General features: G+C 48.3%; 3 protein-coding genes and 1 pseudogene across 7 annotated transcripts; 3 read left to right on the forward strand and 1 right to left on the reverse strand.

The window, feature by feature from the left end:
• The first annotated feature begins 31,035 nt into the window (after positions 1-31,035).
• ABCA4 (ATP binding cassette subfamily A member 4) lies at positions 31,036-161,364 on the forward strand. 5 transcript variants are annotated; one of them, XM_047785262.1, is made up of 50 exons: positions 31,036-31,215; positions 38,612-38,705; positions 39,807-39,948; positions 42,775-42,914; positions 48,952-49,079; positions 53,375-53,572; positions 69,557-69,646; positions 71,904-72,144; positions 73,143-73,282; positions 73,896-74,012; positions 74,646-74,843; positions 88,506-88,711; positions 89,360-89,536; positions 91,533-91,755; positions 95,176-95,397; positions 97,662-97,866; positions 106,743-106,808; positions 109,366-109,455; positions 111,216-111,390; positions 112,956-113,087; positions 114,053-114,192; positions 114,886-115,023; positions 115,964-116,157; positions 117,455-117,539; positions 120,517-120,722; positions 121,114-121,162; positions 124,612-124,853; positions 125,466-125,590; positions 126,048-126,146; positions 126,917-127,103; positions 131,370-131,464; positions 132,918-132,950; positions 134,255-134,360; positions 134,482-134,556; positions 134,780-134,949; positions 137,174-137,351; positions 141,158-141,273; positions 142,302-142,449; positions 145,350-145,473; positions 145,786-145,915; positions 148,743-148,863; positions 149,246-149,308; positions 150,318-150,424; positions 152,919-153,060; positions 154,286-154,420; positions 155,199-155,302; positions 155,390-155,482; positions 157,385-157,634; positions 159,200-159,289; positions 160,599-161,364. In XM_047785262.1, the coding sequence occupies exons 1-50, from the start codon at positions 31,150-31,152 to the stop codon at positions 160,632-160,634; spliced, it is 6,831 nt and encodes a 2,276-aa protein (XP_047641218.1). In that variant the 5' UTR covers positions 31,036-31,149; the 3' UTR covers positions 160,635-161,364. The 5 variants fall into 5 exon arrangements, with proteins under 5 accessions (XP_047641218.1, XP_047641219.1, XP_047641220.1 ...); XM_047785263.1 differs by lacking the exon at positions 114,886-115,023; XM_047785264.1 differs by lacking the exons at positions 157,385-157,634; positions 159,200-159,289; positions 160,599-161,364 and adding an exon at positions 155,843-156,103.
• Positions 161,365-168,006: 6,642 nt separating this feature from the next.
• Positions 168,007-168,632, reverse strand: LOC125128746 (poly(rC)-binding protein 1-like; annotated as a pseudogene).
• A 30,850-nt stretch (positions 168,633-199,482) lies between these two features.
• Positions 199,483-218,382, forward strand: GCLM (glutamate-cysteine ligase modifier subunit). The gene is made up of 7 exons (XM_047785268.1): positions 199,483-199,947; positions 203,948-204,013; positions 205,313-205,397; positions 208,574-208,633; positions 210,074-210,276; positions 211,883-211,997; positions 214,295-218,382. The coding sequence occupies exons 1-7, from the start codon at positions 199,822-199,824 to the stop codon at positions 214,462-214,464; spliced, it is 825 nt and encodes a 274-aa protein (XP_047641224.1). The 5' UTR covers positions 199,483-199,821; the 3' UTR covers positions 214,465-218,382.
• A 4,570-nt stretch (positions 218,383-222,952) lies between these two features.
• Positions 222,953-238,339, forward strand: DNTTIP2 (deoxynucleotidyltransferase terminal interacting protein 2). Its single transcript, XM_047785269.1, has 7 exons — positions 222,953-223,060; positions 224,007-225,646; positions 227,878-228,016; positions 231,127-231,222; positions 232,785-232,949; positions 234,368-234,477; positions 236,397-238,339. The coding sequence occupies exons 1-7, from the start codon at positions 222,989-222,991 to the stop codon at positions 236,488-236,490; spliced, it is 2,316 nt and encodes a 771-aa protein (XP_047641225.1). The 5' UTR covers positions 222,953-222,988; the 3' UTR covers positions 236,491-238,339.
• Positions 238,340-245,359: the final 7,020 nt, after the last annotated feature.

A 245,359-nucleotide genomic window follows, 5' to 3' on the forward strand; every position in this document is an offset into this window, starting at 1 on the left:
TTTTAAGATGTGAGCAGAGATGTGAGCTTAAATATTTAACCAGATATTTGTAATCAGCTTTGTAAAAACAAAATGGTTCTAGCAACTCCCAGAAATTTAGATCCAATCTCGAACAAGCCCTAAATTATTTGGGATCCTGTAAAGGGTTTTTTGTTTGTTTGTTTGTTTGTTTTCATTTTTTGCTGCCACAGGGCATATGGAATTTCCAGGCCAGGAATCAGATCCAAGCTGCAGGTGGGACTTAAGCTGCAGCTTCGGCAATGCTGGATCCTTAACCCACTGTGCCAGGCCAGGGATCGAACCTCTGTCCCAGCCCTCCTGAGACACCACCCATCCCCTGTGCCACAGCGGGAACCCCAAGATTTTAGGTAACAAAGACAAAAGTTTTCCTAGCATGAGGGAGCTGAGTTGTGTTAGTCACAACCTTTGGTTACTCACTGAATAAATCTTTTCCTTCCTCACTACTCTCTTAAAGATAGTTTTAATTTCAAAGGGAATATTTTAAAGCCTGTAATCTTACTTGGGCTAAGCTATTATCTGACACAAGGCTCCCCATAGAGTAACGTGCCCGGAGCCGTGCGGGATTTGCCAGGTGTTACCCAGCCCCTTGGAATCACACTGAGATCCTCACTGGTCCAGGCAGTGGTTGCAGTGTAACACGTGGTAAGCAAATGCAGAGGCTGTGGACATGTACCTGTCGGCCATGGGATGGAGTGCTCAGGACTTACTTATCAGGACGTTGAGGAACCATCACTGATTTAGTGACCTGCTGTGCATGTGGAATTGGGAAAGGTAAGGCTGGTGCTGGACGAGGGAGAGAAGAGTCAGAATCTGGAAACTGGTCACGTGACAAGTGGCTGGCGATCCGGGGACGCGCAGCCTGGAAAGAGGAGACCTGGGGGTGACGGCTGTCCTCAGACACTGGACGCCTAAAGGGCTGAGGGTCAGTGGGCTCCTTTGCTCTTTTAGGGAGACGTGGGCCCACGCGCTGGGCTTTCTAGCTGCGGGTTTCTGCTCAGCGATAGAAAGAGGTCACTTTCCAGTTGGGATGGTTCTAACGTGGACGTGTGGCCTCGTGACTTCTTAGGCACTGGGGGACACATTCAAAACAAAATCGAGAGACCACCTTTTAAGCATGGCTTGAAGGGGAATCTTTGGGGAGAGGGGGTGTGGTGTAGATCTTTCGTAAAGCCCTTTCTAACTCCGAACCTGAGGCCATGAAGGCCTTGAGTGGAGTGAAGTCTTCCACCTGCCCATCGCCCTGCTGGCGATGTCGGCGGGGAGCGAATAAACCTCACTACCTGGTGGGGGCTGCTTCGGAACCTGCTTTGAGACCCAGGGCAGAGTCCTCAGCCGTCGGCTTGTGTCCTGTGCTCTCAGCTCCCCGCCAGGACCGTCGCTCCTGGGTCCCAGTCTCCTGGCTCACTGGCAACATACGTGTAATGGCACTAGTGTGTTGCTGTATTCATGGAGTTTTGTTTATTTTAGAAAGCTTTAGGCGACATTGTAATCATTGCTTTATCAGTTAATTTAACAAACCATTTGATGACAACTTAACATGCCGTCCACCCATCAAACCAGATCATAGAGACAAAACAGAAGCTGAGACACTCCTGTCCTTGCAGATCTTAAAACCTAATGCTATCAGAAGCTGGCTCTGGCTGAAGTCTGTTTTCACATGGAAAAGTCAGAATTGTGAAATACTATTTTTTTTTTCCTGGGAATGGATAGCAGAATTTCTCTGCACGCATTCTGAGAATAGACACAAATGTTTACATTGAAGCTAAAATAGTACCACTTATATTATCTCTAAAATATTGTCATTACCACTTCTAAAATTCTACAATGTATAATTAGGATAGTCTTCTCCACAATTTTATCTTAGGAGATTTTAATTAAAAACCATCATGAGCTCCATCTAAGGGGAGATATGTCTTATGCTGCTGATCTAGAAGCTGGTATTGTAGAAGTTTTTTAAATAAAACATTTGATAAAATTTAACACTTGACAATGATTTAAAAAAAAAAAAAACTCTTTGCAAACTATGAATAGAAGAGAAGGTCCTTAAACAGGTTTAGTTCCTACCAATAATTTGAATCAGTAGCAATATGTGGTATTAGGAAACCAGATAATTTGAAAAGTAGCCAATTTACTGTGCATACACAAAAAGCATCATAATGAAAAATATATCCTGACAGTTTGTACAAATATATATTGATAATGTATTAATCAAATGCACAAAGAATACCAGTGAAACTAATTTATCTAGTATGTATTATAACAGCTGGTAGATTCTACCATGAATCAACACCAATAAGGTATATGTTGTGTAAAGTGAGACTTCTCCAGGACCTCAGGTGTCACAGGTGAGTATACTGGTGTAACTGCTCCAAAAAAGGGGTCAGACTAACTTCTGAAATTCAGAGGTGTTTTTTCTAAATGCTTTTGGCTGTGGTCTGCCTTTATCCCATTATGCACACATATGTGTGAGTGTACATTTTTGTTTCATTAAATGTAGCCTTTTATTCACTCTTTTTCTCTATAAAATTTTTAGTTGCCTAGTTCGTAGATGCTGATGGAAAAATTTCCACTGTTACCTGCAGTTTTACACACTAGTAGAACCAAATTCCAATTTATATTTGAAAACACAGCTCTATATGTTAAGTTTGATCTGCAATCTGGTATCAATAATAAAAACTGCTATCAGGAGTTCCCTTCGTGGCCCAGCAGTTGACGAACCCGACTAGGATCCATGAGGACACGGGTTCAGATCCCTGGCCTTGCTCAGTGGGCTAAGGATCCGGCGTTGCCATGAGCAACATGGTATAGGTTGAAGACGTGGCTCGGATCCCACGTTGTTGTGGCTGTGGTGTAGGCCGGCAGCTACAGCTCCCATTCGACCCCTAGCCTGGGACCCTCCATATGCCTAAAAAAACAAACAAAAAATCCCCCCAAAACCACTAATATCGATGGCGAAATAGTATCAATAATCACAGGTCTGAAGAGGATGGCAATAAAAATCAGCAGCTTTCTACATGCTCGATGCTGGGCCTTGTGCTAGGTGCTTAATTCTGTTTATTTCATATAACAACTCCGTAATAATAAAAAGATAGAATTAGTCCCATTAAACACATAGTCCAAGATGAGTTTGCTAACATGCCTCATATCATGCCCCAATACATTCTCCCGTCAGGATGTGAAAACCCGGTGTGATTCATACATCTCTGCTTATTTCACTAGCCTGTTATCCAGGGCTCCCAATTATGAATAATAATAAATGTCTCTTTGGGGGGCTTAAAACACAGACATTCATCTCTCACAGCTGTAGAGGCTGGCAAGTCCAGGATCAAGGTGTTGGCAGATTTGATGTCTGGTGAGAACCTTCTTCCTGGTTTCCAGATGGCTGTTTTCTTGATACATCCATCCTCTCGTGGTGGAAAGCAATGTCATTTTTCGAGGGCTTACCGTTTACCAGATATTTCTAAGCACTTTTCATGACTAGATGATGAGGCCACACATCATCATAGAGACAATGACAATTCCTCTTTGACAGATGAAGACACTGAGGGAGGTGACACTGCCCGGCCCAGAGCCCAAGGGCTGGAGCTTTGGGCTGAGCCTGGCACCTGGGCTTCGGCGTCTGCAGCCTGATGGCAGTGTGGCGGGTCCCTTAGGGTGTTGGGTACATGCCCGGGAAGGACCTGGGAACTCACAACAAGAGAGCGTTGCCCTGGAAACCCAGGGAAGAGGGGTCCATGGTGTCACCGGGGGAATGGTCAGAGGAGCTGACGACTGTCAGGTTACCCTGCTGGGCTCCTGTCTGCACACCGCTGCCCAAGAGGTGAGGGAGAAGGACCTGGCCACAGGGAAAATGATTGCATGCTGTGCTCGGGGCCAGCTGAAGTGCAAAGCCAGAATGGTGCCATAGCTCGAAGTTGTTTGATGTTTTTCAGAAGTAAAAAGGAGCGTGAGCTGAGGGCCAGAATTTACCAGAAAGGGGAATTTAGAGGAGACCCAGCATAAAGGGACGGGGTTTGAAGGAGTTCAGGATACCAGTTTGAGAAAACATGGACCATAGATCCAGACTTGATAGGAAAGCCAAGAAAGTACATCTGGGAGGAAACAGCAAATGGGGAGAATGGCAATTTTTACTTAAAACTCTTCAACCCTCATCAGACACAGTGACTCTTCCAGTCCATATATGAGTTGATCCGATTAAGAAGGGCATCTAAGACATTTAATATGATAGGCTCCCCCTGGGTTTAGTGTCACTGACAAGCAGATTAAGTGAGTTGGCAAAAGGCTTGGGATTCAGGGCACACTCACTCTTGGTGGGCCTGTAAAGTGGAGCAACTTTTCTGAGGTTAATGAACAACGTCTGACCATTGAACTGATGCCATACTTTTGACCCAATAATTCATTTGGGTGTATTTGTCTTACGGAAATTCTTGCTGAAATTTTCATAAGTGTAACTTCACAGAATCAAGGGGTTTTTCTTCAACAGTAGGTTTTGCAGGTGTTTATTATGTTAATTTACATCTGCACACATACATAATTTTACAGTTGCATTCCAAGTGTACCTTTAATCCTTTAGCATAATTTTAGGGTATTCCTGTTGCGTAGGGAACAGTTTTTGTTTGCTAAGCAGAAAGAAGTATTCGCTAATTCCTATGTGGTCTTTCAAACTGCGAATAACTTGTTTTTAAAAAAATTATGTAATTTCCTTGTTGTTTGGAGAATGAGTCCATCTGTCAACACAAGCTTTTTTGTCAAGCACCTCACAAGTGTGATTTGGATATATAAAGGGACCACCCTTCTCTTTTCTTGCTGATGACATTATATACCTGCTTGAAGACCAAGAGCTCAAATGTCATGCCTCCCTTAAAATGAAAAATGTCTGAAGCATTCCTAATCCACTTCTCTAAAATCTGACTGGACCTATAACTCTGCCTTCCGACAGATTTCTTGGAAGTCCTCTTAATGAGAGAAAAACAGAAACAGAAAATGCACATTAAGTTTTGCAGGTGTTCTTCTGCAGCATCTGGCATATCATCTCTTGCCCTTTATGGTGAAACTATCAGAGAGAGCTTAAATAATTTAGTTTCGCGGGGTATGAAGCTAGGCTTGTGGAGGTCTGTGCCTGTTGTGATTCTGCTACATCAAGATAGAGAATGCATTAGAAGAAATGTGGATCATCATAAAACAGCTAGATGTATTGAGAATTTATTAGGTCAGGTACTTTGTATCTATCTCTCACCAACTTTGGGGAGTTCTCTATTGATTTATAAAGTTATACATCTATGAACTCAGTCAAACTTGGCTACTCATTAAATGCCCTTCAAGTCTGGTTTGTAAAAAATTAATTGACATTCATTCCTTTTTTCAAAACACTTCAGTTCTGGCCTCGAAACAAGATATTCTTTCTTTAAAAAATCGGTAAAGAACTAGATCTTGCTCAGCTGCAAATTCCTGAACTGCTTTTAGGGATCTGAGCATGTTGCAGCCCAAACATGTAATGACATTCCTTAAATCTCCTGAGTGACTTCTGAGCAGTGCGAACATCAACACCTTTTGTATTTTGAAACTTACAACTACAGCGTGCTGGTTTTTAAATTGTAAATTTCCACTGCTTTTTTCTTCTATAAAATGACCTATTTCAATCTGTCTTCAGTAAGGTACAGTTGTCCAGCTGATGGGTACAATCAGTAAGAAGCACTTTTCACTTTCTGAAGTGGATCTAAATGCCTATGTATAGGAATAAGTTTCTGATTATTACGGTTAAAAAATAAAAAGGCTCTCTCCAGTATAAATTATGAAATTGTAAAAAGAGATGACAGGGCTTTTTTGAACAGCTGTCCTCTGTTTAATATAAGCTTGTATTTTCCAAATGACAATTGATGGCTTCATTTTCTAATATTTTCTGTTATAGTCAAAGGCTAGCAACTTTATTTGTATATTTGCATACCAGGATTTTATTTTTTACCAGCAATGATCATTTGGATGGCACAAGGAAAATGCACTAAAGCCTGTTTCTGAATCACGTGGCTTAGTTAAATCTCATTGCTTGGATTTTAAAATACGTGGACAGTTTCTCTTTCAACACTTGGGCTTTGGCATATGTAAATTTTAAATGTCCAGTGAAGTTCAATGTGGCAATATTTTATGTAATGGTGAAAAATGTTCAGAACTGGGTTATGGATTTAAAAAAAGAAGTGTGCATACAGCAAAGAAGAAATGTTGGGAGAGGGATGAGTGTTCTAAAGCCATCAAACCACATTCCAAATAACATTATTTCCTGAACCTCACAATTAATTCAAAGGCCAACTTATTTTTTCATTGTAAAAATACACAATATGAAACTATCAGCAGCTAACATATATATACTGTTATACACAAAATAAACAATGAGGACTTATTGTATGGCACAGGGAACTACAGTCAATACCTTTTAATAACATATCATGGAAAAGCATCTGAAAAAATATACATATACACGTAAAAAATATACGCATAACTGAATCCCTTTGCTGTATACCTGAAACTAACACAACACTGTAAATTAACTATACTTCAATTAAAAAAAACTTTCAACAACTGAAATATGGGCATAAAAATAAATACAGTGCAGTTTTAAGCTTTTTCACAATTATATAAAACTTGAAAAACTGTTACAGATTTATAATATATCAATTATGTATGTAAATATAATATATAATTATGTATTTTCATGTGTGAACAGTGCATAAATTGTTAACTAGCACAGCTTGTTTCTGAATGGTTAAGTCTCATTTAGAGTATGATACATGGTTTAGTTCAGATCACATCTGTTCTGCCACCTAATGCTATTAATAAAGTTTTATTGGAACCCAGTCACGCCCATTCTTTTTCAGTGTCTGTGGCTACATTCCAGCTACAATGTCAGAGTTGAGAGATTAGAATAGATGCCCTATGGGCTCCAAAACCTAAAATATTTACTATCTGTCCTTTTACAGAAAAACATTTGCTGACCTCTGGATTTGACGAGTGAGTCAGGCTGTGAGCTAAATATTACATTTGTTTTTCCAATAGGTGTCTGTTTTACGTACAGGAATTCCCTCTTGTGGGTTTTGACTAATGTGTCTAAAATAGACTGTAAGAGTTGCCAAGGGAGCCTAAAAGTTCTTATCAGAATGTGCATATTAATTTAGCTGTATTAAATGTTTTGTGTGACCTTGTTATTCCTGATATGTGTGTGTGTGTGTGTGTGTATATATATATATATATAAACTCAGTTTTTGCAATCTATTTCAAGGACTTGTGGTTCCTCTGAAATTGTGGTCTCTTAGACTTTATTTTTAACATTTTGAATCATACTTCCCTTGACTACGAGCTGAAATACATTTCATGGGAAGTTGTATTATAGTTCTGAATGGCATTAAGAACTAGAGGGAAATGCGTAGCCTGCTCTCTTTGCCTTGGATCTTTGGTTTCAGTCCTCTCTGTGTGAAATATGAAAGAATTGTATTATTTAAAATTTTTTTTAATTTTTACTTTTTTATTAAAGTATGGTTTATTTATAATGCTGTGCTAATTCCTGCTGTAAAGCAAAGTGACCCAGTCACACATATTGCATACATTCTTTTTCTCATATTATCTTCCATCGTGGTCTATCTCAAGAGACTGGATATACAGTTCCCAGTGTTGTACAGCAGGACCTCATTGCTTATCCATTCTAAATGTAATAGTTTGCATCCACCAACCCCAAACTCCCCGTCCGTCCCACTCCCTCACTCCTCCCCCTTGGCAACCACAAGACTGTTCTCTATGTCTGTGGGTCTGTTTCTGTTTTGTAGATAGGTTCGCTTCTGCCATATTTTAGATTCCACATATAAGTGATATCATATGGTATTTGTCTTCCTCCTTCTGACTTACTACACTTAGTATGAGAATCTGTAGTTGCATCTGTATTGCTTCAAATAGCCTTATTTCGTTCTTTTAATGGCTGGGTAGTATGCTATTGTGTGGATATACCACATCTTTTTAACCCATCATCTGTTGCTGGACATTTAAGTTGTTTCCATGTCTTGGCTATTATGAATAGTGCTGCTATGAACATATGAGTGCATGTATCTTTTTGAATTATAGTTTTGTCTGGACATATGCCCAGGAGTGGGCTTGCTGGATCATATTTAGTTTTCTGAGGTACCTCCATACTGTTTTCCATAGTGGTTGTACCGATTTACATTTCCACCAACAGTGTAGGAGGGTTCCCCCTTTCTCCACACCCTCTCCAGCATTTGTTAAGAATTGTATTATTTATGGAAACCTAAGAAGAAATCACGGGAGCTAATATTTATTGAGTCTCCATTATGCACCAGGCCCCACTAGGTACCCTAGATGCATCCTCTCATTTCATCCACACAAGCTTGAGAAATATGTTGGTATATCACTCCTGTTTTACAAATGAGGACACTAAGGCTTAACTAAGACCAAGATCATACAATCAGTAACTGACAGAGCCAGGACTCACACTCAGAATTGTCAGATTACAAAATCAGGGCTCTTAATCTTATCATTAAATAATAGGTGTCAGGGAGTGCCTGGTGGCCTAGCAGGTTAAGTACCTGGTGTTATCACCGCTGTGGCTCTGGTCACTGCTGTGGTGTGGGTTCAATCCCTGGCCTGGGGACTTCTGCATTTTGGGGCGTGGCAAAAAGAGAATAGGTGTTAGTATTTATGTACTTTAATACACTTGGCATGTCTTTAAACATGTTAAGACACCACATCAGGAAATGTAACGGCATTACCTGGTCAACTGATGTCTTGGTTTCCCCTGGCTGGCAAACCTTAATGGGAGGAGTATCATTTCCTGCCACCACTCCTTCCTGCCTGCCTCGTCTCCCTTTCCTATTCCCCAACACCTACCAACCTGCACCCTCCGAGATGAGTCAGAAAACCCTGCTTTCGGGGTCTTGGGTGTCTCATTCTCCTTATAATCCTCAGCTTGCAGACACTTCCCAGCTTTTGAAAGCCATTCAATAAGAAAAGATGCTGCTGTCTCTACTGTGGAAATTACTAGTTTAGAAGGTGACTTTTTGCAAATGCACAAAAGATCTGATGGATGGAGAAGAAATAACAGCACCGAGCTTCTAGGCCCCCTGACTACCAGGAGTCCTCCTGGCTGGTGTACTGTGCCAGGGTAGAAGAAAGGTCTGCGGGTGGGAGAACCCCTCTAGGTGACTGGGCTTAAGGACTTGGCGACTCAGTTACAGAGATGGGAGGACACTTGAAAATGTTTCGTAGGGTGCACATTTGGGCAATGAATATTTATGGGTACAGAAATGGATAAAGATTGTTTCCTATGATGCATTTTTGATCTTGAGATCTCAAAAACGAATGGAATAAGATCCTTTCTTCTTAAGGTCATTGACTAGAGAAATGCTATCACAGTTCCCTTAGGTATGATGCCTGTTGTGTTTATAAACTCTGGAGTTTATTCTAGGAATGCATGGTTCGGTAACATAAAAAGTATTAGTGTAATTTTGTCTGGGGACTGAGTGGAATGTCAGTCTAAAATATCTGCATCATTCTTAATGAATGAACACTGCCAGAGGCATCCTGATATGGGGAAACAGCAAAAATACCTATCTTTATCATTTAACTACTAATTAACATGGCAAAAGACATACTGGCCAACCCACTTAAGCAAGAGAAAGAATTAGAGGGGAAAAGTCTTGGAAAGGACAAAATAAAAGGGCCACCATTTGTAGACGAGATATGATCATAAACCTTAAACCTCAAGGAGAATCACTGACAAATTACAAATGATAAGCAACTTCAGGAAGATGATAAGAGTGTAGGAAACGAATCCTAAGTTGAGCAGCACCTCACAGCTATGTTGAAATAATATCACTGATTCACTTGCTGTTAGTCGTCTCTGCTGAGGCGTAAACACACAATTGACTGTTTTGTGTGGATTTTCTGATTTAAGAACAATATGTTTATCCTCCCAACTCTGAAAACTTCTCATTAAGTCCATGTCCTCAGATTACCCAACAGAATCTTCCTGCACCAATACAGAGAATATGGAAAGCTAATTAAGCAACTTTCCTAAGCAGCCTATTAAAAAAAAAAATAATAACAATAACAAACCTCAGCGGAACTGTTGATATTTTTATCAGGTGAGAGCCACTTTGGTTTGTTCCCTCTCCTGTAATAGTAATAGTCCTACCTGAAACTTTTCAATTTATGTGAATTGGGTGCTTTGAGCATTTTCAAAGAAAACGCAAATTTCCAGGCAAGGTTGTTGCAGCTATTTTGATAATCACTGTGCATGTGTCTCCTGTAATAATACTTAAAATCAGAGGATGCTGACCCAGTTAGAGCTAAGGATTAAAGAAATCTGCTTAGAATGGAATCGAGTCCACTAGAGTGAGTGCCAAGAGAAATGCATTCCGTAGAGTGCCCTTCAGAGAACCTCTCATGAGCCAGACTGCAAACCTTTGATTTCTCATCACTTGATATACGACTGCCTGAAATTCATTGAAACATTGAATGCAGTATATGTTCATGTGTGTTCATAGCATACTAGTTTAGTCTTTCGTTTTTCCTGGACAAATTATGTAGTCTTATGCCTAACTTAGTTATTTGCAGCTTTACCCTAAGATATAAAGACCACATAATTTTAATACAAATTGTATACACTCTAGATATGGGTTTTGTGTAATTTTTTCTTCTTTTTTTTATCATTTATTTATATATTTTTTCTACTATACAGTATGGTGACCTAGTTACACATACATGTATACATTCTTTTTTCTCACAGTGTTTTGTGTAATTTTAATAGCACTTCAAATACATCAGAATTCTGAAAAAGTTAAAACACTACCTTTTAAAGTAGAACAACTCTGACTACAAGCCTTTCATTTGAAGTTAAAAACAAAGAAACCCAGCAGCGTCTATTACTCCTCCTATTAACCAGAAGCAGTGGAATCTGTCCAGAAACACTTCCTAACCTCTGCCAATTTTGCATTTCTCCTTCCATCCATACATTTGTTTCTAGGTCAGATTTGAATCTATCTATTGCTGAAATGTTTTATCTAATAGGTGTTCTTACTACATGTCCTGTGACAGGTGTCTTACATCAATATTACCTTGCGGATTAAAAATTCTCAAAAGGTAAGATTTTTAACACCATGGTTTTGAACTTGGGCTCTACATTAAGGCCACCTGGGGAGGTCTGTACATTCAATTGCATGCAGGTACCACCCCGATGGTTCTCATTCAGTGGATGTGGAGTCCTTTGGAGGTAACTGTGACACACAGCTGAAAGTTGGGAGGCACTCTTTTGAGTATTATGCCTAATTCCGTCCATTGCACCCATCATAACTGGCACTTAGACAACCCTCAAACACCGTTACAAACCTTTTTGAGTTCCAACAAGGATTTCCTGCCTTGCGTCCCTTGTGTCCATAGAAGATCGAGTGTGGGTCAGAAACGAAGGAAAGCTTTATTCTTTGGATAAAGAAAGGAGAGGCTGGAGCTGGGGCTCTTAAGCGCACACTCTGATAGGCCAGGGGCAGGGCTGCGTTAGAGGCTCCCGATAGCGGGGAGGGGGCGGAGTCATCGCGGGGAGGGGGCGGAGTCATCGCGGGGAGGCGCAGGCGGGTTGCGCGCTCGCCCGGCGCAGCGTCTCTGCACGTGGCCGCCGCCATCTTGGACGGAGGCGTCGCCAGCCTCCCGCTCTCCCACCGTCCCAGCCTGGAGCGCTGGTCTGAGGCTGGTCTCCGCCTACTTTGTCGTGTGAGGAAGTGTAACTAGACAAAGCACAAAGGAAAAAAAAAGGTTAGATTTATTTTATTACCCAGATTCTCTGTCTCCTGGGAATTGTTAATGGCATGCCCGGTGAGAAATCCCTCCGCTGGTGTTGCGGGGTGATGGTTCGGCTTCTGGAACTACCTCCTGCTGATTTGGGGCGTCCTGGTAACGCGGTCGAGGAGCAGCACTTCTCCCCGGCCGCCTTTAGATGTGCGCCTGGTGACCTCCCGGCCTCAGCCCCAACTCTTGGCATCTCTGAGTGACCACTCTTGGACTAGCCTTTTGGAGACAAAGGACGCCAGATAATTTAAAACCCATGGCCCAGATACTAGCAAGAGAATGTCACGTGTCAATTTTTTTTGCAGAAATGAAGACATCCAGGTCTTTTGCCTGTAGCAAAGTCTATGCCCCGACGGCGAGGCTCGCTGCCGTGACCTGAATATCTCAGGTCACACTTTTGTTGTTTTTCGGAAGAGAAGCTTCGGGTCTGAAAGAGGCTCAGTCAAGGGGTTCTTTGCCCCAGGTTGTCTTTCTGGTCATTGAGCTCGCGGGTCCTCTTCACGCCAGTGTGATGCACCCCGAGCGATCCTTGCCGCTGCGGGACGGAGCAGGTGGTTAGGCTCACCAAGTGGGTTCTGTTCAGCTTAGATCTGAGCTGATCTCGCGCGCAGGCTGTGTGTTTTCCAGGTTTTTAGATCCACCTCGTCTCCTGGCCAGAAGGCAAAGTTGGAGGGGGCAGCCCCCACCTTATCCCGTGGGGGCTTCTCCAATGCTCCTTCCTGGAGGACACACCTCAGCTGCTCCTTTTCAAGGGGCTTGGGGTGTCCTTGCTCTCAGGCTTGGGGAGTGGGTCTACCATACATGAGTTCCAGTGCACCTGACTTTAACTTATTCTTTGGCGCTCCCTGCATGCAGAGCAGGGATCAGAAGCAAGCTAATCCAATTTTCTTGAATTCCCTGACATAGCTTAGCTAAGGCCCCTTTCAAGGTCTGAATGGATCTACTTTCCCTGATGACTGGGGTCTCCAGGCTGAGAGCAAAGTCTATTTTATGCTTAAGGCACCTGTTATCCCCTTAGTCACCTGAGACACAAATGCCAGACCATTACTGCTCTGTAGGGATCCTAGGAGCCCAAACCTGGGCGTTACTTCTTTTAGTGATGCCTTAGCCACTTGAGCTGCCATTTCAGTTCTGGTGGGGAGTACTTCTACCCACCTGGAAAACAAGTCCCCGTGCACCACGAGAAACCCGGTGCCCCGGACACTCAGCAGGACACTGAAGTCAGTTGGCCAGTCTTCCCCAGGGTTCGTCCCTCTGGTCTGAACGGGCCTTATCTGGGGTTCTGGGGAGGCTGGTGTTGGGGTTGTTCATTGCAGAGGGGGCACGTCTTAACCATTCGACTGATTTTACTTTTCACGCCAGAAGTGACCATGACCTCAACTGACCAGTTATACGGGGCTTCCCATCTGAAGTGAGCTCCCTAATGAGCCTCCCCCATGGGTTCAAGGTGGCTCAGACAAGCTGAAGTTTGGGGAACAGGTATTGCCTGTGTTTATCCACGAGTCACCCATGGCCTCCTAGATCTCGACTGAAGCCTCGTTTTCAGCCTTTGTCTAGGTCTTCCTTTGTGTAGACTGGGGAGTAATTGGATGGATCTGGCCTCCCGGATGTTAGGAATAGCTGTTGTTACTGGTTCTAGGGCCACGCTTTTGGCCGTGGTGACAGCCTTGCTGTTTCCCTTTGTTACCTCCCCATCCTCATTTTGGTGACCCCTGTAATGAATCCCTGCCAACTTTTGTGGAAGCTCTACTGCTTCAAAGAGCTTCAGTATGCTTAACCCATGTTTCGCCTGTTATTCTCTGCAATCAGCATTCCCCGTCTCCTCTAAACAGCCCCATGTGTGTGTAGGATGGCATATGCAGATCAGAGAAGTCTGTGCCAATCTTCTCTGTCCTGAGTGCTCAGGCTCAGGTGGAGGCTGTTAGCTCTGCCTTTGGGGCAGAAGTCCCTGGGGTAGGCTTCTTGCTTCTATGATGTGGGTCTGGGAGGTTACTATGTATCCCACCAGCCCCTTTCCCGCTCGCATAAAACTTCCATCCGTGAACCATTCCTCTTAGGCGTTTGGTCAGGGCGACTGCTGTAGATGGCTTCCATGCAGTCAGGCTCCAGAGGCCCCATTTCTGTGGGTAGCCGGGTGGCAGGGTGTAGCGTGTGACAGGTTTGTGTGGTCTCCGCCGCGTTGTCTAAAAGCACAGCCTGGACTTGAATCAACCTTCTGGGGGACAGCCATTCTGTTCCCTTAGAACTTAGGAAAGCCTGAACTGGTATGGAGTCCATATGGTGATCGGCTGACCAAACATTAACTTCTCAGCCTCCTGTAGTTATAGCGGCCGATGAGGAGGCCGTCCCTCAGCACTTTGATCTAATTGTTTGGAGAAGGAAGCCGCCACCTGAGTAACAGGCCCCAGTTTTTTGAGCTAATACCCAAGAGTGATTCTCTTTCTGTCCTGAATGTCAAGGTCAAAAGGATTAGCTCTATCTGGGAGGACCTGGGCAGGCGCCTAAAGGAACTGCTTCTTCAATTCTTGAAAGGCCCATTCACATTCTAAATTCCATTCAAAAGGATCATTATCCTTCAACTTTTCATCTAGAGGCCTAGCTATTAGACCAGAGTTAGGGATCCCAATGGGGCAAAACCTGGCCATCCCCAGGAAACTCCTAAACTGGCCTCTGGTTTTAGGAGGAGCAAGGCTGCAAATGGCTTGTGACTTGGGCTAATACAGAAGAAGGTATCTTCTACATCTAATATAATACCAGGTCCTGGTGGACAGTAGGGTGATAGAGCAGGGTATGGGCATTAGGAACTATGGACGTATATCCTGGGTGGCTTCATTGGCTGCCCTGAGGTCCTGTACATCCAGTATTCCCCACTGGGTTTCTTTTCAGGGAGAATGGAGGTATTACTGGCTGATGGACATGATCGAACAAGGCCCTGGTCAATTAAGATCCTATATAACGGGGTGAGGCCCAACAAGGCCTCCCAACAGGGACCATACTGTACTGTTTTCATTTGGGCCATGGAGGTTCTAATGTAGATGGACTATCACGAGACTGGCCCCTGTGGCTCGTCCCAGCAGTCCCTGGGCCCAGACCTTGGGATCTATTCTGGGGAAATTGTCCTCAGCCATGAATATGTTGGTCTTGTGCCCTTTGTCTAAGGGGACGCCAGTTTCCAGTTTGTCTTCCATTATGTGGATATAGCCCCCAATCTATGTAAGACATCTCTCCCTAGCAGGGGTGTAGGGCACTTGGGTATACACGCATCTTTCACTCTAAAGTACATGCTCTCTCCTGAAGGCCATTGGCGAGGCTGCTTTATAGGGTCTCTCATCAGCAGGGAGGGGGGCAGAATTCTTGCCTGTCAGGTGCAGCCGTAGTAGCTGTGATGCTTGCAGCATTCCAGAGCAAAGCATGGGGTACAAGCATCTCTGCACACAGCCGGCCACTGCCACCTTGAATTGAGGAGTCGTGCACAGTGCTTCTGCACACAGTCCACCAAGCTGAAGGTGCAGCCACTTTGCACTCTGGTCTGAAGTGCCAGGTGCAAGGCCTCTGCATCCAGAAACCTATGAGCAAGTGAAACAACAAGAAGCACAAAGGAAAAAGAAAAAGATTAGCCTTTACTACCTAAATTCTATCTTGATTTCCTGGGAACTGTTAGTGGACTTTGCCGGTGACATTTACATAATGGGTGAACTGGTTTGAGATGGAGCTTCACTTGAGGGTCATTGGCAGTCATAACTTCAAGTCCAGTGGTTCTAAGTAAACAAAATGCTGACAAAGCCACAGCAGCACTTGTTTGAGTTGTGTCATTTGAGCCCACCCAATTATTGACTTAACCTGAACAGGCCCAACCTTTTGTAATTAAAAAAAGTATTTCGGGGTGGGGGGAGGAGAAGATGCTGGTTGCTAACAATCTTAAGAGCATAGAAAGAACATGCCTTTGTTGTCATAAACAGTTTTCACGAAGTCCTTTTCCTTGAATTAAAAATGGTTTAATAAACATGTGTTCAAATAACAGCTTCACGGAAAAGACCTCAGAGCTGAGTTACATGATTCAATAAGTTAAAATTCTTGACGATTGTCAGGTGATATAATGGAAGTCAGTGTTACATTTTCTTACTAGAAACCAATTCCACTCTTGGTGGTTCCTACAACAGCAGCTGGTTTGTAGCCAACCCAAAGCCATGAGAACTAACTGGACTTTGTGGAGGACAGAGTGAAGGCAAGCCCGGCTCCCTAGTGGAAGGCTGGCCCGTGTGTCCCATCCCCAGGGTCCTCCTCAAAGGCTCAGGGCATCAGAATCACCCAGAAGGCTTGTTAAACATACCGATCCCTGGGCCTCACCTCTAGACATTCTGATTGGCTTAGCCCCCAAGTTGGGACTCTGTACGTTTAACAGCTCTTCCAGCTTGGTGCTGATGCAGAGGGTGTGACACTCACAGAAGGACCATGCAGGATGGTGCTTTGTGTTTTGTTTTTGGTTTTGTTTTTACTTCCAGGATCTGAAGGTAACTTGTGCAAAGGCTTAACAACTTCGGCCATCATGGGAGTTTTCCTGTGCACATCATGCAGTTTTTATTTTTTAATCTCTATATCAAAGAATTTTATATGCCCTTGGAGGCATTTATTCTTGGTCTTAAAGTAGATGTTTTCAAGTTCAGTGAATTCAACTGTCTTAGCAAAGCTGTTGGGAATGTTTGACAAACCCTACTCTTTAATCCCAATAAAAATAGAATACAGATGCTACTAAAACAACTGCACATAGAATTCATAATCTAATCAAGAGGGAAGCTAAGTAACCTTAGCGGTTACAATGGCTACAATTCTCTGCAGCGGGGAGCTGTTGGTAAACAATGTTGCAAGGATGCTCCACTGAAATGGTGATCCAGGCTGGATAGAAGCCTTTGCCAGAGGAGAGGAGAGGCAAAAAACAAGGACAAGTGCTTCTGCTGGCCCGCTTGGGGTTTAGGAACAGCGAGGAAGACCGGAGGTTACCATCTTCCCCTTCGTTCTGCCCTTAACTTTGCTAGCCATTTTCCTCCTCTCGCCCCTGCTCTCCGTTTATGTTTTCCTTTGCTTTTTCTCAGGAATATGAGTGAAGTTTGGGCCCCAGAATGCTTTGAAGGGGGTTGTTTGACCTTTTAAAAAGATGGCTGGGTGATGCATTGACCTGCAGACTCTCAATCAAAAGTCTTATTTTCAAGACCAAAAGGGCACAACAGTTTGTAAAGCCAACCCATCTTCTCCTTCCTTTTCATGCCCACAAAGGTAATGAACGACGATTATAATACTTTTTGAAAGAGAGAGGAAATAGGAAATTAGCATCTTGACACTGACCTGGAACCCCAGACAAGCTGCCAGTCTGTGACTGAGTCCCAGACCTCCTGGGAGCTTCTTGCCATCTAGCAGGACAGAAGGTTACGATGGAGGGACATCAGTGAAAAACAAATGACTCAGTTTTCCTTTTCAGAAAATGTTCAGTTCTAGCTGCCTGACTCCCCTATTTAAATAAAAGGGGTAAAACAATGACTGACCGAAAGCATCTAGGATGGAGCGTTAACAAATGCTTCCTGCCCCAGTGTTAGTCGAAAAAAGGATACATCCCACTCTTTGATGCCCTGGGTAACTAACTGTGTGCAGAAGCTTATGATTTTATGTATCAGGAAGAGGAGATAGAAGTCAAATCAAGATTCAACCATGTATTTATTTCCTGCTTTGTCAGAGACTCGTGCAATGGGAAAGAATGAGAAGGCCTGTGTTTCCGTCCCAGTTTCTCTATTTACACACTGTGTGACCTTGGCAGGTCATCCAACCCCTTTGAGAGTGTTTCCTGATCTGTGAAATGAGAATAATATCTGCATCACAAGGCAGTTGTGAAGGACAGATGCATTAGTATACCTGAGTTAGTGCACATTTTAAGCCCTATAAAAATGTAAAGTATCTTTGCTGCTGTGACGGTATTTGGAGGGGTTGGCAGTGGTTTCTGGGTCACAGAAATAAAGTGACAGGTCAGTGTACTATTACTGCATTTGAGGGGAAAAGGTAAATGTTTGAATGCACATACCCATTATCACAGGTATATGTTTTTTTTAATTTTTTTATTAAAGTATAGTTGATTTACAATGTTCTGTCAATTTCTGCTGTACAGCAAAGTGACCCAGTCAGGTATATTTTTATTTTTATTTTTTTGTCTTTTTGTCTTTTTTTTGTTGTTGTTGTTGTTGCTATTTCTTGGGCCGCTTCTGCGGCATATGGACATTCCCAGGCTAGGGGTCTAATCGGAGCTGTAGCCACCGGCCTACGCCAGAGCCACAGCGACGCGGGATCCAAGCCGTGTCTGCAACCTACACCACAGCTCACGGCAACGCCGGATCGTTAACCCACTGAGCAAGGGCAGGGACCGAACCCGCAACCTCATGGTTCCTAGTCGGATTCGTTAACCACTGCGCCACGACGGGAACTCCTCAGTCAGGTATATTTTTATATGTATAAAGGTGGACCTCTATTTTGAAAAATTCAGTCATGTCACTCTGATTTTGAAATGTTAGGAAGCAAATATATCAACAGTAGGCATTTCTTATCAAAGTAGTAATAGCCATCACTGGATGCTTCCTTTAGACTGAGCACAGTGATTAATAAGCTCTTCCTTTCATACCATCTCATTGCATCATAATCCTGTGATGGAAGAGTCCTCCTCAGCCACTGTCAACCACCCCATGCCAATAGGTAGTATCATTCCCGCTCTACAGATGGTGAAACAGCAAAGTTAACCGTTCTGAAAATGCCCTTCTGTAATATACCTAATAAGCAGTGAAATACAGTTTAAAGCCCAAGTGTGTTTGACCCTAAATCATGTGTCCTATACCACCAAAATACCACAGTATTTTCCATTTAATTGAAATAAAAGTCTTGTCTCTGTGACAAGTTGCTCTAAAGTACTGGAAAAATATAAAAATATGAAAGTACTAGAAAAATATAAAACCCCTATGATTTTCCAGATTATTGTTGAGAATTCAGCTAGGTATAAAAAGTAGATTTAAAATGAATTAATATGATAGGGGAGTTTCCATCGTGGTGCAGCAGAAATGAATCCCACTAGGAACCATGAGGATTCGGGTTTGATCCCTGGCCTCGCTCAGTGGGTTAAGGATCCGGCGTTGCTGTGAGCTGTGGTGTAGGCCCCCAGCTACAGCTCCGATTCGACCCCTAGCCTGGGAACCTCCATACGCCATGAGTGCAGGCCTAAAAAGACAAAAGACAAAAAATGAAAAATAAATTAATAAAGTACAGATATTACATGGTTCTGGCAAGCTAGGTAAAAAGTAGAAGGCAAATGATTTTAGGAAGCACTGACGAAAGTGCCCTGTTGGAAAACAAAATTTTATCTCAGAGGAGCTTGTCAGGGCTGTCTCTGATTGATCTCCACCGATCTCAGTGGAGCCATCCGTGTCTTCAGCAACAGCAGTAATGACGGTGAAGAGCTCTGTTGACCTTCTCTGCAAAGCTCACCCCAGTACCCCCACTTCCCCTACTCTGGCTGAATGCGCTTACCCCACAAGGAAGGTAGTTTGAGCCAAGGCGTTGTTTTAGTCCTTCTCGAAGGTGGACACGTTTTCCCTTGCATTACCCAGAAGATTCAAACCATGGAGGCACCTCTGCACAGAGCGTGAGGGTCTGCCTGGAAAGTGAGACATTACCCTTGGTGACTAAGATCTATTTCGGAGAGAAAGGATAAGTGCTCTGGAAAGGCTTGTAACAACCTGCAGGGATTGATTCCTCAGTTCAGAGCCTGGGTCGTTGCCTGCCCCTGGATGCATCGTAGGTGCTAAAGGTTGAAAGCCAGTGACAACACTTCTACTGCAAGGCTTGCTTTGTCCTTGATGACAAGGCTTTCACTTAAGAGAGCGTCTTCCGGTGTTGTTGAGAAACCAGGATCGATCAGATGTGACCTCAGAAGAAAGCAACATAGTCGTCTGTATTAAGGGACTTCAATGGTCCATGTCCAATTTTCTTCCAAATATAATCTAGTCGCTTAAACAGCTATTGGGAGTAAAATAAAGAAGCACAGCAGATTAAGAAAAAAAAAAATCCTTTAGGTATTTTCTTGAGAAGCTCCTGGTCTAATGCAGACATTTCCTGTCATTTTTTTTCCCCCAGCAGCATATGGAAGTTCCCGGGCTATGGGTTGAACTGGAGCTGCAGCTGCTGGCCTACGCCACAGCCACAGCAGTGTGGGATCCAGGCCACGTCTGCAGCCTACACCACAGTTCACGGCAACACCAGATCCTTAACCCAATGATCGAGGCCACGGATTGAACCTGAATTCTCATGGATGCTGGTCGGGTTTGTTTTCACTGAGCCATGACGGGCACTCTGACTCTCATCATTTTAATCACATCTTGGTTTTTAAAATTTAGAAAGGCTCAGAGGTTCACCAGAAATCACACAGCTAAGGGGCCATCTCAGATCTGACCCGAGGTCTCTCTGATTCTAAAGACCAGGACCTTCCACCACACCACAGCCCTTGTTCAAATCTGTATTGATTGATATCAAGGAGTAGCACCTTTAGAATAATTTAATTTCATTCAGGAGAAAAGAGAATCAGAATGCGAGTAAGCTCTGGAGACGGAATCCCCCCACCACTCACGGGGGCTCCTGGGAGATTGCTGGAATCTGCTTGGACTCCAGTGGTGCCAGGCTCTCTGTGCCGGCAGGCATGACTCAGACACATTCCCACTGGGGTCGAGCCAGAGGTGAGTCAAGGCATCAAGGCAGGGATGAAGGCTGATGCACAATCTGTTGCTAAGCATGTGGACCTCCTCCCCAGCCCCCTGCCCCAGAAGATGTAAGGAGAGGAGGAGACGGAGGGCCGGGGTGCTGTGAGTCACGAAGGAGGAGGTGACAGGGAGCTGTTGGAAGAGGGAGAGTTTCCTCAGCCGAGGGAAGTTTTTCTCACTTTGACAAATTTAGCTGAAGGAATCTGACAGCAAACCACAAGCCTTCTTTGTCGGGCTGAGCGGGCAAGAACCATGTGAAATATTTTCCCACGCCACTTCCACCACCTCACGGAATGCTGCCTAAGTAGTTTCCATTTTCCTCCCGCTGTCCTATGCTCAGGGCCAAACAGTAACTGGAAAGCTGACATGGTTTTTGGCTGTTGTGTGGTTTTGCCACTTAGTGGGTAAACTGGAGCAAACTCTTCCTGACGTTTGCCTGTTGTGAGGCTGCCCAGTAGGTGGGCTTGGCACCTGTTGTGGAGTTAGGACTGGGTCTCTGGAGATTTCACTCGTTTATCCTCTAGAAAATTCCTGAGGATGGTGCCAAGTCTTCCTTAGTATCCCAAGGAGCACATTCCTTCCATGCAGGCACTCAAATTACTGCTATTATTTGTCTTGTTAAATGGATCACGAGGCAGAACTTGTTCTGAATTAGTCCAGGTCCCTAATTCTTGGCACTGAGATGTCCCTTTCCCTCCGTTCTTTAAGTTTGTCCCTTGGTTGTGTCGCTTGCCTCTAGCCAGAGCCCTTGGGAGTGTGTGGTTCTGGAAGCCACACTCATGATGCCCTGAGATTGCAGAGGGGCAGGTCTGGCCGGGGAGTGAGGTTGCTCCAGGTGTCATCAGACTGCGCACAGCCAGAAGCTCAGCCCCCCACTGAGGCTCATGTGATAACATCCCAGACTAATTGTCTGCTATGAGATACTCCTGGACATCCCCTAAAACTCTTTTATCTGGCAAAAAAATTTTGCGGTTAATACCCAGAAAATGTGAAATCTCTGGGCTCTTGTGGGTTTTCTGAATGTCAAGCCAGCAAAACTCTAAACAGCTTTTGAAGCGAGTGCATAAAATGGGCTTGGGATGGCAACCTGCCTCCTCGCTTTTGATAACAGCTGGATTTAGTTGTACTTATTCTACTAGAGCAGAGATGTTTATACTGGAGTAGATGGGCTACCTGTCTCCCCCACCTCCAAAGTCCACGAAGACTTTCCAAAGGTATCAGGCCCAGGTAGCCGACATGAATACACTTTCAGAGCTTTAATTTCCCTGTAATTGCCCCAAATTGATCTGCATTGGATGGAAGTAAGCATGCCAGTAGAAGTCCCATTACAGTCTGAAGAATGAGAAAAAATTTGGACCAACTCCAAAGTACGGCTGGGGCTGGGTACCAGGAAAGAAAAGAGCGCTAGAGGGAAACCAGCAGACGCTGGCAGAGCAGCCGTGCAGGTGAGGAGTGGGGGTACAACCCAGGAACTCAGACCCTGTTTTCCCACGGATAGTAGACCTTTCAAAGGGTCCAGCCCTCCTAGAACTGAATTGTAACTGAAAAAAGAATCTCCAGAAAACATTTTTTGTTGGTGTTGATTATTGGTTTAAACTGTCAAGCTGAATTGATAACAAGACTCTACCTATGATTTCCAACTAATTAGAAGAATATAACAGTAAGTAGGTTTCGGGGGGGTGGGGCAGGGGAATTTTTGATGAATAATTTGATCCCTAAGGTCTCTAAACACTGTCCATAAATTACACTCCCATTATAGACGCCGGACTAACCGGTGGAGGTTGCTTAGCAAAGGAGAACAAAGGAATGATGAGACAATCCGTTTACACTTGTTACCACTCTGGAGGGCACAGGGTACTTTCCCTTATCTCAGTTTCCTCTGCCACCCTTAAGATGGAACCACTGGTATGCACTCCCTAAGTGCCTCTGCCGCTGCCCCTTGCTGGCCTCCTTCCCCTCAGCCTGGGATACAAGGTGTCCCAGCCGCTGCCCAGGGCTAATTCCACCTCCTCCCCTTCCTTGGGGCCCCAGCCATCATCCCCACTAACTTTAGCATCTTCCTTTCATTGGGCTCTTTGTGGTCAAAGATCTCCTGTCTTCAGGGAAAAAAGATCTGCTTAACCTGATGTCCTTCTGGCTGCTGCCTGCATCACTCTTTCCTTCTGCAGTCACTGCATCTCTGAGTCTCTGCATCTCACCCTTTATTCCTTCGCGGTCTGGTTTCTGCCTCCCATTAAAACTGTTCTCTCAGAGGTCAGTCATCAGATGCAGTAGACAGCTTTGCATCTTCATCCCACTCGACCTTTCTTGAGCCATTGGTGCTTTGGACCAGTTCCTCCTCTTTCCTTGCCTTCCCAGGCACTCCTCTTCCCAGACGTCTCCCCATCCTCTCCAGCTCATCCTGTTCAGGTGTCTTCACGGAGCTCTCTTCTTTTACCTGCTTTTTAAGAAACTATTATTACTGAAGTATACATACATATAGAGACGTGTACAAATCCTAAGTTTACAGGCTGATAATCTTCACAAATTGAACACACCAAAGTAACTAGCACCCAGATCAAGACAGTTTCCAGTGCCTCCCAGTGCCTTCCAGCCACCATCCTGACCTTGAAAATCAGGAGTGAGTGTTGTCTGTGCTTGAATGTTATATAAATGAGGACTGTGAATGCTTTACATCTGGCCTCATTTGCTCAGCACATGTACATGGGATAATTATCCATAATTTTTCAGTTGCAGTTCATTCATGCTCATTGCCGTATGAGCTTTGACTGAGAAAATATACCACAGTTGACCTATTCATTCTTCTGTGATGGTGTTTGGTGAGTTTTCAGGTTTTGCTCTTAGAAGGTGTGGTGTGATAAAACACTCATGTACCTGGTTTTTAAGTGATAAAGTCCCTAGATTTCCATCCCAGACCTCTGCCTCTACATAGTCCCCCCAGAGGGACTCTGCAGTATTTGGGGGTAGATGGGCACAGATGGCTTAGACCTGAAAGCAGTGTCCCCTCTCACTAAATAAGAAAGAAGTGGCTATAAATGTTTCATGTAAATAATTTTTCAGATATTATTATTTTCAGAAAGCTAAAATTCAATATCTGCACCCTAGCCCAATAACAACAACCTGAAGTCAAAATTCTCACTGGAAAGATTTAATTATTAGAGCCAGGAAATGTGCAAGATTCTCATACAAGAGATAAATTTAGTAAAATATTGTTTCTCAGCATATGCTATCAATGATTCCATTATACTACTGAATGAATGCCTATGGTCTGTGAATTTCATCGCTAGTTTCTACTCCACAAAAATTAGTGATGGGGCCTAGGCCTGTTTCATGACACTGTGTACATATCCTGCAAGGCAGAGTAGAAAATGGGTGTGTGCCAGTCTTGCTGCAGTGATCAGTCAAGTCAAAGCACCCTGTGTCAGCTCCAAGCCACAAGGCTCGCTAATAAGACCGTGTCCGTTAAGAGTCAAGATAGATTAATAGATGAAATTGAGCGGTAGATAGTTTAAGGAAAAACAAAGTTCTGGGGTTACACTTAGATTGAGCTGTATAAAGGAATTTTTAAAACATGTTTTGTTGCTGCTTTACTTGATAATTCAGAAATTATTTTTATTTTGGTATAATCATTCTCAAGAAAAAAAATGTAAATTTAAATCTAATAATATATTTAGCAAGCCATAGTAATAGGTGTTCATTTTATTCTGTCCTAAGGCAATAGAAAAAAAAAATGCACTACCAAAATTCTCATGATTGCTATATTTTTCTCCTCCAAAGATATTTTTAAATACAAGACTTGTAGAGATTATTTTTTCTGAAGAAATTCATCTCTCTATGCCAGATGGTTTGGAAATATTTATCATTTTTCTCTGATGATAAACTATGTGGTATTGCTTCCACTTTTAAAAACAAAGAAAAAAACGTGTTTACGGTTTCTCTGAGGCCCTTTAGAAAGAATTCTCATAACAGATAGTGAATAGTAAATAAATGTGAAACAAGTTGATTCAAAATCGGAAACAAATTATCAGTATCCCACTTGATTCATTGGGCGCTAAAGTACAATATTTGAAGAATCAGTTGATATAATTTTCAGTTTTGATGAACTATGGACATCCTTCAGTCCTAGCTAATAATGCACAATGACTGCTGTGTTTTGAACCTGCCATGCATCTTCCCACTTGTTATACCTTCATACTGGTTAGTGTGTTTTTAAAAAATTGTCAGTCTGGAGTTCCCGTCGTGGCGCAGTGGTTAACGAATCCGACTAGGAACCATGAGGTTGCGGGTTCGGTCCCTGCCCTTGCTCAGTGGGTTAACGATCCGGCGTTGCCGTGAGCTGTGGTGTAGGTTGCAGACGCGGCTTGGATCCTGCGTTGCTGTGGCTCTGGCGTAGGCCGGCGGCTACAGCTCCGATTTGACCCCTAGCCTGGGAATGTCCATATGCCGCAGAAGCGGCCCAAAGAAATAGCAAAAAAAAGACAAAAAAAAAATTGTCAGTCTTTTCCTAGTAGATACAGGAATTGATAATACTGAATATTTTGGAGTCATTTTGCTTTCTTAAAAGATCCTCATGTCAGTAAATCTCTTCTTTAAATTTTTCTGCAGCTCTATTGAATTTTCTGCTTTGTTAATATTGCAAATTGTATACCTACCCAGGCACTTTATTCAGATACATTCCATAGGCTGCAAATAAATTTTTCTCCCTAATGTCAGTTGTTTATATCATATCCCCTCCTTGATTAAATAACTCACATTAGTCAGGAGTGTTTTGTTTGCAAGTGGTAGAAGCCAAATTTGAGCTTGGTTAGGCAAAAGGGGGTTTTGTTGGAAGGATTGGGGTGTCTTACAGCTAAAGTGGCTGAAACAAAAGCAGAGGAGCAGCTGTGCCCCGGGGGACAGCTGGAAGCGGGGACACAGCTGCAGCTGGGACTCCCGCTCTCTGCCTGGGCCTTTCCATGCATTCTCTCCATCCACTCACTGCAGATCAGATTTCTCTCAGTCGTGGGTGCACAGCCTCGGGGCTGCTACCCACCCTATGGCACCGTTCGTGAGCAGAGGCACCTTTGTGTGCTATAAAAAGCACTGCTTTTTCTTGGATGCAGCCCTCGTGGGCCCCAGATTTTGTTGGCAAAACAAGTGAGATTTTAGCTTCCATGGCCTTTGCCTGGGCACCTTTGCACCAAGTACCACTGAACCTAGTGACTGGGCATGGCTCTAATTTCCCCAGCAGCTTCTGTGCGTCTGTAATGATGAACTCAGGCTTCTCCCAGGGCCACAGTAAAGCATTCTGTGACTAGGCCCTGACTGGCTCAGCTAAGGTCAGGAAGCCACATGAGACCAATCAGTCATGGCCAGAGGTCTGCAGCGTTTCCTACTAGTCTACTAGAGACCCTTCCCTTGGCATTTCAGAGCGTGTCCAGAAGAGAGCAAATCTGTGTGTGTCAGGCAGCCAGTCTGCTGGCAGCTCCTGCCCAGGCTTGGATATTCTTTCTGAGAAAATTATGTAAACTGATATTTATTCATTTGTTGTACTATTACCAAATATTATTGAATAAGCTAAGGAAATATTTGTTATTCATTATGATTGAAGGAGTTTCAAGATTTAACTGCCAATGATTTAGCTTTAAATTTGGTAGGAATGAGTTCAAAGATAGAAATCAAGATATTTTCCCTTAATCTTATACATTATGATGTCTCAAAACCGTCTTTAGGCTTATGACACAGATTTACCATGCTTCCTACTTCTACCCGTAATCACTGTTTTCAAAGAAGTAGAACGTGTTCAATGATGTGTCGGGGGGCGGGGAGGGGGGGGGGCGGGGAACAGCATTCTGTTTTCTTCAGCTTGTTTCACATGAACAGATGAACTGTGGCTATGAATTGCTGTCAGGTCATTATCAAATTTATCTCCTGGAGTTCCCATGTGGTGCAGCAGGTTAAAGATTCCACAGCATCACTGCAGGGGTTCAGGTCAGTGCTGAGGCGGGTTTGATCTTTGCCGGGGGAACTTCCACATGTTGTAGGTGGGGCTAAACAACAACAGCAATAAATTTATCTCTTCCCCCAAATCACAGTGATTCTAATTCATTTAACTTACATGTTTTCCAGAGTATTTTTTCCAAATAGAAACTTTTAAAAATTATAAATTATTTTCTTCTTCTACTGAAGTTTTGCAGAATGACTGGTACAAGAAATAGAATGTCAATTCCTTCCTTTTTTTTTGTTTTTTGTTTTTTTTTGTTGTTTTTAGAGCCGCACTTGTGGCATATGGAAGTTCCCAGGTTGGGAGATGGAACTGCAGCTGCCGGCCTATGCCATGGCCACAGCAACCCGGGATCCAAGCCGAGTTTTTGAGCTATAGCAATGCTCACGGCAACACCAGATCCCCAACCCACTGAGTGAGGCCAGGGGTGGAACCTGCGTCCTCATGGAGCCACAGCAGGAACTCCTGTCTCTTCCTTCTTTACGCTGCATTTCAACCCTCAGAAATAGGAGGGAGGAAATCTTTCAACCTTTACCCTTTGTCTTGAATTTTTGTACTTATGAGGATAAATATGGGTTGATATGGTCTATCACTTAACTTTGCAATTTTTTTTTTGTCTTTTTGCTATTTCTTGGGCCGCTCCTGCGGCATATGGAGGTTCCCAGGCTAGGGGTCTAATCGGAGCTGTGGCCGCCAGCCTACGCCAGAGCCACAGCAACTCAGGATCGGAGCCTCGTCTGCAACCTACACCACAGCTCACGGCAACGCCGGATCGTTAACCCACTGAGCAAGGGCAGGGACCGAACCCGCAACCTCATGGCTCCTAGTCGGATTCGTTAACCACTGCGCTATGATGGGAACTCCAACTTTGCAATTTCTGATCCTCACATGGGGTCCTAGCCTGAAACCATTGCATTCCCTACATTTACATCAATTCTAGACTGACTTACCCCAATCAGTTGGTGCTATGAGTGATAATTAAAATGAAATATGCAGTTATCAGTACCATTCTTTACTAACTAGGCATAGTCTCAGAAATAGTTGAGAAAATTGAGACACAGGCTTTTATTCTGATAATTTTTAAGCAACTGACATTACGTGGAATGGGAATCACACCTGAATGTAACTATAAGATTTGAAGACTAAGTGTCCTCATTATCACTAGTCACTGGGAAGATGAAAATCAAAACCCTATGGTATCATTTCATACCTATTAGGATGGCTATTATAAAATAAAAAACAAAACAGAAACTATCAAGTGTTGGTGAGAATACTGAGAAATTGGAACCCTTGTGCGTGGTGGATGAAATGTAAAAAGGGTGCAGCTGTTAATGAAAACAGTATGGTGGTTCTTAGGAAAGTTAAATGTAGATTTACCATTTGATCCAGCAATTCCACCCCTGGGTACTTTCCAAAAAAATTGAAAGGCGAGACTTGAATAGATGTTTGTGTGACCTATGTGCATAGCTACATTATTCACCAAAATGTAGAAACAGCCCAGATGACTGTGGATCAGTGAATGGGTTTGCAAAATGTGGTACATACGTACAATGAAATATTATTTGGCCTTGAAAAGGGAAGAAAATCTAATGTATGCTACAACATGAACTTGTAGATTATGCTAAATGAAATAAGCCAGACACAAAAGGACAAATACCATATTTGATTTATGTTGATAGTAGTCAAATTCATAGGCACAGAGTAGATCAGTAGTTGAGGCTGAGGGAGGAAAGAATGGGGTTATTGTCTACTAACTGTAGAATTTCAGTGGGCAAGGTGAAAAATGTCTGCAGACGGATAGTGGTGATGGTTAGACAGCAATGTCAGTGTACTTGGCACTTCAGAACTGAGCACGAAACATGGTGAAGATAGTGAATTTTCTGTTATCTGTATGTTGCCGCAGTAAAAAGACCGCCAACATCAACAAACATTGATGAAGACCGAATATTGGTTAGATGGGAATAGTATCATTGGAGTATCGTCAATGGAATTGAGCAAAGTGCTCAACAGGTTAATCTTTCTGCTGTAAAACAATGAAGAAATGGAATATTTTTATGCTATGACAGGACACAGTTTACATAGCTGACCTCTGATGACGACAACCTTTGGGAATTTGGAAGGGGCACATTTCCTCACCAGCTGTATCTCCCCACAGCAATCCCTCCCTTTCTCCAAGTATGTCCTCTCTAGGGAATGTATCTTCTGCCTATATGCCAATGATTCCCAAATCTGTGTCTAACCCAGAGCTGACTCCCAAACATCTCCACTCAGATATCATCACAGGGACCTCACAGTCAGTCTCTCAAACCCAAGCCCATCTTCTCTTCCACTTTCCCCCACTCCCCAGGCACCCCCCCCCCGCCGCCGCCGGCATTCTCCTCTCAGTCATGAGCGTCACCCCACCACCACTATCCAGCCGGCCAAGCTTAAACCCCCGCCATTCTGGCTGACTTCTCTCTCTCCTTCATCATCCACTTCCAGTAAGCCACCCTGCCGTCTCCTTCCTTGTATCGCTCCGGTCCCTCCTCTGTTACCGCCTCCGCTCAGACCTTGGCTTCCCCCACCAGCCCATGCTGCTGCCAGAGTGAATTTACCACTACTTTTAGTAGCCATGGGTTAAAATCTACAACAGCTTCCTACAGATGAAACCCATGCTCTGTAGTATGTAGCAATGACGTAATGATTCTGCACCGAGCCTGCTTCTGCTTGGGTGTGCCCTGCACCTGGGGGCCACTCGGATCACTTCACAGGTACTCAGTAAATCCCAGTCCAGCCCATGATATTCATCAGTTCTTCAGCCTGGTCTCTGGTTTCCTTTCTAGCCTTCCCTTTCAGCATTCGTCTCTCCATACCCTCCACTCCAGCTGTGCTTTACTTCTGGTGGTTTCCCTGGGCAGGACAAGCTCGCTCTGCCTCCCTACCTTCTCATTGGGCTTAAATGACTTGTTCAGGAACTCAGCTTTGTCATATGTGACCCTGAGGAAAATTCTGAATCCCAATAGTCTTTTTGTCTGTAAAGTAGAGCAAATACACCTCATAAAATTGTAGTGAGGATATAATGAGATAACATATGCAAAAGTGGTTTGTAAACCATAAAAATGGCGTACAGTATCATTTTTTAAATTCACCAAAGTCTATTTTTAATGCCACCACCTCCAAGAAGCCTTGTAAATAGGCTGATGAAAGCAGAAACCATCCTCCTCTTGGAAGCACCACCGTATACAGCCCGAATGTTCTCATGGATTCCATCACACTCCTTAGTTTATCCAAGTTCCTAGCTCATGTCTACAGCCGGATCACAAGCCCCATGAGGTGAGCATCCGTTCCTACTCAATGGCTCTTCCTCCATCCCATCAAGATCTCATGGGGCCAGGAGTTCCCATCATGTTTCAGTGGTTAATGAATCCAACTAGGAACCATGAGGTTTCGGGTTCGATTCCTGGCCTCGATCAGTGGGTTAAGGATCCGGCCTTGCCATGAGCTGTGGTTTAGATTGCAGATGCGGCTCGGATCCCACGTTGCTGTAGCTTTGGCATAGGCCAGCAGCTACAGCTCCTATTAGACCCCTAGCCTGGGAACCTCCATATGCCACGGGTGCAGCCCTAAAAAGTCAAAAAGACCAAAAAAAAAAAAAATCTCAAGGGTCTAGAGTCTTTTGAAGAAAAGCAGCTTCTAAGATTTGAAGAGGTGGAGACTAAAAGTTCCCAGTGGTGAAGCAGGAGGATGTCTTCAGTTTGAGACGCCCCTGGGGACCATGAACCCACCTCCAAATGACCAGTCCATCCACTGGGAGCTGCAGTGACGGTGACTGACATGCACTGCCTCTCCTCAGGGCTGACCTGTGTCAGACCTGGCTTGTCAATCACAGGCTCTGACCTGCTGAGCGTGGAGGAATCCAGCAACTTCCAACACAGCTCCAAGTAGCCATGGCTAGTGGATCAATTTCAGTACAAGAGGGAAAACCCATTTACCATCAGCTAAGCTCAGAGATGCCTCCACATAGCTGGTCTAAAGATAAAGGGCTACAAAATAAGGGGTGACTTCAGATCTGGCAAGTGGGCTGGCTGGACTTCAAAGTAGCCATCAATCCCCAGGTGCTGGTCACGGCAGGCTATTGCAGAGGACACTGCCAACCCTATATTTATGCAAAACGATTTTGTCCCACACTGAAATGTCTGCGATTCCCAAAGGCAGCCCCTCAGGACCCCCGGAAACCCCTTTGATGGGGAGGGTGACAGAAGGTCTTGGCTTCCTATGAAATGCCCCCACCTCAGTTCACTTAGTGCTCAGCCATTCGTGTCTCCCTAAAAAGAAGCCAACAGTATGCCAGCCTGCTTTCCTCCACAAGGGGCTTATGTGTAATTAAAAGGGATTATGCTTTGAAGGAAGAAACTAGCCTTTAATCACCCAGAGAAGGACACAGCAGCCTGAGCCGGAGGTGCTCGGGGCGCCATTTCTGCCTGTTGGGGCCCCTGAGCCCCGGCCGTAGACAGAGGGCCGCTGACCTCCCGCTCTTCCGTGGTCTCCAGCATGGGCTTCGCCAGGCAGATCAGGCTTCTGCTCTGGAAGAACTGGACCCTGCGCAAAAGGCAAAAGGTAGGAGGTGCAGTCCGCGGTCTCCAAGTGAGCCGCGGAGCCAAGAGACAGCCGCCAGGGTGGGTGGGGCCGGCAGGGGAGGTTAGCTGGGCGGCTTCCTTTCACCGCCGGAGCAGCGGCTAACTGGCGGCTCCGAGAGCCTCTCTCCCAAGAGTCCTTCCCAGCAAGATGGGCCTCTCTGTCCCCAGGCCGCTGCCTCCCACCCACAGCCCAGCATGGCCATGTTACAAAGTCTGCTTTCGCCCACCCATCCTTCTGCCCCTGCTTTTTAAACCCGCCTGCTGTCCGCATGCCTGGTACACCTATGCTCTGTGCCAGGAAGAGCCCTGAGCCCTGAAGATCAGGCTCAAAAAAACCCCATGCTCTCCAGGGTCTTCCCAGTCCAGCGATACTAAATTTCATTGGCTCTACAAGGCACACTGGCTTTCCACGTTTCTGAAGTCAAACTGCAGCTCACAGTCAAGGGACACCTAATTTTTCAGTGTGCCGAAAATAACAGTGCATCTTACAACTGATGGTGTCTCAGATTCAGTGAGATAAAATATCTTATCAACCATCACAGGCATTCACTGAGACGTCTAGTGAGAACACATGGGGCTGGGCTGGACCAGGGACTTAAAAGACACTGATCCCAGCCTGGATTCACTTCTCGTCCGGCTGGGAAAAACCAAAGTATGTTTTAATACCAAGAGCAAGAAAAAGGAGCATAGGTCAGATATCCCTGAGAAGCACAGGCAGGAGCCGCAGGAGATCAAAGGACCCCAGGGGTGTGCATGTAAACCCCACCAGTCTCTGTAAATTTGTTTGCAAAAGGGTCAAGAGTGAGTGTATAACTATAGAGAAGTAACGCACGTTGCTGTGGGCTCGGCGCGGAAATGCTAGCTGACTGAAGGTGCTGAGAGGAGTAAGAGTGAGGGCTTGCGGGGTGAGCGGGGCTGGGGTTGGAGGGGACCTGGCAAGGCAGGAGAGCATGGAAGGAGACAGACAGGACAGGGGCTGTGGAAGAGGAGCTGGGATCTCTTTCAAGCCTCAGTTCAGACTGGGTCTGTATGGACAGGACGGGGTTCTTCATGGGTGTTGGAAAGAAGGTTGGAGAAGGAAGGGCCAACCGGTGAACGTCTGAAGACCTCCAGCAGGTGTCTCAGCCCAGAGGGAGGGGGTCTAACACGGGGAGGCGTTAGCTAAGTGCAAAGCTGGCAGCCGAGCGGGTGGAAGAACTCCCGGTGACGTGGGGGCGGCAACTGCAAAACGCAGTGGAGAAAACCCCGGGGAGGAGGTGGAATGACTAGGTCTCAGGGACACAGAGATGGCAGCAGAGCTGAAGCTCAGACCTCTGAGGAAAGGGACGCAATGGGGCTGCAGCTGGGGGTCTCCGAGCCCCGTGTAGAGCCCGACCCGGGGGAGGGAACCATGGTTGGCAAGAGGGTTGGAGCTGGGGGGCAGTGGCTCAGTAACTGGCCCAAACGGGAGCAGTGAGGGACATGATCCGGGCATGGGGACAGAGGACCCTTCCTGCTTGTGTGTGTTGGACAGGACTTAAGCTAAGTAGGACCCCCTGCTCCTGGGAGACCCTGCTGTCTGCAGGCTGCTCTCCTTTGTCAGAGCTGGTGTGACTTCCAGGGAGCAGTGAAGCTGTCTGTTACCCCGGGAGTCAAGTGCTAACGGTAACCAGAGACGCCATCTCTTATTTCCAAGAGCTTCCTTTCTGGAATGAAAACAGAAAAAACGGAAACAAGACTGGTTCTTAAATCCATTCACTTATTCATTTGTTCCTTCAATGAACAAATCCCTAGTGATCACCAGGCCCTGTGCCGGGTGCTAGGTACACAGTGACAAGGCTGTCATGGCCCCTGTCTGTGTGGTGTGTGTGGAATGCTGAGAAACTAAGATTCTCACTCAGTTTTACTTTCAGTATGCTTTTCGTGGTCCTCAAAAAATATACCCAAGGACCATCGCTGCCAGCCTGGAATGACTCCATTCCTGTGGCTAGCTTGTTGCTGTTACAGAGAATAACTCTATTTTTAAAGATGAGGTTTGGCCTTGAGGCCCTCTCATCTCTGCTTCCTTTCTCTGGCGTTGGCAGGTGTCCTCAGCCAGGGACCCTGACCTCTCCACAGTGCATGTCCTGGGGGACGGGGCACATTGTCAGCCCCTGTGCAGCGAGATGGGACCTTTCAGGCTGAGGACCTTGGCTGGGGAATCTCCTAGGATGCACTTAGTCGGGGCTGACATTCCTTTGAAGCCATCCTGATGGCCTGGCAATTGAGGTCTCTGCCTCCAGCCAGCTTCCCCACTTCTGTGACATTCCGGGAATTTCTAGGATATCTGGGTATAATGGAGACATCCCCACAGCCCCCAGCAGCTCTGAGAGCAGTCTGTGGCTCCTTCTGTAAACTGTTAGTTTTTCTGGAAGGTTCTGCCTTCACAAAATGGTGACTCCAAGTATACCCAGCCGTGACCCAGCTCCTAGGTTTAGCTCCCACGGTACAGGGTGCCTACTGCTGTGAGCAGAGCAAGAGCAAGAGCAAAAACAAGAGACCAACTGCTTGTATTCCTCCTCGCCTAATCCCTAAAAGCACAAAACGAAAGTCTTCAGCTCTCTGCTTTCCTTCCTCTTTTTTTCTCTTCCTCTGTTGACGTTGATCAAGTAGTATTGGTGCCTGGTTCTGCACTAAGTGTCACCTCATTTAACCCTCACCTTGGCTCTGGGAGAGAACTCCCGCTGTTATCTCCCATGGGTACCTATGAGGTCACTGAGGTGCCAGAGGAGGTTAGTGACTGCTGGGGCTGGACCCAGGACTCCAGAACAGACAGACATGCTCGTTAGCCCGCACTGCTCCCATGTATCAAGCCCCGTCAAGTAAGCTGGTCAGGAAGCCTGCAAAGGTAGGGTGACCCCCTAATCTATCCTCCAATCCAAGGCAATTTAAAAGGTGAAAGGAGGCACTGTTAATAATGGCAGCAGGACAGTAGCTGTATACTGGCTCCAGACCAGGCACACGGGGCTGTCTGGTCACGCTCTGTGTCCTCTACGGCCAGGTGAGTTAGGCAGGGCCCCCCATGGCATTCAGGTGGAAGCGGGCATCTACACACAATTACTGGGCAGAAGAATGAGTACGATAGCTGAGTGGAAGGGAGCCTGGGCTAGGGGATGAGGATGAGCTGGGAGCTCAGAGGAGAGCCGGGGTTGGAAGGGGTGAGAGAAGACTGCCCCATGAGCTCACTGCCCAGAGCGTGCATTTCCAGAGCTGAGAGCTCTCCCACTGCTGGGGACAAACCCACGTCGACCCCGTACCTTCAATGGGCCAGGCACTGTGTTGGGAGGGTTTACGGGACTGTTAGGTGTCTCTTGCCCCTTAGAGCTACAGTCTAGGGTCTCTTGGTGTCATCTCCCCAGTCCCAGCTTCCACATCAGGGCACGATATCTGGGGAAGCCTAGGATTCATGAGAGTAGGGGGCTTGCCATTTCCTGGACCCCAGACCTGGGCACCCAGTACAGCTGTGACCTTTGGCCTAGGGCCCAGAATTAGGAGAAGCTGGCAGGGATCGGGAGGCTGGGCAGTCAGCTCCAAGCAGACCCAGGACCTAGGTCCTATTCATCCAGGCTAAGAACCTTGCCTGGGCTCTCGGTGAGAAGGGAGAATCACACAAGTCATTCCAAGCCTTGGCCACCCGCTTTCAAATTGAAAACGGAGTAGGAGGGAAGAAAACCTAACCGGCCACGATTAAAAACAACCAGCAGGACCTGCCCTTCCCTCTGACCCCTCCTGCCCCAAGTAGATTGAGTAGTTGGGAGAGAGGGGGAGGGGAGGCAGAAAAAAAAAAAGAAGAGAGCGAACAAGGAAATACCAGTTTGAGAAAAAAACTTTCCACCAGCCCCTCTGAGCTTCGGCTGGGCTTAATTAAAGTTACAGACGTGTTTAAAGAGAAGGGGTGTGGGGAGTCAGAGCTGCTCTGAAAACATGTTTTTAATTCCACTGTGGAATTTCTCCCTAGGGTATATGCCTGTGCACAGTTGAGCATCACGGACAAAGATGCCGCTCCGGGTGAGGGTGCCGAGCACAGGATTCTGGGGGAGGGAGGCAGGACGGCCCTGAGGACGTGTCAGGCCCCCAGAGAAGGGCCGGTGATCTTTGTGCAGGGCTGAAGCGTGAAAGGTGGCCCTTCCAAAACAAATGTTTCCAGAGCTGGAGCAGTGACACCGACGTCTCAATAAATGCTTTTCAAAGCTTACCCAACCCCTGCCTGTGCCAGTGGCTCTCAGCCCAACAAACCAAAACCCACCAAACTGATGCCCCATGGCCAGACATCCTGGTGTAGTTGATAAAAGGCATGGCCTGACCTCCCCACAGGATTCCTGCGTGCAACCGCGAGAACCCGCAGACCCAGGTCAACGAAGGAGATCATTTGAGAGGCAGGGACCAGAGGCAGGAAAGAGCAGCCGTAACTCAGACATGTGGTGAAGAGGAGTGCCTGCAGAGCTGGACCGGTCCTAGGGCCAGGCAAAGAGGAAAGGAAGAGGCTGGTCTGGGCTCCCCTTAACGAGTGGACCTGCAAAGGCCAGACACCTCCAAAGCACAGGAGCGAGCAAGTGGGCCAGTGGATGGGAACGTGTGACCCGCACTGCACAAAGCGAGGAGGTGTGCTCGTTGGGGTCTGGAAATTGTATCCATGGGGCAGGTGGGCCAGGCTGGCTGCCACTGCCCTGCTCCAAGCTCCTCTAACACATGGAGGAGCAAACAGCATGTAGCTGGTTTTCTCAGGAATCCCCACGTTTCCAAACTGGCCATAGAGCCGTTCCGATTCCAGAAAGGGAGGAAGAGAGGAAACCTGAGTGTGAGGGAAGGGCTGGCCCAGATGTTGGCAGATCGTCTTTCTTATCACTCCTTGCTCTTCAGCCTCTGCCACGTGCTGTCACCTGCTCTGCCCCGGGACCCTCGTGAGGCGCGAGGTCAGTGATAAAGGGCTCATATTCATAGATGCTGCTCTAGACGTTTTACGCAGTGAACTCACTTCATCCCCACGACTACTCAGAGAGAGGTCCTGACATCACTCTTGCTGTGCAGATGAGACCCTGCGGCCTGGAGCCAGCGAAGGGGTTCCCCAAGGCCATACGGCTGGCTAATAGGAAGCAGAGCCGGCTAAGAACCCCTAGTACCAACACACTCTTCACCTTCAGTATAAGCTGTAGGACCAAACAGTTCCATTTACAGATGAGAAACCCGAGACGCAGCCCCAAAGTGATTCCTAACACAGGTCTTCCCATTCCCAAACCAGCGTCCACACCTAACGATACCCGACTCTTCCCAAGTAGACTTGGCTCCATGGCAGCCGGTGGCTGACTTACTAGAGGAAAAGCCAGTGTTGCAAGCAGTTGTCTTAGGAAGGATCCAGGGTCTAGCGTCTGGACTGGTTGTCTCAGTCCCTGGGTGAGGACACCAGGAACAACCTGGGGTTTCATCACCTGCGCCTAACCCCACATTGCTCTCCTGCAGAACTTGCTCCCCGACCTTACCCACTGGAGGGAGGACCTGGGATGGAAGAGGTGAAGCCAGCATACATGTCCCTGGGGGAAGCGGTTTGTGAAGTCTGCACACTGTAGGTGACTGGAGCCTGAGTCACCTCCGGCTTTCCAGAGAAGCCTCCCAGACCAGTCCTGACGTAGGCTCACTCATCCCGCTGACATTTACCGGGCACTTGGAAGCTTGTGTGAGCTTGGCCTTGTGTCGGGTGTAGTGACAAGGCTAGACGTGGTCCCTGCCCTCAGGACGCTCACAGCCAGGGAAGGGTGCACCTTCACGAAGGAGAAATGATGCGAGTGATGAGACAGGGAAGTGCAGGCTGCTGCGGGGGCAGCCGTGCTGCCGAGTGCCCAGCGAGACAGGCTGAGGCTGTTATCAGTCAGGTAGGGTTGCTGGGGACAGCCTCTGCCCTCCTGCCTGGATTGCACGGTGGGGGGGAACGGCCATCAAATATGCGTGGGGTCAGCCCTTCTAACACCAGATGGGATTTGTCCAGTATTGGCGTTTTGCCCTTTTGTGGGAGAATGTGTAGGGCAAGGCCTGAAAATGAGCGCCCTAAGGAAAAATCCACTATTCTTTTTCCCATAATGTTCGTGTGAGTTTTTCCTCTAACACATCCTCCCTAGACACTTTTTGAATAAAACACTTTGTAAAAAGTTACAACAGCATGGTCGCCACCTACCCTGAATATTTATTGAGCACCTGCTCAAATGTTTATTGAGCACCTGTCAAGGTGTCCACCATTTTGCTGACAGTTTAAGAGCATTTCTTTGAAAGGAACAAACAAAGATTAAATTAAAAACCATGTGAATAGCCCCTAGCTTATCTATATGTACTCACGTTTCTATTCTTAGCCATCTGCTTAAATTCTCCCTTAAATCTTAAGAGTTTCCTCCTAAGGTCCCTGGCATGGGGGTTGGCTAGAAGAACTGTGATACTCCCCAACACATATCTGCCTTCCCCCCCACCATAACCCCCCTACTCTCATGGGCGATGTCTCAGTGTGGGCTGCAGCAACCAACTCCTTCTTCTTCCTTTGGACTCAAGAGTCCGTAAACTATAAATTGAACCTGAATTTAAATACCGGGTTTCAATCCTATGTTGGTCTCGGCAACCTCTTCCAGTGTTGTGAAATCCCCTGGCAGTGTGCCTTGTTTTCTTGTTTCTTTAAGCAACAACAATCTGTGGAAGGAAAACACTGGCTTACCCAGATTTCTGTTGAATTGGCTGTGGATCACAGTATTTCACAGAGGCATTTGCACCTTCATTCATTCATTCAGTGGCCACATATGCAGAGTCAGCAGAGATGCACTAGAAGAAGACAGGGCAGCGGGGAGGGCAGAGCCCTGGGCCTGGAGACAGGAGCCTGGATTTGGCTTCCAAAGCTGTCACTGCCGAGGAGACACTGCACAGGTCGTGCCCTCCCTGGGCCTCTGTTTCCTCCTCTGCAGAAGGAGAAGTCATAAGGAGGCCTTTACCACCTGCAGCATGAGCATTACCTGGGAGCTTGTCGGGCACATGAGATCCGATGGGGCCTTATAGAATCGGAATCTGCATTCATGGGCACAGCAACACCTGAAAAGCACCGAAGCATGTATCTGACTGATTTTTGGCTGAGGTCCTGTGCTGGTGCAGTTTTCTAAATTAGAGGCAGAGAGGAGCTCAGAAGGACACCAAGTCTTGTCAGTCTAGTGTATCAGAGTCGAGGCCGTGTGGGAGACAGGATGAAAGAAAGAGGTCCTTGAGGTAAATCCCCCCCCCATGACCGAAGTCCTGTGGCCCAGACAAGCACTGAGATCAAGTGTATATGCTCTGGGGATACTGCCTCTAATCTCAAGGTTTCACTGGTCTTTCTCTTTGTTTTGCTTTTCCAGATTCGCTTTGTAGTGGAACTCGTGTGGCCTTTATCTTTATTTCTGGTCTTGATCTGGTTAAGGAATGTCAACCCGCTCTACAGCCAACACGAATGTAAGCAGAATGGGGGCTGGAGGTGGGAGGAGATTTGGCAGGCCTATCTGCTTGTTTAGAAAGGTTTTGGGGATTTGGGGGATTGGGGGTGCCAGAATTGGATCTGCTCATCATCATGTCATGCCTACAATGCAGAAAAAATAGACTCAAAGGCATTATGCAAACTAACTTGTAAATTCTATATATTCTATGCAAATACTTGCATGTGGTCACTGAAGAATTGTTTAATTGTTTTTTGGAGTATTTTTTTTTTCCTGTACCTACACTCTTACTAGTTTTAAAGGGAGCAGGTTATAGATGAGCCTTTTGAAATATTTTGGAGACAATCTAGGGATATGTTAGACATGGTGCTAAAGAAAAACGAGACGGGACACAAAATAGTATGTTAATAATATAACATTTCTTGGACCCCAGAGGTGTCCTGGGCCTTAGGAGGAGCCTGCTAGTGCTTGTCTTCCTCTAGACCCCTCAGAGAAAACCTTCATCCGGTTTCTGGCCAGGATGACATCTTCTGGCTCAAGGCAGCTGATGTGGGGGCCCCAGGAGTTACGCATAGCTGCTTGGTCCCCTATTCTTGTTCCTCATCCTCTTGTTCATGAGTTTGGGGCCTCAAGTTCTGAATCAGCCTTCTGTCCATCAAATTCTCGCTTCTTTACCCCTTCCCGCAAGGAGCCCGTAAATTGCACCCCTCTTGCCTGCTTGGGGGTAGATGCTCGGTACACAGTTGTCAAAGGCAGAGATAAACCTCTTCTCCTCCTCCAGCCTCCGCAATTCATGGTGGCTTCTTGAGCTAACATCGCCCACCCCTCCCCGCCCCCCGAATGATGTGCTCCTCCTCTGTGCCCCCTTCGCACTTTTGTCCGTGGCTCTACTGGAATATTTGTCCGACTCCCCACTCTGCTGGTAGCTTAGAGAAGAGACTTTGTCTCCGGCACCCAGCACAGGGCCTGGCGCACATGAGATGCTCCGGCTTCTTCAATGAGGAAAGCACTGGGGGTTCAGGGGTGGGGGGACTCCTTCCTGCAGCTGTTCCAGCTCCTAGGGCCTGGGTCCTACTTAGTGTCAGTGACTAACTCCTGGTCTTCATTTCCTGTCTTAAAGGCCATTTTCCCAACAAGGCGATGCCCTCAGCAGGAATGCTGCCATGGCTCCAAGGAATTTTCTGCAATGTGAACAATCCTTGTTTTCAAAGTCCCACCCCAGGAGAATCTCCTGGAATTGTGTCAAACTATAATAACTCCATGTAAGTGCTGAGATTCAAACTATAATAACTCCATGTGAGTGCCGAGATTCCCACCCCAGGGGGAGGAAGCTGTACACCCCTTATCCTTGCTGGGGAGAGCAGATGTGTGGAGTGCAGGTGTGTGGGAGAGCAGGTGTGTGGGAGAGCAGGTGTGTGGAGTTCAGGTGTGTGGGAGAGCAGGTGTGTGGAGTGCAGGTGTGTGGGAGAACAGGCATGTGGGAGAGCAGGTGTGTGCACACAGAGCATGTGAGGCTGAATGAGTGTTTTTGTGGCTTGCTGAAACCTTAAACTCGAAGGAGCAGGGCGTGTTCCCTCTCTGCAGCATTCTATCATCTGTCAGGGAACTTGGGGAAAAAGCTTCAATCTAAGGCCACATGACATGGTTGCTTGGTCCTCGTATCCCCAGGGTGTGACTTGCAGTCTGATGTCAGCACCCTGCGGAGGTGTGTCCACGGCCTCTGCTTGTGCAGGGTCCCTGGATGAGAAAAACTCAGTTCCCTCTCTGTTTTCTTCTATCCCTTTCCACCCTGGATCAACTCTGACAGATCTCTGTGCCTTGAAAAGCCTTCTTGGACATCTAAAGGCTAAGAAAAATGTCCGGGAATGAAAGGTTTACGAGGTGAAGTTGGCTTCATGGAAGAAAGAGATAATTTCCAAATTCTCTGTCATAAATGCCACCAGCCCCTAGGATTGTTCAACATCCTAGGATGTTGTTTGAGAGCAGTGGTTCCTAATCTGGGGGGTGGAGACCTTCTGAGATGCTGATGGCCCCTCTCCCAGGAAAAATGGACACATACACATACGCCCCCACACACCCCCCACACACCAAATGTTATTAGACTGTGCATGTGATTTCAGGGGACTGTGGACTCCAGGTTAACTTCTGGTCAGATTTCAAGTCAAATCCCATAAGAAGTGGATCTATTTTTGGAATCCCTGTCAGAGCAGGACAGGAGGACTTGATGTAGCATGTTCTATAGACAGAGTCTCAGGGATAGGGACAGGGTTGTCCTTCACTCACTAGGATGACCTTGAACCATAGCTTGTTGCTTACACGCAAGGTCACTAACAAGGGCTTGTTAGGGAGCAGGCCTCACCTGCTTGTATAAATATCAAGTCAGATGGAAACTGAGATACTTGGTTTCTCCAGGTCTTCCCTTAGAGGAGAGCTGGATATAATTCCTCCAGGACAAAACTGCATTTTGACGGAAAGGAAAAGAATGTTCGGTAGGTCAGCCCAATGTTCAGAGGCCATCTCTCCCACTGGGAAGAAACAGCACCCGCTTTTGCCCTGCAGTGGCAGAGTTGAGTAGTGGTGGCAGAGACAGTGCGGTCCACAAGTCTGTGTTTGCTGACCCCTGGATTCTAGGAAGATAGAATTGGGGACACAGAACCCTCGTCTTCCTGAGAAAGTCAGCAGATGACATTTTCACTGGGCTCCCATGGCTGCAATCAGCAACCACCTGGAAGCTTTAATCTATAATCATACTTTCAAGCTTGAGCCACCTTGAGGTACCAGAGAAACATCTGCCCATCCAGAGCAATCCCATGAGTCACTCAGTGGGATCGGTGGAGGCTTTGGAGACATCTCCCGGAGGCTCTGTGAGCTGTGGTGGGACTGGATTGGAGTGTCTGTGGGTTGGGAGGGAGGAGCGGGGGAGGAGAGAGGGCTTCCCGCTTACGCAGCATTTGAACCAGGAAATCTGGGTTCCATGTTTCATGCACACATTATAGTGCAACATTGGCTTTTTCAAGATTCATTTGCAATCATGACACAGAGATGCACTTAAACAAGTTTAAGCCTCAGAAGGAAAGAGGCGATTTGGACACCAGCCCTTCTTAAAAAGCTGCAAGAAGCAAGGCAGGTCTCAGGGAACAGAACAAGAACTGCAGAGCCTTCGGGAGCTGCTCCTTCCCACCTGAGCCTTGTAAGGTCCAGCCTCTCTGCCTCCCTCTGGGCATCTACTCCGTTTGCCTCTCTCCATGGACCAGTGCCCCCTGCTTCTCAGTGCCTGGGCTGGCGCTAGTTACCCAGGTCATGGTGCCTCAGCTTGGGCCATCAGAAGAGCATCCCTGATACTGTTCCGATTCCAGGCAGCAAATCTGCTTGGTCCAGCTTCATTCCCTTGTCCAGTCAGCCTTGGGGATGTGTGTGGGCATGTGAGTGGGCACGCGTGCAGGGAGGACCTCGTGGATCAAGCGCAGATGGCTGGAAGGGCAGGTCCCAGAGAACTGGGTACTGTCGGGGAGAGCCTCCAGTAATATCTCCTGGTACCATCCTGGTTAAGGCTTCTTGGGATGGGAAATACAAGAGGATGGGGTCGAGAGGTAATCCCAGCCCTGCCAAAGTTGGAAGACTCTTGACAACAAATTGCTAACTGCCCCCGTCTGTTATCTTGCACGTATAAAGAAGTGAAAATGTCTTCCTCCTTCTGCCTGGGCAGCATTGAGAGGATGAGAATGTAGTAGCTAGGTCAAGCAGGTGGCATCTTTAAAAATCACGCAAAGGGAGTTCCCGTCGTGGCACAGTGGTTAACGAATCCGACTAGGGACCACAAGGTTGTGGGTTCAATCCCTGGCCTTGCTCAGTGGGTTAAGGATCCGACGTTGCCGTGAGCTGTGGCGTACGCTGGTGGCTACAGGTCCGATTCGACCCCTAGCCTGGGAACCTCCATATGCCGTGGGAGTGGCCCTAGAAAAGGCAAAAGAGACAAAGAAAGACCCCAAAAAAATCACACAAAGTATGGTTTTTACTGTCATCATCATCGTCATCATTACTAGAAGGACAGCTATGTCTTTACGGATGAGGCTCTGTCTCTCTCATAGCTTGGCAAGGGTATATCGAGATCTTCAAGAACTCCTCATAGAAGCACCAGAGAGCCAGCACCTCGGCCAGGTTTGGACAGAACTCCGCACCTTGTCCCAACTCATGAACACCCTCCGGACGCACCCTGAGAGGATTGCAGGTGAGGCGGGCTTCCGCGCTCTAAGCTATGGCCTGCTCCATCAGAGACGGAAGATACAGGAGAGCGTGCGGACATTTGGTGGGAATAGAGGATGTAGGAAGGGATGGGATCGAGAGGCTTCCCTTGGCGAGAACTCCTCTTCCTGCCGGACTTGCAGGTGGGAAGTTGGCAAGGAGGGCAGGGAAGATGTCATCCACGTAAGTCGAGAGACAGAAGGAGAATGCGGAGGAGACGATGCCCCGGGGGGTATGAGGCCAGGTCAGGGGTGGGTGCAGGGCAGAGCTGTGGAGCGTGGGAAAGGTGCAGAACAATTTCGCAGCGTCCTCGAGAGCGAGCTGCCCAGGACCAGGTGGAAACAATGCCAAGGAGCAGTAAGGATCCGGGGAGGTCGGAGCACATGTGCCTCATGACATAAATACGTACAGTCGTTCCATTTCTTCTGGCAATACCCAGCATCCCAGGGCCTGAGGCAGGACAGGTGCGGAGTAGGGGATGCGGGGCTGGGGGACAGCAGGGAGGGGCCTCAGCGGGCCCAGGAGGCCAGGGGTGAGGGTGGTGACTGGACGGCGCAGATCACGTCCAGGCTGCATAAGGACGGACGTGACGCCAGAAGCACTGCCCTTGCCCAGGGGAAAAGAGCGGGGCAAGAGCACAGAGCTCTCGGAGGGTTCCGTGACTCTGTTTAAGGGCCGAGAATAGAGCTGGAGGCAAAGATTGTTGGCGGCCGTGGTCAGAACGTGAAATGTGCGAAGCGAACTCAGGATTTCAAAGGCACACAGGACGGATGAGAACAAGCCCTCAGGTGTGGCCATGGGGGTTGAAGTGAAGCTGAGGTTTTGGGGGTAGGAGGTGACCTCGAGGCCAGGCTGGATGGGCTCTGAGGCTGTGGGTTGGGGGAGAGCCCCTTGGAGGCCAGAGGGGAGGAGGGCAGGTGGGGAGCTCCCTCCTTCCCAGGGGAAGGACCAGAGACAAGCAAAACCCAGCCCAGGAACCGCTCCAACATCCCCCCCTCTCTCTTTATTCTTATCTTTTGGCTGCACCCATGGCATGTGGAAGCTCCCTGGCCAGGGGTCAAACCTGCACCACAGCAGTGACCCAAGCTGCTGCAGGGACAGCGTGGGGTCCTTAGCTCGCTGGGCCACAGGAGGACACCTCCAGCATCTCTTTTTAGAGCACAGGTAATGTCGAGTGGTTTTTCACCTGCACCACAGGCTCCTCTGTAGGTGGCTGGAGAGACTGGCATGACAGCAGCCCCCCATCCCCCTGCGGGGGCAAATGTGCAGCTAGGAAGGAACAAGCCTGCCAGGGCCCCAGGGTTACTGCCGACCTGGGTGTGGGGAAAAGGCTGCCAGGTGGGGAGGTGGTTCGGTGCTGGGGCTGAGAGGCTGTGAAGGCAGGGGTGTACTGCTGCTGGGAGATGGCTGCTCTAGGATACAGATGGGGAGGTGACATCAGGATGACCTTGGAGGAGGAGGAGGAGGAAGGAGATGGCCTAGGGGATGGGAGGGGCTGGACAGAGCAGCTCCTGCTCAGGGAGAAGGGTGCATACCAGCCCCCAGGGCTCCTCACCCACCGTGCAGCAGTTAGGTGAGTGCGCAGGGAGCCGGCAGGGTGCTGGTCCTGGGCACAGAGAGATGGGGAGACCAGTGCCCTCCCCCGGGGCTCCCAGCAGAAGTGGAAGGACCGAGGGAACAGTGACCATACCGTGCCAGGGGCCAGTGGAGGGAAGCAGGGAGGTGTCAAAGAGACAGGAGCGCCACCTCCTCCCCGCTCCTCGCTGGACTGATAAGGGACAGGCCGGGAGCGGGGAGCCTTACGACTGCTCCCCTCCATCCTGATTCTCTCAGAACTAGCAATGCGTGTGCTTTACGCAGCAACCCCAGGCCGCACACACTAGCTTCTTCGCGTTTCTGGAAGAGTTTACCCAGCTCAAGCGTGAAGGGCTTTGTGTGGTGTGAACACGGTCCGCGTTGTAATCATAAAGAAAGGTGGGGAAGCGTTTGTTTCCGAGGTCGGAAAAGCCGATGGGGACACGGGCCTTCCTCCCCTGGAGGGACGTCTAGCCCGTTCATCCAGCGGCCACTTCCTGCCGTCTGCCGGTCCCGTGGAGTCCGGCCGCGAGGAAGGGTGAACGAAGTCCTTCCGAACCACACGCTCTCTGTGGTCTTCAGAGCTTGCGCGTGTGAGCCCAGATCCCCCCTTGCCAGCGCCACCCAGGACGAGTTTTGAGGGGTCGCACGGACGTTCCTTCTGCCGCCTTCAGGCCGGGGGGAACCTTTCCTTCCTGAGAGCAGCTTCGGGGTCTGGGGAGCTGGGGTCCAGGAAGGCCAACCAGGCTCTGCACGGATCAGGGCTGAGAACACAGACGGCAGAAGTCCTGACCTGGTGGCTGTGAGGGGGAAAGGCACCTCCTCAAGTAAAGGGACACAGTCTCTGAGGGACTTCCAGACGGGCACTGAAGCCTGTAGGCCCTGGAGACAGAGCCTGTCCTGGGGTCACCTGGGGGCACTCCCTGAAGACAGAGCCTGTCCTGGGGTCACCTGGGGGGGGGGGCTCACTGGAGACAGAGCCTGTCCTGGGGTCACCTGGAGGAGGGTCACTGGAGATGGAATCTGTCCTGAGGTCACCTGGGGAGGGCACTCACTGGAGACAGAGTCTGTCCTGGGGACACGGGGCGGAGGGGGGGGCGGGGAGTCACTGAATCCTCAGCCCCAAATCAAAAGCAGCAGAGGATTAAGCCTTGAAAGTGGGGTGGGCAGCTGGTGCGTGCCTTTGCCTGTTGTCCGCGGTCACCTGGGAAGGTGTGCCAGCAGTGACCCAGGGCCTTTTCCTCTCCTAGCAAACCTGTCGTGCTGCATTCTCGGCAGAGGAGGATTAATGGTAAAAGAGCAGCGCGAAGCCCCGCGCCCCTCACCCCGAGCCAGCTCCGCCGCTCCCAGTCATCTCTCAATCATCCTCAAGCGCCTTCTTCCCCTGAGCCCCAGGCGCGCTCTCCTGGCTCCCCTCCCACCCCTCCCGCCCCGGCCGCAGCCCCCCCAGCTCCCCCAGCTCTGGGGGCTCGGCGGCCCCTCCCCCAGCCTCTCATCTTCCCAGGAAAGAACAAGAAGAACCGCATTTTAAACGGCGTTTATTTTTCTTTCCTCAGGCCCCCAGTTCACATTCCCCCTCGGGAGTCTAGGGGAGCTTCTGTCTGGTATCGGCCACTACTTACACCTTGGGCGGCAGGCTCTTCCTTCGGGGGCCCCAGGTGTGTGGGACAGCACGTCCAGCCCCTTCTCCCCAGGGCCAGGCAGCCCAGTCACCTGGGTGAGAAGTCCCTCCCAGGCTCCCCTGTTTTGTGTGCTTTCTGCCCAGCGAGGCATGTGTTTGTAAGGTCAGGGGAGGGAGTGAGAGACTAACTGAGGGGTAAACAGCCAGGTGGGGCCCTGACTCTCTGACAACAGGTGTCTTGTGTGTCTCCTGTCATTGCAGACACTCACCAAGGCCCTGATGCCATGTCAGGCCCTCATGCTGGGCGTCAGACAGAGGTGACTTGGAGGCTTACATCTCTGTGCCCCAAACTGCCAGGCAATTGCTCAGCGCGACGGGGTGTGTGATAAAAGCAGGATAAGAAGTAGCCCCCTATTCTCAAGACACTCTGTGCGCGCGAGCGCATGTGTTGGAGGTTGTGTTGCTGGAGGCCAGAGGATACAGCAGAATGCTGTACACAAAGAAATGATTTGGAGAAGAACAACTGAGCTGGTGCCCGAGGGGAAGGAAAATGGATGCTGAGGTTGGAAGACAATAGGACTTAAATTATCAAAAAGGCAGGAAGGCAAGAAGGAAAGAGAGCAGCCCCCCTCCAGAACCACGCCCCCTCCCTTGGGGTGGTCCCCCTACCCCACCTGATCTGCGGTTTCAGGTACCCGAGGTCAACCACAGTCCAAAAATATTAAATGGAAAGTTCCAGAAATAAACAACTCCTAAATTTTAAACTGAGCGCTGTTCGGAGCAGCACGATGGAAGCTCACGCTCTTCCACCCAGGACAGGAAGCATCCCTCTGGCCGGTGTGCTGCCCATTAGCCACTTAGCAGCCGTCTAGGTTACCAGGTGACCTGTTGCAGTATTGCTGTGCTTATGTGCACGTCACCCGTATTTTACTTAGTCATGGCCCCAAGGTGCAAGCCTAGTGTTGCTGGCAATTTGGATGTTCTCTTACTGTGCCTAATTTATAAGTCTTATGTATAGAAAGAAACATAGTTTATATGGGGCTTGGTGCTATCTGGGGTGTGGGGCCTCCGCTGGGTGTCTTGGAATGTTGCATCCTCCGAAGATAAAGGGACTCTGTTGTCAGGTGCCCCTAAGGCTTTGGGCTTTTCCTGTGCAAAAGTTAGTGATACCGGGCTAGCTGGTGGAACAACACTGAGGGCGACCCAGTGTGGCAGGAGAGGCTGCTGTGTGGTGGAGGCCTGGGGCTGGTTCCCCTTCCCCAGCGGCATGGGCAGGCCTTTGGTTAGCCCGTCCCCTTTCAAGAGGAAAGTAGCAGCAGCATCGAGGTGGACAGAGCATGTACAACCTGACCATGAGGAGAGGCTGTCAAGCACTCAGGGGACTGGGCCTCCTGACCGCCCGCTGAGGGGAGAACTTGGGGAGGGAAAGATGGGCACTGTGGTGTCAGAACCTGGAGGGGCGGGGGCATTTGATGATCAACGTTTTATAAAGAAGAACTAAGAGGAGTTCCTGTTGTGGTGCAGGGGAAGCGAATCTGACGAGGAACCATGAGGTGGCAGGTTCGATCCCTGGCCTTGCTCAGTGGGTTAAGCATCTCGTGTTGCCGTGAGCTGTGGTGTAGGTCACAGACGCGGCTCAGAACTGGCATTGCTGTGGCTGTGGTGTAGGCCAGCGGCTGCAGCTCCAGTTCGACCCCTAGCCTGGGAACCTCCATATGCCACAGGTGCAGCCCTAAAAAGACACATGCACACACAAAGAGGTAAGCATGCAACCAGCCTCCCAGAGAAGTTGGGGTATAGAAATAAGCATTTTCACAAAACCCAAATGCTTCTCCTTCATGTTGAAATCATTTCATAAGTATTTTCTCTGGCTGGTGCCTCATGGACTGTAGCAGTGGCCTACTTGAGGCTATGCTGGCCCTGGACACAGGCAGAGGGGTGGCTGTGAGTCTCCTGGGACGGGTAAGACTAATATTAATGCATTTTTTGAGTTGGGAGCTAAGCACTTTACTTTGCTTATCCCAAGTCACCCGCCTCCCCACCACCGTTCTGGGAGGCAGAAGTCCAGGCCCTTGCCCCATGGTCAGGTTCACTGTTAGGGTCTTTTGTGCCTCCTTATAAAGAAATGTCTCCTCCCAGCGGGCTTTGAGTGGAGCTGGAAAGAACGTGCCTGGGCTGATCAGGGCATAAACTGCAAGCCCAGGCAACGCATCAGCCACCGCCCTTTCCCCACTTGAAGATTTTCTTGCTCCAGACAGCCCCATAGGTCCACGTCCTGAGCTTTAGAGACATAGCTGAGATGACAGGAACACCCCGTGGCAGCAGTCCCGGGGCAGGACACCTGTCTCCTCCAGTTCTGCGCCAGGGTTTCTCAGCTTCAGCACGGCTGGCCTCTTGAGCCAGGCCGCTCTTTGTTGTGTCAGGGAGGGGAGGTGGCCCTGTGCGTTGAGGGCGGCGTGGCCATGTCCCTGGTCCCCTCCCCACTAGAACTTCTCCCAGTTAATGACAACCAAAATTGTCTCCAGACGTTGCCAAATATTCCCAGGGGGACAAAATGACTGCTCCCCCCACCCCCATTGTCCACATCCCACTCCACAAAGCCTCTGATGCCCCCTGCCCTGAGCCAGCTTTGTCTGCCCTGTGCTCTCTCGCCCTGTGCCTCTGCCCATCTGCTTCCGGAGCGGCTGCCGACGGGAGGGGCCTGAGCCAGGGGACCCAAGGGCAGAGCCTTCTTGCGAGAGTCAAGTTAGAGATTGGATCTGGACGGTCTCCCTTTCGTGCCCCGGCTCCCATTCAACACTCTGCTCTTTCTTTCATGCATGCGTAGGACGAGGAATACGGATTCGGGATGTCCTGAAAGACGAGGAGACCCTGACGCTATTTCTCACGAAGAACATCGGCCTGTCCGACTCGGTTATCGACCTTCTCATCAACTCCCAAGTCCATCCAGAGCAGGTGGGATGTCGGTGGGGAGTGGTCCCTGGGGGAGGGAGGGGTGGGCTCGGAGCCTGAGAAAGGCGGGGCGGCCTTGGGGCTTTGCCCTTTGTGCTTTCTCATTAGAGCCCGTAATTCATGCCACACACTCAGGAGAAGACCTGGGGTCACGGGGTGGGGGGGGCGGTTGACACTGAGCCTTCCCGTCTCGGGATTCTGAAGCGGCACAGATCCGGGCACCACTTGACACGGCTCAGACGTTTAGGACTGGAAGGCACCTTAGAGATCCCGGGGCTCAAGCTCCTTTTATAGCAGAGGAGGCTGAGGTTTATTCGTGTATTCACCCAAAACCTAGGGGCGTGGTGCGTCCAGAATACGCACCCACACGAGGGTGCTCCTGCCTCCCGGGAGCTCACACTCCCCGGGGGGTGCCGAGCGCTTGCAGGTTGTGGAAGGGCTGCGAGGGAGTCTGGGGGTGGGAGTCAGGGAGGGACTGGGGGGCCGTTTTAAGTGTGCTGGTCAGGGAAGGCCTTCCCGAGGAGATGGCGTTTGAGCACGTGCCTGAGAGAGCATCCTGGCCAGGGAACAGGCAAAGCCGGGATCGGCGCGTGCCGAGCTGGCTGCGGGGTCGCAGAGCCTGATGAGGGCTGCGCGGACCTGACCGCCGACTTCCTGGGCCGCTTGTTCTCATCGCTCGCTCGGCAAACGCCTTCTCTCCCTGCCCCCACCCCACCGATGTCACCTGTTTCCATGATCTGTATTTCTCCAGAGGTTTCTTCCACCAACATACGCCCTTCACCTCTGCTAGCGCCTGCGCTCCTCACATGAATCCCGAGACGGGGAGGCCGAAGCGCCTGGCCCTGAAGTAGCGCTCGGACTGTCAGAGCCGGAGCCCGGGGCTTCGCGTTCCTGGCCCGGTGCTCCTCCCTCCTTCGGTGGCTCTCCGGTGGCATCGGCAGGGACCGGAGCGGATCCTCAGGCCCGGTCTCAGCTGCACCCGCGGGCCGCAGAGGCTCCTGGCCCAGCATCCGGGGGTGGGTCCCAGAGTGAGGAGCCCAGGGGGACACATGATAAGTGGGGGTGTAGCTCAGACGCCACCTGCCTCTCCTGGCCAGGAGGCACCTCCTCCAGGCGCCTTGGGAGACAGGGACGGAAGCAGAATAGTCCCGAGCCACAGGTCTCATGGGACGCTGGCCGAGCCCAGAGAAGGGAGGGTACCTGCCTGCCCGCCGGAGCTTGGCTCTCTTGTGGGGGTTTTCCAGCTTGTTCACTGCCCAGCAGTGGAGAAGCCCATACCTGCTTTTCTGGCTTCACCGAAAAGGTTTTTGCCGAAACTAGATGAGGGGAGCTGAGGTTCGGCCCCGAGGAAGCACGTCCAGGCTCTTGGTGCCTGGCCCCAGGGGTGCCCAGCCCAGCTGCAGTGCACTCCAACCTCGCCCTTGGGCTCAGGCCACCTGGCTCCCCTCCCGCTCCAACCTTGGGTGGCAGCATCGCTCGCTCACTTTCCCCTCTACTTTCTCTTGAGCTCATAAAACTTGAGTCCTGGAAATGCCTGCGATGACTTCCAGTTGGTAATAAAAGGGAGATGGAGATAAGGGCAGGAATTTCGGGGAAATTTCTTTCCAGGGCCTCATCTACGTGACATTTGGACCTCTAGTGGCTGTGTGGCTGGCACCGGGGCCGAGGCCTCTCATGTTCAGAAGACAGGGCCGGGGTCCTTGGGCCGTGCCTCTGTTTAGTGGTACTGGCTCTGATGAGCTGATGCTTCTCTGATCAGCAAAACTCAGCGCTTACAAGGGAGCCCAGCTTCTTCACTCCAGAGGCCAGTCACGTGGACCCGGTTCCCGCCACGCCTTGTGCCCGCCCCGCTTCCCAGCCTGATGGCCCGAGTGCCTTCCTCCTGGTCTCCACCTCTCTTCATCCTGCTCCATGACTCCTGGACAGAACCGTCCCCTGGAACTTCCTCCCGTGATGGCAGCGTTCTCTCTGTGCTGTCTGTAGGGTAGCCGCTAGCCCCACATGGCTGGTGGGCACTTGAAATGGGGCTCGGGCAGCTGAGGCCCTGAATTTTAAAAGTTATTTAATTTCAATGACTTTAAACTTGAACAGCTACCTGTGGCTTGCAGCCTTCTAACTGACCATCCTCATCATTCCCAGGATTTGGTACTTTACCCTCCGGATTGGCGGCTAGTCCTCTGCCTAGAGTGGGTCTGAGCACAGCACCAAAGGGAATTGCACCACCTGCTCCCCATTTAGGGAATTATTAGACAGCAGAGGGGTCCAGTTCCTGGGCCCATCCCTTACCACGCCCCTTAGCCCCAGCTCTGGAAGCTCCTGAACGTTCCAGGCCCAGCTCACATGGTCCCTCCTCCTAGCAAGTGTTGTACCTTCCCTTCTCAGCCCCGCCCCTCCCTTCCCCTACAGATAAGGATTAAGCACCCACCTCAGCAGGGCCCCACAGGTAACTGCAAGCTACTTAACCACTCTGCCCGGTCTCCCTCATTTGTAAAACGGAGATAATGAAGGGGCCTACCACCGACGAGAGTGTGGGGCTTAAAAGAGTTAAAGCACTCAGAATAGTGCCTGACACATAGTAAACACTCAATAAATACCAGTGATTTTTACTAGCAATTCTCAACACTCCCTCTTCTGTGCTCTGGTTTCACTACGTTCAATCTAGCAGTTACTGCTCTTGAAGTGCCTGCATTTCCAGCTAGTCTGTGAGCTATTCGCAGGGCAGAAAATTCATCTTATTCTCTCTGTATCCCGGGTAACTGTCCTAATCCCTGCAGAATGGGGACCCGGTGACCGGGCACTGAGAGAATGAGTGGCACCTTTGTGGTGTCCCAGCTTCCCCCCACCCCCAAGCCTGTTGTGTAACCTTCTCAAGTCACCTAAGCCCTCCCCCATCACTCCTCTCCTCGGGGAAGTTAGCGGTTTGGACGAAATGAGCTTATTAATTCCCTCCACCTCAACGCACCTTAGACTCTGGGAATAGAGTTGGGGTGAGGTTTTGCCTGGAGATAAGAAGTGAGGTATGAAGAGAACAGGAAGGCTGGGTGGGCGCCTGAGCCCCATTTCAGGCCCCTGATTGACAGAGTCCACTCCAACCCCCCGTCAGCTGTGCCCCAGGCCTCTCTTAGGGACTGGGCTTCCGGGTGTGGCCTGGACACTTGCCACGCAGGGGTGGCAGCCCCTCCTCACTCCATTCTCCAGCCCGAGGATCGTTAGAAGCTGTGGGACTGGAGCCAGGGAAGCGTGAGATCCTGTTCTGTTCATGGCATTTGGGGTTTTGTCTGCTGCTGGGGGTCCAGGACTCCGGGAGGCCAGCTACCGTGCCGGGTGGACAAGGATCGCTGGCCAGGGCCGAGGCCGCCGCAGCCTCTGGAGGCCGTTCTGAGGCTCGTGCTTCGGGCGTCACCGTCCGCATGTTCCACGGGAGCTGTAGGCCATGGGCTCTCTAGGGGTTCACGTCGTCAGATAAGATACAGGGGCCTGGCTAAATCTGAATTTTGGATAAACAACAAATAATTTTCGGCCTAAGGATGTCCCATTTGGACTTGATTTAGGACATACTTGTACCAAAAATTGTTCACTGTTTATCTGGAGTGCAACTTTAACTGGGCATCCAGTATTTTCATCTGCTCAATCTGGTGAGAAAGGAGGGGGTTGGTCATTTGCTGTCACCCCAAATGCATTCTACTTACGCTACCACGTCAGCTGCAGGGAGCTGGTCCGGACGGTCCCTCAGCATCATGAGCTAAGAAGGGCTGGCTCAAATTTAAAGCCTCTCTGTTAAAATGAGGTTTGGGAGTGTATTTGTTTTCCATGGCTGCTGTGACAAATTACCACAAACCTCATGGCTTAAGACAACACAGATTTACTATTTTATGATTCTAGAGGTAGAATCTGAAAGTCCTTACTGAGGGATCTAGAGGAAAATCCATTTTCCGACCTTTCTAGCTGCTAAGAGACTGTCTGCCTTCCTGGGCTAGCAGCCTCCCTTCATCCTCAAGGCCAGCCGAGTGGCCTGGCCAGTCTCAGCCACACGGAACTACCCTGACTGTGGTGCCTCTGCCTCCCTCTTCCACATTTAAAGGACCCCTGTGATGACATTGGATTCTCCCAGACAATCCAAAATAATGTCCCTGCTTCAAAGTCTGCAGATGAGCCAGCTAAATTGCACCCCCAACCTAACTGCCCTCGCCATGCCACGTAACCTCTTCATGGGTTCTGTGGGTGGGGACGTGGACAGCTTTGGGGGGCCGGTGCTCTCTGCCACGGGCGGTTGCCAGCGCTGCTTCTCCTCCCCTCAGTTTGCTCACGGAGTCCCAGACCTGATGCTGAGGGACATCGCCTGCAGCGAGGCCCTCCTGGAGCGCTTCCTGACCTTCCCGCAGCGCCGCGGGGTGCCAGCAGTGCGAGAGGCCTTGTGCCCCCTCTCCCAGGGGGCCCTGCAGTGGATAGAAGACACTCTGTACGCCAACGTGGACGTCTTCAAGCTCTTCCGTGTGGTAAGGCAGTATCCTGCTGCTGTCCCCAGAGGTAATTCCTGGAGGCAGCAGGGCCTGGGGGCGAAAGCCCTCGGGGCTCAGGGATCAGTGTGGGGCTGGTATTCCAGACAGTCCCTGTTCAAGATCAGACAAGAGAGTCTCCGAAGGTCCAAGAGTCAGCTGATAGCATTTCCAGAGCAGGGGCCAGGCACCCAGGAGTCCTCATTAAATTCACCATCAGAGAGGGGCTGGCGGCGGGTCTGGGTCCACCCAGAAGTGGGGTAAGCCCTCGTCACCACCTCCGACAGTGTGGGAAGAAGGAGGAGGCCCGGTGTGACCCCCGGTTCACCTTCCCAGGTCGTGGGCTAGATGGTTAACCTTTCCCAGGGCTCACCTGCGAAACAAGGGTGATACTTTGTAGAGTGGTAGGAAAGACACGCTAAACATGCAGGCAGAGTATCTCCTGAGTTTCAATAAGTGAGTGCTTCGTACTCCCTTCTCTGGGTCTGCTCTTGACCCCAAAGCTTCCCGTTTCTGGATAGAAAATAGCAGAGAAAATGTCACAGAACATCTCCCCAAATCTGCAAAGCCTGACCCAGCTCAACACTGTGCTCACGCTGCATCCTGGACGGATGTCTTGGGATCTGACCACATCTCGTTTTTCACCAGAAGGGTGAGAGGGGAGGGAATTTCACAAAGGGGCTGTTGAGCTGTGGTCCTCACCCTTCAGGGGGCGGGACCATCATCAGGGGCGCTGGCGACAGGTGTGAGTTCCAAATCCCCGCTCCGAGGGCTGACTCGGGAGCCCTGGGCCCAGCCGGAGGCCGCCCTGGGACTTAGGCGACTCTGACGGAGGTCACTGTAGGTCACGCCTGCAGCACACTCAGGAGTTCCTGTTGTGGCACATGAGGACTCGGGTTTGATCCCTGGCCTCACTCAGTGGGTTAAGGATCCAGTGTGGCTGTGAGCTGTGTGTGGTGTAGGTCAAAGATGCGGTTTGGATCCTTTGTTGCTGTGGCTGTGGTGTAGGCCAGCAGCTGCAGCTCCGATTCAACCCCTAGCCTGGGAATCTCCATATGCCAAGGGTGCAGCCCAGAAAACAAACAAACAAACACTCAAAATTAGAATCCTTCAGAGAAGGTAACAGATGAATTCTCTAGCATTGAATCATGCTTTTTCTCTTGCCTGTGTTTGAGTTTCTGGAACTATGTTGCGGGGAGTGTCAGTCACTGAAGGCCTGGAGGAGGAATTTATTTTGCCTTTTTAAGTTTGCACTCTCGGAGTTCCCATCGTGGTGCAGTGGTTACTGAATCCGACTAGGAACCATGAGGTTGTGGGTTCAATCCCTGGCCTTGCTCAGTGGGTTAAGGATCCTGCGTTGCTGTGAGCTGTGGTATAGGTTGCAGACGCGGCTCGGATCCTGTGTTGCTGTGGCTTTGGCATAGGCTGGTGGCTAGAGCTCCGATAAGACCCCTAGCCTGGGAATCTCCATATGCTGCGGGAAGCAGCCCTAGAAAAGGCAAAAAGACAAAAAAAAAAAAGTTTGCTCTCTCAAGTCCCAGAAAACTTGCTCTCCGCTGGTCTTTAAAAGCACAGAGAAGGTTTTTAAAAACGAAACAAAATAAGACCCCACCGTTTCTGGTAGAGTTTATACTTCATCCCTTTGGGTGTGACTTTTCCTTGGCATATGTTATTCCATACTCTCCCCAGCTCATCCAAGGGCTCGGACTCTGCACACCGCCAGCCCGGAGAACTGGAGCCCAAGAGAAGGTCTCTGCAAGGAGATTAAAAATCCACGAGTCAGGAGTTCCCGTCGTGGCGCAGTGGTTAACGAATCCGACTAGGAACCATGAGGTTGCGGTTCGGTCCCTGCCCTTGCTCAGTGGGTCAAGGTTCCGGCGTTACCGTGAGCTGTGGTGTAGGTCGCAGACGCGGCTCGGATCCTGCGTTGCTGTGGCTCTGGCGTAGGCTGGCGGCTATAGCTCCAATTAGACCCGTAGCCTGGGAACCTCCATATGTCGAGGGAGCGGCCCAAGAAATGGCAAAAAAGACAAAAAAAAAAAAAAAATCCATGAGTCTCAAAACTCTCTGTCCAAAGTTCCAAGAGGAACTTGATTTCAGACACACTTCTCGGATTGTTTTTAGAATCGCACAGACGAGTGAGTAGGTGATAAGATCCTTATACGGGGGCAGCACAACTGGAGACCAGGACCTGTGTTTGCAGAGCAGTGACAGGTTCCCTGAGTGCTGGGACAGTGACAGCGCAGTCTCTGGTCACTAGCGCAGTCTCTGGTCACCTGCACCTCGTTTTGAAGCACCTTGGCTACGGGTCTAGTAAGGGGACCTTCGGGGCATGGGGCCCGCCTCCAGCCTGGATACAGAAGGAGAACAAGGACCGGGGCAAAAGTTTTCATCAGGCTCTGGACCCATAACTCAGGCTGCTGGCTTCAGACTGTTACGTATCAGATAAAAAAAGCCAGAATGCCTTTCCTTCTGCTCTAACATGCAATTTTGTCTGAGGCACTGAAACCAGAGGAGACGTTTGGCTCGTCACCTTCCCCAACGTGAGATGGACGCTCTGTGCTTGCTCCCCAGCCATGTGCAGGTGTCTGTGACTTAGCCCTGAACTCTGCTGGGCACTGCATTGAGGCGAAGGGCCCCACCACGGCCTTCGTGTGCTTGCTGAACTCCCAGTTACCCTGCCGCGGACCACAGGCCATGTCACACTTGGCCCCTAGGGCAGCGGTTCCCCGCCTGGTTGCAGAGTCACCTGGGGTGCTTTTAAAAACTGCAAGCCCTCCTCCTCATCCCGTGGATTCCCGTGGCATTTTTAAAAGCTTCCCAGATCATTCTAATGTCCAGCCAGGTTGAGAATCTCTGCCCTATGACGTAGGAGCTTGATTTAGTCTCAGTTGCTGTAGACCAAGCATAATAGTACCTGGGTGGTGCCCCTAAGGCTTCAAAGCACTTTCCTTTACTCTCCTAAGACCAGGGTGCTGTCCAGAGGCATTCACCTCCTGCTGTTCTCTTAACAAAGCCCCAGAGGCCGCCCCTGGCAGGAGACAGTGCTGCCCACCCCAGCATCTCCTGCCTGTTGGGCTGTCTCCGTAGCGGAGACTGACCCACACAGGACGGCCGGCGCCCCCAGCAAAGAGGAAAAACATCCCATGTGATGCTCTTGGAAAGTGCTTTTCCATCTGACAGATGGACTAAGGGGCTAAACATTTTTTTAAAAATTACTAAGAAGGAAACCTAAAAAGAATGGCAGGCATCAAGAATGGCAGGGGGTGTTGCTTTTATGGCTCCTATACCCACCCTCTGAGGGTTTTTAGAAAAACAGCCCTCAGGCAGGCACAGAAAGGCTCAGGGCAGACCCTCAGACCCTCTCAGAGGGGCACGGGCCAGCCGGACGGGGACACTCCGAGTCCAGGGAAGCTGTGAGGCAGGGGGCAGAGGCCGCGGCACTTAGGTCCAGTGTGGGGTGGAGGAGGGGTGCGAGCGCTGCGCCTCCTGGTCTCCGGGGCTGGTCCTTGTGCTCGTGCTTCGTACCCCAGTGTCTAGGTGAAGATTGAGCGAATGCCAGCTTGGTGCTCCTTAACAAGAGAGAGGGGCCAGCTCAGGAAGCCACGCGACAGCACCTGGCCGGGCGGTGTCAGGACCTGGGCGTGTGGGTGGGCGTGTAACCTCCACTTCAGGACCGTGGAGCCAAGGGGCGGGGGTGGGGACTCGGCACCAACTGGGGCCAGCTGTGTTTTTCCTCGGCCCCTTGGAGATGGGAAGGGAGTGTTGTCATCCTCAAATAATCCGCATGCAGGACCCATGCCTGGCTCCACCCCAGGCTTCCCGCGCGTGCTGCCCAGGGACCCAGGCGGGCTGGGGACAAACCAGCAGCCACCTGGCTGCACTGTCCCCAGGAGACTTAGTCCCGCTTGGTCTCAGTTGGGTTGAGACGTCTGGGAAGGGCTTGCCTCCACCAGGCCTTTTCGGGCCTGACGCCCCCAGCTTGAAATCCAGCAGCTGGGACCTGGGCCCAAGCTGGGGACGCCAGCACCCCCGACACGCTTCACACCCCGGACCGGCCTTGCGCCAGTTTCGGGGCGGGGCGGGCGGGGCCCTTCCCCCGGGCGCGCCGCCCCCTCCCCTGCGCTCCTTCCTGTTTTCCCTCCACTCGGGGCACCGCTTTGGAATCTTGCTGAGAAGCAAATCTGTCCCCTCGGCTGGCTGTGTTTATTTGTGGAAGTTCGGCAGGGGGACCGCGGCGGCGGCCAAAAGCTGCCACACTGCTGGGAAATGGGCGTCCCCTCCCTTCCCTCCTCCGCGGCCGGCGAGGGAGGAAACCCGGCCCGCGGTTTTCCCCTCCGCAGTCACTTCCAGCGCGACGACGTGATTCAGCCCTCTTTCCTCTCGCTCGACGGCTCCGCGGTCCCGGGTTTTACTTTCCTGACTTCCTTCCCCCCCCCCCCCCCCCTCCCCGGGCTTTGCGACTCCGCGGCAGCGGAACCCTGAGTTCCGCCGAAGAAAGGCGGGTCGTGGGGGTGCTCGCTGCGGGGGCCTTTCTGGGCCCTGCTCTGGTCTTGGCTCCGCTCCCTGAATTCCTGAATCATGGGGAATAAGGGCGGGTGGCCTGCCCGTGCCCAGGGCGAGCTGGCCGTGGTGTCTGCGCCCTGGGATCGGATCATTCCTTGCAGTTTGTTAAATTTCCATTGTGTGTTTCAGTTTGGGAGTGAGATTGCTGGGTCCACATTCTCTGGAAAAGCCCATGTCCCCAGGATTTTACAGTGAGGTCCCGTTCATGACCTGACATCGTGATCTCCTCTCCCTTCCAATTTCTGAATCTCCGGCCTGTCACCTTTCGCCCATTTCTGTGTGGGCGTCTGGGAGGGAGGAGGAGAAAGGAGTGGGACCCGGAGCCAGCAGCCTGGAGGGAGATGGAGCAGGGCTGTGAGTGAAAACAAAACGAAGTCAGAAAATAGGTTTCTCGGTTTGGGGGAAATTATTAAGCCACAGCCAGTGGAGCTGATTTACAGCGTTAGTTTTTGTTCTTCCTACATCTACAAAACTGTGTGTCTATAGGAAACTTTGGCAGACCGATTTTGATAAAGAAGAAATACCAAGGAAATAGAAGAGAGAAAGGAACATGGGGGTACCTTAGGCCCCCGGGTCTGGACTGCCCTTGCCCTGCCTTGGCTTCTTTTAGGCTCCAGGCATGAGTAAGCCAGGGCTTATTGTGGTAACAGCTCAGATACTGTTTGATGAATTTTAAAAGAAGAGACTGGGAGTTCCTGTTGTGACTCAGCGGCTAAGAACCCGACTAGTATCCCTGAGGATGCGGATTTGATGCCTTGCCCTGTTTAGTGGGTTAAGGATCCGGCGTTGCTGTGAGCTGTGGTGTAGGCTGGCAGCTGTAGCTCTGATTCCGTCCCTAGCCTGGGAACTTCCATATGCCATAGGTGTGGCCTTAAAAGAAAAGAAAAGACTGAAAAGTCAAAATTCAAGTTCCTGCAAAGGCTGCTCTTGGGTCCTGGGTTCTGGCCGCTACTCAGCAGGTGTAGATTCAGCATCAGCGTGTTAGGCGTCGGGTTTCTCTAAGGTAAACTGGTTTAAGGAAGGATCTTGGCCTCTGACATTTCTTATCTCTCCAGTAGTTCTTATTCTCTTTATGGATTAGGACTGCCTTGGAGAACCGGACAACAGCTCTAAACCTCGCCCCCAGAGAAACTGTAAGCTCAAACTCACAGGGATGGGGGCTCTTGGAGCCTCTGAAGTCAGATCCCAAGTTAAGAGCTTTTGCATTAAAATTTCTCTCTTCCGTACCACTAATATATGTCCTTTCCTAAAGGGTCTCAATATAGCCGCAGATTCTCCTTAACCCTCCTTACCAAGTAATCAGCCTCCCCCTGATCATGGGACCCATCGCCAAAGGACTGAGGGTGTGCAGCCCCTGGTAGTGTCCACAGAGATCTCCTGGTGGTCAGGGAGCAGGTCCTGGCTCTGCACTGGCCCCTTCCTTCCTGGAGGATCTCAGCCTCCCCATCCGTAAAGTTGAGATAATCAAACATACGCCATGTCTCCTGTGGGATCCAGGGGTGAAATTCATGTTAGAGAAGAGATGGAAAAGCACTGAAACAAAAAGCATCTTTGCTCTTACAAGAGCAAGAATGGGAGTTCCCATTGTGGCTCAGCAGTAATGAACCTGACTAATATCCATAAGGCTTCAGGTTTGATCCCTGGCCTTGCTTAGTGGGTTAAGGAGCCATCCGGCATTGCCTCAAACTGTGGTGCGGGTCACAGGTATGGCTTGAATCCAGTGTTGCTATGGTTGTGGTGTAGGCCAGCAGCTGCGGCTCTGATTTGACCCCTAGCCTGGGAACTTCCATATGTTGCAGGTGAGGCTCCAAAAAGACCAAAAAAAAAAAAAAAAGTGCACAAATGCAACTGCTTTTTGGAGGGCCCTGCAGTGCCCTGCTCACTGCTCCACTCCCAGAAGTGTCCTCCTCAGACACACAGGTGGGAAATTCTCCTTCCTCAGACCCTCACTCCAGGAAGAAGGCCGTCTCCTGGAGCGATCTTTTGACTGCCCCTAGATTCCAAACTCGGTTTCATCAACCACACATACTGGGACTAAAGTCACTGTGGAGAGAAAAAGGCAGAGTTTCTGTTAAGCCAGAGAGAGTCTCATAACTTGTCTGTTCACATCCCCGGAGCCCACCCTCTCGTCAGATGCTCTCGGCGCCCCTAGTCCTGGGAGACGGCGTGTCTCTGGGGCCTCTCCCAGTGGGGACACTTTGGCATTTCCCCCTGCTCTGAGTGATTTAGTCTGAATTCTCCCCTCCTGACGCATTTCCTGGTACTCAGGGTGTCCCCCCTGGTTGCCCCTCACCACTGAAGCCAGCTTCCTCTCTTTTCATCTGATGCTTCACAACTGTCAGGCTGCAACAAACATGCTTCAAATCGACATTCTTCCGGTTGCCTAGCAACAACTTCCCTCCGGGATAAATCTGGATTTCCTGTAGAGGCCCACAGTTCAACACCGTGGGCCCCTCACTGCCTGTCCTCTGTTTCATCTGCTTTTCACCTCTGCCTGGGCGCTTTCAAGGCCACAGCTTATCCCTCCTGCCAGAACCTTCCCCTGGCCCCCAGAGGCCACATCACCCCTGTAAAGACCCTTGGAACCTAAGCCTCCCTACTTACCCTTGTGTTAGGTAGAGCTTCACTTAGAGATCAATATAATTTCCAGATGGCCTTGTTTGAATCAGAGAAAGTAAAAAAATTCAACTCATAAGTATTCTTTTTGTGTGCTGGCATCTGTTTGATTAGCCTACTGGATCCCAAGCATCAGAAAAACTGTGCAAACAAGACTTTTTTGTACCTGTGATGCTTTATTCAGCCTTAAGAAAAGAGGACAGACATATATCTTGTCCCAAAGGACAGGCATACATCTTGTCTCTTGAGAACCCAAACAGAGACCTCGTGTAGCCAGAATCTTCTTGGCTGCTGGCTAGGATCTTGTATCCATCTTGTAAGTACTAGATCAAGGCCCGGGGACCCCTCAGGCCAACCACAGCTGATGGGAGATGATAGAGATTTCCATAGCCCTGTTTATATGCCTAGTCTTCCTTAAACAACCTCTAATCAGGCCTCGAACTTGAGTTGGCCCTGCTGAGGCCATTCGTGACATAGAAGGGTTACTTGTTTGGAAAATTAAGATAATTTGTTTGACATAGGAAGCAGTGGGTGTGTGTGTGTGTGTGTGTGTGTGTGTGAAGAGAGAGAATGTGTGATACTTGCCATTTTGGTCTGTGACCTTTTTTCCAGAAATGTGTTCACATTTCCGTTCAAATAAGTTTACAGTCCCTTCCAATTCTTTTGGCAAGAACAACCCATGCGAATTTGAATAGATAAGGGGGGGGAGCCCTGGGAAAGTTATTTATAATTTAGGGCAACATCAGTCAGATAATTGCGGACCAGATACATATGAAGTGTTTCCTGTGCAGGGCAGGCACTGTACTAGGATGTAGGTGGCACCTAAAAATGAAGGTGTGGGTCTAGACCCTCATTATTTGCCATCCCCACTGGAAAAAGCGACGAGAGGCATTGCAGCTGTGGCACTAGGCACACAGCTGGAACTGAGTAAATATGTGAATAATGAATATTGTTCCATTGTTAACAAGATCAAAAAAGAAAGTGTTACCCAGACGCAAAAACGCATCTCAAGCTGTTGTTCCTCCTGTTCCCTCTCCCCCAAGTTTCTGGTCTTGTTCTTATCTGGCTGGCTGGCCAGTCTCTCTTGCCGTCACTCCTCGCATTCTTCCCTCCGCCGGGAATTCCTGGCCCTCCCTTCTCTACACAAGCACTGTCCTCCTCCTCGTGACCATCACCGTGTCTTCTTTGAAGCAGCAGTTCAGGTGCTACCCTCCCCATCCCCAGGTGCCACCCACCGATGGCTCCCTTCCCGTAAGTCATCCTCACACCTTGTAAAGACGTCTTTCATGGAACCTAAAACCTTAATAGACGCTTCTCTTTTCCACTAGGTTGCATTTATTTTCTCGTCAATAATACAACACCTATTTTTTGAGCATCTACTGTGTCCCAGACCCAAAAGATATAAAAAGCAAAATAAAGCCTATTTCTATGCTTAAGGAATTTGCAGTGTAATAGAAAGAAATAAAAAAAAAAATAGCAAACCAATATAGAGTGACAAGTAAATGCACTGAGGATTGTAGGAGCAGCTGGGAGGGAGAGGATGGGGTGGGATGGAGCCGGTTGGCTGTTTTATCTATTAGGCCCTAAAGTGATAGTCATGATATCTCAGGGCCAGAGGATTTGCAGAGGCCTATGAAAATGTTTGAGAACTGAAAATAAAAAAATATGGCTCTAGGAGTTCCTATTGTAGCTCAGTGGTAAGGAACCTGATTAGTATCCATGAGGACTCGTGTTCAACCCCTGGCCTCGTTCAGTGGGTTAAGGATCCTGCGTTACCGTCAGCTGTGGTGTAGGTCACAGGCGTGGCTCGGATCCTGCGTGGCTGTGGCTGTGGTGGAGACCGGCAGCTGCAGCTCTGATTCAACCCCGAGCCTGGGAACTTCCATATGCCATGGGTGTGACCCTAAAAACACACACATAAAAATTACAGATCTGAAATATGCAGAAAGAGCTTCAGTATTACAATTGATAAACATTAAATGGAATGTTTAAGAAAGGTAATATTATTCAACTTTATGGTTAAATTTAATATTCATGAATTTTAAATTAAAAAGAAAAAACCTGGTTGTACTTCAAGTTTTCCCCCTTTACACACATTCTTAAGTATTTGCAATGATTGCTGAGAAATTGTACCAGATCATTAAATGAATTAGTCAAGGCCAGGTAATTTCGAAAGCAAAATTAAGAGCCTTAAAAAATATATGTGTATGTCAGTAGATACATGCAGATGTAGAGACACAGTATGTGTCTTTTAATGTGTTGAATTTACGGCAGAAGGGAGATTAAAAGCCAGAGTGTGCCTAGAGCCTGTGGCAATAACAGAGAGGGGATGAAAGGGGATGTCCACTTAGGCCAAACTCAGGCAGAGATCATCTCTTGCCCACAGTCAAGTAAGGAAAACAGACGACAAACTCACATAGAAGAGAAAGTAGTTAAAAGTGAAAAAGCATTGGGGGGCGAAGACTGATGGATTGCTCTTTGGACGCAGGAGTGTGACAGCCGCTTATTTTCTGTGCCTCTGGGCTTCTGGTCCCTGTCAGGTGCCTCCCATCATCTGGACCCTGCTTGTTGTTCTCCACACAGCTTCTTTAGACTCCATTCCTCGCATCCAGCTTACTCCCGGGGCAGACTTGCACCTGTCTCTTGGCTCCTCTCTGCAAGCTAAGGGCTCAGACCCACAGACCCAGGACCAGCTCATGCGCCTCCAGGCTGGGGATTTGGACAGTGGGTTGGAGATGGGGAAGAAGCCCTGATGACCCCAGGCTTCCAGCCCTGGGCGGGGGGAGGGCAAGAGGCAGCGCCACCAACTGAGGAAGGGTGTCCAGGAGCAGACCCTGGTTGAGGAAGATGATGTCATCCATCGAGGACAAGTTGGATTTGGGCAAACGTCCAACAGAGAGCTGAGGGTTGGAAATGCAGATGTAGACATCATCTTCAAAAAGGCCACCGATTAAATGATAAAGGGCATGGGGAGGCGAGTGTGCAGAGTGAGAGGGGTGGGGGCGCGGAGGTCCTCGGGAACCTGGGCCCTTGAGGGGAGGGCGGAGGCAGAAGAGCTGGTGGGAGCAGCAGCGAGGAACAGAGGAACCCGGCAAGAGGGGTGTCTCAGAGCAAAAGGACATGACCCAAAGTCAAGAGTGGAGAGGTCTGAAAAGACAAGAACGAAAGTGTCCATTAGACTTTAAAACAGGATTCTAGGGAAAGCATCTGAGTAGGATGATGAGGGTGGAAGACAGGGAACTGCTGGCAAGAAAACGAAGCCCAAAACGTGAACCATTCTTTCAATCTGTGGCGGGCACACTGTCCTTCACACAGGTAGTGGTGTCAGGAACGAGACTTGAAGGGTGGGGAAAACCCTACCAGGCGGAGAAGGGTGTGGGGAACCGCGTGCCGAGCCGGAAGGCCTGAGAAAGGGAGCAGCCCCCCTGGGAGGTGAAAGAAGTCTGGACGATGGAGGGGGAGCAGGAGGGAAGGCTCGAGAGGGAGCCACGCACCAGCTCACCAGAGGCCATGTGTGTCCAGCTCAGATGTGGACCTGCTCTCCTGGACGTGGGAGGGAGCAAAGGCGAATCTCTGAGCAGGAGAAGCGACAGAATGAGATTGGCCTGTTAGGTAACGCAGGCGATCGTGTGGAAGGTGCTTTGGAAGGAAGGAGACCAGAGGCCAGCAGGAAGGCCATTCGGATAAAATGTCTGAGGGAGAAGCGAGGAGAGCCTGCGCAGAGGCCGTCTAGCGAGGAAGGAAAAGGCGAGGAGAGCGTATGGCCGAGGTATTCGTGCATTCATTCATTCAGCAGCTCATTTATTTATTTTAATCTTTATAGTTTAGTTACAGTGGTCTGTCGGATTTTACTGTGCATCAAAGTGACCCAGTTTTACATATATATACATTCTTCTTCTCATGTTATCTTCTATTATATTCTGTCACAAGTGATTGGATATAGTTCCCTGTGCTGTACAGCAGGACCTCATTGCTTATCCATCTCAAATGTAATGGTTTGCATCTTCTAACCCCAGACTCCAGTCTGTCACACTCTCTCCCCATCCCCTTGGCAACTACAAGTCTGTTCTCTATGTCCATGAGTCTGTTTCTGTTTTGTAGATAGGTTCATTTGTGCCATATTTTAGATTCCATATATAAGTGACATCATATGGTATTTGTCTTCCTCTATCTGATTTACTTCACTTAGTATGAGAATCTCTAGTTCTATCTATGTTGCTGCAAATGGTATTATTTCATTCTTTTTTTATGGCTAGGTAGTGTTCCATTGTGAATGTGTAGCGCATCTTCTTAATCCATTCTGTTGATGGACATTTAGGTTGTTTCCATGTCTTGGCTGTTATGAATGGTGCTGCAGTGAACATAAGGGTACATGTATCTTTTTGAATTATAGTTCTGTCTGGACATATGCCCAGGAGTGGGATTATTGGATCATATGGTAGTCCTATATTTAGTTTTCTGAGGAACCTCCATACTGTTTTCCATAGTGGTTATACCAACTTACATTCCCACCAACGTTTGTTATTTGTAGACTTGTTAACAATGGCCATTCTGACCCATGAGAGGTGGTACCTCATTGTAGCCTTGATTTGTATTTCTCTAACAATTAGTGAAGTTGAGCATCTTCTCATTTGTCTACTGGCCATCCCTATGTCTTCTTTGGAGAAATATCTACTTAGGTCTTCTGCCCATTTTTCAACAGGGTTGTTTGTTTTTGTTGTTGTTGTTGAGTTGCATGAGTTTTTTGTATATTTTGGAGATTAGGTCCTTTCAGCTGCATTGTTTGCAAAGATTTTCTCCCATTCTGTGGGCTCTCTTTTCATTTTTGTTTTTTTCTGGTTTCTTTTGCCTCGTAAATGCTTTTGAGTTTAATTAGTTCCCATTGGTTTACTTTTGTTTTTATTGTCATTATTCCAGGAGGTGGATTAAACAAGATGTTGCTGTGATTTAGTCAAAGAGTATTCTGCCCATGTTTTTCTCTAGGAGTTTTTATAGCATCTGACCTTACATTTGGGTCTTTGATCCATTTTGAGTTTATTTTTGTGTATGGTATTAGAAAACGTTCCAATTTCATTCTTTTAAATGTAGCTGTTCACTTTTCCCAGCACCGCTTATTGAAGAGACTGTCTTTTCTCCACTGTACGCTCTTGCCTCCTTTGTCATAATTAGTTGACTACAGGTGCTTGGGTTTAATTCTGGGCTTTCTACCCTGTTCCATTGATCTATATTTCTGTTTTTGTGCCAGTACCTTAATGTTTTGAGGACTGTAGCTTTGGAGTATCGTCTGAAGTCAGGGAACCTGATTCCTCCAGTTCTGTTTTTCTTTTTCAGTATTGCTTTCGCTATCGTGTCTTTCATTTTTCCATACAAATTTTAAAATATTTTGTTCTAGTTCTGTGAACAATATCCTTGTTAATTTGATAAGGATTGCACTGAATCTGTAGATTGCCTTGGGTTGTATAGTCCTTTTGACACTATTGATTCTTATAATCCAAAAGTGTGGTATATCTTTCCATCTGTTTGTGTTGTCTTTGATTTCTTTCATCAGCATCTTCTAGTTTGTAGAGTACAGGCCTTTTGTCTCTTTAGGTAGGTTTATTCCTAGGTATTTTATTTTATTTTTTGATATGATGGTAAATGCAATTGTTTCTCTAACTTCTCTTTCTGATTTTTCATTGTTAGTATATAGAAATGCAGTAGGTTTCTGCTATTAATTTTGTATCCTGCAACTTTACCAAATTCGTTGATGAGCTCTAACAGTTTTATAGTAGTGTCTTTAGGATTCTCTAGGTATATTATCATGTCATTTGCAGACAATGATAGTTTTACTTCTTCTTTTCTAATTTGGATTCCTTCTATTTCTTTTTCTTCTCTGATTACCATGACTCTGACTTCCAAAACCATGTTGAATAACAGTGGTAAAAGTGGACATCCCTTTCTCAATCTTGATCTTAACAGAAATACTTTCAATTTTTCACTATTGAGAATGATGCTAGCTGTGGGTTGGTTATATATGGTGTTTATTATGTTGAGATGGGTTCCCACTATGCCAACTTTCTGGAGAGTTTTGATCAGAAATGGGTGTTAAATTTTGTCAAAAGCTTCTTCTGCATCTATTGAGGTAATTGTATGGTTTTTATTCTTCAATTTGTTGATATGGTACATCACACTGATTGATTTGCAGAAATTGAAGAATCTTTGCATCCCTGGGATAAATCCCACTTGGCCATGGTATATGATCCTTTTAATGTATAGTTAGATTTGGTTTGCTAATATTCTGTTGAGGATTTTTGCATCTATGTTCATCAGTGATGTTGGCCTGTCATTTTCTTTTTTTGTGGTGTCTTTGTCTGGTTTTGGTATCAGGGTGATGATGGCCTCATAGAATGAGCTTGGGAGTGTTCCTTCCTCTGCAGTTTTTTGGAAGAGTTTTGGAAGGATAGGTGTTAGCTCTTCTCTGAGTGTTCGATAGAATTTGCCTGTGATGCCATCAGGTCCTGGGCTTTTGTTTTTTGTTAGTTTTTAATCATTTATTTTTGCATACCAAAAAAGCCTCTCCTTTTAAAAAAATTTTTTATTGTAGAAATAACTATAAAAGTGGAGAGAATAATATAATAATAGTCTGTAATAATAATATAATGAAACCCCCATGTACCCCATGTACCCATCACCCAGCTTCTACTATTATCAACATTTGGCTCTCCCTATTTTGTCTGTTTGTTGTTTTCCCTGAAGCCTTTTAAAACAAACCACAGACAAGTTATGTTTCACCCTTACATACTTCCCTGTGTATCTCTAACAGATAAAAACTTACTTGTGTGGGTGGGGTTTTTGGTTTGTTTGTTTGTTTTTGGCCGCACTCACAGAATATGCAAGTTCCTGGGCCGGGGACTGAAACCTGCCCCACAGCAATGACCCAAGCCACCACAGTGACAGTACTGGATTTTTAACCGGGTAACAAGAGAACTCCAAAACCTGCTTGTTTTAACAAAACCACAATGTTATTATAACATCCAACAAAATTAGCGTTAACTCTTTAATATTACTTAATACCCAGCTATGTTCACGTTCCCTCTGATTGTTACAGCTGGTTTGTTTACAGCTGGTATGGATCAAAAGGTCCATAATGGCATTTTACTGAGGTATCTCTTAGATCCCCTCTCATCTGCGATAGATCTTACTGGGTAGAGTTAGGAGGGAGAATCGACAGGACTGAGCGTTAACTTGCCGTTGACACACGTTTACCTGTTGGCTTCCTACCTCTCTTCTTAGCCCCCCTCCTCCCAGGGGAAAACAGGAATTAAAGCGCTTTACCCAGCATACAGTGAAGCTATTTTCAAAAAGGAGATGGAAAAGTAGTCATGGCAAGACCAAAGCCTAGGCTCAGTGTCAAGGTTAAGGAGAGGAGACACTGCTCAGTGGCACAATTTCCACAGTGGCTTTGCTGCTCCTTCCACTGGAAAATTCGTTCTCTTTTGGAATTCTCATGCATAACAAACTCTCATTTTACAGTTAGAAAGTGACCCTGAAATGCCAATGCTCCACAAGAGCACATACATTTTTTTTTCACTTCAGGGGCAGAGTGAATATGAGGGCCCCTGTACCTACCCTACCCAGAAGAGAGGGAAGCAGGATCATGGCTGGAAATAGGAGGCGGGGCTGCTCAAAGCCTAACTCCACTGCTTCTCTGCTCTGCCCCAGTGGATCAGGCCACCCACCATTTAGGGGAGCCATGCTGGCAAATAATAAAGCAAGGCCTGTGGCTTGTGGACCACAGTTATGAGTCAGAATTACATGTCGAGCTTGTGAAAATGCAGATCCTTGGGGTTCCCTGGTGGCCTTCGGGTTAAGGATTCAGCATTATCACTGATGTGGCTCTGGTCACAACTGGGGTGTGAGTTCCATCCTGGCCCGGGAACGTCTACAGGCTACAGGTGTCACCATAAAAACAAACAAAAATTCAGATCCCCTCAGGATGCACGCTTGAGTTTGAAAATTGCCATCTTAAAAGTTAGAGTTCAGTCCTAACAACCAGAAACTTGGTGATTCAATTACTTCTGAAACTATGAAGAATGAAGTCCTTCATTCATCACTTGAACTTGATTTCTGGAAAACAAGGCGATCATATGAAGCTCTGGGATGTGGTTCTTGCAAACTTGTGACCGTCCACGTTCCCCACCATGATGGAAAAGGCACCAACAGCTCTGTGTTGCCACGTGGCCTGGGGGTCACTAGAATACCGGCACCAGCTAGAGTCTGCAAAGAACTTCTATCTCTTTAAGGCTGCCGGCAGCATCTTTAAAAGGAGAGGTGCTGGAGTTGGGCACATCTTCCCTAAGAGAGTGTTACTGCACAGAGGAAGGGACACAACCTGCCTGGAAAGGCCATAAAGGGACAACAATGACAAGGAAGCCTGAGTGTCCACAAAGCCTGAGTGAACAGATGGGCATCTGCACGTGGCCTTCCTTTCCACCCCAGCAGCTGTGCTCTGTTTTCCTTCCTCCAGGAGTCTTGTTTGGTGTCTCTAAACCAGCAATCAGAACCACTTTGGTGTATTTAATGTCACCATGAAACTCCTTATGATTGACTAGCTCAGCGGGGTGACTTGGAATAAGACCCTTTGATATTCTCAATTAGACAAAAGAAGTTTGTTTCTGAATGTAATCCTGCAGAAGCGGGCCTCTGATCAAAAGGGAGGGAGGAAATGTTTCTCACGCATACATGAGCTCGGATGGCACCTAGGCGTGTATGTGGAACCACATACGTACGTGTATATTTAAATTTTTTTCCTATCGATTACAGCTTCCCAGACTCGTAGATGGCGGTTCTCAGGGTGTCGATCTGAGGTCCTGGGGAAGAATATTATCTGATATGTCACCAAGAATTCAAGAAGTAAGTGGTTGGATGAAAGAAACATAATTTCATTTTAGCTTTCCACCGTTTTATCACACTTATTATGTCAGATAATTTAATTGTACCTCAGACCTGTTCAAGGAGAAATACATTAGATCCTTCCATCTAGTAATCTCACAACATCTGTTCATATCCTAAATGAACCGTGTCCCTGGATAGGAGGAAGAAAGAAAGGAACCATTCGTCTAATTTCACCCTGGAAAGAAATGCCATCTCACGTGGTACAGCAGATTATCAGAGGACTGACAGTGGAATCTAAATCTGTCCAGTATTGATGTGATCCCATATTCTATTATGTTCTGAAAATTCGCATAAACCTGTAGCATTAATAGTAATAGCCATACAGTTTTAGAGTGCCTGCAGGCACTAAGCGTCTTACATAGATGGATTCATTTCATCACAAAGAGAGTGGCCTTTTCGTGTTATTTTGTAAAAAATGTGCACACTTTAATCAGTGCCTCATTGCACAAGCCTTGCCCACATAGAACACGATAGTGCACTCAGGAGACGAGAAGTGCGAGGGTCATCATGACGAAGAGACAGATACTGTCACTGCCTCGTGAAACGCACATTCCAGCAGGGAAGAGATATGAAATAAGCAATGACCTTGCCGTGTAATGAGTATTATGAAAGAGAAGCAAAAGGGGAAGCCTAATTCTTCCCAAGCTTTTTTCCCTCCAGTGTTCTCAGCTGACCTGAACTTTGCCAGCCTAGAACATTGCACGGTTGGAATCTGTCCTCATCAAACTGAGCTCGGCTCGGCCGGGCAGCGCAGGGCAAGTTAGAGAAGAGCCCGTTGTACTGATGGCTCCCTGCTGCAGTGGGAGTCTCTGTTTAACATTCTTTTCTTCATAAGCATTTAAAAAATTCATATCCGTGTAATGAAGTTGACGGAGAGTTTTTTTTAACTCCCCAAAGCGTATCACACTCTTAACTCCATGTGGGAGTTCCAGAAGTTTCCTTGCCTGTCTCGAGAGCGAGGCTGGCATCCACGAATGGGGTAGGAACAGGTGGCCCAGTTTATATTACTGACACTAGAACAGCCCCTTCCTCTCTGACCACTTTGATTAAATGAGCAGCATAAAGATAGTAATAACCCCTTCCAAGCCTGTCCTAAGACTGACTGTTGCTGAAACAATTTGAGGTTTCATCTTTAATATGGAAACCCAGACTGTGGCTATAGGCCTGACTCACTACACGGATTCTTCTCCGTGGTACTCAGCAGTTTCAGAGGGCAGGTGTTGGCATGTGGACGGAGAGGAGATGCCAGGTACATATCGTGTAGTGCCGCAGGGGGACTGCTTTCAGTCTCACTTGACTGAAGCCTAATGGTTTTCTAAATTCCCAGGAGCCTTTGAAAATAAGTAACCAAGTGTGTTTTGGGAATAAAAGCAGCATGCTTTTTATTTTGTATTTTCCTTTAAAGTAGAATAAATGGCATCACGCGAACGAGGCCCTGGCAACTCTGGCGTCCCTCTGCTCCATTCTCAGCGTGATCCATCTGCCTCTGAGACTGAGGCCAGGGGGCACCACCGGGGTCCTTATGGAGAGAAGACCACCGGCTTCTTCTTAGCATGGTGCAGAATTTAAACAGAGTTTTTCCAAGAATGGAGGCTTTATCTGTTCGATATTTGCTTGGATCTTAAAACACGTACATACATATACGGAGTAAAAGAAACCACAGACCACACATTTCGGGGAAATGGAAGAATTCACATATGGTAAAACTAAACTAATAAGATAATTTTCCAAATTTAAGAAGCTAAATTCTAAACTACTTGGCCAAAGAAATTTGCTCTGACTTTGCCTTTCTAGGGCAGAGCTACTCCCCCATTTTATTCCCCAGTTTTCCTCAGTGGCCCTGTCTTGGGATGGGGGCCGGAGGGAAGGTATCAGAACCTAAGAACTGACTTACAGAGAAATAATCTTTATATTCTCCCAAGGACACATTCCCAAGGAATTCATTACTGAATGGATTGAAAAAGAGAAGTAATGCCGAAATGCTTTGGAGGGTAACTCTTATTTTCTTTAAGGCTCATCCTAGTTTCCTCCTAGGCTGTGTGGATGGCAGTAGGTTTTATTTCACAGCTGGGTGAAGGATTGCTGAGAATACATGTTTTCTTTGAAATGCGGAAATCAAGCGCAGAGGCAGAGGTCTCCCTAAGCATTGGATCTTCGGCTTCACAGTGGGTCGTGACTCTGCCTTGGAATAACCCGAAGCTTTGCATTGTCCTAGTTTATCCACCGGCCGAGCGTTCAAGACTTGCTGTGGGTGACCAGGCCGCTCGTGCAGACTGGCGGTCCAGAGACCTTTACCCAGCTGATGGACAGCCTGTCTGACCTGCTGTGTGGCTACCCAGAGGGAGGAGGCTCTCGGGTGTTCTCCTTCAACTGGTACGAAGACAATAACTATAAGGCCTTCCTGGGGATTGACTCCACAAGGAAAGAGTCAGTCTATTCTTACGACAAAAGAACAAGTAAGTTTCCTAAGTCGTGCATCTAAATTGGCTTCCGATGTTGGTGAAGCTGATGGGTTAACACTTCCCGGTGAAATTAATCCTGGGGTTGACTTGGGTCTTGTTGAGGGGCCTGGGGCACAGAGCCTTCTCCCTCCGGAAGGTCCCTTTCCCTGTGGAAGAAGGGGACAAGGCTCACAAAGAATTCTGGAAGTGAGCCACGGAAAAAACTGAGACCCACTTGGAAAGGGAACAAAGGGGACATTTCCCACTGCTCTGATTGAACCAGGGTTAAGTTCCAGGAGAAGAGGAAGGTAAACGAGGAGGCAGAGAGAGCTGGGGTCAGAGGGGCCCTGCCAAGTCAGCACGGCTGAGGGAGCTTGCGACACACACAGCGCACTGAAAGTCTGTGTGCGTGGTACCGAGTTACGTTCCAAATGGCAAGTTTCTGGCAAGTCAGCTTTCCCACCTTTCACTACTATGTTTGGCTCCTGTTGGGTCAAGGAGCGTGGGGGGTGGACAAAATGCAACTGGGGACCTTCTAGTTAAAAATTGAAAAAAAAAGGCAGCAAGGCACCCACCAAAAGCAGTTGGCCCCTAAGATAGCCACACACAACAAAGAAGTTAAGCAGCTAATTGAAAGGAAATTATTGAAACTAAAGCCGAGATTCCAAGGGGGGGGCTTGTTTGGCCTCTCGGTCCCTTTCATCTGAGAATGGCCTCTGCTCCTTGCAGTGACGGCAGGCAGGCTTCTCAACCTTCTTCCAGAGCAGAAAAACCGCAGGGCCAGCCCCATCCTTTGTTTCTCTGCTGAGGCCTTTATTGAGATGCACTGTGGCATTTCGTTACTTACTAATGATGAGCTCGTTATTGGCAGGGTGCAGCCTATTAATTTAGGGTATTTGTCAACCCCCGCAGCACGCAGCTGAGCGAGACATGGGATTGGAACACACTACTGACTCTGCTTAGCTCGGAGAAATGGGGACTTTCTATAAAATCTGTCCCCTCTCTCTTGACAGCGACCTTTTGTAACGCGTTGATCCAGCGCCTGGAGTCAAACCCTCTCACCAAAATAGCCTGGAGGGCAGCAAAGCCTTTGCTGATGGGAAAAATCCTCTTTACGCCAGATTCCCCCGCAACACGCAGGATCCTAAAGAACGTAAGGTCCCAGCTGGGCTGCTCCCTTCCAGCGCTGGCTGCCGGGTGGAAGGAGAGGGCGCGTGTGTGCGTGTGTTTCCGTGCCCTCCTGGTGCTGAGCCTCGTGTTTGGGTGCGGCTCAGTGGACTCTTGTTCCTCCCCCATCCGCAGCCATCACTGGAATGCTCTGCCCCAGTGCCCTGCCGCCCTCCCGTCTCCGCACGGCCCACAGTGAGGTTTTCTCTCCGCTGCCTGAGTTGTACCCCTAAGGGAAGGGGTCACAGTTCTCTGAGTCCCGGCTGCCCGGAACAGACAGAGGCGGGGAGGAAGGGAGGAGCACGTTTGCTTACGGGGAGTCCAAATCCAGCTTGAATGAGGTGCTGAGACCACAACATCGTCCATAGCAGGAGTACCTCTGAGAGGCTAAGACAAGAGATTCTGTCAGTGTGGGAGGCTGGGAAATAGCTGCTTGTGCTGGGAACTAGCAGTCGACTGAGCAAATAAAGACACGTGCTTGAAAAGCCTTTCCTAAACATGGAGCGTTTGTGGCAGGAGCAGGAAAGCTAAAACCTAAGATCCTCTCTCATTGTGTTCCTCTCTGGTCATTGGCTGTCTCCGTCTCTGTCTGGTTTTAGGCCAATTCGACCTTTGAAGAGCTGGAGCGGGTCAGGACATTGGTCAGAGCCTGGGAAGAAGTAGGGCCCCAGATCTGGTACTTCTTTGACAAAAGCACACCAATGGCCATGATCAGAGTACGCCTGGCACTGTGGGGGGAGGGGGAGGGAGGGAGGGGGAGAAGGGACCGGAGCATTCCGTGGGTTTCCTTTCCCTAGTAGAGGGTTAATTGCCCCTGGAAGTTAGATCAAAACATAGCAGGCACCAGTTCAGGAAGCAGCCCTCAAGTGGAGTCACTGATCTGGGGTGGGGCGTATGTTTCTGAAATTCTGGGGAAATGTAAAAACTGCCTTAAGACCAGTGACCTCTGAGGTTTCTTACTGTTCGGAAGTCCCCCAAGGGCCTCGGATTCAAAGGGGCTTCTTCCCAAGATTGAGTGTGTCCCCCTGGTCTCATTTTCCTTTGCAACACCAGATGAGTGTCCTACATGGCGGGACAATTAAAAGGGAACCCAAAAGATCCTTAAGAGAAAGAAAGCATCCTATAATAGCGTCTCCTGTCTCTCTCCCTGTTGCCCACGTAAACATCTTCCCTCTGTTAAAGGGAACTGCATGCTGGGGAGAAATGGGATATAGGAGATAGGCCTCATGATGGAAGAAAACCCACTAGACAGAGTCTGTCCTGTTCATGAAAGATTGGAAATGGCCTAAAAACAAGACTAAAGATCCCGTGGCATTCTGAATGCTCTGAACTGTATTCTTCTTTCCAAGGACTCCCTGGAGAACCCGACGGTAAAAGCCGCTTTCAACAGGCAATTTGGCGAGGGAGGTATTACTGCCGAAGCCATACTGAGCTTCCTCTACAGGGGTCCTCGAGAGGGCCGGGCTGACGATGTGGCCAGCTTCGACTGGAGGGATGTGTTTAACACCACCGATCGCACCCTGCGCCTGGCCAATCAGTACCTGGAGGTAAGGGCCGCAAGTACCCGGAGGGCCACGCTGCCCCCCCACCCCCCCAACCCCAGGCCAGCCCTGTAGGTGGAGCCAGAGACCCCTTAGCAAGTCAGGTGGTCTTGGGCGTCAGCTCTCATTTCCCCACTGAAGAGCGAAGAATCCCAACAGCCCCCAGACAGAGCGGGGTCCTGTTCACGAACAGCTTGTCCACAATTGAAAGAGGTCCCTCGTCCCCTCTCCTGCCTCCTCCCTGGCTGCTCCTTCTCCCTGTAGCCCACAAAGTGTCCATGCTGTCCTCAGCTGTCTCCTGCCTGCCGTCGCCTGCAGTGTCCACCAGAGCTCAAGTTCCGGGGTCCCCCTGCCTGCTGGACGCTCCACCCCAGGGTCTGCAGGCTCATCAGACTCAGCGGGTCCCAAACCAAATCTGTGTTCTCCCTCCCCATAAAACCTATCCTGGTCCTCTGTGTTCTTCCAAATTCTCAAGCTAGGGGTTTCAGGGTCACCCTTGAGTCGCCTTCCACACAGCAGCTCTCACTTAGTATGGAAGTTTGTGCCAAGCGCTCTGCTAGGTGCCTCTACATACCCCAGTCCCTTCGATCATCCAGCAGCTCCGTCAAGTGTGCACTGTCGTTCCCACCTGACGGATGTGGAAGCTGAGCCTTAAAGAGCCTAAATGAGATCCTGACCCCCAGCCGTGAGGTAGCGCAGACAGGATGCAGAGCCGATGTGCCTGAACTCAGAGCCTGCCGTCCCGACTCCTCCACTGCCCCTGTCGCTTCTACTCATTGAGCTTTGTCTCCTCATCTTTTAAGTATTTCTCAACTCCTCCTCTTGCCTTCCAGGCGCTCTGAACCCCAGAGGCCTTGTTAGCTCCCCACCAGTCTGTTCTAACCGCCCCTCCCTGGACGCCAGGTCCAGTCCGCACTGCTCATGCCAACACCAGAGTTACACTGCCGACGTCACTCTCATGCTTACAGCCTTAATGACGCCTCCTCGGGGTCCACAAGGCCCTTCCAGTCCTGCTCCGGCCCCTTCCCAGCCTCTGCCCTGCACACAGCTCCGGCTCTGTTCCACTGGCCTTTCCACCACCCTCAGGCCCACCCTGGCTTCTCATGGTTTCATCCTTTGCAAACGGCTGCTTCTCTGCCTATTTATTATAGCCTTTCTGCTTAAACAACCAAAAAAGAATTTATTGGTTGACATAACCTGGAAGTTCAAGGGACCAAGGATACCGTGTCCCTCCAACTAACCTTTCCGCTTGCAGTGGCCTGGCTTTGAACTTGGCCAGGCCCTCTCCGTGTCATAGTGTGTCAGCTGCTCACAGCCTTCAGTGATCCTGTTGACACCAAAACACCACAGAAAGAGGGCATGGCTTTCCCGTAGCACAAAAACAATATTCCTAGAGGTCTCCCACTGGCCTGGCCTCCACCTGCCCCCAGTCCCTCGGGGACTGTGCACCACCACCCGGTAAGGAAAGCGGATTCGCTTCATCTGAATCTCGTGGGCTGAGCAGGATTATTGCCAAGGGAGGAGGCTTTTCCCCAAAAAAAGACACGCACGGCGGAGACGTCTGAAAGGCCTTCTCCTTCCCCATCTGTTGAGTGTCTTTTCATTTATTCTTTGAGACTCAGCTCTCAAATGTCACTTCTGGAGTTCCCACTGTGGTTCGGAAGTAGCAAACCCAACTAGTATTCATGCGGACGGGGGTTTGATCCCTGGCCCCCATCATCAGGTTAAGGATCCAGTGTTGCCATGAGCCGTGTTGTAGGTCACAGACACGGTTGGGATCTCGTGTGGCTATGGCTGTGGCTGTGGTGTAGTCTGACAGCTATAGTTCTGATTCACCCCCTAGCCTGGGAACTTGCATATGCTGCAGGTGCGGCCCTAAAAAGACAAAAAACAAAAACAAAACCAAATGCCACTCCTGCTTCAACGTGGGTTTAGTCATTCACTCCTCTGTGCTTCCCCAGCCCTCTCGTCACATCTCCTTGGACTCCGTTGCAGTTAGTCAAGTTAGCTGTTCCGTGTCCATCTCTGGCTGACCAGCAGGCTGCAGCTCTCAGAGTCAGGGAGCTCATCCTAGGGATCCTCAAACTCCCAGGGACCATCTCCGTCTGAGGGCTTATCACACCTGCCGGTGGGCGTCACATCGTATAAGTGCATTAGCAGGTGGAAGGTGCTGTGGCCAATAGGGGCAGGGATGAAGCCAGTGGCCCCCAGGAGCAGGCCCCCACCCGACTCCTTGGCCCTGAGGATAACTAACTACTGAGAAGAAGCCTGGCTCCATCAGTCACGACAGTGCTCTGGAAGACTCCCTGCTGTCCTTCGTGCTGCCAGAACTTCCCCGTGTGTGAAGCTCCCTCTGCAGAGCCGTGGAGGGGCCAGCACGCTCCCTGGGGCCCCTCGGAAGGGGCTGGGTGTGGCAGCAGCACTATCAAAGTTCAGGTCCTTACAAAGTGGTTCCAAACTCTCTGAAGGCAAGAATGATGAGTGCTTTTTACAAAACAGATTCCTGCATACAAACCCAGATCTGCTGACCTCACGTCAGCCACCAACCCTCCCCTGGGGCGTTGCAATCTATGAGCACCACCAAGCGCCCTCAGCAAAGGCCACAGTGGCCACGCCCGCCCCAGGGCTTCCGAAGAGGGGTTCTGATGGCGCAGAAGCCCAGCAGGAGAGCAAGCTGAGGTCTCAGGTCCTCCTGCCCTTGGGTGGAGGGAGGAGGAAAGCGAGCAGGAGAGAAGTGAAACGAGGAGGGGCGGGAGGCACGGGCAGTGAGGAAGAATCCCGTCTTTGCAACCAGTCCTGGGACTTTCTGCTTTTGTTCTTGTGTTCTGGGGGGTCTGGGGGAGCCTCAGAGTCCCCCCAGCTCCCAGCCTGAGAACTCCTCAGAACAGGCAGGGCACGGACCCCTCTCCACCCCGGCCCTGAGGGCTTCTCCAGGACAGGGCGGCAAGCGGGTTCCTTACTGGCTAAGGCCCGACGGAGCGCCTCCTTTCAGCAACGTGACTTTCACTCAAGAGCTTTGAGAATTTCCTCCTGGGCGGCCTCAGTGCTCACTTCTCTGCCTGTTCCCAAAAAGAAAAAAATCATTTTAGGAAGATTCATCAGAAGCGCTCTGAGTGTAAGTTTTGTTGATCCGGTCAGCGTGGTGCTCAGATGTGATGCCGAACCACAGAAGCTCCAGGGACAGAGAGCAAACCTCTAAGCCCTTTGTCCTCAGAGGCAAGGAGAGTGTTCCCATAGGTTTTGTCTTCGTCTCTCGAAGGGCTAAGTCCTCTTTCTTTCTGCTTGGGGCGAGGCGCTAGGTCCTGGACCTTCCACTGAGGAGCCGGGGGAGGGCCCCCTTCCTGCTGGTGACTGTGCCACGCGAGGCCACTGCTGGAGGAAACTCCTCGCCCGGCCAGAGAGGATCAATGGGCCTGCATCTCCGTGGATGAGCAGCATCACGCTGGAAAAGCCACTTGGTCTGCTAAGGCTCAGTTTGCTCATCTGTCAAATCCAGATACGAGCACAGCAGACCTCGGAGAGTTGTTGTTGAGGATAAAGTGAGAGAGGGGTGCAGGGCGCTCAGCGGGTTTGCGCTGTTGGTTGGTCAGGCGTGTGTGTGTGTGTGTGGCCTCTGCCCCGGATCCCTCATCTCTTAGGTGGGCTGTGAGGATGAAGGGTGAGGGGACTGGGCACACAGCAGAGCCCTGGGGTGCCTGGCAGCCCTCTCTATGAACCACGAGGACATCCGGTCAGAACCACACACCACGTGAAGAGTGTACATTTTCGTAGACTCACTTGTGAGAGCGCTACTTACTGCTCATGGTATCCTTGAGAACGGGCTCGGAATCAGGATCTTCAGCCCCTCCCTGGAGGGCCATACTTGGGCCCTCCCAGCCCTTGTGTGGACGATGATGCAGTGGCTCCAGATCTCCTTGTGTCCTGAGAGCACCTCCTTAATAAGGGGCTTCGAGGCGCTCATTCATCCCATAGCCATGCTCTGTCCTCCCCTGGTCCCTGCCCTCCAGCGAGACATCAGGCATCCATGAATGAAAGGCAGACCTTCTGGTCATAGGTCAGCTAGGGAAAGGGGTCATGGTGACATCTGGGGAGTCTCAGGTCTCTAACACGGGGGAATATTCATTTCTACAGGCCTTCTGATCACCCTCTTCTCCAAATCCAAGGAGACTGAGGCCAAGCGAGTCTTCATGTAGTTAAATACCTTTAACTGGTATGTGTGTACTCTTAACATTTGTAATTTATGTGTCTTATTCACATATATTTTTCTTCTGGGGAAAAGCACAATTGGAAAAATGAATCAGTTTTTCCTTTGATTTACCACTTAGTTAAAACAAATATACACACCCCTCCCCTTTGATTTCTTTGTTTAGCGAAGGGTTAGGCCTGGCACAGATGGAATATTATTTAGAGTTCACAGTGTATTTGAATTTCAGGCCTTGAATTTCACATCAGGAAGCTAAATTCAGCCAAATTTTAATAAGAAAACACCTCCAATCAAGGCATAAAATTGTACTTCAACCAGGTACAGCCACCTTGCCCTATGTCTTGCAAAAACAGATATTCATTGTCTGCTTTTACGTGCATGTCAACATAGTTGATATATGCACATAACTCGATATATTATCTACATGGTGATTATCTGGTTGATGAATTACTCTGTACTCTGCATGCTCCTGGCCACATGCCACTTCCACCCAACCAGAATGTGCTCAGGGAGCATATGTTTCAGGATAGCCTACCTAAAAACAGGATCAGGAAGAGAAGGCTACTGATCGTGTAATACTTTAGAGTCAGGTGTGTAGATATTGCATAATATCTGTCCTCTACTTTTCTTCTCTTATTCATCGACTCCAACTGCGTTGAGGGGCAGGGCAAAGTCGGGGGAACGTCAGAGGGTACGCAATCTGCACCATGAGAGCAATGTCATTTCAAGAGCCACGAACCGAATCAGAAGCAACTCATGGGCAGTTACCTTATTTTATGCCTCATCGGTCTCTCAGAGACCGAACCAGGCTGAGGAAAGAGAGTGTGGGTGGGAGTGGGGGGCTCGAGTCATGGGTGGCAGGAACTTGTCTTGGTGCCTCCTGGGAGCCAGCCATTGTGTTGAGCACTCTTTTTTTTTTATGTTTTTGCTTTTCTGGGGCCACACCTGCAGCGTATGGAGGTTCCCAAGCTAGGGATCCAAATCAGAGCTGCAGCTGCCGGCCTACGCCACAGCCACAGCAACAAGGGATCCGAGTTGTGTCTGTGACCTACACCACAGCTCACGGCGATGCCGGATCCTTAACCCACTGAGCAAGACCAGGGATGGAGCCTGCGTCCTCATGGATCCTAGTCAGGTTCATTTCCTCTGAGCCCCAAAAGGAACTCTGATTTGAATTTGGATTTGTGCAGCTTGTTTCTCCTCCATCAGATTGAATTCTAATAGTTCCTTGAGCTGTCACAACTAAGGCCTTATTTAATGACAAGCTTAGCTCTTCCAACAGAATATAAGCTTCCAGGGTTAGGGATTGGTCATGTTTATCCCAAGGACTGTCAGATGTCCTCCAGATGATCTCCGGAGTCCCCCTTCCTCAGCCTCTCCCTGTGCGCCCTCTGTCTGCAGGGGCCTGTACCATCTCTCCTAGCTGGTCTCCGGGCCTCTGATCTCACGCTGCCTCCGTTCAGCTCCCATGCTGCCTCCAGTGAGATCTTTCTGAAACCCCAGTTCCACCGTGATATGCCAGCCCAAAGCGCCCCCTGACTCCTCACTGCTGTGATGGGGACATCCAGTCCATCTAGTGCCTTTAGGACGCTTCCGCCTTGCAGGAGCAGCACGCTGTACAGGCTGACCCCTTGCCCCACTCGGCACTCAGCTCTGGGTTTCAGGCCTTCTTCTTTCACTGTGTTCCTCCATCAGACCCCTTGGTGATGATTTGCACACACCTCCCCCTGCCCCAACACACCTGAACCCCTTAGGGCTGCAAGTATCTTATCTTTTAATTTTCCGCTTACCTTTGTGGGGCTGCAGTGGCCTAAAATAGACACCCATGTGTGCCAAATTAAAACTAAAATACTTTTATGCTGGGCCTTCAGGATCAAATTTGCCTGCTAAGCTAGGCAGAGAGTTAATTCTAGACAGAAGCAAGAGCACATGGCAAGTGCAGCTGTGAACCTGCGAGACGAGTTCAAGAATGGCAGGAGGTCTGGTAGAGGTGTGTGTGGCTATGGCATCAGGGGAGGTGGGGGTGGGTAGGGAGGAGGAGCAGTAGCCTCCAGAGATGGTTCTATACTGACCTGGTTTATGACAGCTTCATCCCGAAGGCAGCAGGGTACCATCTCTAGCACCTACTTATGGGCTCTGTGATTTGAGGCAATAATACTCTTCTACTGCCTGCAAAATAAGAATGAAACTGAAGCTACATCTAGGGCCACGTTCACCGGTGTGGTTGGACTGGGAGTTTGTGACGGGGTTGTGCCTTCGATGGACTGTGCCTGCCTCTGTTCATTATTAAATATTTTGATCATGGTAAAACTCACCTCCCCAAATTGTTGAAACGATTGAAGAAGAAAGTTTTGAGACCTTAAGCCCCCTGCAGTTGTTAGCCAGGCTGTTCTGTCTTTCCTTGAACCTGACTACTCAGGAAGCATTACCTAGTAGCTTTGCCCTAATGTGTCTTTGTACTTCAACTTGACCTTTTTATTCGCTCCATTGTGGTATTTATTTATTTTAGAAACGGACATTTTTTAGCAGCCGTGCATTTCCTATGCCTTTGTTTTCCAGTCGGGGTGCATTTCCTCAGTCTTTGTAGTTGAACATTTCAGATGTATGTTTATAGTGTCCAGGGCGTTAGATAAAGTTTACTGCGGTGTCTTTGGCCTCTGCCTCACCATCCCAACCACCTCCAACAGCCCAAAGTTATTTTATCCAGTGGCTTTTCCCATGTGGTGAGAAACAGCTGGAGTGTTAAGGTCTAGATTTGCCAGGACATTCACTCTAGGATGTTTGCCCACATCCACCGGCATTTTTCAAAAGCAACCCCAGTGTCTATATTAACACCAGCAGGACCGCTTGCGGCTTCCTTTGGCATTCATCAGCCGTGGTGTTCTCAGTTCTGAGTGTGGAAGTTAAAGATTTAAGAGGCAGGACTGTAGAGCCACCATCTCTAAGGGTGCATGCTTTCTTATCCCCAAAGACTCACCCCCCACACACCCTGGGGCTCTCAGTCCAAACAGGTCAGCATGAAGTGTCGGTCGCCTTGATTATCAAGTTCAGGCAAAAGAGAGAGTCTTTCTCTCTGCCTCCTCTGGACATTTCCTACGGAAGAGATCCTTCCATTTATCTGTTACTTGGTGTGTTCGAATTAGAGTTGGTGAGGCCACAGTTGAAGAAGGAAGCCTGCTGCTACTGCAGCTGCTTCTCCCAAGGTGGTGGTTGACTTCGCTGTGTAAACAGATGACTGCATGCTCCAGAGGTCTTGAGCACAGCTGCCTGCCCTGGAGAGGACCACACCGCTTCCGCCAGGGTGAACTCTGCTTCCCGCGGGGTACCAGCAAACGGCCAGCAAGGAATTGTAGCATGTGCGTGGACTTAAATGGTGGTCGCTCTGCCACCTGGATTTCGGCCACGGTAGTTGCGAGCTGAAGGGAACAAGGGAGCCTCTTTGCTGGCCTTCCTGCCCTTGACTTTCACGAGACATTTTAAGGATTCTCTTTGAGATTCTGCACTCTGGTTGCAAAATTTGCCCAGAATCACTGAAGAGGCCCTTTGAATTTTCCCCCCAGCGGTGGTTCTCTTTATGCTGAGCCTCCACACTAGCCAGTTCTCAGCCACCTGCAGGATTCTTCCCTAACAGCCATGCTCACACAGTCTCTCTCTGTGGAGAACCAAACAGCTTTTATAAATAGACTCTGTGGCTTCAGCCTCCTTAGGACCTACTATGTTGTAACTTACAAGCTAATCAGACCAGAGCAGACGTGTCAAAAATCCATGACCTTGGTAAGGGGTTGGTCATTCATCACTGCCTCCCAGACACACTCACGCCCAGACTTACATGAATATCCATGCTCAGCCGCCAGGATCTTAACTTCGGGAACCAGAGCGAGCAGCCATAGGGAACGAGGTCACGGGCTGTGAGGCAGGGGGCCGCCCCATGACAACACAAGGGTGCCTTCTGAGTCACACCTCGGGATGAGCCAGGGACTTCTGACTCATGTCCAAAGCAGCATCTGCCATTGCTCTGCCTTGACCTCAGGAAGATTTGGTGAGGAGGACATTCTGGAACAGCTTCGTAAGACCTTCCTGTGGGTGGCGTCTGACTGACACCTAACGGCCCGTGAGGAAGCTGATGATCACCAGGGGGTTAGGACTCACCCCACCGTTGCCCCATTGCCCAGGTGGACATGGGGCTTTGGCTTCTGTTCATAGCATTGTTCTAACCAGATGAAGTGCTGTAGACCAGCTCCGGATGGGTTGTGTTCCTAGCCGTATTACTTTCTAAAAAATAACCGCCTTCCTCCCCGGACAAACAGCTCTTAGTCATGAAGGGTAATCTGACAGGGGCTTAACACCACTAGGTCTTTTGACTTTCGAGATACTCTGCAAAAGCAGTAGCAAGACGGATGTTCTCTGAGTCCTCACCGTCTGTGAAATGGTTCAGTGCCCTGCATGGTTAAAACACAGACCCTCGGGAGCTCGCGTCGTGGCTCAGCGGTAACAAACCCGACTAGTGTCCATGCGGACGCGGGTGTGACCCCTGGCCTTGCTCAGTGAGTTAAGGACTTGGTGTTGCTGTGAGCCACGGTGTAGGTCACAGATGTGGCTCTGATCCTGCGTTGCTGTGGCTGAGGTGTCGGCCAGCAGCTGCAGCTCCACTTCCACCCCGGGAATTCCATGTGCCGTGGGTGTGGCCCTAAAAAGCAAAAAATAAACAAAAAGACTCTCTCCAGAGGAAGTTTGCCTCATTATGCCTCTTACGAGAGCTTGGAGGGATAATCATAAAGTGGTTGGGAGGATTCAAGGGGTTAACAAAAGCAAGGCCCTTGGAGCAGTTTTGGGCAAATAGGCCTTCTGTAAGCATCCGTTTTTCTTCTTAGCAGCAGGCACCGGCTGGCCCTTCCCACACACGCGTGTATGATCCGTAGAGCACACCTGCGAGGTAGGCACGTCTCCATCCTGCAGCGGGAAAGGGAGGCCACCCGCTGAGGAAAGAGCAGAGGGGACAGCGTTCGAAGGCCACCCTGCACCACTGTCCCAAGATGATCACTCCGCTTTGAAAGCGGCCAAGATGTTTCAGGGTAGAAACGAGTATTTGAGAACCTTGTCGCTTCTGTTTTTCCAGAGAGTATCAGGGTACCAATCTGGGGGACCCAGCAGGAAACAGGACTGTGACTCAGCAGCCTGGTAAAATAGCCAGGATGGCGCCCACGTCATTGCAGGCTCAGCAGTGTCACTGAAAACCCCAGTATAGCTCGTTCCAGTATAGGTTTCCCTTGAAGACATGAAAGGAGAGTTCAAAGAGAGCAGGCCGCAGTGCTCGGAAAGGCACATTATTAAAATGTCTTTGTTGTGATTAGCCCTCTTGCTTCAACGAGAGGGGCACTTCTTAACATCATACCAAAAATTCCCTTTTCAGCAATTTCTCTTAGTTTATCATCTGAAAAACTAAGTGTTTTTTTGTGTTGTGTTCGCAGTATTGTGTTCAAAACACACAGTCGTAAAAGTATCTTTCTTGCAGCATTTGGAACTTCTAAGTTTAGATTAATTCAATTCAGTAAACACTAACTGTGTCCCTTTCATGAGGAAATACTATTCCAGAGACCTAATGAGCAAGACACGGCTCTGACCTCTGGAAATTTACTGTCTCTAGACTGTGCCAACCTATACAGTAACCAGTAGCCACATGCGGCCATTTAAATTTAAATTAGAAAGTCAGTGCCCACCTTTCACTAGCCACGTGTCAAGGGCTCCGTCGCCATATGCGGCTCCTGGCTACCATGTTGGTTGGATAGGGCGGAAATGGACCGTTTCCCTCGTTGCAGAGAAGGCTGCGAGACAGTGCTGGTGGACTCGACAGAGCAAGAGGTCTTCCTGCTCGGAATCCTGCTGCTCCAACTTTGTGGTTAGAGCGTGGCTTGCTCTTTGAGCAACATGAGGGGACAACACTACCCTTCAGGCTTGATGCTTGAAGATGTGGGTCCACATTCTGCTTCCGACCTGTATTGACCTCAGGCAAGACGCATTGCGCATCTGATGCCAGTTTTCTCATTCATAAACCAGGCATGTCGGATCACACGACCACTGTGACTCCTGTCCAGATGCCCTGTGGCACTATGAGGGAATTGGTAGAATAATCGTGTGTGTGTGTGTGTGTGTGTGTGCGTGCGTGCGTGCGTGTGCGCGTGTGTGTGTTAGCTAAAAGAAACTGCAAAAATTCCCATCTCCCCAAATAATTTTGTTTTTCATTTTAGAAACTGCATTTCAAGTCGACTCTATCAATACTAAACTCAACAAACTTTAAAAAAAAATACAGAGGTTATTTTATTGCTTATCTTTGTAGAGTGTTGAGGTCTCCCTAAGGGAAGTTTAAATGTGTTTCTTTTTTGTTATGTACTCCAGCAGTTCAATTTTAATACCTCCTTGCCCAAGCAGCAGGCTGCCAATTCTCTGTCCCCATGGCAGTGTGGTTGAGTACTGGCAAACACTGGGAGCCGGGCCCTTGGTCTTAGACTGTGGTTAGTCTGTGTATTAGTCTAAAGTCTGTATATTAGATTCACCACAAAAAAGAAAGAAAAGGAAACAAAAAAATCAAAAAATAGTAAATCCTATGAAATATCCATCCAGAAAAAAGGAACATTAGTTGAGGATATTTTGTGTCCTGAGGTACTTAAGTCTTTCATCTCATTAAAAGACTGGCCAGTGTTAGGCTGGGCAATGCCTATTTGCAAAAGAATAGCTGTGAAGGAGTTCCTTTTGTGCCTCAGCAGGTTAAGAACCCGAGTAGTATCCATGAGGATGCAGGTTCGATCCCTGGCCTTGCTCAGTGGGTTAAGGATCTGGGGTTGCTGTCAGCTGTGGTGTAGATCACAGATGTGGCTCAGATCCCATGTTGCTGTGGCTGTGGTGTAGGCCGGCAGCTGTAGCTGCGATTTGATCCCTAGCCTGGGAACTTCCATGTGCTGCAAGTGTGGCCCTAAAAAAAGTGGAAGAGGAAGAGGAAGAAGAGCTGTGAAGAAAATTGTCCAGTTCCCTTAACTCGTTTTTAAAGCAATACCAATTCCATTTCCTTTTAAAATAACTGTCTTCTTAGCATGGTGTCCACTTAAGCCTCGGCCCTCTAGGTTTTCTCATTACCTGTGTTCCTCTTTCCCACACCAGCTGGAAAGCTAACAGTTTCCTTTGTTTTCTGTCTTTTTACCGGGAAGACTGAGGCTGTTACACGAGATGGGCTCCCAGCACATGGAGCCTGGGGCGGGACAGGCTGGTCGGGAGGGTTTGCAGCACTTTGTTCCAGCTCAGCTCCTCACTGAAAAAAAGAGGCTTTGGCTTCACACTCTGATGCCCCCGGATGGGACTCCGCGGTGAAGGGGCTCTGGTGAGCGAGTTGTGTTTGCCTGCTCCTCACCCGTGCAGCGGGAGCAGGGGTCTCTGGGCAAGTCCTTAGGATCTGTCCTCCTTTCTCGCTTCTTTCTTCCCCCAGTAACACTGTGGGATCAGATGAACTGCCGTTGGGACACCTGCCCCACCACTCTGGGGAATCAGCCTCTGAGCCCACGTTTCCTGCCCGGGCTGCAGAGCGAGGCTAAGTGAGAGCTGTTGTCTCCTACTTGACGGGACAGCCGTGCCCTCGTGAAGAGCCTGCGGGCCAGCCTGTAGCTGTGGCTGCTGGTGTGGGGAAGAGGCCTGGGCCTGGAGTTGACAAGTGGGGAGAGAAGCCAGGCTCTGCCACTGTCGAGCTGCGTGACCTCTGGCAGGTCTGCTCTTCAGTAAAATGAGGATTCCAGGTACCCGGCAGGCTCTGTGGGAAAGTTAACATGTCCTTGACGCCTGCGTTACATCAACAGCCTTCTGACCAGGCTTCCTGCCCCCCACCTCCCCCACCTGTGATCTTTCAGAAGCACAACCGGATCCCGTATGTCACAGCCCCGCCTAAGACCCAACGGTGGTTTCTTCTGGCTTTTAGGCTGTGCCAGGATGACAGGTTTTAGCACAGAGACCCCTGTGCCCTCGGAAGGCCCTCAGACGGTCAGTCCCCTGCAAACCCAGCAGGTGGAGCGGAGGACCCGGGCCCCCACTTCCCAGTCGGCCTCTCTCATCTCTCCCCTCCGCTCACCCACGTGCTTCCCTGCAGGCCGGAAGGACCCGGGTGCTTTTGGCAAGATGCTGGTGCCTTGGCCCCGCTTCTTGAGGATCTGATTTCATTATCTGCAGTGGGGCTTGGGTACCGTTGTCTTTTTAAAACTCCGTGGTGGTTCTAAAGCACAGCCAGGGAGGGGATCAACTGCTCTCTGCTCGCAGGTCTCCAGAAACCCTGGCGAGCTGTTCCCTGTGCCCGGGCTGACCTTTCCCCTGCTTTCTTCCCTTGGCGAATTCCAGCTCTTCCTCGTCCCACTCAGGAGTCTCTTCCTCCACGCAGCCCTCCAGGACCCCTCCAGGTAGACTTAGCCAGATCCCTCTGCTGGGCTCTCAGACTACCCTGGGCTGGCTTTCTCCAGAACCTGAACGTTCTGCATTCTGACAGTTGGTTTACTCCTGCTCTCTTCCTCGTTAGGTCTGGAGTTTCTTTCAGGAAGAGATTTTTATCTTTCCTCCTTAAATCCCTGGAGCCAAGCAGGCTCTGGCACACTGCCGGCTCTGAGTCCCCCCTGAACAGATTAATCAAGACAGAGCCAGCTGAACTCTTGTGAGTTACGCTCTAAGAAGGAAACAGGACGCAGTCACCCTGGAGCAGCGGCACCGCAGGAGGTTGAGGGAAATGCCAGCCGGGGGACGCAGGGTAACACTGGAACAAACCATGACAGGCGGCAACCCAATGTTCACATCAAATGAAAGTCAGAGTTGTGCTCTCTTGTTGATAATGATTTTTTTTTTCTCTTCCACGAGAAAAAGGACATGTTAAGAAACTCCTCCTCCTTCCTCATTACCCGTGATAAATTTGTCGCAGGCAGCGATTTCTCTGGCGAGATCCTGTTGGCTGTCTGCTGTTTTCCGCCTTCATCCTGGTCCTTCCCTCAGCTGGCCATCCGTGTGTGTGTGTGAGAAGAGGCAGGAAGGTTCACCGCTGGGGCCGTTTCTCTCTCTTTAAAACTCTTTTATCGGCAGGCTTTCTGATCTTCAAAGCAGCCTGGATCCGAGGTGACCCCACTCCCTTGAGTCCCCATGCTGGGGAGCGAGAGCTGCGGGTATTTTTGTCGTTTTGACGACGTGCATATTTGCACAGCCTCGGACAGCCTGATAGCGTGGGCCTCGGCAGATCTGCAGGGATGTGAGCGAGGCAGCGTTTCCAAGCCCCCTTTCACCCCAAATCTAGACACACCGAATACTTGCCACCAGACTCTGGAGTAAAGCACTCATCACGTTTATAGGGTCTCCTTGCCTTTGACCCATCCTCGGGAGCACAGCCCCGATTCTCTACCTTGCTTTGCAGTGGGTGCTCCTCAGCCTCTCTCAGTGTTTGTGATTTTCTGCAGTGCCTGATCCTGGATAAGTTTGAAGGCTACGATGATGAATTTCAGCTCATCCAACGAGCTCTGTCTCTGCTGGAGGAAAACAGGTTCTGGGCTGGCGTGGTATTCCCTGACCTGTATCCTTGGACCAGCTCCCTGCCACCCCACGTGAGGTACAAGATCCGAATGGACATAGATGTGGTGGAGAAAACCAACAAGATCAAAGACAGGTGATGTCTCAGGAGGTCGCGGAAGGCCCTGGGCATCCTCGACAACGTGTGGGGAGGAGAGGGGCTCCTGTGGGCTCGAGTCACCCACCCCTCCTGGGGCAGAAGGGTTACTTGGAAAGGCCCGGAAGCACTTTGGTATCAGAGAACTAAGACAGCCAGTTGGGGCTGCTCTTCTGTGGGACCAGGAGGGCTCAGCCTCACTGTCTTGATCCCCTCAACTCAGCACGTGTCCCTGGATGGCCTTTGTGCAATTTGGTGATGAACATGGAGGTGTGGCGTTCTCTTCCCATAGAACTTCTGCAAATGGTGTTTCCCCAAAGTCACTGGAAACTACTTTTGGGACAGAGTGGGGCATTGAGATAGGACTCCGCCTATAAATCCGTAAAGTTAGGTTAGATAAGAGAAAATAATATATTTGTAAAGCTCAGGGTAGAGTCCTTGAATGAAAGCAATTACAAGCCATGCCGTGGCTAACCCTGGCAACAGATGTAGACCATGAACTAGGAAATAGGATTGGATCATGCAGAGAAGGGGGGGGGGGGTGTTGAGGACTGAAGTTGGGGGTGGGGGGGCATCGAGGAGGAGTCCTGAGCATGAGAAGAGCTGTCCATGTCCGTCGGCGTCCTCATGTCTCCTGGTCTCTCCTAGGTACTGGGATTCTGGCCCCAGAGCCGACCCCGTGGAAGACTTCCGCTACATCTGGGGAGGCTTTGCCTACCTGCAGGACATGGTTGAACAGGGGATCACAAGGAGCCAGGCCCAGGCCGAGGTGCCCGTCGGCATCTATCTCCAGCAGATGCCTTACCCCTGCTTCGTGGATGATGCGTGAGTCCAAGGTCCCAACCCCTCCAGAACGAGCTAACCAGGCTGCTGGGGCAGGGCAGGTGGCCTTGCTCCCCAGGCCTCCGTCGCTTTGGGGGAAAACCCAGGTCCTGGGGCCAAGGCGAGGAGAACAGAGCTCTCCTGGACGAGCCTGCCTCTCCCTGGCTCCAAGCAGGGCCACATGGGAGAGAGGAGTTGGTGGGGTGGGTGGAAAAGGGAAGGTGAAAATGAAGGCCAGGGAAGTGAGGTCGGGGAGGGAACAAAGGCTTTGAAAATTTCCACTACGTAGCAGGTTTGGTATGTGGAAGGGTTCAGGTCAGAGTGTTTGCCCAGGGATTTGCCAAATCGGCAATTAGGACTCTGCATCACAAGTAGGTCCGGCTCCTAGGAGGCTTGGAATAATGCTGCGCCTTCCCTAACTGGCATTCCCACGGTGTCTGCTTCCTGAGAAGGTGGAGACATGTGCTGCGTGAGCTGGGCGCCCCCTCCCCCACCCTCCCCCACCCCGCCCACTCCCACCCTAGGCCTGTGCCTTTGCTGGCCAGTAGCAGGCCAAGCAAGTAGCCTGCTGCTTTCTGAACGTGCATTTGAGGGGTGGTAGAGGGGGACGGAGCGGGAGAGGGGCTGGGAGGCTCATGTCCATGGCAGATGGGCACTCTGCATCCCAGCTAGCAGCAAGAGGTTTGCGACGGCCTTAAGGATTCAACTTCTAGGAACAAACTGGGACGCTCACCATAGTGTGTGTGTGTGTGTGTGTGGCAGGGGGTCACTCAGGGAGGAGAGAGCACAGCCCAGGGAAAGGACGGATCGAATTGCCGGCTGGTCAGGCGGTAAAATAAAGCCCAGTGTGGGTGTAACCTCCCAAATTCCTTCCTCTGCTCTACAGCAGGCCAAGGAGCTAATGGGAGCTGTTCTGCTGTCAGTTTGGGTTTGGACAGTAGGCAGAGATGGGAAGTGGAGGCAGTGGCAAAAGCCCTTTTCCACTTTAAAGATCAGAATAGGAGTGACTGGCGGGGAAGTGGGGTTGACCATAAGGCCACAGCAGGGATTCTGGGCGTTCAGTGTGGGAGAGCCCCCTGGTGGCAGGTCCCCAAAGGGCAGGTTGGATAATTGATGGTTCTCTCCCTGGGCCATCTTGAGTGAAACCCTCCCACGCTGAAATTGGGCTCTTCCTGTGACACGCAACAGTTTTCAATAGGTAATAATCTAAAGGGCTTTGTTAGCACATCAAGCACCTGGAAAACATGTGCAAAGTTCACAGTGCAGTAATTCCAGAATATCCAGTGCGCCCTGCTTGCTGGAAGGAAGACCCCTGGGTGTACTCCACTGGGGTGCGACTGGTGGAGTCAGTGACTCTGGATCACCATCGATTTATTGATGAGTCAGTCGCCTCCTGAAAGTGCCACTCTGACTAGTTATTTTGTGCCTCTTCCTGTGTAACTGGGGTTCAATCCTCCAAGGTAGGTAACTGGGGAGCCCAGTTACTGACCTCACCACCACCGTTCCCTTTGTCCGTGGGCTTGGGCTTCAGTGTCAATTTGATGTATCTGCCTATTGCTATCACCTCCCCCAGTACAGTCTGCTGTCCTTTCTGGGAGATACTACCAGAAGGTCTATGCCAAGTCACAGACACGGTATAATTTTATTTACACATTACACTTAGAGGCCACTCATCTGAACTAACCAAAACGCTAGCTGAGATCTGGGAAGAATGTCTGTCCCATGTAACATGCAGAGTACAGTTTTATCTCCACATTTCCTCATAGAGCTTTCACCTGGGCCAACCAAAAGGCTACGATCTTACTCTAAAGAAAAAGTAATCCCTTGCAGCCTAGTGCGATGTTTTAAAAGACTCAAGTCCACTGAATACTCCCTGGGGATTTTTCTGCCTTCCCCTCCACCTGGGCTTTGTCCTTGATACGTTCATTCAACAAACACTTGCGGCACCTCCACCAGGTGCAAGGCCATCTGCTGTTCTGCTTCTCTCCTTTCGCTTTAGGTTTATGATCATCCTGAACCGCTGTTTCCCTGTCTTCATGGTGCTGGCCTGGATCTACTCCGTCTCCATGACCGTAAAGAGCATCGTCTTGGAGAAGGAGTTGAGACTGAAGGAGACCTTGAAAAACCAGGGTGTCTCCAATGCCGTGATTTGGTGTGCCTGGTTCCTGGACAGCTTTTCTATCATGTCGATGAGCATCTGCCTCCTGACACTCTTCATCATGGTAAGCTGGAAGGAGAAGGTCCAGAAAATCGTGAATAGTTTTGTTGCTCCCACTTTTCCTCTTGTTAATGAAATCTTGCCTAGATTGGTTATCTGGGCACCAAAGAGAGAATGACGTGTAATTGCCTGGCCATTTCGGCCAAGGCGGAAGACACTGGGAGAGACAGAGGCTTCCCCAAGGAGCCACTGGATCATAACATCTTCCCCGCTCCCACTTCCTACCTTTGGAGGCACAGTCTGCATAGATGGCCCAACCCCATCAGATGAGCCCTCCGGAGAAGCGGGTGTCAGCAGAGCCCAGCAGAGGGCGATTATACGTGCAAAGGGTTCTCTCTCTTCAAACAGAGGAGTGGAGAAATGAATCCAAAGTGTGTTTTCTTGGGATTACTGTCGCAACCACCAGCTGGGGTGGGAGCGTCGAGAGCCTTTTCAGTGTATTAGGAGAGGAGATCCAGTCTGTTCTTTCATCACCAACATGGTCACACCATCCATGACTTGACCAGAGAACATTCTGCTGCCTACAACCTCTCTAAGACCTCACCGTTTGAAGGCGTGGGATTCGGAGTCCGTCCTTTCTCAGTTACAGTTGTATAGGCACAGATAGCATCCTCTGCAAACTTGCAGCCCTCTTACAAGATAGATTTGGAAACAAAACGTTACTCCATAATGCTCTGCTCTGCTTCATATTGAACTCTTCCACAGTAGGTGGTCTTTTGTGCTTGTTAAATGGTGGGACATAAACATAGGTAGTTTTGGGATTTGGTATAAGCCTTAGACTTCAGGGTTTGCAAGCTTCTGAGACAGTGTCATCAAGCTTGTTCTGCCTCTGTACCATCATCATGTTCAGAGCTCCTTGCACTAACCGCTCTGTGTGCTGACACAGATTCAGGCTAAGTGTGTCCCGCCTTATGCTGCACCATACCTGGTGCCTACCTGACCCAAGAATGTTCTGCTACATACCCTGTTCAACCAGCCCATTGCCAGTTAAGCCAAATCCTGCCCCTTCTTTTTGCAGTAAAATGTATGAAATCTGGAGGATTTGGGTGTAAGTGTTTCACTGAGATTCTCTGAGCTGCGGCCTCAGCCAGACCCTGTCCTAGAGGCCTACCCAAACCAGTGCTGATGTGGAGGTCCGTCTGCCCAGTCTAACTGGACCCAGAAGTGGCTTCAAACACACACTGTTGTCCCAGGTTAACACAGATTTGAGGGGAGGCGCTGAGAACCTTGTCTTCCTCTAGGGGTCCCTTGTTCCTTCCCATCCTTCAGTCTGCTCCTTTCCCCGCTGCTAAGACATTTTGTGCCCTCAGAACGAAAGCAGTCAAGATGCATGAGCATCTGACTTACGCAAAGCGCATGAACACGTACACCGTCTGGCTACAGCCATGAGACTCTGCTGATAAGTAGCACTGAGATATGCCTCCCTAAAAATGAGCATCAGGACTTCAAAGCTTTTAGGACGTGAGGTAAAGAATGTTTACTGAGAATTTTTTGCACAAAGGAGTTTCTCCTTGTGGGAACCAGGACATTGTTCCAGCGATGGCGGAAACAGAGCTTTCCACAACAAAATAGAATTTTCCTTTGAATGACGCTCTCATCTTTCCCCTGTCCTTCCTTCCCACCTCCACTATGCAGGAAAGAAGCTGGAGGCTAGGACAATGGAAAGGTTCCATTGCTATTTCAGCTATTAAGAACAAAAAAGAAAAGTGGCCGTTAGAAGAAGCCAAGGCCAATGAAATTGCCGGGTCGGCCAAATGACTTTCATCTCTGCCTTAAGTCAAGGAGGAGCTGTATATATAGCCTAGAAGTTTGTAGAACGTTGCTCTGAGCTGGGATAATAAATGGATGTCATTCTTCTGAGAATAGCAACAACCACCTTAAAGTTCTTCCAGCCAAAAGCCGCACGTGCTCGGTCACGGACTTGCTTTTCTCAAGTCGTGTATGATTAGGGATAAGGACTTAGTTTTCCAGGGTGAGGTGGAGAGTTCTTTCACACAAACTCAGGAACTCTGAGTCTTTTTTTTAAAAAATGTTATTATAGTTGATTTACAACGTTCTGTCAACTTCTGCTGTACAGCAGAGTGGCCCGGTCATACATATGTATACACTCTTTTTCTCATGCTGTCTTCTATCATGTTCTGTCGCAAGTGATTGGATATGGTTTCCCGTGCTGGACAGCAGGATCTCATTGCTTATCCGTTCTTCTTAACCCCAAACTCCCAGTCCATCCCACTCCCTCCCCCGTGGCAGCCAGAGGTCTGCCCGCCGTGTCTGTGCAGGCACTCCGAGTCTTCATCTCCACTTTTATTTCGATCTCCTCAAAGTTTGCTTCTAATTAAGCATGTCTCTCTTCCACTTCCTTTGCCATTCGTTTTTTTTCCATGTTTCGGTCTGTTGCGTCAGAGCCCGGCAAGCATGGGTGAGTGTGCAACGGAGAAATGGTAGCAGGAGAAAAGTGGCACGTTGGTCCCACTCGCATCCCACCTGACCCCTCGCACACATCGCTCCTCAGCCTCTCTTTTTTGTTGAGAGACTCACCCAGGGCTGGCGGGCACCACTGCCAGTTAATCAGAACAGTTCAAGAGGCAAACCAGCTTGTAGCTTTATGTTCCCGAGAAGAGAAAAGGATGACCTGTCTGTATTTGGAGTTGTGTGCAACGGGTAAAAATCTTCATAGGATGCCTACAGCGAAAGAGAACCAAGAAGGCTTAATAAATTTGAACGTCTCCGTTTATCCTCTCATGTCATTGGGCAGCAGCTCCCTTTTGAAAAATAGCTAGTTTGGTCCTATTTTCTGCACAGCAGAGTGACTGACCCGGTGGTTAACGTGAAAGATACTGAATATTGCCTCCAGGTTCTATGAGTATATGATGTTATGGGTGTGTGGATTAACCCACTTCCAAGTGATGTGGATTAATCGCTGACATCTTTGCCTATGTGAAAGGCAGATCTTAGACTATAAGCAGGGATGATTAAGTCAGGAGGCCAGGCCCCAGGCAAAATGGTAAAGCTTGCTGGACGGTCCCCCACCTCCGTCTTCCCCCCCCCCACATCTACTCAGTATATCCTAAGAGCTATTGATGTTCTTTCTAAGACCCACCCTTCAGACCTTCCTCCCCTGCTCTGGGCTTTTTTCTCTACACTGTCCCCTTCCCACCAAAGATTCTCTTACTAAACACATAGTAATTACTTTGTTCTGACAGGGAGCTTAATGTGTTACCCTCCCAGGGAAAATGACGTCTTTAAAATTAAAGGAACTCAACACACTGAGTTCTAAATGGGGAAATTTAGATGCTAACAATAGGCTGGTGGGAGAGAGGGCTTCTGAAGGCCCCAGAATCAAAGCACAAAGGTCGCTCCACAGAGGGGTGGCGCCCCTGGACACAGGGAGAAATTACTGACTCAAGTGGCCTCTTTGTTTCAGCATGGAAGGATCCTACATTACAGCAATCCGTTCATCCTCTTCCTGTTCCTGTTGGCTTTCTCCACTGCTACGATCATGCAGTGCTTCCTGCTCAGCACCTGCTTCTCCAGGGCCAACCTTGCAGCAGCCTGTGGTGGCGTCATCTACTTCACCCTCTACCTGCCCCACATTCTCTGCTTCGCCTGGCAGGACCGGATGTCTGCCGACCTGAAGATGGCTGTGGTGAGGGGCCCTGGGCCCACCCCTAGCATAGATACGTTCCACCCAAGGGGCATGGTGCAGTCTGAGAGGACTGGCTCACAATTTGCCCTTTGGCACAAAGGAACGTAAGATTTAAAGAACACAAGGTTTAGGAGTTCCCGTCGTGGCGCAGTGGTTAACGAATCTGACTAGGAACCATGAGGTTGCGGGTTCGGTCCCTGCCCTTGCTCAGTGGGTTAACGATCCGGCGTTGCCGTGAGCTGTGGTGTAGGTTGCAGACGAGGCTCCGATCCTGAGTTGCTGTGGCTCTGGTGTAGGCCGGTGGCTACAGCTCCGATTCAACCCCTAGCCTGGGAATCTCCATATGCCACAGGAGCGGCCCAAGAAATAGCAACAACAACAACAACAACAACAGACAAAAGACAAAAAGACAAAAAAAAAAAACAAGGTTTAAGGGAACAAAGATTTAACTCGTACAGGAGTTCCCTGGTGGCCTAGAGGGTTAAGGATCTGATATTGTCACTGCTGTGGCCCAGGTTGCTGCTATGGCTTGGGTTCAATCCCTGGCCCATATGCAAAACAAACAAACAAACATGTACAAAAGTGGGAGCAGTCTTCACCATGGGCAAGCTGACAGTTCCTCCTCACCAAACCTGCCTGCTTAGTCTGCCCTGAGAAGTAACTGAAGACCACTTCAGCCATGGGTCCCTTTGTGTATCCCTAAGAGAGGACTAGTGGGACCCATTTCATTGGGGTTTTTTCCTAGCTTTTGACAAGATTCATAAGGGAGGGAGCTTGCCCTCTATCTGTTCTATCTAGAAAGATGTTTCCATGAATTAAAAGTTTTTGTTTCTTTCCCAAAGATCTGAATCAGGGCAACTCTGCTATCTCTTTATCATGTTCTGCCAGTGCACTTAGAGAGGGTACAGAATGAGCCAGTCCAGGGTCAGGCCTTCTTTCCAGGAGAGGTCTCCAGAAATTGACTTTTGTTTGCTTGAGACACTGTCTTTTTCTCTAATTGTTTTCAAATGAACCATTTACACCCTCTCATTAACCAGGCTAGGTAGCTTCTGGACCCTATGGGGTGCAAATTTTCTTGCCCTCCAGAAGCTCCCCATCCACACTTCTGCATAATGTGCAGTTGAGAAAGGACCACACCTGCCTCTCATTGGGGAAGATCTAAGTCAAACTTGTTCTCACAACTAAAACTTACTTGGCTCTAGTTCTTCCAGGGCATCTGCCTTTTATTTCTCATGTTATATAAGAATTCGTTGCTGTCTTTCATGGCACCCAGTTTTCTAACATGATCACAATGGGCAAGAATCCTTAGGACTCAGCCTGTGGGCAGAGCTTGGCTGTCTTGGTATATTGAGTAGACGGCTGGTACTTTGAAGCCACAACTCATTTCTTGAGTGTGCAGATCTACCAGAAGCTATAGTTCTGGCAGCTCTGTGGATCAGGGCTGGGTTGAGATTTTTTTTTTTTTTAAGCTTTTTGTGAACATATAGCTAGAGAACCCCTTTCTTCTGCAGAGAAACACTCTGAATCCCAGCCTGGGTCCTGCAAACTATAAGGAGACCTCCCAGCAGAGGAAATGGGAATAGTTCATCCCTCTGAATGTATTTATGTGCTTTCTGCCATGCCACGGACCACCCATGGGGGTATGGCTGGGAAACTTCCTCTTCAGTCTTCCTTCTGCATGCCACCTATTCAGTGACTGGCACTCTCAACAGGAAACCTGAGAAAATTATTGTCCCCAGTCTGAATATGGAAAAAGGTGATAGTGTAACCTGAGGCCTTTTGGACCCGATAGAGTTCAGGAGGTCATGAGCCCACCCCCTGCTGGGCCCTCTAGCCTGCCCTAGGACACTGATGACTTTAGGGACACTTGTAATGGCATTCTTACAAAGCAGCTCAAGTTAGCATCTTCGTTCTACCAAGAACTGTGAGATTTTAAGGAAGCGGTAGGAAGAAAGGGGAAAAGGTATGGAGACAGTATGAGGACTTTGGTCCTTTGCTGTGTTATGCTAATGATGTTTGTCTTCCCCAGTACACTATTGTGTTCCATTAGACAGGTGAGAGGTGGCCCAGTGGGAATTGGGTGGGGCTCCCTGAGGCTGGAGAGGCATCCCAAGAAACATCTTCCTATAGGAGACTGTCTCTGGGGTGGCCTTCCACCTGGATACAATGTGGACTCTCTTTTGGCCCTCTTGCTACCTGTGGATTCTGTTGGTTGGATGAAAGATTTTCTGCTCGTCTCTCATGCCCGTTTTGCCCCACTGCAGAGCCTGTTATCACCCGTGGCGTTTGGATTTGGCACCGAGTACCTGGTTCGCTTTGAGGAGCAAGGCCTGGGGCTGCAGTGGAGCAACATCGGGAATAGTCCCATGGAAGGGGATGAATTCAGTTTTCTCATGTCCATGAAGATGATGCTTCTTGATGCTGCTCTGTATGGCTTGCTTGCCTGGTATCTTGACCATGTTTTTCCAGGTAAATATCCCCCTCCATAGGGTAAATGTAATTAGGTTCTTCAGATCCCAGCCTCCTTTTTCATCTAGTTCAAATCTTATTCTTTATAATATCCTATGTGTGCTCTGGGGTTAGAAGAATTAATATTGTTAAAATGGCCATTTATAGATGGATCTATAGATTTAATGTGATCTAAAGCAATCTGTAGATTTAATGTGATCCCTATCAAATTACCCATGACATTTTTTACAGAACTAAAACAAATAATCCTAAAATTTGTATGGAACCATAAAAGACCCAAAATTGCTAAAGCAATCCTGGGGAAAAAGAACAAAGCTGGAGGCATAATGCTCCTAGACTTCAGACAATACCACAGAGCTACAGGAATCAAAACAGTGTAGTACTGGTACAAAAACGGACACATGGATCAATGGAACAGAATACAGAGCCCAGAAAGAAACCCACACACCTACAGTCAATTAATTTTCAACAAAGGTTGCAAAAATATACAACAGTCTCCTCAACAAGTGGTTTTGGGAAAGCTGAATAGCCACACATAAATCAATGAAGTCAGAAGACACCCTCACATCATACACAAAAATAAACACAAAGTGGCTTAAAGATTTAAATAGGACATAACACCATAAAACTCCTAGAAGAGAACAGAGGCACAGCATTCTCTGACATAAATTGTACCAGTGTTTTCTTAGGTCAGTCCCCTAAGGCAATGAAAATAGAAGCAAAATAAACAGGAGTTCTCACTGTGGCGCAACAGGATTGGCAGCATCTTGGGAGCCCTGGGTCACAGGTTCAATGCCCAGTGCAGCACAGTCAGTTAAGGATCCAGCATTGCCTCAGTTTTAGCTTGTGTTGCAACTGTGGCTTGGATCTGACCTCTGGCTCAGGAACTCCATATGTCATGGGGCAGCCAAAAAAAAAAAACCCAAAACAAACAAACAAAAAACCCCCACAAGATTATACCTAATCTAATATATAAGCTTTTGCACAGCAAAGGAAACAAACCATTAACAATATGAAAAGACAACCTATGGACTGGGAGAAAATATTCACAAACAATACAACTCAAAGGGCTTAATTACCAAAATATCCAAATAGCTCATACAACTCAGTAAAAAAAACCCAAACAACCCATTCAAAAAATGGGCAGAAGTTCTAAAGAGACATTTCTCCAGAGAAGACATACAGATGGCCAAAAAATGCTCAATATCAGTAATTATTAGAGAAATGCAAATCAAAACTACAATGAGGTATCATTTCACAATGGGCAGAATGGCCATCATTAAAAGTCTACAAATAGCAAATGCTGACGAGGGTGTGGAAAAAAGGAAACCCTTCTACACTGATGGTGGGAATGTAAATTGGATCAGGCACTGTGGAAAACAGTATGGAGTTTCCTTTTAAAAACTAAAAATAGATTTGCCATATGACAGGAATCCCACTCCTGGGTTATATATCTGAAGGAAATTGTAATTTGAAAATATACATGCACCCCAATGTTCATAGCGGCACTATTCACAATAGCCAAGATACTGAAGCAACCTAAATGTCCATCAAAAGATAAATGGATAAAGAAGATTTGGTACATATATACAATGCAATACTACTAAGCTATAAAAAGAATAAAATATTACCATTTGCAGCAACATGGATGGACCTAGAGATTATTCTACTAAGTAAAGTAGTCAGAGAAAGACAAATACCATATGATATCACTTCTATATGGAACCTAAAATATGACACAAATGAACTTATTTATGAAACAGAAACAGACTCATAGACATAGAAAACAAATTTATGATTACCAAAGGGGAAAAAGAGTAGGGAAGGGAAGAATTGGAAGTTTGTGATTAGCAGACACAAACTACTATATATAAAATAAATAAGCAAAAATATCCTACTGTATAGCACAGGGAACTATATTCAATATCCTTTAACAAACCATAGTGGAAAAGAGTGTGTGTGTGTAAAACTGAATCACTTTGCTGTACACCAGAAACTACCACATTAAATCAACTATACTTCAATTTTTAAAAATCTTATTCTTTCTAAGTTCTTTCAACTTAGATTCTCAAAACCAGCATTTGAAATTTAAATCCAGGAGTCAAAAATCCACCAGTAACTGATGTCGGTTCAATTTTACAAACAGATTCAGAATCTGATCCCTTGTCACCACCTCTGCACAATCTTCCCAGTCCAAGCCTCTTTCTTCCATCATCATCTCACACAAGTCTGTTCTCCACACTATATTCAGAGAGAGTCTTTTGGAATCTGGGTCAGATGGTATCAACCCTCTGTTCAAATTCTTCAGAAGATGGCAATCTAAGAAGATCCTGAACTCACCTCTTCTCACAGACAACTGACTGTACAGCTACATATGGAACAATTTCCTCTTTAAAAAAAAAAAAAAAAACCTAAAGTCTGGCTGAATTACGATTACACACCAGACAAATGAGGAGAAAACACAGCAAAGCAGGGAGGAGAGTCTAGGACAGAGTCTCACCATAAGCCCCACCCTTGGCACAGTAATTTACAACCAGGAGGGATCTCAGAACCCAAAGCTTCTCCATGAAGAGCAAACCCCACATTGGGTACCCTAACTTTGAAGACATACACTTGAGTGAAGAGCCCCTAAAACATCTAATTTGAAAAACCGTTAGGGTTCACATCCTGAGACCCACAAGATGGTAGCAATCTACGAAACACCCTGGTTTTGTGACTGCTGTCTGGGGACGTGTGTCTGCATCTCCTTGTTCTGGCGGCCAGTGGGTTTATGCTGGTGTATCCCTCAGTACTGTAATCAATAAAGAGATCTTAAACAGCTACCATCCCCAGGGTGATAGACTCAGGAGTTAGGTCTTCCTGTGAAGAAGGCCTATTAGCTAATCCTCATGATTGTGGCATGAAGGATAGGCTTCTAATTAAACAGACATCTAGGGGCTAAATGTAATCCCTTCCAGAGACCTTGGGGTGTGTGCACAATCTTTGTTCTCTGCCTTACTCCAGAGCACCAGTGTCTTCTGGAAGAGAGATTTACATGCATCTGGTACCTGATTTTTGCAGCTAACATCCAGGAGGCATCTCTTGATTACCTGGCTCTGATGGCTGGAGAGGCTTGGGTTCCTGGGTCCCATAGGACTGTGGCCATCAGAGGAATGATTCTTGGCAAGCTACCACCCCCAGGGCACTGCACAGACAGTGGACTGAGAAGTACACATGAGTCTTTCTGTGAAGAGATCACTTGTCCTGGAGCTTCTGACTGAGGGGGAAGCTTTAAGTTGGAACACATTTAGTGGCCTTGGAACTGCTCTCAGGGAACATAGACTTGGCACTCTCACACTGCCCTGCTCCAGGTCACCAGTATCTCCCATAAAGGGGTTTATTCACTTGTTGGGAGCCTAGATTTTTGTGATTTTGTGATAATCTCAGAGGACATCTCAGATCATCTAGCTCTGGTTGCCAGTGAAGCTTATGCTTGTGATCCCTTAGGACTGTATATATTTGCATACTTTTAAAAGATGTTGCCTGGGAGTTCCCTTCATGGCTCAGTGGTTGACAAACCTGACTAGGATCCATGAGGATATGGGTTTGATCCCTGACCTCGCTCAGTGGGTTAAGGATCTGGTGTTGCTGTGAGCTGTGGTGTAGGTCGCATATGTGGCTCAGATCTCGCATTGCTGTGGCTGCAGCACAGGCCAGGGGCCATAGCTCCAATTGGACGCATAGCCTAGGAACCTCCATATGAGTGTGGCCCTAAAAAGCAAAAAAAAAAGTTGTCGCCTGAGGGTCTGGCTTCCAGTCACCCTGCATCTCAGTATTGAGATCCTCCCTTTTGGGACACTGACAGGTCTTGGTACATGCTCAACTACTGGGAGCTATTAAAAATATTATAAGTTGCTTGCACAAACACAGAGTTTTGAGGGACAACCAGAGCTGGGTCAGGGCTGAACAAAAATTTCATTTCCTATATGGAGCCACTCCTTCAAAACTATGAGTAGTGATTGCTTCATCTACTGTATGGAAACCAACAGAGAGTAGAGCAAAATGAAGAAATGAGGGAAAAGTTCTAAATGAAAGAATAAGATAAAACATCAGAAAAAAAACTTAATGAAATGGAGATAAGTAATTTACCTGATACAATTTCAAAGTAATAGTCAAATACTGATCACCAAAACTGGGGAGAAGAATAAATGAACAGGAAGAGAACAAGAAAATTCCAAATAGGAGTCACAGAACAAAAGAATGTAGTAACTGAATGGAAAAATACAGTAGAGGGGTTCAACAACAGACTAGATGAAGCAGAAGAAAGGATAAGTCAACTTGAAGACAAGGTGGACGGTCTTTTCAGCAAGTGGTCCTGGGAAAACTGGAGAGTCCCAAGTAAATCAGTGAAACTGGAACACACCCTCACACCATGCACAAAAATAAACTCAAAATGGCTTAAAGCCTTAAATGTAAGATAAGACACCATGAAACTCCTGGAACAGAACATAGGCAAAACACTCTCTGACATCAACATCATGAATATTTTCTCAGGTCAGTCTCCCAAGGCAACAGAAATAAGAGCAAAAATAAACCATTGGGACCTCATCAAACTGACAAGCTTTTGCACAGCAAAGGAAACCAAAAAGAAAACAAAAAGACACTTTACAGAATGGGAGAAAATAGTTTCAACGATGCAACTGACAAGGGCTTGATCTCTAAAATATACAAACAACTTATGCAACTCAACAGCAAAAAAGCCAACCTCCCAATGGAAAAATGGGCAAAAGACATGAATAGACATTCTCCAAAGAAGATCTACAGATGGCCAACAAGCACATGAAAAAATGCTCAGCATCACCGATTATTAGAGATACACAAATCCAGACTACTACAAGGTACCACCTCATACTTGTCAGAATGGCCATCATTAATAAGTCCACAAATAACAAATGCTGGAGAGGGTGCGGAGAAAAGGGAACCCTCCTGCACTGTTGGTGGGAATGTAAATTTGTACAACGACTATGGAAGAGAGTTTGGAGGTACATTAGAAAACTATATGTAGTACTACCATATGACCCAGCAATTCCACTCTTGGGCATATATCCAGACAAAACTTTCCTTGAAAAAGACATATGCACCTGTATGTTCATTGCAGTACTATTCACAATAGCCAAGACATGGAAACAACCTAAATATCCATCGACAGATGAATGGATTAAGAGGATATGGTATATGTACACAATGGAATACTCCTCAGCCATAAAAAGGAATAAAATAATGCCATTTTCAGCAACCTGGGTGGAACTAGAGACTCTCCTGCTAAGTGAAGTCAGTCAGAAAGAGAAAGACAAATACCATATGATGTTCCTTACATCTGGAATCTAATATATGGCACAAATGAACCTTTTCACAGAAAAGAAAATCATGGACAGGGAGAATGGACTTGTGGTTGCCTGGGGGGGTGGAGTGGGGGAGGGAGTGGGATGGATTGGGAATTTGGGGTTAATAGGTGCAAACCATTGTCTTTGGAATGGATAAGCAATGAGATCCTGCTGTATAGCACAGGGAACTATATCTAGTCATTTATGATGGAGCATGATAATGTAAGAAAAAAAATGTATATGTGTATATGTGACTGGGTCACCTTGCTGTACAGTAGAAAATTGACAGAACACTGTAAACCAGCTATAATGGAAAAAAATAAAAATCATTGAAAGAAAAATAAATAAAAAAGAAGAAGACAAGGTGGAACTCAATCAGAGTAGCAAAAAGAAAAAAGAATTTTAAACATGCAAATATATCATAAAGGAATTATGATAAAGGGGTTAATTTGATAAGAGGATATAAAATTTGTAAATATTTATGTCCCCAACATAGGAGCACCTAAATACATAAAGCAAATATTAACAGACTTGAAAGGAGAAATAGACAGCAATGCAATAATAGCAGTGAATTTTAAAACTCTATTTACATTAATGGATAGCCCATCCAGATGGGAAATCAATAAGGAAACATCAGCCATAAAGGGTATGTTAAACCAAATGAACTTAAAAGATATTTATAGAACATTCCATCCAAAGCAGCATGATACACATTTTTCTCAGGAGCACATGGAACATTTTCCAAAATACGTCATATATTAGGTCTCAATAAGTTTAGGAGGGTTTAAATAATATCAAGCATTAACAGGTCTCAATAAGTTTAGGAGGGTTTAAATAACATCAGGCATCTTTTCTGATCACAATGGTATAAAACTAAAAATCATATGAAGAAAACTGGAAAATTCACAGATATATGGAGATGATATAACATGCTAAAATAACCAATGAGTCAAGGAAGAAACCACAGTAATAAAAAAATATAACAAATAAAAAATAGAAATGTTATATCGAAATTGATGGTAAGCAGCAAACACAGTTCTAAGAGGGAAGTTCATAGCAATAAAACTAAGAGGGAAGTTCACAGCAATAAATGCCTACCTCAAGAAATAAGAAAAGTCTCAAATAGACGACCTAACTTTACACCTCAAGAACCTAGAAAAAGAAGAATAGAAGTCCAAAGTAGAAGGAAGGAAATAACAAAGATGAGAGTAGAAATAAATGAAATAGAGACTGAAAAGACAATAGAAAAGATCAATGAAACTAGGAGCTGGTTCCAGATAAAACTGACAAAGCTTTAGCTAGACTCACCAAGAAAAAAAAGAAAGGGGACTCTTGCAAACACATTTTACAAAACCAGCATTACCCTGACAGCAAAACCAGACAGGATGCCACAAAAAAAGAAAACTAACAGCCAAATCCTTGATGAACAAAGGTGCAAAAATCCTCAACAAACATTAGCAAATTAGATCAATAATACATAGATTCATACCCCATGGTCAAGTGGGATTTATTCCAGGGATGCAAGGATGGTTTAACATCTGTGTATCAATCAGCGTGATACACCACATTTAAAAAAAAAAGATAAAAATCATATGATCACCTCAATAGACACAGAAAAAACACTTGATGAAATTCAACATCGATTTATGATGAAAATTGTCAACAAAGTGGGTAAACAGAGAACACAGCTCAACATAATAAAGGCCATATGTGACAAGCCCATCGGTAACATCATACTCAACACTAAAAGCTGAAAGCGTTTCCTCTAGGATCAAGAACAAGACAAGAATGCCCAGTTACCACTTTTATTCAACATGGTATCGGACGTCCTAGCTACAGTAATCAGACAAGAAAAATAAAAGGCATCCAAATTGGAAAATGCCTCATTTGTAGACTATATGATTTTATATATAGAAAACCCTAAAGACTCCATCAAAAAAAAAAAAAAAAGAAAAGAAACCTGTTAGAACTATTTAAAAATTCAGCAAAATTTCAGGATACAACTAACATACACAAAAATCTGTTGCATCTCTTCACACGTGAACTGTTTGAATAACAAAAGCCTCTCTTATCACTTAGGAAAGTCCAAGGGTTTTAGGAGCTCTGTGCCAAGAACTGGGGATGAAGACCAAGTTTTTTTGGTTTTGTTTTTCCTTTTTTGGCCACCCCATGGCATATGGAGTTCCCAAGCAAGGGATCATATCTGAGCTGCAGTTGCAACCTGTGTTGCAGCTGTGGTAACACCAGACCCTTGACCCCCTGTGCCCAGGCCAAGGATCCAGCCTGTGTCCAATAATACTTGGTCTGTATTATTTTGTATTCTACCACACACCTCAATATATCTTTTTTGGTGGGATAGGGCGACCATGAGATGCCATTCAACCTATAATGGTGAATTTGAGAAATACACTTGACCTTTCTCAGCCTTCATTTTTCCCATCTCAGTGGGCCATTGGAAGGAGGTATAATAAGTAAAAATTAATTAGATTGAAAGTAAAATTTGTACATATTTCAAAAGCTTTTTTTAAACCTAACTAAAGCTTCAACTTGTTCAACCACTATGTACTGAGTAGCACCTCTGTGCTAGGCTCAGCAGCACCATGTTCTGGGAAAAGAGAAGTGGGAAAGACTGACACAAGCCTGCCCTTGTGGAGCTTACAGTCTAGCATTGGCCATGAAACACAGGATAACTAGTCAACAAGCAAAAAGAGTGTTCTTGAAAAATCAACATTTATAGGCAGCAAAGCCTGCTAAGAGAACTGGACTAGAAATTTGGGAGTTTTTCCCTGAAATCCAGATAGATCCAGTAGAATGAGGTGGTTGGGATCAGTAGTATTAGAACCAGCCTACCTGTGTTGGGATTCCTGCACCTTTATCAAATTAGCTGTGACCTTGGGCAGATGCTTCAAACTCAGTGTGCCTTGATTTCATTAGTCACAAGAATAATAATACTACCTATCCCCTAGTGTCGTTTTAAGAATTAAATTATTTAGCACATGGAAGTGCTTACTGCAATGTTTGACAAAGAAAAAGCATTCAACGAATGTTAGTGATTATCATCCTTCTTGTTATTGGGTAATTGTTAAAAAATGGCAGGCCTGAATTCTTTAGTGAAATGTTTTCTTGGAAAACAAGTCAGCCAAGATCATCAGTCTTCATGTTTCTAGTTTTACCCCCAAAATATGACCTTTGGGGAGTTTCCTTGTGGCTCAGTGGGTTAAGGATCAGGTGTTGTCACCACAAGGGCTTGAGTCATGGCTGTGACTTGGGTTCAGTCCCCAGCCCAGGAACTTCTCCATGCCATGGGTGCAGCCAAAAAAAAAAAAAAAGACGTTTTAAATTAAAACATTTGAGTAGTCTTGGAGGAATCATGTGGATGAACATGTAATGCTTGTGACTGTAAATATCTAGAGTTACAATCTGAGGTTCAGGTAGATGAATTCTAGATCTTACAGAATTGTGGGAAGATGGAACTACTAGGCCTTTTCACTTTATTTGCCTTTCTATTTTTAGGGGACTATGGAACTCCACTTCCTTGGTACTTTCTTTTACAAGAGTCTTACTGGCTTGGTGGTGAAGGTGAGTTATTTTAAAAATTTTTAATTAAAGATGAAAAACTATTTAAATGTTTGAAATTAGCTCCTTTGGCTATGCATGGGCTATACATGCATTGTAGAGGTGGCCCTGACATGGCGTGTGAGATTCCTCATTAGTTAGCTCTCTGTTGGGGCTCTGCTTCTTGGTGCAGCAGCATAGGCTCTGGGAGCCCACATTTTGGTAGTCACTGGGCCAGGGTGATGGCTGAGCATTGATAAACCTTGTGTCCTGGTTAAGCCCAGGGGGATTAAACTTAAAAGAAGGCCAGACCACTTCAGGGTACAAATGAGTGCTGCAATGTCTCAGGTAAAGCAAATGGATCCAAAGACTCATAGAGGAACCTTTGCATTGTCTTCTGCTGTCTCCCCTCTTCTGCTTTTTTATTCCTCTCCACTTTTTCAAATATAAATGAATTTATTGTCCCAAAGTAAGGGCCCATCTAGAGGCTGGGGCAGAGCTGCGATCCTCAAGGCATATACTTCCAGATTGTCTTAGGACTGTCCTTTCTTCTAGTTGGGAAAGAGGGCCAAAAGGCCGTTTGCCCAGAATGCATCATGGATAAAATTTACCTTTCCTCCTGAAGAGGCCAAGAGGCCAAGGGAGAGTTCTCCAAGTGGAGGGAAACTCCAGGGTCTGGTGAGGCAGGAGGAGGCAGAGAAACGCCAGGGCTGAGAGCTGGGGACTTCCCTGGAGCTGAGAGAGGCTGGAAGCAAAGGAGATGCTTTCCACTCTCTCTGTCCCTCACCTACCTGCTCTTTTTTTATTGAGCCTGGGCCAGGCTTTATCCTTTAAGCACTAAGATAGATGTTTGTTTTCTCTAGGGGATTAGCCTGGGGCCTTTAAAAGGCTTGAGGGGTGGGGGTAGTTGCTTTTTTTTTTTTTTAGTGGTTCAAACAAATAGCACTTCTATAGCTCAGTTTTATTTTGTTTTGTTTTGTTTTTCCATCGCGTTGGTTTGTCTTGTCTACCTGTAAACTTTTAAGTTTCTGCTACAATAAATTTCTAACCCTTCATAAATGAGAATTTTCAGCACAGAATTTTTTTCTTGGCATGTTTCTAATTTCAACGAATATCAGGACTTGGGGGCGTTTTTTCCCCTCCACAATCGCAGCAGATACTTTACCTCTAAAAAAAGAGAAAAGAAACAGAAAGAAACTTAAGTCAAATGTGCTCCTTCAAAAATGAGTCCCATTTTATTTTTGCCAAGAGTAGCCAAAAGTTTTCTACCTGTTTCACAGGCTAGACTGGAGCAGATTCGTAAATCTCTCTAAAATCAGAAAAGAGCTGAGTCTTTCCACCTAAAGCCCCTCCTTTCACAGATGAAGACACAGAGCCGAGAGACATCCAGGGTCTTCCCCAGTTCCCCTTGCTCACTGGGCACAAACCTGGAACTGGGACACGTGCTTCCTGGCAAGGAGCTCGCTCCGGTGACTAGAATATTTCCCCTTGCTGTTTTGTGATTACACATTAGAGCAGCAAGACAACTAGTCAAGTGACTAAAGGAATGGTGGGCACTAGGTTTAAACGTCCTTCAGGCAATGGAAATAGAAGTACCGGAGGTGGTGGGTCCCTGAGCACTGGCCGGTTTCTGGCCACTCCACCGTGTAGCCTGCAAACCTACAGATGGCAGTGCGGACAGAGGGAGGCCTTGGTTGACTGCAGCATTAAAAAGTTCACCCTGTTTCCCTGATGGCCTAGTGGTGAAGCAAGGATTTGGTGTTGTCACTGCTGCGGCTCAGGTTCAATCCCTGGCCCGAGAACTTTGACCTGCCCCGAACTCAGCCCCCCCGCCTCCCCCCCCAAAATTCTCCCTGCTCGTGTGTGTGCCCTTGACGACATGGTCTCGTCCTGCCCGTGCCACCTTCTCTCCTTTCGGGCTGGCTCCCTCTCTGCTTCTTTTCCCCTTTCACAATGTCCTGCTGTCCTTTTAAACTAAATGCCAAGTTTACAGAATGTGCCCAGGAGATGGGGAGAGGGTGGGGGCGGGGGGGAGTATGTGTAAGTGAGGCTATGTGTGTATGTCTGCACCACAACTCACCATTTGTGCAAGCCTGCACGTTAACCAGGCTCAACGCTGGTGTTACTCCCCAAAGACCCGAATGCCTGTGAAAGTCGACTTCTCAGGTAAACAGTTTCTCAAGCCAGCTGCTCATCAAATCGGCTTGAATGTACTCAGATTCACCATGACTTTGATCAGTTTGGGATTGGAGTGAGAAGTCCTGCTGGTGAGCTAAAGAGAATTAATTCATTTTCAAGTCACTCCTATTTTAAAAAAAACCTTTTTTTTAAAATCACAATTTCTGACCCTGGGGGCCCCTCTTGGCATGTTAAGACAAAGCGTAAAACCCTGTTACAGAGCTCCCTCCGGGCTCAGCAAGGGCTGCCACGTCCACCCGCTGGTCCCGGGAGTGCTGACTCGGGGGGGCTGTGCTCCCAGCTATGGCAGGAAGCTCTGCGCGCCCCTCTCCTCCCTCCCTCCCTGCCTTGCCTGAGTCTCCGCTCTCAGCGGGAGAGTAACCCTGGCTTCTGGTTGGGGCAGGGTGTTCGACCCGAGAAGAAAGGGCGCTGGAGAAGACAGAACCTGTGACGGAGGAGATGGAGGACCCCGAGCACCCGGAGGGAATAAATGGTAAAAACCCTGTAAGGAACGCAGAGCAGAGGCGGGGGAGGCTCAGAGCACCGCAGAGGGCCGGGGCAGAACACCTGGTGGCTAGGGGCAAGTTGGCCCCGGGCAGAGGACCGACCGTCTCTGCTGACGAAGGTTGAGCCTGGTCGCTTCTCAAGGGGCCAGCTGCACGTGTGTGGAATGAACGGTCCAGCCAGACGTGAACGCATATTTCCTGGAGAAAGCACATCCCAAGTATGTGGTGTGTTTGTGCCCTTGTTAGGCAAACCCCGAGGGAGGTGCACAAACGTGCTGACTTCCGAGGATTTAGCAAGAACAATAACGTGGGTCACTGGGACTCAAAGCGGATATGAGCTATAAGGAAAGACAAAAATAAACGCTTCTGCGCCCGGCGGGAAGGGTCTAGGGGAGCTGACCGCACTCCAGTCGTGGTTTGCAGATCCAGAGGCCATTCATTCAAGCCATCCAAAGCCCTTCCTGGCCATGGACCTCACCTAATGGTTCCTCATCTCACGGGCCGAGTTTGCAAGTGCTCCCTGGCCTTTGCGTCCTCACTTCTCAGTCCTGCTCTTCTCCCATGTGCTCTCTTCCTGAAGCCATGCCTTTCTCTAGAACTGACCCGTGGGTGCTAAAATGCTCTTGCCAGCCTCCCCCTGGGTGTAGGCCGCTGGGCTGCGTCTGGCCTCCATGCCCTTCGCCCACCCCAGCTGCCATTCACAAAGCTGAGGTCAGAGCCCTGGGGCCCCACAGGGGCTGGTTTCCAGTCCGCAGAGCCTGTGGGAAGATCCTCCGCCCAGAGCGGGACTCGAAGACCGAAATCAGGGGGCTGGGGGCTGGTCCCACCGTGAGGCCAGGAGGCACAGAGAGAGGAAGCATTGCTTTTTTGTTTTGGGGGGGATTTTTTTTGCAGGGGAGTAAGTGCTCAGAACTATATTATATAAAATATAAGCAGGGCTGTGTGGGGCGAGTGAGGGCTCAGAACTGTAATGTATAAAATGTAAGCAGGGCCATGTGGGGCGAGCAGGAGGGAGAGGTGGAGTCAGGGAGAAGCGGCCTGCACGGTAAGGCAGGTCTCAGGAGAAGGGCTGCGGGAGTAGAGTAGCGGAGGGACAGTTTGAGGGACACGAGGGGGAAGCGTGGACTGTCCTCCCCAGTTAACGGGCGAAACTCTGGAGCTCCGAGGAGCGAGCAGTCACCGTCAGAGCTGACGCAGAGCTTTAGGCCAAGGTGGCTCAGAGAAAGGCAGCTCTGAGAGTGGACATGGGAGAGTCTGAAGGAAACTACTGCTTGGGGGGGAAGATGAGAAGCCTGAGCTGTTACAAGAAATCCACCAGGAAAGGCCCAGCAGCCTCAGACAGGAGGGCCTGGGACTGAAGGCTGAGCTTCGGGCTGACCCCACACAGACAGGGCGCGCTCTGGGTTGGCATGAATCCCAGCGCTGCCACTCAGAAGCCACGTGACCTTGACTGGCCTCTTGAAGCCTCGGTCTTCACTTCCGCATCTGTAGAACTGGGCATAGGGCTGTCTAGTTCCCTAGGGCTGTTTTAAGGGTGAAATGAGGAAATCCATACAAAGCACTTGAAGCAGTGCCTGGCTGAGTAACTGCTCAGTAAGTGGCAGCCATGATTATCAGCGTCATTCTGCAGAGTCTTTCTGACAAAGACCTAAGGCCGTGGGGGCCCAAGACAGTAGGTTGAAGAAAGAACCTTGGGGATGTGTTCGTTAAAACGGTGTATTTACACCATGTCCATTTCTCCAACAAGAGTGCTTCTTCGAGCGTGAGCTCCCAGGCTTGGTCCCCGGGGTGTGCGTGAAGAATCTGGTAAAGACTTTTGAGCCCTATGGCCGGCCGGCCGTGGACCGCCTGAACATCACCTTCTATGAAAACCAGATCACCGCCCTCCTCGGCCACAACGGAGCAGGGAAAACTACCACCTTGTGAGTGAGTCTCTTGTTTTCTGGCTCCATCCTTCCTCTGTGCGCCGCCGTCTCCTCTTTCGCACTGCCTTTTGGTGATGAAAATGCGCTCGACGTCTGGGCGCCAGGAGAGTGTAAGGCTCACCGCAGTTTTCAGCGTTTACAGGCACCTTTCCTTTTCTTTGATGGTCACATGAAGTTGAAGCGGGAGGTGGCGTCGCAGGGTTATTGCCCCCTTTGTGTGCCAGGGGAGTGGGCATCCAGAGAGCTGAAGTGACTTTCCCAAGGTCACCAAGTTGGAATGGTTCTGCGGGGACAAGAGCCAGGTCCTCCCGCAATTGTCTCTGGTCTCTGATGCCAGCCCCACTCCAGCCTTTTCAGCCCTGCCGTCGTGGTGGTGGTCAAGCGTGGCCACACCATCCCATGCCTCCAGCTACAGAGCACTCCCTACTTTCAAAGAGCGTTGCTTTTTGCACCCAGAAGGCTCAGTGGTAGTTCTGGAGGAGGTTAAGGGATGCAGTGTCCAGAGGGGCTGTGGGGGAGACCTCAGCCCCAGAAGCCCCCTCTGCTTTTAGAAGGGGCCGAGCGCCATCTGCTGGAAGGAAATGTGACAGCCAAGGTTTCCCTGGGGGGGCCCCCTCGAGGGTCAGGGAACCCACGTGAACGCTTCTTACAGAGCCCCAGGAAGGAACAGCGGTATCCACCCTGCACTGGAATGTTCTCTGAGTGGAATGTGGGGCTGGGCCATTACACTTGCTTCTGTTTCCCTCTAGTGGTTGATCAGCAGACAAGTTCAGAGGGCCTGCGAGGGTGTCTGACCTCGGGCCAGACAGGGATGGGCAGCTGCCACCCAGCTAATTTCTCTCCTTGTCACCTAACACAGTCAGAGAGCCCCACACCCCAGTCAGGACCCCAGAGGCAGACACATTGCTTCATGACCGTGAAATGCAGTGTTGCTGGGGCTGAAACACAATGTTTCATAAACGTAGCATGATGGTGTTGATTTGTTCTTCCTGCGGGCACAGTTCTATGTGCTTTGTACGTATTAGCCCTGTTTAACCCTCACAACCACCCCATGAGGTGAGAGTCACATTCTCATTTTACCAGAAAAACGTGGTGGGAACTCCCAGGCCTCAATCTGTTAATCTACAAATACACCCTGGACGCCTGGGCTTCTCACCAAGGCCTTGCCCTCTGACGTGGTGACACCAGACAAAACACGGCCCATGTCTGACTGCCTTTGCTGGAGCCCCTGCAGCCCCGGGGGCGGTGACGGCTGAGCCGGGGAGGGATCTCCGGGGCAAGCGAGCCTTGCGCAGCCGGGAATCCTGCCTGCGAGCACTAGGAATAAGTGAGGCAGAGAAGAAGGGTGGATGTTGTCACGGCCTAAGGGCCTGGATGTGCACACAGGGGCCGAGTCCCCGGGGTGCTGAGTCCCACGCGGGCCGGTCGGTTCCTGCAGCTCGGGATGGTCTGGCTCTCACTGAGGGGCACGGGCGGGCATCGCTGAGGGCCCTCACCCACTCTGGGGTGGAGGCTGCTATCCCAAGGCCCTCCTTCCCGTCACTGACTCCTGCATGTGGCAGGTCCATCATGACAGGTCTGTTGCCACCGACATCCGGGACCGTGCTCGTTGGGGGAAAGGACGTCGAAACCAGCCTGGATGCCGTCCGGCAGAGCCTGGGCTTGTGTCCACAGCACAACATCCTGTTCCACCAGTAAGTGGGGTGGGAGTGAGACCCGCCCTGTGCCCTGCCCTCACCCTGCCCCCAGCAGCAGGTGCTCCAGGACCCAGCTCAGGGATGCCCGCTCTGGGGGCAGGAGGCAACACTCTTCTTTGTTGTCCCCCACATTCAAGGTCCCCTATCCTGCTTGTGGTGAAAATGTCCCTTAGAACACGGGACTGTGCCTCCAGGGCTCTTCCTGCTCAGAAGAGTGATGCTGCCATCTCTGTGTCAGGGAGGCGGGTCCCGGGTCCCTTGCTCCGTCTTGCCCAGAAGTCTGGTCCCTCTCGGGATCAGAGAGGAGACATCATCACGCACTGACTTTTAGGAAGCTTTTCAGTGGCTCTTTTCCAAAATGCGTTTCTTATCTAAAAGGTTATATACAGTCATTGAAGAAAGGAAGGAGGGAAGAAAGGAAGGAAATATAGATTACAACAACAACAGCAAAGTCGCCTCTAATTTCACCCCCCAGAGAGAACCACTGTTATGTGTAATTTTTCAGACCTTTCTGTTACGCATGTGTAGATGTACATATATCTTTAAAATTATAAAGGAGAGTAAACTCTGTGTATATGCTGTATGTACCCTGCTATTTTTTTAAACGTGATGGCTTTTTTTTTTTTTTTTTGGTGGTGCTACCTCGTTTATTCACTCTGGAATTCTTTGTTTCAAATGATGGCTTTTTTTAACCTAAGATATCATGAACACCTTTTCATGCTATTATATTTTCTTCCACAAAGTACGTGTTGATGTATACAGACCAGTCCGTTGTATAATGCGCTATTTAAGCCGTCCCCTCGTAGATATTTTCGCAAGGTCAGATTTTTTGGTCTTGTTTTTTTCTGTTACGACATCGTGATCGCTAAAGCTTTGTGCTCGCCCTCGATCACGTCTCTAAGGTAAATTGCTAGAAGCAGGTGTGCTGAGCGCCTTGCCTTTCTCGCCGCCCGTCCCTGTAGCCTCACCGTGGCCGAGCACATCCTGTTCTACGCCCAGCTGAAAGGGAAGTCCTGGGAGGAGGCCCAGCTGGAGATGGAAGCCATGCTGGAGGACACAGGCCTCCACCACAAGAGGAACGAAGAAGCGCAGCATCTGTCAGGTGCTTGGGGCTGAAGAAAGTCAGGGCTGCAGCTGGCAAACCCGGTGTTTCCCACGCTCAGGGCCATGCGCGCGCGCGGGCGTGCGCGTGCATGTGTGTGTGTGTGTGTGTGTGTATTCTGAGGCTGCCACGGGAGTGCTCCTGCGGGTTGGAACATTCTATAAAGTTATTCTGGGCATCAAGGAGCAGCCCACCTCTGGATTATTTCCCGCTGTCTTACAGCAGCCTGGGCTTGTATTTGCTCTGATGTTTATGTCTTTGAAGTAAAAGTTGATAGGGAGTTCCACCATTGTGGTTCAGTGGGTTAAGAACCCAACTACTATCCATGAGGATGCAGGTTCGATCCCTGACCTTGTTCAGTGGGTTAAGGATCTGGCATTGCTGTGAGCTGTGGTGCAGGCCAGCAGCTATAGCTCTGATTTGACCCCGAGCTTGGAAACTTCCGTATGCCACAGGTGCAGCCATAAAAAGCAAAAAAAAAAAAAAGTGAGAATAGTTTTCAAATGGTCTGATCCTAGGAGAGATTTTCTTTTCAGCATCATGAGGGCTGTACCGCTAGGGTTTTGAATGTGTATGAACATCTAAGGAGGCAGCATCAAGCTGCTGCCGGATCTCAGACCCTTTCCATGCAGCCAGCCTGGGCCCTCCCTGTGTCCTCCACAGCCCTCTGACCCCGCCTCCTTGCCCCTCTAGGTGGCATGCAGAGGAAGCTGTCGGTTGCCATTGCCTTCGTGGGAGATGCCAAGGTGGTGGTTCTGGATGAGCCCACCTCCGGGGTGGACCCCTACTCGAGGCGCTCAATCTGGGACCTGCTCCTGAAGTATCGCCCAGGTAGCGGCCGCTGCGCAGGCCCTGTGCTCTCACCAAGGCTCTCCGTGTGCTCTCCACACTCTCACCCCTGCAGTTTGCAGCTCAGTGTAGTAACAGCCACAGTGACACTCACATGGGGCTTTAGCACTGGCTTCAGGGAGTCTTAAGTTCCCCATGAAGCCTCCTGAGATTTTTTTTTAACGCAAATATAAGCAGGGAGTTACTGATGAAGCAGCCTACTTTCCAAAAAATCCTCTAGAAAGTTCCCAATCTGCAGCCTTTCTGTCTGGAACAACTGGGGCAGCTCTGGGTGAAATTCCCCTTTGATTAAGGGGACCCAAGACACTTACAGAAACCAGCTGTGAGGGTGATGAGCCTGTACGCAGTGCTGCAGAGGACGTCCGCGGGGGCAGATGTCTCAAAATGGGGCAGATCCAGAAGAGACAGCAGTCAGAGCCGAGTGCCATAAAAGTGACAGTGGGGTTAATCCCGCGGTTGCTTTGCCATCCTGGAATCCTCATTTTCTTTAATGACATCCCCAGTTAGTATTACTGTGTGTGTGTGTGTGTGTGTGTGTGTGTGTGTCTGTGTGTGTGTCTGTGTGTGTTCTTTGCAAAGATTATAAACACAGTACTTAATGATCCAGAGATCATTGCGTATAAAACTCAATAGATGCTGAATGACAGTTGTACATGTCTCATATATGGTGATTTCCTTGCATCAGGTCCTCTGTCCAGTGAAGAAATACTCTGTGAAACAGTGATTTACAATATGCAGGACGCTATATACAATATTAGCTGTCATCATTCGTATTCTAATATCCTAGACTTTATTGCAGAATACTTGTTTTTGTGTATCAACTCCCGGCTTTGCAACCCACGCAGCGGGAGGCTGCAGTACTCCCTCCCACCCACACGCGGCCCAGTCCTGCCTGGTGACCCCCTGACCGCTGCCCCTGCAGGCAGAACCATCATCATGTCCACTCACCACATGGACGAGGCCGACCTCCTCGGGGATCGAATCGCCATCCTTGCCCAGGGGCGGCTCTACTGCGCCGGCACCCCGCTCTTCCTCAAGAGCTGCTTTGGCACCGGCTTCTACTTGACCTTGGTGCGCAAGACGAAGACCGTCCAGAGCCACGGCAGAGGCTGCGCGGTGAGTGTCCGTCCAGGGAGGGAGCCTGTCTGGGTGGGAAGGACCGTGGCGCACACGTCCACGGAAGTCAGCTTCTGGCCAACAGCATCGACCTCTGCGTTTCCAGGACCATCTGTAGATTTTGATAAAAGGACACTCTGAATTCTCCTACAGAGATCCTTTACCCTAATTAAAACAACGAGTTTTAAATAAGATTATTAGCGGTCAGAATGCTAAACTGTACGCGTGGTTTGGTACAGCCAGAAGGGAGGGACTTTTATGCGGCGAAGTTCCACCGTTTAAAGGACAGTAGCTGGTTAAGATTCCTTTTTCATTCCAACATGTACGTTCCTGAATGAAACCCAAGTTTCACTGGTAACTGAAAGCCAAGAAAAGGCTTCCCTGCAAACTATAACCTAAAAATCATGAAGCCAAAAAACCACCGACCAGCAGAGAACATCTCAGTTTGTCAGGAGTCCAGGTTCAAGGCTGGGCTGTGAAGCAAACAAACTGTGTCATCCTAGGCAAATTGCTAAGTCCCTCACAGTGGCTGGGCTTTTCCCACATAGAAAATGAAACATAATTGCTGTTCTGCTTCTTGGGGATGTGGTGAAGATAAGGGAGATAAAGCAAGATAAGTGTCCCCTGGCCTCCTCGAGAGAGGTGCTGCTCCCATTCAGATTGTCTTGTCACGCTTATTTTGTTGCAGCATCAGTTGAAGTGTCTGGCTGCTTCTGGGTCGTCCAGTCCCAGGCAGCTTCCCACAGCCCAGCCTGCATCCCTGGGGCAGGAGGAGCAGAATGTCTTGCACAGGCAGACCTACAGCTGTCACATACGTAGTGACAAGCCAAAGGGGTCATTGAGCTTCTCTCTGCCTGATTCGCACACTGTCCAAGATAAAATCAAACAGCCACACTCTGCAAATGTTCAGATGAAATCATAAATTAAAACAGTAAAGAAAAATACATTGGCAGTTCCCACCGTGGCTCAGCGGTAACGAACCCAACCAGTACGCATGAGGACACGGGTTTGATCCCTGGCCTCACTCGGTGGGTTAAGGATCTGGCACTGCGGTGAGCTATGGTGTAGGTTGCAGATGTGGCTTGGATCCTACATGCTGTGGCTGTGGTGTAGGCTGGCAGCTGTAGCCCTGATTCGACCCCTAGCCTGGGAACTTCCATATGCTGCAGGTGCAGCCCTAAAAAGACAAAAAAAAAAAAATACATTGACCACTGTTAGCATGAGAAACAAAGCGTAATGGTGACAGCCATGGGCATCGAGGAGATGCTGTAGAAATGACCGATGCCCTCTGTTGTAGGGGACCTGCAGCTGTGCGTCTAAGGGCGTCTCCGGCAGGTGTCCAGCCTGTGTCAATGAGATGACTCCAGAGCAAGTCTTGGACGGTGAGGACTGGGGCAGGCCGTACCTCGGTGTTTATCCAGCGGTCATCTCTGGGTATTGTGGGTGTGTGGCTGCCATGCCTTTCGGTGGGAGCAGAGACAGCCCTCCGTGTGCTTCTCAAGCCCACAGGCATGTGGTTGCTCATCTTCTTGGAGCCTCGTTCTCCTCCTCCATCCCAAAGGAATGTCAAAGTCGGGGGCCCGCCGGCCCTCTCCCTTAATGAGGAATCCAGTCTTTGCTCACTCCTCGCCCTTGCCCATACGAAGCCTCCGGTCCTGAGGTCCTCCTGCCTGGTGCCAAGCCACATTCCTCAGGGTCTGGAGAGGCTTCTCAATGTGCCAGGCGGAGCGCTTGGGTGGAGCCCTGGCAACGCCCAGCCCTGGCCGCAAGCTTTTGCCGAGTCAGGTCTCGGGGTGCAGAGGCATGGATGGCAGCTCTCTGGAGTATCACGCATCCCTTTACACTCCTAGCTTCCCCTCAGGCTCCCCACTTTCCAGAGACTCTTGCTCGGATTAGGGTGTATTAAACCTCGTAAGCAGCCCCTCTTCCTCCAGGAAGATGCCAAACAGAGGCTTTCAGTGGAAGCACTTGTCCCACAGGACCTGACCACCTGGTCCCCGAGTGCCTGCCAACAACTCTTTCCATTCTCCATGAATGGCCCCGTCGTCCAGCCCCTGGGGGTGTCCCCACAGCTGGAATAGCACACGCCCCCTCTTCCTGAGGGGGCAAAATCAGACCTATATACAGACCCAAGCCAGTGAAGGGGAGAGAGGTCTGCTCAGTGAAGAAAGGACAGTCTCCTCGCAGCACGAATGCTTTGCTGACTCCGACCTGGTGGAACAAGGAAACGAGACCATGTCTATGCCTCACACCTGAAATCTGAGGGGAACGGGCCAGAGTCGCACCCCAGGAACCCCCTCACCCTCTCTTTGCGCTGCTGGAACCTGTGGTGAACACGGCCACGTCTTTTTACGCTGACATTTCTGGGTGTTGTTCCTGGTCTGCTTTGCTGCGGGCCGCCCCCCCCCCCCAGCTTTCCGAAAACAGCTTTTTCTTGTTTTAATTACTGCTGTGCACCAAAATCAAGCTGGCAACAGCATAATGGCTGGGGTGAATCTTTTTTTTTTTTTTTTTCAAATTATTGTAGTTGATTTACCATGTTCTGTCACATTTTACTGTACAGCAAGTATCTCTTAAATCTTACTTTACTTCTAAAGAGCAGTTTGTTTTCTTTGACTAGAAGAGGGATGCTGGGAGCGGTGGGAGGCCCAGTAGGTAGCTGTGCCCCGATTGAGAGGAGGGAGGTCCCTGCACGCCCTGCCAGCTCCTGGAAGGCAGGCCTTCGCTCACACACGCCCACGTAGCACACACACACTCACGGACCTCCCTGCCAGACGCCGAAAGCCCGGCTGGCCCAAAGGACTGCTTCTGGAAAGGCTGACACACCACGCGCCTGAGACACAATTCCTGGGAATCCAGCAGCTTCGGTTGGATTTCCTTCCTCCGAGAACAATGAGCCCGGCCCCGGGAGGGCTGTCAGGGCAGAGGCGCTTCCTCCCACCAGGAGCCTCCCGCCCCTGCCCGAAGTCCGCTCGTGCTGAAGACAATTGAGTCTAACTTGCATGTTCGACATAAAACAAGATGTCCAGTCCAGTGGGGCAGAAGGGTTTGGGTTGAAAGCCGTGAAATCCCTCTGCGGGAGTCGTTTGTAAAGCAAAGAGAGAAAAGGACTCACGAGAGGACCCTAGAGCTGGGGTCTGAGTCCCCACAGTCCCTTGCCTTGGACCTGCGTCTCCGATAACGTGCTAGGGAGCCGTCTTTACAGGCATGCTTTCAACTTTTTAATTTGACTTCTAATTTTAAGGTAACACAGGCTTCTGCATAAAATCCTATTGTGACCGTGTGAAGGTATCAGGTGGATGCTTGCCAGGCCCAGTGCTGTGCCCCCACACACCGCCCCTGGGGCCACCTCCACAGCTTCCCAACCCGCTTCTGCATTTCCTGTGGGCCAGGGAATAAGGATGTTTTGTTTGCTCCTTTGAGGAGGCAGCTGCAACCCCAAGGGAAATGGCCCAGGGCTCTGGAAAGTTAGAGCAGGCCTGCGGGTGTGAATTAGGAAGAGGCGCTCTCCTCCAGCCTTGTCACCAGGTCCTGGTGTGTGCCCTGGGCAAGCCCCCGTACCTGGGGCCAGACGAGGAAAAGGAGAGCAGTTTTGACTTTGCCCTCAGGCTTGTGGAGATTAAGAATGAGCGACACCGAGACAGGAGCTTTCTGACGGGGTAGTGTTCATGGTGACAGCAGCAGCTCACGCTTATCCGTGGGCGCATCGCTCTCAGGGTTTGGCTTGTATTAACTCATCCAAGCCTCACAAATGAGAATCAGTTGGGCGCCATTATTTCTCCCTTTTCGCAGCTGAAAAACTAGGGTGTGACCTGCCTGGTGTTACACTGATTGTCCAGAACAGAACATTTCACCCAGCAAAGGAGAAAACCAGCACGGAGATGGTACCTGAGCTCCCCAAGGTTGCGCAGCTAGTTAGGGAGGAGTTGGCCTCCGTCTCCATCTCAGTGCCTGTCACAGGGCCAACTCATCTAAAAACAGACTCGAAGGGAGAGTTCCCGTCATGGCTCAGGGGTAATGAACCCGACTAGTATCCATGAGGATGCGGGTTCCATCCCTGGCCTCGCTCAGTGGTGAGCTGTGGTATAGGTCACAGACACGGCTTGGATCCCATGTTGCTGTGGCTGTGGTATAGACCAGCAGCTGCAGCTCCGATTCGACCCCTAGCCTGGGAATCTCCACATGCCACGGGTGCGGCCCTAAAAAGACAAAAATCAAATCAACTCCAAAATAAAAACAGACAGGAAGGAAATGCCCCTTCCCCAGACGGAGGCAGAAGAGAGTAGGAGCCCTAGGCGAGCTCACAGTCTCCCAGGTGCCGGAACGTGGGGCTGAGGCCAGCCTTTCTTCTTGTCTCAGGGGACGTGAGCGAGCTGGTGGATGTGGTCCAACACCACGTTCCGGAGGCGAAGCTGGTGGAGTGCATTGGTCAAGAGCTTATCTTCCTTCTTCCGAGTAAGAATTTCAAGCAGAGAGCCTATGCCAGCCTTTTCAGGGAGCTGGAGGAGACGCTGGCTGACCTGGGGCTCAGCAGCTTTGGCATTTCCGACACTCCCCTGGAAGAGGTAAGGCAGAGACCCCAGCTGGTTTCTGTCAGCTACCAGAAGAGGTAGTTCTTTGCCAGAGTCTAACACCAAAGTCCAGAAGGGAGGTCTTATGAAGGCAAAAAGCCGTAATTCCTCACCCAAGCATAGCAACTATCTTCACTAGTGGCTTTACTTCCGCCTGCCTTTGTACACACACACACACACACACACACACACACACACACTTTCCATAATTGGGGTCACCACGAGCACACACTTCTGTACGTAAAGAAGAGCATGTTCTTAGATAAAGAGTCGTAGTTATTTCCTTCCCATTAGGAAGCAATATGCAACCAAACTGAGCTCGGGTTAGATCTTTTTGAGAGTGGGAATGCCTAAGCCAAATTCTCTCTTTTTTCCTTTTCGACAGATTTTTCTGAAGGTCACGGGGGATTCTGGCCCAGGACCTCTGTTTGCAGGTACGCTGTCCTAGCGTGTGTGTCCTTTGTTCCGTCATCACACCCCAAGCTCTATCCTGAAAGCCTAAGGAAAGACTCATGAAACAACAAAACAGGCAAACACTCCTCCATTGTATTTATCTGAGCCCCAAGATAGTTTGCGTTCTTGGTTCCTTTGCATGGCAGACGTAAGACAGATGGAATTAGGTCTGGGTGGGAAAACTCCCGAAGAACCAGGGTTCTTAAGGAGGTCAGGCTGGGAGCGCCGCCACCCCAAGCTTCTCATCCCCTTCCTGGTCTCCTGTTCCAGCCACAGCACCATCCTCGTCTCCTCTCATTCCCACCAGGCCTCCGATCCACTCCTGCCTGCGTGAGTGACAGCTCGCAGCATTCGTAGAGATAATGGTGACACTAAATACAACTCAGATGCCAGCTAGGGCCTCCTGACCCCTTTGTGATGGTGGAAAAAGTATTCTGAGCCTTCCTTTAGTGCCCTCTGGAACTTCGAAACTCTGGGGACCACAGCTGCTGTGGATTCTAGGGGTTTCTCTTCTCTATGTCTGAGCCACTTTCCTCTCTCCTGGTCATGGGCAAAGCTTGAGGCAACTCTCCTTTGCTGCCTTGGGCACCTGCCATTGGTTGCCTCTTTCTGCCCAGTGTGGCCATCACAGCACTGTCCTGACCAGCGACTGTTTCCTCTGTCCGTTTCTGCTACCAGCCCTTAAGTTACGGTTTTCATCTCACATTATAAATGCTCCCAGCTAGACCTAGAACTACCAATGATCACATATATCCGCCCAGATGAGCACCATGCTCCAGGTAGGCTGTGTGGCAGCCTGGAGAAGCGGCAGTCCAGGCAGAGAGGAGGAAAGGGCAGTGATCTGAGGGGATGGGAGCAGCTCATCAGAGGGCCCAGCTTCTTCCCAGCTTCGCAGACACAGGAATTGAAGTCTCTCAGCTCATCCACCGGCAAAAACTTATGTGAACCAAGACAAAAATGAAAACACGCTAATTTGTACTAGAAGCTATGATGGATTCAAGAATTGGGGCCATTAATCTGCACAGAAAGCGCCTTCTCATTAATTAGGTCTCTTAGAAGAATGAATGACCCGTCAGAAGATGGGTCATTCTGAACCTAGACCAGGGTGTTCCAAAGAGACAGTCAAGTGCAGCGGTTAAGAGCACAGCCTCTCGAACGACCAAACAGTGAACTTGACCTCTATAATGTGCTAATTGAGTGGCTTTGGATAAATACGTAACCTCTTTTTTTAATGAGAACTCCTAAGGTTTGCTCCCTTACCAAGTTTCATTGGTAACATGCAGCAGTGTTAGTTATATTTATCATGTGGTACATTCTGTCCTTAGCATCTGCTAATACTTAACGTCTTTGTACCTCAGTTTCCTCATCTGCAAAATGAAGATGATAAGAGCGTCTACCTTTTAAAGTTACTGAGAGGATTAAGTGATTCAGAACAGGTCTTAGCACAACACGCAGTTTCTGATTATGAGGCAGCAGCACTGTGACCTCAACACTGGGAAATCTCTCTTTCCTGCAACGCATTCAGTCCTAGCGTACACTTTACAAAGCACTCCACACCCATGGTTTTATGTGACTGTCGCTGTAACCTCATGAGGCCATGTGGCAAGGAGTGGCCCTCTCTGGGGGATAGGTGTGCTCACATCAGTGGACGACTTGCCTTAAAATCACACAGGCTTCAGGGTCTTATTCCCTGGTTTCAGCACTCAAATATAGGACCCACAATTACACTCTCCCACGGTCCCCTGTTTTTCAGAGAGATGACCGAGTAGGCTCCATTTTCGAGGACGGCCTTTTTTTCTGATCTTGTCTTCAGAGTCTGAAGGAGCCTGTCTGTAGCAGCTGTTCAGGCCATTTCTGATGCGTGGCTCACTGCCAGTGGCCTCTAGAGGGCAGCAGAGAGCCAGGGACAAACTGATGCCGAGCCAGACTGAAGCCGTCAAGCCTGGCCTGAGCCGTGGACTCCCGTCTGGATGGGGCATCCGGGAGAGAGCAAAGCGCAGAGCAGAGGCATGAGCAGAGGCAGCAGAAGTCCTAGCAGAGGGAGGGCCGGCCACGGAGGACATCAAATCTGAACCAGATCAGGAGAAGGGAGGCAGGCCTGGGACGCTGGTGCCGGCTGGCCCCTGAGCCTGCAGAAGTTCTCCCTCTGAGCTGCGGGCCTGGTGCACCGCAGGTGCCCATGAGCATTGACTGGGAGGGTGACCCCGCTGACCCGGCTCCCTCTGCAGCTGCTCTAGTCCTGGGGAACTTCCGCAGAAATCACCCGGGGGCCAACCAGCTGTCTTCCGGGTTCTCTGTGTGCAGCATGTTCTGCCTACGAATACTAGTCAGGGGTGACAAACTATAGCTTCAACATGACCGCTGACTCGCAGTGGTGTTTAGCACATTCGCATGCGTTAGCTCATCGCCTCTTCATAACAACCCTTGAAACATTCTCGCTTTCGTTGTACAGAGGAGCAAACTCGGATTCAGACAGGTTGAGTCACTGAGCCAGATTTACGCCTCTAGGAAGAGTCAGGATTCAAGCCCAGGTCTCCTAACGCCTAGCTCACTGGTCTTTCCACTACCCAGTGGCCTCCAAAAATGTGGAAAGAACTAAGTCCATTCTGACTTTTACTTTTCTTATGTACAGACGTCACACATGAATATATTCCATTGTTAAATTCAAATAATGCAAAACAGGCTAAAATCACCCTTCCCACTTCTTCTCCTGCACCTTATCCAGCTCTACCCCTGGAGTGGTAACCTCTTTTAACGACCGTTGTTCATGCAGAGCCTTGCCCGTGTGTGCACACTGTGGGTGGAGGTGTATGTATAAAATGCGTTTCTTTGGATGTTTGTGCCTCTAACATAAATAGGATCTTAATCCGCTTACTGTTCTGCAACTTATAACTTATATGTTCTGGGCCTCTCTGTCTTCTGTAGAGGATTTTTAAGCAACTGTAGACAATTCTGTCTATAGATGATTTATATCAGAAAATAGGGAGTTCCCGTCGTGGCGCAGTGGTTAACGAATCCGACTAGGAACCATGAGGTTGCGGGTTCAGTCCCTGCCCTTGCTCAGTGGGTTAACGATCCAGCGTTGCCGTGAGCTGTGGTGTAGGTTGCAGACGCGGCTCGCATCCTGAGTTGCTGTGGCTCTGGCGTAGGCCGGTGGCTCCAGCTCCGATTCAACCCCTAGCCTGGGAACCTCCACATGCTGCGGGAGCGGCCCAAGAAATAGCAACAACAACAACAACAACAACAAAAGACAAAAAAAAAAGAAAGAAAGAAAAGAAAATAGAATTTTTTTAAGTTTACTAACCTTCCTAGCCTGATATTTGCTGCTGACTTACGTGAAGGGAAAATCACACAGTAAGAAAAATACAACATGTGAAGTCCAGACCCTATGACTGTTTTTCTGAATTATTAATTCCATCTCCCAAACCAGGCAGCACTCGGCAGAACAAAGAAGACGTCAGCCTCCGACACCCCTGCTCGGGTCCTCGTGGGAAAGCGATACAGACTCCCCAGGGCACCGACGGCGGCTGCCCGGAGCCGGCTCCTCCCCTGGGGGGCCAGGGGCACAGCCGGCTCAACACGGGAGCGTGGCTGGTGGCCCAGCACGTGCAGGCGCTGCTAGTCAAGCGGTTCCACCACACCGTCCGCAGCCGCAGGGACTTCCTGGCGCAGGTATTTATCACTCGCTCTCTGGCTGAGCCGGTTTGCTGGTGACCAGGGCCTTCAGGCCCTCCCCCGCCACCCCGGCCTCTCCCAGGCTTTCTCCTGCACGTGGCATCAGACATGGCAAGGAGCCCCCTTTTTGGGTTCTGCCAGCTTGACTTCTTCCTTGCCAACTTTGTGTTGATTCTTAGCAACACAAAGCTTCTTTGTAAGTAGGTGTCCAGCCTCACTTAGCAGAGAAACTAGAGTAATCGTGAATGTGTTGATACGGGGCTTATTTTTACAGGGAAGGGTAAAATCGTGTTTTCACTCATTTTTGCAATGAACCCACCTATCGAGCCCATTGCCTGCTTTTTTTTTTTGTGCAGAAGCAGGACCTCTGGTTCCCCTCTGGCGGAGCATTGGCCTACCTCAGTGACCAATGCTGGCCCGCTCTGCCACCCTTCAGAGGTTGCCAGGACAGCCTCTTTTCTCCTCCACAACTTGCCTTGGCTCATCCTCCCATCATGTTCCCCGGAAGACGGACCTTCTCCACCAGGGCCCAGTAATGAGGCTGCAGGATGACTGTGGGGCAGAGACGGCCGGTGGTGTCCCACTCGTGCCACGTGTGTCTCCCCACAGATTGTGCTTCCGGCCACTTTTGTGTGTTTGGCTCTCATGCTCTCCATCATCATCCCGCCTTTCGGTGACTATCCTGCTCTGACCCTTCACCCCTGGATGTATGGGCAGCAGTACACCTTCTTCAGGTGCGTGGACGCGCCCCCAGCAGTTCTCATTCTCCTCTGCGCGCTCTGGGGCTCCGGGGTCACTGCTGCTTGGTGAGGCCTTGACCCTCCTGCTCCCTGGCACAGTCACCGGTGTGCTGGGTGTCGTCGGGCTGCCCTCCGAAAGGAAGTTCATGCTCCTGCCCCTTGGGAAGGGTGCCCCCAAGTGGACCCAGGACTGCCAGGAGTAAGGAGGGCGAAAGGAAAGTGGGGGGGGGGTGGAAGCTCTGCTTGAGGTGCAGACCACCACGTGTGCGGGGGGGGGGGGGGGGTAAATTACCGCTTCCCAGGAGCCCCCGCAAGGCCGCATCCTGTGCTTGTGCACGTGTCTGGTCACCGTGCCCGCTCCATAGACATGTGTTGAGTTGCACGTCGGCTGCTGCATCCCTCCGCCCCAGTCATATGTGCATCCTGTGAAAGCCCCTCTCACTCTGTCCAGCATGGACCAGCCGGACAGTGAGCTGCTCGCGACACTGGCAGACGTCCTCGTGAACAAACCAGGCTTTGGCAACCGCTGCCTGAAAGAAGAGTGGCTTCCGTAAGTCTGCCTACCCCTGCCCCAATGCCAGCAGCTGTCCTGGGAGACCCTGAAGGTTGGGAGAGGCCCACCTCGATCCTGCTCTGTATTACACGATCCTGCTCTGGTCCACACCCTGGACCAGCACTCACCTGCCTCTCCTTTGGCACCTGTGTGCCAAGGCTGTTCACCAGCCCTCAGGGAGCCCCTGCATCACTGCCAGCTCGTACTTCTGTCATTCTCCACATAGAAAGTTCCATACTGAGTTGATATCTGCATCTCAACTTACTTGAAAGGAATCTGAAGAGGAGAAGGAGGGAGATGGGGGTTACGCTGTGATGGACCCGGAGTGGATTTAGTTAAAATATGGCCAACGCTCAATTATTGCTTTAAATGTAAAGAAGGGCATTCTAGAAGGCCATTGAAATCCACCAAGAGTTCAAAACATTTAATAGCATTTTAACTGCCTTTCTCATCCAGTCTTTTTCAGTTATGGATAAGGACCCAAATAGACTGTTTTCAAATTCCTCTTGTATTTGTTCTCTGAACAGCTAGAGCTGCCAGAAGACAAAGGGAGATAAAACCATCTGCATACAAGATAATTATCCCACTGACCTACACCTAGTCAATCAACAATCCTCTAGTCTTGACTTTCCTGAGTGTAGACGAAGATGCGTGGGTTGAGGAGAGGGAGGGCAGGTTAAGGAGGAGAGGGTTGTTGCTCTTTCTCATTTGGGGGGTTTCTTGTCAACTTTGGAGCTGATGGTGGACTGTGTTCTTGTCTCCATGAGGGAGTTCCCCTGTGGCAATTCAACCCCCTGGAAGACTCCCTCTGTGTCCCCGGACGTCACCCACCTGCTCCAGAAGCAGAAGTGGACAGCAGACCAGCCCTCGCCGGCCTGCAGGTGCAGCACCAGAGAGAAGCTCACCATGCTCCCTGAGTGCCCCGAGGGCGCAGGGGGGCTCCCGCCCCCGCAGGTACCTCCCCCGGGGCCCTGAGCTTCCTGTGCCTCCTGGGTTGCTAGCCAGCCAGCGTGTCCAACACTCGAGTGAAGGACTGAATGAGAATCCAGGTCCTCTCCCAGAGGCTCCCTGAGGCCCAGTCACAGCCACCCGCCCTGGACAAGGTCCCTGACCCAAAGCTGCATTTCCGCCAAACACTCCCTATTCAGTCTAGTAAGAAAATAGCTTCGAATATTGAGAAAATGCTACACCATGCATACTCTTTACAGAAAATTAGAAAATACAGATAAGTCAGAACAAAAACCGTCCCTCTGTCCCTTGGTGATGACCACGAATAACATTGGGTCGTTATCCGTGCAGACAGGGTTGCGTCAAAATGCTGCCCTGAAACCTGCTTTTTCGCTTAATTACATGTCAGGAGCCTGTGCCCATGTCAGTAAACACGGGCTACATCTCTTTAAGCCTGCACACTGTCCTGCTGTTCGGATTTACTTTAATCTCTGCTGCTGGACATACGGGCTTTCACTTTTTCTCTGTTAAAGACGGTGTTGTAGTGTCTATTTGAACACACAGTTATTAGCAATCTCAAGAAGTTTGTCAGAGTTCCTGCTGTGGCCAAGGGGATCGCCCGTGTCTTGGAAGCTCTGGGACACAGGTTCAATCCCTGGCCTGGCACCGTGGGTTAAGGATCTGGCCTTGCCACAGCTGCAGCTCAGATCCGATGCCTGGCCGGGGAACTCCACATGCCTCGGGGTGGTGGCCAAAAAAGAGAGGAAAAAAAAGAGGTTTGCCATGTGCTGTGTAATTCACACACACACACACACACACACACACCCATGCTTTTCAGGGACATCAACGGTCTCGGCTCTGAGCAGGATCTTCCCTCAGGGGTTCAGAGCACCATAGTTCACCACAGTGAGCCTCTCCCGGGGGTTTGGGAGACAGTGATCGGGGCCAGAGGAGTCTCACCCGGTCTCGGGTTGGTAACGGGCCTTGCCCAGAGCTGGGACCTGCGTGGTCCTCTCTCCTGATCTGCTGATGAGCAAATGAACGACTCTGGAGAGGCCGCGTGGCGGGTGCGGCGAGCGCCAGCACTGGCCTCAGAGAGCTGTGCGTTGGCTACCTGGCCTCTCTGAGCCGTAATTTCCTCGCTTATGATTTGGGGACAGCTGTACTTATTTCTTAGCATTATTATGAGAATTTAGTGAAATAATGTGGGTAAAGAAACTAGTATTTAGAAATAGGTTCAACTCAAGTGATGACAGCTGCACACTAGCAGTGGATAAGATAAGATACAGCTTCTTTCTCTCTCTTTCTTTCTTCTTTTTTTTTTTTTTTATGGCTGCAGCCATGGCATATGGAAGTTCCCAGGCCAGGGACTAAATCCAAGCCACAGATGTGGCAACACTGGATTCTTTAACCCACTGTGCCAGGCCGAGGATCGAACCTCTGCCTCCATAGTGACCTGAGCCACTACAGGCTGATTCTTAACCTCCCGTGCCACAGTGGGAACTCCTGGATACACCATCTTTAAAGGAAGATTTCCAGGCGCTACCACAGCACTTCCACGTGTACGTCACAGGCCAGCGCTAAACGTCCAGGGAGACTGGGCCCTCTGGTCTTGACTCTGGATGGCCTGGTGCCCAACAAAAAAGTCTCTTCCTGTGGCATCTGGCAGAAGGGCAGAGCAGTACTGGGGGACAGCTAAATTTTGCCAGAGCATCGGTCCCAGTTGGCTGGCTTGTAAATGATTGCGTGTTTATGAACATTTTATCTTTTTCTTTTTTTATGCTAAAGGCATTGCCTTTCTATTTCTCAAGCAATACATTTTCCCTTTGAATCCGAACTTGTCCATTACAGCATCACAGGGATCTCAAAAGAGGGAGGTGGGGGTTTGTTCCAATTCTCTGTACCCCAGAGGAAGCTTTGCTGTTGCTGCTGCTGCTTTTTTTTGGCCTTGCCCACAGATGTGGAAGTTCCCAGTCCAGGGACTGAACCCACACCCAGCAGTGACCTGAGCCACTGCAGCGACAGTGCCGGATCCTCAATTTGCTGCACCATAAGGGAACTCCTGAGGAAGCTTTGCTTCTGTAAGGTCTGCTGAGGGCCGTGTGGCCACTTCTATCAAATACATCCAGTGTCAGGGCATCGAGGCTGTGACCCAGTGCAGCGAGCTCTCGGTTAGAACAGGGAGAAAAGGCCAAGACGGCTGCACGAGGACTTGTTCCCTAGCGAATCCTAACTTTAAGGCTGCTCGCCTCACTTAGGAATATACTTTCAGTGGCTGGTCCTTGGTCCCTGAAGAAAACACGGAACAGGCCACGACAGCCAGGGTAGAGAGTGCATCTGTTCCTGTGACTTTCTGTCATCCAGCCTTTCCTCGCTGTCATTCCTGCTTTCCTGGGAGCACCTGCAGAGGCGTCCCCACAGACGCTGCTCGGTGTGCTCCGTGTGCCTCTCTCTGTTTCATGCGTACACACACTCATGATCACACCCACTCACCACACTTACTCAAACACACTCTTCCTTCAGCCTGGAATAGGGCCAGAGGACCTGTTCTGGGCTTGGTTCCCAGGAAGGAAGTTGTCCTTGTCTGGAAATGGGGGTGGTGGGTTTGGTCTTCTCCAGGCCCCTTCCTTCGCTAACACTCTTCGAATGGTGTCGGGTCCTGAGGGCGGGTGTGCTCCATGCCTGCCTTCTGGAATAATCAAGTTGTGGGAATATCTGATGGGACAGAACTCTTAGAAAATAATGATCATAAATTCTCGGGCACCAGCCTCGCATCCAGCCTAGAGTCCGGCCGGGGGAGCTGGGCAGTTCGCTGGGGGCCGCGCTCAGCCAAGAAGCACGTGACTGAGGGAAGAGAGCCCGGCTGCTCAGTCGGACAAATGCAGATCGAATCCTAGGTGATCACCCACCAGGTCCGCGCCCGGGCGGAAGTTAGCTGCCCTTCCTCCACCTCAGGTTGTCTGTCAATTAAGGAACAACTCCTCTTTCCAGAGGAGGGAAGGATTAGGGGAGATGCTGCATGTAGCCTTTAACCCAGAGCCGGGCTCACAGGAAGCAACTCAGGAGATGCTAGGGCTCCTCCTAGTGTTAGGAGCAAGGTGGAGGAAGTGCACCGAGGAAGGGAGTGAAATGGGGAGGGGCAGGAAGGACAGAAACCTTATCAAAATGCGAGGAATGGTGTGAGGATGGCGGTTCAACCCTGCCAGAAAGTTCCTCGGCTGCTGCTGGGTGGCACCCTTGACACCCCAGGTTCAGGACTGACCGGAAACTAAACACTGTATCGTCCCAGATTCAAAGTAGTGTTGCCACCTCGTGGCCAAACTCATGCACTTTTGAATTCTCTAAAATCTTTTGACTGACTCAGTTCTGGACACATTTTGAAAGTGATTTGGAAATGGTAAGCCCCTGTTCGAATTCTCTCATTCATGTCACAATTTACTGTGTCAGCTTCCTAGGTCCCCAGCTGCTCCTCTGGGTGCTGGGGACACCACAGCTAACAAGTCAGAGAAAGTCCCGGCTCTCACAGCAATTGTATCATACGGGGTGGCAGACCAAAACAAGTAAACAGATTCGTTGGAAAGAAAGTTTCAGAGAGAGATGAAGGTGTGCAGCTAATTCTGCAGCGTGTGGCTGGAAACTGCTCCGCTGCAGAGTAAACTTGGCGGAGAGATTTGAATGAGGAAAGTTAGCCACGGAGGCTGCCCAGGGAGGACGGTCCGGCAGAGGGAGCCGCGCCAGGTGCAAAGCTGCAGGGGGAGTGAGAGGTGGGCATTGGGGGGAGGAGGAGGGAGAGGCGGGCGGCAGCAGGGGGCTCAGCCTGGGTGATGCATTTGGATTGGATCCCAGGGTTTCTTGGAGTGCAGTGTGCAAGGCAACCGGGGCATTCGATTGACGTTTCTAAGCTCAGTCTGGCTGCTGAGTGGAGAATGGTCTGTGGAGGGTCCGGGTGGAGTCAGGGAGACCCCTTCAGAAGGGTCTGGGGAGGCCCAGGTGACTCTGGGGGGAGGCTTGGACTAGGGAGATAGTGGTAGAACTGGAGAGATGCAGGTGGACTGGAGGTTTATTCTGAAATTAGAACCCTTCGATCTCGTCAATGGACTAAAGAAAAGAGTGGGCTCGAAGGTGACCCCACGTTGCTGCTGTGGGGACAGGGAGAGGTCGGTGCTTACTCAGTATGTTCCCTGCAGCTGAGTCTGTAAATAGTCTTTGGAGAAGGCCACGATGTTTCGCCTGGCATTCCGCAGTAATTAACGCACACGTCTCGTTCCCCAGAGGACTCAGCGCAGCACCGAAATTCTGCAAGACCTCACCGGCAGGAACATCTCCGACTTCTTGGTAAAAACGTATCCTGCTCTTATACGAAGCAGGTAAGAAGAGACCCTTTTAGACCTTTCATCCTCGCTCCATCCTGTGGGAAACGCTCACCACAAACAGAAGATAACGTCCTTTTTGTGCTTTATCGACAATCAGGGCAGTGAAATTTTTCTTTTTCCTAATTTGAGGGCCTGATCCAATAGAAAAGGCAACTGAGGCGCAGACAAGTAAAGTGCAATTTAGGGTCGATTTAGTTTCGTCCTCTTGTTTTGTTTCGGCCAAGCAGTCAAAGTCTAACCCGCAAGTAAAATGAGGGAGTAGAGCATTTGCCCAATAGTACAGCCTCCTATTTTCACTCATTAAGAAGGAGAGATGAAGTTCCGAGGGAAGAAGGAAAATAAGGGGGGAAAGTAGAGGAAAAAGAGAAAAGCGAGAGGGAGGAGTATGGAGCCGAAGGAGAAAGAAAACATCTAGGCCAAGAGAGGTGAGAGGCGGTGGGCTAACTAATGCATGAGCCCGCAGGTGGTCCGCACGGCACCTGCCATGCTCTGCCTGCCACTCGTCGTCAGTATCACTGCCCTTCCGGTGCCAGGGAAGCCCTCCCAGCACCGCAGCTATTCTCATCAAGCCCCACCCGGGCTGGGCCAGCCTAAGCAGCCCCATCAGCGCAAGCAGCATGACAGGAGGAGCAGGGACCCTGACCCAGGCCCCCTAATCTCCGACCTTTGAAATAAACATTCTGTCTACTTCTAGGAGTATTGTCAGTTGCTTCCCCTCCCCGCCCCTGAACGAAGGACACGGGAACTCAGTTAACTATAGCGCACTGCAGATGCCAAAGCAGCGCCTGAGAAGGCAGTGCCAGAAGTTAGCAAAATGAAGAACACTGTCCAAACACAAAAATAAAAGCAGGGGGCACAGAATTTCGTCAATAATGCAATGAACAATGGCCACCCCAGACTTTGCTCTCAGCACAAATCTTCCAGATGGAATTTTGGATCTTGTGCTTGATGATGCTGATAGTTCATAGGCCTGACCTCTGAGGGCCAGAGCTGGTGCCTGTGTGTCTCCTGTCTTGTAAGTTTGCCCCTAGTTGGCTGGAAGTCAGTCTCTTAACTTTGGGCTGTAGTTATAATTCCGACCTTCCCACAGTGTGCAGCTGATTAGGAGTCTCGCTTGTAGAGAGCGGAGGAGGGGAGACTTGCAGCCTTCACTCCACCGAGCAGGGTCATTGCCACATTTTCTAGGTCCAGGTGATCTGACAGCAGGGCCACCCAAAAATGCCCAGCAGGCAGAATGTGACTTGGAGAGCCAGGGGTGGGAAACACCCATCCTTTCTCCCCAGGTGTATTCCGGCGGCTCCTGGGCTGGGAAGTTTCTGCGTTGCTTAGATGTCAGGAAATGCAAAATTGCCCTGCAGACCAGGACACCCCAGAGAGGGTTTGGGAAGAGAGTTCACACCACTGCCAGACTTGTGGTATTCATGGTATGATGTGTTTTGGCTTTCAGCTTGAAGAGTAAATTCTGGGTCAATGAACAGAGGTAAGAAACTATTTTTGTAAGAAATTAAAACCTCAGAATGACCTATTGAACATAATTGCGCATAAGCCACACCTCAAAATCCGAGGGGTCGGGCTCTTGTGAATGTGCTCGGGAATTTATAAGACGAAGTCTTGAGGGTACGAGGCTGTGGACACCCCGGGCCCAGAAGATGCTCGGCCACACGTCTCCTTGGAGGACACAAACGGGAGGTGGTACCCTGAAGACGGCTCCAGAACCTCTGAGCAAGCAGCAGTTTAGAGCAGGAGGCCATGTACCCCAAGCCCTGGGGCTCCTTGACCCAATCCTTCTCTGCCTCAGGAGGCTGGTCCAGCCCCAGACACACCCCACTCCTGAGGCTTCCCAGAGGCTCAGGTGCTTCCCGGGGTTTAAGAATCCTCCACATTTAGGCTGGAGTGGCCCGGCCTCTGGGTCCTCGGGAACAGGGCATCTAGAAGGAACACAGCGCTGATGTCAGTTTCCTGGGCAGACGTTGGACCATAACGTGGAATTCAGCTTTGAGAATCGCTCCCCAGTGGGAAGGGAGGGGCCTCAACCGAAGCAGAAAGGTGGGGGGACAAGTGGCATCCCCGGGAAATAAAGTTCTCCCCCTCTGCCTCACCTGCCCACCATATCAGCGAGTTTGTGGAGGAGTTTGACTGTGGGCATGTTGCTGCCGTCGAAGGCCTTGGGGGCAGAGAGTGACACGCCCAGACCCGTGTCTGAGCCCCGTCACTTGAGCCTTCCAGAGCAGCATGGAAGATGGGTCACAGCGAGGGACCCAAGGCTGGGCTCCCAGTTCAGGGTGGAAGCAGGAGTCACAGCCAGGGTGGCAAGGGGCTGCCTGAGCAGGGGTGGGTGAGGGGCTAAAGGAGCGACTCGGCCAACGGCCGGATTCGGTGATGGTGCCTGCAAGTTTCAGAAGCGGCACAAAACCGGAATCACTGGCCGGGGTCGGGGGGAGTCAGGAAGACGTCAGGAGAAGACAGCACAGGGCAGGGGCCTGGAGAGGCGCTCAGGGAAGCCAGCAGCCCCGCGCAGGCAGAGGGACTCAGGCAACGCGGACCCGGGGACCACTCAGGGCGTGGGGCGGGGGGGGCACATCAGAGAGGTTCGAGGACGGCGAGCTCAGCAGGCATCAGAACGGCCCCCTGGAGGCAGTGAGGGAGCTGGTGGAGGCTGGTTTGCAAAGCGGAGCCGGTCCAGACAACTCCTGCAAAAATGCAGAGCCTGAGAGCTGGGGCGAGCCTGAGGCTCCACGCACTGGTTCGAGACACAGATCTGAGGACTGCTTGTTCCTTCGTCAGGTACGGAGGAATTTCCATCGGAGGAAAGCTGCCGCCTCCCCCCATCACTGCGGAAGCACTGGTTGAGTTTTTAAGCGACCTTGGCCAGTTAATGAACGTGAGCGCGGTATGTAAACAGACTGGAGATCTGGGAGGATGTTCACCTCGCCAGTGGTCACGAAACAGAAGTGACCAGGAGCCAGAGGGGACGAGGGGAGCCCGCCCTCTTGTTCATCATGGTTTTCTAGGGCCCTTTCACCAGAGAAGCCTCTGCAGAAATGTCTGCTTTCCTTAAACATCTAGAAACTGAAGACAACATTAAGGTAGGGGCCCCGCGTCACCTGCCCTGGAGCTGAGCGCTCACGTGAGCTGGTCGTTTTATTTTTATTTCCCAGCTTAGTCGGTCCCCTCTCCTCCTGTGTCTCCCAGCTGCCTTCCTCCTCCTCCCACTCTCTGTCCTGGGGCCCGTTTCTTCTTTAAACAGCCGCCGTCGCAGAGGCTCCCGTGGAGGAGCAGCACCTGACCCGGCGCGTCCCTGCCCTGTAGGTGTGGTTTAACAACAAAGGCTGGCATGCCCTGGTCAGCTTCCTCAACGTGGCCCACAACGCCGTCTTGCGGGCCAGCCTGCGCGAGGCCAGCAGCCCCGAGGAGCACGGCATCACCGTCATAAGCCAGCCCCTGAACCTGACCAAGGAGCAGCTCTCCGAGATCACAGTGTAAGCCACCTGGGCCCCCTGATTGGTCCCCTTCTCACCCCCAGCACCCCAAGAGGCCTGTTGCCCCCCGGAGCTGCGGGGCTGGACAGCAGGCTTGCTGCCTCAGGAGGCATCCTCGAATGTATACCTTCGGGCGCCAGCCGTCCCGGCTGTTCTTCCTCCTCGTGTTTATTTGGAAAGTAAGCTTGGGTTTGGGTCCGTTCCCTTTTGGCGCTTGCTAACACGTGCTCCCGGAGCTGCGTACGCAGATGTTGCTCTTTCCGGTGTGCGAACCGCCGGCCGGGATCGGGGAGGTTCAGGAACCTTTCATTGCCCTGCAGTAGTTCTCTTCGATTCCGGTCATTTCCCCCAGACGGCCAGGCTGTGGACGTGTCCACGGGTCTTTACCTTCCTATAGCCTAGGCTCAGCTTCAGGCAGTAAAAGCATCACTCGTGTGCAGTTTGCAGCACGTTTGCTTTATTCGGGGCCCGTATTTGCTGAGAACGCCTTTGTTAGTGGAAACTGCTTCTGGAAGGCCGTGAGGGGGCCCGTCTACTCTGAGTTACGCTCCCAGTGCCCTGAATACTGGCCTTAAACATGCCCTGAATACTGGCCTTGAACATGCCCAGGGTCATGGCTAGGGCGGGTCCTTCCTCGGGCACCCTCGGAGGCCCTAGATGGGGAGGGATTGTCTGTGCCAATGTGCTCCCTCCGCCCACGTTTCTGTGCCGCCTGCCAAGCCCTTTAAATAGGAAACAGGAGCCTTTGTGATTCTAGAGATTGCGTATAAAACAGTATATGTTCATGAAATAAAGTTTATAGAATAGAGGTTTTAGAACTTAACATCTAGGAGTTCCCACTGTGGCTCAGCAGGTTAAGAGCCCGACTAGGATCCATGAGGATGTGGGTTCGATCCCTGGCCTCACTCACTGGGTTAAGGATCTGGCATTGCCATGAGCTGTGGTGTAGGTCACAGACACAGCTCAAATCCCACATTGTTGTGGCTGTGGTGTAGGCTGGCAGCTGCAGCTCCTACTGGACCCCTGGACCAGGAACTTCCATAGGCCAAAAGTGCAGCCCTAAAAAGAAAAAAAAGGAAAAAAGAACTTAATACCTATAACCTGACACAGTTTAGGGTCTTGCCTCTAAACACTTCTGGGTGTTTCCTTCCAGTTATTTGTTCTGATCTTAACTATGTGTGTGGATCCGGCTCTCTGGAGTTTCAACAGAGCAGTGACCGCACGTGTGGTGCCTTTGTGGGAATTAAGAAAATGCTCCTTTCTGGAGGCGGGCACTGGCCCTCACCAGAGCTCCTGGCTTGCATGCGGTGGTCGGCTGGGACTTCAGCGTATGCCGGCCCAGAGCCAGGGGCTTTCGCTGTGATCCAGGAGAGAGCAAACACAGCCAAGCTCCTGTGTATCCAGCCTCTTCCCTTTGCGCTTAAACTTAGGTTATAACCTAACATCTCCCTGTGTTACGATGTGTTTCTTGAAAACGTGATCTAACAAGAGAATTTATTTCTTTTAGAAATGTATTTCTGTTCATAGACCATGTAGCTATCGACATAAAAAATTCAAACTCTTGAATTTTTTTAGACAAATTATTAGAACTAATAAGAGCATTATAGTATAGGAGATTAACATAAAAATCCATTTCTATACACCATCAACGAATAAGTAGAAAGTTAAATAAAAAGAAAATGTATCTAGGAGTTCCCGTCGTGGCGCAGTGGTTAACGAATCCGACTAAGAACCATGAGGTTGCGGGTTCGGTCCCTGCCCTTGCTCAGTGGGTTAACGATCCGGCGTTGCCGTGAGCTGTGGTGTAGGTTGCAGACGCGGCTCGGATCCCGCGTTGCTGTGGCTCTGGCGTAGGCCGGTGGCTACAGCTCCGATTAGACCCCTAGCCTGGGAACCTCCATATGCCACAGAAGCGGCCCAAAGAAATAGCAAAAAGACAAAAAAAAAAAATGTATCTAGACTTTTATACTAACAGGGAACAATATTTGATATTAACCTGAACATTTAATGTTAACCTCGAACAGGAAACCCACGAATATCCACTTAACCTTGACCCAGTTTGATTTAGACTGTGCCTCGGGCTGATGAGCTCCAGGCTGGGGAAGGGGATTCTGGAGACGGGTCCCTGGGGTCGCTGGGGTCCCTGGGGTTAGGTGGGGCCTCTCAGAGCCTGACTTTCTCCTCCTCCCCTTCCTCTCTCCCTGTGTCCCCCGTCCTTCTGCAGGCTGACCACTTCAGTGGACGCTGCGGTGGCCATCTGCGTGATTTTTGCCATGTCCTTCATCCCTGCCAGCTTTGTCCTTTATTTGATCCAGGAGAGGGTGAGCAAAGCCAAGCACCTCCAGTTTGTCAGCGGAGTGAGCCCCACCACCTATTGGCTGACCAGCTTCCTCTGGGACATGGTAAGCGTCAGCTCCCGGCACCGCACTCCCACCACGGGCCAGCGTGTGAGTCTGCCCTGACTGAGGGGACGCTTCCGGCGGGGGGCACTGCTGGCAGGTGCTGTACCAAGGGCCGGGGCTGGGGCAAGGTGCGACACTCAGCTTGGCAACTGCTGAGGGGGGCTGTCCTCACCCTGCACGGAGGGGCCCTCGACCCACCGCATAATCACTGCCCCGCAGGCCTGGGCCTGCCTGCCTGGAGCTGAAGAGGGAGCCAAGAGGTCAGTGCTTCACCCATGTCCTCTTTTTAAATCCTGTCCCACCCTCCAAGGGGAAAAAATGAACCTCCCGGAACAATTTTTAAAGTAAAGCCTACCACCCCCCATACTGCATTCTTAGGCTAAAAGATTTATTGGTTGTTTATCTGACATCCAAATTTAACTGGGCGTTCCCATATGTGTCTTTGCTACGTCTGGCAACCCTACCTAGTGGCCTGATTTTGCTTTCCCAAAGGAGTCGGGTCTTCACTGTATCGGATTACCTACCACTTTAGGGAGGGTGAAGAAAACCTTATGTGTCAAACCAGCAGCAGACTTCCTACCACCGCTCTCAATCAGGGTGGTGGGGGGAGAGGGCGCTCGGGACGGGTTACTTGATGACAGGCCACAGCGTCAAAACCAGGCGATGGCAAAGGCCTGGTTGCAGCGGCGGGAGGGCGTCGTTAGGACACCCACTCTAGTCTCTTCCGGGCGTCCTGGGTAACTTTCGTCCCGACAGTCTCAGACCAGTGTGTCTCCGGGTGAACACATCAGGATGGAGACAACACCCACGGCCTTCTCCACCGTGGTTTTAGTAACGACGGCAAATATTAGGGTTTACGAAGACATGATTTTTTCATCCTACTCAACTAACTAAGCTGCCATCGATTAGTGACACCACCGTGGAAATTACCCGCAGCAGCCCATCGTCCCTCCCTCTTCTGTCCACATGAGAAAACTCTTACGAACACACGGGGAGGAGGTCAGAGCCCCTGAGCCTCACTTGGGACAAGAACGCGACTTTGAGGTGCCCGTTCGGGCCCTTCGCTTTAAACGTGAGAGGAGGGGCTTGGCTCCCCTGCCCTGAAAAGCTATTAAACTGCAGTGTTTTGCATTCTCCTTTTTTTTTTTTTTTTTTTAAAGAAAGGGAATAGAATTTACCCTTGGGGCTGACCCCTGCCTGTGCCTGGCTCCAGAGATCTCTGAGCCCAAGGAGAAATTTGTGGTGAGAAGGACAGAGTGGGGGTCTGAATGGGAGGTGATGCTGGCAAGGCAGACACTTGGCGAGCTGATGAAGAGGTAGGAGATGGTGAATATGACCCCAGCAGGCTTGCTGATGCTCTAGAACTTTAAGGCTGGTCTGGAATGTGAACTCAAGCAGCTTAGCACCCTCGTTAGCCAGTGATAAAAAAAGACATTGAAAAAAAAAAAAAAAAAGAATGTAAGATTCCCGTCGTGGCGCAGTGGTTAATGGGGTGTAGACCTAGAAAAAGACAAAAACAAAAGCAAAACCAAACCGACATTGGCCTAGGGGTCATTGCTGAATAAATGAGCAAACGCTTACTGCTTACATCATTCACTCGGCACACATGGGATGTAAGTTCTTACTTTTTTATGTGTCATATTTTTTTTCTTTCCTTTTAAATTTAGAAAGAATCACAAACTTACAGAAACATTGTACATACAGTTTCTTCCTGAGCCTGCTTACAAGATGCCCCTTCAACACACGCTTCACACACGCACACCACCCCTCCGCACCCCTGGTGTGTGCCTCGTACCACCGAGAACACACTCCCTACAGTCACAACACACCCGTCAACACCAGGAAACCAGCACCGCAGGCTCACCCCATCGAATCCTCAGACCTCACCCAGGTTTCATCAGTTGCCCCAGTAATGCCTTTTATAGACAAGGACGTAGCTCAGAATCAGGCGTTGCACTTCACTGCCCTGTCTCTTCAGTCTCCTTCAGCCTGGAAAGTTTCCTCGGTCTTTCCTTGACACTCATGACCTTGACACTTTTGAAGATCATAGCCAGGTATTTTTCAGAATGTGCCTTGATTTGTGTTTGTCTGATGTTACCTCTTGATTAGATCAAGGCTGTGCAGCAGTCTTAGGAAGGGATGTGCTCTCTTCTTCTCACTGTCCCTACCAGGTAGCTCTGATTTCAGTTTGTTCTGGTCTGATGGTGTCACTTCGGTCACTTGGTTAAGGTGGTGTCTGCTAAGCTTCTTCACTATAAAGTTACTCTTCCCTCCTTATAATTAATAAGAATGGGGGGTACTTGTTTGTTATCAGACTTTCCGTTTAATCAAGTATTTACCTTTGGAGTCGTGGTTTCTGTGATGCCATTCGAGCTGATTTTGGTGCTCCGATTATCCATTCTGGCCAGGGGAGCCTTCAAGCTCCAGGGCCCTTGACTTGGGCCCCAGGCTCCTTGTTTCCTGCCACAGCTCACCCTGCTCCTCCCCCCCACCCTACCTGGAACCAGCCCTCCCTGCCAGGAGCTCTGGTTCCCTGCAGTGGAAATTGCCCCTCACATACCAGGATGTGGGCCTTAGCTATGTTCACCACCCCTGGGGATCTGTGGCTCCCGGGCCGCTCAGGAGACAGGACGCGGTGAAATACGCATGAGTGTCCTTAGACCTGCATCTCTACCTCTCCATCTGGTCCCTGAACACAACCGAACGAAACAACTCCCCAAAACCACTAGTTCCAACCCAGCACCACAGGCTCACTCTGGTTTTCTCTCTTTCCATATATTTTTTTTATTTTTATTTTTTTATATTTTGTCTTTTTTGCCATTTCTGGGGCTGTTCCTGCGGCATATGGAGATTCCCAGGCTAGGGGTCGAATTGGAGCTGTAGCCACCGGTCTACATGACAGCCACAGCAATGTGGGATCTGAGCCGCGTCTGCGACCTACACCACAGCTCACGGCAACGCCAGATCCTTAACCCACTGAGCAAAGCCAGGGACTGAACCCGCAACCTCATGGTTCCTAGTCAGATTTGTTAACCACTGAGCCACGACGGGAACTCTTCTTTCCATATTTTTAACTCCCTTCTCCACAAGCGAGAAGCTGGTTTCTTTTGTCCCTGAGCCATGTACCAACCTAAGCACCACACCTGTACGTGGTACGTCCCTGACTCTGCCTCATCCTCTCCTCCCCTGCTGCCCCCGCAGGGGGAGGTCCTCCTCATTCTGCTCTGGCTCCGATACCCCACACCACATCCCCCCCTGTAAGGCACCCTCCTGACCCCACTTAGACTCCAGCCTGCCCCCGCCCCCTCATCTGTCCCCTCACCCTTCACGTGCTCTCATTCTGCTTGGGGACCACTGGGACTCCTCCCTGGCCCCCGCCCTGGCTGCCCACCGTCCCTGTCCATCCTGATGGCTTTAGAACCCAGTCGTGTGTGAAGGGAAGGGAAGAAGTGATGAAAGGGTTTCCTCTATTTGACCCGTGAGGCCAAGGACGTAAGTTTTTCTGAGTTCTGGAGACCTGCTTAGCAAGTAGGATCAACAGAACTCTGTGACTAATGAGAAAGAGAGAAGGAGAGCCTAAGCGGAATGTTCTATTCGTTCTTTCACCAGATACCCCGGAAGGTGCCCTGGGCAGGGAGATGCGGGGGGTGGGAGGACTCAGGACAGTAACACATAAGACCCATTCAGACAGACAGACTCTCAGAACAAAAGCGCCGCAGGAGCCTGGCCCCGCCCTCCTCCAGACGTGTTGCGGAACAGGGCATCGGTGCGGGAGGTCAAGAGCCCCTCGCCTCTCTTGCCTCCAGATGAATTACACTGTGAGCGCCGCGCTGGTGGTGAGCATCTTCGTCGGGTTTCAGAAGAAAGCCTACACATCCCCGGACAATCTTCCCGCCCTGGTTGCTCTGCTCCTGCTGTACGGGTGAGCTGTGGGGCTGAGCTATTGCTGCCAGAGGGAAGCCCGGGGAGGGGCCTGCTCTTCTGACAGAACGTTGGGCTTTCCAGAGGCAAAGTCAGGTTCCAGCTTCCGGCAGGGGCTGCAGCTGCTGGCCAGGAACCTGCCTGCCTTCTGTTTCGACTCCACGCGTGCAAGGATTCCTACAGCCCAGTCCACGCAGGGACAGTGGGCTACCCCACACGGCCTGAATCTTAATCTCGTCCCACTCAAACTGTGGCCTGACCAAAGTCTGGAAATCCATCACTGCCCAGCTCCTCACCCAGCTCTGAAGCTGATATACCTGTGGCTGCCCTGTCCATTTCAGTGTCTCCATCTGGACCGGCCAAGAGTTACTGGCACGTAGGAAAAGATTGCAGCAGAAAAGCTGCTCCTGGGTCAGGGCTAGAGAATAATGCAGGGGTTAATCCGGTAGAATTACAGAGCAAAGCTTGCAACTTATGTCCAAGCCCACACTTACTATGTATGTGACTGTGCACAAGTCATCCACCCCCTTGGGGCCTCAGTTTCCTCCTCCGTAAAATGGGGTTGGTGACACCTGGCCCTTCCTCTGGGGCCAGTAGTCTTGCTGGAGCAATGGCCTCCATTCATCTGTTCGGAAACGGAGTTCAGGAAGCAGTGACCATGACACCTCAGCTCCAGGGACCTAACTGTAGAGACGAGCCTGCCGGGACCTCAGTCCAGCTTTGCTGATCCAGGCTGGAGTGGGAAGCGCTGCAGGTAGAGGACCCCGGATGCCTGTGCAAGGCTCTGGAACTGACACGCACATTCACAGCTGCCATCTCATCTGCTCGTCACAAAACCCCATGAGGTGGCCAGGGAGGCACTGTTACACCCATGCAGAGAAGAGGAGCAGGGATCAAGGGAAGGACCACGTCTTTGGCTCCCCCGGGACTCTCACCAATCAAACGCGGGAGGAGGACGCACTATATCCCAGGGAGCAGCAGACGGATGGGAGGAAGGGCTCCACCCACTGAGCTGTGTCATCCCCACAGGTGGGCGGTCATCCCCATGATGTACCCAGCGTCCTTCCTCTTTGACGTCCCCAGCACAGCCTATGTGGCCTTAGCTTGTGCTAATCTGTTCATCGGCATCAACAGCAGTGCCATCACCTTCATCTTGGAATTATTTGAGAATAACCAGGTAAGCATGACTTCCTTGGCTTCTTCGTTTGATTATTAGGATTCTAAAGAGGATGTGATGGTTGGTCGGGCAGAGCCAGAGGCAATCCTGTGTCTACATGGATCTCCCTCCCTCTTTCCTTCCTTCCTTCCTTCCTTCCTTTGTCTTTCTTTGTCTTTCTTTCTTTCTCTGTTCATTTGTGTGCTCTGGGGATCATGGTTTCCTGAACTCATTCTGCAGGTTATAAATGACCTTTCATAAGCCTAGGCTTTTAGATCTTCTTACTCCTTCAGGAAGTTCTCCTTGGGGACTTTGGGTTTAGATTTTACACACACACACAGATAATGCATTCCTGTGATTTCAAAAGTTTAAAAGCACGAAGCCATAAACGTCTCCATCCTGTTTCTGTTCCCCACCCGCCTAGTTCCCTTCTCCAGAGGCAATTTTCATTTGAGTTTCTATGTGTTCTGGAGACGTATGAGCGGACACGTACATACACTTTCTCCGCATTTCCTACCCATATTGTAGGAGCACTGCATGTCCTCCTCCACAGAAAGCTTAGTCCAGAGGTCAGGAATTTGTAGCCCTAAATGGCTCATTTCTATGAGCCGTGAAGTCCGGTGTCCCATCCACCCCCTCCAGACTTAGCCTTGCCCAGAAAGAACCGGCCAGAATGAATCCTAAAAAGTGGCAGTGGCTCCAGGGCTGTCTTTGCTCCACACCCCCTCTCCCAGTCCCTGCGTCTGAGGCCTGGCCATGCTGGCCTGGGGACACCCCCAGGGATCGGTGGGCTCTCCCCGTGTGCCCGTGTCCCCTGCGCCTCTCCAGCCTTTCCCTCCCTCGGAAGGTGGGTACCAGCCAGTGCACCTGTCCGGTTGCCCTGTGGCCCCACCCCACTCCTGCCTCTGGGCCCTGCTGGGAAGACCCAGAGCAGACCTGCACTGACCCCTGGCCGCATCTCCTGGGAGCGGCTTCTTCCCAGACCTTGGAAGGCTCTCTGTGGTCACTAAGCAAGAAGCAAAACCCGTCTGTCCCATGACTGATCAAAAACATGCCCCATCACAGTCAGACCCCAGAAGGGAGGTGGACAGGAACACAGAACCCACCGCTGCCCGGGGCAGCCCAGCAGACTCAAAATGCGGCTCTTCAGAGCTGTTTTTGTCACCAGCTACAGCCCACTAAATCTTAGGAGAATGTGCTACATCAGAATAATTAAAAAGTCAGCTTAAAGCAACTCAGGGCCTCCTCCCTCCTGTGGGCTGTGCTCATTCAGCCAATGACTGAGCACCAGCACCTGCCCTGCATAAAAGCCAGTTGCTTTCACACATATTGTGGAACAGACAGATGCTGCAGAATTTCCCAGGACCCCACAGGAGGTTCCCCAGTCACACGGCATCCACCAGGTCAGCACCCTGGGAGGGACAAACCTATAAACATGTGGGACCGCGTGTCCTGCCCCGAAACGCCCCTCCCAGGCAGGAAGTGACCTGTGCCCCAAGTTAGGAGCTGATGGAAACCCTCACACAATGTCCCATCAGGCAGCGTGAGGCAGAACAGCAAAGAAATCAGATAGATGAAAGACTACAGACCCGAGTGGGCTGAAGAGCTGGATTGGGGGTCGGGAGGGTCTTCCTAGAGGGGTTCACTTTGAGCCTGGCCTAGAATAAGTAGAATTTTAGTAGCCCATCAAATCCATAACGAAGTATCTACTGTGCACTCGTCATTGTGCAAGCTGTTTAGGAGGGACGCCAAAATAACTTGGACCCAGTTCCCATCCTCTGGAGACCACTGGCTAGTGGAGAAAATAGGCAGGTAAAAAAATAATTAGGAGTTTCCTCTGTGGCTCAGCAGGTTAAGAACCTGACTAGTATCCATGGGGATGCACGTTCGATTGCTGGCCTCGCTCAGTGGGTTAAGGATCCAGAGTTGTCATGAGCTATGGTGTAGGTTGCAGATGCGGCTTGGATCTGGCATGGCTGTGGCTGTGGTGTAGGCCAGCAGCTACAGCTCCGATCGACCCCTAGCCTGGGAACCTCCATATGCCATGGGTGAGGCATTTTAAAAAAAAAAATGGCAATGTGGTTAAGTGCTGAAAAAGAGACTTGGATATTTTACCATGGGAACTGGAGAGGCTCCTGAAAGAAAGGGCTGTTCGAGCCAGATTCCCAGAAAAGGACAGGACTCTGCCAGAGAGCAGGCAGGGAAAAGGCATTCTTTCCCGCTAATAGCAATGGTTAATAGAAGCTGCAGGTGCAAAGACCCAGAGGCAAAAGAGCACAGTGCCTTCCGGGAGGGGTGTTCGGGAGCATGGGGAGAAGCAGAGAAAAAGACGAGGTAATGCAAACTAAGGGTGCGGGCTGGAGGGGAGGGCTGTGGTGGAGCAGGGGATGGGCCAGAAAAGTGGGTCAGCCTCACCCTCTGTGTCCCCTCTGCCCGACGTTGACCCTCAAGGCTCAGGCAGCAAGCCCAGTCTGCCAGCTGAAAACAAGTCCCGCCACCTCAACCCAGACACCAGGGAGGGTCTCCGGCCGTCTTTCCTACTGGTAACAGGTGCAGACAGGTGAAGCTGCCCTGTGGGCGCTAAGAAGCAGAGCTAGAGGATGCTCAGGGCCCCGCTCCCCTTTGGCACCAGCTGGGCTAAGATAGATCCCCAGTGATGGCTCACAGCAGCTGCCTCTCCTGGTGACAGAAGCCTTGGAGGGCCTGTGTCATTTCAAAGGCTTCAGTGAAAGCTCCCCAGGCAGGCTGCCGGCTAGAGGCACCTCCCGTGAGGAGTCCAAAGCCTCCTATCTGCTGCACTACTAGGGCCCCTCTGGTTCTGCCCCATAGGGGTGTCTAGGACCACCCCCCCAACACTGCACTTAGGAGGGGGCAGGTGGACTTGGTCCCCCTTGCTGCCTGTCTGCTTTTCTGTATTTCAGACACTGCTCAGGTTCAATGCCATGCTGAGGAAGCTGCTCATCATCTTCCCCCACTTCTGCCTGGGCCGGGGCCTCATTGACCTGGCGCTGAGCCAGGCTGTGACAGACGTCTATGCCCGGTTTGGTGGGTAGCAGTCAGGTGGTTCTGGATCCCCCAAGGCCGGGAGGGCTGTGATGGAACTCCAAGGACAGACCTCGGGCTGGGGCACCTGGCTATCGGGAGCCCCCTGTCCATGGCTGGGGGCCCAGGAAGGGTGCGTAGCTCCCGACTTCCCCACGCTGACTTGAGGAGCCAAGATGAGACGCGGGCGCGGCTCTGACGTCGTCCCTTTCATAAGCCTGGTCTAGCTGAGCCGAGGCTTGGGCTGAGCTCCTCAGGGACAGCCGAGGCAGCTAAGTGGGTTTAATTCCTGTCCTTGCATCAACTTCAACCCAGGTGAGGAGCACTCCTCCAGTCCCTTCCAGTGGGACCTGATCGGGAAGAACCTGGCTGCCATGGCAGCAGAAGGGGTGGCATACTTCCTCCTGACCCTCCTCATCCAGCACCAGTTCTTCTTCCGCCGATGGTGAGCTCCTGCTGCTGCCCTGAGGGTGCCAGGGCCAGCTCCTTGGGACCGTCAGGGGACGGCCTTCACATCCAGGTGGTCATCCCTTTACGCACGAGCCCCGCTCCACAAAGTTCTGTGCGTTCTCAGAGCCTAGCTTCTTCTGAATGACACAAGGAGAGACACATTAAAATGGGCACGTTAGGGAATTCCCGTTGCGGCTCAGTGGGTTAAGAACCCGACTAGTATCCACGAGGACATGGGTGGGATCCCAGGCCCCACCCAGTGGGTCAAGGATCCGGTGTTGCCATGAGCTGTGGTGTAGGTCACAGATGCAACTCAAATCTGCTGTGGCTGTGGCTGTGGCTGTGGCCAGCAGCTGCAGCTCCAATTCAAACCCTGGCCTGGGAACTTCCATGTGCTGCAAAAAGAAAAAGAAAAAAGAGGCACATTAGAATTTGTGAAGAATTTAAACTTTAAAGTGTTTAAGGAGTTCTCTTGTGGTGCATTGGGCTAAAGATCCAGCATTGTCACTGCTGTGGCTTGGGTGGCTGCTATGGAGCAGATTTGATCCCTGGCCCAGGAACTTTCGCATGCCACAGGTGCAGCCAAATAAATAAACAAACTTTGGAGTGTTTAAAATACAATACTCTGAAGTTCAATCACTCATATTTAATCCCACTTGTTCATTAACGCACATTAAGTTGGGTCACAGCCTAGCAAAGGATAATGGCTGATCGTTCTCCGGAGCACTAGCACAGAGATTTATGCACTGTAAGAAAACAGACAAGGCAGGGCCTGTGCTCACGAGATGTGTGAGTCAGGGCAGGAAGGGGACAGTACGGGTGGTGGCTGAGGTGAGGCAGCCAGGTGCAGGGGTTGGGGCTTGGCGGTTGCAGGGAAAGGGGACCCTCACCCCTCTAGTTGTGCCTGTCTTCCCCGGGCTCTTGCCTGAGCCCTGCCTCCTTCCTAAGTGGGTGCTCAGGTTTCCAGAAGGCAGCCCGTCTGCAGCGCAGGCTGGCGCGCAGTGGGCTCAGCCCAGAGCTGGGCCTGCCAGTCCCTGGGCGCTCGGAACAAGCTTTCCTGGACAGCGTCTTCTCTTGACCCCTCATCCTCTCCAGCTGACGGTGGTCACGCGGAAATACGGATTCAGAGGGCTGTGTTGAGGTCTGATCCCCAGGGAGTTGAGTTGTGGGTATCATAGCTGTCTCCCCACACAAAGGGGTTATGAGGACGGAATGAGATAGTGGGTCTTAACACACTTAGAATAATGATCAGAAAGTGGTTCTGGGATGGGAGACGGCAGAGAGTGGTCAGGGGACCCTCAGCCTTTGCAGACCCCCTAAGGAGCCTGGGCAGGAGGCGGGGGGGAGTGGTTGACCCGGGCAGACTCGTTAGCTTCTAACTCTGTGTCAACACAGTTGACTGCATCCTGCCCACTGCCCTAGGCCTGAAAGAGGACAGAGATGCGTTCCACAGTCTCTGGCTTCAAGGCGCTCCCGGCCATGCTGGTCCTGAGGGGCAACCAGGAAAAGAGAGGACGAGGAGGGAGGAAGAGAGGGCGCTCTCGGTAGAGGATGTGTCTGCGGGGAGGGGGTGGCTTGGAGACAAGGCAGACAGCAGCGACCCCTCACCTTGCGAGGCCTGGAAGTTAAGCCCGAGGGCAGCAGAAAGCTGTTGGGGCATTTTGTTGTTTGTTTGCTTGTTTTTCTGGCCACACCCGCAGCACATGGAAGTTTCCAGGCTAGGACTGGCAGGAGCTGCAGCTGCTGGCCTACGCCACAGCCACAGCAGCTCAGGATCTTTAGCCCACCGAGGGAGGCCAGGGATAGAACCCGCATCCCCACAGACATTATGTTGGGTTCTTAACCCGCTGAGCCACAATGGGAACTCCTGTTGGGGTGTTTTCATCCGGGGAATGACATGATCTGCCAGGACTAGATGCAGGAAGCCACTTTGGCACCCAGGCCAGAGACAGTGGTAGCCTGGAAAGGACCGAAGCCAGGAGCAGACGGAGTCGAGTAAGCCGCTTGGAGAAGGAGTGGGACGTTCGTACGACAAGACTTAGTCACGAACTGGCGGGAGGGAGGGAAGACGTCGGCCAGGGTAGTCGGGAGGCTCAGAGAAGAGGCTGTGGCTTTAAGGATGACGAGGGTTCCGCGTGGCAGGGCAGGGAGTGCCCACAGGGGCTCAGAGCTGGGAGAGGCTCGCGTGGGCTGGGGACCACGGTAGGTCAGAGGGCGGGGTGGGGGGTGGGGGGGTTAGATCAAGCGGATGGGGAGGGCAGGTGGGGCCTGACTGCCGGGCTCTGGCTTCCAGTGGGGAGTTAGGGCCTTAACCTACAGCCGATGGAGAACTGCTGCGGGGCCAGGAGACCACCCCAGGCCCCAAGAGAAGCAGGAGGCTTGTGCTAGTGACTCCCATTTGCTGAGTTCTCACCATAGAGCAAGGGCTTTATAGCAGTCACAGCTGCCAGGCTCTGAGTCTCCAGTCTGCCACTGTGCCAAGTTCGTCTCCACCGCAGTCCTGTTTGGCAGGTCCTCTCTTCTCCTCACCCCGAGTGGGGGGAATCGAGGAACCCTTCCTCCGTTGAGGGAATTGAGGTTAGGGAGGTTTGACCCAAGGAGAGGCCGGGACTGGAGCCCAGGGCTGACCCTGGGCCGAGCGCTCGTGCTCTCTGCCTGCTGCCCCGTGCCTCTCCTGCGGGGAGTTGTCTGGGGCCTCAAGCCTTAGCGGACGGAGGGCCAGGCAGGGGCAGAAGCCAGGGAGAGGACTTCGAATTGAGATGAGAAGGACAGCACCCAGGACGAGGTACACCCGCCTGCGCTGTCCTCTTCCCTTCCTCTAGGACGACAGAGCCGGCCACGGAGCCCATCGACAATGAAGATGAGGATGTGGCTGAAGAAAGACAAAGAATTATCGGTGGGGGAACTAAAACTGATATCTTAAGGCTAAATGAACTAACCAAGGTAAGGGGCTAGATGCAGGCTTGTTCGTTTGGAGGTGCCAGTTGGACCAGAGATGGCAGGCCGACGTTGTAATTTGCCTTCTGGAGAAGAGGCGATACGCTTATGCAGGCAGTTCCTCTCTTGTTTTATGGGGGTTTTCATCTGTGTTGTGACCTGTCTTCATGCAATGCACTTTCCTGTCTCGTCTTGGGCCCGGACTCAGGCCCCAGCGACCTGCACCGCTCAGGCTCCTCTGTGCATTTCCGCACAGTGGGTCCACCTCCTGGGGCCCACGGCACCGCTCTGCTCCCCTGCGTCGCCGTGTCACCTTCACCTGAGCCACCCTCTGCCCTGCCGCTCTCACCCGTCTCAGCACTCAGTCCACTTTCTCTGGCTCTTGCAGATCTACCCAGGCGCGTCCAGCCCGGCGGTGGACAGGCTGTGCGTGGGAGTCCGGCCCGGAGAGGTGGGTGGTCCGCAGGGCCCCCTGCACGCAGAGGCCGCTCCCGCATGCGTCTCGTCTCTGCTCAAGCAGAGCTAGTGAGCAGACACGAAGCCCCGGCCAGCTGGTCTGTCCACTTTCTAGTAGCCGTAGGGCACAAGAAAAGCGGTGAAATTAATCGCAATCATTAACTGTAGCCCGTATACCTGGAATAGTATCACGTCCTCACGTAATTCATAGAAAACGTTGTTCGTGAGATACTTTGCACTCTTTTTGTCGTGGTTCTAAGTCTTCAAAATCCAGTGTGTGTCCTGCCTTACCACACACGTAGCTGCATTTGAGGGCACAGCAGCCGCTGCTGAGGAAGAAAACTTCCCACTCCTCCTGCCTCTTAGGTGCTGGGCCAGGACTCTGTAAACTGGCCTCACACAAGCCAGATGCACGAGAGAAAGACAGAAGCTTGTCAGCCCGTGCGTCGCACACACGCGGGGAGCTGCCAGACCCGAGGGGGTGGTTACAGTGCGGGCTCGGGCAGCGTCTTAGCGAAGGACCACGACAGCTCGAGAGAGGTCACAAGATGCAGGATGGGACAGTTGCCAGGGCGGGCAGCTGCAGGAGGGCCAGCGGGTGGGAGACCAGTGGCAGGGGACGGTCAGTAAAGCTTGCCACACAGACTCTCCGGTGCCGCCTCCAGGCTGGCACGGGTCTCTGAGGTGTCTCCAGTGATGAGCTTCTGTCCGTCTGGGTGGAGAGGAAGGGGGAGCAGCTCGTAACGTCATGTCCTGCTTTGATGCAAAAAAGGGGGTGCAGAGAGCTCTTCACGTATCTGCCTCTCCTCATTTGCCCTTCTGCCGAAAGGGCACATTCGGCCACCTGGCACCATGCATGGCTCGCGACCGAAAGGCAGCACAGGTCTAAAAGGCCATCTTCCCCCTGCCCCTGCCACATACACACACACACTCGCACCCTGGGGCCTGACACTGCGGGCCGGCCGGGCTCTCGGGTGAGGCCCGTCCTCTGTGTCCGCCCTCAGTGCTTTGGCCTCCTGGGAGTGAACGGAGCTGGCAAAACGACCACGTTCAAGATGCTCACTGGGGACACCACAGTGACCTCAGGAGATGCCACCGTAGCAGGCAAGAGGTGAGTGTCCTGCTCATCGTGTCTCAGGCTCTCTCCCCCAGGACCCGGGCCGGTCCCTGTCCCACGTAGGAAGGAGGAGCATCCGCCCTGCCCCTGGGAGCCTGAGAGGCCTGTGCGGAGGGTGGACCGCCCAGCGAACATGGTCCAAAAAGTCTGAGACGCAGACTCCTGGAAAATTGAACTGTTAGCATGAATTCTCAGAAAGTTCTGGGAAGCACCAAATCAGTGGTTCTTAGTCTTTTGTGTGTTATTAGTATCCGACCCTTTGAGCATCTGAGGTGCACACGCACCTCCTTCCTATAAAAACACACCATTGGTTCCTGTTACCTCTCTCCAGACATTTCTGCAAACAGTTTCTGGGAATTCACTGAGCCCTGAAGCACATTTTTGACCCCACGGGAACCCCTGGGCCCCAGGTTCAGACTCCTGTGATGAAGCATCCTCTCTGAGTTTCTACACGGGGCTGGTTCAGGGACCCTCGGCGCCCTTGCTCTGCATTGGCTACATCTACACCGACGCTCGGCCTTGCAGGTCAAGGTTCCTTTATAAAGGGGAGACTGGCGTGTGTCCTTGGAGTGCGGGAGGGCGGCTCTGTCATAAGGAGCATGGAAATAGACGGGGCAGGACAGAGGACACAAGCTGGCACTTGTCTGCCTCTCCCCAGGCTGCTCCTTGGACAGCAGCGCTCACACACACTAGATGCCCAGAGGACACTCTGCCCTGGTCTATAACGCAGAGGTGGGCCCTGCTGACATCTAACCAGCCTGACCGGGGCCTCTGTGCCTCACCAGAAAGCCCTCCTCATTGTGGCCCGATGCTACCGCAGGGGAGGCCCGAGCGTCCTTCGCCGGCTCGGACGGGGTGATTTGCTTCCCCAGCCTCCCCTGTTGGGTCTAGAGCAAAGGGAATGGCAGGGGTGGAGCCAGGCCGTGGCCGGGTCTATCTCACCTTCAGATCCAGCCTAGCTTGCAGCCATGCCCGTGCCTTCCTGGTGGAAACCAAAGGGGAGAGGCAGGGGTGGAGGGCAAGGGGACGTGGTAGGATTTACCATGAGACCTCAGGGCAGCGTTCACGTGGGACATGTCCGATGCCCAGAAGGTAAAACCAAGACGGAGGCTAGAAAGGAACTATAGCTTTAGGACACAGGATCGGGGGTTTCCCTTCATGGCTCAGTGCTCAACGAACCTGACTAGGATCCATGAAGATGTGGGTTCAATCCCTGGACTCACTCAGTGGGTTAAGAATCCGGCGTCACTGTGAGCTATGGTGTAGGTCACGGACACTGCTCAGATCCAGCCTGCCTGTGGCTGTGGTGTAGGCCGGCAGCTGTAGCTCCAATTCGACCCCTAGCCTGGGAATTTCCATATGCTGTGGCACAGGTGCAGCCCTGAAAAGCAAAAAAAAAAAAAAAAAAAAAAGATACAGGATTGAGGTTCTTTGGTGGAGTGGCAGCTCCTGTGAATGGGGTGGAGTAGCCTCCTTGCTCCCCTGGATGGTTTTGATGGGCCCGCCCTACCTAAGTGGTTTCAGCACACTGGGGAACTGGAGGGCCCCTCTGTGGCCCAGCCTGTTGCAGCCATCCTTTATTCATAGACCCTAAGCAAGAAGGGGAGGGAGAAGAAATCAGACCAGCCCATGGACAGTTCATTTTCTCATTGGGGCAATCTGTTTTCAAGTGGGGGAGAATGTATTGGTCAAAGGGAGTGGACAAACCTCAGTTCACTTCATTTCTCCATCTCTGCTGCCAGCCTCTTGCTCTGAGTGGTGATCTGATTAGTTCTTCTTCTGTTGACTGTATTTCTGCCAAGAAATACAAATGGAGAAATATACTTCCACTGAGAAGCGCGTGTCTTCTCTAGCTACTTCCCAGATATTTGAAAGGGATCAAAGGCCACTGGTCATTTTCATAAATTTGGTCTTCCCTTTGTTTTTCAACCACAGGGGAGGTGACCCAATCCAAAAGCATAGCTGACTTTGGGTAACAGGTATTCAGTTTATCATAAACAGGGAAACTTGGGGGAATCTGACTGGATTCACAGCTCACAACTCCTGGAGTTAATCAGTTAATCAGTATCTCACTAAAGAGCCCCTGCTTTGATTCTTAAATGTCATGCATGTTTCTAAAGCAAAATAGAAGAGCAGAGCAGCTTGCTTTTTTTTTTTTAATTTTGCTTTTTTAGGGCCACACTCACAGAATATGCACGTTCCCAGGCTAGGGGTCCAATAGGAGCTACAGCTGCTGGCCTACACCACAGCCATAGCAACACCAGATCCAAGCCACGTCTTCAACCTATACCACAGCTCACAGCAACACCAGATCCTTAATCCTCTGAGCGAGGCCAGGGATCGAACCCGCAACCTAGTTGGATTCGTTTCCACTGCACAACAGTGGGAACTCCAGCTTTCTTTTCTAATTGGCAGCACCCCCTCCAGCCCCAGAGCGCTGGGCACCCCCTTTGGAAGGAAACCTGCTCACTGCCTTTTCTTCTTGCAGTATTTTAACCAATATTGCTGACGTCCACCAAAGCATGGGCTACTGTCCGCAGTTTGATGCCATCGACGACCTGCTCACAGGGCGAGAGCACCTCCACCTTTACGCACGGCTTCGGGGTGTGCCAGCCGAGGAAATCAAGAGGGTAAAACATGGCCGTGGTGCCCACTCAGGAGTCTGTAAACCGTGAGCCTGTTTCATGAGCGTATTTATTTAAGATGGGAGAGCTGGGGCCAGCCATCCCCGTGTATTCATCCAGCAAAAGCTTACTGAGTGTCTGCTGTGTGCCGAGAACTGTTCTAGAAAACGGGGGTATAGCAGTGAACAAAACAGACAAAAAATTCCTGTCTTCACATCTGAAAAATGATATATGTATTGACCCTTTGATCTAGCAATCCCCCTTCTGGGCATTTTACCCTGGAGACGCCTCCCACAGTCCACAACGTTTATGCACAAGTGATTCACTGCGTTTTAGTCATAAAACATTGGAAATTAGCTCAATGTTTAGCCATAGGAAACTGGCTGAATAACTTATGACAAATATACACAATAAGATCCTATGCAGATATAAAAACAAAACAAAACAAAATCTCTGTGACCCGATACAGAGTTATTTCTAGGAGATATTGTGAAGTGAAAAAGAGAAAAGGGCCCAAGAGCAGACACCGAAAAGACAAACAAATAAAGTGTACGGTACACAAGAATAAAAAGTCCTCAGGGAAAAACAAAGCAGGGAAGAACGGTTGGGGCGGGGTTTGCACGTCCAGGTCGGCTGCCCAGGGACAGCTCGCAGAGGAAGAGCCACGGGGCCGGCCGGGGGGCGGGGGGGGGACATTCCGGGAGAGGTGCCGAGGGCAGAAGCACCATGGGCTTGTCTCTGGTGACCTCCTCAAAGCACTGCTCTAATCTGCCATCCCTCTGTGTATCCGGTCGTCAGTCACCACCCCCAAGCCCCCAAGTCCAGCACCCAGTACAGTGCCTGGCTCAGAGGAGGTGCTCAGGAAGGGTGTACCAGATGTGCCCACAAGACACCTACCGTCTCTCCAAGAGCCCCTGGGGTGCTTCCTCCCCCACTCCTGGCCGGAGTCCAGGACACCGGCTGAGAAGCTGGAGGCTGTTTCTCGGGGGGCTGCACCCCGGGGGTACAGAGCTGACCGAACCACTCTGGGATCTAAGGCCCAGAGAGCAAAGGAGACTCTGGCCTTGAAGGCCACCAGCCACCCCGTGAGCCAGCAGGCGGTCCTGTGTCAGCCTTGCTGAGTTGTCGTCCTGAAGGTGTGACATGTGGGAGCTCAAGGCTGTGGGTTAGTGGAGGTCTGGTGTGTTGGCTTGTCTGCTTTTCCCAGGTGGGATCTCTTCCTCCTCCCCAGGTGACAGACTGGAGTATTCAGAGCCTGGGCCTGTCCCTCTACGCAGACTGCCTGGCCGGCACCTACAGCGGAGGCAATAAGCGGAAACTCTCCACAGCCATCGCGCTGATAGGCTGCCCGCCGCTCCTGCTGCTGGTGAGGGGACCACCACGGGGCCCCCAGGGCCAGCAGGAGCCAAGAGCTGCATCTCTGTGATTAGACCCGCAGATTTAGAAAACGCAGCGCTCCGCCTCTGTTCCCTCCACTGCTCATTTTGAGCAGGTCAGCCCCGTGTTTGGCTCCCAGCTCTCGGGGGAGCTGGAGTCACGACCCGCCCTCAGTCCCAGTTCCTGGGAAACCTCCTGCGGGGCCGCAGGCGCGCAGCAGGGTGGTCAGCCCCTCCGCAGAAGGTCGGTGTCCAGACAAAACTGACCACTGCCTGAGGAGGCCCATTGGGGGTCCTAATTGGACAGGAGCACTCCTGGAGCAAAGGCTCATTCATGGGGGTCTCAGCACAGCTGGACCAGGCCCGAGGCCGCCGGGGCCCCTGCAGTCTGGGCTTTGTGAGAGCACAGGCCGCCAGATTGGAGGGACCCTGAAAAGCCATCTGAGCTATCTTCCTGCCTCCCTGCGAACATTATGTATGGAATTTTTCCTTTCGTTAAGATAACTCCATGGTGGCCCTCACCAACCTTAAGCCATTCGTGGGCGGAACGGGTCAGAAGCGTGCACGAGGCTTCTTCACCCTCCTGACTCACCTCCTGCCCTCCCTGCCCTGCGCCGGCCTCTGGTCTTCCCCACCGGGGAGTGACTTTTGTGCATCATCTGCCAGCGAGCAGAGCGGCCCCAGGGAGTCAGCCACGGAGGCTGCCAGACCCAGGAGAGGCTGGCTCCCAGCGCAGCCCCTGCCCTCTCTGCCCCCCCCACCCCCCAGGACGAGCCCACCACGGGCATGGACCCCCAGGCTCGCCGCATGCTGTGGAATGCCATCATGGGCATCATCAGAGAAGGGAGAGCTGTGGTCCTCACCTCCCACAGGCAAGAGACTCCCGGGGGCTGGGGTGGAGCAGGGGTCCCTGAGCTGCTGTCCCCCCCCAGCCCTGACGTGCTGTCCCCCAACCCCAGCATGGAGGAGTGCGAGGCCCTGTGCACCCGGCTGGCCATCATGGTGAAGGGCGCCTTCCAGTGTCTGGGCACCATTCAGCACCTCAAGTACAAGTAAGGACGTGGTAGCTGTGGCCTCTGTCACCTTCCAGGGGGAAGGGGGGACTCGGCCAGGCCCTGTGCTCTCTGCTGACCCGTGGGAGAGTCCTGCTGCCCCTCACCCTCGGGCGGAGGAGTCTGGCCCTCCTTGTGCCACCGCGAATGGAGAAAACCCAAGTGCGGGGTCGGGCCCTCCCTCCTGGGCCCTCCGCCTGTGGCTGGAGGGTCCCCGTGTCTCCAGATGCAGATGCTGATGGGGACAGATGCAGAGCCCGGCTGGGTGAGGGAGGCCACTGCCAGGGCTTGGTCATCCTGCCACTTGGCACCAGATGCAGCCCCCATGACCTGTTTTATTTAATAAGAGTCTTCAACCAGTGCAGGAAGGAGTTGGAGACCCAACAGCCTGCGCAGTCGGTTTTCCTTTCTGGCGTGGCTCATGCTTTTGAGTTTGAGGAGCAACCATGTAATAAATGACAGACCAGCAAGGTCAGTGAGGACTACCTTGTCCCTGCAAATTGTAAACTGCTGTAAATAACGTGCTGTCAACGGCAGTTCTTGTGCCGAAGCGGACCATGACTTAAAATAGGATTTTGGGAGTTCCCATCGTGGCACAGCGGAAACGAATCCTACTAGGAACATGAGGTTGTGGGTTTGATTCTTGGCCTCCCTCAGTGGGTTAAGGATCCGGCGTTGCCATGAGCTGTGGTATGGATCGCAAACTCGGCTTGGATCTGGCCTTGCTGTGGCTCTGGCATAGGCCAGCAGCAGCAGCTCCAATTCCACCCCCTAGCCTGGGAGCCTTTATATGCCATGGGTGCGGCCCTACATGTATATATATATATATGATTTTGATGATAATGCCATGCTCCCTTGTCTTATGGTCTATCTTATGGACAGGAAGGGTGGACTTAGAGTTATCATTCATTTATCAAACACACTTTTGAGAGCCCAGAGCAGAGAATTCACCGAGCCAGCTGGTGAAAGGAAGAGCCCTACCTCACACTTTGCCTCCATGTGCCCAGGGTAGTCTTGCACGGTACACATCACGCTCAGAGACGTCACAGAGACAAATGACGGAGAAAGGGCTGGCAGATTAGCTGCATTTGGACATTTGCATGGCTTCTTGAGCAGCTATGGCTTGGACACTGCACAGATCTCGGGGGGTGGGGGGGGACACTTCAGCATGTGACACAGACGTGTGTCAGCAACTTGCAGTGTCCACCTGCTGGAGACATGGGTGCTCCCTACTCCTCCCCCCGCAGCAGCCCCCTGGGAGAGCAGGTGAGAGGGAATGTAGGATGGGCAGTTTTCCAGGGCTGAAAGGCAAAGGCATTTTACTGCAGAGGCGACACCCCTTCATCACAGAAGGAGCCCTGGATCTGTGCACCCTGACCCATGGGGGAAGGCAAGCCAGCTGGCCAGGCCCTCCCTCTCGGTGAACCAGTCTTTATTCACAAGGGAGTGGCCTGGGGAGGGCAGGAGGGAAGCCCCTCCTAGGCAGCTGCATTTGTCTGGAAGCTTCCAGGTCCTAAGCCCTTACTCCACCTGGCCAGTTTCTTAAAGGGCCAGACTGTCTTTCCCCCACTGAGTGAGCGCCGGCCCCACGCGCCCTGGGGGGCAGCCTGTGACCCCTGCACAGGGCTCGAACCGCCTGTGCCTGTGTTAGAGGGAAAGGAGCAGGGCACAGCCGCGTCGCCGGGAGGTGGACCCAGGAGGCCCATTTCACCACCCAGACCTCTAAAAACCGCTATCACACCACTTCTGCGGGAACCACCGGGGCTTTTTAAATCCGAGTTTTAGACATGCACAGGGCCTTTCACCCCCAGCGCTCTGGATGAGTCTGGTCCTCCCTCTGGGCTTTTGCCTGGGACCCGACTGCTAACGGGCCTGGGCCACGCCACTGTGTGCGTCCCCCAGGTTTGGAGACGGCTACATCGTCACGATGAAAATCAAGTCGCCGAAGGACGACCTGCTTCCCGACCTGGGCGCCGTGGAGCAGTTCTTCCGGGGGAGCTTCCCGGGCAGCGTGCTGCGGGAGCGGCACCACAACATGCTCCAGTTCCAGGTCGCCTCCGCCTCCCTGGCCAGGATCTTCCGGCTGCTGGTCTCGCACAAGGACAGCCTGCTCGTCGAGGAGTACTCGGTCACGCAGACCACGCTGGACCAGGCGAGTGGGCGGCAGCCGCGGGGCGCAGGCGGGCGGGGCGGACCGGGAGGGCGGGGCGGACCGCGCCCGGGCCAGCGCCCTGGGTCTCTGTCCCCCCCGGCCGCCGCCGCCGCCGCCGGGCTTGGGATGTCACAAAGCCCTTCCTCACGGCTCTTAGTCATCCTTAGGCCTCGGTGGTCATTTTGACCTCATCCTTCCCGCCACCCTAGGACGGTATTTCTCCTTCCCGGTTGGTGGCGGCAGCCCCCTTTTTTTCTTTTCAAATCAACTTTACAGATGCGTAATTTCCATCCAGTAGAAAGCACCCATTTAAAGCATACACGTCAGTGAGTTTTGATCAGTGTGTGTGCCATGTGTCAGGTTTTTTAGTGTGATCCCTCTTCCGTTGTGGGAAAACGCACACACACACAGACGTCTACACTCGTATGTCGCACGGTTGAGCATTTTAGGTGGCATTACACCTCTGTGGCATTAAGTGTATTCACATCATGATGCAACCATCACCACCACCTCCAGAAACTGTTCAGCTTCCCAGAGTAGAACTCTGCATCCATCAAGCAGTCCTCCCCAGTGACCACCCCCAGCCACCATTGTACTTTCTGTTGGCTGCTCCACAAGCCCCTGTAAGTGGACTCATAGAGTATTTGTTCTTTTGTATCTAACTTATTTCAGTTAACCTAATGCCTTCAAGGTTTGTCAGGTGTTAGCCTGTGTCAGACTAGCCTTCCTTTTTAAGGCTGAATAAGATTCAGTTGTATGTATATGCCATCTTTTGTTTATCTCTTCATCTGTAGAAAGATTTGTTTCTGGTTTTATTGGTTGTTTTTGTTTGTTTGTTGGCTGCCCCTGCAGCGTATGGAATTCCTGGGCCAAGCATCAGATCCAAGCCATAGTTTCAACCTAAGCCACAGCTGTGGCAACGCCAGATCCTTAAACCCACTGTGCCAGGCCAAGGATTGAACCTGTGTCCCAACCCTTCCAAGACACCTCCAATCCCATTGTGCCACGGCAGGAACTCCTGCTTTGTTTTGTTTTTTAAATAAGTGACCTGATCCACTGCAGTGGTGCCAGGTCCTTAACCCACTGAGCCATCTGGGAACTCCCTATTGGGTTTTTGTCTGTTTTTAAAATAAACTTCCTTAAAGTAAAGCAATGGAAAGAGGCAAGCCTCTGTTTACGCTCTGGGGCTGGCTCTCAGCATCTGCGTGGCAGCGTAAGCAGATGGAGGCAGAGACAGGAGTCGGTCATGCTGCACGTGGACTAGAGAACAGAAAAGGGACTCACTCCTGCTTTTTGGTTTTGGAGGCTTTTGTTTTTCCTTTAGAGCTTTACGAGGATGCTGCTACCTGAGAAGCTGCCTTGCTTCGCTGATCTTTTAACCTCCCACAGTGCTTCTTGGGCTCAGCTCACAGGTCTAAGAAAAAGCCCTGTGCCCTGCACAGGACAGCAGCTGCTCCCGCAGGGCTGGATGTCACCTGCGCAAAAGCGGGAGCAAAGTGGGCAGGTGGGTGTAGGGTGCTGTTCCTGGAAGCATCTACCTACTCTTGCTCTTCTCTTGCCTCCAGGTGTTTGTGAACTTTGCTAAACAGCAGACTGAAATGACACACGACTTCCCTCTGCACCCGCGAGCGGCTGGAGCCAGCCGACAGGCCAAGGTACCCCTGCTGCTCCTGCCTGGACACTGCTTGAGGCAGATCCTTGGCTCAGGGACCCAGCTGGTCCCCAAGGCCCAGACGTGCCTCCTGCAGAAAGCCCCCCCTTCTAGCCCCCTCCTCCTCCCGCCACGTGTCACCTGCTCTGTGCCGAAGGACTCTTCAGTCCGTAGTTGTGTAGGTTCCTCTTATAGTCAGGAAACCTTTGAATGATATGGAAAAGAGAGCTTTTGAACAGAACTTTCCCACATGTTCTTGCTTATAGCAAAAAAAAAGCAAAAACAAAAACAAAAAGCTTGGATTTTGGTAATCAGCAGGGAAGATAAGAGATAATATTACGTTTCGGTTGTTGGTACTGGACATAGATGTCTGGTTCTGTGTTTGGGTTTCTAAGGAAGGAAATGAACTGGCAGTCATTTCAATGATGGGCTCACTTGGTTGGATCAAGGATTATTGTCTGTTTTAGGAAGAGGGCTCTCTGTTCTTTACAGAAATATCAAGATGATGGATGGAGAAACAATAGAAGGTATTTATCATGGCCTGTGATAGCTCTTAGGATAGGTGCCTCCAGGTTCGTGCCTGGACACAGCACCCCATGTACGGAGCACATTCATCCCAGCTCCCCAGAAAGAGAACAAGAGAAGGAGCTGGAGAAGGTACCTGAAGGGGGGGGGGGCAGGGCCCAGGTGCCTTGGCTTAAGCCTGGGGTGTTAAATGCTCACGTTAACGCAGCCATTCTCTCCTGACCTCGCTGGAGAGTAAATCACAACCAGAGCATTTTCCCAATAAGAAAAGATATGTAAAGTCTTATTTCCCATAAAGTTCTCAGAAAAACCAGGTACAGGCAATGATTGAAACACTTCTTTCCAAGGCGCTACTTGTGAATTCTCCCCTTTTCTCTTGACCAGTGGAGACCTAAAAACTACTTGGTAAGGCTGACGTGGCCCCGAAAGAACTAAGTTAAAGCACCTGTCCACGGAAAGAGTTTTGCTGAGATTTCTTTCTCATTTATAAATCTTATAGTTGCGGTTTACGCCAGTAGATAATTATCCTTTGAGAGCCACTTGCCGTTATAAATCCCTTCTATAACTCAGAATATGTAATTGGGTAGCAAAAGTGCTTCCTAGAACTAAATGAGTTTCTATAATGAGTTTGCGATTCAAAACCTAACTCGGACTCTGTGGCACATACCATCTTCATAAAGGTTTGCAAAAATTCTTCTGCGTAACGCAGTACATTAATGAGTGCTTTGAAAAATAATAATTACCTTCTTGTTCCCATTATCCCACTTTAAAATACTGTTCCTCCGTAGGAAGTGGACAAAGGCAATCCCGCACCTCAGAGATGACCTGAATGACGACTGTGGGGCTTTTAAGGCAGAGCATGATAACTTTCTTAGGCACAGTCACAGCCATTGGACACGGCACAGAGGGCGTAGATGCCCTCTAAGATGCCAGCAGGTGTGCACACAGGGGCCCATGCCCCCTTTAAAACCTCGGGGCTGGAGAGTCAGAGCACCCACGGGATCATCTGGCCCAACCTTTTCGCAGACAAGGAAACAAGCATAGCCCGTAAGCTTAGGTGACCAGCGCCCTCTGCTGAGCTTCCTTCAGAGCTTGATTGACAGCCGTTGAACCTCTAGTCTCAAAGCCGTCCTGCTATCGCTTCAGCAAACGGAGATGAGGACTGTTCAGCTGCTCGCCTTCCACAGTGCTTGACCGCTGCAGCGGAGAGGAGCCCCGGGCAGCTGGCACGGCCGGCACCTTTGCCCCATGCTCATCTGCTGGGATCGGCCAACATAAGTGATCCCTCGGCATCAGAAACAAACGCATGTGGGGTACACAGCGAACTCCAGACGGGCTCTTTTGGAAGGAAACCAGGACTCGCTGGCCTGGAACATCTGGGGGTGAAACTGACCCAGCCAGCTGAGCACAAACCCCTCTCATCTGCAGAAGTAGAAATCTCGCTTCATCTCCTGGAGGCTGTGGCCTCACACTGCCCTCATTTCACGTGGATCTGCTGTTTTCTGTGTGTGTTTTATCTTTAATGTGTAAGTAAAACGCAAGCTGCTGATCCCAGCTCTCCGATGTCTTTGATCTCCGTGTGCGCACCACCAGCTGTCGTTTATTTATGTGCTTATTTTGTCTTTTTGCCATTTCTTGGGCCGCTCCCACGGCATGTGGAGGTTCGCCTACACCATAGCCACAGCAGTGCGGGATCCTTAATCCATGGAACAAGGCCAGGGATCGAACCCTAACCTCGTGGTTCTCCAGTCGGATTTGTTACCCACTGAGCCAGGACGGGAACTCCGCCAGGTGTCGTTTTAGACCTTTTTTGTGCCTGTGTGGCTTCCTGTCCTGGTGAGAGCTTCGGTGAGTTTTTGCCACAGGAGTGCCCATCGGCAAGGTTCTGCAAAGCTGTGGTGAAAACGCAAGGACTGGTTTTCTGTCGGCTCTGCTTCGTAGGGGTAGGGATGGAGTAGGCACAGGTGGTTGTAGGAGTCCCAGTAGGGGATCATAGATGGAGAGGGAACCCCGGGAGACGCTGGACGGCCACTGTCAGTTCTAGAAAGCCATCAGCACAAGGCAGGCTTGCTTGACCAGGGGAGGTGCAAGAATTGCCTCAGGTCGTGGGGGCGGGGGGATGGGATGAGGCCTGCATTCAGATTCAGACCCAGGGCCACGGGTTGCAGTCTGCCCTTCAGCTGATTTCAATACAGACTTACCGGATACTAGGGAGGAGGTACTTACTCCTCCTGGAAAAGAAGAGGCGGGCCTTTCCAACCCCCACGCCCTTTGGAGGATAAAAGCTTCCTTGCCTGTCGGCTTGCATCTCTCACAAGCGTCCTGTCCTAATAATTCTGTTTGTTACTTATCACTTGACCTCTCGCTGAATTCCTTCTATACAGAGGCATGAAGGACGTGAACCTTAGTGAGTCCAGACACAGGGTAAGTAACTCGAATTTAAAACCGTGGGTTCAAGTCCCAGTCTGTGTTTTGGCTGGGTTCAGGGTATTCGTGCTGTCAGTTTCAAGAGGGTTTGAAGAAAACACCCTACTAGCAACGCATGTAAATAAATCTTATCCATTGTCAGCTGGGTATTATTAGGTTTCAAGTCTGCTTGTCTGGAAGCCCATCTGTGGGTCATGGAGGGAAGCTCGGTTTAGTTGTCTGTCTCAACTGCATCTGAGCTGTTCCATGGTAAAGGGCTGTCTTTTTCATCCTTTTGCCCAGTTCCTGACACAGAGAAAACACTCAACAAAGACTTGCTGAACTGAACACTTTAAAAGCTCCGCATGGAGTTCCCGTTGTGACTCAGCAGTTTTGGAACCTGACTAGTATCCATGCTGGTTTAATCCCTGGTCTCCATCAGTGGGTTAAGGATCCAGCATTGCCATGAGCTGTTGGTGTAGGTCACAGAAGACTTGGATCTGGAGTTGCCGTGGCTGTGTGTAGGCTGGCAGCTGCAGCTCCATTTCAACCCCTAGCCTGAGAACCTCCATATGCCTCAGGTGCAGCCCTAAAAAGACCAAAAAAGAAAAAAAAAGAAAAATATCTCAACAAAGAGGGGGGCGGGCGGGGAGCCAAAGAGCTGAAGGCAGCAGCAAAGGGCAGGCAGAACCGCAGGGATGCTGTGCTTTAAAACAATGCAAGTCACAAGACAGAAGCAGGGAACACTCAGAAGGAGGCAGCAGGTCCATTCTTTGCTTGGGTCTGAGGAACCTTCACGTTGGAAACTTGGCCCAAATCTCCTGAGAACCTGTTAATCCATGTTCAGAAAAATCTCCCAATCTGGTTTAAGAAGGGGTGTTTACAAAGAAGAAAAGGAGAAACATGGAGAGTTCAGAAAACCTCGGGAGATGTTCCAGGAGCGCGACGTGCTGCCGGATTCTCCAGCCTTCCTTTCCCTCTGGGGAACTGGAGGTCCGGGAACAGTTGCGATCAAAAGAGACGCTCTGTTACACGCAAGGAGAGCTCAGGGAGAGCTGCGGGTGTTCCTGCCGCCGGGCTCGCCTAAGGAAAGAAAACAGCCCGGCAGAGCTCTGAGCTCGGGAGTCCGGGTCGCTGGAGCAGCCAGGAGGTCGGCCTGCCCCGAGGCCTGGGGGCTTGTGGGGAAAGGGGGCTTCCCCCCGGAAAAGTGGCCACAGGACCTTTCCGGGACAGCTGCTCCAGGCACCAAAGGGACGCAGCCCACGGGCCTGGGCTGTGGAGCGTTTGGTTTCCTCGATGTGGAGATTCAGTGCCTCAGCAGGTCCTCTGAGATGAACCGTTCATGACACCTGGTGTCCCCAGGGTGGAATCACTGCCCCATTTCGTCCAAGGTGTTCACCAAGCTGGGGAGGCACAGGCACTTCGAGACTCATAGACCCACGGGCTTGTCAAGCGAGAAATAGCTCAGTGCTCAAAAGCTAAGCCCTTCGGTAATTGTGAGTTTGACTGTTTCAGTGGAAAAGGCATCCACCTCGCAAAGGATTAAATCACTTGGCCGGCCACCCCGGCTTCCTTGGGGCCCCCGTCTGGTCCTCCGCAGGCTGCTTCACTCCCGTGTCTGAGGACATGCCCACCAAACCCAGAACCCTGAATTCCCTGCCCGGCTGGCCCAGCGTCTGCCTCTAGGGCCTTTGACCACAGAGACCCAAGCCGCACATGGCACGTGCGGCCCCTTGGGAAAGCGGGAAAGTGATAAAAAAGAGGCCTAAACGACAGGGCAGCTGGCTCTGCAGCACCGTCGGCCAAAGCAGGAAGCCAAGAAGTTGAAACCGGAGCGGGTCATCAGGGAGGCCATTGTTAGCTTAACTTACTACTTTAAGAATTGAGATATATATGCCATGAGGACCCCAAAATGTAGTCTCCTCAGAGCCTTTCCCAAAGCTCACCATGACACACGCTCGGCTTTCTGAGCAGCTGCCTGATGGCAAGGCTGGGACATGTACGTGTCATGAGTCAAGCTTTGGCCAAGCCAGTCACCCTCTTGGTTTTGGGCATTAGTGGCTTTCCTGCGGGACCACGGCTGCTTGCAGCCAAATCCCACAGTCAGGGGGGCATGTGTCACCCGCAAAGCACCACACACACACAGCACCTGGTCCACAGCTTCCCAGGCTCCCTCCCTGCTTTGCAATGATGCTACGGGTTTTCCACCAGAACCCGGCAGTCTCTTTGGTCTTGAATGATGCTGGCAGCTGAGTCGATCCTGCTGTGGCTACTAGAGAAGCAAAGGGGTAGGAGAAGAGGGGGGAGGACACTGAGCTCGAGGGAGGGACAGAAAGATCTGGGAGGAAAGCTGCACACAAGGCAAAGCCCATGTTTGCGTGGTGTTAACACTCTCCTGCCGTGGGCGGGCGGGGGGGGGGGGGGGCGGCGGCAGGAGGGGGGTCGGCACACTCTCCGAAGGGGCTGATAGCACGGATGTTTTAACTTTGCCAGTCGTGACATCTCCGGTAGCAACCCCTCAACCCGGCTGTTGTAGCCTGAAAGCAGCTGTAGATGACACTTTATGGAAGGGGCCCGCTGGCTTTGGCCCACGCACCTGTGCCCGCCTCTGTTGTAGTGAGGAGGCGAGGAGGCAGGGTTAGAGGAAGAGCCAGAGCGCTTCGGACTGCTTTTTCGAGACCCCGGTACCCGCGTCTCCTGTCCTCCGCCTTAGGGCAGGGACTTTCAGTAACTGCGGTTTAGCTGGGAGAGCAGGTGTTCAAGGAGAAGTCTAAGGCAGAGAATGGAGATGATTTTCAGCCTCAGAAACTGTCATTTCCCATCTCCAGTCTTGACAGATGCCCCAGCCTACAAGGCAATCCTTCGTGTTCCAACTGCAGCAGCCACGATGTACCTGAGCCTGATTTACCTGCCTCACACCCACTCGCCTCATGCAACAAGACGCCTTCAGACACAGCCTCCGTTCCGACCTAAACCGCTGGTGTTTGAGGCCCAGCTCTGAACATTCATGTGGCTTTCCCCAGCTGACCCAGAAGCTCTATGAAAGCATAATGGCACAGTCAGTAGGGCTGATGAATTTTTAAATCTGGGTGCAGAGTTCCTGTTGTGGCTCAGCAGGTTAAGAACACAACATCGTGTCCATGAGGACACAGGTTCAATCCCTGGCCTCGCTCAGTGGGTTAAGGATCTGGCATTGCTGTAGCTGTGGTGTAGGCCGGCAGCAGCAGCTCTGACTCAACCCCTAGCCTGCCGCAGGTGCAGCCGTTTAAAAAAAAAAAGAAAAGAATTGTTCAGGAAAGGAAGGAAATGGAAAAGGAAGAGTAACTCAATACTTGCTGTTGAAAGCCAAACTTGAAAATTTTAGGAAGAAAACATAAGACACTCGTCTTTACCACGTTGGAATGAGAACATTTTCTTGAACATTAATATTGGTTGTTAACTCCAAGCACCAGCTCTGTGCCAGGCACTGTTTTAAACATTTGGCCTCTTTAATCATCTAATGCTTACAAGTACCTGATAAGCAAGAATTATGATCATCTCCATTTTACAGATGAATGAACAGAGGCCCAGAGAGGTTAACTTAACCTAAGCAGAACAGTAAGTTGGAGGGGCTGGGACTCAAACCTACATAGTCCAGCTCCACTGCCTGTATTCTTAACCACGACAACCTCTCAAAAACCACATAAGGGAGTTCCCGTCGTGGCTCAGTGGTTAACGAATCCGACTAGGAACCATGAGGTTGCGGGTTCGGTCCCTGCCCTTGCTCAGTGGGTTAACGATCCGGCGTTGCCGTGAGCTGTGGTGTAGGTTGCAGACGCGGCTCGGATCCCGCGTTGCTGTGGCTCTGGCGTAGGCCAGTGGCTACAGCTCCGATTCAACCCCTAGCCTGGGAACCTCCATATGCCACGGGAGCGGCCCAAAGAAATAGCAAAAAGGCAAAAAGGCAAAAAAAAAAAAAAACCCACATAAGACAAACACAAGTGCGCACACACACACAAACACTACCATAGGGGGAAAGATGAATTTGAATACATTAAAAACTTCCATAAAACAAAACAATCTAAAAAATGAAGATAGACCCAGAGAAAGAAATTATTTTAAATGAACATAATGAACAGAATGTTAGTATCCAGCTATAAAGGATTATGATTCAATAAGACAAGACAAACAACCCAAAAGAAAAGTGAGCAAAGACCATGTAAGCACATCACAGGACAGGAAACTCAGTCATTGAACATATGAAAAGATGCTCAATCAAGGATGAAAATCCAGAGTGAAAAGTCATTTTGCTGCAGCAAAAATGCAGCAACACATTCGTGATGTTTCTGCCCCAGGAAGCCTGTTAGAGACTTGGCACCTGCGGTTTCTCTTGTGTCACGTAAGCACATTCTAACTAGCAGGCTGCCACATTCCAGACTCCCAGAAGGAAAGCAGGTGCTCTGCGCAAACCACAGAGTTGATGCTTGCACGGTCGAGGCACAGGAAACCAGCCTTATCGGTTAAAGAACAGTGGGAACACCCCAGATGTTTGAGATCCCCAATGCCAGCCAAGGGCCCACCCAGCAGCCAGCCACTCTCCAAGGCAGCAGGTTCAGGCCTGCCATGTTAACCCTTTTCTGCCGAAGGCGCGTGGCTCTGGTCAATTTAAACGGCGGCTTGGTGACTCCTAACGAAGCTGACATGTGCACGTCCACTGGCCCAACCGTCTCCTCCCAGGACTACTCCCTAGTAGAGAAACTTTGCACACGTGCCCACGGAGACACAGTCAGGTGTGCCCTTTGTAGCCTGATTTTTTTTTTTTGTCTTTTTGTCTTTTTAGGGCCACACCTGCAGCACGTGGAGATTCCCAGGCTAGGGGTCTAATTGAAGCTGTAGCTGCTGGCCTATACCACAGCCACACCAGATCCTTAACCCACTGAGCAAGGCCAGGGATCGAACCTACGTCCTCATGGATGCTAGCCAGGTTCACTAATGGCTGAGCCATGGCAGAAACTCCCATAGCCTGATTTCTAATAGCAAAATATCAAGAAATAATCTGAATATTGGTCAGCCAGAGAGTCAATAAATGAATTGTGTCCAATTCCTGAAATGGCTGTCTTGGAGCAGTGGAAGTGAATGCATTAAAATTACGTATTTCAAAATAGATAAATCTCAGAACTTAACAGCAAAAATATCTAATGGCAGCAGGACACGGACAGCAAGACCTTCCCTGGCTGCTCAACCTAAAACATCAACTGCCCCATCCTGGCGCCATCCCTCTTCCTGCTTCCTCTCACATCTCAGCAGTTATCATCACCTAACATAGTGGCTGTCATTACTTACTCTTCTTGCTTATTGTCTGTCTGTCCAACTAGACTACAGACTCCATGAGGGCAGCAGCTTTTGTTCATTTTCTTTACTTTTTTGGGTTGTTGTTAACAAATCCATTTTAAAATGTTTAAATTCTTGACATTATAGAACTAAATCAGAATTCAACATTCTACTCTCACAGTTCCTATCAACAAACAGAAAGAAAATTCATGAGTCAAAACACCAAAACTAAACTAGAAACAGAGAAAAGTTTATAAAACGAAAGCATGAAGTCCCAAATTAACAGCTGAACAGAGAATGTAATTTTTAAATTCTTAGGGGATGATAAAGTCATGTAGAAACTGAACTCTTAGGAAAAATTTAAAACCTGGAAATCATTGGCCAGAAATTACACAGCTGGATTATGAGAAACAGCATAAAGGGGTTATGAGGGAAATTATGCTTTTCTAGCTGTACCCCAAGCTCTTCTCACAGGAAAGCCTAGCATTGGTTAGACTCTGGGCCAGGTGAATACCGGCAAAGAACCAGGGATAGGACTCTCCTACCGGGAGAGCCTTCCACTGGGTTGGCGGTTTTGATCTGGGCCCTGGACCTCTGGCAGATCTCCTTAATGCTGGTGCCTCGGTGCCTGACCATGTAGCCTGTTAAGCTATTTAGAATGGTGAGTTCATGGTCGGTTTGACTAAATGCTGCATCCAGTCTCGCCCAAGAGCCTTTTATCTCTGGAAAGCGGGCGTTTGTTCTGGCAAATTTCACTGTGCATCACGGCAAAGGGAAGGCATGGTCTTGCCACCTGGCCCAGCTCAGCTGAACAGGGTGGAGGCCTGGTGTGTTGTCCCTGGATTGAGTAGGCATCTGGAGGTGGGGGATCCAGGTCATGGATGGCAAGGGGGCTGCCCGCAGCATCGCTGCACCGAACGTGGCCGCCCTCACAGATGATTGGGGAGCCGTCTGGCACAGGCTGGTACAAAATGGTCATGGCTCTCCATTGTGGAGATGGGGAGAGCATCTCCAGCATGACCAGGCCAGTCTGCTTGGCACACTCGGTGACAAGACAGCAGCGTGCCAGCAATGGTGATGGTCCGCTTGGTGGGTGAGCCAGCCATACTCCCCACCCCCTGCCAGTGCTGAGGTGGTGCCTGGCCATAGTGACTACTCAGTAAGTACATGTGAGTTAACAAAGGAATAGAGCATGCTGCCATTTTTATAAAATTTATTTATTTATTTATTTATTTTTGTCTTTTCGCCATTTCTTGGGCCACTCCTGCGGCATATGGAGGTTCCCAGGCTAGGGGTCGAATCGGAGCTGTAACTGCCAGCCTACGCCAGAGCCACAGCAACGCAGGATCCGAGCCGTGTCTGCGACCTACAACTCATGGCAATGCCGGATCGTTAACCTACTGATCAAGGCCAGGGATCGAACCTGCAACCTCATGGTTCCTAGTCAGATTCGTTAACCACTGCGCCACGACGGGAACTCCGATTTTTATAAAATTTAAAACGAGAAAGTACAAAGGATGATTGATAAGATACAAGTATATACAGTAAAAAAACATGCTTGAGATGATGAGCACTGAATTCAGGACTTGACTGCTCTTCTGGGTGGCGGGGGAGCAGGATGTGATTCACGGAGAGACGCAGAGGAGGCTCAGCTGTAGGTATGATAAGGGGAACTCCCTTATTTCCTAGAAATATCTGAAGAGGGAATTTCTGCCATGGCTCAGCGGAAACAAATCTGACTAGTATCCATGAGGACGTGGGTTTGATCCCTGGCCCCACTCAGTGGGTTAAGGCTCCAGCATTGCCACGAGCTGTGGTGTAGGTTGCAGATGTGGCTCAGATCCCATGTTGTTGTGGCTTCTGCATTGGCCAGCAGTTACAGCCCTGATTTGACCCCTAGCCTGGGAACCTCCATGTGCCACAGGTGTGGCCCTAAAAAGACAACAAATAAATATGTATATATTATATATGCATATATATGTATATATATGTATATATATGTATATACATAGCTGAAATAATAAGGTAACATATTAAGACTTGACAAAACTACGTGATGGATACATAGATTTTTTTTCCCCCTGCTGTACAGCATGGGGATCAAGTTATTCTTACAGATACGTAGATATTTGTATGATTTCTCTATTTTTTGTAGGCTTGATCTAGTTCATCTAAAAACTACCCTACCAGAGCTTATATCTTACACCACCACTCGCAACTCCTGACAGCAACCCCCCCCCCCACCATCAGAGGCCGCCCCGCACCCTGAATATTCACAGCAGCCTGCGGAGGACTCTTGCGATGACTGCTCTCACCCCAGCTGGAGCTGGATCGATCTTAAGTTGCCAGGTATTGAATTTCGCTCACCTTCACGACCCTCTTATGCTCTTTCATGATTGTCTTACCATAAAACAGATTTTCAGTAAATGTTGAATCGGGTAGCGTGAAAATGGTGCTTTGGGAAATGGCAGGCAGAGCCGGCTACATAGCTCTGGAGGGCTCTGTGCAAAACAAGAACTTATTTTAAAATTGTTTAGAGGAGTTCACATGGTGGCTCAGCAGAAATGAAGTATCTGACTCGTGTCCACGAGGATGCAGGTTGGATCCCTGGCCTCGCTCAGTGGCTTAAGGACTCTCTTCCACAATAACCAGTAGTGACTCGGTGCAAAGTTGCCCAGGTGGGGATGGCGTTTCTCAAGCTTTGTGGTAAGTGTGGCCTGGTCCCCAAGCTCTCCCCAGCAGAATGGAGTGGAAGTGATGGAGGTGACACTGGATGCTCCCTTGGTGCTCTGGTCCCCAGCTTTGCTGACTGGGACTTGGCTTTGTGGTCACCATGGAAACAAGCTCAAGGATGCAGGACGGCAGAGCCACCAGATGGAAGGACTCTGGGTCCCTGAGTGTGTGTGTGGAGCAGAGCTGCCCAGCAGTGCAGCACACTCCCATGACCATTAAGTGGCTCGAATCAGTCTGCATCTTGGTCACATTACTGCAGCCTAGCTTGGTTGACAAGGGATGTGATAGAAGCGTCATTTTTCAGTCACCCAACAGCCAAAAATAAGGCCTTCTAGACAATTCCAATGCTGTCACGGTCTCCTAGGCCCCGTGTACTGGCAGCAATGGGCCCTGGGCCCACCCCAGGGAAGGAGCCTGGCCTGGAGGGGGAGGTAATACACGTGCTCCCTCCCAAGCTGCTTAGGATGTTAAGTTTCCTTGACAGAGAAAGCCTAGAGACCCCTGCACAGCAGAGAGAGGTCCTCACCAGGGCCCGACACCCTTCCTGCCAGCCTGGGGTGGGCTGCCCTGAGCCCCACAGAGGGTCCTCCCCAACCTTCAGAGCCTTTTCTCCAGGGACACAGGGCAAGATCGCTGGCCCTGAGAACCAGCTGGGCTGAGTCGGCTGGACCAGGGGGAGGAATTGTTGATCAGGCAGCAGCAAAACTCCATAGTCACCAAGTTCCCAGCAAGGCTACAAACAGCCCTCGAGTCACACTAGCCCCCAGTCCAACCAGCTTGTCACCAGATAGCATCCAGGGACCAAGGATCAGATGTGACATAACTCAGCATGTGGCCCAGAGCAGGAACGCACAGACTCACACACATCTCTTTCTTTGCCAACAAGCCTTAGCTTTTATAGCCATATTTTACTTGAATTTGCTCAGGAGTTTGTTTGTTTTAAATAGCTACAATTAATGAAAGTCCATGCCTGGTATTCCATTTGGAAGAAAAAAATGGACCAGCCATCCGATGGGGCTCAATCAGAGGGAAACCAGGGTATCTGACCCTAAACCTTACAAAAAAGAAATCTGGAATTTGCCAAAGGAGGCAGCTGTGCAGTTGAGAAGATATTTTTAGTAATTAGTATTTTCCACAATATTTAATGTATCCCCAAGAAACATCCTGGATCCTTCATTAGAATTTTCTTTAAAAGTTAAGGAACTTGGATAGGACATTGTTAAGTCAACTATAATAAAAAAAAAAAAAGTAATAAAAATCTTAAAAAAAAAAAAAGTTGAGGAACTTGCCCAAGGACAGAGGGAGATGAGACTCAATGTCAGAGACATGATCAGGCTCAAGTCTTGACGGCCCCAGTCCTGTCTTTAGCCCACACTCACACCTCCCTCCCTCTTAATTAAAAACAGCACCAGAGAACCAGGCCAGTATCAAGCAAAGGCCAAAAATTGCATGTATATGCCTGTCAGACCCTCTTCGCAAAAGCACAGTACTTCCAGAATCACCACCAAAGAGCATGGCCGTGCTTAAAACACCAGGAGAGGAAGTTCTCATTGTGACTCAGTGGTTGATGAATCCAACTAGGAACCATGAGGTTGTGGGTTCGATCCCTGGCCTCGCTCAGTGGGTTAAGGATCCGGCGTTGCTGTGAGCTGTGGTGTAGATTGCACATGTGGCTCGGATCCCGCATTGCTGTGGCTCTGGCGTAGGCTGGCAGCTACAACTCCGATTGGACCCCTAGCCTGGGAACCTCCATATGCCATGGGAGCAGCCCCAGAAAAGGCAAAAAGACAATAATAATAATAATAATAAAAATAAATAAATAAATAAATAAATAAATAAATAAATAAATAAAACACCAGGAGAAACAAACCTTGGGATTGGAATAGCGGGGTTGGATGGCAAAGGGGTTGAAATTATAATGATGCAGCAGGGCTGGGGAGGATGGCCACACCCCAGCTGGGGGCGAGCACATGCCCAAGGTCATGGACACAGCCAAGCAGGGAGCCCCCGGGTCCAGGACAGAGGCTGGGGGACACAGAAACAGTGAATGCGCCTCTGCAATGCTCCGCAGCAGCATGGTCCGTGGGCGGTCTGGTGAACACCACTGCTTCATTCAGCCTCCTGATGAGGGGGAAAGAATGGCAGATACTGGCCAAACGGGAAATGGAGAGTCAGAAGGACTCAAGAAAGCTAAGGAAGCATGAGCGGTGACGCATTTAGAATAAACTGTCCCGTGCTGACGCCCCCTGGGGTTCTGGGAAGAGACTGGGTTAATCCAGGGAGGCCAAACATGAGCTTCCTTTCAGGGCAAGGCTGAAAAAAAGGGTGTGCAGAGGTGAAGCAGGCAGCGAGTGTTTGGGGACCCACGTCTTCTGTCAGAGACACCTACCACAAAAGGACCGCAGCTCTCAGAGTGTTACAGAAGTTTCAAACACGCAGACTCAGAGGCTCACCACTTCACCAAATGACCTCATTTGGGGGTGGCAGACTGACGAAGGCGTCACCATTTGTGGTTGTTGGAGCAGGAAGAGGAATGGCGGCCTTTTCTGAGACCACAAAAGCCATGGTCAGTGCCAGAGTCAGAGAACGAGGAAACTGGCTTCCTTTCTCTGCTCTCGGCCACAGGGAGGTATGTTGAGGAGTCAACAGACTGTGAGCCCAGAGAGGATTCTTACCAGAACTCTACTGGGCTGGCATGCTAATCTCACACTTCCAAACTCCAGAAGTATGAGAAATAAATTTCTACTGTTTCTTGTTGTTGTTTTCTTTTTACAGCTGCACCTGTGACATATGGATGCTTCTGGGCCAGGAGGCAAATTGGAGCTGCAGTTGCAGGCCTACACCACAGCCATGGAAACACCAGCCACATCTGCGGCCTACACTGCAAGTCACGGCAATGCCAGATCCTTAACCCACTGAGCGAGGCCGGGGATTAAACTTGCATCTTCATGGACACTATGTGGGGTTCTTAACCTGCTGAGTGAGCCACAATGGGAACTCCGCTACTATGTCTTTTTAAAGGGAGAGAGAGAGGAGCCTGGTAAGAATTTGATCGGGGGCTCCTGTCTGGGTCCAGATGCCTACCTTCCCAGGTGTCAGATTCCGTGGACCCGCACCCAGGGCCCACAGCCACCTTCAGTTGCCCAGAACAAGGCCTTCCATATAAAACCCTGTCCCTGAGGCCTGCCTCGCTGTCCAAGGGCTCCTGGAGAGCAGGGCTAGCCTGCCTCTTCCAAACTCTTCACCACTCCTGGCCCAGCTTCGTCCAGCTCCTGACTCTTAAATGACAGTGGTGTTCCTGGCTCTACAGCTTGCTGCCTTCAGCAGCCGGGAAGGTTACTTCACCCTGGAGGTGCCAACCCTCGGTGCCCCTGCCAGTGCTGACCCAGTCCCCTGACTCCTTTCCCCTGGCAGGTCCTGAACCCTCACCTTAGTTTCAGCCCCCAGGTCCCTCAACTTCCAGCTGTAGCCCACCCATCCGACACCCACCATCTAACTGCAGCCCCCTGAGTGTGCCTTTGCTGAGTTGGGACAGAGCCGCACTGTGACTGTACCTCTGTTTGGAGGGTGTTGCATATAGTACATGCCTAGCAATCTCCAGTAAGGTGTCAACCTCATAGCTTGGGTTCGTTACTTCTTTTTTATTCTTGCCGTTGTCTTTAAGAGACCAGAATGTAAAAACAAGCACCACTGCCAGTATTTGGGTTTTGCTAAGAAGGTGTACCCAACCCAAGTCGACCCAAGGCTTTGGGGCCTCTAACTTGAAAACGTGATTTATTCCCGGCTGTGTCTGAGCCTCTAGGAAGGGCCGGGGACATGGTACACACACCCAGGGAAACCAGGACAAGGCGAGGGCCCATCTCATGGAGCTCATCGTCCCCTGGGGAGCAGGACAGGGGCCGAACGAGCCAGGGTGGGTGCCGCTGAGACGTGTGTCAGGGAGGCGGTCTGGAAGCAGCATCGGGGGGTGGGCGGGAAGGCGTCCCCAGCAGGAGCATCGTGGGCATGAGAGGGAGACCCTGACGCTGTGAGGTGCCCCAGTGTGGCTAGCAGTGGGGGTGGAGACGGGCAGAGCCACATCTGGCGGGGCCTGGTCCTCCAGGCCAGGCAGCCTGGACTTTACCCGGTGATGTGCTTCAGTCCCCTAACGGCAGTGTACGTAAGAATCGGCGGGGGAGCTGGTTTTAACTGGGTTCCTGAAGCCTGCACACAGAAATTCGGATTCAGCAGGTCAGGGAGTGGCCCCAGGAATCTGCGCTTTACCAGCCACTCTGCTGGGCGAGTCCGCTGCAGAGACACGGCTGGCAACGCTTTTCCCAATGCAGCTTCGGGAGACGTGGGGCCACAGAGGGTGGCGTGACCAGAGCCGATTCAGAAAAATCACTCTGGCAGAAAGTACCCCGTACATGCTCGCTCAGCAAAGCCCCCTAATCCTTTGATAATCCTCCCTGACCTTCTGTCGCCCGGGGCTGCAAAGCTCAGTATGGGCTCCAAAAGACACAGTCTCCTGAGAAGAGAGGCCCCTGGGACAGTTAGGCCTGAGGGCTCCCGGACTGTGGTCTTGGACCTTCTGTAGCCTCAAACCCTCAAACCCAGGGCAGCGAGGGGTGCTGGTTGTGTAAGCATGAAAGCCTTGGGGCCCCAAGGCCACTGAGGGCCCTGCGGATGCCGGAGGACCCCAGCTCTGCTGGGGATGGGAGCCTGGAGCAGATCCATGTCTGGTCTAGTCGGGGCTCCAGGAGCTCCCGACAGGCCAGAACCTGTGCTCGTTGGGTTACTAAAGACCCCGGGCGACTTGGCTTGGGCGCAGGCCACGTCAGCTCTCTACCTCCGCAATGCCAATTACAGCGTCTCAGAGAACTGAGCCCGTCCTGATTCGCACAGCCTAGCGTCTTGCAGCCAACGATGATAAACACATGGATGGATGTTTTGTGATGACGACAACAGTGACATTCCAACCAAGAGCCCGCACACTCGGTTCCTGGAGCTGCTTCATCCATGGAGCCCCGTCCTGCAGAAACTGCTGCCTTATACTCTCATGATTCTGACCATGGTAGGAAATCCAGGCTGCTGATGGCATGAAGGCTGGGTGCTGTTCCCCGTAGCTCACCACCCATGCTCACCCCAAGATCCAAGCCCGATGAGCCTTCAGAGCCCAGACCTGTCCCACCTCGGGGCCTTTCCCACAGCTAGTGGCATCTCTCCCGAAGGTAGACAGCGCTGTGGGCTGGAACATTTTGTTTCGTAGTCTACGATCCCAGAGCCCAAGAGCTATGTCTCGGGTTTCTTTTTTCTGTTCCCTGCACCAAGCAGCTACTCAGATGAGCGGTCTGAAATGACCAAGGGGGCTGGGCCCTCACATTCAGCCCCCGGCCAAAGGGCTAACAGCTCTGCTCTGCCACCACCCGATCGCCAGACTCTGAACTGAGACATTTGTTTCCTGCATACTCCCCAGATAATTTCTTTGGCTTATGCTTCGCAGGATTGCCTTTTACCTGCCGAATCCTGACTGGTATTTGCTGGGGTCGAGCCTCATTGACTATCGGGCAAGACGCCACTGAAGATCTAGAGAAAAAAATGGAAAAATAGTCTTGCTCATGTGCTTTCAACAGCCATTAGGAGATGATTCCATTTAAATCAGCTACGGGGGGCCTACCTCAAGCATTTTAGCTTTTCTATGTCAAATTGTCTGTTAGTTTTTAGGCCATAAACATTTAAACATGTGTGCATGTGCGTGTGTAATCTCATGACATTTGTGAGTATGTAGTTGACACCTAAAAAAAAAATCTAAGAAACACCAACCTGATATATATATTTATATATATATATGTGTGTGTATGTATGTATGTATATATATAAATGGATGCACTGCAGCATATGGAAGTTCCCAGGCTAAGGGTCAAATTGGAGCTGCAGCTGCAGGCCTGTGTCACACCCATAGCAGTGCCAGATCCAAGCTGCATCTGCGACCTACACCACAGCTCACAGCAACGCCAGATCCTCAACCCACTGAGCAAGACCAGGGATCGAACCCATATCCTCATGGACACGACGTCAGGTTCTTCACCTGCTGAGCCACAACAGTAACTCCCAACCTGATGTTATTAATTGAACGATAAGTTCCAACATAGGTATCAAAAATATTTACAATTGAGTTTCAGGGGAGCCGTAATCAACTTTGAACACCATGCTCAAAACTTGAAGAGATGGCCAACAAGGATAGTATTCTACTCTAAAGAACTAAAGTCATGCAGTCATTATCATTGGTTAACATGAGGACTCGAGCGGCTGGCGTTAGGGAAACACAGCCAAGGACCCATATGTCTTGGTCCAGAGGCCAAGGGGTCTGGACAGAATCCAGCAATGATGGTCTCTCTCCTGCCCGTGACGTCTGGGGACCGGGGTGGGGGGACGGGGCAGCTGGGGTGCCCTGTCAACATCCACTTTTGACCTGGGATAAAGAGATCTGAAATCTTAAGAGGAGTTTAAGATCTAGGAATTGGTTTATTTCATTTAAAACGGACTTTTAAGTAGTCTTCAAAATGATATTTGTGTCATATTATAGCTATTTTATTAAAAATAAGGACATATATGTCCAGCACTGCCACATACGTGACATTTATTTTATGCCATTTAATTCTAGATATTATTCTCCCAACCTTAAGAGGCTTCACCCAGGACTCGGAGGGTCAGGACCACATAACAGGTAAGTAGGAGAGTTGGGATCCACCCCCATCTGTCTGCCACGATCCCGTGTTCTTTCCACTGCATCATACCTATGACACTTGGCGGGGCTGCCTTTTCTGGATGACAGAGCTATTTCTTGGCCTTACAGTCAAGAATTTCGGGAGTTCCCGTCATGGCTCAGTGGATCCAGTGGTTAACATACCTGACTGGCATCCATGGGGACGCAGGGTTGACCCATGGCCTCTATCAGTGGGTTAAAGATCTGGCATTTGCCATGAGCTGTGGTGTAGGTTGCAGGTGCAGCTTGCATCCTGCATTGCTGTGGCCCTGGTGTAGGCTGGCATCTACAGCTCTGATTGGACCCCTAGCCTGGGAACCTCCATATGCCACAGGAGTGGCCCTAAAAAGAGAGAGAGAAAAAAAAAAAAGAATTTCTATCTGCTATAAACAAAAATCACAACAAAACTCTACCTATTGGTCAGGTGTGGCCTATTGGCCCAGGATGCCCCCTGGCACATGTATACAGTGCCATTAAGGCCAGAATCAAATATCAGGGGGGGCCACTGCCACGCTGCCACCCTTCCCAGAGCCCTCAACTCAGAGATACTACTCAGAAATACACAATGAGTTTTCAGACACCAAATGACAAAAGAGTTTCAGGGGACCACTGTTTGTATGCACACACACACACACACACACACACACACACACACGCACGCCCAGCTGGGCTGCCCTTCGTCTTAACAGCCATGTAGAAGCCTTCATGTGCACCTGGCTGTATTTCAGAGGCTGTATTTCAGATGTGCTGGGCTGAGACCTCTTGTTCTCAAACTGTCATCTCAGTTCATAAACTCCAACAACCCCGGCGGTGATATCCTCGTGGCAGAGGCCGTGCCTCTGTAAGCCGCCCATAGCAAACACAGAGGCTGAGAGGACACAATGGGTGTGAGAGGGACCCTAACATTTGCCAGGTTCCCGTTAGGAGCCAGAAGCTTCCCAATAATCATGTGACGCGTTTATTCCGACCTCCGCTTTTTAGAGGAGGCCACCTCAAGCTCTGGGACATTTGCGATCTGCCAAACTCAGACTGTTACTGAGAAGCAAAGCAGGGTTGGAATTCATCTGCCTCTCTTCACACCCATGTTATCTCATTTTATTTCATTTAATATAACTCATCCTTCTTCACATGATGACGAAGGTATTATTATGGCTACCTTACAGGTGAAGCAACGGAGGTTGCTTCTGGAATGAGTTTGCCCTCTGGGAATACAAGCATTTTCCCACATTGTATCGTGTAAGTATTATTCATACACAAGTCAAGACTCTTAAGAGAACACAAAAGAAAGTAAGTGTTTTTGAGGACAAGCCCCTCCGGGTGCTGTTCAGCCTCTTTATTGTTCCAGGTAGACTAAGCCTTCGCATAAGCCTCATCACCCCAAATGGCAATGCTGTCATAACCTCCATCCAAAAAATCATGGCTTCTAAATCTAAAACTCAGACCTGAAAGTAACAGATGTGGTTTGTTCTTAGCCTCTAAGATTCCTGGTTGAGACTTTCTTGGTTGTGGGAGTTCCCTCGTGGTGCAGCAGGTTAGGTATCCGGCACTGTCACTGCAGCAGCTTGCATCGCTGCTAGGGTGTGAGCTCAGTCCCTGGCCTAGGAATCTCCCCATGCCATGGTCCACAAACCTCAGGCATGGCAAAACAAAAACCAAAAACCAAAAAACGACTTTCTTGGTTTTGCAAATAGCAGAAACCTGAATTAGTACCAATAAATACGGGTTTGATTGGAAAGATGAAATCCATGAACCAGGGCAAGACAGCTTGTAAAACCTCAGCAAAGGAATATAAAGACCTTCCTTCTAGAGCTGAGGCAGCTTACATGACCCAATTCCCAATGTCATGTAATCAGGCCAGAGTCTCAGAATGAGAAGTGAATGGTTCTGACTAGCCCAGCTTTTACGGAGCAGGCTTACCTGAAAGAGACACGGCTGCCAGGGCTCACCCCTACAAGGGGCAGGGTTCTTAGCAAAGAGAAAGGAGTTACTCCTTATGTTTATTCATAAAAATATAGTTAACCCCAAATTCTAAGCATAAAATTATAATATGGATGGAACAATGTGATGGAGAAAAGTACTAAGATGTCAGGGGACCTGATTCCCAATCATTCTGCAGTATCTTTGGGTAATTCCTGCATCTATAAAATGCGGCACTGACAGTTCCCGTCGTGGCTCAGTGGCTAACGAATCCGACTAGGAACCATGAGGTTGCAGGTTCAATCCCTGGCCTTGCTCAGTGGGTTAACGAGCCGGCGTTGCTGTGAGCTGTGGCGTAGGCTGGCGGCTATAGCTCCGATTAGACCCCTAGCCTGGGAACCTCCATATGCCGCTGGAGCGGCCCTAGAAAAGGCAAAAAGGCAAAAACAATAAATAAATAAAATAAATAAATAAATAAAATGAGGCACTGAAGTCGATGACCAAATGCCTTCTTTTTTTTTTTTTTTTTTCCTTTTAGAGCCGCACCCACAGCATATGGAAGGTCCCAGGCTAGGGGCCTACACCACAGCCACAGCAACACAGTATCTGAACCCCCCACGTTTACTGCCCCGAGCCGGCAGAGTCTCTTGGGGGCCTGCCTCTCAGTTCTAAATGCCATCTCTTATCACAGCCCCGACTTCCTGGTACTCACTCCTCTGCTAAGCAGACCGCAGGATTTTCCAGGAGATTAGGAAGTAGCTCTTCCGAAGGTCTCATTATGAGTAAGCAAAGGCTCGGTGCTCAGTAGGTGGAGGCATGGCAGCCTCAAAGTCAGTACCTTGAACTTGAGCATCCTGATCTCAGGGCTGTGCTGCCAGGGCAGAAAGAGCAGATCTGAGCCCAGGGATTCCTGGGGTTTGGGTCGGCCCCTGTGGTCAGGGACAGGTCAGTCTTTGCCTGGGGCTTTTCATTTTTACAGTTCTCAATTTTTCAATCAAACGTAGCTGGGGCCACGGGGCGGTGAGTGGGGTGGCATGGAAAGACCTGCCTCTGGGCTGTGCGGTCAGGATTTGGTTCTGACCGTGATTCGTGGGGAAGTTGTCTTAAAATGCAAGTCCCATTGCTCTTGAGAGACACTCTAGGCTAAGAGCGGCTAACATTCGCCAAGCAGTTAGGCCCTCTGCTGTGTGTTTGCCAGAGGTTTTTTCATTTAATCGTCATAACAACCCTGCAAGGTAGGCATCTGTCCCCACTCTGCAGATGCGAAACAGAATTGCAGAGAGGCGGGCAGCTGGCCCAAAGGCAAATAACTAGAAAGTGGCAGAATTGAGACTTGAACCCAGGTCTGACTGCTGCCCAAGCCTGTGCATTTAGCAGAATAGAGGAAAAATAACAAACGCTCTCCTTTCCCCCAGCTCAGTGTGGTCAGTGGGAACAGGCCTGTTCCCCTCTTCCTTGTAAGACAGTCAGTAGCCCCCCAATGCCAGCACTTCGCAAGGGGGCCAGGAATTTGCCTCCAGCGTCTCCTCAGGAGGGAGGCCCAGGCTGGTGACAGAACCCAGCTCCTGGGGCTGGTGACTGCCTGGTCTTGGGAAAAAGAAGGTCTTAGTAAAACTTGTACCTGGGGACATGGAATGAGAGGAGGCCTGTGTCCTTCCCCTTGCAGGACAGGTGCCAGGCCAGTCCAGACTGGCTTGTTTGAAAACAGTGCCAACTGCAAGGGCGTTGGTGAGATTCTTGCCCTGTGCCCCAGACTGAATGTCTGCTGCGAGGAGAGCGCAGATTCCGCAGGAGGAGTCAGGTTGGGCTGTATCCAGGGCTGAGGTCAAGTCTGATGGGAGCCCAGTGGAGTGCGTTTCACATTGGTCCACTCCTCTCCTGCCTCCGCTCTCAGGGCTGAGCCAGGATGACACAGAGGTTCCTTCGTGGGACAGGCCTGGGCAGGAAGGGATCTGGATCTGTCCTCAGTCTCGGGGGCTGGGGGTAGAGTCGGAAGTAGAACTCCAGGAGCTCCTGTTGTGGCTCAGTGGGTTAAGAGCCTGACTAGGATCCATGAAGATGCAGGTTCGATCCCTGGCCTCCTTCAGTGGGTTAAGGAGGATCCGGCATCACCATCAGCTGTGGTGTAGGTCGCAGACACGGCTCAGATACATGGTAAGGGATGGCACCTAGAACTGAGAGGCGGGCCCCCAGGTGACTCTGCCAGCTCTGGAGCGATAAACCTTTTTGTTCTTTTTGGGTTGGCTTCTGTTTCCTTTAAAAAAAATAAAATAAAACCAGAGGATCAAGATGAGACAGGCAATAGGGTTAATAAAGACCAATGCCCCAAACATAAGTCAGACTCCTCAGCCAAGCTCTCCCTGAGTTGGTTAACAAATAAGCCACTAATGAAGCTGCTCCAGCACATTCTATTCTGTAGCCCAGAAGGGATGCTTCCCATTAGGAGGGACACAGACACTATTGTAGAGCTTCAGTCCCTGTGCCTGTGTCTGCATATGTGGTGGGTGATAAGACCACCTCCACCCCCAGGTCACTTCTGAGACGCCACCAGGCCAGAGAGGACCAGAGGCGGGAGGGTCTCATGTCATACCGCCTTTACCATCTGACCACCAGTGCCTAGTTCTAGCACAGATTGAGAGATTAGTGAGCAGTGCAGTCGAGAAGGCTCGGTGGATAGAGGGAGGAATTGGAGGGGGTCCCAGGGCAGGGGAAGAGCCGGGACCCTGTGCTGGGAAGGAGTCCAGCATGTTCTAGAAGCGGGGCCAGGACCAAGCACAGACTTTGCTACAGCAAACTTTCTCACATCCCTGCTGTAATGTATCTAATTATAAATTATAACCTACTCGAACTTGGAGTTCCCATTATGGCTCAGCAGGTTAAGAACCTGAAGCAATGTCTGTGAGGACGCAGGTTCCATCCCAGGCCTCGCTCAGTGGGTTAAGGATCTGGCACTGGTCTCCAATGCAGCTCGGATCCGGTTTGCCTTGGCTGTGGCATAGGCCAGCAGCTAAAGCTCTGATTCAACCCCTAGCCTGGAAACTTCCTTATGCTGCGGGTGCGGCCCTAAAAAAACAAAAACAGAAAAAATTATAAATGAGCGCTGTTAAAACCCTTCTCAATTTTAGCAGCAAGCACTCAGGATGAGGGCAGGCAGGGATGCGTCCGCCCACCCCTCCTCCTCCACCAGCCTCTGCTCACCTCTGTTTGCAAACGGTGGAGGCGCGCAGCAGCTTCCTCCACGCAAGCTCTTTAAGCTCAAAATTCTTACAGGAAGAAAACTGCTTTCTCTTTGTGCCTTCGAATCCCACTGCACAGATGGTTCCTGCAAGTTTAATGTTTCTGCTGCTTAGCACTGAGAGAAAATGTTTGGGTTTGTCTTAATAGACTTCTGCAAATCAAATACATAACATTTCTCTTAAAATTGCGGTCATCTGGGGTGACTAGTTCCAGATTCAGAACAGGGCACATCCTGGGTTGTCCTGATTCAACCAGAAAGGGCCGTCACTGCCTGGTGGCCCCCCCTGTGGGAGAATGTTGGGCCCACATGGTCAGGCCCCAGCTCCCACGGAGTCTCTCCCTCCTCATCCCGCAGCTGTGGGTCTATACCTTTCCTGAAATCTCCGCTCCTGACTTCAGGTTAGAGCTCCCTGCAACCAGGCCACCAGGCAGGACGTGCCTGGAGATGAGGCTCACGCTTCACCCGCTCTTCCAACACGCATGCCTTCCTGCCTCCCACGTGCCCAGCAAATTGCTAGGCCCTGGGTTATACCTGCAAGCAAGCCTCTCCTGGCATCACGCTGAAGCGTATAGACTCTAGAGCTAGACTGCCTGGAGTAGAAGCCCAGCTCTGCCACGTGCTGGCTCTGTGCCTGTGGGCAAGTCACTTAGGCCCATGTTTGCCATGGTGATGGCAGCTGTCCACACCTCATAGCAGCAAGAGGATTAAGTGGATTCGCATGTTGCTAAGCATGTTTATGGTTAGTAGCCAGTAAGTGCTGCATACAAGTATTACAGACTGTGGTGATAATGGAATGGGCTGCTTCCATCAACTCCAAGTGCCCTCGATAACAAGGATAAGTACAAGATCTTTTCAGAGGATACAAGAGGGGTGTGTAAACCCAGACTTCGGAGGGCTTCCCAGGGGTTGCCACATGCTAAACCGAGACTTAAAGAATCAGTCAACCGTGGTGAGGAGATGTGAGGACGTGGGGAAGGATGTTCTAGATTGCGGGTATAGCATGTGGAAAGGTGTGGAGGCCAAAGTCCATGCTTTCTCTGGTGAGTCTGCATCATGAAAAAAAATAAAACAAACAGTAAGTCAGTCACTGAGTAACAGTTATTACAAATTTGTAATGCACCCTCTCCTCGTTGAACCATTAATGTACAAACCACGGAGAATTCAGGTTCAGATCACCAAGAGCAAGTCTCAAGGCATCTTGGAAGGTTATACGAACACGGTCACGGTCGCTCCTAAGTTCTCTTTTTATTTTCAGTAAGAAAAAAACATGTTTGAACTTGGAATTTTTAGGTTGATGGAATCATTTCTTGAACGCTTTCTGGTCCGCAGGCTCGCGAAGAGAGGACACAGCCCAGTCTTTGTTTCCACCTCCCACATCGCCCTGGCACACTTTCCGTGTGGCAGCTATTTGGCTAATGCCTTTTATCTCTTATACTTGAATGCACTGAATTTTTTAAAGTTTGCATCTCAATTTTTTTTTTTTTTTTTTTTTAGGGTCGCAGGTGCAGTACATGGAAGTACCCAGGCTAGGGGTCGAATCAGAGCTGCAGCTGCTGGCCACAGCCACAGCCACAGCAATGCAGGATCCTTAACCCACCGGACAAGGCCAGGGATTGAACCCACATCCTTATAGACACTAGTCGGGTTCATTATAGCTGAGCCATGATGGGAACTCCAATAAACGCTTTTTAAATGGTGGCACTGAATGAATCCTGCCAGTGCCCAGTGGCTCCCTCTCCACCCAACTCACAACAAGTCAAGTCTGGGCCTGCCTCCGATCTCCTGGAGCAGAAAGCTCATCTCCAAGATGACCTCACTGCAGAGCCATGTTTCATAGTCAACTGGCAAATCTCCGCATGACTGAGAACGAAGGTGGGAAAGACAAAGATACAAACCAGCCAGGATTGGACAAGTCAAGTCAGTTCAGAGAACCAGCTGCACCTATGATTAGTTTTCAATTTTAAGAAAACTAAAGGGGGAGAATTCTTCCTAGCTGATAATAATCCTGTGCAGAAACCCATCACAGCCTTTTTCTTCTTAGCCAATGTGGTTCCTAAGATAACAGAAGAAGAAAAGGGATTTCAGAATTCGTTGAAGCTGGGGATTTTCAAGTAGGTTTTGACTGAGGAATACTTCGTTCAACCTAAATATCACCAAGATGTATAAACGAAAAAACCACACCAAGATGGAGCCACTGTGCATGAAGGCAGGATCCAGCCCCAGCTGCAGCTATTGCCCTACCCCGGAGCACGCCTCAAATCACTGTAGTCTAACTGCCCTGGCCCTGCCATTGTGCAGAAGGAAAACAAGGCTGAGAAAAAATGCTTGCCTTGTCCAAGGTCACATAGAAGAGCCAGGATGAGTTCCCAGGTCTACTTCCTCCAAATTCAGTGACTCTTCCACTGCTCCCAGCAGATGGCGGGGAAACATGCTCGCTGACGCTGGGCCGTGGCTGATGAGGAGGAGATAGAGGAGGAGGGCTGCCCTGTCAAATGCATGGACAGCAGAGCCGGCAAAGGCATGCCGTGAGTGGAGGGCGGTGTCTGGGGGCTCCAAGATGCCCCATTTAAATGAGAAGACAGCGTATCCCGTCTTCTGCTGGATCACCAGCCTGTGACGATTTGCGTGCGTAAAGAAGTCCACAGGCATTCACTGTGCATCCGCTCTCAGGTGCCGGGCACAGCGCTATGAAATCAAGGAAGTCACTCCGTCATCCCGGGGGCTCACGGTCTAGAACAGCAAACAGCCTGGAAACCCTAAGCGGAGCGAGTGCGAGACGGCAGTTCTGGGCCTACGAGGGACTTACACGAGCAGAGGGGAGGGGACAGCTCCACTCGCGGGGAGAATCAAAGATGGCCCAGCAGAAGAGACACCAAAGAAAAAGACCAAAGACACGGGCTTTCCAAGGATGAGTTGACCTCCAGGCGGACAGGAGAGGAGGGCATCTGGCTCAGAGAGAGCAGAAACAGGTTCCAGCAGAGGCGAAGATGCTCCCCTGCAGGCACGAAAGACCGGCCAGGGGCCCCGGGGGAACTCACGCCTGAAGAGGCGTCTGCCCTGGCTGAACCGAGGCGACTAAGAGCAGGAGTGGAAGACAGCGGGGGTTTTCAGATGGACAGTCAGCATAAGGAGTGGGATGGATAAAGAGGACAGGAGGGCTCCCCTGACTCCCACAGCCCCCCCCTCCCCCCCGGAACTCTGGAAGGTGGTGTCGCCACGTGAGATGAAGAATTTCAGAACAGAAATGAGGAGCCAGCCTCAGCTGCCAAGAGTTCAAGTGCTGGCAGGTCCTCCAAGTGGAGATATTCCGCGGGGAGATGGGTGTAGGGTCTGACGGTGCCCACAACACAGGCTGGGCGTGTGCCTCAGCTTTAACTTCTCAAGGAAAAGGCATCGCCTTGGTTGCATAACCAAGTTTGTTGTAGCCTTCTCCTCTGAGGCTTCTGATTAGTAGGATGACTCGACTGAAATTGTGTGTTGGTGGTTTCCTTTTTCCTGAAGATACCTAGTAAAATCCAATGCTACCAGCTTTTACCAAAGTTCACCGGGGGAACACGGCCACACCCCATAGACACTGGCTTCCTCAATTACATCTGAATTAGGGAGCAAATTCATTTTAAGTAATAATAAAAGTACACAACACTGAAAAATAGAGAGCGCATGTCCAGTTTAGCTTTGTCCCATCCATTCTTTTCTGGAATAAAATTATCACCATTTTGCAAGCAAAAAAACTATATATATATATAAAACTATATATAACTATATATAGCTATATATATATAACTATATGTAACTATATATATATGTACAGTTCCCAGGTAAATGTACACTTCCCAAGCTGGGGAACCCTGCAATTACTCAGGAATGAATTAGGTACATGGTTCTCATTCAATCAATATGTCTTCACCAAATAACTTACTACCCTGAGACACAGCACTCAAAACCATGGGAGACCGTAAAAATCGAAAAAGTCTAAGAAGTAGAATATCAGCTCTAGGAGCTGATAATTAATTGGCTGGATAAGCCAGTATCAAAATGAGAAGGTGAGCACAGATGTGACAAATGTCAATAGAAATTAAATGTCACAAAAGTTCAGGGGGAAATAGAAGGTTGAAGCAGAGTAATGAGGACACCTTTCATGGAGGAAAGGCACCATCTTCGCCTAGTGGAAAAGGACGATCTGGGTTGGGACAAGCAGATAAAGGACAGGACAGCTGGCTGGAGGGAGAGAAGGGACTGAGATGTGGCATGGGTACCACCAGGTGTTCCAAGACTAGAAAAGATGTGATTCCGGCCAGAGCATAGGGTCCACACGTGGAAGTGACCTAAGCAGGACCGGAGGGGTCTCGGGGCCCTGACCCCGGTTAGATTTTACCATGGAGGTCACGGGCAATCCCAGAAGGGACTCTGAGCAGAGAAGGACATGGGGCATCAGGGAGTGGGAGGATAGCAGACAGCCAGCCAATCATGCCCCAGGGAGAAGGGCACGAGGGCGGAGCAGGACAGGGGTGAGGGTGGCTTTGTGCAGAAGATTCTGTGTGAGGTCAGCCTTGGAGATTGGGCTATTTGGGATGCTGAGAAGGAAGAGCTAAGCCACAGGGGCTGGAGAGTATGGCCCAGATGAGGAAAAGCACAAAGTCCAGCTGCCTTCTGTGTAGGGTGTGACTAGGAAGCCACGGGCAGGCTGGAGCCTGAGGTGGGGGCCTCTGGAGAATTGGACTTTGCCCACAGGGCAGGGAGAGCCCCTGGGAGTGGCTGATAAGGGGACTTACTGGATCGGCAGCTGTGTGTGAGAACACGGGAGTGACAGAGTGATGGCTTTGCTGCTTACTTACTGGTCGGCAACATTCATGGCATTTCAGCTGGTAGTCAGCGTGGGCATGACCGCCGAGGCCAGGCAGGGGGTGGAGGGAGCCAGGCACAGGGCAGTGCTGCCGCCGCAGGAGTGCAGGTGCTGAGATGAGGGGCCTGCCCTGAAAGACTGAATGTGTTACGGGAGAGGAGGTTTGGAGACTGGGGACAAACATCCTTACAGACCCCAGCTTCTCTGAACTGTGAACTATGCCAAAGTAATGTTTATATCAATGGTATCTAAACTTCCCACATATCAGGACCCACCCGCACACCCAGATATTTGTTTACTTGTTTATTTATTTATTTATTTATTTTGTCTTTTTGTCTTTTCTAGGGCCGCACTTGTGGCATATGGAGGTTCCCAGGCTAGGGGTCCAATCGGAGCTGCAGCTGCTAGCCTACACCACAGCCACAGCAATGCCAGATCCGAGCCACATCTGCAACCTACACCATGGCTCACGGCAACACCAACCCACTGAGCAAGGCCAGGGATTGAACCCGCAACTTCATGGTTCCTCATTGGCTTCATTAACCACTGAGCCACGACGGGAACTCCCCAGATATTTTTAAAATCCTCTCTGCACACGTGCTTGAAAGGTAGCCTGAGTACTGTAGGAACTTCTAAAAACACTCAAGGTGTGAGACCTACCTCTATAGAAAAAGTAAAACTCGTTGGGGCAGCTTAAAGAATTATTATAAGGTGAACCCTTGTGGAATCGCCTCCAGGTCAGGAAATAAAACGCTGCCAGCACCGCAGAAACCAGATGTGTGCGCTTTCCGATTCACTATCAGAACTCGCTCTCAGAAGTGCCCACTCTCCTAAAAATGTGTCACTGCCATTTCCTTCCTATACTTTCTACTTTTAACATCTGCAAATGCAGCCTCAACTGGATGGTACAGTGTAGCTTTGTCAATATAAGTGAAATCATGAGATTAAGATAATGAAAAGAAACTTTTAAAACAGGATAATGTGCTACTGGAGAGATGACAGGTCCATGGAAGGGAATTGAAAGACTAGAAATAGAGCCAGTCTATAGTCATCAAAACGGTACAGTATTGGCATAAAAACAGACACACAGGCCACTGGCATAGAATAGAGTCAAGAAATAAACCCACGTATAAATGATCGATTAATGCACAACAAAGGAGCCAAGAATATACAACAGGGAAAGGACAGTCTTTCTAATAAGTCGTGTTGGGAAAATTGGACACCACATGCAAAAGAACGAAATCAGAGCACTATTATACCCCAGACACAGAAATTAACTCAAAATGGATTAAAGACCTGAACGTCAGACCTGAAACCATAAAACCCCTAGAAGAAAACATATGGATCAAGCTCACTGATATCAGTCTTAGCGTTGAGTTTTTGGATCTAACTCTAAAAGCAAAAGCAAGAGAAAAAAATCAACCACTGGGACTACATCACACTAAAAAGCTTCACTGCAAAGGAAATCATCAATAAAATGAAGGCAGCCTAATGAATACAATAAAATATTTGCAAGTCATATCTAATTAGGGGTTGTATCCAAAATATGTAAAGAACTCAATCAACTCAACAGCAAAAAAAAAAAAAAAAATCACAGAATCCAATTTAAAGTGGGCTGAACATCTGAATAGGCATTCTTTCCAGAGGAGACAGAGAGATGGTCAACAGGCACATGAGAAGATGCTCAAGGGCTTTCCTGGTGGCCTAGTGGTTAGGGTCTGGGGCTTTCACTGCTGTGGCCCAGGTTCAATTCCTTGTCTGGGAACTCAGATGCCCGTATCAAACCATTGCACACCACAACCAAAAAAGAAATAGATGCCCAACGTCTCTAATCAGCAGGAAAATGCAAGTCAAAACTACAATGAGCTGTCACCTCACACCCGTTAGACTCATCAAAAATGTAAGAAGTAGCAAGTGTTGGTAAGGATGTGGAGAAAAGGGAAGACGTGTGTACCGAGAGTGGGAATGTAATTGGTGCAGCCACTATGGAAAACAGTATGAAGTTTCCTTAAAACATTAAAAATAGGGAGTTTCCGTCATGGCTCAGTGGTTAACGAATCCAACTAGGAACCATGAAGTCATGGGTTTGATCCCTGGCCTCGCTCAGTGGGTTAAGGATCTGGCGTTGCCGTGAGCTGTGGTGTAGGTCACAGACATGGCTCAGATCTGGCATTGCTGTGGCTGAGGTGTAGGCTGGCAGCTACAGCTCTGATTAGACCCCTGGCCTAGGAACCTCCATATGCTGCAGGAGTGGCCCTAGAAAAGGCAAAAAGACAAAAACAAAAACAAAAAAGCACACATTAAAAATAGAACTTCTATGTGATCCAGCAGTTCCAACAAAATGTGATACACACACACATACACACACACACACACACACACACAGGAATATTATTTAGTCATAAAAAAGGGATGAAATCATGGCATCTGTGACAACATGAATGGACATCAGGGTATTATGTAAGTGAAATAAGGCAGATGAATAAAGACAAATACCATATGATCTCATATGTGGAATATAAAAATAATAAAACAGAACAAAACCTACACTAATAGATACAGGGAACAGTGTGGTGGTAGAGATGGGAAGTGAGAGAAATGGGTGAAAGGGGTAAAAAATACAAACTTCCTAAAGAATAAATATGTCCCACAGATGTACAGCATGGAGACTATAGTTTATAATATTATATTGCACATTTCACAGTTGCTGAAGGGTAGATCTTAAAAGCCCTCATCATAAAAAAATTATAACTATGTATCATGATGGATGTTAACTAGGCTTATTGTAATGATCATTTCACAATTATATACAAGTATTAAATCATTATGTTGTATGCCTGAAACTAATCTAACGTCAGTTATATCTCAACTTTAAAAACTAGACCTAAGTATGTGTATGAACTAGAAGATACCTATTTTGTATCTTTTATCAACAAAATTACAAATGGAATAGATATTAAGTGTAAAAACCAGAGAAATATAAGTACTAGAAGAAAACAAAGGGAGATTATTTGTTATCTTGAGGTGGAAAGGTCTTTCTAAGCATCATACCCAAGGCTGAGGCCATAAAGGGAAAGAATACCAGATTAGTCTACAAAGAAATAAGAAGCTTCAATGAATCAATACACAGTAACCAAAACTAAAAGCAAAAGACCAAAAGGGGAAATTACATGTGACCTCAGACTAACAAAGCAATTATATCCTTAGTACTTACAAATCAGTAAGAAAATAAAACAGTGGAAAAGTGGATACAGCAGTGTTCAGTTAGCTACTGCCATAAAAATGATTAATAATAAAAACTACTTGAACTGATAACAAATTCAGCAAAGTAGCAGGATATAAGATTAACATTCAGAAATCAGTCACATTTCTGTATACTAACAATGAAATATTGGAAAAGGAATACAAAAATATAATACCTTTTAAAATTGCACCCCAAAAAATAAAATACCTGGGAATACACATGACCAACGAGGTAAAGGACTTATATGCCAAGTACTATAAAACATTAATCAAGGAAATTAAAGAAGATGTAAAGAAATGGAGAGATAATCCATGTTCATGAATTGGAAAAATTAATATTGTAAAAATGGCCATACTACCCAAAGCAATCTACAGATTCAATGCAATCCCTATCAGAATTACCCATGACATTTTTCACAGGACTAGAACAAACAATCCAAACATTTATATGGAACCACAAAAGACCCAGAATCGCCAAAGCAATCCTGAGAAACAAAAACCAAGCAGGAGGCATAACTCCCCAGACTTTAAGCAATATTACAAAGCCACATTCATCAAAACAGTGTGTCAGTAGTATCAAAACAGACAGACAGACCAATGGAACAGAATAGAGAACCCAGAAATAAACCCTGACACCTATGGTCAATTAATTTTGACAAGGGAGGCAAGAGCATAAAATGGGAAAAAAGAAAGTCTGTTCAGCAAGCATTGCTAGGAAACCTGGACAGCTGCATGCAAAGCAATGAAACTAGAACACACCCTCACACCATGCACAAAAATAAACTCAAAATGGCTGAAAGACTTAAATATAAGACAAGACACCATCAAACTCCTAGAAGAGAACATAGGCAAAACATTCTCTGACATCAACCTCATGAATATTTTCTCAGGTCATTCTCCCAAGGCAACAGAAATAAGAGCAAAAATAAACTGATGGGATCTAATCAAACTGACAAGCTTTTGCCCTGCAAAGGAAACCAAAAGGAAAACAAAAAGACAATTTACAGAATGGGAAAAAATAGTTTCAAAGGATGCAACGGACAAGGGCTTAATCTCTAGAATATACAAGCAACTTATACAACTCAACAGCAAAAACGCCAACCACCCAATGGAAAATGGGCAAAAGATCTGAGTAGACCATTCTCCAAGGAAGATATACAGATGGCCAACAAGCACATGAAAAAATGCTCAACATCACTGATTATTAGGGAAATGCAAATCAAAACTACCATGAGATACCACCTCACCTCAGTCAGAATGGCCATCATTAACAAATAACAAGTGCTGGAGGGGGTGTGGAGAAAAGGGAACCCCTCTGCACTGTTGGTGGGAATGTAAGCTGGTACAGCCACTATGGAGAACAGTATGGAGGTACCTTTGAAATCTATGCATAGAACTACCATATGACCCAGCAATCCCATTCTTGGGCATATATCCAGACAAAACTTTCCTTAAAAAAGACACATGCACCCGCATGTTTATTGCAGCTCTATTCACAATAGCCAAGACATGGAAACAACCCAAATGTCCATTGAGAGATGACTGGATTAGGAAGATGTGGTATATAGACACAATGGAATACGACTCAGCCATAAAAAAGAACGACATACTGCCATTTGCAGCAACATGGATGGAACTAGAGACTTTCATCCTGAGTGAAATGTCAGAAAGAGAAAGACAAATACCATATGATATCACTTATAACTGGAATCTAACATACAGCACAAATGAATATTTCCACAGAAAAGAAAATAATAGACTTGGAGAATAGACTTGTGGCTGCCCGGGGGGAGAGGCAGGGAGTGGGAAGGATCGGGAGCTTGGGGTTAATGGATGCAAACTATTGCTCTTGGAATGGATTTACAATGAGATCCTGCTGTGTAGCATTGAGAACTATGTCTAGATACTTACATCGCAACACAACAATGGGAGGAGAAAGTATGTATACATGTATGTGTACCTTGGTCCCCATGCTGTACAGCGGAAAAAATAAAATAAATAAAAATAAAAATAATAAAAAGTCCCAGGAGTTCCCATCGTGGCTCAGCGGGTTATGAACCTGACTAGTATCCATGAGGATGTGGGTTTAATTCCTGGCCTCACTCAGTGGGTTAAAGATCCTGCATTGCTGTGGCTGTGGCATAGGTCGGAAACTGCAGCTCTTATTCAACCCCTGGCCTGGGAACTTCCACATGCCACGGGTGTGGCCCTAAAAATAAAAAAATAAAAATTAAATAAAAAAAAAAAGAGGCTCAGAATTCAATGGTGTAAAATAACATTTATTCTCATTTCTTCTCACTTATGTCATGCAAGTTGACAAAGTCGTGTAGGCGTTGCACTAAGTGGCAGGTGGGGACCAGGTCCATTCCGTGTGTTTCTCATGCTGCCAGCCACAGGCTGGCCAGGGCATATTCTTTTTGCAGCGATGGCTGGAGACCAACAAACACTCCCCCCACCCAAGCACTTGTTGGACTTCAGTCATATCTTCTGCTGACAGTTTATTATCAAGTCACCTTAATCGGTTGTGTAAATAGACTCCACTGCCAGTGGGAGGGTCATCAATATATGACGATGGCAAGTGCCATTGACAGAATGCTGTGTCTGCCCCCCACCCCGCTGGTCCAAATCTAATCCCCAATGTGATGGTATTAGGAGGTGGCGCCTGGAGTTCCCGTTGTGGCTCAGCGGAAACGAATCTGACTAGCATCCATGAGGATGCAGGTTTGAACCCTGGCCTTGCTCAGTGGGTTGGGGATCTGGTATTGCCCTGAGCTGTGGTTGTAGGTTGAAGGCCCAGCTCAGATCTGGCGCGGCTGTGGCTGTGGCTATGGCTGTGGCGTAGGCCGGCAGCTACAGCTCCTATTGGACCCCTAGCCTGGGAACCTCCATCACAGCCTTCCTTTTAGAAGGAAAAAGAAAGAAAAAGAAAAGAAAAAGGAGGTGGGATCTTCAGGCAGTGATTAGGTCTCTGCCTTCATAAAAGTCCCCAGAGAGCTCTCTTGCCCCACTGCCGCGTGAGAACACGGACGAAGAGGGCGCCTACAAGTGAGATGCCGCTTCTCCCAGGCCCTGACCGCCAGCACCCTGCTCCTGGACTGCCCAGCTTCCAGAACTGTGAGATTGTTGTTGATAGGCCCCCCCCCCCAGTCTGTGGTAATTCATGAGAGCAGCCCCGAAGGTCTAAGGCAGCAGGCGTCAACAGGCTCCTCAGAAACCATGGACACGTGGCCAGTTAGCCCGTGAAACGAAGTGCAGCATTATTCACATGGAAAATGCAAATGAAGACACAAGGGAGATATTCGTGGCCCCTCAGACTGGCAGCTACAGATGGACATCTGCTGTGGGTGACGGCGATCCGAAGCCCCCACTCAGTCCCGGGTCGGTGAGAACGTAAACTGGTAACAACCTTTACAGGGTGAGTGGGCAACACTGACGGTGGGTATTCCGGTGAACTCACTCTTAAGAAAAGATTCTCCGGCTTCCCAGTGTGCCAGCCTAACAAGGCGTCACAGGAACATTCAACACAAAGAAGTTTGTGACAGCCAAAAAACGCAAAATAGTCCTAAACTCACTAAAAAGGGTTGTTCACAGGACATAGAATTACATGACAAAAGCAGGATTCAAAGACCATTTTTAAGTCCCTGAGGATAAAAGAAATGCTACTAATCAGCGTTGTCAGGAATACATAGAAAATTCTGTGTTATGCGTGTTTAAGATGCAAATAGTCACAATATAGTAAATAGAAACAGATTAGAAAACTACTCAATATGTTCATGTTTCGTTTTAAAAATAAATATGCATCATTTAAATGCAAAAAAATTCTAGACAGTGATACAGGATAGTTGCCATGGTGACATTTGGATGGTAGGATTATGCACTTTGCCCTCTTTTTTATCTCTTTCTATAATAAACAGATATTAATTTCATCATAAGAAGAATGCTGGTTTTAAAATGTTAATGATGCTTTAAAATAGTTTTAATAACATGAGGGAATGTGTGCTATCATGTTAAGTTGAAAAAAGGAAGACAGGGGAGTTCCCGTCGTGGCGCAGTGGTTAACGAATCCGACTAGGAACCATGAGGTTGCGGGTTCGGTCCCTGCCCTTGCTCAGCGGGTTAAGGATCCGGCGTTGCCGTGGGCTGTGCTGTAGGCTGCAGACGCGGCTCGGATCCCGCGTTGCTGTGGCTCTGGCGTAGGCCGGTGGCTACAGCTCCGATTCGACCCCTAGCCTGGGAACCTCCATATGCCGTGGGAGCGGCCCAAAAAACAGCACACAAAAAAAAAAAAGAGAAAAGGAAGACAGTTGTTGAGTATGAAGGAGTCATGTAAAAAATATGTATTTAAAAAAGCAAAGTAGGTATCTTTGAGTAGTATAAATGATTTTTCTTCTTTCTACTCTACTGCATATTACAAATGTTCTGTGACAAAATTTCATTCTTTTTATAATTAAATATTTCTTAAAAAAGAAATGCTGGGCAAAATAACTTAGGACCCCTTCACAAAGTGACTTGTCCTGTGATCAAATGTCAAAGAAAATACACATCCAAGACCAGTGGTTCTCAAGCTATAGTGACTCTAGGACACCCTTGGAAGACTTGTTTAAAAGGTAGATTTCCAGTCCCCAACTCCCAAACCAAGATAACCTGCCTGGCTGTCCACAGCTGCCAGTTTTTAATTCCTACTAGACAGTTGTATTTGACAATCCCTAATATAATATGTATACAGAGTTCCCCTTGTGGCGCAGCAGAAACAAATCCAAATAGGAACCATGAGGTGTCAGGTTTGATCCCTGGCCTCACTCAGTGGGTTAAGGATCTGGCATTGCAGTGAGCTGTGGTGTCAGTTGCAGATGTGGCTCAGATCCCACGTTGCTGTGACTCCCTCGTAAGCTCTTTATTCTCTTGAAGCCCCAGTTTTTCTTCTATAAAATGGGAGTAATTCTAGCACCCAAGTCATATAGTCATTATGTAAATGAGAAGATGCGTATACAATTCTTAGCACAATGTATGGCATATATAGCTCAATAAAAGTAGATAAATCACCTTTTTATTTTGCATGATTTACTTGGGAAAAAAAAAACAAGACTATTAGCACAAGGATTCTAAAAGTTTCTGGCAAGAAAACTGTACTTGGTGGCTTTTAGTTCTAGTTATTTCTAAACGTCGTTTCATATAGTCTCTGGTATGTTGGTTGCTTTCTTCAAAGTTTCACCCAAAATCCCTGAGGAAATTCTAGAGGATGAAAGAAATTACCTTTAAATGCATTTGAAACTTGCTGATACTTGCTAATTCTGTACAGGTTATATTTAAAATCTGAACTAGTGTTGAGCCAACCTTGGGCTTTCATGAAACCATGGCTGCTTGTTCTGGGGACTGGTGGACGGTGAGCAGCCAGTCTGAGCAGCAGTGTGCAGCGGGAGGTGGAAACCCAGACCCTGTCTTAACCGTTTCCAACGAAGCCTCCATCTCGACAGGCACCGACTAAAGTCCCAACCATGTGCTTGCCGTTAAGGGACAAACTGCCTTTGAGAAAACTGAAGGGGTTGGAGAAACCCCTGCTGCTGGGGAATCAGGGGTCCAGGGAGCAGGGCAACAGGGCCGGGGCTCAGACGGTCAGCAGCGAAGGGGCCTTAGGCAAGCTGTGCGCTTTCTCTGGAGTCAGAACCTCGTCGGTAAAGTGAAGGGGCTTGAACTGGATGATGCTCTTTTCCCACGGCTGGCTCCCTGGCCAGAAAAGAACTTCTCTGATGGCAACTGCGAAGGCAAAGTTTCCAGTGTTTATTATCATGAGGGCTGAAATTCAGAGCTAAAATAGGGGGATAATGAGATATACAATCTCAGAGAGATACTGAGAAATTTGTCCATGTTAGAAGATGCCGAGTTGAGATATTCATATATATTACTTTTAAATTTTTATTTATTTCTTTATTTTTCCATTTCGGGCTGCACCTGCAGCATGTGGAGGTTTCCAGGCTAGGGCTCCAAACGGAGCTATAGCTGCCGGCCTACGCCACAGCCTCAGCAAGGCAGGATCCGAGCCACGTCTGTGACCTACACCACAGCTCACAGCAATGCCACTGTTGCTGTTGGTCTTTGAATCCTGCTTTTGTCATGTAACTCTTTTTTTTTTTTTGTCTTTTTGCTATTTCTTTGGGCCGATCCCGTGGCATATGGAGGTTCCCAGGGGTCGAAACGGAGCTGTAGCCCCCGGCCTACACCAGAGCCACAGCAACGCGGGATCCGAGCTGCGTCTGCAACCTACACCACAGCTCACGGCAACGCCGGATCGTTAACCCACTGAGCAGGGGCAGGGACCGAACCCGCAACCTCATGGTTCCTAGTCGGATTCGTTAACCACTGCACCATGACGGGAACTCCTGTCATGTAATTCTATGTCCTGTGAACAACCCTTCTTAGTGAGCTTAGGACTGTTTTTAGTTTTTTGGCTGTTACAAACTTTGTGCTGAATGTTCCTGTGACGTCTTGTTAGGCTGGCACACTGGGAAGCCAAGATTGCGGGAAGATGCCCTCCACTGCACTCCTACCTTTGAAATCCAAAACAAGTACATGGAATTTAAGTGATCTAAGGTGTACCTAGAATAACAGCTTGCAGGGGATTCTGAGAATTAATGACAGGGTTGAGCTTCCAGGCTATGTCCTACAGGAAGGCATGCTAGGAGGAATCTGTCGGTTGAGTGGCAATTTAAGACTCCCACCCCAGAGGACGTCATCAAATAACATAGCATTGAATTCCTAGAGTTGTGAGGCCCTCTGGTCTGTGTCTCATTGGCAGACCACTAACTCAGATAACTTTATAACAGCCTCCAGTGCTTTATGAAAAGGTAGGGATGCAATGTTATCTAACATGCTCCATAAAATTGCTACAGAAGCAGGACCCAAGAGAGAAGAAACTTCCCTTGTGGATTTTTTTTTTTTTAAAGGTGTACATCACCTCTTACTAAAACCTTGTCTGTCTCAAAAGGTTACATACTATCAATAGATGTGTGAAAGCTGCCTTGATTAAATATGTTCTAAGACCAAAAAAAAAAAAACCCCCCAAAAAACAGAAACCAACCCACGCCTCAAGAATTAGCAATGTTATTGTCTGTTAACAGAGACTAGAAAATAATTCAGTATAATAACATGGGGAAACTGGTTACCATACAATATTAACTTTAAAAGGATGCAAAATTATACAGAGTATGGTCATAATGTATCATAAAACAATAAAAATCTGACTAGTAATCAAGGACTATTGAAATACCATGTATTACCCATCCGCTGGACAAAAACTGAAAGGATTGACCATATTCAGTGTTGGGAATTGTGGGGGGAAAGGAGTGGGCTTAATGCAATTTCAATTTGAAATTCTATCTATTGAAGTAAAAAACAGGCACACCCTTCAGGACAGCAGTACCACACTTAGTTATCGACTCAAGAAAAAACAGTCAATTATCAGCAATTTAATAGAGCTTAAACTATTACCTGCCCAGACTGGAGAAAGTGAAACACAGAGATAAAGTGACTTGTCCAAGTTCAAATAAACAGTACTGGATAAACTCAGATTTGCAAGCCATACAGGTATTTGTCGGTGGCCAACATGCTATATAAATTGCCAGCAAGAAGGCACGTCTAATAGTTTCAAAGGTATAACCTCTATGCTTTATTCTACTATTATTTGCAGGGCATTAGAGAATATGCCAAAAGTCACAAAATGATGTCAAAGCAAATTCAGCATAAGAATCAAATGTTTCAGTGACATAGCGGTGCAGTGGAAACGAATCTGACTAGGTTCCATGAGGACGCAGTTTCCATCCCTGGCCTTGCTCAGTGGGTTAAGGACCCAGCGTTGCTGGGAGCTGTGGCGTAGTTCGGCAGCTGTAGCTCGGATTTGACCCCTAGCCTGGAAACCTCCATATGCCTCGGGAGTGACCTTAAGAAAGAAAAAAAAGAAAAGAAAGAGAAAAAAAAAAGAAAAAAATAAGAATCAAATGTTTCCATTAACTAAAATGGCCCCTGTTTATTCTTGCTTCTGGGATTAATCTTTTCCTCAATGAGTTCCTTTTTTTTTTTTTTTTTTTTTTTTGCCTTTTAGGGCTGCAATCTCAGCATATGGAAGTTCCAGGCTAGAGGTCTAATCAGCACTGCAGCTGCAGGCCTACACCACAGCCACAGCATCAGGGGATCCCAGCTACATCTGTGACCAACACTGCAGCTCACACCAGATTCTCAACCCACTGAGCAGGGCCAGGAATCAAACCCACATCCTCATGGATACTAGCCAGTTCATAACGCTGAACCACAACGGGAACTCCTCTTCAATGAATTCTTACCTTCATTCAGCAACAAATATTTACTCAAGATCAGCCTCAATTTCTAACTCTTCCTAGAAGGAGCTTGCTTTCCAACTTCTGTCCTAATATTTACTAACTGAAATTCATCTCTTTTTAACAGCATTTTGCTTTTTACTATATGTGATTACTCTCAACATAAGTAAAAGCTTTTGAGGAAAGCTCAATAAATGTTAAATTTGAGGTTCATTCCAAGTCTACCGCATCTGAAATTTAATAGGAATAGTCACAAGTCATATCTTCCCCGAACTGCCGGGTTTTAGTGTTCTCTTTACTCTGAACTCATCTGGAAACTACGATATTCTTATATTATTACTCATTGGCCTTGTATCTGGAACTAGAGTTTAAAACTTCTCAAGGGCAGAGATTAAGTCTCACTCTTTGACTTCGCATACGGGGCCGCAAAATAGTGTCAATCAACAGACCTTCAATTCAAGGACAGGAAGGGAAATGAGCCGTTTGGGGGAAAGCCCTGGCGAAAGGACATGAACTAAGGAAGACGGTAGCAAAGCAGATCTGAAGGAGAAGGGGGTCCTGTGCATTAACACCCGCTTCTCAGAACTGAAAACCGCCAGTATTTCAAAGCCTCCGTGGACACCGTCGCTGTCTTTTTAAAGAGGTGTGTGAGGGCATCAGCAGCGTGCCCGGCCATTGGCTGGGAGGCCGTCCGCGGCCGTGGGTGGAGGCGGCGCGGACCGGCGCCTCGCCCTCTGACCTGCAGGGGGCGCCCCGCCCCGCCCTTCCGATCGCCCCGCCCCGCCCTGCCGGTCGCCCCGCCCCGCGCGCCCCGCGCTCCCTGCGCCGCGCGCCGGCCCGGCGCCCGGCGCCACGCCCGCCACAGGCAGAGGGCCAGTCACCCGCGGGCCGGCGCCGCCGCCCGCTCGCCGCCCCGCCCCGTCCCACCCGGCCCGGCCCGGCCCCGCCGCGGGACGGGTAACGGTTACGAAGCACTTTCTCCGCGGCGATTTCTGCTTAGTCATTGTCTTCCTGGAAACGGCCGCTCTAGCGGGAGTCAGCTCTCCCGCCGCGGCCGCAGTAGCTGGAGCCGCATCCACTGGCGCGTCCTTCCCCGGCCGCCGCTCCGCCGTCGCCCGACCGCCCTCTGGCCCGAGCGCAGGCCGGGGTCCCACCGCGTGGAGCGAGCAGCCTCGCGCTCCGTTCTCCGGCCTCCGGGGGGCCTCCTTCCCCGCCTGCGGCCGCCGGGCCCGCTCCGTCAGCTGCTGCCATGGGCACCGACAGCCGCGCGGCCGGGGCGCTCCTGGCGCGGGCCAGCACCCTGCACCTGCAGACGGGGAACCTGCTCAACTGGGGCCGCCTGCGGAAGAAGTGCCCATCTACACACAGCGAGGAGGTGAGGGCGGCGACACGGGGTTCCCGGGGCAGGCCGCGGACCGGGCCGGGCGGCTCCGAGAGGCGGGGAAGCACCGGGAGGCGGAGGCAGGTGGTCGGCCTCGGAGCGCGCAGGGCACGCGGGCGAGGCACGCACCTGGGCTCTGCCGGCGGGAGGAGGCTGGGGCCGCTGACCGCGGGATGTCGCATCCGAACCTGCTTTGGGGGCAGAGCGTCTTAAAAAACTGGGCAGGTGCGACTTCATACCGAGTGACGCCTCATCAGTGTTCATGGCTGATGACCAAGCTCTCCACCCTACTGGATCGCTCTCCCGGACTAGGGGATCCGAGGGGGCCCAGGTATCGTCCCTCCCTACCTCGCTCCCTTCCCCCCAGGGTGTCCAGGTAAAGAAACAAATCTTGATTTTAAAAAAAATTAACAGACTGTGTCCTGTTACGATGTTATCAAGCTGTGTTCCTAGTCAGTTTCAGCTCTGAGATGTTGGTAATATGCTATGAACTAACACAAGGCATACCCCTTGAGTGTGAGCTGGACCTAAGGCCTGGTGTTGGGAGTGAGGACCCATCAGGAGAGGAGGACACTTGGTTGTAGCTTTAATAGGAATCAGAATCCATAGCATATTCTGTGTCCAGGATGCAGCTCAGTTTGTATGTCTTGTTTTTTTTTTTTAACCACGTCTGATTGTACTATTTCTCCCAAAGATAAAAAACTGTGTCTAGTACTAGATCTTTTATTTCTCCAGGGCTTATGATTCATCGCAGTAATTTGTATGTATACTGATCACATTGGGGGAAATTTTGTCTCTTATCTCACTTATCATGTGCTGAAGTAGTCATTTTCAATTTGACTGCAACCCCCGTAAAAAATGCATTTTGCCTTACAGTCCAATTCATGGTACACACCACACACAGTTTTCATGAAAATGTTTTCTGTATACTGTGTGTTCTGACTTTTTTCTTATTTTAATTTTTTAAAACTTGAATTCTTAAGGTAGTAGTAAGTCACACCCCATAGTTTGAAAAACACTGTTCAGAGGAGCAATTGTGGTTCAGTGTGATATTTTGGGAGCCCCATAAGAGGGACAAAAACTGGAGAAAATTGAAAACATTTGAGGAACACCTGATACGCTGACATATGTAGAGAAAACATGACAGCTTAGTTAGACTAGGAGAGGCATGTTTTGTTTTTATGTAAAGAACTTTGTAACAACCAGAGCCCTAAACTGGGATGTGCTACTTGAAACAGTTTAACTTCATTGAAAAAAGAAACTGAATAAATCACTCAGTATTGAGAAAATTTACACATTGGATGGAGAGATCATTACATTTCCTAAAAAGTCTCTGTTTGGTTTTTTGAAGAAATTATTCTGGGAGTTCCCATTGTGGCCCAGCAGGTTAAGGATCCATGTTGACTCTGTGAGGATGTGGGTTCAGTCCCTGGCATAGGCCACAGCTGCAGCTCCAATTCCACCCCTAGCCCTGGAACTTCCATATGCCACAGGTGCTGCTGTAAAAAAAAAAAAAAAAAAATTATTCTTTGATCTCTGCCAATTTTGTTTGTTTGTTTGTTTGTTTGTTTTGGTCTTTTTAGGGCCATACCCACGGCATATGGAGGTTCCCAGGCTAGGGGTCTAATCGGAGCTGTAGCCGCCAGCCTACTCCAGAGCCACAGCAATCAATGCCAGATCCTTAACCCACTGAGCAAGGCCAGGGATCAAACCTGCAACCTCATGGTTCCTAGTCAGATTCGTTAACCACTGCGCCATGACAGGAACTCCAGCCGATATTTTTTTTATTTCACTAGAATTTTATGAAATCAAATCTTATTTTTTAGATGGGCCCTTTTAGGACCGTTTCAAACAGTTATTTGTTGTAAGGGTCAGCCATGTGGCATTTTTTTTAAACTCTTACACAACTTCAAATCCAATGATACACTAAATTGTGATACTTATCCTCCATAATGCTTTGTATATATGATACAAATGGAATGAAAATAGCAGAGACCAAAAAATTGCACAGTTAGTATTTACTCAATATCGATAACATAAAGGATTAAAAATCACCAGGTTTGTGATATAGTCAATGAATTTCTCATATGATTATAACATTGGACTTTTCTATAATTTGTCCTCACAGAAGCATGAACATTGTGAAAACATGCCCATCTTCATGAATTGAGAAATTCGTCAGGAGAGGCCAGCATGCAAATCAAGCATCCTTCCATGCGAAAATTTTTAAAAATCCTTTTGAGGGTTTGAGCCATAGCATTCCTGATAGAATTGCTAACTTCTAGTCAGTCCTGCTGCCTCAAATTTTGTTACTTTTTCAAAGACTACTGACTTGTAATTCTGTCTAGAATGATTATCAGCTAATTAATTAGATTCTGACTTAAATTTTTTTATAAATAGACTTTCCACAAAGACACAGACCCTATGAATTGAATTCATCTTGGTTTTGGGAAAAGTGCATAAATTGTTCTTGTCGATTATAAATCTTAAATAGATGACTTTGATGTCTTGAATTGATAAACTGGTAATTATCTCTACTAAGATATGAACAGCAAAGCGCCTGTATCAGTTTTTATCATAAGTAATCAAGGGTCAGGTAGTGGGATCAGAAGTTTGGTCTCTGTTGTTGGTATTAGGAAAGTGCTTTTGCAATTCAGGAATGTGCTTCTAGTTACTGATTTATTTTTTTCGTCGATCGCCAACAGAATGCAAAGCACCGTGCCCTGGGTATTTATAGGGCAGTGATTTCAAACTGCTAGTGTGGGCCATTCGTAATTATAAATCAGTATAGCGAGTCATGGAGCAGCGTATGGGTTTTCTTATTAACAGAAGCCATCGGAGTATCTGACATGTAACACGCATAAATCCCATTTTGTGAGTTTTTGTTCTGTTGTATTTATGTAGGTCCTTACTCACTACATGAGTGTATGTCTTACTTTGGACAACTGTTAACTAAGTTTGAAATACACTGTCGTGAAAGATAAAAGATAAGTATTAATGAATTTACAAAACACCAATACTGGTAAAAAAGTATTTATTTACGTAAGAAAACATTGAAGACAGATGGACAGTCTCCCTAAGTGCTAGGAAATGACCTAAGGACTGACTTTTTACAAGTCGACTTCCACAGGCTCTGACCATAATGGTTCCTAGACTTCAGAGTACATTTTGAGTACTTGGATGCCTATTAATTGAAAGTTCTACTCCCTTAGAGGGCGATTCAGCAGGTCTAGGATGGGGCTCAGGAATTTCAAAATATTTTTTTTTCGTTTTTACATCCACACCTGCAGCATGTGGAAGTTCCCGGGCTAGGGGTGAAATTGGAGCTGCAGCTGCCGGCCTACACCACAGCCACAGCAGCATGGGCTCCCAGCTGCATCTGCGACCTGCGGTGCAGCTTGTGGCAACTCCGGGTCCTTAACGCACTGAGCGAGGCCAGGGATTGAACCCGCCTCCTCACAGAGATAATGTCAGGTTCTTATCCTGCTGAGCCACAATGGGAACTGCAGGGATTTGGATTTTTAATAAACTCCACTGGTGACTCTGATGTAGACGCCTCCCTGGCCACACACAGAGTCATTCGTCTTTAGGAATGTTGCATAGTGTTTAACATCGTGCTGGTCAGGCTGCCTGGGCTTGAATCCAAATTGCTACGTTTATGGGCCTTATTCTTGACACAAGTTTTTGTTTCATTGCGAATGCTTTTAAATTTCAAAGGTTTGCTTACATTTTCATAGATAGAAAAATACTTTTAAATACTTAGATTACTGCTTTAGGTCAAGAACTTTGAGATAAATTAAGAGGAGGATAAAAACAGGTCGAAATTGATCTTCTTTAAAGGAAACAAAAACTTGGTAGAATTAAAATTTTGGGTTTGGTTTTTCCTACGGATATCTTATTTTTCCTGTTTATCAGAGCCATGCAGTCTTCTTGGAGAAGTACAGAAAAATGTGTCACGTTTGATTAACGGTTTCCAAATGCCTTTCTTTTACAGCTTCGAGACTGTATCCAAAAGACCTTGAATGAGTGGAGTTCCCAAATCAGCCCAGATCTGGTCAGGGTGAGTGCTCGGTGGATGCAGAAACCACGGAGGTCAAAAAGAAAGGGAAATAAGCAGGGAACGAATTTCCTCCGTTTTGATAGGGAAGTTTAAGAGGCAATGAGCATGAAACTCACTGTGGTTGATTTGCCGCGAGGGCAGCCTGACCCAGCAGGCGTAGGCATAAGCGAAAATCTGGATTCTGTCATCAGCTCTTCAACTGGACAGGAGGCCAAGATTCCCACCGCAGTTTGCTCCCCGAGTCTTTTGTTCCGGGTTGTATTTGGTCTAGTAGAGGAATGACCTTAAAACAGTTTGGGTTAGTGCTGAGTGCTCTGGTAGAATATAACCCAAAATATGATCATCAGGAATGATTTTTAAATGTCAGTGTCTAATGAAAGCGTCAGGAGCTGTGTTGCAGTCCGTGGCTGGTACCATGCATGTGAATATACAACACACTCGGCTGTAAACCACTCTTGAGAAGTTGCCCAGCCAAGGACTTGTAACAGATTACGCAGATCCCTTTCAAAGCAGGAAGACGACCTGTGCCGAAAGTAACTGCTGCCCTAGCCTCGGGCAGGCGGGTAGCTCTGCAGCTGCCAGGCAGACAGACACCCGTTAACGTCGTCTCCCAGAGTCTCTGGGTCTCTGCAGTGGCCGTGGCCCTTCCCGCTGTGCCTGACCTGTGAATTTTGGATGTGTGCCAGGCATTGACATGTGCTCTGGAACCCCGGGCCAGGCCTCACTGTTTACTTTCTTGTAATCTTGTAAATATGAGTTAGTACGTTTGTGGTTTATATGTACCAACATGTTATCGTTTCTCTCATTCATTACTCATTATTATGCACTGTAATGGCCTTTACGTTTCATCCACTCAGAAAAAAAATAGATATTTTGGCTTAAAATGTTTGTGATTGTTGTGTAGAAAGTTTTTAACATGTCAGTTTCCAGAAGGAAAGTATTATTTTTCATTAGTTTCTTTTCTGAGTAAAATTACATTTACTGTGCTAGTACTTCAAACGCCTCACACACCATCCAGTTTGTTTATTTGTTTGTTTTTGATCATACATCCCTCTGTCTCCTCAAAAGGAGATACTTTGTACCAGAAAATGGACACACACACGCACACACACACAAAACACTTCACCTTTTTTTCACGGCTTTACAAACCTTATGAATCCCATCTAGACCGCAGGTAAAAAACCCTGTTGTCTTAGGGGTGCTCTGCTTCTAAAGAGTGTTACGGACAATCGAACATATATATAGCTAATTAGAAGCATTCATGTTATATTTATTATAAATACTATCTGTTCATTATAGGAGTTTCCAGATGTCTTGGAATGTACTGTGTCTCACGCTGTAGAAAAAATAAATCCCGATGAAAGAGAAGAAATGAAAGTTTCTGGTAAGGTCCAGCCTTCACAGTTCATCTTGTTATATGGTGGGTGGTAGTGGATTGTGTCGGGCATGGGAATGAGCCTTTCTTTGCTTCTGACAGTGGGCACCTCAGTCACCAAGTGTGGGAAATAGAAAGATTTTTACAGGGGCTGTTGCAGGAGGTCACCGTTGGCTCCGCCTCTTGGTGACACCCTGGCTAACTAAGGCACCAGACGTCAGCGCGGTAGGCAGTGGAAGGCCTAAGGGCAGGCCAAGAGCGCTGTCGCCCGGAGCAGGTGCAAACCCTCCCTCCCCGCTGTGACACTGCCAAGCAATGGCTGAGGTTGCCTGGGAGTCTGGAAAGAAGTCTGGACAAGTTGCATGAAGAGAAATACAATGCACATTACACCCATCTGACCGAGGTACCAAGGGACTCCTACTTTCTAGAGACAGTGCTGAGCTCAAGGAATGAAAAGGTGCACCGTTCCGGCCTCGGTTTACAGTCTGCACGACGTGATCACCAAGTGCTTGGCTTAACTAGATGGAAATTCCTGCATGTGCAGGTGCCTGAATGATATAATCTTGGGCTAACAAATGATTTAACCTCTTTGAGCTCAGTTTCCTCATTTATAAAACAGGGACACATCTGTTTCACAGGCTTCTTTGTAAATTAGATGAACAGAAGAAGCACCTCACACAGGGCTTGGCCCAAAGTAAGTGCCAGGTAGCTGTTATTTGTGTGGTTGTCTCGTGCTTGTTATTTTATTATTACGATTATTGGGATGGACATGTAAGATGAGATGGCGCATTGTCTTTTGACTCTAATAATAACAACTACCATTTTCGAATCTTGTTGTGTATACCAGGCACTGTACTTGACACTTTATGGTTCTATTTCTTCATATAATTTTTGAAACAGTTCTGCAAGGTAGGTTTATCATTCCCATTGCAGGAGTGACGTTATGTAACTTGAAAGTTGTCATACAGCAAGCAAGTGGTTGAACTAGGAAACCAGCTACAAAACCCACTTCTTTCCATTAAGTTCACATTGCTCTGTGTTGGAAAGGGAGTCAAGGCAGCATATCTCCGTAGCTGATTGCAGGTCTTCATGGTATAGCCCCATCTTGGAGCTCTTACAAGTGTCCTCAATTCCTCGAAGGCTTGAGACTTTTGATAAGTATCAAAATTCTCCACATGAATGCTGTAGGTGTGGCCATTTAAAAAAAAAAATTCTCCACATACGATGCACTTTACTCTCCATTTCCCTAAAAATGGTGCATCTTTCAGAGGGAGAACCATTTCCGATGGCACAAATTCATGGCCAGAGGGATAATGATGGCAGTGTTTTTATGGAGTATAATTATAGGAGCTAAGCTTGGATCAAGTGGTGAAGCTTGGCTCTCACCTGGTAATGATGTTGTGATGGCCTTTAAATAGAGAAGTCATGTGAGGAGACCAGGGATGTTAGGAAGATTATGTAGCAGTAGAAGGGAAATGACAAACACAAGAAATGTACAAGGAAAATTTGTTGTATATGTTGATTGCTGGGCACTTTACATAAGGGTATTTCATTAACCCTGTTTTCTCTGCATTCCCCTTTCTGATTTTCTCTCTCGCTTTCCTATTACTCCACCTATTTGTCTACTGAGTAAGTTCAGATTTTTGAACAGTGAGTTTAGATAAAATAAAGTTCAGTTGGGATCAAGCCAAAGTCTTAAGTAAGTAAATTTTATATACATACGTACATATATATATATATAAAGACAGCATATCCCATATTGTTAGGAGAATAATTGCGCTTTTAGTGGTCTGGTAAACTGGTACAAATCTTCCATAAAATAAGAGGTAAGTAAATAGAATAAGACTCATAGAAAAGATGATATCCTTTGACTCCTAATCACATTTCTGGCCAATTTGTCCTTCGAAAATGCTTCAGGCATAAAGTTGAACAAAAAGTTACCATTGATGTTTGTTTTCGCATTATGTGTGATAACAAAAAGCTGGAGTTAATGTAAATGTTCAGAAAGCAGGAAATCATTTAATAAGGTATATACCCTATGAGCCGTCCAAAATGAATATGTAAAGTTATTAAAAACACAGCACATAAAAATCTACACAGTAATTGCTTTTGGTGATGAGACCATTTGACCAATTTGATTTTGGTCTTTCTTTTTTCTTTCTTTTTTTTTTTTTGTCTTTTTAGGGCCTCACCCATGGCATATGGAGTTTTCCAGGCTAGGGGCCTAATCGGAGCTGTTGCTGCCTGGCCTACACCACCGCCACAGAAATGCCAGATCCGAGCCACGTCTCTGACCTACACCACAGCTCACGGCAATGCTGGATCCTTAACCCACCGAGCAAGGCCAGGGATCGAACCTGCAACCTTATGGTTCCTAGTCGGATTCCTCAACCACTGAGCCACGACGGAAACTCCCTGATTTTGGGCTTTCTACTCTTAGAGGTTTTCCTCATTTCTGGAGTGACCGTGTTACTATTATGATTTTTTAAAATTTTAAGATAACTACTGCATAGAGATGTAAAAAAGCACTTATTACATAAAGGTAAACTGAATAGAAGTAGAAAACAAAATATACCCTGCTCAATATAACCAAGAATTTGAATGTCATGTCTAAAAATGAAAATGATGGTGCAGTACAGCAGAAGCTGACACGACGTCGTCAATCAACTATACTTTAATAAATAAATTAGTGAAAATGATTGGATTATGAAGGTGAGATTGGGGATGGTTTTTTTTTTGTTTCAATTTTCTTCTCGTTAGCAACAGTTTTAATTTAGTCTTTACATAGATTTTAGTTTATTGGAGAAAGCTTATAATATGCTCCTTGAATGTTTAATTCATAAAAGTATATATACATTTTGAGTAATTTTAGTTTCTATATCTGACCTGCCTTCTAATAAATGGGTAATTAATATTTGCTTTGTTTTGACAAACAGATATTTGCTGGCAAATGGCCTATAATTTTAAAATCATGATGGAAATATACAATTCCATTGTAATTTTAAAATAACAATGGAAAATATATATCTAGGTCTTCAAATGAAAACTATAAAACAGTGCAACCAGGAAAGGAAAAATAATTCATTTGGGATTATCTGTCATCCTAGTACTGTTACCTGTGTTACTGCTGTGTGGTAGGATGTTACTCAGGTATAGTAATCTGTTTTGTTTTCTTTGCTATCCAGCAAAACTGTTCATTGTAGGATCAAACTCTTCATCATCGACTAAAAGTGCAGTTGACATGGGTAAGCAAAATTTTAGCTTTTTTATTTTCATAGTGGACTTTAAATTAGTTTAGGTGTATTAGTTATATCTTGTGTTCATTAGGTCCAGGTAACAAAGAAAATGAGCTCATTCCAGTTTTACCTTTTAAAGTTCTAGTCTAATTTCTTAAGGCTTTGATAGAATCACATCATACATAGGATCATATTTTGATATATAAGGGAAATGTAAAAGATGTGACATACATAATTAAATGTTAACTACATGTTTGGAGTTAGAAATTCTCCTTAATTGTATTCTTAACAAATTACACCAGTGTTATATCAAGTTATGTCAAAACAGGAACAGCAAAAACAAGCATTTTGATATATATTTGCTTAGGTTACTATGGCATTATACTTATTCAATATTTTTTCTATGAAAACATTCTTCCAGTATTTATATACTTTGAACAATAACATAAATAGCACTTTAATATAACTGTGGAGTGAACAATAATCATTAAAAATAAACTCTTGGAGTTCCCGTCGTGGCGCAGTGGTTAATGAATCTGACTAGGAACAGTGAGGTTGCGGGTTCGATCCCTGGCCTTGCTCAGTGGGTTAAGGATCCGGCATTGCCATGAGCTGTGGTGTAGGTCACAGACGCGGCTTGGATCCCGCGTTGCTGTGGCTCTGGCCTAGGCCAACGGCTACAGCTCCGATTGGACCCCTAGCCTGGGAACCTCCATATGCCGCAGGTGCGGCCCTAGAAAAGACAAAAAAAATAAAAATAAAAAATAAAATAAACTCTTAAAATTGATTTTATAGAAATTAAGGAATTACTGACTTCTATAAATATAAATTAAGAACATAAATTCAGTTTTGCAGAGTCTCAGTCTTATTCTTTGCTATGACTACCAATTATAGACAGGTCAGAAGCTACCATTAAGTCCTGGGGCCTGGGAGACAAGGGGCCTCTTCCCCAGAAAGAGGAGTTGCTGGTAGCTGTGGGTACTGCAGGAGACGGGCAGCTCAAAGAAACCCACTGGTCTCCCACACGGACCAAGGAGATGGGTGGCACTTAGGCTTGTTTAAAGAATGGGAATGTTCTAATGACAGGTAAATTATGAGACCCAGTGAAATAACCTGTTGTATGGAATGCTAGTGAACTCTATGGACAGAATTCAGTGGGGGTGCTTAAAGGACATAAGAAACAACCCTTTTTTTTTTTCTTTTTTTTTTGGCTTTTTAGGGCCTCACCCACAGCACATGGAGGTTCCCAGGCTAGGGGTCTAATTGGAGCTATAGCTGCTGGCCTCCACCACAGCTCACGGCAACGCCGGATCCTTAACCCCCTGAGCGAGGCCAGGGACTGAACCCGCAACCTCATGGTTCCTAATCGGATTCGTTTCCACGGCGCCACGGCAGGAACTCCCCATTTTTCTTATAACCGGACATTTGCCCCCTTGTTCTTCGCACCAGCCTGCTCAGTCCTGGGCGTGGCGCAGCTGGATTCTGTGATCATCGCCTCGCCTCCCGTTGAAGATGGGGTTCATCTTTCCTTGGAGCATCTACAGCCTTACTGGGAAGAATTACAAGACTTAGTTCAGAGCAAAAAGATTGTTGCCATAGGCACCTCCGATCTGGACAAGACCCAGTTGGAGCAGCTGTACCAGTGGGCACAGGTAAAGGACGTCGTGACGCGAGCCTTCCACGAGGAGCCTGTCTTTTACGGCCTTTGCTGCGACCCGGTCATCGTCATCGCCCGTGGTGGACACCACTGTGGGGTGACTGTCCTGTATGTGGGAGTTTTGAGGCAGGCTTTGACGAAAACACTGGAAAAAGTGTGTTGAAGCACTCAGAGCCAAATGAGTTAAGGCTGTTTTCTTCAGGTTTAAATATGTGATAAAAATATTACGGGGTTTTTTTTTTTTTTTTTTTTAGGTACTATTAGTACACGGTTGTAATTTCCTAAGTAAAAGAATACCGTATATAACAACTACTTTGCTTGCTGTTGTTTACAGAGACATCTTATGACCTGCAGTTCATGCAACTTGATGTGGTGTAGGAACCATAGATTAATCACTGCTGCTCTCTGGCCTCATAACCTCCAAAATTGTTAGGGCGGTTGCTTACAAGTATTTTACCTTTACTGTCTGTGTTTTTCTTTATTCCTTCTACTTCATCCCGTCTTCTCCTCTCCAGAGCTTTTGGTGTCTGGTGGCGGGGAAGACCCTAGAGAAAGGTTGACTTGGCGATCGCCAGAATGTGGCTCAGGTCCACCTGAAATGTATCCATAAATTAACCAGAGCACCTGTTAGAAATTATCTCATTCTTCTCTTTTTCAACTGTGTCTGATTAATAACCATATTTTATACTTTAACATTAAATATACTTATTTCTATCTGATCCTCTGTCTTTAAGATGTGTTTTCCTCTGTAGCTGGAACTATCACACTTAGAATCATCTTTCCAACATCGATGTATTAGATGGTAGGCTCTAGCACAAGACTTTTTATTTTATTTATTTTTGCCTTTTTTTAGGGCCGTACTCACGGCATATGGAAGTTCCCAGGCTAGGGGTCAAATCAGAGCTGCAGTCGCCAGCCTACCGCACAGCCACAGCAACACGGGATCCGAGTCATGTCCACAGCTCATGGCATGGCCAGATCCCTGACCCACTGAGCAAGGCCAGGGATCGAACCCGCATCCCCATGGATTGTTTCCGCTGCACCCCGACGGGAACTCCCAGCGTGAGACTTTTTAACAGTGTCGTATTATATTGGCTTTTTCCCTCTCATGGAGCTGTTTTTCCTTTCCTTATTCCCACTAGCATGAATCAGAGGAACACACATTAATACATTCATGTAAAATTATTTTATAAACTTTTAAGTGCTATAGAATGTGATTTTTCATATGTTTGAAAATTGAGTCCTTTTATTGCTTTCTAATTTTTTTTTTTTTGGTCTTTTTGCCATTTCTTGGGCCTCTCCTATGGCATATGGAGGTTCCCAGGCTAGGGGTCGAATCGGAGCTGTATGTAGCTGCCGGCCTACACCAGAGCCACAGCAACGCAGGATCCGAGCCACGTTCTGTGACCTATACCACAGCTCACGGCAACGCCAGATCCTTAACCCACTGAGCAAGGGCAGGGATCGAACCCGCAACCTCACGGTTCCTAGTCGGATTCGTTAACCACTGCGCCACGACGGGAACTCCTGCTTTCTAACTTTTTAATGGTACTTAATATAGTGGAGAAGTCATGATGTTTTTGCTTTGTTCCCACTTCTAGGTAAAACCAAACAGTAACCAAGTTAATCTTGCCTCTTGCTGTGTGATGCCGCCCGATTTAACTGCATTTGCTAAACAGTTTGACATACAGCTGTTGACTCATAATGATCCAAAAGGTAAGAAGCCTGAGATTTTCATTTATAGAACTTGATCATGAGCCGTTATCTGATAAGAAGCTACTTCTTAAAACTTCCTTTTTAACTGTGTACAGTGATAAAAATACAGTGCTGTCATTTAGAACTATTCTTAATAGTTCAGACCATATATCACTTTATTTTAGTTTCAGAAACCTTTCGGTTTGTCTTTGTACCAATGGAAAAGGAGCGAAGTGATCATGCCCTGAACGTCCAGTCTGTTGAGGTTTATCAACATTAAGCTACACAGAAAAGGCCTTTTAAGACGTTCTATAAAGTGTCATGTGTAATACTGTCCAGTACAGCTAAGGTTGCACCAAAGGGCCACTTTATTAAAGAGGATAGCCACCTGGACAAGGAAGCAGATAAAATTTAATTTGAAGCTTAAGCATCTCAGGATGGGTATTTTGATTATTAGGTATTTTATTAATCGTAACTATCAAGACAGAATTGATGTTAATCAGAAACATCATTTGATGAATGAGAATGGCTTGTCTGCCTTTCGTAGAATCCTTTACTGTCAGTGTTTTACAAGATAACTTGGAAAGCTGGGAAGAGAATATTTTGCAGTTCGTATTATTTATTAGCAGTCTACTCCATTTTCATTTTTTCTCCATTTTCTAGAGGGCAGAGGTGGAGTTTTACTTGGTAAATATACAGGCTCTATGAAACAGTATTTTTAGTATAGGTGAGAGATATCTGGTTAAGTTTTAAATCTCCATGACATTTTTATAAAAGCTCTAGTTTAATAAATATTGGAAGAAATTGTATTTTATAGGTGATTCCTGGAGAAAAAAAATTCAGCTTTTACTTCCATTTCTAAAAAGATGGCATTATATTGGTGGTTCGATTCAGTTTATTTTTTGGATGCTTATCAGTAACCTCCTAAGACTTTATACTGTTTATTAGCAGCCTGCCCCATTATCATTTTTTTTTAAGTGTTTTGTAGGAAGTAGAGGAGGAGACTTTAAGTTATTATTCCTCAGATGCCGGGCATCATGCAAATTGCCTCAGAGAGATTATCAGTAATCCTCTCAACAATCAAAATTAGACGTTTTGTTGATGAGGAAATACAGCCTTGGAGTTTAAGAAACTACCCTAGGTCACCCAGCTGGCACAGGGCAAAGTGTGAACTTGGACCTAGGTCCTGGCCAAATTTGGAGCCTTTTTCCACTATACTGTACTTGCTCTCTCGTTTGAAACGTTAGTATTTCAGTCTGAAACTTTACTTTCTTTTTGGTTCCCATTAAATCATACCAAAATTAAGAGACAGTGTCGTTTGCCTCCCTTTCCAGCTTTCACAAGTAATTAGATTTATTTTTATTTATTAATTTATTTATTTATTTATTTTATGGCCACCCCTGTCTATTATTTTTTTATAGTTTTCAGAGTTAGAAATATACTTAGGAGGGGGAAGTGTTGTAGATAATTCTAGTTTTATGTGTCTTTAGTAGTGTACTGTGGTGTAGGTCGCAGACTCGGCTCAGATCCCACATTCCTGTAGCTGTGGTGGAGGCCAGCAGCAGTAGTTCCGATTCAACCCCTAGCCTGGCAACTTCCATGTGCCTCGGATGTGGCCCTAAGAAGCAAAGGAAAAAAAACACAGCATGTTCATCATGTACATCAAGCATTATTTTTTTAGCAAAATATTAGGAAAAATTAATTTCTGGCCAACAATAAGAAAATGTATAAGTTAGGATATCTATGAAATGTAATATTGGGAGAATTATTTAAAATGATCCTTTCACAGAATAAGTAACATGGGAAAGTATTCATAATGTAAGTGAAAGAAGAGGTAAATCAGCATATAATCACAATATGATTTCTAGTTTTTAAGATCTGGATAAGTACATGTATATGTGTAACGTATGTGTGTACATAAATACATGCGATGGAAATGGTCTGTCTCTGGTCCGTAGGATCATGGGTACTTTTTTGTCCTTGTGCCTTCCTGAATTGTCCCTGTCTGTATGTGAGACACCCGGAGGTCTTCCAGAAACACAGATGTTCAGGCTCCACTCACCCACAATTGTGAATTCAACTGCCAGAGCTACGGGGGTGGATACTCTCTAAAGAACTGCCGGGTCTTTCTGATTTTCTGGTTTAGATTTGTAGCACCCATGAAGGATAAATGTGTGCTATAAATTATATATAAAATTATATTCACTTTTAAGGTGTTTCTTTTATTGTACTTAAATGCTTACCCACGTAGTAAAGTGCGTTTGTTTTCAAATTTAATGATTTGGGGGTTCATTTGCTGTTGGTTTGTCTGTTCGAAGAACTGCTTTCGGAAGCGAGTTTCCAGGAAGCTCTTCAGGAAAGCATCCCTGACATCGAGGCGCATGAGTGGGTGCCCCTGTGGCTACTGCGGTACTCGGTCATTGTTAAGAGCAGAGGCATCATCAAATCCAAAGGCTACATCTTGCAAGCTAAGAGAAAGAGCTCTTAACTACGACCCAGCGTCATAACCCACTGACTCGTGTCTCCCTTGAATATAAGATAAAGTCGAGACTGTGGAAATCAAATTCCTGCCTGTAAAATGTGTCATTGAGGCAGATGTTCCGTCGTTAGTATTTGGCGACATGTTACCTGTCGAGCTTGAATCCTTCTCTTGCTTCCATATCAGTTCACTCGCCTGAACCGTTGTATTGTTTTCATTTAACTCTTGTTTTCTAGTTGAAATTGTCTATGAAGAAAATACTTGCAATATATTTTTCCTTTATTTTTATGACAGTAGAAATCAAGAAAATTTGTTGTTAGATCTATTTTGGCCTAGGCATCAGGGTAATATATATACATATTTTTATTTCTAAGAAACTCATTAATTGCTTCTTATTCTATAGTATAACTAATCAATTTAATTACATTTGTTAAAACTGAAGTAGTGGAAGATATTTTTTCTGACATTGATAAGATAATTATATCTCGGAGTAACTTGGAGTAGCTGGGATGTACTAACTAGTATTGTAAATAAAATCCCTTTCTTCATTACATGAATGGAAACTTAAATTTTCTTATGTGTCCTTGCTTGGTAGTTTACCTGTAATGATTTAACCTCATATTCTTATGCCACATTTGCTCTTGCTATTATTACAAAGACAAACCAAAGTAAATCTGTAAAGGAGACTAGAAGCTTTGAAATTATTGTTTGGGGGTTTTATAAAAGCAACTATTGTCAACCTCCAGATTCTTTTTAATTCTTGATTTATTCTTAATAATTTGCTACCCATTCAAGAATATTCAGTAAATATTGAGCACAAACCCAAATGTGCTGGGCACTCTAGGCTCTGGAGAGAGGAGGGGAAACAGGGATTAATCAGTTGAGGAGTTCCCTTGTGGCTCAGTGGGTTAAGGATCTGGCATTGTCACTACTGTGGCTTGGGTTGCTGCTCTCACACAGATTCGATCCCTGGCCTAGGAACTTCCATATGCCATGAGCAGGGGGGAAAAAAGAATCAGCTGGGTAAAATATGCAATATTTGTTCCCCACTAGTAATGAACTACAAAGAACTAAAATCCAATAAAGGGGGTAAAAAAAATCTATAACTATTGAAAAACAAAATGATATAACCAAAACTTTAGAGCTAGAAGAGATTACGGATAATTTAATATGACTCCTCATTAGTTTAAGAACCAGAAAATAGCAGATAAGTAAGCTGTGACCTTTGATATACATGTCTTTGTACTTCCATAAATTTTTATGTATAACCTAAATGGTTTGCAAAATTCTTTAAAAATCCCTTATATCTCAGTTAATACTCTTAAACCATGTATTTTAGTATGCGGCTTATAAAACTAAGCTAATTATAGATAAACTAATATATAAAACGAATTTTGCCCACATGTTTTCAACTTAGGGAAAAGAGCTGTGGTTTCATATTCAAAATAAATACGCTAGACTCTTTTTCTATCTTAGGTAAGATAGGTTTTCTAGTTACCTAGTTTACTAGTTGGATAATTTGATCATTAGAATTGAAATGTGAAATCAGCTGATTTACCTGCAAAGACTTGTTTAGACTTTGAGGTTCCTAAAGCCTTACATATAGCATTTATATTAATTGTATGGGATGGTATGAAATGTATATAGTTAACTTTTTTATTTGGAAACGTACAACATTTTTTAATGTAACCTAAGTCTTCAAACACTTGGTTTAATTTAAGCCTATATAGTAAATTGGACAAAATACTTTAAGAGGGAACTTTAATATCTCATTGGTTATTTTTTTAAACCCTGGACTTATAAAAGTGAATGTTTGAAAGGTTATTTTGAAAATAGAAGAAATGCTAATATATCCAGAATTCATCAGGAGCTTTTTTGTGTTTTTTTCCCCCCACTTTTGACAAGGAAGTGAGATTATAAATTCATTTTGTGAAGGGGATCATGCATGGCTTTTTAAAATGAGTTTGTTCTGCTTCAATACCTTAATTTCTGCTATTGAATAACATTTTTTAAAAAAAAAACTTATTTTTTAAGGGCTTTATCATTTCTAAGCCTATATTCACTTCTTTTTTTGGTGAACTTTTAGAATACAGTGAATTCTTTTCAAATATCGAAGGACTTAATGTTTAAAAGCCATAAAATAAAGAGTGGTAATACTACCAAATAATCACTGAACGCCTCAGTTATGGATAGTGTGTATAACATCTGTTTTCGGGGGGAGATGTGTATCCAGAGACCTAAGGTAGAAAGAATTCACGTGACTTTTTTTCTGGAAAACCTGACAAGCTTTTGCTTGTCATTACATGTCCAAAATACACTGGAGCCTTACTTCAACACAACGTACTGTAACTTGGAATTTGCTTTGTGATGAGCCTATTTTGAACTTTCATCTAAGAAACTGTATTTAACAAAAGGAGCGAGGTGTCTTATAAAAACTGTTCACATGGTGTAAATTACGAAGACCGTGTTGTGCCAGTGTCATCATAGAGGATCCATTTAGGAATGGCCAGCGCTATAACTTGAATCACAAATACTAGCTAATAATTTTTCCATTCACAGAAAAGATTAGACAGCTGTGTGTGAAATGGAAAATGAAGTTACTCTATTTGGAGTGGATGATTCAGATTTTTCCGTACCAGAGCCAAATAGTAACTGAAATAAGATCTTGATTTTCAGTGATAAAAGGTCTAAGGCTCATTTAATTGTGACTCTTTTTAGAACATTTTTTTCCATCCAGTATTCTTAATATTTGGGGATATAAGCAATTTATATATGTATCATACACACATATATATATGTGATATTGGCTGACAGACAGTTTACCGTCCTGCCAAATGTACATTTAGAGGAATTCGAAGTTGTTTTAATGAGAATTTAGTCACTTTGTGTTTTCATATTCAAATAGACCAACTTAGGATTCCAAGTCTGTTTTTTTCAAAGTTTCTAACATACCAGAACTTGTACCTGTTGTTTTCCCATAAAGTGGGTGGCAGGCTATGTCTGTTTTATTTTTTAAAAATATATACTATAACTTGTATTATTTTTTATAGTTTTCAGAGTTAGAAATATACTTAGGAGGGGGAAGTGTTTTAGGTAATTCTACTTTTATGTGTCTTTAGTAGTGTACTGTAAAGTAAAGGCAAAATATAAAGCATTATTAGATGTTTATAATAGTTTTTAATTTTACTTGTATTATTTAATTAAAGTGTGAGCTGTATATTTAATTGAATTTTTCAGTAGTTGTAATCATCTTGGAACATTATATTGATTTTGAACTATTTAAACTCAAACTGAGTGTGATTTTAAAATATGAAAAAAGTTAAATATCCAGGTTATTCATACATTCATTCAACAAAAATTTATTGAATGCCTACTGTGTGCCAGGCACTGTGCAAGGTGTTGGCAGATAGACACAGAGATGAACATAGCCTTCTCTTCAAAGAGCAGATAAGTATATTTGGGAAGACAGAGAAACCTCTACATGAACAAGAGCAATAAACGGCTGCATGTGTTAATAATGGAATCGACGAAAGGGAAGTGGAGTCATGTGGAAGAAAGGGGACCGCTGGGAAGCAGGACAGGGACAAGAAAGGCTCCCTGGAAGAAACTAGCCTTAGATTAGGATCAGAGCATGGGGTGTGGGCTGTGGCCTGGTTTGTAAATACACTTATATGGAATGATGAACAGTTTACAGGTGAACTTCAGAAATTCAGTGTAAACACTTTCCTCAAGAGCTTGTTCTTAAGAAAAAGGAATGGCTTCTAGTAAGACAAGAATAGGTAAGGTGTGAAAGTCACATTTTAGAAAAGATAAAAACTTGCCCCAACCTCCTAAATATATTAGGATATGACTGTGTGTAGTTTCACTACCAGAAACCTTGATATGTATCACTCAGCAATGAATAAATGTATAAAATGTCATATAAGATTTGGGTGTGTGTTTTGGTCCATTATTTTTAAAGCCTCATGTTTTTTAATAAGCCTTATTTTCAGTGATAAATTTCTTTGTTTGGATTCAACTCTCCTTTCTCTGTTTCTTCGCCCACAGTTGATTCTTGCATCCTCCTCCATTTAAGTTTCCTTTTTTAAAGTATGTCCTTAGTAAATCTTTCACTAAAAATCTTTGGGCACTAGACTTCCTAGATCATGTTTGTCTGAAAATATCTTTATTTTGTTAACAATTTTAAGTGGTCATTAGACATTTTAGAATTCTGTGTTTTCAAAAACACTTTCCCTCAGTGTCTTGAAGATAATATTCTCTTGATTGCCAGCATTTATACTCTTGCTAATGAACATCTGGATTTCCTTCCCTAGAAATAATCTTTCCCTCTGGTCACTTTTCTTAGTTGCAAATTTCCATTCATTTTGATGTGTATGGGATTAGAATAAAGCAAGAAAAATTAAAACTAGCTAGTTTTCTGATAATGCAAAAGTAAGCATAAAGGAAATATTGATAACTGGGTTTAATCAAAATGAAAATCTTCTCTTCTTGAAAAGACACCATTAAGGAAATGAAAATGTAGGAGTTCCTGCTCTGGTGGAGCAGGATCAGCAGCCTCCCTGCAGCACCACGACGCAGGTTCAACTGGCACAGTGAGTTAGGGAATCTGGCTGCCCCAGCTGCAGCTCAGTTCTGATCCTTGGCCCGGGAACTCCATATGCCGCAGGGTGGCCAAAAAAGAGAAAATAAGTTATGAGCCACAGGCTGGGGTGAAATATTTGCCGTAAATATTTCTCATGAAAAATAAACTGGCCATAATCAAATTTTTTAAATTGCACTTAAAAAAAAAAAAAAAACGCAAGTAAAAGACAACCCAGAGGAGAAAATATTTGAAAGTCGTATATCTGAAAAAGATCTTGTATCTAGAATGTGTCAAGAAGTCTTAACAGCTTAAGACAACCCAATAAAAAGTAGGCAAAATAGATTTTTCTACTGTCTAAAATAGTAGATTTTCCTCCAAAGAAGGCATATGTACAGTCAATAAGAACATTACAAGATGTTCAACACCATTAGTCATCAGAGAAATAGCAATTAAAACCCCAATGAAATACCACTAAAATAGCTAAAATTAAAAAAACTGACACCACCAAGTGTTGGCAAGGATGTGGGGAAGGCAGAACTCATACAGTGCTGGTGGGAATGTAAAATGGCACAACCACTATGGAAAATCACTTGGGATTTCTTAGAAAATTAAATGTGCATGTACCATGTGACCCAGTAATTCTAGGTGTTTATTTAAGAGATGCAAAAAAGACATATATGAATGTTTATAGCACTTTGCTCAAAATAGCTAAAACCTGGAAACAACCCAAATGTCTAACAGCTGAATGGATAGATGAACTGTATGACCAGCATTAAAAACTACTGGTAATACATAGTAAAATGGATGAGTCTCAGAAACATGCTGAGTGAAAGAAGCTAGGCAGAGAAAAGCACACAGATAATTTCCTTTATATGAAATTTTAGAACAGACACAATTAATGGTGACTATATTAGCTCCTGCTGCACCTGGGCCCCTCTAGGCCTCTCAGAAAGTTGCACTTGGGGTCATCTGGGACTACAGTGCCATCTGTGCTCTCGGCTGAGTTTGGTTTGCTTCCAAACGCTCGTGTGGTGGTCGGCAGGACTCAATTCCTCGCGGGCTGCAAGCCCGAGGCCCCCGGGCTTTTCTGCCACACAGCCCTCACCAGAGGGCACCTTGTAACTGGTTTCCCACAGAATGAACAGGTGAGAAAGCCCAAGATGGAAGGCAGCCTTTTTGTTAACCTAACCTTGAAAGTCATGTTCATCACGCTTGCGATGTTCTTTTCATCGTAAGTTGGTCCAGCCCAGACTCAAGGGTCTGAAGACCAGAGGATGAGGTCGTTGGAGACCCTCTTACCCTTCAAACTGAATTTGAAAGTAAGGTTTTGCATGTAATAATATGCAAAATGACCATGAATGGAATATAGTTTTAGAAGGTGTGTGCACTGAAACTCTCTCATCTTTGGGTTAAGATGAGAATCTCCCAGAGTCAACCCTACAGTTTAACGGTTTAGTTAGTAAAACATAGACTATGAAGGGAGCATTTCCTTTATATAATAATTAATAATTACTGTTTTTATATTTGCCCCAAATCTACTTTAAGAAGAGAATAGGTAGAGGAGGTAGAAAACAAAAACAATACTTGGCGGTTTTGCCCTGATCAGCAGGCCAGCTCAGTCTTCTCGTGAATATGTACTGATGTTTTAATCTTAGTATTTTGTTTCTTGACTTTTTTAGACTGTAAATGTTTGGAAGTGGGTTTTTTTGTTTAAGGGGCTTGTATGTAAATAGAGCACACTGTCTAATAGGCTCCCAATTTCCTACACCCTCTCCTGTGATCTTATTTCATACATTTGCTGATGTTAAAGTTATCATATGTAACAAGTTCCCAGGTGGCACGGCACGTTAAGGACCCGGTATTGCCCGCGCCTAGTAGGCGCTCAGTACTATTACTGGGATTGCTGCTGTTGTCTCTGCTGCTTTCATCCCCACTACGCACCTCCAGTTGGTTCACCTTCCTTCCTCTGCCCATTCCACCTGCTCTTCTTAGCTGTTTTCTGTTCTCATATAATCTCACTGCTGCCTGGCTGTACTAAAATTCCTTGGTTTTGCTCCTTATCAATTCCCCATAAAATCCATCTCAACTTTTTTCATCCTTCTGAGCAGATGAATCACCTACTTAGAGACTGATGGCATCTACCTCAAATCCTCTCCTCACCACTTAAATTTCCCTGCATTTACATTCTCTCTGTTTCAGCTATCAACCCTTCCCCCTTGCCTCAAAGGAAAGAGCATTCTTCTGTGGCTAACCCCCACAGCCCAATTTTTTATTCCATTCTTTAGCTCAGATTAGGCTCGCATGCAGGACATGACTGCCCCCAAATAACAGTGGTTTAAAAAGAGGTGTTTCTGTTGATGAAAATCTTTTAAATTAGGCCATTTAGGACTGATAGCTCTGCAACAATTCAGGAATCCATGTCTTTTTGTCACTGCTCTGCTAACCTTAAAGCATGGCCCTAATCTTCATGGCACAAGACTGCTGCTTGAAAACCAGGAGACACAACTTCCTAGGGAGTGAAGTGATGCTAAAGAAGGCAAGGAGGACCTCCTCTCTTTTAAGACGTCCCTAAAGAACTAGACAACACTTAATCGATCTGTAATTAGCCCAAACTTAGCCATATCTGGCTGCCAAGGGCAACTATTTAGCTGAATGGCAATGTGCCCACTGAAAATTCTATACTTCCTAACTTAAAAAAAAAAAAAAAGAAGTTTTCTGTTCTAAAGTAAAGGAAAAAAGATTTTATGAGGCACTCATTCTTTCTCACCTCCAACATGTTTACTTACTTCTTCAATCCCCTCCCCTTTTTTTTGTCTTTTCTAGGGCCGCTCCCAGGCTAGGGGTCTTATCGGAGCTGTAGCCACCGGCCTACACCAGAGACACAGCAACGCGGGATCCGAGCCGCGTCTGCGACCTACACCACAGCTCACGGCAACGCCGGATCCTTAACCCACTGAGCAAGCACAGGGATCGAACCCTCAACCTCATGGTTTCTAGTCAGATTCGTTAACCATTGAGCCACCACGGGAACTCCATTCAATCTCTTTTCATTACCCTCAAACATATTCTAGCTTTTCACCCTTCACGTCAAAGAAAAATAAAAAAGCTTCTCTTGGAGTTCCCCTTGTGGGGCAGCGGAAATGAATCTGACAAAGGAACCATGAGGTTTCGGGTTCCATCCCTGGCCTCGCCCCGAGAGTTAAGGATCCTGCGTTGCCCTGAGCTGTGGTGTAGGCCGGCAGGTGTAGCTCAGATTCCACCCGTAGCCTCGGAACCTACATATGCACGGGTGCGGCCCTAAAAAGACCAAAGACAAAAAACGAAAATAAAACAAAACCAAACCTTCTCTTGATTCTGATCATTCTTTCCCTATCCCCACAAAAACTTTTTTTTTTTTTAAATCGCTCTACAACGTAACCTTTTATTCTGCTTATTCCCAATTCCTACTCACCATCTCACCTTTAGTTATATAGCTCCCTAATTAGTCTCCGAGTTCCTGGTTATTTAACATATACATCTTTTACCCCAACCAAGTCTTTAAATTGTATTTCATTGATATTTAACTTCACAAGTAATACAGGAGTATACATTAAAAAAAAAAAAAGGTATTATAAATAATGCAAACGTATCCTTCGGCCATGCCCGTGGCTACACCTAGACTTTGCTGAATGAGAGGATGGACCGAGTGGGCCAGAAGGTGCTATTTTCCAATTCGTTCGTGTCAAACAGGAACGAGGGCCCTAAGCCACCGCGAGTTTCACCGCCCGCACGAAGGTCTCTCCCGAGTCCTTGGGGATCCCCGGGTCCCCCGATCGCCTCAGCCTAGTCGGAAGGGCAGAGGTGCTACGAGATTGCCCCCGAGTTCCTGGAGTCTCGCGGGAAGACGCGAGCGAGGCGCACCTCTGACGCACTTCCGGGGCGCCGGAGCCGCGGGGGCCGCGCACCGGGAAGATGGTGGTCACCAGGTCTGCGCGGCCTCAGGCCGGGCTCCAAGCCACGTCAGCTGAAAGCTCCCAACAGAAGGTAAGAGATCGCACGGCTCCCTCATTTCTCCTCGCTGCCTCGCAGAGCGGTGCTCGGGGGGGTGGGCGGCGCAGGGGGCCCGCCAAGCGTGGGGAGGAGCGACCGAAGGGGCCCGAGCTGGCAGCGCGCGTCTGCTGACCGGGCCGGGCGCTGAGCATGGCACTTCATTTTCAGGTCTCACTAAGGTCTTGAAGGCAATGCATGGCCTGATTCCATAGAGAGGTTGGGTAACTTGCTTTGGGTAGTTTAGCTCAGTAGTGCAGGTGTACAGCTCAGGCCTTTTAACCTTACTGCTAGCAGCGTGCCAAGGAGGATTCGTTTAAGCCACCAAGCGTGAGCCTAATTAGTTGGATTGGAGAAGGCACCGTTTTCACGGAAGAAAGCTGGCCGTGCCCCCACAGTACCTCCTTTAGGCGTGGGGAGGGCTGCGGTGACGTCACCTGGTGACTCAGTGACGCTGGTCTTTCGCAGCTTCTGATGCTGCGATGAAGGGAAGGCTACATTAATTCACTTCAGTATGAAAAGGTAAGAGCAGCCACCGATTCCATCGATGTGTGTTCCTAAACACATCTTTACTCAGAGTTAAAATCCCCCTTCTTCCTTCTTTCCCTGTATGTGTCGGAATGTAGGTCCACCTAGCATTAGGTGACTTTGAATGGAAAAAATGTTCTCTTTCTCAGTTTGTTTTGTTTCCTAAAGTCAGATCCAGGACTTAGGTGATGCTGGAAAGGCAGGGCCTACAAATGCAGAGTCAGATTTAGTATTTAGGTATTGTTTGGGTTTTTTTAGTTGTGCGTGGTGGTGGTGGTTATTACTGTTTGGCATTAATCTTGCTCACTGAGTTTTTTAGTGTCCTCTTGAAATCTGCTTCTGAGGGGAGTGCCTCACTCACTTTGCTGTTGTCCCAGCCCTCCCCAAATTACAGTGTATTTTCACTGGCTTTCAGGATTCTGCAAAAAGAATTCAAGCACATCCAAAAGGCAGGAAGGAATCTCCATCTGATGACCCAAGTACTGCTGTATCACAGACCACTAAGAAACAAAGTCCGGATCCTACAGCCAGGAAGAGGAAGAGCAGAACTACAGGCTCATTACCAGAAATGAACAAACCTACTGATGGAGAGATCTCTGAAGCAGAGTCAACTTGTTCTTCTGTGTCTGAGGTCCAGGATCCCATTTTCAGAATAACCAGGAGAAGGCAGATCTTAGTTACAGGCACCCCAGTTTCCAGTGTAAGGAAAAGACCGAAAGTAACTCCAGTAAATGAGTCTCATACTGAGGAAGAAGTCTCTGAAGCAGAATCTCATGTGTCAGGTATTTCTAGAATTGTGCGTTCCACAGTGATAGCTACACAAACCAGAGGAAGCAAGGCTAAGTCCCTAACAGGTCCAAGCCAAGAATCATACATGGAAGCTGTTTCTGATGCTGAGTCATCATGCTCAGAGGTTTCTTCCTTTTCTGGAATTGCAACGAGGAGAACAACAAGGAGTATGCAGAGGAGATTACAGGCACAAACTGAGGAGAATGATACTATGATTGTAGCAGGAAATGAAAAGCAAGGCGTAGATACGCCTGTGAATTCCAAGGATTCAGAAACCAGACGAACTTCTTGTCGTTTACTAGCAAGATCGCTTTCTCAGATCAATAAGCCGAATCTCTATAATAATGAAATTTGTAATGACCTTGATGAGGATCCCTTCTTCGGAAATTCAGGAAAAAAATTAATTGCACAAAAACACCCAAGTGTTAATATAAGTGAGGAAGAACAGGACAACGTTTCACCTCTCAAAAACATAACAAAGCAGAATTGTGAGAGTTCAGAGGAAGAAGCCAAAGAACCAATAGATGAGGGAAAAGAAATTAATGAGAAAGATTCTCAGTTGAATCTTCCTGAACTGCAGGACACCAGCCTTCAGCAGTTAGTTTCTCAAAGGCATTCCACCCCCGAAAATAACAAAACCACATCAGAGCCCTCAAATCTGAACTGTGAGGCTGTAATGAAATCATTAGCTCACACATTTGCAGTTGTGGAAGTGGACAGATGCGATGAAGGAAGAAAGAGCACCATAAAAACAAGCGACTGGACAGAACTTGGTGGCGGTGATGAAGAGTGCACAGTTACAGGTGACAGCCAAGACATGGACGAAGAAAGGGATGTGGATTTTGAGTGTGATGCCAAACTGCGTAATCCTGAGCTCAGCGCATCTCAGGATAAAGATGATTCGGTTTTATTAGTTCTCAGCAGTGATGAAAGCCAGCAGTCGGAAAGCAGTGAGGATGAAGAGGACACTATCTGTTTTGTTGAAAATAGTGGTCAAAAGGAATCATTAAATGCAGACTCAGAAACTACATCACATGGCAGTGCTTTGTTTGTAATTGACACAACTCCTGGATTGAGTGCTGATAAAAATTTTTACCTGAATGAAGAAGACAAGGCCAGTGAGGTTGTCACTGAGGAAGAAGAGGAGGAGGAGGAAGATGAGGAGGAAGAGGAAGAAAGTGAAGAAGAATCATCAGACCACGACAGAAATAAAGATAATGAGTTTAGTGATGAAGACAACTTACTAAATAGCACAAAATCTAAACTGTAAGTTTTCATTTTTATTTTTTTATTTTTTTATTTTTTTATTTTTTCGGTCTTTTTACCTTTTCTAGGGCCGCTCCCGTGGCATATGGAGGTTCCCAGGCTAGGGGTCCAGTCGGAGCTGCAGCCACCAGCCTACTCCAGAGCCGCAGCAACGCTGGATCCGAGCCGTGTCTGCAACCCACACCACAGCTCACGGCAACGCCGGATCCTTAACCCACTGAGCAAGGGCAGGGACCGAACCCACAACCTCACGGTTGCTAGTCGGATTCGTTAACCACTGTGCCACGACAGGAACTCCAGTTTTCATTTTTAAAAGTAAGTTTTTGATAACATTTCAAGTAGCTGACTTACCATAAAAATATTACAAAGCATAGGAATTGAAAAAATTACTGCTTTGGGTTCTTTATGGAAGAGCTTTTTTATCAAGCCTCTACCTTATGTGGGTGTCTTTGTTAGGCATAGTTTTCCCACCATTGACAGCTGCAAGTGCTTCGCTTGGTGGTGTATCGAAAATACTCTGTTAAGATTTCCTTGCGTGATAGTTTAGAGAACATCAAAGGGAAGGAAAATAACTTGGTTTTTTTCTACATGTCAATTGTAGAGAAATTGAAAAATAGAGGAAAACTCTGAGAAAAAAATAATTACCTATGTCCCATCTACCACCCATTGAAAAGCACTGTTTGGGCTGTTTCTTTAGTTTCTTTTTTTCTTTTTCTTTTTTCCTGTCTTTTAAATGTTTTTCCTAGGCACCTTTGGTGGCAGTGTGCCCACTGTAAATACAGGTATCCTTGGCAAGCAACTAACTGTGCAAACAGATGCCCAGTCTTCTTTCTTGATTTTTTTTTTTTTTGTCTTTTTAGGGCCACACCCATGGCACATGGAAACTCCCAGGCTAGGGGTCTAATCGGACCTATACCATAGCCACAGCAACACCAGATTGAAGCTGTGTCTGCAACCTACACTGCAGCTCACAGCAACGCTGGATCCTTAACTCATTGAGTGAGGCCAGAGATGGAACCTGCGTCTTCATGGATGCTAGTCAGGTTCGTTCCCCCTGAGCCACGACGGGAGCTCCCCAGTCTTCATTCTAAACTAGGGAAATCTCTGAGGCTAGTCTCAGGTGTACTTAGTTTTTAAAAGCCTCGCCCCTCCCCAGGATAATTATAACGTGCACTCCGGGTTGAAAATCACTGCCAAGGCACTGCAATTGAATGAATTCACTTTCCAACAGAGATCGATTATCCAAGCTTTCAACTGCTCAGTATACAAATAATGACAGAAGAAAGTGTAAGTCTAAGTGTACTTGCTTATAAAAAGGACTCTCAGTGATAAAAGTAGAAATTCTCATTATCTAAATGCAGGAGCCCAAGCCAACTGATGAAATTTCTGAAATGGTGGATCTGGGATATGACGTTTATATTTTTAAAATTGCAGTCAGTGGAAGATAACAGATGCTCATTCTGTTTAAAACTCACTGATTTAGAGGCACTAATAAATGCCCTTAAATTACCCAGAAAAACATTTCAAGTTTGGATAACTTGGAAGTTCAGAGTAGAAGAACCTGTCTTTCTCATTGGCTTTGGAGATAGAAGTTTATGTACATTTATTTACCAACTACCTATATATGAAGTTGAGCTAAATTGTAAATATGTTTCCTTCTTTTTTGTAATTCTTTATAAAATCTGTTAGCATATTTTATGGCCTTAATCCTCTTTTAAGAAAGTCTGGAGAGGAGTTCCTGTTGTGGCTCAGCAGTAATGAACCCAAATAGTATCCGTTAAGATACAGGTTCAATCCCTGGTGTTTAAAAAGACAAAGGAAAGTCTGGGGAATAAATGTGGATGTGCTTCCAAAGGCTTTTGCTGGGTTGGGGGGGGGGGTCTATTTAGGGTCTCATGCAAGGCATATGAAAGCTCCCAGGCTAGGGATTGAATCAGATCTGTAGCTGCTAGCCTACACCATAGCCACAACACTACCAGATCCGAGCCATGTCTGCGACCTATCCCACAATGCCAGATCCTTAACCCACAGGGTGAGGCCAGGGATCGAACCTGTGTCCTCATGGATACTAGTTGGGTTCCTTACCACTGAGCCATTGAGCCACGACAGAAACTCCCCAAAGGCTTTTTAAATTCATTATTCATCCCATGTTTTTTTTTCTAAATGAAAATACAGTCTCAGTTGTTTCCATTTTGAGCTACTTGATGTTTAAGTGATCATTTCTCTTTCAGTCTGAAGTTGACGAGCAGCAGCATAGACCCTGGTCTAAGTATTAAGCAGTTGGGTGGTTTGTATATTAATTTCAATGCAGACAAGCCACAGTTGAACAAGAGAACCCTAACACAGCTCAAGGAGAAAAAGAAAAATGAGGTAAGTTGTACAAAGCGTCCCATTGGTTTTCACAGAGCTAACCACTCCTTTAAAAAATGATTAGTCCTTAGGAAGAGGCTAGTTTTCCTGTAGTGAAACCACATTAGTCTACTGTGCTCCTTTTTCCCCTCTTTCCAGAGCAGTCATTTCTTTTTTTATTATAAAATCCAAGCTATAAGAGATAACACTTGAAAACTAAGATAATACAGGGTGGGTGTTCCTCTTCTTGCACCCACATTAGGATCCCAGGGGTTATGTTTTTCCTGTTCTTGCAGTACTTTTAGTTCTTAACTGCATTGGATTCTGTTGCGAATCTGAAAGCTGTGAGTGCCCACTAACCCCACCAGGAAAAAGAGGTCATGTGCACGTGACCTAAAATTGTACCTACAATTTCAGAAGGAAATTACAGTGCAGGTAACCTCACCCAGACTGTCAGCTCCAGCTGTCACCTGGCTTGGCTTCCTCCCAAGCTAGTATTTTCTAGCTTGCAGCCTATTCAGGTCTTTAAACCCAGGTGCCATTGTTCCTCCAGATGTGCTGGGGCACGTGACCTCACCAACTGCCCTTCTCTTCCCTGCCCGAACCAGCTCCTCCTCTTGTATTCTTTCTCCTGGTTAGTGACACCAAGATCTGTTTCCCATTTGCAGTCAGTAGCCAAGCTTGGGACCATGCTTCTTATTCTTGCTGCTCTGTTCCCTCCTCTCCGCCCCACTGTCACTGTCTAGTGATGTCTATTTTATTTTTTGTATAGACTGCTGTAGTGGCCTCCTTACTCTTTATTCTTAAAGCCATCCTCCATGGTCTTGCTAGATTTCTCTTTCTGAAAATACAAATCTGACTGAGATAGTCTCCTGTATATAAGTCCTTCAGTGGTTTCTTGGCACCTTTAAGGTGGCTCTGGATGTTCCTGTTGTGGCTCTGGATGTTCCTGTTGTGGCTCTGCAGTTACGAACCCAGCTAGTATCCATGAGGGCGTGGGTTCAGTCCCTGGTCTTGTTCGGTAGGTTAAGAATCCGGCATTGCCGTGAACTGTGATGTAGGCCGCAGAGGTGGCTTGGATCCCAAGTGCCTGTGGCTGTGATGTAGGCTGACCCCTAGCGTGGGAACCTCCATATGTCACAGGTGTGGCTCTGAAAAGCAGAGCAAAAAAAAAAAAAAAAAGTGGCTCTGTTGCTCTAGCTCAGACCGTACACCTGCTGTGTTCTTAGCATTGGAAACCACCGTGGTTTCGTGAAAACACCCTGCTCTCTGCCAGGCCAGTGCAGAGATCATAGATCACGACCTCTGGAAAGCATCCTTTGACCCTAGTTCTTCCCCGGCACCCCCGCTTCGGCCACACCCAGTATAAATCTAAGGTGGTATTACTGTTTCACTGTCTTTTATCTTTGTGCTCCTGAAACAGGATTTCTCAGCCTCAGCAAAACTGATGTTTGGGGCTGAATAATTCTTTGTTATGAGAAGATGTCCTGTGCGTTGTAGGATGTTTAGCAGCATCCGCTGCCATAGATGCCGGTAGCATCTGTCCCCATCAGTGCCATTCCCTCCTCCCCCACCCCTTCCCGCCAAAATGTCTTCAGATATTGCCAGTTGCTCTCAGTTGAGAATCACTGTCTAAACCCTTGTATAGTACTTGGTACACAACCAGCTCTTAATAATCTGTTAAATAATAAATGCTCTAGTCTTTCTCAGTGATAGGAAAGTGATATGCTGTCCTACCCAGCAGCAATCTGAACCTGATTTGGGGATTTCTGAATTGGTAATTTCAAATGTTATTGACCAAATTAATATTTGCTGTATTCCTGTGGACTATTTTGAGGGCTAAGGAGCAGTCGTTTTTAGTTCTTGTAGTGGAGAAATGACTAATTACCTTGAGGTTCCTTTAGTCCTGTACCCAGTATTAAGACAGTATTTAATCATTCTAGGCAAGTAACAAAAAATGCAGAAGATGTTTAGGAAAAGGTTAACAGATTTGACTGCATAAAATTTCTGAATTTATGCAATTAAAAACAACAACAACAAAAACCTTAACAAAGACAGTAAAAGACCACAGGTTAATACCACTAAGATATAAAACATATGTCTACAAATTAATAAGAAAACAACTCTGTGTAAAAATGAAAACTGCCTCCCCCCAAAAAATAGAGACATTCCACAGAAGAAGACTTATACATGGCTAATAAATACACAGAAAGATGACCAACAGCAGATGGGAAATGCCCGGGGCATCACTGACAAAGCACAAAAAGATTATCCCCGGTGTGGGCTAAGTAAAGGGAAGGGTACTGGCTAACTCTGGGAGTTTAGACTGCTTGGATGCACGGCGATTTAGCAGTACCTGTCAACATTTAAATGACACATTTTGGAATCTGTTTTACAAAAATCATCACAAGTGTGCAGAGATGATGTTTACAGTGTGTAATGGAAAACCGTCTGAGACAAACTAAATGTCAAAAAGAAAAATTCTGCATAGCAGCTGTTACAAAGAATGAAGTTGATCTTTGAATTGACATTGAAAGAGCAGCTGTGATAGGTTGTTGAATTGCAAAAGGCAGATTTGCTGGATGAGAATGATTTTGTAAAAAACAAATGTTTAATCTAAATCTATATTGCTTTTCTTATCTATTGATGAGACTTATCTAGCTAGTCTCCTCAGATCATAGGAAGCTGTTTTACCAACATCAGAACTTATTAAAGCCTCATCAGGTGGGTTTTTTCAGAGAATTCAGCAGCTCTTAGGGCATTGTTCCTATTGTCTTTATTTTCCGGTCTGGGCAGGTGGCTGACAGCAAACCAGTGAAGTGCAGGTGGACACATTAATGGAAATCTGGTGTGTGCAGATTCAGATTAGAAAAAGAAATTTGAGATGGATATTGATTTTATAGATTCCCTAAAATAATCCTTCAGTTTGTTTCCTAAAGCATTTTTATTTTGATAAAATCTACGAACTTGGCAGTAGTATGTCTGTCCATAGAGAAGGTTAATATATTTGGAGGAGTCTTTGGTGTGGGAGATGTTTCCCTTATAAGGTAAAAATGCCTTACCTTATAAGGCATTTTGACATTTTAAAATTGACATTCTGACATTTTAAAACCAATTTAATATTTTCGTAGCTTCTTCAGAAAGCTGTCATTACTCCTGATTTTGAGAAAAACTACTCTGTCCCACCATATAGAGAATCAAAGTATAAGCTTCAGAAAAAACGCAGAGTAAGTACACTGATTCTTCTTATTGGGAATGCTTAAATGTGTTTGACTATGTTCAGCTTATCTAACATGGTTGTGCAATTAAGATGCATATTTTGAAAGAAAATCATCACAGATCTCTTAGAGCCCATAAAATGTGGTTCCCTAAACGTGTTTCATACAGATTTGCACAGAGTGAAAGTGCACCGGGTGCGGCACATAAATACAGCTTGTTTCCCTTCCTTAAAAACATCGGCAGGAGTTCCCGTCGTGGCGCAGTGGTTAACGAATCCGACTAGGAACCATGAGGTTGCGGTGTTCGGTCCCTGCCCTTGCTCAGTGGGTTAACGATCCGGCGTTGCCGTGAGCTGTGGTGTAGGTTGCAGACACGGCTCGGATCCCGTGTTGCTGTGGCTCTGGCGTAGGCCGGGGGCTACAGCTCCGATTCAACCCCTAGCCTGGGAACCTCCATATGCCGCGGGAGCGGCCCAAGAAATAGCAACAACAACAACAACAAAAAAAAAAAACAAAAAGCAGCGGCAGCAGCCTATCAGGCCACATCCACTCCTTGGCTCGTAGGTGCTGTTCATTGACGGCTCGGAGCTCTATTGCAGGCCGTTGTAGGAAACTGAGTGTAAGCAGCTGAAAACACTAGCCTGTTTCATCTGCCAAATGAGAGCATAGAAACTGTTTCTTTCTTTTACTTTTTAGGGCCATACCTGTGTGGCGTATGTAAGTTCCCAGGCCAGGGGCCAAAGTGGAGCCACATCTGCAACCTACACCACAGCCACAGCCACACCAGATCCTAAACCCACTGAGTGAGGCCAGGAATCAAACCTGCATCCTCTTGGATACTAGTCGGATTCATTACCGCTGAGCCATGACAGGAACTCCTGAAACTCTTTTCTGTAGTAAAATATAGGGGGACTACTTCCATTTCAACTAATAAGCACAGAGAAGTTACTCCGAGAGCTTGGGGGGAGTTGGAGGATGGCGCTCCAGTAACATCTCATCTCATATGATGAGAGCAGTGTGGTACATGGTAGACACTCCATGTGTGTTGTACAAATGTACAAAAAATGAAATTAAGCACATTAACTTGCTAGGAGTTTTCAAAAGAATAGAAAGGTTTTTGAATTTTAGAAATCACAAATTTCTGGGCTGCTGGAGTGAGTAATTTTCTTAGACAACTGGGTGACTGAATAAAAGTGTTGCTGTTTGCAGTAAGCTCCAGATGTAAAAATGTTTTTATGCATTAGACCTTGAGTAGGCTATTTTAGATTATAAAAACTGAAGCTGAGGGTTACTCTCCCAACAAGTCAGCCATTCTAAGATTCAGAATCAGTGTTAAGGAGCCCTCATTTATGAAAGTTACAGTGCAGTGCCTATCAGAGCAGGGGATCAGAAAAAGCGCTTTTTGTGATTTAATTCATTTTATGAATGATGACGATGCATACATTCTATAAAGTGACCTTGTTTGTTTTTAATTCATGAAACTTTCCTTATATTAGGGAAAATGAGGTATAATGTATGCACTGCTTATTAAAATTAGAATTCTCTAATTGTTTCTGAAATTTGAATTTCAGCAAGAACGGCAAAAAACAGCAGGTGATGGCTGGTTTGGTATGAAAGCTCCAGAACTGACAGATGAACTGAAAAATGATCTCAAAGCCCTGAAGATGAGAGCTAGCATGGACCCCAAAAGGTTTTATAAGAAAAATGATAGAGACGGCTTCCCCAAGTACTTCCAGGTATGAAGCAAAGAGAATAATGGTAGCGGGGTCCGAGGTTTTGGTTGGGAAGCTCTGTGGTGACGTGTTTACCGTAACTGAATGGTGACAGCACCTGCTCAGCCACGTGACAATGGCCAGCACCCAGTTCAGATGGCCACCAGCTTGTGATGGCTTTCCACGTGGAAAGGTGGTGTTCCAGGGGTCGCTCGGTGCCAGGTCGGCCTTCTCGAATGATGGGACCTGTAAGACGGGCGTGCCTTATGTGAATGGTATTAGCCTAAGAGCAGGACTGCTTGCAGGATGGAGCAGGAACACCGGGCTCTTTTTTTTCAAGGTTCTGTATCTTAAGTTAAAAGGTGGTTTTCCAAAGTGTGTGCAGATGAAAGTCCAGGAGATGGCCGTCTGGGATCTCTCAAGTTCGTTTTCCCTTTGACGACCTTTCCTGTCACTTCAGGACGACTGTACAGTCCTTGGCCTCCAAGTCTACTCTCCCTTTTGCTTCTTTTGCCACATTATGGCCAGTCATCTTGTCTTTACAAAATATCATCCATTTATGAGAGAGTCTAGACCCTTTAATGTAGCCCTTCACAGACCCAGACCAGCGCACCAGCCCCTTTTTGTCACAGCTGCTTAAGCTTCAGCACTCTCAGCACTCCGTGTTTTCAGTGAGCACAGCCGGGTCTTGGCATTCTGAATTTGCACGTGTTTGGCTCTGCTGTGTTTGCCTGGTGAAATTTTACTCATACATCCAAGCTAAAATGTCATCTTTTGTGAAACCTTTACCTCCGTTAGGTAGAATCGGCCACTTAGTTTTCAGAGCACCTAGAGTGTTTTGTTAAACAAACTATCAGGTTATGCTTTAATTTATACACAGTTTTTAGTTGTGTATCTAGAGACTCTGGTCCCCTCACTGGCAGGGACCAGATATTCTTTTTGTTTCCGTAACACTGAGCACAGTGCCTGGCACAGGGTAGACACTAAATTTTACTTGGTTGAATGTATGAACCAATGCAGAATGGTCACTAAGAAGGTTCCAGCATTTATAGTAACCTAGGAGACCAAATGGGTATGTGGTAGAGTTTATGTGTCACTTTTGTTAAATTGGGAACCTAAAACAAAAGACTTTCTTTTTATCTGTCCCACTTTTCCTCCTCTAGTTATACGATTCATCAAGAATTGACTGTCTAGCACTAAATTATGTAAAGGGAATTTTGGTATAACTATAAAGACTAACAAAGAAATGTCATTAGTAAGACCCAGGGCAGAGTAAGTGATTGCTTAACTCAAAAAAGGCAGAACTAACTGTAATGTTGGTAAAATGGGAGCTTGTGTTTTCCAGTCCTTTCTATAAATACACTTTGTAAAAGCCGCCCTGAGGCATGAAAGCACCTTGGCCTTCAGGTGTTGCGTGACTTATTTCAATCACTCGTTCATAGATTGGAACCATCGTTGACAATCCAGCTGACTTCTACCACTCGCGAATCCCCAAGAAGCAAAGGAAGAGGACGATTGTGGAGGAGCTGCTGGCCGATTCTGAGTTCAGAAGGTAAAGGAGTTTGCTTCACTTTCCTCTAGAATATGCATACACTGGAAATTTCAGAGAATTTTTAAATGCTTTAGCAGAGTTTCTCCACAGCAGCACTACCACATTTTTTGGATGGACTCCCTTCTTTAGTGGCGGACTGTCTTGTGCATGCTGGGATGCTGGCATCTCCTCACTATGTGCCAGTAGCACCCCTCCTCCACTCATGCCAATCAAAAATGTCTTCAAGCATTTGCAGGGGTCCCCTGTCGGGGCCTAAGCTTTCCCAGCATAGAACTGCTGTTGGAGAGGGAAGCGTGAGACCATCTGACTGACGAGAGGGGAGTGAGCCCACACAGGAGACAGGAACGAGTAGCTGGGAGGTGTGCAGAGGTCCTAGGAGTCTGGTAGAGGTCAGGGGAGGGGGTGTGAAGGGAGTGGTGAGCAAGACGAGTGAGCCCAGAGAGCAACTCGAGAACTGAAAGACCTGTCCGGATTTAGGACCGTGGGTCACAGTAACCTTGGCAGAAGGAGTTTTAGAGGAGCGATGGAGAGGATACCAGATCGGAGAGGACTTGAGCGTAAGCTGAAAATGAAGAAATAGAACTCAAACCGAGGCGTTCCCGTCGTGGCGCAGTGGAAACGAATCCCACGAGGAACCATGAGGTTGCAGGTTTCATCCCTGGCCTCGCTCAGTGGGTTAAGGATCCAGTGTTGCCATGAGCGATGGTGTAGGTTGCAGACATGGCTCAGATCTGGCGTGGCTGTGGCTGTGGCCGGCAGCTGTAGCTCCAGTTGGACCACTAGCCTGGGAACCTCCATATGCCGCGGGTGCGGCCCTAGAAAAGGCAAACAAACAACCAAACTCAAACTGGTTGTGAGGAAGACAAGAGAAGCACAGCTCTAGTGGTTGTGGATAGAGTTGGGCTTGGTCTTTGGTTTTGTCAGGGTTTTTTTTTTTTTTTTTTGAGATGGGAGCAATTTGTGCGTAAATGTCCTCGAAGCAGGTGTGTGTGTAATACACAGTTAAAAGTATATCTCATGTAGAAACCTCTGCTGAACTTCCAGAGTGGTTTAATAGCCAAAGTGAAAATATTGATCAAGGCTTTTAAAAACAATGTAATGTAGAGGTGGGGAAAATAATTCAAGTGTTACATAAATTATTCAATGAATCTGGGTAATGGTAAAAATTTCAGAAATAAGCAGTGCTATTTTCTCACTTACTACTCTCCTTGGAATCTCATTCCCACAGAGTTTTATTAATCTGTATACTGCTGGCTTCCAAGTGTGTATGTCTAGTATAGACCGCTTCTGAGTCCAGACCCACATGACCAGCGGCTGCCTCAGAGCATCTCAGGGCTGCCTCCAGCTCCTCTAGGGCTGCCCAGGAGCAGGGAGTCCCGTGCAGGTCAAGGGAGCCGGGCACATGGGGAGCGCTGCGCAGGAACACGTGCTCTGAGGGAGCAACTCAGGAACTGCAGGCCCTCCCCACCCTGTCCTCCCTGTACGCTCCTTTCCTCTCCTCTCCAGCCTGTCTTTCTCTTCAGCCCACACAGGTGTGGGTACAGGGTGATGGGTACAATCTTGCTTACCTAAGATTGATCCACACTTTGTAACCTTCCCGATGCCAAGCTCAGAAACCACGGCGCGGGTCCCTAGTGGCTGAAGTTTTCAGCCTCCCTCTACTGTTGCAGGTTTTCCCGTCACTAGACAGCAGGCTCTCTGGGGGCAGGTGCTCCGGCTGGCTCGCTGCTCGGTCCCCACTTCCGAGTACGGCTCTGTACATATGGTGGCACTTAGTGCACATGCGATGGATCGGTGATGAAAATGCAAAACAAGGAATGTGACACAGAGGAGTGCCTCCCTACCAGAAGGCTACATTAACTTCTCATGTCTGGGGTGTGTCATACTTTAGAACTTAAAGGTTTGGTCTTTCCTTTTAGATATAACCGAAGGAAGTACTCAGAGATCATGGCTGAAAAGGCGGCCAATGCAGCAGGAAAGAGGTTTCGAAAGAAGAAGAAATTCCGCAATTAAGATTCACCAAGCAAACCACACAGTTTTACATCTCCCCGTATTTATTTACTACAGGTATTTTGAAAACTAACACCAGCATCACATAAATTAACATGAACTGGCCCTGTTTATATACAGGGAGTTGTGTGTGGAAAAAGCTGTTGTCTTGAGAAAAGATGGATAATGTGCCCCTTGGAGTAAAAACAAGTGTGTCTGCAAGAGGTCCACTCATGTTTAGACACTTTGAGGAGAAAAAAAGGAAAAGAACTTCAATCATTTAACATTCTGTAAAGTTTTCAACAGTTATTTAAAGAAAATTTAAAACATTTTGAAAATACAAAGTTTGTTAACATATTCAAAAAGCTGTTCAATAATACCACTGTAACTATGACCTGGAGGTATGTGTCTTCTGGGGGGAGATGGTAGGTAGGAAGTCCCCTTTGGTGAGCTGAACGTTCAAGTCCAGAAAATGGGTAAAGCTGGGGTACAGAGTTGTTGCCAACATAAGAGTCAGAGCTGAAACCAAAGCAGTGACAAAGGTGTTCCTGGAGCAGATGTCTGCTAGTATGTGACAAAGCTGAGTGAAGCCCTAAAAAGGACTTAAAAGATAGGCTCCCTGCAAAGTTTGGGTTAAAAGTAGCAGCAGCAGAGCAGTTTTCCTTCCTTAGCAGTTTAAACAGGAGGGAAGATAGATTTTATCCAGATTCAATGTTGTGTTCCAGTGAAGCAGTATTAAATCAACCTAAGTGACCTGGCCACGCAGTTAAGCGGTCCAGCTCAGCTGGTCTCCAATGGCAGAGATACGCATCCTGGCTAAGCTACAGCCGGCACCCAAGGAGCAGTGGCGATTTCCGGTAATGCTTCTTGGTAGGTTATTGCTTCCTTTACGTCATTATCCTGGGACCGCTCTTTTCTAGCGTACTGCCTCCTTGGCATTTTGGTAAATAAGAACTCTCCTAGTTTGTGTTTAGTGCTTGGGATCATAAGCAGCCTAGTAAAAATTAACAATGACATTCCTGGCTGGACTTGGGCAAGCATCCATATCTGTGCTCTTTTGTGGAAAAGCTTTTATCCCAAGAATATTAAGCTTTGCCTTCTGGGTAAAGTAAGGATCTGCTCTGGGGGAATTAAATATCAAAACAAGGAGAAGTAATAGTTAATTTACCTTTTACACATTCTTCCAGAAGGAGCCATTGTTGGAGCATTTGTTCGGCTCACGCTACTATAAAAATCTCACGGTTCAGTTGTCCTTCCATTAGGGCGGTGCTTTGTGCAGTCAAGGACTTGCCCAGTTTTTCTCAGACTCAATGCGTGGGTCAGCTTTTGACCAGTTAAAACTTTCATCCTGGTTCCTGACTCACAACTGCCAGAATATGGTGAGTTATTTGGTACTTCAAAACTGCACTTATGTCCCGATCTTTCCCACAAGAGCAGATTAGAGCTTTCTGAATGGAAAGCAGTGACGAGGACATAGAACCTCGGTGTGAATCCAGCTCCTGCTAACCACCCTTTAAGAGATGCTCACAGTCTATGTTTTGAGTACGGTTGGCCCTTGAACAACACGGGGTACTGGATAGCAGGCCCTGAGTATCCATGTCCTGCATTTGCGGATTCAACCAGCTGCCTGTGGACCAGGCAGCTCTTTAGTGTGGATTCATCGAAAAAATCTGAATACATGGACCTGGCCAGTTCTAACCTGTGTTCAGTGGTCAACTCTGTTAATTACATTTTAACACATTCTTTTTTGTATCCATTGTAATTTTTGATTTTATATATATTTTTGTAAGCCACTTAAATAATCTGGAAGAGTTATGAACAAATGTAAAATACTTGCCTTATTCAGTGAAATAAACGCTTCAACTAAAAATCATTTCAAGTCACCTCTTAACAAAATTTCCTGTAAGGAATTAGGGTTCCCATTCTGGCTCAGCAGTAATGAATCTGTCTAGTATCCATGAGGATGTGGGTTCAATCCCTGGTCTTGCTCAGTGGCCTAAGGATCCACTGTGGCTGTGGCTATGGGTAGGCTGGCAGCTACTGCTCTGATTCAACCCCTAGCCTGGGAGCTTCCATATGCCGTGAGTGCAGCCCTGAAAGACACACACGGATTACTGTAAGGAATTAAAACCAGTATGATGTACAGCTTCATCGCAAATGTGATCTTCACAAATGATCTTAAATCTTCCAAACTAAGTATGGCATCAGTGTAGTTATAGTAAGGTCAGAAGGCAGTCTCTGAGTGCTCCCGGCCTCCCACAAAAATGTCCATTTGAATAATGAATTATTTGTCTTTTTTTTTTTTTTTTTTTTACAGTAAAGCAACTGTTGAGAAACAGGTTTAGTGACTTTGGCTTTTGTCACTAACCTCAGGTCACTTACTGGGACTGTTTTAAGGCTTAATAACTATCAGAAGTACCTTGACTTCTCAGCTGAAAAGTACTATAACAAAGTGCTGATGCAGTATGCTAATGAAATAAGGGCCTTCAGAATATCTTAAGATATTGAAGGATTTCCAAAATGCTTTTAAGACAGCTTAACGGAAAAAACAAAACAAAACAAAAACCTACAAAGCTAGTTTTTTTGTTTTTCTTCTTAAGTGAGGAAATTAAGGAAAGGAAAATGAAGATGGAAGAAATGAGAAAACTAACAGTTGATAAAAGGCAGGCCCTGAGCTTCCTAGCATCTAACACAAAAATCAGCTCTGTGTTCAGTGTTCTGCCCTAAGTTAAAAACAAACCAAGTGCTTGATAGGTATCGGTTATACGTATCAAGACCTGCAGAAATGGCTCATGGGGACCATGGGTCCTTGGGACAAGGACGTCAGACTGTAGGCCGTGCTTGACTGTCCAGAAGATAAAAGGGTTTTAAAAAGAAAAAATGGAGGAAAGCCTGTAAAGACATACTAAATAAAGCTTTGAGCAACTGGGACAGATTCAAGGGGTTCCACTTAGAAACAGCAAATTACAGGAAAACAATCATAAAGTTTCAATGCTGTTTCTGAAATACATGCAGATGCTCATTCGGTTCAGCCTCAAGCAGTGACAACTACTGGTCACCATCACGACCTACATTTTACTGAAAGTGTTCAGTTAGGACTGACGCTGACTTACCCAGGCACCTGACTAAAATGTAAACGTCAGGTCTTCTCACTGTTACACAATTTTAAAGTGCTTCCCAGAAGCAGGATCAACAGAATGACCTGTAATTAACTTTTCTGAGCAGGTTAGTGTTTTAGCCAAGATACGGAATGTCTCAAACTATGAAATGTGAACTTAAAAATTGGAGAAGGTTCTGAAACAGAAAAGGTTATCGATAAATACTGAACATTGAGGAAGGCAAGACTGTTTCAGGTTCAGGGGTGGGTGGTATTGGTTCCTCCCAGTTATGACTGCATAGCAAGCTGCCCCAAGACAGTGCTCCAGGACAACCACTGTCTATTACCTGCCCTCCTGTCGGCAGGTCAGGGCTTGGCTGGGTGCCTTGGCCTCTACCTGGCAGCACATGAGGTCACTCAGTGCTCAGCTGGCAGATCTGGAAAGCCCAAGACGTGCCCTCAACATGCCTGACACCTTGTAATTTTTTTTTTTTTTTGAAGTATGACAATTAAGATTTATCCAGTTTAAAGGTAGCACAGCACAGAAATGGCCATAGAACCACAACGTGCCCCCCACACTGTGTGGCACCACGCCGTTCTTACCCCACCTGCCGCCTTCCTCCTCACCCCTCCTTCCCCGGCACCCCTCCTAAAGGAGAAGGGTTACTAACCAGATGGAAGGGAGCCCAAGATATTTACTGGGCTGTATTTTCACAAATGAACAGGGCTGCCGTGTGAACAGGTCCAAAACCCTGAGCCCTTCGTTACTCCTGCCCCACTGGAGCAGGCCCATCCTCCGCTCTTCCAGTCGAGGTTCCTGGGCCAGGCTTTCTCTGCGAAAGGGAGGGGATGGCATGACAGAACCTAAGTCGTTCTAGCGCCGCTGACCTGAGAAGGCACAGCCAGGATGCTCTTCAAGCATGTGGGCGCTGCTCTCTTTTCCGCGGGCTCATCTTCCTTGTGGTTACAGCCTCCTGAGAAGGACTGCAAAGCAGGAACCGGTAGGGTTCAGGCACCAGAATCCTGACCTGAAACCCCACGCAACACACTGACGTTCTGAGGCCTTGTTCATTAAGGGAAGAAAATGAAATATGGGCATGAAAACAGTGGTTCGATTTAGTCCCGTTACCATGTTCATTTCCGCTCTCACCTGCACTGAGGAGCACTGCAAACGACTTTAACTCGCTGTGCCACCAGGCAACTCCTCAGCCTTGTCAAACGTAAGAGATAAATGCACACCGTCATCTACAGGAAACGAAATTTATGTGAAATTCTGTTCCGTCCCTCCCTCTCAGACCTGCTCCTCTGCCCCCATAACTCCAGGAAGTTCAGAAGAATAACGTCCGGAAACAAGAACAAAAAGAAGACACACTGCCGTTAACTAAAACTTTTCTCTCTTATGGTATTAAAAGAATACTTACTTTTGCCCTTAAGTGTAGGCTACGATTATACACATTATATACGTGCACACACGCACCAGGATGGCTGGCTATGGGACAATGAGTTGGCAGAAGAACAAGTCATAGCTTAATGTGAAGCTTGTCAAAACTTTGGCTGATTTATCTGAACATCGGCCCTTCCAGCCAAATCTGCCATTTGGCCCAGACTTCAGCTGTCAGCTGTCCTCACCTGCCAGGAGAGTGGACATCAGACAAAGTGAGATGACAGATACTAAACAACTGGCCTCGTGCCTTAGTGACTGCTGGATAAATGGAGACTTAGGCCCTTCTTACATGTCATACCTGACCAGAGCCCTTTCTGGTTGACTCTTGGTTTTTCCTTTAGTGCAAAATCTGTCCTGATGTAGCCAAAGGCATTTGAATCCCGATGAGCCTACAGTTCCTGAAGCTCAATCTCATCAATTCCAGTTACTCTTATTTCCACTCCACCTCAATCACCATCACGAAATTAGCCTCATGACCTGGAGCTGCTCGAGGGTCAAGATTCTGAACTCTGACAGCCCCAGCCTGCCACCCCGTTAGTCTTCCCTCCAGCCCCCTCCAACCCAACCTTGGCTGTTCTTTGAAATGACTTGAGTTGACTCCAGAAGTACTGAAGCCTGGGCCCCACCTCCCAAGACCATAAACTAACTCATCATCTCAGGCTCTTCTGCTCCTCTCATTCCCCCAACCCTCCACCCCCATCAGGATCCAGTGGTCAGATGTTTCAAAGAGTCTTGGTCTGTTCCTCTTAGTCTCCTGGTTCTTTGTTCTTACCATACCCCACCCCACCCCACCCCCTCCCCGTTTCTCTCACCTGCCAATCTCAGCCAAGGAAACAGCGTTTCCTTCTCTGTTCAGATTACTGGCCTGGGGAAGTACCATGAAGCTACGGACTCCCGGCTGGGCTTTCGCTGCTGCTCCACCATTTTTCAATTCCATTCTCATTACTTCCCACCAAATTTATTCATTCATTCATTCTGCAGGTCATTCACCCAGCCGTCAGAAAATCGAGTCCCGTGCATTATTTAGGCACCACGGTATACCAGTGAAGGAGACATGGCCCCTGCACCCCAGGAGCTCATGGGAGAGACAGAGCACTTCCATTCTCCCCCAGCCCCCACTCCAGTCCCCGGCACATCACCCTGCTTCCTAATTCACCCAACCAGCCAAGGCCACCTGGCGAAGGCTGCCCCTGGTGACCTCACCTGTCTGCAGCCAGCTGCTGTTCTCAATAGCTTTCTCTGTCTTCATCACTTCCGGCCGGGAATTGTGATTCGACACTATTGACCTCTCCTTCCTGAAGCCAAGCTTCCCTTGGCTCCTGCAGGAACACAAACCTGCTGCTTCTCCTCTCCAGTCTTTGCCCTTCACTGATTTTCTTATTCTGCCCGCCGCTCACGGGTCTCCCAGGATGCCTGTCCTCCTATCTCCTTCCTCTACACTGTCTGACATGCCTGTCTTACCCTCCCTGGCCTCTCGCGCTGCTCTCACCTCTGCAGCAGACTTCAAGGTTCCCGTCCTTCCGTCCCTACATCCCTGGTCCAGACGCAGTTTCCAGGTAACTGTGTGATGTGCCCAACCAGATGTCATGGAGTCACTTCATACTCAACATGCCTAGAACCAGACCACATTGTCTTTCCAAGATGAAGAAATCAGTGCTTAGGAATTCCTTCGTGGCCCAGCAGGTTAAGGATCTAGTGCCGTCACCGCAGCAGCTTGGGTTCGACCCCTGGCCTGGGAACTTCCACATGCCATGGGCAGTGAAAGAAAGAAAAAGAAAAAAAGAAAATACATAAGTGCTTGTAGCAACAAGCCTTGCACTATAGCTATCTACATAGCATTATCAGCAGAAACTGCTGGACCTTCCCCCCTTTCTTTTAGCTGGAAATGTATCTACCTGGGGAAAAAAAAGTTGAGATTCCCACCTTTTCATGGGATGTGAGTGAACGTCTATTTGCAACTTCTGGAAGGTGTCCTTTAAAGAAAGGTGAGCTTGGAGTGGGGCTCTGTCCCTTTATCTCCTCCCCACTAACTAGCCGTCAGGTCAGCACGCTAGTTAGTGGGTGCAGCCCTAAGGAAAAAATAAAATAAAGCGCTGATGGATGTAGGCAGCCTCAGAGCAGGAGAAAGCTGGAATGCAACCAGCCCCTGGTCTTTAGAGTCTGTACCGTCCATAAGCGGCACTAAGATGGGACCGTCTCCACCTCTGGGACAGCTCCTACTTTGTCAGGTGTTCCTTCCTGGAATCTGGGGTAAAAGAGGGTGCAAAGGGAGTTCTCGCTGCACCGCATGGGTTAAGGCTCCAACAGAGTTGCTGCAGCTGTGGCATAAAGGAAATAGGTCCTCAAGCAGGAACACCGACAATTTCCCCTTCTCCACCCTTCATGCTTTTTTTTATCCCTGCCTCTTCCACCTGTCTCAGCAGAGCAGGCACTTCCCCATCATTGCTAGGCTAATTCTTTCACCTTATCCCATAACACCTCAATTTTCTCATCTGTAAAATGGGGATAAGCCATCATCCTTAGGATTGGGGCGATAACTGAATAGCAAGGGTTAAAGAAAGTTGTTGGCAGAAAGCAGGTGTTGAGGAAAATGCATGTCTTCCTTGCTCCCCCAGCTCTTGGAGATCAGATCACACTTTTCTCCTGCTCTCCTTCCTGCCTCCCTGTCTCCGGTCTCTTTGGCAAGTCAGGCTCTGACCGTCCTTCACCTGTCTGCGCTCTGAGTTTCTATCTTCAACCCTCATCTCTCCTTACTGGCCCCGCACGTTCCTTGCACAATCACACTTGTCTAGAGCTTGAAGTGCCATCTGTAGGTGAATGAATTTTTTTTTTTGGTCTTTTTTTTGATATTTCTTGGGCCGCTCCCACGGCACATGGAGGTTCCCAGGCTAGGGGTCGAATCGGAGCTGTAGCCACCGGCCTACGCCAGAGCCACAGCAACGCGGGATCCAAGCCGCATCTGTGACCCACACCACGGCTCACGGCAACGCCGGGTGGTTACCCCACTGAGCAAGGGCAGGGACCGAACCCGCAACCTCATGGTTCCTAGTTGGATTCATCAACCACTGCGCCACGACGGGAACTCCAGGTGAGTGAATTTTAAATCTGGAGCAGTCTCCTGAGCTCCAGACCTTCTCTTCTCTTCCTTCCCTCTCTCCCTACACACCAGCTTTCCTTTAGCTCTTTCTTTCAGTAAAGATTTATTGAGAGCTCGCTGAGGGCTTGGTATTGACTATCCAAGTGCCAAGTATCCACCTTGGGGATGCTCCACAGAAAGCTCAGGCTCAACACACGCAACAGGAATGTAGCTTTCCCCCAACCCACTTCTCTCTCCTTCTGTCGCCTGCATGACTGTTTCTAGCAGCCACCCATCTGCCCTAAGTAGAAACAGGAGTCTTTTCTGACTGTTCCCTCCCCATCCTCTCCATAACCCTTAGTCCACCACAACCCATCAATTTGCCCTCTCCCCAAACCCCCTCCCTAATTCCAGCCCTCATCATTTTCTTACTAGATGACCCCAACTGCCCTAAACTGGTCATCCGGCCTCCTGCCCTGTGCTATCCCAGCCTGGGATCCACACTGCAGCCAGAAATGTAATAGAGAACACGCATCCAAACCTCCAGCTAATGTCATACTCAACAGTGAAAGCTGACAGCATTCCCTTTAAGGTCAGGAACAAGACAAGGATGTACACTCTTGCCACTTTTATTCAACACAGTTTTCTTTTTTCTTTCTTTTTTTTTTTTTTTTGTCTTTTTGCCATTTCTAGGGCTGCTCCCATGGCGTATGGAGGTTCCCAGGCTAGGGGTCCAGTCGGAGCTGTAGCCACCGGCCCACACCAGAGCCACAGCAACACGGGATCTGGGCCATGTCTTCGACCTACACCACAGCTCACAGCAACACTGGATCCTTCACCCACTGAGCAAGGGCAGGGACCGAACCCGAAACCTCATGGTTCTTAGTCGGATTCGTTAACTACTGTGCCAGGACGGGAACTCTTCAACATAGTTTTGATAGTCTTAGCCACAGCAATCAGAGAAGAAAAGGAAATAAAAGGAATCCGAATTGGAAAGGAAGAAGTAAAACTGTCACTGTTTGCAGATAACATGATACTACTACACATAGAAAATCCTCAAGGTGCTAACAGAAAACTACTAGAGCTTATCAATGACTTTAGTAAGGTTGCAGAATACAAAATTAACATATAGAAATCTGTTGCATTTCTATACAGTAACAATGAAATATCAGAACAAGAAATTAAGGAAACAATCTCATTTACATCACATCAAAAAGAGTAAAATAACTGGGAATAAACATACCAAATGAGGCAAAAGAGCCTGTACTCTGAAAAC

The sequence above is a fragment of the Phacochoerus africanus genome, chromosome 6 (genome assembly GCF_016906955.1).
Source record: "Phacochoerus africanus isolate WHEZ1 chromosome 6, ROS_Pafr_v1, whole genome shotgun sequence".
Taxonomy (NCBI): Eukaryota; Metazoa; Chordata; class Mammalia; order Artiodactyla; family Suidae; genus Phacochoerus; species Phacochoerus africanus.

Bases quoted from the DNA above. Each gene is read 5' to 3' on its own strand.
- ABCA4 (XM_047785262.1), top strand. From the start codon at position 31,150: ATGGGCTTCGCCAGGCAGATCAGGCTTCTGCTCTGGAAGAACTGGACC. The intron at 89,537-91,532 runs GTGAGTCCAAGG...CTTTCGCTTTAG, and splicing joins CCCTGCTTCGTGGATGATGC to GTTTATGATCATCCTGAACC. The intron at 134,950-137,173 runs GTAAGCCACCTG...GTCCTTCTGCAG, and splicing joins CAGCTCTCCGAGATCACAGT to GCTGACCACTTCAGTGGACG.
- GCLM (XM_047785268.1), top strand. From the start codon at position 199,822: ATGGGCACCGACAGCCGCGCGGCCGGGGCGCTCCTGGCGCGGGCCAGC. The intron at 199,948-203,947 runs GTGAGGGCGGCG...TTTCTTTTACAG, and splicing joins CATCTACACACAGCGAGGAG to CTTCGAGACTGTATCCAAAA. The intron at 211,998-214,294 runs GTAAGAAGCCTG...GTCTGTTCGAAG, and splicing joins GACTCATAATGATCCAAAAG to AACTGCTTTCGGAAGCGAGT.
- DNTTIP2 (XM_047785269.1), top strand. From the start codon at position 222,989: ATGGTGGTCACCAGGTCTGCGCGGCCTCAGGCCGGGCTCCAAGCCACG. The intron at 231,223-232,784 runs GTAAGTACACTG...TTTGAATTTCAG, and splicing joins AGCTTCAGAAAAAACGCAGA to CAAGAACGGCAAAAAACAGC. The intron at 232,950-234,367 runs GTATGAAGCAAA...ACTCGTTCATAG, and splicing joins GCTTCCCCAAGTACTTCCAG to ATTGGAACCATCGTTGACAA.